This window comes from Crinia signifera, chromosome 3, assembly GCF_055691185.1.
Source record: "Crinia signifera chromosome 3, ASM5569118v1, whole genome shotgun sequence".
Taxonomy (NCBI): Eukaryota; Metazoa; Chordata; class Amphibia; order Anura; family Myobatrachidae; genus Crinia; species Crinia signifera.
The window spans coordinates 41585564-41873921 of NC_139219.1; positions in this window are offsets into that span (position 1 = coordinate 41585564).

The window sequence follows — 288358 nt, forward strand, 5'->3', positions numbered from 1 at the left end:
TCCCCTGCAAACTATAAATGTGTGACCTACCTCCGATACTATATGAAGGAAAAGTGGTCTCACAAGGAAGGGGCATAGTCACACAATAAAACTCAGAATTCAAATTATGCCACATGAGTGGCATAATTCATATTACACCACATTGTAATACCACTTATTCAAGTTATGGCACACACTGTAGTACTCCTTATATGCATTATGTTACTTAGTCATGCCCCTAAGTCTCGTTATGTTACTCAGTAATGCCCCTTATTCATAGGCGTGCGCACATTGAGTGTTAGGGGTGCACAGGCACCCTCTAATGCTGTGCCCACCCTTTATAAACACCTCCCTGCCGCTAGCAATACATTTTTCCATAGACTTTTTATTTTTAGAACTGTATTCCTTTAAAAGAAGCAATTGATTAATCAATTATGTGTGTTTTGTATTGTTAATTGTACTAGATCATTGTGTTATCACTACATAGCTGCGTTTCCATATATGTTTTTGACTTTATTTGCATGAACTGTTACACCGAGTAATTAGAAAACATTCAATCCCGGGTCACGACTGTCGATCTGTCCCAACAGCCGTGATCCTGGCCCATATTAATTTTGCTTCACAGCATATCCCCATATGGGATTCAATATCCCACTTGGTGATCGGCGAAAAGGAAGTGTGATTGCGTCAATTTACATCATTTATCGACAAAACGGGCACGACAGCTTTGAATAGGCGCCCGCCGCTATTTTCCCTGTCGGAAATAACGTTGGGGATTGAATACCCCCCTAAAACTGAAATAGGCAGGAGACTATGGTATGGCTAAGATACATTTTATATTGTAGTGACTGCCAATAGATGATGGTAGATACGCCGGATTGGCTGTGTTAGACATTCCCAATGGGCGGTGTTAGATACGTCCAATAGGTGGTGCTAGACACACCCCTTTCACGGTGCACCCCCTAATAAAATGTGCTACGCATGCCTATGCCCTTATTCATGTTATACTACATAGTAGTACCTCTTGTTATACCACAATTTAGTGCCCCTTTTACACAATGCTCACAGTAGTAGTGTCCCTTACACAAAATGGCCACTGTAGTAGTGCTGATTATACACATAATGCCCACAGCATTTGTCATCCTTACACAAACTGCCCAAAACAGTAGTGCCAATTACACATAATGCCCACAGTGCTGCTTATAAACATAATGCCTACATTATCCCTCCATGTATACATAATGCCCACAGTAGTAGTGCTCTTTATACACATATCTGCAAGCAGCTCACCACACATGTCCCCCCAGATGCTCCATGCCCTGTGTCCCTACAGCAGCTTCCCCATCTCTTGGTGTACCTCTCCCCCCTCTCTCTTTGTCCTCAGCATGCACAGGCTTTTCTGTAGGAATTACTGTGCAGAGCCATGGTGGAGGTGGAACTAGTTCCACGTACCATTTCAGGTGTTGGAACTCAGTTCCATCCAATTCCCCGATCACATATACACCACGTACTCATTCACACACACATATATATATATATATATATATATATGTAGCTGAGGTTTGGCACTCCTTATAACAGGAATCAGTTGCGCCGGTGGTAACCTGACGACAATTTGAATAATAAATTGAAACGTTGCTGCATCTGCTGCTTTCGGCTATCTTATTGCTATTGAAGAAAAGCTACAAGTGTCCCACCGCAAATCTCATATATATATATATATATATATATATATATATATATATATATATGTACAGTATATAAACATATATAAATATTTTCATACACACACATACATACATAGAGACATGCACATATACACACATTTAGACACATACACATTTTATTTATTACCAGTTATTTATATAGCGCACACATATTCTGCAGCGCTTTACAAAGAATATTTGAACATTCACATCAGTCCCTGGCCCAGTGGAGTTTACAATCTATATTCCCTACCACATGTACACACGCGCACCTACATTCTAGGGTTAATTTTGTTGGAAGCCAATTAACCGACCAGTATATTTTTGGATCCGCCACAAGAGTACCCGGCAGAAACCCACGCAAGCATGGGGTGAATATACAAACTGCACACAGGGCTGTGGAGGGAATCCAACCCATGACCTCATGACACATAAAAATACACACATACAGATGGAGCCGCTGTAATCCTTTGCCGGCGCCCGCCAGATCCTCCCCTCTGGCGAGCACTGGTGGATGGGGACTGGGACGCACGCGCGTCCCAGTATCACGGTGGCTGGGCAGCATCTCAATGCCCATCTCCGCTTCAGGGAGATGGGCAGGGTTGGGGGGGGGGGGTCGGGGCGGCAATGGGGACCGGCAGGGGAAGTGGCAGACGGCAGCGGGCAGCTCCGTTGTCATGGGGCGCGCGCGTCTCGTGCGCGTGCGCCCCCTGGCGGGAGCAGGCCGCTGGTGGGGGCTGGGCGAAAGTACAGTGGCTCCATCTGCACAGTGCCTCACAGCATTGATGTAATAAATAAATACACACACATACAGTATACACACATCAATTCTTAAAATAAAAGGACAGCAGCTCTTCATTCTAGTCTGGAGAGGTGGAGCTTCTCTGTGATTGACAGGCTAGGCCTCCATGGGTAGCAGGAAAGGAACAAAAAGGGGGAAGGGGTGACCACCACACTGCCTTTATGTTCCATATCACACAATGCAGATACCTGACAGCGAGGAAGGTTCTTCTGACAAGTCTCCCCTCGCTCCTAGCAGCACACAGCACTGCACTGGACTCTCTGCACTGCAGTCAGTGACACGGAACATGCAGGCTGCATTTCCTCTCTTCAACTCCTCTTCTCCTCCTCTGTCTTGACTCCCATCCTGTTATAAAAAGCGGGCACCTTCTATCCCTGGAGCTCAGTTTCCACTTGCTCCACTCTGAGTTTACTATATACTAAAATACAAAACGTACATTAATCTAATTTGGTATCAAATGCCACCAGCTCCAATAATCGCTTCCATTTCCACAACACAGGATAAACCCTATACCCCTTTTACACCAGAGCCGTGACCCGGGTTATTGCTGCTCCAGTCCGGGCCGGGGCTTGGTGTAAAAGCGGTAAAAAAATTTATAACTACGGGTCCTGTTACCTAGTGTCCATCCAGGCAAATGTTCAGGGTCGGACACGTGGCTTCTCCGGAGTAAGGGGCCGTGTAAATGGGTAACCCGGGTCATCTGACCCAGGGACCCATTTCCACCATCAGGGAGCCCCAACCTCTGGACCAAAGCACCCTGAGGTCAGTCTAGAGGTAGGGCAGGGGCTGTGTACAGCCTCCACTGCTGTCTGCTGTACTATGCAGGCCTGTGTGCGGCATCCATTCACCTCATGGACCGAGGCTGGGGACACACGGAGGGTGGGGGCAGCCCAGCAGCTTACCTGGGTACTGGGCTTGCCCCCAGTGTGCCGGACGGCGTTACAGGGGTGTCTGTCAGCGTTGCGGGGTTGTCGGTCGGCGGATTCTCCGGCGCTTAAAGATTATGTCATCTCCAAGTGCTGTCTCAGGGCCCAATTTTACCGGCGTCGCCCATCCGGTAAATGCTGGGGGATGCCGGTGTAAAAGGGAACAAGTGCCCGGTCACATCCGGGTCCAAAAACCCAGGTGCGACCCAGTAGTTTTGGTGTAAAAGTGGTGCTAGTGTGCTGTCCTGGCTTACCACTTATTGTGCAATCATAGGACCATTATAATGCCACCACACAGATATTAGAAGCAGCCATACATGGACATATTTGTATGATATAAATATCAGACTGTGTATAGTGGTAAGCAGGGGCAGAACAACATATCTCCCACCTCACCCAACTCTCACAACAAGAAAGGGGCAAGATTTTAACCAAAAATTGTGTAGTTTTTCAGGGTTTCTTTTGTCCAAATATCTGAATGCTGTGAACTGCAACAGGCCAGGGTTGCCTACCCTCCCGGAATGGCCGGGAGGGTCCCGGAAATCGGGTCTCCCTCCCGGCACCCCGGAAAGGGGGGCAACCCTCCCGCATTAACCCCAATCCCCCGCGATCCGCCCCTCGGCGGGGGGTCCGTGAGTAAAATGACGCGATCGCGTCATTTTAACCCTGCCCCCCGCCGTGCAATGCCTGAAATACCGGCATTGCACGGCGGGGGGCGTAGCTAAAATGACGCGATCACTGTAGGCACGCCCCCCCATTAGGAAAGCCCGTCTGTGGGAGAGCTGGCTGCCCTCTCCCGGAAGGCAGCCAGCAAAAGTCGGCAAGTATGCAACAGGCACTGCCAAGAACCATAATAAAGTTTATGTAGGGGCCTTGCGATGCTGCTCCAGCCTCCTGGAGAACCCTCTGTGCTCTCAAACAGCAGATCAGGGGCCTTGTCTACCATAACCCCTAATACCCTAATGGGCAGACTGCCTGGGCCATATGGTTCTTATCTGCTGCCTAACGCTATGCTTTCTATCTTTCCTATACATTTATCTTTATATATACATAAAGCCTTTTTTTTTTTAAGTTTACGTTTAACCTATTGCCATACAATATTAAATAATGAAATTTAAATGCACTGAGTTAATAACCAGAGAGCTTGACCTAAAAAAATGAAGGGGATCCAGTTTCAGGTTCTAAAGTCGTCTTGTCCTGTCTGTACTTCCTGTTTACGCTGATGGTTCTGTTCATGCAGAGATTTAGGGCAGTGTTATATTACCACCCAAAGCCATGCCTGGCTGCATATCTCACTAATTACATTCTCTGGATTTCAGGCAGATTAACTGATAGTATAAGTTGTATATCACCAAGAAGAGAAAAAATGTGTGCAAAAGGAGATGTCACAGACGTTGTTGATTTCATATCATCAGAACGTATACATGTTTGTTTTAAATTCTAACCCAGAGGTCAACAACCTTTGCCACTCCAGCTGTTGTTGAACTACAACTCACATAATCCCCCACTAGCCAAACTAACCTAAAAGTTTGAGAACTAGGGTTTAACCTAAAGGTCAAGAGATCTAACTGCTAAGTAGTGATAATAAGCACATTTTCCAGTGTCATAACAATACAAGGAGTTTGGGTCTTTGGGAATAAGCCACCTTTATTCCGATAAATAGACATGGCAGTTTTTGCTAATAGACACTGGTTTATGGCTTTGAGCAGCTCTGTCATAGAAGCCACAGACATATTTAGGTATTGCCCAAGCCAATTTGTGTTTTGTCATTATCTAATGAGTGGAGGCTCAACCATTCATCAAGGTTCTGACTATCTCTATTATAATGTCATTTCTAACCAGTAGTGTAGCACCTGTTCATTGTCCAGTAAGTGGCCCCAGCTGAAAACTATGCCATTTACAGCAGGGTTTGAAGCAGGGCCAGATAAAGGGAGGGGTGATAGGGGCATGCGCTGTGCCTGTTAGTGGTGGTCGCTGCAGCCTCAGCCCCTGCTACAGCCTGCCTGGGTCCGAGGCAAATCATAAATGGCCGCAGCCCACCTTCTGCTCTAGGAACCCTGCTGTTACTGCCTCCCACTGGCTGCTGCTGCTTGGGGTCCCGAAGCCTATCTGCTTGGACCGGATGACACTGAATACAGAGGCAGGATTCCAGAGAGTTGGGCTGAACTGACCCGGAGGCAATTGTCATTACCTTACTGGTGAGCAGAATGCCAGTTAATGGATATATACAGGTAAGTAAATAGAAGCTTCTGCAGCTCCCCTTGTTCTCCTAGGCTGGTGTTTTTTTTTTATTTAAAAAATAATCTGCCTTTTGGTAAGAGGGAAGTGTCATTCCACTTTCCCCAATGTGAAGGAATAAGCAGGCGCCGGGCCCTCTCCCTAGTGGTAGCGGTGCAGCAGCAGAAAGTAGTTCCCAGAGCATTATATCACTTTTATTGATAGGGGCCCCCACAAGTTTGTTGTCCAGGGCCTCAACAGACCTCAATCTGGCCAAAGTTGGAAGGCTTAAGGAAGTTAAATAATTATTTTGTCAACCCAGGCTTGCCCACACAAGTTGGGTGCATATTTGACGATGTGCAAACCATTTCTCTTCATCTCCAGTAGAAACAATATGGGGTAAAAACGAGCCTTGTAAATGATTGCCCCTTAAAAAAATGTCTGAGTTCAGCCAGCATCCCGCACAGCCACCAGACTCCGATTCTATTACATATGGCCTGTAGCATGTAATTTCTGTGCAAACCTTTAAAGGATCACATTATATACAGATGTAGCCCGCCTCATTTATCGGGGGTCTGGCGGTCAGATAGCCAACCGCCAGCCGACGGAAGGGGACGTGTGCCCCCTCTCCCCCCCAACCCTGCCCGTCTCCCTGAAGCAGAGACAGGCAGGGTTTCTGTCCCGTGCCGCGGAAAAAGTGGGACGGACGTGCGTTTGAGACGCTTGCAGGTCCCAGTAAGATGTAGTGCCTCTCTGCTGGCGATCACCAGCGGGGACATTCTGGCGATCCCCGGCGCTGAATTATAGGCGTTCCATCTGTATCTCGCACAAAATATTTAAAGATATTTTATTATCTGCCAGCATGGCGGGCATTTCCGAAGATCCATTAATTGACGCATGTGATTGAGCAATTCAGCTGGGATTAAGCAGATGGCAAACTACAGTAGTGGTGGCCAACCTGTGGCTCTCCAACTGTTGTGAAACTACACATCCCAGCATACTCTGCCACAGTATTGTTAAAAAATGCTAAAACTGTGGCAGGGCATGCTGGGATGTGTCGTTTCACAACAGTTGGAGAGCCAGAAGTGGGCCAGGACTGCACTAGACAGTGCTGACAATCTGTCATTCCAATTTGGCTCAAAGTGACAAATTGACCAACATATCATCATTTAGAAAAGTGGTTCCCAACTCCGATCCTCAAGTCTCCCTAACAGTTCAGGTTTTCCAAGTTACCCAGTCCATGCACTGTGTATCAGTCATGTTTTCAAAATCCACAGGTGACCTGGAAAACATGTACTGTTGGGGGTACTTGAGGACCAGGTTTGGGAACCACTGGTATATTGTAAACCCAGTTTTAGAGTTTCGGATGCATACAGTAATTAGCAGATTGCTAGTTTGGGTTTACTTGTGTTAACACCTACTGACCTTGTTAGCACTTCTCATTCCCAAGGTTATTCATTTTAATTAATTAAATCCTTCTAATGAGAGTTTGATGCACAAGTGTGTCCCAGACATAGGCAAAGGACTGCATGTTGCTGTCCTATTGCAGTTTAGGAATCTGTAGTGAAAGGTGTTCGGTACACTCTGCTACAGTATAGCTAGCCAACAATTAGCATACCTCCCAACAGTCCCGAAAACCGCGGGAATGTCCCAGAAAACCAGGACATTCTCACGGTTTTCCGGACTGTTGGGAGGTATGCTAAAATGCAGTGTCCCGCGGCGAGGGGGGCTGTTGGGAGTCCCCCCTGTTGGCTGGTGAGCACCGGTGAATAAATGCTGTGCGCACAGCGTCTAGTCCCGCAGCCAGCGGGCTTGGGGCATGGCTAGAGGCTCACAGAGCCTCTGGGTCATGCCCCCATAGCATCAAAATTAGGCCACGCCCCCAAAATGTTACAGCGCACCTGCGGCGCGCAGTCCCCTGTCCCTCCTCCAGCTCCCAAGAAGTTGGGAGGTATGAATTAGTACGTATTTAAGTTTAATTTATATAGCACACTTTCTCCAACAGGACTCAAGGTGCTTTACTGACATTAAAAACAATGCACATAGGCCCTTATTCAGATCGCAGTCGAAATTTGTTCTCAAAATGGGCAAAACCATGTGCACTGCAGATGGGGCAGATGTAACATGTGCAGAGAGAGTTACATTTGGGTGGGGTGTGTTGAAACTGAAATCTAAATTGCAGTGTAAAAATAATGCAGCCAGTGTACCCTGCACAGAAACAAAATAACTCACACAAATCTAACTCTCTCTGTACATGTTACATCTGCCCCACCCGCAGTGCACATGGTTTTGCCCATTTTGAGAACAAATTTCTACTGCGATCAGATCTGAATAAGGGCCATACTGTAATACAGAGGATGTTGGTACAGTAACAGACAAGTCGCAGACAAAAATTAGAACTAATATCTTGTTTAATATTTACATTACAGGTTCTTTGATTTATGCTGTAACATGTTTCTTGTCTTCAAATGTATAAAAGCAGACACACTATAAACCGGAAACTTCAGAGACTGTGTCAGTGTGTAGATTTTGCACCGGACCAATGCATTGTATAAACATGTGTAAATAGTAACATTCCCTGAATTTCCCTGACGTTCATTAAGCAAGAATCCCACGTGAATTAACCATTGTACGCACAATCCATTTTCTAAATGATTTTAATTCTCTTGATACCTCCGTATTATGTTTCTACTGCTATAAATTGAGTTTCCCACTATTATAAATTGAGTTACAACTAAAATTGTACTTAATGCAATAAGGACCTATGAGATTACCTGTAACATGCACACAGTCCAATGAATGACTATAATTAAAACCAGTCATTGACGTCCGAAACAATTACAGATTGGTAAAAGTCTGCCCATGTAAACATTCAAAGTAATTATGCTTCCTTAACGTTAATGGCGGTTGTTTTAGAAGAAAAGGCAACTTGAGATTAAGAGTGCTTGCCAAAATCCTTTGGCATACCCCGTGGCATTGTATTTTACATTCCTTTATAAATAGCATTTGTTGGAAGATGGAAAAAAAAAAAAAAAAAAAGCGAAATTCCATTCCATTTAGAGTAAATCCCGGCCCATGAATTTTGTACAACAAATGCCCTTGTCAATTACAGGCAACATTTTACATGAAGGTTTTGCTGCTGGGAAAATGCTGAGCCAACGTCTTGTTTCTCAGGTTCTGAGTTGGTCTATTATTACTGCTCCGCGTTCAGGAGATTACAGAGCGTTCCTTGCAGACAGTCTTATTTTACAAGTTTTGATCAATTTCACCAGCTGTTTTGGCTGCTATTCAAAAGAATTATTATGGTACGCTGCAATATTGAAAACTGGACGGGGTTTTCCAGTAAGACTTCAATGTATAATGTGTGTTATTAAATCATTTCATTGGCGTAATGTTTCCTTTAGTCCTGCAGAGAGAACGTCTGAATGTATGAAACGGTGATATGTTTACATTCCTTAAAGGAATATATAGCCTGAAATGTTTGATGTGATGGAAGACTTTCTCTGCACACCTGCAGTCAATTACCGAGCAGTGATTTGTGGTTTTACAAATGTGAAGATCTGCGCGTTTCGCAGTCACCGATCACAGGAATATGGATGGACATTATGCTATCATGGGTGCGTAGGCGTAAATGTTATTGCAGAAAACGTTGCAAGTACATGCATAAAGGGACTGATTCAGACCTGTTTGCTAGGTTGCCTGTTTTTTCGCAGCCGCCCGCCGATCACACGCCCACCCTGCAGAGCAAATCCCCTCACTAGCATGCGAGGGGATGTGCACGCTAACACATTCCCGTGCATGCGTCCGATGCTTGGACATCACTCGATGGTCGCTTATCATAGAATCATTTTTCCACTGTTTGCTAAGAAAAGTCAACCTGGACTGACCATTCCAGCGCCCGCTATCCGCCGAATTCGGGGCGGGTGCTGATGTCATGTGACATCAGCCACCTGCCCCAAGAAGGCACAGACACGCCTATGTTCGCAGGTGTCCATATAGAGTATTTCATGGGCACGCCCACCGTTTTGTGGCCACACCCATAAAACGCTGGTTGGTCTCCTGCGTTAGTCCCTTGGCCACTCTTGCCCGCCCTACAGTGAGCAAACTCCCCGGTGAGTGTGAAACTCGACCTGGCAGACTTGCATTTAACCGCTTTTCTTTTATAACTCAACTAGGGGGAAAATACATGACCCCTTAATACCACTTTCAGACAGCGGCAGCTGAATAACCTGGTAATTACTGCAATTACCTGGCTTTTGAAGCGCCGGGTTATTTGGCCGCCGCTGTCAGACCCCCTTTACACAGAAGAGCAAATATCCGGGTCTAAAAGTTAGACGCGGAGGTTTGCTCTATTACATAGGGTTTCGCCTGTGTGAAAGGGTCAAGCCGGATCTTAAACTTCAGCTCTCTAACCCAGGCCATTTGCAGGGTCGGAGACCCAGGGTTTAAGATCTGGACCGACCCTTTCACACGGAAAAAGGCTTTCATTTTTTATGTTTTAGGATGAATCCTTATCAGCAAAGGCTGTAATGAAGGAGATGTGACTCATATATCCTTATTACAGCCTGCTACAATAATGTCCTTATTCTGAGGATGAAAAAATTGGGAAATTGATCAAACATTGAAAATAATTTTCAGAATTTGTAAAGTAAAACTGTTCACCACCCTGAGGTGGCATTAAGCTTCCTGATGTAGTAGAGGCGGTGGTGTATTTATAATGGGTGCAGTGTGCACGGTGCACACAGGCCCCTGAGTCCCAAGAGGGCCCACACCACACATGCTGCACCACTTTGTAAATACTTACCATCCTGAGTCCAGTAACGGAGGGCACAGCCCTGGAACCGCCATTACATGTCCACCGGTGATCTGCTCAGACCCTGCTACTTTCAGTCCAGAGGAGGTGGCCCAGCCACTGCTCATTATTTTACAAACTGTAGTAAATGTCATGTAATCTGCAAAACTACAACTTTGGCTGCATACTGATGTTAGACAATGACATTATGAGCATACTGTAACTCTTAAAGCAGTAAAGCTGTCAAAACAGAATTCACCCTCTAGTAAGACTGACTTTGTGAAATATTGTTTGTCAATGTATAAAATATTCATTACAAATAAAGTAATTTTATTTGACAGGTTATCAATTATGGTATTTGCAGAATTTGCAGTCATCCATCATTCTATGAGTCAGAATGAATTTCTCAGGTGATTGCTGAATTCATTTTAACATTTCCTGTCAGGGCTAGCCTTGGATCACATCACCTGAGATACTACTGAGATACTACAAGCCACCAGGCAATCAGAAACCTTTTAGATCATGTGACGTCTAGATTAATTCTATTCCTTGATTCTGAAAAACATGTTTCAAATAAGCTATTCATGGCTGTAGTTATTTTGTGTTTTTTTTTTATTGAATTATTTTATTCATTGATTTTCAGTGTATGATGCTACTATACTTACAGATGAGTCTTTTCTTACTGTAGCTTCAGTCATGCTAAATAGTCCCTCTTGCTGCACCAGGAACCAGTGCTTTGGCCGCGCCAAGTGCTAAATGTGTGTCTTTTTTTGTGTGCATTAAATGGGTGCAAAATATGGCCTCTGGGTCCCACACACCGCACACCCTGCATCCATTTAATTCTACTTACCGCTCCATCGACCCATTATTGGCTTCAGAGATTCAAATATCACTAGGAAAAAGTCAATTTTCCGGTGACTCGAGCATGCGCAATTGGCATTTCTCCAGAGACATGGACATGCACAGTAGACTCTGTCACAATACCAGACTCTACTGCACCGCGGGAGAGGAGGGGGCCCAATAGGAGCCTGCACATGGGCACTCTCCTCTCATAAAAAAGACAATGCAAGACAAGTACATGGTGTATAAACATTGCTGCACCAGCAGTCATATTAAAATGAGCATCGGGGTGGTGTCACTAAAAAAATATGGAGTAGATGATAGTCTAAATAAGAGAAGGAAAAGCACCTGAAGGGAGAGGGTGTACGGATGGTGTAATGGTTAGCATTACTGCCTCACAGCACTGAGGTCATGGGTTTCAATTCCCACCATGGCCCTAACTGTGCGGTTTGTATATTTTCCCCGTAATTGCGTGAGTTTCCTCCGGGTACTCCGGTTTCCTCCCACGATCCAAAAATATACTGGTAGGTCAATTGGCTTCCAACAAAATTAACCATAGAATGACTGTGTCTGTGTGTGTACATGTGGTAGGGAATATAGATTGTACGCTCCACTGGGGCAGGGACTGATGTGAATGGTCAAATATTCTCTGAAAAGCGCTGCGGAGTATGTATGCGCTATATAAGAAACTGTTAATAAATAAATAAAGGGGAAGGGCAGATATACAGGGGTGACACAGGAGAGGTGGTATGCATTTGTGGAGTGAGGAGGGCGAGCTGGAGAGTGATGAGAGATAAGGACAGAAATGTAAATGGGAGACAAATGGGTGAGGGTTTTGTAAATGATTGAGAAAAGCTGAAATTGGATTCTGAAGGAGATCCAGTGTCGTGTGTAAATGAGGGGAGGCAAACATAGTACATTTGGAGAGGAAGGTGACTCAGACAGGAGCATTGAGGACAGTGTGGAGAGAGGCAGTAGACAGTGAGGCCAGATAGTCAGTTACAGTAGCCCAATCTGGAGATGTCCAGTGAGCGCATGAGAGTTTTAGTAGAACTCAGAGTGAGGGTCTGATCCTGGTAATATTTTTTGAGATGGAAATGGATGGTAAAAGGTACATATGTGATTTAAAGGAGAGTTAGTGAGGCAAACAACTTCAAGACAGCACACTTTGGGACTAGAGGAGATGGTAGTGCCATCAATTGATAATTTAATTGTGGGAGTTGTGGTTAGGAAGGAGGGTTTCAAGATGATCAGCTCTGTCTTAAGCTGGGTACACATATGTACAATTTCATTTTTCTTGCGACCGTTCGATCGACCGAATACACGTTCGGCCGTCCAAAACATACGACCGTTCTGCGCGTACACATATGTACAATTTTACTTGCGACGTCCGATGTACTCCCGTCCAAACAGTCCAAACAATCGCAAGAAGAAGTATATGAGAGACCCTGTAACCCTTTGCCTGCTGTTTTAACTAATGTGTGTTTAATGCCTCACTGCCCAACACTTTAGAGGCATCACTTTAAGACATTAATCAATGTTGAAGTTTTAATAGTGTGTTATGGTGCCCTGCAAAGAGCTTCCAGCACACTCTATTAAAACTTCAACATTGATTAATGTCTTAAAGTGATGCCTCTAAAGTGTTGGGCAGTGAGGCATTAAACACACATTAGTTAAAACAGCAGGCAAAGGGTTACAGGGTCTCTCATAATGCAGCATACCACCGTGCTTTGTCAAACTGTCAAGCATATCGATCGAACGTGCGTACACACTTCACTTTTGTTCCGATATGGAGCCGTCCTGTCGGATGAAATATTAAGCAGCAAAGAACCTTCGACCGACCGACCGTGGACGGCCAAGAGCGTTTTTGGCCGTTTATCGATCGCACAGCAGCAATTGGGACAGCGTACACACCTATACAATCGAACGGCCGTTTGCCCCCAGATTGGAAGAACGGCCCGACGATTGTATACATGTGTACCTAGCTTTAGACATGTTAAGTTTAAAGAAGTGCTGGGACATTCGGTTAGAGATAACAGAGAGACAATTGGAGAGTCTGTATAAGTGAGAGAGGGGAGAGGTCAAGAAAGGAAAGGTAGATCTGAGTATCATCAGTATAGAGAGAATATTGGAGGCCGTAGAGATGATGAGCTCACCTAATTAGGGCAGTATAGAGGGAGTATAGGAGATCCAAAAACACATATTGTTAGTGGAAGTGGAGGGGAAGTGGAGTCATGGAGAGGAGACAGAAATGGAATGATTAGAGAAATACTGTATGATGACAGCTAGGAGAGGACAGTATTAACGCAGACCTAGGGCGGGATGTATTAACATACATCGCCGCCCTTCGCACTGCAGCCGCCGCGATGCTGCCGCATATGTACTAACATATGCGGCCAGCATCAGGTTGCGGTGACGGAGACCCCCGCGATACCTGTGATGTGGGCTGCGGGGATCTCCGTAACCTCCCGGCGGCTGGCAGCATCCCCCTGCGTCTCCTCCTCCCCCCTGACTGAAGCCGGATGTCCTCCCGGCTGTCACACCAGGGGGAGGAGATTTTGGAGGACGGGGGGGGGGGGCGGACGTCGTACGGCGGGAGGCGAAAGAAGCCCATAGGCTTCTATAGGGTATCGCCACCCAGGGGGTGGCGATACCCAGCCTTGCGAAAATGGGGCAGACGGAGATTGATACATAGGAAAATGCCGTAAAACGGGGGTTTTACGGCATTTTCCCTTTAGTAAATCTCGCCCCAAGGGTTGAATGATTTACATGAGGAGAGGGTGGTCCACAGTGTCAAAAGCAGCAGAGTGGTCAAGGAGATTGAGCAGAGAGTAGTGGCCTTTGGATTTGGCAGCAATGAGGTCATTGCAGATTTTTATGAGAGCAGTTTCAGTTGAGTGAAGAGGACGGAAGCCAAACTGAAATGGGTCACGCAGGGACTGAGGGAAGAAATGCAGTTGTAGACAGTATGCTCAAGTAGTTTGGATGCAAAAGGCAGGAGAGTGATGGGTCAATATTTGGAGTGAGTGCTAGGATCAAAGGAAGTTTTCTTTAAGAATGGGTAAGACAAGAGCATGCTTGAAGGCAGAGCATACAGTGCCTGATAAGAGGTAGAGATTGGGAAAATGGGAAAGATGGGAACAGGCAGAAGGATAGATGTAGCCAAGAAAGAATGAGGAAATAGGGTGACGTAAAGAAGTGGAAGAGGACCAGATAAAGGTCATTATTTAATCTCCAGATAAAGGTGAAAAGAAGTAAAAATTGGTAAGATGGATGGGGAGTGGTAGTTTATGATTAAAGGGGGTGGTGCTGAGGGACAGGTGAGGTGGGATGCCCTGCTGTATAGAGTTATTTATGAACAGTTCTTATACAGCGCAGCAAGTTCTGCAAGGGATAAAACAAAAAGGGTAGTTAGACAGTCAAAATGGAAGGATGGCCCTGTTTGCAAGCTTATAATCTATAGAAATCTATAGAATTGGAGGAGGAATTGGACAGAGGAGGGAGTGAAAAGTGGCCAACACATGCTGGGTATTTGAGGACTGTGAGGAAATGAGGTTCTTGAAATATGACAGTTTAGAGAGGGAAGGAGCAGACCTGAAAGATAAGAACATAAATTAGTAATGGACAATGTCTCCCTTATTTTCAGCAATTCGTGAACACTATTTTAGATATCTGGTGCACTTGGAATGCCCCTGTATATTCTATTTCTACACTCACACATCCCGCTGAACCCAGACCAACAATACACCTTGACTGGATCATATAGTCCATCAAGAACCTCTGTCAATTGGCTGGACCAAGTTGCAAAACAGTACAGTATGTAGCTCTTATACTTATGTTTTCAATTCTTGAATCTTATCCAATGTAAGAATAGGGTCAGGGGCACCGACAGGTTGCACAGGCCAAGGTAAAATTAAGTGGCGTAGCAACCGGGAGGGGGGGTGGTCCCACTCTTGTGAAAAAAAAAATACTTAGCTTGTGCGGGTGGGTGCCGGTGGGGGTGTGGGTGTAATCACACAGCAGTGCTGGGAGAGAGATGACAGGCTGCCACTGAGCTGAGCAGTGTGTGTGCTGGGCTGGGCAGCCTGTCCTCCCTCACTCACTGCCCGACTCTCTGCAATGGCGGAGGGGGTAGCAGGCTCCAGGCCACTCCATCAAACCCGGGCCTGGGTAAAAAGTACCCGCCCACCCCCCTCTCGGTGCCACTGCCGGACCTCCTTACCTCCTAGCTTGCCTGTTATCACCAAGCCTTATTTTTTGTCAGTTTTGCTCCAAATTGAGAACTGTAACATAATATGCTGTCAGTATTAGTTGCAGAACTTCGGGAGGCAATGGAGGCTCCCGTCGCCGGGGCACTAAGCCCTGAAGGGCACTTCTGCTCCTTCACAATGCTGGTTCAGGGAGCAAGTATCCCAGGCCCCAGGGGCCCCTCACCGGACACTTCCGCCGTGAGTCCAGGCTGAGGGAAGCGGATGCGCAAACCAAGGCAGAAGCCGCCCCGACCAGCAGGGAGTATAGGAGATCCAAAAACACATATTGTTAGTGGAAATGGAGGGGAAGTGGAGTCATGGAGACAGAAATGGAATGATTAGAGAAATACTGTATGATGACAGCCAGGAGAGGACAGTATTAACACAGACCTAGGGCGGGATGTATTAACATACATCGCCGCCCTTCGCACTGCAGCCGCCGCGATGCTGCCGCATATGTACTAACATATGCGGCCAGCATCGGGTTGCGGTGACGGAGACCCCAGCGATACCTGTGATGTGGGCTGCGGGGGTCTCCGTCACCTCCGGGTGGCTGGCAGCATCCCCCTGCGTCTCCTCCTCCCTCCTAAGCCGGATGTCCTCCCGGCTGTCACACCAGGGGGAGGAGATTTTGGAGGACGGGGGGGGGGGGGCGCGGACGTCGTACGGCGGGAGGCAAAAGAAGCCCATAGGCTTCTATAGGGTATCGCCACCCAGGGGGTGGCGATACCCAGCCTTGCGAAAACGGGGCGGACGGAGATTGATACATAGGAAAATGCCGTAAAACGGGGGTTTTACGGCATTTTCCCTTTAGTAAATCTCGCCCCAAGGGTTGAATGATTTACATGAGGAGAGGATGGTCCACAGTGTCAAAAGCAGCAGAGTGGTCAAGGAGATTGAGCAGAGAGTAGTGGCCTTTGGATTTGGCAGCAATGAGGTCATTGCAGACTTTTATGAGAGCAGTTTCAGTTGAGTAAAGAGGACGGAAGCCAAACTGAAATGGGTCACGCAGGGACTGAGGAAAGAAATGCAGTTGTAGACAGTATGCTCAAGTAGTTTGGATGCAAAAGGCAGGAGAGTGATGGGTCAGTATTTGGAGTGAGTGCTAGGATCAAAGGAAGTTTTCTTTAAGAATGGGTAAGACAAGAGCATGCTTGAAGGCAGAGCATACAGTGCCTGATAAGAGGTAGAGATTGGGAAAATGGGAAAGATGGGAACAGGCAGAAGGATAGATGTAGCCAAGAAAGAATGAGGAAATAGGGTGACGTAAAGAAGTGGAAGAGGACCAGATAAAGGTCATTATTTATTCTCCAGATAAAGGTGAAAAGAAGTAAAAATTGGTAAGATGGCTGAGTGGTAGTTTATGATTAAAGGGGGTGGGTGCTGAGGGACAGGTGAGCTGGGATGCCCTGCTGTATAGAGTTATTTATGAACAGTTCTTATACAGCGCAGCAAGTTCTGCAAGGGATAAAACAAAAAGGGTAGTTAGACAGTCAAAATGGAAGGATGGCCATGTTTGCAAGCTTATAATCTATAGAAATCTATAGAATTGGAGGAGGAATTGGACAGAGGAGGGAGCGAAAAGTGGCTAACACATGCTGGGGATTTGAGGACTGTGAGGAAATGAGGTTCTTGAAATATGACAGTTTAGAGAGGGAAGGAGCAGACCTGAAAGATAAGAACATAAATTAGTAATGGACAATGTCTCCCTTATTTTCAGCAATTCGTGAACACTATTTTAGATATCTGGTGCACTTGGAATGCCCCTGTATATTCTATTTCTACACTCACACATCCCGCTGAACCCAGACCAACAATACTCCTTGACTGGATCATATAGTCCATCAAGAACCTCTGTCAATTGGCTGGACCAAGTTGCAAAACAGTACAGTATGTAGCTCTTATACTTATGTTTTTAATTCTTGAATCTTATCCAATGTAAGAATAGGGTCAGGGGCACCGACAGGTTGCACAGGCCAAGGTAAAATTAAGTGGCGTAGCAACCGGGAGGGGGGGTGGTCCCACTCTTGTGAAAAAAAAATACTTAGCTTGTGACGGTGGGTTCCGGTGGGGGTGTGGGTGTAATCACACAGCAGTGCTGGGAGAGAGATGACAGGCTGACACTGAGCTGAGCAGTGTGTGTGCTGGGCTGGGCAGCCTGTCCTCCCTCACTCACTGCCCGACTCTCTGCAATGGCAGAGGGGGTAGCAGGCTCCAGGCCACTCCATCAAACCCGGGCCTGGGTAAAAAGTACCTGCCCACCCCCTTCTCGGTGCCACTGCCGGACCTCCTTACCTCCTAGTTTTACTGTTATCACCAAGCCTTATTTTTTGTCAGTTTTGCTCCAAATTGAGAACTGTAACATAATTTGCTGTCAGTATTAGTGGCAGAACTTCGGGAGGCAATGGAGGCTCCCGTCGCCGGGGCACTAAGCCCTGAAGGGCACTTCTGCTCCTTCACAATGCTGGCTCAGGGAGCAAGTATCCCCGGCCCCAGGGGCCCCTCACCGGACACTTCCGCCGTGGGTCCAGGCTGAGGGAAGCGGATGCGCAAACCAAGGCAGAAGCCGCCCCGACCAGCAGCATCGCAGTGCCTGCCGACAGCACTATAGAACTGGCCACAGTGACAGCCCCCCCTTGGCCAGCAGCAGTGTGGCATCTTCCACTGTTCCCCTGATGGCAGGGACAAGACCCACCCCCACCAAGCAGCAGGTGGCATTAACAGGGCTCCCATACCATCAGCAGTGTGGTACCAACCAGCGGCAGTGAAAGGAGAGGAGACACAGCCCCTGCCCAGCAAAAGCACCATGGAAACAGCAGCATTGACAGGGCCTCCTGAACGGCAGCAGCTCCAATCACCCAGCCAACAGCATCGGGAGCCAGGAGCTGTCAGCAGCACTAGCATTAAGCCAGCCAGCGGTAATCTGACTTTTGTTGGTAGTTATGGTGCTGGGAGTAGTGGTTCTCTGGAATCACTCTCCATAGAGGAAGAGGGGGCACCACCTTTTATCTTGCCTCTGGGCAACACTGATGAACTTACGCCATTGGTCAGTATATAAATAATTGTGAATACATAATGCAAAATAGGCTCACCTTCTATAAAACAAAATAAATCATATACGAGAACTGGTGTCAGCTAAGTAATAATATCTTCTTTATTTCTTGTATTTTCTTACCTTTTTTAACACCAGAAAATAGAAAATATATGGAGCTCACAGAAATGCTGCATTTGCCACCTTATATATAGTGTTATCTGTTCTATGTAGTCATATTTCAAGTATTTCAAGATGGGGATTTAGTTACATACTTTGCACATAATATCAAAGCTTTGCCTGTCACGTCAATGCAGCCTTGATACAGGCGGGTTCTAGAGTTACTTTAGATTATTTCAACTTGTCACATGGGCTGAACTTCAATTCACCTGGGAAGATAATTACAGTATATTGAATCTCTTTGCTCACAGCTAAAGAAGTGAGCCATGCATTAAAGAGGCAATGGGTATTAACGTTGATTTAAACTATGCTTTCTTTTCTGATAATTTGCTAATAAACTTGTGCAAAGAATTAAGAACAGTGCAAAGGTCAGTGGCAAACGCAGGATTTTTAGAGGGGGGTTTCCAAATGTAATACAAAATCTCCCACTCTGCAGCGCATTGGAGTTAAGTTGCGTACACACGTACAGATTTATCTGTCTGATCTATCTGGTGGGAACAAAAATCTGGAAATGTATGGGAGCATAGAACAAAAAAAAATGTCCACCCAAATGCAGGAAAACATAAAAAAATATAGGCTATAATAAATTGGTTATATCAGAATGATTTAAACAATTTGTCTGACTGATCACTGTCTGTTTTCAAGTGTTTGGGAACAATTTTTTGATTGTCATTTGCTCCCATACATTTCCAGGTTTTTGTTCCCACCAAATAGATCAGACAGAAAAATCTGTCGGTGTGTACGCACCTAAAGTATGGGAGTCTGGGAGAGGGAGTCTGGGGGAGCGGTAACAGCCTTGACAATTGATCTTTTTATACACTGGATACGGAATACAGTATTAATATTTTGAAGAAAAAAAAAGTTGAGCAGCGCTGTTAAAAAAGAACCAAATTGGTTAATCTATCACAATGATTTATTTGCTAAAAGGGTGAGATTCCACCAGCAGTGTTTAAAAATAAGTACCATGAACGATTGATTGAACAATGCACAATAAAATGCGCACAAATCCTCACCAACCATGCAGCATTGTGGTCTTGGAAAGTCCCGGGTTTATGAGTCCAATAGGAAAAGCTTATTTCCCAAGCACTAGTCAGGGGGAGAACCACTGTGATGCAGATTTTGGATAGGAGTGGCCCAAGATGGCACAAATAACCAGCTCCTTCTGCGACGTTGTTAAGGCAAAGTGATGTCCTCAACCTCCTGGTATGGAAATTAAGAAACGGTTTGTATCCAAATTTGGAAAATGGGGCGAAGTATCCAAATGGAGATCCCCGGATTTGTATTCCAGGAAAGATGGTTGGGAGGGTGTAGTAAAAGGTCTACACCTGGTAGCTTTATCAAAGGAACTATTTAATAAGTATTAATATTTAGCAGTACAGATAGTCTAAAGTATAGGCTGTGGTCAGGAGAAGGTTAAACATATCATAATAAATAAATGCACAAACATAATAGAACCAGTGCTGCACTTTCTAAGCTCACAATCTCCCACTTCATGGTAAGGCTCCTGTCTCTTCCTCCTTAGAGCTGCTCTCTGGTCCATTGCGATTTTTGAGGGCCCAGATCCACACCTCCAGTACATGTGGTAGAAGAAGCTGGTACACTAGGCACGTGCAGCAGCTCTGTTCTGTCCCCTACACTGCATGATGTGGTGGCAGTATTGTTCATATTACATACCAGTGCTATTGTTGTCATAATTAATTTAAGGCACTTGCCAAGAGGAGGGGGATTTCCAGGCAACCAGAAACCCCCCCCCCACCACCACCTTTGCCTATGAAGGTTGTGTATTAGAATAATCAGGTGTAATGTAAACTTACAGAGCAAATTTGAAATCTCAGAATGCTGCTGATTAAGCAATGGAAAACTTTGGATTTTGTTAACATTCCCTATAATTACTCATGTTCAAACCATGCATCTCAGCGGACCCTGTTCGTGCATGAACCCCATCTTGCACAATTTTATTGACCTCCTGGGACCACCAAGATGCATCTCCTGCAGATTTAGAACTTAAATATAATCAGTTACTTGTCTTCTACAATGAAAAGCAGCTTATCCTTTTTAAATTGTGGAATACCGGGAGACAGAGTTCTGGAATCTCAGGAGTGCATTGAAATAGCAGAATTTGGAGCTATGCACAGTTTCAGCTGTTTAATTCTTATTTTTCTTGACATATTTATTTTTATTGCAAAATTCTTTTCAAAGAACCTTATTTATCCACATTTTTTAATTCATATGAGTTTGAGCTGTCAGAGTTTTTCTATTTAAATAATTTTTTTTAAAAATTGCACTGCACGTGTAGATGTGCAGAGATTTACAGTAGGGATGGAGATCGCATCACGATAGTTTATTATTTTATTTATTAACAGTTTATTTTATAGCGCAGCATATTCCTTTGCGCTTTACAAAAGGAGACAGTGATACAACAAACAGGGTATTTACAGACAGTCAAAAGGTAGGAGGGCCCTGCTCGCAAGTTTACAATCTATATGATAGTTTTAAACCATCAATGTTTTTGTTTTGATGGTGGTGTTTTTATGACTCGATGGTAGAATTCCGATGTTTGCCACCATAGAATGGTAAACATTTGATGGTGTTGCGATGTTCCCCAGTTTTATCCCTAGCCAGCCATGCTGCAGATGTTTGAGCATGTGCAAAAAGGACTATTTTGTGCATGCACAAATCATATGAATTTTCTAGAAAATTATTTTGATGCAAAGGTCAGATTCATTGTCGGAAGCCTAGCCAACCTTTGATGGTGAACTTCCGATGTCCAGCCCTCATTTACAGTGGGGAAGGGTCATGTCGTAGCGAAATTCTAAATTGTAAAAACAAAGTTGTAACTTTGCTAAATGCATATTAAAAAAAAAAATGCTTGATCCAAAAACAAATTGTTTATATTCTGACTTGCTCTAACATGGAAAAAGGCCACCAGTCTTCAGTAACATTATATAAAGTATCTGGACCCAGGGCCAGAATAAGTGCTTGGGGGGCCTAAGACACTCAAGGCAGGAGCCCCCTCGCCAAGCAATGACAACCCAAACCCACCCCCCCTTCCCCACACCTCATAATCCGGCTGTGTCTGGACCCAGACCTGTCAAAAAGTAAAATCTCCAAGGTGGTAAGAGCATTCATCCTTCGGCATCAACCAATGAAGCCCTAAAAGGGGCAGCACAGAGGGTGTAATGGTTAGCATTTCTGCCTCACGGCATGGCCCTGTGTGGCTTGCGTGGGTTTACTCTGGGGACTCCGGTTTACTCCCACAATCCAAAAATATGCTGGTAGGTTAAGTGGCACCCAACAAAATTAACCCTAGAATGTTTTTGTGTGCGTGTATATTTGATAGGGAATATAGAACGTAAACTCCACTGATGCAAGGACTGATGCGAATATTCAAATATTCTCTGTAAAGCACTACAGAATATGTGTGCGCTATATAAATAACTGGTGATAATAATAATAATAATAATGCCAGAGCGTTTGCTATATTCTGTGCCAATTCCATAATTCTGAAGACACACTTTGATTTGAGTGCCAATGTGGTACACTTACTTGTCGGTAGCTGTGGTGCCTTTTTATTAGATATGTACCACACTAAGGTTAATTTTGTCAGAGGAGTAATAAAGCCACATGCATGCACAGTAGAGCGGAAGTGGGATGTCAGGCAGTTGAAAAGTCTTTAATGGAGAAAGAAGTGGGCAATATAATTCTGGTGCTGATGTGTGAGTGGTGCACGAAGCCCCAAACAAGATATAGTTAAGCATGTTGTCCGTGGCTGCGGATGTCCGCTATTATCAGAACACTCTGAGCGATATTGGCCGCCGATTTTATTCAGCGATGTCACCGTAGCCCGCTAAACATGCAGGTCGTTTGGCTATATAGCCAAATTGACCTGCATGTTTGAAAAACAACAATCATCGTTAACAACACACAGGAACACACATCGTTAATGATATTGAATGTACACATTAGATGATATTGTGAACAATATCATTCAGAAAGTCCTTTCCATTCCCCAAATCTGTTTTAATTGACACACACAGCCTCTTATGCACAGTTGTAGAAGGCCTGTTGGAAAGGTGAAGAGATGCCGTATGAAAAGAGACATTCCCACTGCAGAGGAGGTGACCATCTTACCTAATTTCAGTGGTGCAATTTCAGGGGGTACGGCGTGGTATGGCGTACCTGTAAGAAATATATTGCAAGTACATTGTACCACTTCCCCCTGACACACAGCCGCTGCTTTTGCACGCCAGCTCACCCGGCAGAATGAAGTGATGTGACAGCCAGGCAGAGAGCGGTGGGCTGCCCGGTTGTCTTCTGAGCAGGTCCATGGCTATTTGAAATATCGCGCCCGGTCGCCAGCCAATAGGAGCTTGTGGCCTGGCAGCCAATTAGGAGCGGCTCCTATTGACTGGCTGTCACATCGATAAGTGGAACTTATGTAGCATTATATGTAATGGGCATCACGGTGTGTGGCATAATGCAAAGTGGGCATTACGATGTGGGACATAATGGGGGAAATTTACTAAGAATACAAATATGATTTTTCATATTCGGCTATTGGCCGCCATGCAGCTTAACTGGATGCTACATGGACAGAAGCGGGCCGATCTACACCGGAGGACCCTTGTAAGTATAATTTCCTTCCAAAGGAATCCCATGGATTTCATCAGGACCACCAGCTGACGGACGGATGGACAGTGACCTACCTACGTGGTCAAAGTAGGTAAGTATCTGTTTGAATGGTCTCCGTGTGTATTAAAGTTTTATTTTCCAGGTGTGTCAGTGTGTTTATTTTACTATTTGTATTACTGTGGAACTACAAGTTCCAGCAGGCCCTTTAATGCCCCGCATGCTGGAACTTGTGGTTCTCCAAGTCCCTGCATGCGGGGGAGGCTTGCTGGGACTCATAGTTCTACAGCAATATACATTAGTTTCTTCTATATTTTACACCAAAATCAGCCTGGTGCCCACCGCCCAGGGGCACCGGGGACAGCCCCAGGCTCCAACCTGGGCAGGTAAGTTCTGGAGGGGGGACCCCTTCATTGGGGGGGGTCCCCACTTCCCCAGGACTCCTGCCCAGGCTGACCAGTCAGGGGGATAATGTTTTGGCCGCGGGACCCTATATAATAAGTGCCCCCCCCCCCCCCGCTGTGGTGCTGGTTCTTAAAATAGGGAAACATTGGGAACCAGGACTGGCCTTCAGGACAGCGAGGATTCCCCCAAACAGGATTTCCCCGGAACATAGTATAGGGTGAGCGGCCGGCGTGGGGGTTAAAAAGCGAGGATCGCCCTTTTCTGTGTGTGTGTTTTATTTTAACATTCTTTTTTACAGGTTGACTACAAGTCCCAGCAGGTGGGGGAGGCCTGCTGGTAATTGTAGTTCACCTGTATAAAGCAATGTTATGTATAAATGATTTAACCCTATCAGGCCAGAGTCCAAAGGCCAGGGACACCTGTGACAGCCCCGGGCTTCAGCCCTGGCTGGGTGAACCCTGGGGGGAACCCCTTTATTGGGGGGTCCCCACTCCTCCAGGTACCCCGTCCAAGGCTGTCCAGCCACGGTGCTTATGGTATGGCCGGGGACCTTATCTAAAAAGTGTACCCCGGCTGTGGCATGACACCGCGGGCTGTTGGAGCCCGGTGCTGGTTTCAAAATACAGGGGACCCCCAGATTTTTTGTCCCTGTATTTTTTGGAACCAGGACCGGTCCAAGAGTCCAGGGCCGGTTTCAGAAATACGGGGGACCCCTACGCTTTTTGTCCCCCATATTTTTGGAACTAGGTCCATCTCAATGAGCCCAGGGCTGGTTATGCACAGGAGGGGGGACCCCACACCATTTTTTTTCTAACTTTTACACATTTTTAAAGACAGAACCAGGCACAGATCTCAATGATCTGTGCCTGGTTCTGTCAAATTCACCTGTCAGAACCTGGCCTAATTTTTGGCGATTTTTGGTAATGTTTACCAAAAATCGCACCCTATTACATGTGCGATTTGTATACTTTTTAATGGGAAAACATCTGGATGCGAATTGAAGTGTGACTAAAAATTGCCACTTCAAAATGTGCAAATTCGCGGTGTGATTTTTTTAGCGCGAATCGCACCCTATTACATGTTTGATTTTGGCCGTTTATGACCAAAAATCCCACATGTCTAAAAAATTGACCTCTATTACATTCCGCCCCAGGTGTGTCAACATTCAAGCCATCTAGCACAAACTATCTTGCTATTCATATGCAAGGCATTTAGAGTAGGTGCATAGTTTCAACTAAAAAATTAGACATACTGTAGATTAAAAAAAATAGTAATCCAACCCATGACCTCAGTGCTGTGAGGCAGTAATGCTAAACATTACAGTGCTGCCCAAATGTATTATCACTGTTGTTTTGATTTGTAAAGCACAACATATTTTGCTGTGCTATATAATAACCTGTTAATAATGCAATAAAGTGTATTGGTAGCATAACAGTTCCATGGAATGTGTCAACCTCAATATATGGGAACCTATTTGATGGAGTTATTACACTATTAAAAGCTACAGTAGATTTGAAAGATGACATTTAAAAAACAAAAAACAAAAAAAACACAGACACTTCTTTATTGGTACAATGTGAATGTTAAAATCTAAGAAATGTTACTAATATGTTGCTGGATATTATGTATGGAACATAAAAGACGCACTTATAAACTGCTTGCAGAATCACACCATGCACAGTATAAAATTGAACGATTGCTTCCACCTTACATAAGTACAATGTTCTCTTGCGTGTGGATTATAAGTATAACCGTGTCTTTGAACTTTAAAACATTAAGTATAGAATTGGTTTCTACTTTAATTGGCAAGCCGAAAGGGAAATTTGTAAGCAGGGGAATTCCAGAGGAATTAGTGTCAGACAATGGCCCTCAATATAATTTAGAACAGTTTAAACAGTTTATACAAAACTAGAACCTTCAACATAACAACATCAAGGGAACATTATCCACAGTTATATAGAGATACTGAAAGAAAAAAATAGTTTTTCTAAAAGTAACAATGGTGGGAAAAAAAATATACAGGTTGATGTTATCAATTTACCTTCACATACTGTAATATCCTACAGGTAAAAAGCTGCCATTAAAGGATGGTATTAACATACAGGTGTTTTGAACAGTCTTTAAACAGGTAGGAACAGTGGCGTAAGTTCGTCCCAGTTGCCCAGAGGCAAGATAAATATTGGTGCCCCCGCAACACACACACCATCTTATAGAAATATATGTATGTGTGTATGTATGTTATGGATATTATGTGTGAGTGTGACATCTATGGTCCTGCTAGGAGAAGAAGTCAGTCACAGAAGCCATATCAACGGCTTTCAATTAGCTAATTCAAACTCACAGGGGAGGAGAGGTGCCCACTTGGGAGCAGGAGCCCGGCGGCAGATGACTCCATTGCGTCCCAGAGTTCTGCCTCTGGGTAGGAATCCATTTATAATGTTGGGAAGGTTTCTTGGTGTACACATTTTTGTGGTCTCTTTGGTAATAGAGAAAGGTTACCCTCCACGGTTACGGCATAAATGGTGGTAGACAATGTCTAGGTCGACCACTAAAATCTTGAAATAGTCGATATACTCGAGGTCGACATTGACATTGAAAAAAACTGTGAAAAATTAATGTTGACCTTTTTTATGTCAACCATAAGTTTGTGTTGACCCTTTGTCAATGTCGACCTTAGGTATGTTGCCCATATCAAGGTGTTGACCTAGTCACTGTCGACCATTAGAGATCGACCTAGTGACTGTCGACCTAGACATTGTCTACCCAGTGACCGCATACCACCTCCCACAGGGTATAAAGAATAGAATATTATATAGAACATATTTCTTATTTGGTTTATGCCTTTGTTAAGGAAATTACTAGAGATTAGTTTAAAAACTATTGACCTCAACACATAACAGATGGCAACGCAATGTAAGGAAAGTTAAAAATAAAGTAGCCATTATTTTTTTACTTTCCTAACACAAATACTGCACTTCACTTTTATTTTGACACTTAAGGTGCCCATACACAAGTAAGATTTATCTTCAGATCTGGCTGGTTTGAACAAAAACATGGTTAATGGAGCCCACACACGCACTGATCCCGGCGTGCGTTGTGGGCTTAACTAGCACACATAGCATCGCATCGTATGCCTTGTGCATACGATGTGCATGCAATGTGATGCTATGCTAGAAAAAGCTAGTACAAAAAGTATGTGCAGCACATACTTTTTGTACTGTACGATGAGGTGCCGCGGGAGCGCGCACCCCATCGTACAGCATCGCACCGCCGGCAACGGTGCGTGTGTGGGCTCCTTATGGATGAGTGGCAGATTGTCAGTTTTCCAGCATTTCCAAGCAAATGGTCAACTGTCATTTTCTCTCATCCATAACCATGTTTTTGTTCCAACCAGACAGATCTGCAGATAAATCTGCGTGTGTATGGCCAGACTTTGATATCTCACTCCTTTTTTTTATTTTAACACTTACACTCTGATACTCCACTTTAATTTTGTATTTGTGTGGTGTCCTGGGATAGTCTGGATGGGGTAGTTTGGGGGTGTCCTGCACCCCAGGGATGAACCCCTATAATGTTAGGGACCAGTCTGATGAGGTCACCTTGATGAGTAGTGGGCAGGCTCATACTATTGGCCGTTACTATGCCAAGAACCTCATATATTATATATATATATAAATGTAAATGGTGTACAGTATGTTGCACCTTCTACTCTGCTCCACTAAAAGAGACCTGTACCAGTTTCTACGCGTCCTGCCATATGACCTCATCGGTGTTCCAACATCGACTTCTGCTACCATGAGTGTCCCAACATCGCCTTCTGCTACCGTCGGTGTCCCAACATCGACCTATGCTATCATCGATGTTCCAACTTCAACCTCTGCTACCAATGGTGTTCCAACATTGACCTCTGCAACCATTAGTGTCCCAATATTAACCTCTGCTAGCATCGGTATTCCAACATTGACCTCTGCTACTATCAGTGTCCCAACAATGACCTCTACTACTATTGATGTCCCATCATCGACCTATGCTATCATTGGTTCCTGTCTACACTCGCTGTGCCATCCTTTAGTTCACTTCATCTGTCCCAGTTCCTTCCAGCATCCTCGGCATTCCATTCACCTCTTGGTCTACTTTGATGCTCTGACAAGTCTCCACACTTCCAAAGTATCACCTCCTGGTCAGTACAGATTGTATCTCCAGTAGAAGTGATTAGCTTTAGATGCTTTAGATTAGATGTAACATCTATAGACTTATCATCTCTGTGTCTACCAAGACTTTACCATATTGACGCCATTCAAAATCTAACAGCATACATCATTTATTACCGTAGCTGAGGAACTCTTACTACATTGATATCATTATGATTACTTTTTGACAATTACTAAGTTTTATACACCATCTGCCATTGTGATACTGTACTTGAACTGGGCACGTAATAAAACTTTGAACTTTTACTTCTCTGTTGTGGTGGCCTTCAGGCTCATGTACTATATATATATTGCATGTCCAGGAATCCCATTCTACCTCCCTGGATCAGCCTCAACCCTTAGGCTTGACAAAGGTGTTGCCATGCTAGACGACTGTAATTATCCTTGGAATGGACAAATGTAAGTCATGGAGTGATTGTAGAAGCAGATAACGTGACCCAACACGGTTAACAAAAACTTACCACAGGGGCTCTATGATATTGAGGTCTGGAGATAAAGGGGGGAGATGATGAGACACCTCATCTGTATGTTCAGACATCCATCATTTGATGACACAAGCTGTAAGAATTTTTGCTTGATCAACTTGGTACCAGGCATTGCCTATCAGAAGCTACACTGGCCCTTTCAGCCACCGATCTCATTATCTCATGTACGTTTCATGGTTAGAAGATGGCATACCACAGCTTGATTCTGTCTATTTATTTGATACACTTCTGTAAAAGTGACTTGATGTATGTATTGATATACCATGACATTCAATTGATGTGTCATTGTTTACTGATGCTTAACTATGCCGTCTCCTTGTATTAGTAACACTGTGACCAGCGTGTGCATCCTGGTTGTGCATATTGCCAGCCACAATGTTGCCACTTGTCCTGGACCACCGAGCTACAGGAGGATGCTTGATTTGTACACGTTTTTTATATAGGTATGTACATATTTATTTTTCACTGTATCCTTACGAAAGTTTGTATTAAACTGAAACGTTGATGTAAGCTTGGCATCCTGCATCAGTACATGGAATTAAAGAACTTAGTGCCTCTGCCTGTTCATTCTATAGATATAAAATCTTGTATTAAAGTATTAGAAAAAGTCCAATGCTTCAGAATACTGGTACCCCTTTGTCAAGGTGTATATAAACTATACAGTACTGTATACATACACAACACACTGAAGTGGTATTGGTTCACGCAACATGCACCATCACAGCAGTGATCAGGAGAATTATATCCTTGCAGTATAAATATTGTGTTATGTAACTATAAAAATGCCACATAAATAATAATGTTACCCAACAAAAGAGACTGTTCAACTGCCAATGTAAATTTCACTTTGATACAAGGCATTTAAATAGCAGTTTCCTGTTGGCATTTAAACTTATTTCAACAGCTTAACCAATAAAAGCCACAAGATGTTCCTGAAAGGGTGATTTGTAACTGAAACTGTACCTCTATGTGGAGATCAATATTAAACAGAATAAGCCACCGAAACCTCTAGGCTTCCGTTTTCTGGAGTTCATATTCACTGTAATAATTGTGTAACAAAATGTTACCAATAAATAATATTTCACTTTTTTATATTTTCTTATATATTTCATTACTAGGAAAAAGCACTCATGACTAAAGTCTAATTATTTTACATAAAACTGAGTTATTTTTCTTTGTTGACTTGTCGGGATTGCTTAGACTTTGGAACAACTGTGATAAACGCAGTTTTGAGGACTGTTATGTACAGACTGAAGCACTGGTTTGAAGTTAAGTGTTTCTGTGCAGATTTCTATTCTTTATTGGAAGACATGTTATTTATTTTGTAGACCTAGATAAGCACTGAGTGCATTAATGTATGAGAGCCTGCTTATACTGTATGTCTGCTTAAATCATGTTCACCGTGATCTAAAACAGCGGCTCCTTTTTTGACAAGTACCAAATAACGACTATGGGAAGAGGTCAAGAACCACTTTCAAGAAGGTATGAAATTATAAACATTTGTGACATTAATTCCACATACCATATTGTCCCTTCCATACAGTAGCTCAGCGGTTCTCAAACTGTGGGTCCTGATCTTAAAGTGGGTCCCGACCTTCTCAGCATGGGGTTGCGACTCCGTTTTGCTGACCATCAGGCTGATGACTTTTCTGAGACCAGTCTGTGATTCAAGGAGTATAAAAAATCTGTTGAATTGTTTGTATGTCACATCATTTTGTGCCTCCACAATGCTGCCATACATGTGCTGTCTGCCGACGACACATGTGATGTGATGACCCTCTGCAGTAACTTACTGGGGTCCCATAATTATTTTTAATGTCCAATGGGGTCCCAGAGCAAAATAGTTTGAGGACCCCTGCAGTAGCTCTTATGCTCACTCTATGTAATTCTATGCCCCTGCCAATTTATTTGTTAACCCTATGGGGGAGGCAGCAGCGTAACTATAATTTTGGCGCCCCCCCGCCGATAATAAAACACGCGCCCCCCCCCCCCTCACCCTCACCCTCACCCTCACCCCCACTCCGGACGCCGATGCCCCCCCAACCCCCCATCCCCCGCATACTTACCTGTATTCGCTGCGCTGGTCCCGGCTCCCATTCTGGCTTCATTCTGATATGAAACACGGACCATCACAAAATGGCCGCCCCCATACAGCAGACAGTTTCAAAGAACTGGCTGCTATATGGGGGCGGACATTTTATGGTAGCCCGTCGCAATAGCAGAATGAAGCCAGGGGAGCCGGGACCGCCGCAGCGAATATAGGTAACGCTGCGGGGGATGGGGCATTACGATAGCACCGCAGCCCCCCGGCGCCCGCACTTACCCAGCGCCTCCCCGCGACCGCGGGGGCTGCGGTGCTGTAGTTACGCCAGTGGGGGGAGGGGATTTGCGCCCCCCTGCCCTAATTTGCGGCAGGGGGGCGCAAATTAATTAGTTACGCAACTAGCCACGTATGTAGATCATACTGTACATGCCAGTTGTATACAGTAACCTTGGTAACATGCACATGGGCAGTATGTCTGACGAGTCCCTGAGCGCCCATACACCTACCGTTTAGCAGAATTAGCCGAGGGCACCTGGAGCCATTAATCAGGCCCTGACAATTACAGAAGCCCAGTTGCGCCCCCTCGGGTATCAGTGGACTTTTTTCGTGCATGTTTGAGTCTTGAGCATGTACAGAGCGAAAACACGCATGAAAAACTCAGCAACTGGATGTATGCACAGTTTTGTTCTGTAGGTTACAAAATGTTCTATATTACATTTATTTCATAATCCTATTCAGGTAATTTCCTTGAAAACAAAATAATGTCCGCAGAATAGCACACACTAAAGTTTATTTCATAGAGATCACTTAAAAATATACAGCGTGTATTTAATATAATTACAACCATGTTAAAATTATTTTTTCATGCTGAGCTGCTAATCAGATGATATATATATGGGTATTTACACTTGGCACCAAATTAACATAGCTGTGACTATGTAGCTGATGTCAAATATGTTTGCACAGTCCCAGCCTCACAATTCAATATCTGTCAGTATAAGGTATAATGCTTGGCAAGTTGGCACATGTTACATAAGGTGGTAATTCATAACGTATTATTATGGAGCACTGGAAAATTTCCACATTCATGCATGCTAGAAACATTTATATATTGAGTTCTCAGGATTTGGCGTAGATTTTAATCCTATAAATTATACAGCACTTTTGCATAGCTGTGTGGAAGTTTTCTGTTCAAAATTCAATGTCCCGTTTCTTTCCTTTGATCACCATCGTGAACCTTTATGAAAGAGGAAGTTATAAAAATACACTTTTGGTTTGTGCAAGGAGGGGTAGCCAATCAAGTGGAATGTAGAACCAAGAGAAACGTGTACAGATTGAAAAAGAATTTATGAAAACAATCTGGTATATAAACAAAATTAAACACACGCCTAGATCTAGGTTTACCATATTACTCTACTGTAAACATGTGTATATATATATATATATATATATATATATATATATATATATATATATACATATATACATATATATATATATATATATATATATATATATATATATATATATATATATATATATGCGTAACTACCATAGGTGCAAGGGGTGCAGCTGCTATGGGGCCCAGAGCTGAAGGGGGTCCATCTTTGCTGTCTAACTAATATGTTTTACATACATTCATCACCATCAGTTGCTAAATAAGGGGCCCTTACAAACTTTTGCTATGGGGCCTACTAATATCTAGGTATGCCTGTGTGTGTGTGTGTGTGTGTGTGTGTGTGTGTGTGTGTGTGTGTGTATATATATATATATACACACACACACACACACACACACACACAGTGGGGCAAAAAAAATATTTGGACAGCCACCAATTGTGCAAGTTGACCCACTTAAAAAGATGAGAGAGGTCTGTAATTTCCATCATAGGTACACATCATCTGTGAGAGACAGAATGTGGAGGTAAAAACAGGAAATCACAACGTGTGATTTTTAAACTATTTATTTATATATTCTTTCGGTAAACTATGACACCATGACACTGTATATACAGTAGATGCAGATAAATCAGACTACAGATGAGATTAGACACATTTATTTTTGAGCACACACAATTAACACACACAGGCACATTCTTATGCATGCATATACATAAACAAACATTACAAACACCACACTTTCTTATTTAAAATTTGGACAAATTTGCAATAAAAAAAATGGAAAAACTTATTTTGAAAAACAGTTATACTTGTACATTCTTACTTAGGGGTCAAAATATGATAGAGATATGAAGCCAAAATAGCGGTCAGTAATGGAGATTTGATGTAATTCAGTGTGAGTCCAGCAGCCATGCTGGATGCCAGCCAAAATCAGTGTTTATTTTTTTTTAAAGGGGCAGTGATTTATGACGCATGGTTTGGCATTGTTTTTTTCTTGTAAATGACTGCCCCTTTAATAAAAACACTAGTATTGTCTGATCCTCACCACTGTCTGTATGTTTGTTTTTTAATATTTTCGCAGTTCTTAAACATTGTCGAATAAAAGTTAATTTTTAAAATCTTTTGGTGCACCTAAACAAAAGGACATTACTTCCTCTGGTTTTGCACTTTATTTTTCTCCAGGGTTTGATACATCCCATAAAGTGCTGTGGACAGGTGAACAGAGATTAATATTTTATTATATTTTGTTCTTCCTTCCAAGCTCGTGCAAGTTGAAGGAAGAATGGCTTCAACTAAATATCAACAACTGATAAAAGTTAATGTTCCTCTGTCAGTTAAAGAATGGAAACTGAAAACAGGTTGGATATTTCAGTAAGTACAGTATTTCAGTGATACAGAAACATAAAGTATGTCAAACTCAGCCATTAAGCACTTACAGGAGTGACAGGTTTTGTAATGACCTCCACAGTTCCCAAAATTGAATACACTGTTGGGGAATGTCCTACAGGCAATGCAGGCATTAAGTCCTATGAATGTCTCTGAGTTAGATGGGATCTGCAGGAAAGGAAGAAAAAAAAATCCCCAAAGCAAAAAAAAAAAATGGAAAGAGCTGTAGCTGCCTAAAAGTAATGTTTGCAGGCTGTGGAGTAAATTTACTAAAGCTTCTAAAAATGAAAATAGATTATGTTCTTACATTTGCCACCAGATCTAGAGATGTCCTCACCAGTTTACATCCACCATCAACTGTTCAACTACTATTCACTTGTCTCTTGTTTTCGCCTGAGGTCAATTTATTTTATTTTTGTTACCTGTGCGGACCAGTGTGATTGTTTTTTCATATGGGATCCAATGACTTTGTTTTTCCATGTGGGGGTCTGATGGTGTGCCTTGGCAATTTTGAAATCTTGTTTGGTGTGCCGCGAGTTGAAAAGGTTTGAAAATCACTGCTCTATTGCATACTAGAAAATTATTGACAAGATTTAGGTAATTTACCCCTGTGCTTTTTAAATGGAAGGCACTACATAACTAGCTTACAGGGTACCCAGTCAACTGCCCATGCCACCGTCCCATTACCACAGTCACTGTTTTATGTTTCAATTTCCCCAATTTAATAAATATTTGTACATGAAGTTGTAAATGTCATGTTTAAGTTTGTATCCTGCAGGGGTTCTGTTACCTTTTTTTCACTTCAAGATATAACATGTCATTTAGCCAGGCCTGCCCACACTTTTTTAATAGCTGTACACTATGGGGTCGATCCTGTTAGGTCCGATTTAGCCGGATCTCACACCATTTGCTGGGCCGAATTCACTTAAAATTGCTCTTACCCTTATGGAGGTGCAAGCGCTTTTAAGCAAATTCAGCCCACCATAAAGTGCGCCCAGTGCCACGATGATTCGCACTCACACACTCCCCCAAACGCGCTGACAGCACAGGTACAAACTGAAAAGTACCTACTCTGTTTTGATCAGTCAGGGCCCGGGAGGAGAGCATCCTACTCTCTACAAGTGAGGAAGGGGGAGAGGCAGCCATGGTGTAAGGGGGAGCGGTGGCCATGGTGTAAGGGGGAGCGGCAGGCAGGGTGGAAGGGAGAGCATGGTTCATGGGGCAGGTCAATGAGCATTCTCACACAGACTGCCAGAGAGAGAAGTCTGCTAAAACCCTAACTGGCTGCTGCTGCTGTAGTGCTGCAGAGCTCACACAGGGCTCCTGGCAGCCTCAGTGAGCGCCGTGACCCTGTGCCCCGGTGGCACCTGCTCCCCCCCGCCACTGCTAAGGCTGCTGTGCCCTAGTTCCACCACTGGATTGTGGCACTCCTGCGAGGCCACTATGGTGGCATGGCCATCTCTATTAGAGCTGCTGGCAATGCCCCCTGTCCCTCTTTTCAGTGAATAGATGCTGTGCACATGCTAAGCAGAGCAGCAAGTGTCAGGGTGACTCCCTGACAGTTGAGACATTTTGGAGGTATGCGATGCTATCAGCAGGCCTCAGTGCCTAATTAACCAATAGGCTGAATAGGTTGCAGCCTTGAGCACCACTACTAAGGGAGGAGAGCGCCCGGGGATTAAAATTATGGCCTAGTTTAATTCTTGTTTTTTAGCTATCACCAGTCCCGATGTACCATGGAGGATAAAGTTCTTAAGGTGACTGTCAAAGTTTCCTTTACACGTCACACAAGTTTTACATAGCAACATAGGTAAGGTTGAATAAAGATGTTCATTCATCAAGTTCAACTTGTTTTAAACTTGTTCTAAACTCATTGGAGATGTGAGATCCTTCCCCAGGATTATACATTTTGAGTCCATCATTGGCATAACCAATTTGTTGGATATGGCCTTATTTAACCTGCTTATCCTTTCACTAGACCATAACTTGTTGATTATAGCCCTGAATGTTACTTTCCATCAAGTACTTGTCCAACCTTATCTTAAATGTATTTAATTTATCTGCCATTAAATCATACATACCAGTTGTATACCCTCCATTACATGCACATGGGCAGTATAAAGTCCCTGAGCCTTTATACATGTGTGTTAGCAACATGACAAGGGGAGCTACATGTGTATTAGCCTAGGGCACCTGAAACCTTTAAAAAGGCCCTGTCTGGCCTGCTATATGGTTTGTACGGTAGATGGCAGCCGTAATCCCAACAGCCCGCATCCCAAACATAAGTATGACATGGAGGGTTAGAGTTAAACTAAAGGGAGGAGGTTAGGCATTAGGGGGATGGTTAGGCTGTGGGTAGAGAGGGTAAAGGGAGATTGAAGGGTATCTGGTACTGTTGGGAAGGGATGCCATACCCAATCCCGCTATACTGTTTCCTTAGCCACTAGTGATCATGTTGAGGGCTGTTCACATGTACACAGTGGTAATGAATTCTAACTGAGCACATTTTGGCTTAGCCCATGACGATTTTGACTAGGCCGATTTGGCCATAGGCCGAATACACTGTGGGGCTAAGTCAAAATTGCCTTGTCTGCACAGTCTATTTGGCCAGGCGCTAGGGGCATCACGGGCCCGCACATTGCTATCTCCCGCAGTGTGCACACGAAGCAATCCTGGCTAAACTTGCTAGGCAACTTTGACTATCGAGTCAAAATTGCCTAGCACATCGCGCCGTGTGTACACAGCTTTAGAGTTAAGCCTTTAATCAATTAAGTTGAAAACCGGGAGGGTATCTGGGAAACAGTGAGTGTGTTTAGCTTTAAGGCAAAGGCGGCTGTTAAAGGCCTAAAGCAGCTATACTGGTTTTGTCACCTCTGTACTGTCTGTAACAGATGTTCTAGTCAAGCAGTGTTTAATTTCCAACTTTATTTTAGAAGTCTGCAGAATGTCACGCCGTACTGCTTTTGTAAATTTTCATTTCACAGAATTTGATTATAGATATAGCTGGGGTGACATATAGCCAAAACATGGAACATTTCTGGATCAAAACCTAAACAAAGTTAATATTTTAAACAGTTTAATACAATTTTACTTATCTCTATTTCCAAGCAGGGGTTGTATATGGCATTGTCTTTATCTGATGCAAAATGTGAAGGAAGGCCCAGTAATATTGCTCTACCTTCCCAGGCCCCTGCTCTGATTTAAAAAAAATGATGTTCTCCAAATTATGACCAGTCTGTTCAACAGTGTTTTTTAAATACAGGAGTGGGTATTGAGCAATGGTGGTTTGGGTTGAGGTAACAAAATAAGGGAGGTATGCATTAAGCCTTGGAAAGATGAGTAGTTGCATTGGCGGAACTTGCGGATGGTGAGACCAGGTGTAGAAATATAATTTGGGCTCCTCTTCTCTACCCCTACCTAAGTTCACAATATGCTACATGGCAGTGGGTGCTGGGGAGAGGCAGAGGGTGACAGGGAGATGACTGGGGAGGCAGAGTGGGTGACAGGAAGAGGTTGACCGGGGCAGCAGTGGGCCCTTTAGTCCCCAGGGGCCCCAGTGACTGTACCTGCTGCACCAATGGTAGTTCCGCCGCTGAGTAGTTGTCCAAAGCAAGCAGTCAGCTTCTAACTGTCATTCAAACTGTGCTAGATAAATGAGAGATGCTGATTGGCTGCTATTGACCACTTCTTCGCTTTATCTCTCACAACCGCTTGTTTCATCTCTCCATCAGTTTTAAACCTACATTTATAATACTGTATCACTGCAGTAAAGTTTTTACTGTTTAAAGTTGCACATTCCCACTTTTCAGGTAATATCCCGCTTTTCTGGCAGTCCCACTTTTTCGGGTAATATCATAATGTCCACCATTGGCCAAAGTTTCCTGTGGTAATTGGGGGCTGGAGACCCCTCTCACCCACTGCTCTGATCAGCAGAACAAACAGTGAATAAATGTTGTGCGCCTGCTCAGAGCATCTCTTCCCTGGAGAGGGGGACTGGAGGCATGCCCCCCAATGTGCGGGAAACGGGGGGAGGGGGTGTAATGGGCATTGCATTTCCTGCAAGTTCACTGTCCCGCTGTCACAGAGCCACCCCCTTATTCAGATGCGTGCACCTGAGATGCATGTATCTTCTTCTTAAACCTAAATATACATTTGTTAATATAGTAACATTATACAGATAAAAAACCATGCGGGTTGGTACACATTTTCACACGCTAATAAACACTTGATGGTCCATCAGAGTAAGGCAAATAAGAGTCAGTGAAACCATTGCTGCTATCAATGCAGTAACAAAGAAGTCAATAATGTGCCCAACGCCCGCACATGTGACACCTTGATGTTTTGGAAGGGGTGGCCGGAACCAGAAAGATGAGTTTTATGGGTTTACTTGGCAGATCTCCAGACTGGATGTACTTTTGGGTACCCTGATAGTCAAATAAATGGTCTCCGCAAATAAAATATACCCCTACTTTATTGTGTATAATTTTTTATGCAGCATTTAAAAATGTATAAAATAGTCCTCCCTGTGTTTCAATTGTTACATGCACCACCAGCACAAGCGCATGTATAGATACAGTATATACATATCTCCTGAGGAGTACAGTGAAAACATAGAACCAACTAAAACACATGTGAAGTGTGCATTACAGTATTTCTTACATTTATCCATTTCCCAGCTTATATATGGGAAAAGGCCCTGAAGGCCACTCTTGCAATATATAAGGTTCTTTACTCCATATCCTCAGCCACACATTAAATCCACATAATTGCCATGCATTCACAGTACAGTCAAAGTTAACAGGCAGTGTGCACTTTGAAAACATTCTCCAGACGGGACTTGTACTGGAACCAAAATGTGCCTGTTACCAATTTACTGATGGATTAGCAAGGCCGGGCCTACAGAGTTTTAACGCGCTGAACTGGAGGAATGTTGAAAATATCTATATAAAGTTCACCAAAGGTGCACAGGCAAAAGAGGCGAAAAGCAATCATTATTTATCAACGGCCTCATAAGCAGTAATATAGCCATTCTAATCACCAGCTTCCCCCAAAGATACGTGCCTGGATCAACGTGGAACATGATGTGACCGAGGAGAACATACCCTGACAGGTTTATCTACCCACATTGTATAGGTATCATAAAGGGAATGACGTCAAAGCCAAAACAGCTGTCATAGTGCTGATGATCTCCAGGGTTTATGGTGATAAGTTTATACCAATTACTGTGACATGAGAAATAAGAGAACATATTTTTGAGGTGGGAGCTCCAGAAACCTTTTTTTGCAAATCTATTGTAGTACACATAACTGCTGCAGGAAGATATCGCAACTACAGAGGACATAAATTAAAGGAAGTCACAATTATCATGAAGAACACATTGCCTTGCGGGTAGGGTTGGGAGGTTGCAAAAGTCTTTGATTGCCCGCTGCTCTGCTCTGCAGGGATCACTCTCAGAGAGTGATCCCTAAATAGATACTGTGCACCAGGGATCACTATAGACCAGCGATGATCCATAATCCTTTGTCATCAGTGGGTAGAACAAGATGGTTTCGGTCCATCAATGGCACAGCATAAATGATTTTTTTTTTTTTTTGTACAAGTGATGGGACACGAAGCACCATAATTGATTATCCTTTGCATAGTTTGTGAACATCCATAGCAACCACCGCTTTGGCCATGAGAAGTATGTATTGTGCCAAAATATTGTATTTAGATATAAGTTGTACATGCATTGTTAACACAAAGATGTGACTAAGGAGAACATACCCTGACAGGCTTATCTACCCACAAAGTAAGGCAAGGAAACATCACTGCTGTATGTACTTGGAATATTGGTTATGCTTAGAGGTGTTCATGCCAATGGCATCATTTCTACATTTTTATTAAATGCATTCTACACCTAAGATGTGGGGGAAATACATACGGGCAAACAAGCGATAAGAATACCGCAGTCTTCATCGCACTGCAGAGAATCCCGACAGGGGAAGGTATGTATATTTACCCTACCCCACTAATCCTCCATTCCCACAGCCTGACCCTAACTTTCCCTCCCTGCAGCCTTACCCCAACCCTCCCCGCTGGTGCCTAACCCTAAGCCTCGCAACTGAAACCGAACCCCCCCAAGCTCATCCCCTCTTCTTGATGCCTAAGCTTAATCCCACTCCCCGCAGCCTAACCTTAACCTTCTCCTCCCCACAGCCAACCCTAGCTCTCCCTACTAGTGATGAAACCCCATCCCTGTTTGGCCGCCCCCCCCCCCATACTCATCGATATGGCTGCCAGTATTCTGGCATCAGCAGTCTCACATATGATCTTTATTGCGTCTCTTATCTGTTTTTGTTTACAGATTTCACCAATTGCATTTTAATTGCTAGACATACAATAATAGTTACATTCTAATACATTCTTTATTATAGTGCGCTAGCAGAGAAATAAATCTTTTTCCTTTCTGTATTGTTGTTGAGTTATTTGCATTGTCCATGCCAAGACCCTAGCAGAAAAATAAATTAGAAGCCACTGCTTCATATCGAGGTACCAATAATAACATTATAATTAGGCTAGTACAGACGAGTTTCCGTTCTACTTATTCCGTGTTGATTTACTCCTATACGGTAATGCTGAGTACCCATTTTGTTGTAAATGTGGGGAGAAGGATTAAAGGTGATAACCAAGGGTCTTTAGTATGCAATACAGACAATGTTCATACATAATGTGATAAACATTATATCCTATATACTGTAAGAATGTGCAACGGAATTTGCTGCGCTATATAAGAATCTGCACTCCTGCTAGAAGGAAGACTCCCTCCCCCTATGTTACTGCAGCAGCCTCATCCCTCCCCCCCCCCCCATGAATCTTTAGCAGCCTCATCTCAGCCCACTCCCCATTCCCCCTACCTTCCCAGCAGCCAGTCAGACATCCCCTACCACTCATGTAAGGGCAGTGGTAACAGCAAGCTTCTCAGTCCGAACCATTCTTATGCATACAGACATCATGCACGCATAAATTATTGTGCCAGGTAACCTGGGTTCTGCATGCCTGCTTCCATCTTGTTGATTACCCCAGCACCACAGTGCATGCACTGGGAGGTCACGAGGAGAACAGCAGCCAGACAGAAAAGTCTGGAGCAGCTTCAGCCAGAGGGCCCACCGGGAGAAGGGGCAGGTGGGTACTCAACCTCTGTGCATCCCTGACTATTAATCTGACACTGGGCAGATGTTCTAAGCCTTGGACAGAGATACTGTAAAGTGGACTGAGATAAAGTACCAGACAGAGCATAGGTCACTGTGTTCCTTACCACCCCAAGGGACATGCTCCCTGTTCTCTGCACCACGCAGGTCATTATACTTGTACCCACTGTCTCTACCTTTCCCCCTCTCCCTGTCACCCACTGCCTCACCCTGCCTTCTGATGTTACCATCTGCCCCCCCCCTCTTGCTTTCTGTTGTCCCCCTTTGCCTCTCTATGTTAACCTCTGCTTCCCCTTGCCTTTCGCTGCTATCCTCTAGCTCTCCATGTCACCCAATGCTGTGCAGCATATTGTGAATTTGGGTTGTGGTGGAGAACAGGAGGCCAAATTATATTTTTACACCCGTACCCATCACTCACAAGTTCTCAAATAATATTTTTGCACCTGGGCTTACCCCTCACAAGTTCCACCACCACTGACCACTACTTTTATTGTGATTATGAAAAAAGATTAAAGAAAGAATCAAAGTCACAGATATATGTTGTTTGACTGTGTTACACTGGCTTCTTTCATCAAAACCGAAACATGTGGTGTCTCATTTGACAAATAAGAAACATATTTATTTTACCATGACAATTTTAAAAAAATGCACTTATCCTTTTCCAGAGCATAAAATGATGTTTTAAATTAAATGTGAGATGTTGTACTCAAAATTATACAATTATCTTGTCTCCACTGTTTGGGGGAAAAAATCCCAGTGAAACAAATGTGATTAACCTGTTATTTAGATCTAAAATATGGGGACCCTACAACCAATATAGGTCCTGCAGTTGAGCATGAACTGTTCACATTTAGTTAAATGGCTAAATAAGCTGTCTCTTAACTGAGTGTTACTGTGCATTATTCATCAGCCACATTAACATCATGGGTGAGATTTAATAGGATGAGAGATTCAGAAAGTGAGAGATTTGGTGAGAAATCTCCAGATTTTTTAAAGCGGCAATCATTTACACTGCAAAACTAGTTTGATTTTGAAGTGTAAATGATTGCCGCTTTAAAAAAACTGGAGATTTCTTACCAAATCTCTCACTTTCTGAATCTCTCATCCTATTAAATCTCACCCTATATGTTTGAGTCACCACAACAACAGGTCAATCTGATTAGACTGCATGTGCATGTTGTCTACATGGCTCTCTAAAAGGGCATACATATGTACAAGCCAGTCACTGTGTTATTGGAGCGTCGCAGTGCTGTACAGCTGTACAGTGCTTAATCCAAGAGCGATTGATACCTTATCATATTGACTTATGTTTATTTCTATTACCTATATTTGATTATCTTCGATAATACCTACTCTAGTTTGGAGTCAATGTATGGACTAGTCGACTTGCTCATATCTGTTACACACCTACCAATGTATCTGCAAATATGAGCCGTCAATGCCAGAGACATCAGATTGATTCACCACACCCTTCGTTATATCAATAATACCTTTAAACTATTCAATAGACAACATTATGGCAATACAACATAAAACCTATGCAACACACCAACAAAAAAGGCTGTAAACATAAAATATGACATTTCTAATTTTTTTCCTGTTTCATTATTAAAATGTCTACATCTATGGTTTAGGATTAGAAAATTGCTTCTTAGATGAATTTTATTTTGTAAAATATAATTAAGGCCATATGTTAAGCTTTTGTACTACAGTTTAATGATTTTGTTGTGTGAGCACATTTCACTTATCATTCTGTACTTCCCCATATTTTTATGTATGAGGTTTTGTTTAATGTTTAGGTATTTCCTTCACCACAACCCACTTGATTTATTGATCTCATTACAAGCTGGCCTGCTGTTTTCCTATGTTGTTTAAAAACATAAATTAACCACTTTAATTAAACTACTGTAACTGAAGGGGAACTTTTTTCTTATTCAAGAAGTTTTTATGCTGTATATCTCTCACAGCTAATTAAAATGAAATCACTCTCATTACTTGTGTATATATGAAGTGCAAATGGAATTGAGGGTAAAATGTGCCTTTTTGCAGATGACACAAAGGTATGCAACAGGGTAGACACACCAGGAGGGTTAAAACAAATGATTGATGATCTAGGTGGATTAGAGGAATGGTCAAGAGCATGGCAACTACAGTTTAATGCCAAAAAATGCAAGATCATGCACTTGGGTCTCAAAAATCCAAAGACTAAATATAGTATAAATGGCACTATAATGGAAACTACTGAGGAAGAAAGGATCTAGGTGTCACTATTTCAGGGGACTTAAAGGCAGGTAGGCAATGTAACAAAGCAATGAAGCAAGCAAGTCAGATGCTTGGTTGCATAAGGAGAGGTATCAGCAGTAGAAAGAAAGAAGTAATAATGCCACTGTATAGGTCATTGGTACGACCTCACCTAGAGTATTGTGTTCAGTTCTGGAGGCCATATCTCCAGAAGGATATAAATACACTAGAGACTGTACAAAGAAGGGCAACTAAAATGGTGCATGGCCTACATCACAAAACATACCAGGAAAGACTAAAAGATCTTAATATGTATACTTTAGAGCAGAGAAGGGATAGGGTGGACATGATAGAAACTTTCAAATATATCAAGGGTACAGGTGGGAGACATTCTTCACAGGAAGAGGAGCAACAGAACACGAGGACATGCACTGAAACTAGAGGGAGGAAGATTCAGGGGAAATTTGAGAAAGAATTACTTCACAGAAAGAGTAGTAGATAAGTGGAATAGCCTCCCATCAGAGGTGGTAGAGGCAAATACAGTAGTACAATTTAAACATGCTTGGGATAGGCATATTGATATCCTTACAAAAAAATAAGGATCAAATATGGTTTAAGGTAACATATTTAAAAAGGGCAGACTAGATGGGCCAAGTGGTTCTTATCTGCCATCAAATTCTATGTTTCTAAGTTTCTATGCTCATTTTAGCTTCAAACTCAGGTACATTGTGCTTGCGACTGTCATTGGAATATAGGGACACATGTAGGGGGTTAATATACTAAGATGGGAGTTTTAGTGAAAATGGGAAGTTTCCCAGAGCAATCAATCACAACCTACTTTATATCTACTTATCTAGCTACAGTAGACTCTGATTTGCTTGCTATTTGGTTGCTATGGGCAACATCCCAGCTTTTCTAGAACCCCCACCTTAGTAAATTTATCCTGTAGATTCTGGCGCACATTTCTTATACTTCGTTACTCATGTCAGGTGATACTGTACACAATTTTACTTGTCAATTAGAAATGATTTATGTCCATTACATGGTTCATGGTTCTTTTAATTTTTATTTATTGACAGTTTCTTACAGTATGTACAGTAGCACACACATATTCCACATCACTTTGCAAAGAATAGTTCAACATTCACATCAGTCCCTGCCCCAGTGGAGCTTAAAAAACTATATTCCCTACCACATGTACATGCACACACCTTCACTCTTGGGTTAATTTTGTTGGAAACCAATTAATCTACCAGCAGTGGTGGTTTTCACCTATGGGCTTGTAAAATCCGCCACTGTGTGAAGCCAGATGCAGTCACTGTGACTGTCAGTACCTTCCTATTGGAAGTCTGACCTGCCAGTCATACAAGACAGTCCCATTGGGAGGTGTTCCCAATTCCTCCCCTCTATGGGCTGCTGTGGCTGCAGACCATAAAAAAACAAGTTCTGCGCATGCACCGTACCGAGAACGATACTGCGCATGCACTTGACCTGGGACCGTGAATATGCTTCTATGGACTGCTGCCAAATCAGCCAATAGAGGCTGGGGGCCAGTGTATGTGCAGTAATGAATAAGCTACTGCACTTGTGCCAGTCCCACGACAGTGATGGGGGTTGGGACCAGCAGCGGAGACCAGCAGGCACCAGCGGTGGGGACCAGTGGGCACCAGCGGCGGGGACCAGTGGGCACTGGCAGCTGGGACCAGCAGAGGGAGGGCGGCAATGTGGCCAGCGGCATCCCCCTTCTTCACAGAGGTAAGAGCCGCCACTGCCTACCAGTATATTTTTTGGATTATGGGTGGAAACCGGAGTACCCCTTGGGTGGAAACCGAAGTATCTGGAGGAAACCCACGTAAGCACGGAGAGAATATACAAACCTTGAAAAGTTAGGGCCATGGTAGGAATCGAACCCTTGACCTTGCATTGATTATGATCTGAAGGTCAGTTTGTTCTAAATTACCAGAGCATTTTAAAGCTATATACTGTACGTCAACAAGCCTAGAAGACTATGTGTCTAATATAAACCCCAGCATTGAAGGGGTGTTAGTGATGTGATCATCAACTATGCATGCCCCCCACGCTTAGTCGAACCTTTTTAAAGGTTATGGATCCGGAAAAAGACAAGTGAAGATGTACTGAGAAGGTGCGAGGCTCTGCACTGTTCATGTGCATACTCAACAAACAATAAAGAGCATAATATAGGCCTCCAGAGCTTTTAAAGATACACATGGCTTTCCTTCAATCCCCCAAAAAAGATTCAGTATGGGGCCTAGTGGCTGTTATTGTGGGTTTACTCATAATACATAAGTTTGGGACTTCCTGTTTGATGCTAACTTCTGTATATATAATAACTCATTATATGATGTTCACTTCCCACCATCTTCTGACTCACTGACCCATAAATATCTCATCCATTATGCAGTATGTCTTTAAAAAGTTCTTGGAGGTACAGTAGTAGCTTCATATATTTTCTTTATATCTTTGTTTTTTCTTCTCTTTTTTGGAATTTTACTTTTCGTATTTTTATTTGTCTTAAAGTGTTGTCTTGTAAGATCATGCCTTGTAAGTCAGTAACCAAAACCAAGTTCAGCCAGCATCCCGCATGGCTGCCGGACTCGGGCGGCATTACAACCGGCCCCATGTATGGAGACTGTTTGGAAAGCACCAATTGGGGAAGAACAGGTAAGTACGATACAGCCAAGCACTATAACGTGATTGGTTTAACCACAATGTAATTTTAATCTTACTTTACTAAACTGCATCCTTTATACCTATGTTATATGTTTAATCAAGTTCAGATGTTTCCTAGTTATACATAATTAAATACATTTAACAAGTAGAATTATAGTTTTTTTTTTTCAAATATATATATACAGTATGGCTAGAAAGTCCCATGTCATATAGCAACATGTGGATTAGTCCATCTCGCTAAAGGCATATCCAGATCTATCCCAGAGCAACACTGAGCACTGGAACATGACGGAAGTGACTGAGCTATAAATACATTTCTTCTATCCTCACTGGGTACTAAATGAATAAATCAATATGCAGCTAGACAAAGGGCACTTTCAAGACACATGTTTTTCTCTGGGTATGGGGCCCCCTTATGCTACTGGGTCCCATAAAACTCTCATGGACTGCTGTGTATATAGTTACACCCTTATTCCTCACATATTAGCAGAGATCAAAATACCATAATAGGAAACAGATTAGAAATGGCTTTAGTCTCTTGTATTCCGTGGGCTTTGTTCCTTTTAATCATACTCTAAATCATGTCAAAAATGCTACTCCTACAATTGCTATTACTTACATTGTACTGTTTGGAAAAGTCGTTAAGATAAACTGGGCTTGATCTGTGACTAAACATGCTGTTATTATCAAGATTTATTCTAATGGCAGAAATACAGAAACCTGCTACTTTATTTCACTTGTCTGCTCCCCGTGTTGTGCTAAACTCCTTCACTGACTACGAAAAGTAAACTGATATACAGTACTAGTAATAGGTAAAAATAAATAAAAATCATGGATTTATATTAGCGTTCACACACTGCCATTGATTCCGGCCATAATCCATAGCAACCATACTGAGAGGTGCTTAACTACAGTATATAAGATACTACATCATTAAACTTTCACTAGATATTAATGAGATATAATTGCTGATAGATTTTAGCTCATTGTTGTTAGAAAATAAGTCCTATGAGACATTGGGGAGATAGACAGGGGTGCTGATCCAGGAGCCAGGGGGTTAGCCCGGAATCTTTACCGGGGCTCAGAGACACCTGGCACTATTGCACCTGTGCACAGTGTAAACAGCTCCAACCCAGGAAAAAGTCATGGTTAAAGCCACGAGGAGTCTGTCCTGGGTCTGACCTGGTTTGGAACTGTATTGCAAATTTCATGTCAGAGAAGAGACTAAGGGGTTGATTCTGGTTCACAAGCACCATTGCAAATTTGCAATGGGAACCGATGATGAATCTGTGCATGCGCATAATCGCTTTTGCGTATGTGCAGGTCTTCACTGCGGGCGGCCTCTGAGACTTGCATAGTCCCCCGAGGTGTATGTAATGGGGGGGGGGAGGGCGGTTGACATGCAGGAGGTGGCCATTGGGCTGGGTGCACCCAGGAAACCGCTGGGCAGCCCCATGCGAATGGGGACGGCCCCTGTCTTCCAGGGGTGGGCAGCTGACGTCAATGCCCACCCTGTTCACCAGGGAGTGACTTAGATTACTGTGCGCTTCAGAAATCATTCGGAGGGCAGTGACCATCAAATGTTTTCAGGCCCACACGCAAGCCTGTGAATGGATACTTATGCAAAACATCCATTCGCAGGCCTGCGGGAACATCGGGGGGCGGTGTTACTTGGCTTGTAAAGCAGCGAAATATCGCTGCTTTGAGAGTCAACCGAAATCAGGCTCGGAGATGGAAAATGGGTATAGAGTCAATTTTGCATTTGTGCAAAGCCCCAAAGATACAATATTTTAGTTTCACTTCTGCTTTGTCATTCTGAACCCTATTATGAACCCAAAATAACAGGTTACAGGAATAATCTATGAATAGGGCAAAAGTGTTTAGTGTTTAGTGTTAGTGTTAGCCATTTTTTTGTGTGAAGTGGCGGAACTTGTGAGTGGTGGGCCCAAGTGAGGGAGGTTGTGGTTAATGGTGAGAGGGTAGAAGCAGAGGGTGACTGGGAAAACAGATGGTGGTAGATGGTTACTGGGAAGTCAGAGAGTGATGGAAAGGTAGAGGGTAAAAGGGAGAAGGTGATGGGAGAGGCAATGTGACAGGGAAGTCAGACGATGACTGGGAGAAAGTGGGTGACAGAAAGAGGCAGTTGGTCACAGCAGAAGGAAAAGTATGACAGGGAGATGCAGAGGGTGACAGGGAGATATAAATATTGAGAGAAAGACTGTGTCAGGAAGAGGCCAAGAAGCAGGGGGGAGATACCGTAATGTGATGCAGGCAGTGTCAGCAGCGCTGACAATCTCGCTGCTGCGGCACCGCACTTTTTAGTCCACTGGAAGGGGTTTGGGCCTGAAGATAGGTCATGGGTCCCCGATAGGGATGTCCATGCTCAAAGCCTTAAGAAAAAGTTCTTTCGGGAGTTTCCCCATAAGCCTGGGGGTAGAGGGTTTAAAACCTCTCCTCAAGGGGGGGGTACTGTCAGCAGCGCTGACAATCTCGCTGCTGCGGCACCGCCGCAGCAGCGTCCCGACACCCGGGCAGCGCGCTCACTTCCGCCCGGCGGCTGCCAGGCAGGTGAGGTCACGTCCGCCCGGCCGCAGCGCATCACTTCTGCCAGGCCGGGAGACGATAATGTAGTACAGGCCGCGGCGCCCGGCGGTTGCTTAGCAACCAGGGGACGCCGGGCGGCGCGCGCTCGGCCACCTGAGAATAATATATAATTATGGGGGCCGGATCAGGCGGCGGCGGCTGGTTGGCCAGAGGATCCCTTTTAAGGGATCTGGCTCAGCTCAGCCCCGCCGGTGATATTGTTTCCCACAGAGTGCTTGCTACACTCTGCTGTCCCGGTCCTCCAGTGCCTTCAAACAGTGTCCAGTCTCCTGGTCGCTTTCGGTGTCACGTCTTGGTTCCGTCTCCATCCGGTCCTGGTCCAGTCAGGTTCCTGTCGGGGTCCAGTCCACGTCTGGTTCCTCGTTGTTCCGCGCCGTTTCCATCTTGCCCTGACCAGTCTTCTCCGGTGTGCACGTTACCATCCAGTGCTGCCAGTGGGTCGGGTCGAGTCTGGTCACGTAAGTGCTCCAGTGGAGCCTGGTTCCGTAGTTCTTTATTTGTTGCGGGCAAGCTGCCCTTATCCTCTGTTTGTTTTATTATCTTAGTCCGTATCCTGCTCGCCGTGCATAGGAGAGACCCACGGCTGTGGGTTCTCGCCTGCTTTGGGGTACCGTTGTTATTATCTGGGTACCATCTGGTATTGGCGTGTTTTGTGTGGTGGCACCCCGTTATTATTTGCATTGCGCCTGTGACTCTGTCACCCTCCCCGTCCTTGGCCTGGTGCCGTTAGACAGGGTGTCCTATTCAGTTAGGGCCTTATAGTCAGATTCTCCTTTTGGTCCGGTCCCTGACAGTCGCCGTGGGCTTGTCCCAACATAAAACCTGGTTGCATCGGGGTTGGAGCAGGCTTAACCTGCTCCCTCGAATGCGGCGACTAAAGGAGAAGCCTAGCATCTTGCAGCCTGCGGTCACTTGCCCGGGACGGCCAACAGAGTTAGTGTAGGGCTTTGCCGTGGCCGTTCTAAACAGCGGTCCCGGCTGAGGGCTCAGCCCACCACCAGTCGCTGTATACACCTACGCACGTTACATTATCACCGGCCGAACAGATTATATAAATCTCATTTATATAATATACCTGTTTTGTCCGTGGGTGTTAGTGGTTGTGCGGAGCCCTCATTATGAATCCTACCTCCCCTTCGTTAGACGCCCAGGTTGCGGGTCTAACGCAAATGGTTCACTCCGGGTAACTAATCAGGAGAGAGGGTCTCGTTCTCCCCCGGTAGTGACACCTGAACCAAAAATGAATATGCCTGACCGGTTCTCTGGTAATAGAAAGGAGTTTTTTAACTTCAGAGAGAATTGTAGGTTATACTTTCGACTCCGACCTAAATCTTCTGGGTCGGAGGCTCAAAGGGTGAGCTTGGTTATCTCCTGGTTGCAGGGTGACCCGCAGACGTGGGCTTTTGGTTTGCCCTCGGATAGTCCTGTGTTGGCCTCGGTGGATAACTTCTTTAAGTCCTTGGGTTTGCTTTATGATGACCCTGATAGAGAGGCGTCTGCAGAGTCTCACTTACGGGCATTAAAGCAAGGAAAAGATCCCGTCGAAGTGTATTGCACTGAGTTCCGCCGGTGGGCGAATGATTGTGGGTGGAACGATCCAGCTCTGCGTAGCCAGTTCCGGTGTGGACTGTCGGATACCATCAAAGATAGTTTGATCCAATACCCGGTGCCTGGCTCGCTAGATAAACTCATGGAGTTGTCTATCAAGATAGACCGTCGGCTCCGTGAACGCAGAGCCGAAAGATCTTCACTTCCTCGTCCTATCCCATTTGTCATGGATTCCTCGGAGGATGTCGAGGAACCCATGCAATTGGGGTCCATCCGGATTACCCCTGAGGAGAGAGCTCGTAGGATTGGGGCTGGTCTTTGTCTGTACTGTGGACGTAGGGGTCACCATTACCGCTCTTGTCCTAACAAGGCAGTAAAAGGTCAGGCCAAGTAAATGAGGAGGAGATTCACTTGGGCCTGAAACTGTTCTCCTCCCAGAACTCCCTATTGATTCCCACTACCCTTACATATGGGGAGATTAGTTTTGATTGTTCTGCTTTTATTGATAGTGGTGCAGCCGGCAATTTTTTGGATGCGGCCTTAGCCGAGAGACTCGGTATTCCCGCCATTTCTTTAGGACAACGTATTATCATGCGAGGCCTAGATGGTAGTTCATTGCCCAATGGGGAGATTTATTTTCGTACTCCCAACCTGCAGCTCACTGTCGGCTCTCTGCATAAAGAGGAAATTTCATTTCTTTTGGTTTCTTGTCCTGCTGTACCGCTGGTCTTGGGACACCCTTGGTTAGTCCAGCATAGCCCGCAAATTAATTGGAAGACAGGGGACATTGTTCAGTGGAACCCCACTTGTTTTGGTTCATGTATCAATACCTCTTTTCTTCAGGCCTCTGTGTCACTGTCTGCTGTCCCTGCGGCATACTCTGACTTTGTAGACGTTTTTTCCAAGGGTAAGGCAGATAAGCTGCCGCCCCATCGTCCATACGATTGCGCTATCCAGCTTATCCCAGACGCCCCCTTGCCTAAGGGGAGGCTTTACTCCTTATCCATTCCAGAGACCAAGGCCATGAATGAGTACATTCAGGAGAGTTTGGAGAAGGGATTTATTCGGCCGTCAAAATCGCCACTTAGCGCTGGATTCTTCTTTGTGGCCAAGAAGGATGGGTCCCTGCGTCCTTGTATTGATTTCCGGGCTTTAAATAAAATCACGGTGAAAAATGCGTACCCGCTCCCTCTTATTTCTGTTCTCTTTGACCAATTGAGGTCCGCCACTGTGTTTTCTAAAATTGACCTAAGAGGGGCGTACAACCTCATACGAATAAAAGCAGGGGATGAGTGGAAGACGGCATTTAGCACGCATTCTGGGCAATACGAGTATTTAGTTATGCCCTTCGGGCTATCCAACGCCCCTGCCGTGTTTCAAGATTTTATTAACGATGTCTTACGGGATTTTCTGGGGAGTTTCGTGGTCGTCTACTTGGATGACATCCTCATTTATTCCAAAGATCTTGATTCACATAGGGCCCAAGTAAGGCAGGTTTTGCAAAAATTACGAGAAAATTGTTTATTTGCCAAACTTGAAAAATGCGAGTTTGAGGTATCCCAAATCTCATTCCTTGGGTATATAATTTCGGCTGAGGGCTTCAGCATGGATCCCAAGAAGCTTCAGGCGGTAGTTGATTGGGTACAGCCTACCAATCTTAAGGCAGTCCAAAGGTTTCTTGGGTTTGCCAATTACTATCGACGCTTCATCCATTCCTTTTCATCCATTGTAGCTCCCCTGGTTGCCATGACCAAAAAAGGGTAGGATCCAGGTAATTGGTCTGTACAAGCCAAACAGGCCTTTCAAACCCTCAAACAAGCATTTGTTTCTGCGCCTATCCTCAGACATCCTGACCCGGATCGTCCCTTTGTGGTGGAGGTGGATGCCTCCGAAGTAGGAGCAGGAGCAGTACTATCACAAACCAACCCTAAAACCCAGATTCTTCACCCTTGCGCGTATATGTCTAGAAAATTCTCTGCGGCTGAAACCAACTATGACGTTGGTGATAGAGAGTTATTAGCCATTAAGTGGGCCTTCGATGAATGGAGGCATTGGCTAGAAGGTGCTAATCATCAAGTGTTGGTGTTAACTGACCACAAAAACCTGCAATATATTGAAGCTGCTAAGCGACTTAATGCCCGGCATGCCCGCTGGGCTTTATTTTTTACACGCTTCAATTTTCTTATTACTTATAGACCCGGTCCAAGGAATGTTCGAGCGGATGCGCTCTCACGGTGCTTCATTCCGCAACATTCAAGTCAGGAGACGGCCGCCCCCATTCTTCCTGCCTCTTGTATACTGGCTGGTCTCAGTTTGACCCTAGAGGGGCTTATTCGTCAGGCCCAGGGCCAGGCTCCAGCCCAGACTCCTAGGGGTCGTTTATTTGTCCCTGAGACACTTAGGCGGAGAGTGCTTACTGACTTTCATGATAATAAGACTGCTGGACATCCGGGGGTCCATAAGACCATGGACTTATTGACCCGTGTAGTATGGTGGCCAGGTATGTTCAGGGATGTCAAAGAATTTGTGCAGTCATGTCTTATTCGTGCCAGACATAAAGTGCCCCGGTCTAGGCCCTTTGGCGAGCTCTTGCCTTTATCCATTCCGTCAAGGCCATGGTCACATATTGCCATGGATTTCGTGGTAGGCTTGCCAGTGTCAGCCGGCTGTCAAACCATCTGGGTAATCATTGACAGGTTTTCCAAAATGGCACACTTTGTGGCCTTGAAGCAATTGCCTTCGGCCAGAGAATTGGCTTCATTGTTTTTGCGGCATATCTTCAAGCTACATGGATTGCCCACTGACATTGTTTCCGACAGGGGTCCACAATTTGTGGCACAGTTCTGGAGATCATTCTGTGCCTCTCTCAAGATCAAACTGAGCCTGACTTCAGCTTTTCACCCTCAGTCCAACGGACAAACTGAACGGCTGAATCAGTCTTTGAAGCAGTACTTGCGATGTTTCATCTCTAAGTTACAAAACGATTGGGTAGAATATCTCCCCATAGCCGAATTTGCATACAACAATGCAGTACATTCTGCTTCTAAAGTTTCGCCTTTTTTCGCAGTCTATGGTTATCATCCCCAGGCAAATTCTTTTTCTCAGGCTTCGCCCTCAACTCCATCCAGGGTCTTTCGTTTTAAGTCCACATGGAAAAAGATTCATGACGCCCTGAAGGAAACAGCTTTCAAAGAGAAGAGGTTTGCGGATAAATCTAGACGTCCTTGTCCGTTCAAAGTTGGTGATTGGGTATGGTTGTCGACCCGGAATATCAAATTACACCAACCTTCTGCAAGATTTGGGCCAAGGTTCATTGGTCCATATAAGATTGTTAAAAGGGTTAATCCGGTTGCATTCCGGTTGCTGCTTCCTAAGTCCCTCAGGATTGCAAAAACCTTTCATGCTTCTCTATTAAAGCCTGTCTTCTTTTCCTGCAAATTTCCTCGTAAAATCATCAGAGGAGTTCCTTCTGTGGACATACAGGGGCAACAGGAGTTCCTGGTTGAAAGAATTTTAGACTCCAAATTTGTCCGTGGTTCCGTTCACTTTTTAGTCCACTGGAAGGGGTTTGGGCCTGAAGAAAGGTCATGGGTCCCCGATAGGGATGTCCATGCTCAAAGCCTTAAGAAAAAGTTCTTTCGGGAGTTTCCCCATAAGCCTGGGGGTAGAGGGTTTAAAACCTCTCCTCAAGGGGGGGGTACTGTCAGCAGCGCTGACAATCTCGCTGCTGCGGCACCGCCGCAGCAGCGTCCCGACACCCGGGCAGCGCGCTCACTTCCGCCCGGCGGCTGCCAGGCAGGTGAGGTCACGTCCGCCCGGCCGCGGTGCATCACTTCCGCCCGGCTGGGAGACGATAATGTAGTACAGGCCACGGCGCCCGGCGGTTGCTTAGCAACCAGGGGACGCCGGGCGGCGCGCGCTCGGCCACCTGAGAATAATATATAATTATGGGGGCCGGATCAGGCGGCGGCGGCTGGTTGGCCAGAGGATCCCTTTTAAGGGATCTGGCTCAGCTCAGCCCCGCTGGTGATATTGTTTCCCACAGAGTGCTTGCTACACTCTGCTGTCCCGGTCCTCCAGTGCCTTCAAACAGTGTCCAGTCTCCTGGTCGCTTTCGGTGTCACGTCTTGGTTCCGTCTCCGTCCGGTCCTGGTCCAGTCAGGTTCCTGTCGGGGTCCAGTCCACGTCTGGTTCCTCGTTGTTCCGCGCCGTTTCCATCTTGCCCTGACCAGTCTTCTCCGGTGTGCACGTTACCATCCAGTGCTGCCAGTGGGTCGGGTCGAGTCTGGTCACGTAAGTGCTCCAGTGAAGCCTGGTTCCGTAGTTCTTTATTTGTTGCGGGCAAGCTGCCCTTATCCTCTGTTTGTTTTATTATCTTAGTCCGTATCCTGCTCGCCGTGCATAGGAGAGACCCACGGCTGTGTGTTCTCGCCTGCTTTGGGGTACCGTTGTTATTATCTGGGTACCATCTGGTATTGGCGTGTTTTGTGTGGTGGCACCCCGTTATTATTTGCATTGCGCCTGTGACTCTGTCACCCTCCCCGTCCTTGGCCTGGTGCCGTTAGACAGGGTGTCCTATTCAGTTAGGGCCTTATAGTCAGATTCTCCTTTTGGTCCGGTCCCTGACAGTCGCCGTGGGCTTGTCCCAACATAAAACCTGGTTGCATCGGGGTTGGAGCAGGCTTAACCTGCTCCCTCGAACGCGGCGACTAAAGGAGAAGCCTAGCATCTTGCAGCCTGCGGTCACTTGCCCGGGACGGCCAACAGAGTTAGTGTAGGGCTTTGCCGTGGCCGTTCTAAACAGCGGTCCCGGCTGAGGGCTCAGCCCACCACCAGTCACTGTATACACCTACGCACGTTACAGGCAGAGGCAGCTGATGACAGAAAAAGGTGTGAATATGAGATAGTGGGTGACAGAGGGTGACAAGGGCATACTGGTTGATTAGGGAGGCAGTGGATGAAAGCTGTAGGACCTTGTCCAGGGTCTCCACACACTCCAGATCATCAAAGCCAGCAAGTCCCCGGTGGTCATTCAGGATTAAGAGTGGAGGAACCAGGGAGAGATGAGAGGAAGACCACCACTGCCCCTCCTTCTGAACCTTCATCTGGGGCAAGTTTCCGGGGTCACCTTAGTCACAGGCTGACCTATGGAGTGGTGCAACAGCATACTAATGAGTGTGTTAAACTCAGTACGTGCTGGCTGTGGGACCCTTAATAGTGGTGAGCTCTGGTGCTGCAGTGTGTATGTATCTAATCATTTGGGTGTGACTATGCCCTGCTCACCATCATTTTCCCAGCTACCAATGTGCATTTCAGCATTCACCAATGGGGTAACCTATACCCACCCTACTCCATACTAAGAGTAGAGTAGGACTAAGAACACCTAAGCAGAATGTCAACAAGCAAAACAGGCAACTTTTTTCTAAACAATTGCATAATACTGTAAATATTTTGTATTATGCTTTGTACACACCTGGTCATTGCAGACAGATGTGGCAATATACCTGCAGCTTCATCAGGCTTCAGCTGTGCTGCACAGCCAATGTGATATGTTTGTGAGTCTGTTGATGGGCTTGCGATATATTGGGCATTAGTTTAAATGATTGATATATCTGACAATGTCTATCCATCGTTAGACTTTTAAACATTCTGATAATCTCTAGCGAGGTGAAGTAATGTGGCCATGAACAGGGTTAGCCCTTTCTGTGTGGGCACCCGCTGTGACATTTACTGTAGTCCGCTGTTTGTCAGAAGAGAGGACATGGCCTCATAGTTCTTCATGATGTTAGCTAGGAATAATGTCTAAGGACATCACATTGCTAAAAATGTTTTCGCCTGGCCATGACTTCTAAGGGGTCTATTTACTAAGTATTGGAGAGTGATGAAGTGGGTGGGGATAAAGTGCAAGCCAATCAGCTCCTGTCACCTGTGTTTAACTCTTTCCACTTTATCTCTCTCCAAACGTTAGTACATACAGTATATGGTACTTATGTAATATCTGGGCGCCCGGTTTTTTCATCGCATCGAATCGCATGCAATATAGTGGCATACAATTCATGCGATGCGATTTTTCATTGTAAAGACCCGATTTTTAATTGTATAGTCACCCATGGGTGATTTCATACCCCCACTATCCAACTATGCATGGAGTTGATTTTATATAGCGCAGCGAGCCACCGAGCAGAATACATGTAATACATGTAAATACATGTAAAGTAATCCGCGGCCCTTTCCCACGCTTCGGGCTCGGTGGCTTGCTGCGCTCTCCACACTATATAGAATCAACTCCATGCGTAGTTGGATAGTGGGGGTATGAAATCACCCATGGTTGACTATACAATAAAAAATTGGGTATTTACAATGAAAAATCGCATCGCATCGCATGCCTTAAGTAGTGGCATGCAATGAAAAAATCGGGCACCCAGATAATACATAAGTACCCAATATACTCCTACGACTTTTATTAACAAGTTAGTATTGTTACTGGCAGGACTTATTTCTTCAGAAAATCCAGATAATGATAAGGGCCCTTATTCTGGTCGGTGCGGATATATCCGCGTGCGTTCGGGCCGCCGATGTTTTGTGTCTGCGCATGTGCAGAGGCGTCTCTGCGCATGTGCGAGTGAGGCGTACGGCCAAATCCCGCATGATATGTGAACACTCCGAACAGGGGGTGGAGAGGGGCGTGAAGGGCTATTTGGGCTCATTACCATATGCATACGCCCCGCGTTTCATGGGCGTTCCCATGCAAACGCAGGGCGTACGTATGGTAATGCGGCCGTGACGCACGTCTAGGGGGCAGACATATGACATCGCCGGATGTCAGCTGCCCGCCCAGATCCCTGCTTTTGCACAGAAAAATGTCCGTGTGGTCTGAGGTTGCGGGAGCTGGTGGAGCACTCGGTCCTGCATTCGATGGTCTGCGACCATCGAATGATGGGGGAGGTTCCCTTAGATGGAGGAGGCGTATTCCATATAAAATACACGTGCGGTCCGTTCGGCCAGCTTCTTACCGCGTACGGACGGAGTTGGCGATCCGTATGGAAGGCGGGGTATCGCACGCACGGTCCTGGCCGCATAATCGGATCCGGCCGCACCGACCAGAATAAGGCCCAAGGTGAAGTGCTTCATCTGTGTTCTGCATGTCTTACTGTAATAGATCCAGAATGTGGCCATTTGTTCTCTTTATTCCTATTGTAAAAAAAAAAAAAAAGTTATTTTGAGTAACCTTGATTTGGTGGGTGGTTTACTAATGATGACACACTGTGACTTCCAGGTACAAAATGTGGGCAAAGTGTGCAAGAAACTGTGTTTTGGAGGAGTTTTCAATAAATAAGGCATTGATCACTAACCCTTCCCTCACAGTTGACCACGTTCCGTATATTTACACCCCTTTTGTATCCTCTACAATAGTCCACTGCTTGTAGCAAATAAAGTAAGAGGTGTGCCCCAACTGCTTAAATACCTCGGCTGGTATTGCCTTTCTATTGGCTGATCTATGGGTTTACTTCTCGTTCTGCTCAGGCTTGTCTTCTTCTATCCAATCTATCACATTTGGGTTCTATTTACTATCAATTTTTATCAATAGAAACTAATTAATGATAATAGTACACTATCCGTTGTGTCCTAGCAGCTAAAGCTACAGCATGCTATGTTCTATGTCTAAGGTTCGGATCCTGGTCAGGAGTGACTCATCTTTTTGTAATTCCACTGTTTGTTTCTTAGTATATTAAAATGTGTATATATTTATTTTTTGGCTTACACTTTACGTGTGCATATAAATTGGGGCACAAAAAAACTGTCAGTTTCACATAGAGTGCGTTCTATGTGAGTGGACTAGTGTTCAGGGACTCTACTCCACTGTCTCCATGGCTGGTCTCCCACCCCCCAATATGTCATCAGCATCAACTTCACAGCCACAGTCCATCCTTAGTAATAAGGAGTGCCGGACGGGGTCCCGACAGTCGGGATCCCAACAGTCATTAATCCGACGTCGGGTTCCCGACTGTTAAAACACAGGCGGCCGGGTTCCCGATGGCCGTTGGCTATTTCACTTGTGGGGGTCCACGACCCCCATAGAGGGAGAATAGGTCGCCACCCGTGCCCGCAGCGTGGCGAGCGCAGCATGGCGTGCGCAGCGAGCACGCAAAGGGCTTTGTTGCACTGGCCACGCTGTCTGAGTCCGGCCAGTCGGGATCCCGACGTTGGGATAATGACTGTCGGGATCCCGACTGTCGGAACAACATACCACACCCAGTAATAAGTGTTTGTCCAGCTTACCTACCCAGTACAATACTAACATGAGAAACCTGGCGTACAATAAAACATAAAATGAAACACATCTATATCTACAAAATAAAATGTTATTATATTTCATATGTAACAAATTTATGGGCAATGTAAAGTACATTTCTGTGTGTGCTACCAGTGTGCAATTTGTACAGATATAAAACAGATAAGAAAGTTTTTTTTGTTGATTTTTTTTTAAGTAGGATCAGATCATTGACATAACTGTATCTCTCCAATATAGCAAACGCTTTATTCTACAGACAGGATGGTAGAAGTAAGAAAACAAGGTCTGAGAAGGGATGAAGATGTGCAGACGCTGACATGTGCCAGCCCTGGAGAGCTAAGTCACAAGACGGCTTCTGACATTTCAAGAGATCTTAAGAGCTAAAAAGTGACAACTGCCTAAGTAGTTGCATGATGTAGCACGGCTCTCGGACCATGGGCCAAGTTGGCTACTACTTGCAGAAGGTATCTTGTTGAAGGCAAATGCTTAATATGCTTGGTCCAAGAGCTTTGGATAAAAGAATATGCAAATAGCTTTGGTCACCTAAACTGTTTATCTGTGTTTAAATATAGACTGCTCTTTCAGAAGAGTGGAAAGAATCATGGACCAGATTACAGGGTATAAGTACTTGCAGGTTTGAATTTCATACTGCATCTATGTAACCTATACTTCTTCCTTATTGGAAGAGCATGAATGCAATGGATTCTATTTTTAATACGTGATATTTTGATTCTACATTTGGAATGTTATTCTCCAGTCTATGGATACTAAACATAGAACCTTATAAATAACATACACCTAACCTGAGCCAGCCAGTGATCTGGTGCCAATGACTCCAGATTAGAAATATAGTATAATTTTGTGCAATCATCTCACCAAGTATACAATACAGGAAAATATATTTATCATGATACAGTATTGTATGCACTGAAGAGAGATTAGTAGTACAATTTATTTAAAGGAGTTTCATAATTATGACAATTTTAGTTTTATTAATTTGTTTGCATACCCTTAAAATATCTGCTAAATATATTGTTTTATTTAGGGTATTATTGCTTTATTTCAGAAGCCTCTGAATATGCTTTTCATGAAACTTTATAGCATCTATTTAGAGTTGTTTATATTTGTTGTACATAGTTCTACAACCATTCATTTGATACACAGTAACAGGAATTGCCAATTTTGCATATATATATATATATATATATATATATATATATATATATATATATATATATATATATATATATATATATATATATGTATATATATACAATCCAAGAGAACTGGCACTCCCGGTCTTAGGTGAAGCCAAAGTAGCTTGCCCCGGTGCCTGCAGTTAGGAACCTTGCAGTCCCAATTGTACAGATCCAGGAAAAAGGGCACTCGGGGACTCCAAATAGGTGAAAGCAAAGGACTGGTTTATTAATCAGTCAGATCAGTCTGACTACTACTATAGCACATCGTTCTGCTATAAAAGCAGCCATGTCCAGGACCAGTGAACAGCCTGCAGCGAGACATTTCGCTCAGGCTAGACACTCACTTTCAGCACTCCGTTATCGCATCATCGACCATATCCCACCTCTTAAAAGAGGTGGCGATAGATCACTATTACTGTTGCGGGCGGAATGTCGATGGATTTATCTCCTCGACACACTTGCGCCCAAGGGCTTAAATGAAAACCTGGTGTTGGCCTGTTTTTTATGATAAACTGTCTGTGTCAACACTATTCTAGCCGACACTTTACTATAGCTACCAGTATACTAAACTGTTGCATTTACTGTGGTTGTGCAGCTTTAAGATTAAAGTGTAGTGTCACCGCTTTTGCAAAGATGTAGCGGTGTTATGTTATATTATTGTGACCGCTTAGAATTTCTGTCAGTTAGCAGTCACGCAATTTTTAATCCTAATACTGATGTATATTTTATCCTTTTTTTGCACTTTCGTATCAATGTTTATGTCACTATGGTTACTGTTTTGTATTCATTGTTTGTCTTTGATCATGTGATACAGGTTCTCTTCGCGTCTCCGGCGATGCTCTCAGTCAGTGATGTCATCATTCGGCGTTTTCCCAACGGACAGAACTTTTAAGGAGCGTGCAGCAGCCCACCGTTCCAATATCAAATTGGGCATTGAAACTGGTCACAGCGAATACCCGGTGGCGCGCCACTTTGTGGAGGCGAGACATTCCCTCACATTATTGCGCTATCGCATCATAGACCATGTACCCCCTCTTAAAAGAGGGGGTGACAGGTCTAAGCTGCTGCTCCAGGCAGAAAGCCGCTGGATATTTAAATTAGATACGCTCACTCCCAAAGGCTTAAATGATTACTTGGGTCTTTCAGCGTTTCTGTAGTATGCCAGTACCATTTTCATTTGTCTGTTCTACCCTTAAACATCACAGTCTGTACATCGTTGCCCTGCATTTAAGTTGATTGTATATTTTTGCCATTATACATTCCTATTTGGAGAACTTCATTTCTAGCATTGCTCCATACCCATATGTTCAATATTTATAGGCACTTTGTATTTTTGCACAGTATGTTTTTATGTTTCTATTTATTCACTCTTTTCACGTTTGTTGTAGGTCGATCACCACGGCAACCAGAACTCACTGGATTGGCCGTGGCGGTCAGGTGATACGGCTTCCTCCACGCTCCCCGACAGACGCCGAGCGCGATGACGTCATCAGCAGGCGCGCCAGGCCGGCGTCGGGCCGGGAAGCATGAACGGATCCTAGAGGGACACTATATAGGTAAGATGTTTGTATGTATGTGATTGTTCTCCATTTATGCCTTGATAAAAAAGCCGAGGAGGCTTTGAAACGTTGGCTCATACTGCCTGTGTGCGGGTGTATTTCTTTACCGCCGAGTGCCGCCATCCCCCCATCACCACTACATGCTGTGGACCACACCAGTGGATCCCCACTTTGGAGGGCACCGGATCATTGTGCTATCAGCCGGCTACCCTGGATGTGCCTGCCCAGACTGCTATATATATATATATATATATATATATATATATATATATATATATATATAGACTGGGGGTGCGGCGGCACTCAGAAATAACTCACAGAGAGGCGGATTTCACCAACAGTTTTAAAGCCTTGTGGCTCCATTATCAAGGTGTTAAAAGTCTGTATGTAGACTGCCCAGCGTTGTCACTCCGGAGGGCACCAGGATATTACTTGTCAGCATTTATTGCATTAAGCAGTTATATAGTAAGGGCCAGAAGTATCAAGCTTCAAAAATTTATAAAATAGAGATTGATAAACAACCAGCCAATCAGCTCTGAACTGCCATATCACAGGCTGGGTTTTAAAAATGACAGTAAGGAGCTGATTGTTTATCACTCTCCATGTTATCACTATTTGAAGCTTAATACATCTGTCCCTAAAACTTGCAGTAGAGCATAAAAAAGTTAATAAAGTTGTTTGTAGGAGAAATGCAAATTTTTTTCAAAATGAAGCATATTTCCTTGAATTAATTAGAGTACTAATTTAGACTCTAATTAAGACTGAGCAAATATTTGTAGCAACTGTTGAATTCGACGAGATAAATCATCTCATATTTTTCAGGCCAAATTTATTTTTAGATTTAGATGTTTCCTCTACATTAACCATAAATAAATTAATTGAATTCATATGTTATTATGATTGGAAGGTTTTTATTTCATATCTTACTGGGTCTGGGTCTATTGGTTGGCTGCTAATTTACAAAGCCCAAGCTAAAGCTGGCCATACACCAATCTGGCTGGTTGGATCAAAAATGACAAATGACAATTAACCATGTGCTCCAAATTGCCGGAAAACAGACAAAAAGACAAATTGGTTAAATTAAATTTGACTGAATAACTATTTTTGTCTGTTTTTTTTTGTGTTATTTGCAGCCATATATTACCAGATTTTTGTTCCAACCATACAGATAAATCTGTAGGTATATGGCCAGCTGATTTAGCATATACCTATCACAGATACACAGGACATTCATGATAACAATGACATGGCTATGGCTATGTTAGGTTTGGGCTTAGTCTTCCACACATTCTTGCAAGGGTATCTGGACTCATGATAGATTGAATCTAGGTTGACAGTCATAAGGTCAACCACTATTGGTTGACAGTCAAAAGGTCAACAGGTCAACATGCAATATTTTACACAATTTTGAGCCAGCAGGTGCCGACAGGCGGTATTTCAAACCATACCATCCACTACGGCATGGAAGAAGTACATAACAGTGTGCCGAGCATAGCAAGGCACTGAGCCCGAAGCAGGGTGAACAGAGCCAGCCATGCGAGGGGATGTGTACGATAACACATCCCCTCGCAGGCGGCAGCCTGGAGGAGAGATCATTCGATGGTCAATCACCGAGTATATATCTGACTATATCTTCACACTAATGTCTAAGCCTAGGTACGTGTATTTTGTGTGTCATCCCACCATGAGGTCAATGTGTACATCATCGGCAGGTAGCAAATTATAAAGGTTTGTCTTTTTTAGTAATATATTGTAAGGCAAATGCCGATGATATTATATGGTAATATATGGTTACTCTCTCCATCAGGCATTCAATGCTAATTCACTATGAGGTTAATAATTCTAATGTAAGTTCTAACGAGCCGGGCCCTCTCTCCTCATGTGCTTTCAAAGAATATATCACTGCCACTGTTATGATTGAGTCAGTGTCCGCTGCTGCAACTGTCTTTTATTTATCATGTACTTGTCCTAACTTGGATTTGTACGGTAAATCACTATTTTCTGTATTTTTTTTTTTAACTATTTATTGTCAGGCGCTGCAGAATCCATGTGGCACCATATAAATAAAAGATAATAATAATAAGTTACTGAGTGTCAATTGTATATAGAGATTATACAATGGGGAGTGAGCATTTGTCACATTTAATGATCCACTGTTAATTAGCAGATCTTAACGAGTCCCCGTTGTCAGGATTTTAAACACGCTTACCCTAGCCAGCGCTAAATTGCCAGTGGGGAGCTGTTTGAGAACAAGGATCCAGTGTCCAGCACTCGCTTTTTTCTACAATGCGTTGCTGGATTCAGAGCACTATGGGCCTTATTCTAGTTCACTCTTTCTGACAAAATCCTTCTTAGATGGACAAAACCATGTGCACTGCAGATGGGGCAGATGTAAACTGTGCAGGGATAATTAGATTTGGGTGAGTTATTTTGTTTCTGTGCAGGGTAAATACTGGCTGCTTTATTTTTACACTGCAATGTAGATCTCACTTTTAAGTAAAACCCCACCCAAATCTAATTCTATCTGCACATGTTACATCTGTCCCACCTGCAGTGCACATGGTTTGGTCCATCGAAGAATGATTTTGTAAGAAAGAGTGAACTAGAATAAGGCCCTATGTGCATTGGGCGATACATACAGTGTTCAAGGATACAATCCCTCTTGGATACACATTCAATCTACAGCTAGAGATAATTTATTCACATTGTAATTAATAAGTCTGACATCACGTAGTCGGCAATCCCGACGTACGTTTCACAGTTCACTGCTTTATAAAGGTATAACTGCTTTGTAAAGGTAGCAGTATAACTGTGAAACGTTCGTCTGGCTCAAAAAGATGTCAGGCAACAATAAGGAAGGGCAAGTCAATAAGAGAGAATCAATAACAGGAATAAAAAATAAGTGATAATGCCACTGTATAGGTCATTGGTACGGCGTCATCTACAATACTTTGTTCAGTTCTGGAGCCCACATCTCTAGAATAATATAAATACATTAGAGATTGTGCCAAGAAGGGCAACTAGAATGGCCTACATAACAAAACTTACCCAGAAAAACGACAAGATCTTTAAATGTATAGTTTGGAGCAGAGAAGGGAAAGGGGGGCATGATAAAAGCTTCAATTATATCAAGGATTTTACCAAGATATAAGAGGGAAAGGAAGAGAAATTGAACATGAGGACATGCACTATAACAGGAGGGAGACAAGTACAGAGGAAATTTAAAGAAAAGTTACTTTACATAAAGGGTAGTGGATGGATGGGATAGCCACTATCAGAGGTGGTAGAGGCTAATAATGTAGCAATTTACACACACACGGATGGGCATAAAAATAAAATAGACAAAGGGGCAGACTATATGGGCAATTGGTTATTATATGCTGTCAAATTCTGTGTTTCTACTGTATGTTACTCTTATTAATGTTTCCATTCTACTCTTCTTGACATATTTTTGTTACTGTAAAGTAACATAAATTCTTTTTAAACAAATCTGAAAAAAAAAAATTCACCAAAAAAGACCCAGTAGGCTCTTCAGCTCCAGTAACGTTATTCTGTGCGGTCTATGTGCCATCCACTCTAAACATTTGATTTGGAAGGTAACTTAAAAGAAAAGAAAAATCGATTTGAAATATTATGGAAAACACACAAATTATGGAAAATCACGTGTGTTTATTCTGGACTGAGGAATATTTGCAGTGTGCTTGCCATTGCGTTATTATTTTTTGTAATATGTAATCTATAGTTATTAATAATAATTATGTTTTCAAATGCTGACCACACTCAAGAACATTACAAGCCTGCCATTGTTCCACTATACTGTTCACTGTTGCATGTATTAACAGACAAAATAAACATAAATAATGCCACAGGTTAATATTGTTAGTTTTTTCGGTATGAAGCGTTCCTACCCAGGGCGATGGAACAATCACTAGGGGAGTTAGCTCCATTCACCTGCAGTGTTAATATAAATTAAACTTACTTACTTATATGGCAATGACTATGGTTCAAATGATGAAGGTGACAGCAAGTTTATAAAACGTATAACTGCTTTGTTTGATTGTTGTTGTTTTTTAAGGATTTAACAGTCATCTGCTAGCCCTGAAATAATACATTTGTATAAAATTGATTCGAAAAATCTTGCAGATAATTGTAAAAATAAATCTTAAGGACCATACACCCTACACAATCCCCGCCTACACCGATTTTGGCTTTGGCAGGGACCCGGCAGGGTACCGGCATCGCCAAACAGAGCCGGCCGTAGCCTAAATGACGCCATAGGCAAGATTTTGGCTGGTGCCGCCTAGCACCACCACTAGTTCCGCCTCTGACACTGCTCCGCTTTCCCAGCACAATCAACCCTCATCATAGCAGTCATTGTATTTAAAGCACCTCCATGGCCACACTGCAACCCAGCACAAAGCAGTGTGTGCTGGGCAGAGGAGAAGAGCTGCAGCTGCTGCTGTCACTTAAGGGGAGGGGGCCTGGGGCCCCCACTGGGCCCTTCCACCTTTCTCTCAGCACCCCTGATAATACCACACAGTAATGCCCCTTACACATGACACACATTATTAATGTCCTTATAACCATACTGCCCCTTACACATTATGCCAACCTTTATTAATGCCATTCATATACATAATGACACACATAATGCCCCTTACACATATGTTGCACATTATTAATGCCCTTATACACATGACACACATAATGCCCATTACACATATGTTGCACATTATTAATGCCTTTATACACGTGACACACATAATGCCTGTTACACATATGTCGCACATTATTAATGCATTTATACATGACACACATAATGCCCCTTACACATATGCCGAACACTATTGCACAACCAACCCACCCGCAGACAGCACTTGCACAGCCTGCAACACTGTGACCTCTGCCTCTGCTTGGATACAGATGTTTCCTCATATATCTTGACTCAATAGGCCATGCAGCTCCTGGCCAGTTCTGCTAACGTTGGGTGGCTTTTTTGCTGAAAATTCATCTTATTTGCATTGTTATGTGACCAGCACACACAAGGAGCTTCCAATGATTAAAATGATATATGGCATGCCTATATTCTGTGTGCGACTGTGGCTGTACCTGCATACGGAATGCTATGTTACAGTGATTTCCATGAATACACTATTTCATATGCAGATACAGCCTCACTCACACACAAAATATAGGCATGCTGCATATCATTTTAATCAGCATAAGCTGCTGGTGCCCCTAGGTATTCCAAATGCCCTAGGCAATTGCCTAGTTTGCCTATGCCTAACTCCAGCTCTGTCCGCAAGTGCATACACACACTTGCTGATGCTGACTTTGAGGGATAGATGGAGGGGGAAGCGTCGGGGAGAGTTGGGGTCATGCTGATCCAGCAGTGCAGATAGCAGCAACCCCCTTCCTACCACAGGTAGCGACCATCGCTGGTACTTATCATGTATTATTAATTGATATCTTTAGTATGAAGAAACTGTGTTTAGTTTACTTAATGTCTAGTGAGTACAGAAAGTACTACAAATTTAGTTAACCCCTATTTTCCAATTCAGTGCACATCTAAATTAGGTGTTAATTATTAACTCTCAAGTAAATGAATACTAAATATGCGTATTTGTAGAAAATATGAATCAAGTTTATAGGTTTTTATTTATTTATTTTTTAAGTTTTTACTTTTAAGCTTCTTTACCCAGTGAAGACCTTGAAGAGTTATTGGAGTCTCAACTATTTCCCTATATTTATTTGGGGCACATGCCTGGTCAGGACTATAAAAAAACACATCTACGTCTATTTGCAGTATAAGTACTGCAACACTTTACATTTTGAAAGGCAGAACTGGAAAGGGAAGGGAAGGGTGCATAACCATAGACTGAGTACAGTAATTGCGCAACTGTGATCTGAAGCAGACACATATGTTATCAGCAGTTTGATTTAGGGTGCCTCGGTGCTGGTGCAGATACACCTGCTAGGCAACCACTTTTGATTGGCTGCTTGCAGATTCATCTCTGAAGCTGATCTTCGGGATTTTTTTTTGCATACATGAAATGATTTTGTAGGTATTTTAAATGAATAATTTGCTACTTTTTGTGGTAGCCAATAGGGAAATTATAGAGGGCTTTTCTAAATGACGTCAGACTTTACATCAAAATTTGTCATAGATAAATAATTGACAGTATCTGATTGGTTACTATGGGCAACATCGCCTCTTTTAATGAATAGAACCTTTAGTAAATGTACCACATAATGTTTACACCGGAAAGAGAACAAGCCCTAGCTGATCATCCTTGAAAAATAAGAAGAAAGGAGTATTCTCCCTCTCTGGGAGATCAAATGGGTACGAATGCACCCATGTTTCCCCATTTGCGCTAAACCCGGTGCCCAGCCAATTTACTAATAACCAACCTACCAGTATATTTTTGGATTGTGGGAGGAAACCGAAGTACCCGGAGGAAACCCACGCAAGCAAGGGGAGAATATACAAAATCTGCACAGTAAGAGCCATGGTGGGAATCGAACCCATGACCTCATTGCTATGAAGCAGTATTGCGAACCATTACACTATCTGTGCTGCCATAGAGTTCTGTCACTTGGGCAAATTCACTATCAATCGTACTGCTGAATTCACTACACTGTGTAACTTACTTACTTACTACTCTGTGTAAAAAATGGAAAAATAAATAAATAATAAAAAAAAACAGCATGGTGTCCTCAGCCCCCCCCCCCCCCCCCCAAAAAAAATAATTATGGTTCCACCTTACTTTTATAACCAGCACCGGGCTCTTCTTACATAAGTTCTCCCAGTCAAAACATGACAACCTGGCTGGCAGGTCCCTGCGGGAGTGGGGAGTTCTTACACGGTATCGGCCTTAATTATGGATGTTAGTAAACACCCCTCCTCTCTCTCTCTCTCTTATTGCCATTGTTTTTTAAAGTCATCAGCATTCCAAGAGAAGAGAGCAATAGGTAAGATTAGACCACAGTGAGGGTTGGCTGCGATAATATAGAATAGCCACTTTATACACTGTTAGGGCTATTTCACACTGTCCAGCTCCTGCCAGAAAGCCGTGCCATGCACACGGGACGTCCGGTTGCAGCCGGATCCCGCCACTGGAAGGGATGGCTGCCGGGCTGTGGCCATCCCCTCCATGATAAACTACTGCGTGCTGCACGGCTTCCTGGCCGTGCGGGTTTTCGCCGCCCGGCAGGAGCCGGAGTGTGTGAAACTGCCCTAAGTCACTGCCAACAAGGTGAAGGATGGAATATTTTCAGTTTTCTTCTCAGCGAACCGATCTGTAGGATTACCAAGTAGAGTCAAGACTTATTTCATTTTCCTTGGATAAGCATGAGTTATGTGTTTAGCTATTGGGTTATGAGTTGAAATTTTCTTTACTTGTGTTGATTAAACCACAAGTTTTTACAGACCTTGATGGCAGAATAATGTGAGCGACAGCTTGAACATAGAGAAGAATATCGAAATGTGTGTCCTCATCCTACAACAGCAGCTGAGGTGCGGTGACTTGGGCACTAAGGACGTTTCCCAGGAGCGTTGCTGTGATGCCTGCATGGCAGATAGAACATGCCTCACAGGTTTAGTGGGTCTCCATTTATACAACATGCATGCATGTTTTTTCTGCTGTGTTATATAAACTAAAGGTGCAATTGTGTTTCCTCCAAAATAAACCTACAGTAGCATAGTTTGTTCAGGAATTTCACTGTTAAGAGATAGCCAACAACTTGGCTTAAGGGGTATTTCTGGTTCACACGCAAAGGCAAATTCACTCTCTAATGGACAAAACCATGTGTACTGCAGGTGGGGCAGATGTAACGTACAGAGAGAGTTACATTCGGGTGTTATTTTGTTTCTGTGCAGGGTAAATTCTGCCTGCTTTATTTTTACACTGCAAGATAAATATCAGTTTGAAGTACACCCCCCACCCTAATCTAATTCTCTCTGCACGTGTTACTTCAGCCCCACCTGCAGAGCACATGGTTGTCCATTAGAGAGTGAATTTGCCTTTGCAAGTGAACCAGAATAACCCCCTATGTCCTTTATGTACAAAAAAAGAACATCTTTCAAAGCCAAAATGAGAACTTGAGCTGTTTCATGCTTTCAGTGCTCAGTGTGGAGTTTATATATTCTCCCTGTGCTTGAATGGATTTCCTCCTGGCTCTCCAGTTTCCTCCCACAATCCAAAAATATACTGGTAGGTTAATTAGCTCCAAACATAAATTAACCCCAGTGTGTAATGGGGCTTACCATGTAGTGATTTATGGGGCATTTTCTATGCTATCTCACTAGATCTCTCTAGGGGCCAGATGCACTAAGCTTCAAAAGCAATCAAATGGAGAGTGATACTGTAGACAGACAGCCAATCAGCTCCTGTATGCCATGTCACAGACTGTGTTTGAAAAATGTCAAGCAGGAGCTGATTGGTTGGTTATCACTCTCCATTTTATCACTTTTGAAGCTTAGTGCCTCTGGCCCAGGATCTAAATATCTGAATTACATTTTTTTTTCGTTCAGTTTTCCAGCATATTTCAAAGCAAATGGCCCACTGTCATTTGCTCTAATCCATTACCAGGTTTTTGCTCCAACCAGCCAGATCGGACAATAAATCTGTAGATGTATGGCCAGCTCTACATAAACCATAGAATCAATTTTTTTTTTCACATTTCCAACTCTCAGAACTGCTCCCCTGGCTGCATAACATTACATGGAGCTCCTGAGCTTTTAGAAAGGCTTCCACAGTTAATACAAAGCACACATGCTCATCCCTTGAAATCTGAATAAAGGAGGAATGTTTGTTTAGAGAAAGGACACTCAAAGTGTGTAATTCCCATAGTGACAAAAATACTTGACATTTACTATAATATTGATTTTTTCCGCTCAGAGTAATTTACAAAGAGAAAGAATAACAGTCCTGAGCATTTGTAGTTGCGTGATTGTACCTTCTGGTTATGTCTACAATAAGCACAGTCATTGTGTCTGCCCAGAATTTATCTTCCAAAAGCTTTTGATCAGTTTTAGGCTACTCTCATAATTAATTAAAACTTTTGTATTTTTCTCTAACTACACTATAATACTCACTGGGCCTAATTCAGTACCACTCACTAAGCATCAGTCATTTGCTGCTTAGCGAGCGGCTTAATGCCGCCCGGCCTAATGTATTTTATATATTCCATCTGTTAAGAGCCACCGTAGCTGCTCATTCCTCCTTTGATGTTTTCATGTCAGTTTCTGTGAGCTTTCCAAGAGTCTGGGCGAGATTTATTGTGTTGACCGTTTTTCCGAAAATGCGATTTAAACTCAAATCGCCATATATCGCCATTTTTTAAAATCGAATTTTTTCCCATAAATCGCGTATTGAATGGCTGACGCAAAGCCGCCTGAAAAGTGCGATAGATGGCGATAGACAGCGATAAGGTGCGAATTGAGTCGATGTAATACGCCATAAAAGTGCGATTTCCGGGTTAGGTCATGTGCGTATTTGCAGCCAACCGGAATGCGATTTACACCAATACACCTGATCAGCCCATACAACATGCTAACCTATTGGCCCACCTTAGTCCCTTGCAATACGCATCACACCCCCTATATAAAGGGGCGCAGATGCCATTTTACCCTTTGAAAGGGAGTAAGGCGTTTGAGATGGAGAGGAGAGGAGGATTGGTTAGGTGCAGAGGAGGCAGAGGGACAGCCAGCTTGGGCCCAAATACCCCAACCACTGGGAGAGCTAGGGGAGTGAGAGTCAGTACTGCCAGAGGCAGGACAGGGAGAGCCAGCATGCTCCCAGCAAGTGCTGCACCAGGGAGAGGCCACATGGTGGAGGCTGAGCAGGTGGCTATGGAGGATGAGGAGGAAGCAGGCACAAGCCAGGTGTCCTCACAGGAGGAACAGAGTGCCAGGCACACAGAGGAGGAGCTGCAAGAGGGGGATTTCTCAGAGGTGGACTGGCCTGTGCAGGAGGCAGATGAAGCAGACTTGGAGGTGCTGGGGGAAGAAAAAGGACAGGAGGAGGAGGAGGAGGAGGAGGAGGAAGAGGGTGAGGCTGAAAATGTGGAGGAGGATGATGCAGCTCGTACAGCTAGTGGGAGGAAAGTTAGGTTCTCTTATGAGGAGAATATGGCCCTGGTGCGTGCACTCTTGCCCCTGTATGACCGCCTACTTGGTCCTCACCATCACCATCAAAAGCGATACAATGACATCAAGCGCCTCCTCAAAGCCAAGCTTTCCCTGCAGAAGAAGGAGGCCTGTCGCACAGGAGGTGGCCCTAGGCAGGAAGTCCGCTTTAAGGCCTATGAGAGGCTGCTACGCCGAATCATCCCACCGGAGGTGCTTCCCGGCATCCACATTGCCGACACAGACAGGCCCCCCACTCCACCGCCAACTGGTAAGTGTCCACACATGTCAATGTAACATTTTGCTATGTCACGTGCGCATGCTATTATAGTGCTATGCTTTATGTGTCCAAAAGATTGCTGTGTGTGGAACTACATATCCCAGCAAAATCACATTTTGCTATGTTGCATTGCTAAATAATGGACTGTGCATATTGCTGGGTTATGTAGTTCCACAGATCCAATTAATGTGTGCTGTCCTAATCACTGTAGGGCTGCAGTGTACTTGATTGTTAATCCATATCAATCCTCTGGGTAGTTGGAAAAGCACTTTACAGTCACTTTTACATGTGTAAGCTGCTGGTCTTTCCTGTTATTTGCAAGTGGATTCAAAATATCGTTCACAGTCATAATACTGAAATAACCACTTCAGTTCAAAGTGTTCACATTCCTTATGTAATCATATCAGAGTAAAAAAGTTTGATTTAGGTAAAGTTTTTATCAGCATATTTGAAAAATTGACAGTTAGGTGCAAATGATCATAATGGAAAATGTCTTCTTCTTTCAAACAGCTCCATCTCTGGAGTCCCAGACTGCTGTTGAGCAACATCAGCCACATCCGATTGTTCACACTGTCCAGTCTGCAGGTGAGAGATCATAGTGTTACACAAACACATTGCACATTTCACACATGGCTGTCCCCACCACAGTAGCCTGTGCCAATGCATAATGCATGAGCAACACCTAACCATTCCAACTAAGGTAACATGACCCACCATACACCAATCTGCATAGCATACTTACCACTCTTTTCTCATGTGTAGGTCCTTCACAACCGATGCCTGAACCTACGGATCCCATGCAAACTATGGACGACATGAGTGAAATCATCCTTGAGACGGTGACATCGTTGGAACCTGCACAAAACCAAGCACACCCAGTCAATGAGGCCCCCTATACGCAGTCACATAGGCAGCAGCCCCCAATCATTGCAGCCACCAACACCCCCACTAGTGCGGAGGAGTTGGCGCAATCCATCCATCTTTTTAAGGGGAAACAACTAGCTTTTTTGGAGGTGCAGACCACCCAACTAGAAACCGTGAAGGGGTATGTGCATAACATAGCTCTGCAAATGAGACGAATTTCTCAAAGTGTGCGGGCTAATGTAGGGACACAAATTCGTCTTGTCTCCACATTAGACACACGCTTAGCAGAAATTGGCCAAGCCATTCAGGGTCAAACTACTAATTTTAGAGCACTAAATGCCAATATGGTTGAACAGACCCAAGCTATTAATGGCCAAACAACTGCGTTGATGTCCCTACAAATGCAAATTAGCCTCAGTGCAACTACTTTGTTAGGTCAGCACCAAACCACATCTACCCAAAGCAGTAGTGTGTCCTCCACACCCATGAGTGGGTCCCCCACTACTCCCCCACGGCGTAGTGTCCGTACTAGGGGTGGTGGTGCCACTAGTGGTAAGGGTGCTAATACCCGGGCTGTATTCAAACATGATTAATGTTCTTTGCATTTACATGTGTATCATGTTCTTTCTTTTTTTCCTTCACTCATGCAGTGATTGTTCCTGCAAATTTTTTATATGCTATGGCCTATGGCTAAATTTTTCTGCAAGTAAAAATTATTTGCATCCAGCAAACTTGTTGTCATTCTTTACAAATGATTACCCACACTGTTCTATTATGTATTGTCAACTAGTCACATTTTAGCAGACACAGGACTTTGGGTTGACTTTGGTTGTCATGGAAATTTAAGGAAATAGTCACATTTGAAGGGGATAAGCATTGGGAATTGCATACTGTATGTAGGCGCCACTTATTTTGCAACATTTCAACCACCCTTAGATCAATGATCCATGTCACCTCTATCCATTAAGCCTATGTTAATTTGTATTTGCCAACATTTGTACACACAGAAAACTACAGTACTTACTTGACATTGTTATAGGTGTTTTCATGTTGCCAGGCATAAAGTATGCTGTGGTGGAGTAGCTTTCAGGTGTTGCCCATTATTGTTGGTCTGCTTCTGGGCAATTAACATGGACAGGGGAAAATGTAATGTTACCAATGTATGTGTGTTACAGGTTCCCCATTACTATTCATTGTACACACACAAATTACCTGTGAAATGCTGCAAAATCATCCGTGTACGAACCACATCCCCCCTCCGTGTACTTCGCACTACAACATCAGTAGTTTGAGCTTCCTGCACGACTGCTGCAGGGGCCACATCTACATAATTTGGTTGACCCAAAGCTATGTTATGCAGCATGCAGCAAGCCTGGACAACCAAAACCACTTTGGCAGAGTGGTATAGCAGTGTACCTGCTGACCTGTCCAAACACCGAAATCGGCTTTTCAGCACCCCAAAGGTGCGTTCCACTACATTGCGGGTAGCAATATGTGCAGCATTGTAGCGGTGCTGTGCAGGGCTTTGTGGGTTCCGCAGAGGTGTCATGAGCCACAAATGACACCCATATCCTGAGTCACCTAGCATGTAAAGGGATTTGTGTGGTCACATATCATGTGGGTAATTGGTACATAATAGTAGCAGCCTATACTATATTGTTTGGGCTGGTATAAAGAATTACAACAGAAATGACTCTTGATTAGAAGGTTACACACATGGATGTTAAAGGTAAAGACATAGGTAAGCAAACAGCATGTAAACAGTGGTAAGTGACTTACCAAGTAGCCAGCCCTCTGGCATGGTGTGGTTGTGGAAACGGTCCCAGAGAGCTGAGTGCCGCAGGATATAGGCATCATGGCAGTTCCCGGGGTAGCCTGCAACCACACTGAGAATTCTGAGGTTGGCATCGCAGACCACCTGCACATTGAGGGAATGTCTGTCCCTGCGATTCACATAGACATGCTCCCTCACGTGCGGGGCCCGAATCCCAATGTGGGTGCAGTCTATGGCTCCCAGCACATTTGGAAATGCTGAGAGCCGATAGAATGCCACCTTCAGGTCCTGCCACTCGGACTCACAATGTGGGAATGTGATATATGTGCGCCACAGCTTCTTTAATGCATTTAACACTTGAGAAACATGTTTAGAGAAAGTGGCTTGTGACACCCCCAAGGCCCATGAGCTCACAGACTGAGTGGAGCCTGTGGCAAACAAGTGGAGGGCGCACATTAATTTCTGCAGCCCAGACACTGCATAGTTGGCCCCCCCACAAGGGTCCAAATGATCTCTCACCTGCTCATATAAGTTCAACAGGTTCTGTCGGTTCAACCTAAACATGTCCACCACCTGTTGATCAGAGAGGGAGTCCAGGTACACCCTAGCACGGTACCGACGAGAAGCACGGAGTGGTTGGGGTACCTGGATCTGGTGGGCAGCATCATCCCTCCTGCGTAGCTCCTCCAAACGCCCCAGCTCACACACTAGCACCTCCAGTCCACTCTGCAAAATGTCCATCTCAAACAGCCTCACAGGTGTCCATAATCATGTGGGAGTATATGTAGGGGAGTTAGTAAGTGCTATGTGGGTCACCTGTGAGATATTTAACCGTTCCTACGCTCAAACGCTGGTGATTTTAAGCAAATCGCAACCCTGTACTTGGTCTATTTTTGGGGGGGGCAAAAATCGCATTTTGCTGCCTATTTCCAAATGCGGCAGACATTAAATTAGCGATTTGTATCTTTTTCAATGGGAAAACATCTGGATGCGATGTTGTAAATCGCCACTTCAGAAAGTGCGAATTAGCGTCAAAAAGTGCGATTTATGCCGCAAATCGCCACCCATTAAGTAGTCGATTTGGGAAAAAAATGTAAAAACTGCAGTTTTTGCGAAAAAAATCGCCAAAAACCCAACATCGATCTCTAATAAATGTCACCCTCTGTTTCTGGTATGGGACTCTCTGGTGGCCTCTGGTGGTGAGTCTGTGCCATTGCAACTCATTCCTGTGTGTGTTGCTCTGTGCACAAGGCTGTCACTTAATTAGCTTGTTACCTTAGGTCTTAGTAATTTGTGCTTCAGGAGGCCTGTAACTCTCCAGCAGTATTGATTGGTGCTTGCTCCTATTATATTTACTGCAGGCGCAGACCCAGACGCCAGTTATAGCTTCAGCTTTTGTTCTGTTCCCAGGAGCTATCTTCCAGCTAGTTTCTAGTTACCAGCAATAAGCTTCTTGCTTACTGCTTCCATCAGTCCGGTCAGTCTATGCCATCCGGTGTCCTACAGATGTATCCGGTCTTATCCTTGCTGGCGATCCGCCAGCAACACGGATCGCCAGCAACACGGATCGCCAGCAACACGGTGCCGCTATCTGACTAAGATGCGCGTGCGTCCCCCACGCACGCGCGTCTCAGTATCAGGGCGGCGGGGCGGCGAGGCGGACGCATTACTGTCCGCCTCCCCCTCGAGGGGGCAGGGGGGGACCCGAGGAGGCTGCGGGGGGGTGCGGTCGCCCGGTGGGGGCACCGGGCGACTGAGGGCAGCACCGTCGGAAGGGGACGTGCGCGCACCTCGTGCGCGCGCGTCCCCTTCCGGCATACAGATGGCGGCGGGGCAGGGGATGGCTATAGCGACGCCATCGCCATCCCCTGCAAAGATGAATCCCGCTACATCTGTTTGTTAGAGGCCTGTTTCCCTATGCATGCAGCCAGCTTCCAGCTACCATTAGCTGTTTATCCTGCCTTCTTTCTGCTCCACTCAGTTCTGACTGATCTTGTGTCAACTGCCCTGGAGATTCATCCATCAGCTTCTGGTTCCTTCAGGTGTCTATAATTTTTCCTTCTGGAAACCTGATTCTGTATATATTCTGGTTATTCTGCTTCATGTCAGTTTATGCTCTTTCCGTAGGGTTTTTTTCCTCTTAGCAGCTTTATTTTGTATTCTGTGTGGAGTGTTTACCTGTTATGTGGTTTGCTGTGCTTTGTCTTGTTTGTGTATGCGACTCGGTCGCTTTAGCCTAGTTTCTTGCTTTCATCCTGGTTTTCAGTGATGTGCCCTCAGTGTCTATTTCCAGTTTTGTTAGGTTTCTTTTAGCTAGTTTACCCTTTTGTCTTTTTCCAAAAGATATCTGGCACTTTGTCCCAAGTTAAGACCTGGTGGCACCGGATTTGCGTCGGACTTAATTAGCCCCTCCAGATGTAACTATTATAGGTGAAGACCTAGCCATGCAGGTGCCAGCCATCTTTTGGAGGAATTCAAAACAAACAAGACAAAGCACAGCAGTCCACAAAGAATACAAAATAAAGAGGAAAAAACCCTACGGCAGGAGCATATTTTGACATGAAGCAGAATACCCAGAATATATACAGAACCAGATTTCCAGAAGGAAAACTCATAGACACCTGAAAAGAACCAGGAGCTGATGGATAAATCTCCATGGCAGCTGACACAAGCTCAGTCGGAACTGAGTGGAGCAGACAGGAGGCAGGATAAACAGCTAATGGAAGCTGGAAGCTGGCTGCATGCATAGGGAAACAGGTCTGGAACATAGGACACTGGATGGCACAGATTGACCGTGGCCATCCTAAACAGTGGTCATGGCTGTGGATTCACACCCAAAATCATATATTGCACGAAATGTGACCTGTCATTATTTTCGGCCACAAAATAGCCAATACATTAAACCCAGCATGTGATTATTACGAGCCACCTCTGGCAGGTCTGTGTAACTACACCCTGACTTCTGTCTATGCATTTTCACCTGTCATAATTAGGCCATTAGCACTCTGCCAATGTGTATGGCTGTCCAGCTTTGGTGATTAGTAGGTTTGTCCTTTCTGGTTGTTTTCTCTGGGAGTTGCTCCCTAAATTACCCAGCCTGCCCAAAGCTCTGTGCTAGTTATACTGCTAGTTTCTAGTGCTGTTTCTGGTCATGCCTGATTACTCCTGTATTCTCTGAATAAATCTGTTTCCTTGCATGTACAGTACCTGATATTGTGCATATCCTGTGCACTCCATCCTGTATGTACCTGGTCTGATAGAGATCCTGTTTCCTGTATGTAAATGCTCTGATTGAGCTGTGTGTGTGACCCTTTGGATTAACCTATGACCTGTATGTACCTGCTCTTGTTGAGCTTCAGTGTATATCTATGTGTATATTCTGGTGTCGCTATTAGCAACTAATATGCTTGTGTGTCCTGTCCTTTTGCCTGTACTTAACCGGCGCTGCTCTGCAGTCTGGTCCAGCAGACCCATTTGTGAATCCACCTCCCCTTTGCTACATTTGTTAGGTTGAGTACCTACGGGCTCTGTCTTGGGTTACCTACATTATCACATGTTTTGGCAATCTAAACCGCTCTTTTGGATTTCCTCAACATCTGTATTTGATGGAAACTCAAATCTACCTATCCTTCCCTGTCCTGTCATTATCTGTATTGATCCATGCTACTGAATGCCTTACTGCCATCTCATCTTGGATGTCATCTCACCACCTCAAACTATATATTCCCACAAGAGAATGAATTATACTTCCACCAACCAGTAGCAGTTACCAACCTGATATCTCTATCTCTGTTGAGAATTTGACAATCAATACTACCCCACATGCTTACTACCTAGATGTCCTTCTTGACTCTGAACCGTCCTTTTTTCCACATATTCAGTCTGCCTTAAAATTATGTTACATGGATCTAAAAAAACATTCAAAATATGACCAAATCTTACATAAAACACTGCAAAAACGCAAATGTTTGTATATTATCTCCCACATTGATGATTGCAATAGTCTCATTACTGGTTGTTGCAAAAATAGTCTCACCACTACAATCGAATCTGAATGCAGCTATGAGGCTAATCTTTCTCGTTAGATCATATCTACTCTGTAGTAACTCCATTTATTACCTGAATCCTACTGTATTCAATATAAAATACTTTTACTTAAACGGAAGGCCAATATCCAAAATATACCAATGTACATCTATTCACTTATTTCAAAATATCTCCCATCTCAACCTCTTAGCTCTACACAAGATCTATGTCTATCTTCCATACTCATTATTTGATCCCATTCACTATTGCAAGACTTTCTTGCTCTGCACCCACTCTGTGGAATGCCCTCCCATGCACAATTATCTTTTCTTCTAGTCTCCGAACTAGTCTGGGCAGCAGGCACTTGGTATGGGCAGCGGGCAGTGGACATCGGTGTCCGGGCAGTCGTTTGGCAGACAGAGGGGTCCAGACTACGGGGATCCGGGTTGTGGCGGCTGGGTACTTGTCGCGCTATTTCCCGGACAGCTGGGCGGGAAGCGCTGCTAGATATGAAAACCCATTGAAAAGACTGGCTGGACGATCTCAGCCAATCATAGCCGCCGCTGCTCGGATGCCCACAGTCTGGACCCCCACCACCACCACCGCTGCCCGGACCTTGCTGTCCGCCACCCACTGCCTGCCACCTGCTGCTGCACATAGGTGCCCTCCCAGCGCTGTCTCTCCCCTCTCAAACCAGAAATTGCAGGGATTAGGCAGGTGTGAAAGGGGCCAACCCATATTCCCGAGTAAGTCCCTGCATTTCTGGTCTGAAAGGGTTATTAGTTGGTTCCTAAACTTCCCAAGTTTATAACCATATAACCAGGACTGTCTGAACATGCGCAGAAGGACTTGGGAAACGCGGAGAATGCTATCAGATGCCTGTCAGCTAGGACTGCAGAACGAAGCATATACTGTAGGCTTCTATAGGGTAACTTTCATGACAAAGCCATGGGCTTAGTACATTTGGAAAGTATAGAACAGAGTCTGAAAACAGGGTTTTTACCGCATTTTCACTTTAGTACATACCGCTCACAGTGAAAACAAAAAATAAGAGCGTAATCAAAAACAAAGTAAGCAAACAAAATAGAGACAGAAAATAGATAAGGAGGGCACTTGTTAAAACAGATACAAGAGCTGTAACTGGAGGGAGGTAGGTTCAGGGGAAATGTTAGAAAGAATTACTTCACAGAAAGGGTAGTGGATAAGTGGAATAGCCTCCCATCAGAGGTGGTAGAGGCTAAGACAGTAGAACAATTTAAACATGCTTGGGAAAGGCATATGAATATCCTTACAAAGAAATAAGGATTAAAAAGGGTTGAGTTTACCTGAAGGGTAAAAAAAGGGGCAGAGTAGATGGGCCAAATGGTTCTTATCTGCCGTCAAATTCTATGTTTCTATGTTTCTAAGAGATCAGTCTGCAGACAAGGGAACAGGAAAGAAGAAGAAGAGAAGAAACAAACTGCTCAAAGATAACAAGGTTGACAGGAGTTAAAATAAAGGAACCAGGTAATGAAAGGGTTATATAAAACACCTCCTTTAGCTACTGAGCTGCTCCCTGTCCACTATCCTTTTTCTATGTGTGTGCTTTATTACAGCCAGCGGTGTAGCTAGGTGCCATGCTGCCCGGAGCAAGGGCATATTTCGCGCCCCCCCCCCCCCGGTAATGAATTGGGGGCGTGGCTAACAGAATCTGCTGCGCTATATAAGAGCCTGTAACGGAATCTGCTGCGCTATATAAGACACTAATGGAATCTGCTGCGCTGTATAAGACACTGTAACGGAATCTGCTGCGCTATATAATACGCTGTAACGGAATCTGCTGCGCTGTATAAGACACTGTAACGGAATCTGCTGCGCTGTATAAGACACTGTGATGGAATCTGTTGCGCTATATAAGACACTGTGACGGAATCTGCTGCGCTATATAAGACACTGTAACGGAACCTGCTGCGCTATATAAGACACTGTGACGGAATCTGCTGCGCTATATAAGACACTGTAACGGAACCTGCTGTGCTATATAAGACGCTGTAACGGAATCTGCTGCACTACATAAGACACTGTAACATAATCTGCTGCACTATATAAGATGCTGTAACGGAATCTGCTGCACTATATAAGACGCTGTAACGGAATCTGCTGCACTATATAAGACGCTGTAACGGAATCTTCTGCGCTATATAAGACACTGTAACAGAATCTGCTGCGCTATATAAGACACTGTAACGGAATCTGCTGCGCCATATAAGACACTGTAACGGAATCTGCTGCGCTATATAAGACACTATAACGGAATCTGCTGCGCTATATAAGACGCTGTGACGGAATCTGCTGCGCTATATAAGACACTGTAACGGAATCTGCTGCGCTATATAAGACACTGTAACGGAATCTGCTGCGCTATATAAGACGCTGTAAAGGAATCTGCTGCGCTATATAAGACACTGTAATGGAATCTGCTGCTATATAAGACACTGTAACGGAAGCTGCTGCGCTATATAAGACACTGTAACGGAATCTGCTGCGCTATATAAGACGCTGTAACGGAATCTGCTGCGCTATATAAGACACTGTAACGGAATCTGCTGCGCTATATAAGACACTGTAACGGAATCTGCTGCGCTATATAAGACGCTGTAACGGAATCTGCTGCGCTATATAAGACACTGTGACGGAATCTGCTGCGCTATATAAGACACTGTGACGGAATCTGCTGCGCTATATAAGACGCTGTAACGGAATCTGCTGCGCTATATAAGACACTGTAACGGAATCTGCTGCGCTATATAAGACACTATAACGGAATCTGCTGCGCTATATAAGACGCTGTAACGGAATCTGCTGCGCTATATAAGACACTGTGACGGAATCTGCTGCGCTATATAAGACACTGTGACGGAATCTGATGCGCCATATAACATGCTGTAATGGAATTTGCTGCGCTATATAACAACCTATAAGACACTGAGGCACAAGCATCATTATAGTTACCCTGAGGACCCCCAGACTGCTTACCTATTCCTGCACACCTCTAGGACTGAAGCACTGTGTCCAAGATTTCATGGGACCCCCAGAATGAAGCCCCCAGGCCAGGCAGCTGTTGTGACTTCAATAACCTTCCTCATGTTGTCTGACTGCTGCAAACGCCTGTCACATGTGGGAGGAGCATATACTGAACTCTGATCAGGCAGACAGCTGAGCACAGGCTGCTGATAAGAGGAGCAGACGAGAGAGACCTCCTTAACCCCAGTGACAGCTGGACCAGGCCATGGTGTGTGCACCGGGCACCTCCTCCCTTGCAGCAGCAGCAGCAGCTCCTGAGCCTCCGGAGTCTGTACTTTCGGATCTTCAATCCGCCGCTGAAGACCCCGTCGGCGCTGGGCAGGGCAGACGCCGGCACTGCGCACGCTGCCCGTTAGTATAGTACAATGATTCATAGTACTATACTAATGGGCAGCGTGCGCATCGCCGGCGGCTGCCATGATGCTTGAACTTTTGCAGACCGCAGGGGGGGCGGGCCGGCGGCGACATGAACTCCGGTGGCTCCGCCCTCCCTACGCCTCTGGTCTGGAGTGTTGCTGCGCTGCGCTGCTCGGAAGCCGGACCGAGCAGCAGCAGGGCAGGAGGCATGCAACGGGAAGGTCAGCCGCTGGCACACGCTGCCCCCCGTTAGTGTATGGTGATCAGGCAGGGATCATTTGCGGAGGGGGGGCGGGCCGGCGGCGCCATTCCACCAATCGGCGCCCGGAGCAGGAGCTCCGGTGGCTCCGCCCTCCCTACGCCTCTGATTACAGCAGGTATATTATATAAGGGATTGGGACTATGGGGCGATTACGAGGGTGCTAATGACGGTCCGGTTCAGATTAGAGCCACTGAATAATAACACTACGGTATAAAACAAGCAATAATTCCAATTCTATATATTATTGATAACACATTTAGCTTCTGCAGATCCTTGTCTTTCTTCAGCCTTTACTGTGTTTCTATATAAAGCGGTGTCAAATACGTCTATACGGCGATGTTATGTGTAGCTGTTATCAGTTTCCAAAGCATAAAAGCAACTGAAAGTGAGCTGAAAGTTATATAGAATTGACACTTTGGAAAACAAGACGGATGAGAATTTCCACTCCGGATATATAAGAGGAATCGGATTCAGAACAGCAGCTGTCCATGATGGTGGCATGCTAAATCTTTATTCATATATAAAATATTACATAACTTAGCCATGCATGTACATTAAATGATGTCAGAAAAGGTAACGCAGATCCGGATTTCACTCTTCAATTAATGCCAGCAAACGTTATGCCACAGTGCCACCGCCAGCTGCTCCCAGCTAGAGTTACTAACACTAGTATGCCACATGAACTGTAATATAAGGATGACCTCACCTTCTGGCTTTGTATCTCTCGAATGTATGACTGTGGAAAGGAAGCAAGTTGTAGAAGACTGACAAGTGTTGCATGTTGCATTATGTACTTGGTAAGCGCTGTTATTAAGAGATTTCTTTTCTCAATATTTGCTTTTATGTCTAGACTGCTTAACTAATTCATGAGTCATTGTTGGGAAACAATAAGTGTATGCTTGCACTATGTAAATAAATAAGGAACCTGAAATTCATAGTTCACTTCATTATAAACAATCATAGAACAGTCAATATACATTGTTTAGCTGGTTGGTTCTGTGGTTCTGACATCTGGAATAAGCCATTTACAAAGCTGTTGGGATCAATGCTGTAACTACTGCGTATTCCGTATATGACTCTTACACGTGCTGAGACAATGCCACCCTTAACACACTGTTCCCTATCATCTTTGTTCTGCACTGATGAGCTCCAAGGAGAGTAAAACAGTCTGTTTCAACAATGGTCTGTGCCAACTATATCATTCAGTATGGTCATTTCGAAGTAGCATGCTGCAACAGAAGTGCAATGCTTTGTTACTTAAATATGTTTTTAGCAGAAAAAATGTAAGTGCAGAAGACAAGAGAGTAGTGAGAAGGGAGAAGATAAACGGACAGATACAAAGAGAAGATTGGGGTGCACACAGAAAAGGGGATCAGAGACACATGAAGAGACAGAGAGAATGACACAGGTAAAGTGCAGAGTAGCCAACACAGATATAGGAAGGTCCGAGAAGCTGGCTAGGTAGGAGAAGGGTAGGCTGGAAGGAGAAGGGTAGGCTGGAAGGAGAAGGGTAGGCTGGCACAGACATGTCGGAAAGAACAGAGAAGGCTGCAGACAAGAGAAGGGTAAACAGGCTAGTGTAGACTGGGAAATGGTACAGATGGATACTGACAAGGGATGGACAAAACAGCAGAAGCACATAGAGGGGGGACAGGTGGGAGATGGGCAGATACACTGAGAAAGGGAAAGGTAGAAAGGTTTGCAGAAAAGCTAGTACAGACAGGGATGATGAGCAGAAGGACTGGCATAGGCCAAAATGAGGCAATATGGCTGGTATAAGCAGGAAAAGGGCCTAGATGATGAAGTAGCCAGGGAATGGGCAGATAGCCTTACACAGAAAAGAGAGAAATTTAGAAAAAGGGACTGGAACATATACTTACATTTGCCTTTAGTCTTTATCCCTTGTACTGTAAATGGGTAGGAGGAGAATATTTGATGCCACATGCCAGTTAAGGTAGATAAGAAAATGGTGAGGGGCAGGTAGGAATGATGTAGGTATAGCAGACCCCTGTCAGAATTTGTAAGGACACCACCCCTGGTGGCTGTCCAGCCAGGTACTGAGCCATAACATGACTTGGAGCTTGACTGGTCCGTATATGGCTGCATCAGTGACCTTTCTAATATCCTAAAGGGTACCCATTATACAGTATAAACTGAGAGGGAATCTTCATTTTCTTTAATACAACTTGCAAATGTAGACACAATGGCAAAACGGTACTTGTTTCCTAGCACGGCGCCCGTCGTGGTTAATCGCATACCTTAAGTTAAGGTAACTTAAGGTATGCGATGGATGCGATGGACGTGATTTTCTGTCAATTTTGAGCCATTATTGCCGGCAAGGGTAAAATCGCGTTGATCGCGTCCATCGCATGCCATTATAATGGCATGCGATGCGATCGACGCGATCAACGCGATTTTACATAGGGAACAATGTTAAATGTCCCAATGGACCCGATTTTTTATTGTATACCCACCCTTATGGGTAATTTGTATGTGAAATGGCCCCCCATTGTTAACACCACCCCACTATTAACGCCAGCCTGAAGCGTGGCGAGCGCAGCGAGCCCGCGAGGGGCGGCGGTACGCATCCTCCAAGCTTTTCATACCCCCACTATCTACGTCGGCGTGGAGTTGATTTTATAAAGTGTGGTGAGCGCAGCGAGCCACCGTGCCCGAAGCGTGGCGAGCGCAGTGAGCCCCGCGAGGGGACGCATAATACCTGTGAAGTAATGCGCGACCCCTTGCGGGGCTCGCTGCGCTCGCCACTCTTCGGGCTCGATGGCTCGCTGCGCTTGCCACACTTTATAAAATCAACTCCACGCTGACGTGGATAGTGGGGGTATGAAATGGTCGGAGGATGCGTACTGCCGCCCCTCACAGGCTCGTTGCGCTTGCCACGTTTTGGGTTGGCGTCAACAGTGGGGTGGCGTTAACAATGAGGGGCCATTTGACCCATACGGGAGGTGTGCAATAAAAATTGGGGTGTATGGTGTCTTTTACATTGGGCCCAATGTAAAATTGGGCCTCAGGGACCATTTTACATTGATTCCAATGTAAAAATCGCGTTGATCGTGTCGATCGCATTGCATGCGATTTGGTTGCATGCAATCCGATTTGGTTGCATGCAATGCGATTGACGCAATTTTTTAGGTCCCGATCAATGCAATTAAAATCGCTGGCGCCGTGCTAGGAAACAAGTACCGGCAAAACATCTAAATCAGCATCTTGTACATACATAAAGTACATAAATAAATAAATAAATAAAATGTTTCTTCTGTAATTACTTTTTTCTTTTCATCATAAACTAGTAAAAGGCAACCAAAACTCCCTCTTCTATCTCATTTGCATGATGGAGCGACTGACATGTGCAAGGGTGGCCATACCAAAGGAAGGGGGGGGGAGATGTATTAAAAAATGAACACTGGAAAATACATTGGTAGCTTCTATACACTATTAAATGACAACAGTACTGAAGGTTATTTAAAGACACACCAGTAGAAAGGTTACACAAGGAGAGCACAAATAAAATGAATTATTCCATCTGTCACCTGTATGGTTGTTTGTAGTTTTAACTTAATTATTACCTTTTAATTCAGTTTTCATGTTTGATATATCCAGAAAAGCAATGAAGCCATGTTAATTATGAATTTAGGACACATTTGTCATATGATCTGCAGAACTTATTTTTATTTACTAGATGAATTTAATGTTTTACAATCAGGCACGGAGGTGAAATAAATAGTTATTTTGACAACCAATTGTATATTCATTTCTTATTAAAATAGATGTTCTTCTTTTCCAGATGGAGCCAGTGTCACATTGGGATTTTGTTATATACTTGTTTATATATATATATATATATATATATATATATATATATATATATATATATATATTTTATAGCGTGCAGATTGAGGCACTCCCCAATAAAGGAGACAACAATGTGTGATACTTCAACGTTTTGTGGTTTTATTCACTGCATCATCAGGATGGTAGTAGTGGCAAAAGTACAGGGTAGGACTGGATTTGTAGGTTCCCTTGAGTCCACCAACGGGTTTCGCCGATATTGCGGCTTTATCAAGGTGTATAAAGCAGCATTTGGATTACAAACATACCACTTGGTTCCATATACCCGAACGGAGGTTTCCTGCAAATCTGGGAAAGCCATCCCTTAACAAACACCTACCGCGGCCAGTTGGGACGACTACAGGACTACTCTCCAAAGTGCTGGTAATACCATAAGTGAGCTTTAAGTAGCTCCCAGAGACACTATAGGAACGGACCCCTACAACACAGGCCTTCGACAATACAGTACCGTATGGACTGACATTAAATAGTTCCCTTCATCATGTACAGACTTTTTATACATTCATAATTTTCCTTACAATACAATTTTTCTTTTATATTTCACCTATTAATTTATCTATTTATTTATTTGCTCTATGATATACAGTATCATGTTTTAATGTCTGCATGTTTTTCTTATTAAATGTCATTTATATTTTTTTTAAACCTTAATTGGCACTATGAGAATAGATTTAAAACTTAACTGCATATAATTTTATATATTCCTTAATCACCTAATTATTCACCTATCACATAGTGCAGTGTACCCAGAGCCGAATTTCCCATTAGGCACGTGAGGCACCGGCCTAGGGGCGGCACATGTTTGGGGGCGGCACTTGGATGCCTGTGATAGTACTGTCAGCCCAAAATGTACCAATAACTGCAAAATATCCACTGTACTGTACTATATTCCATCTTAAATAGAGTGTAAATGGATAGGACATGCAGATACTGCCCCTATAAACTGTCCTACTTAGTAAACATTATTGTTGTGCCTAGGGGCGCCCTCATCCCTAAATCCGCCCCTGAGTGTACCCCCTCTTTTTCTCTTGTAACCATTAATGGCTGACTACCCCTCACTAACACTGCAGCTTGACAAGGCATCTCATATACCTTGCGCCCCCACCACGTGTTGGTAACTCGTTATCAACCTTCCTGTCCCTAAATGCTTATTCTCCACCTTGAACTCTTACTTGTTCCATATTGATTCATACACAATATAATTTTATTTGATCACAAATATAAGATATCAGAACTTATTATTACCAGTGCACTATACGCAGAGCTTCTCAGACTAACAAAGTAGCGCGACTGATGGTAGTGTATAACCAATGCAAGTTCACATTGTCCCTGCTGTGATTTTTGGGTAACGCCGTTGCACAATGCAGCACTGTATCACACAAAATAAAACTGCCTTGTCACCAAAGCTTACTAAATAAATACAGCTGGCTCGATGATATTTCTCACCAGTGTCCCTATGTCTTGCAGAGACTTTTCAAACAGCCCTGATTTGTTTTTCTAAAGAGAGAGCAGCTGGGGACTAGCAGAAGGAATGGTACTGACTATGAGCTTGGCAGCAAATGGCTGCAGGAAACTCTAATACAGAGACAAACGAAGAGTGATCGCTCGGTCACCTTATGACTTTATTTTAAATAAACATTTAAATGGGACATATTCAATAAATAGTGATAGCTTGGAGATGTTTGTATTCAAAGAATTATTGTCATTTATGTACATAGACACACACACACACACACAACACAAAATCACACTTACACATAAGGAATCACATAAACTTACATATGTAGGGTGAAATATAATATGTGCGATTTGTTAGACAAAAACATCCGAATTTGTTTTCCAAAAATTCGCACATGATGTAGCGTGCAATTTTCAGTAAAATCCGCATGTTTTGCCATGACCAAAAACTTGCACTTCAAAAAACGCATCCAAATGTTTTCTCAAACAAAACATCAAAATTGCACATGTAAGATTTGAAAAATCGCACCCTAAGCCAAAAATTGCACAAAAAATAGACCAGGTCCAGGCTGCCGAGTTTGAGGAATCATTTATAGATCCGTAAGATTTGTGCATGGTTCTGTCCAAAAAAGTGTCTAAATAAAAAAAACACGTAGGACCCCCCCGAACCTAGTGTCACCAGCCCTGAGCTCATTGAGCCGGCTCAAAATGTGGGGGACAAAAATAGCGGGGACCCTCCATATTTAAGAGACCAGCACCAGGCTCCTGGACAGGTCCTGGTTCCAAACATATGGGGGACAAAAAGAGTAGGGGTCCCCCGTATTCTGGAACCAGCATCATTCTCCAACAGCCAGCAGTGTCATGCCACAACCGGGGGACACTTTTTACACAAGGTTCCCCGGCCGAAACATGACCACCGTGGCTCGTCACCCTTGGACAGGGTACCTGGGGGATTAACCCATCCAGGGCATAAACACAGGCCAAATAGACAGAAAAACAATATGATGGTTCTCCAATGGCGCTCTAATCGCCTAATGTTCACAAAGTAAAAAGAATACACTTATTTTCCCTCTTCTTCTTTTCTTCCTTTCCTTGTTCCCTCAAAGGCATATAAAACAAAGAAGAGAATAGGGAATAATAGTGTAGTATGTTCACAATTACAGATATCAAAATAATGTCCAATCTGGGGAAACAAGTTCTTTCTTTCTCCTTATGGGTGGTGCTATAAACGTCTATATATAGGGTCACCACGATGTGCAGACGTGATAGATAGCTTACATCAAGCTTACATTCATTCCAGTACTTGTTAACACATAAAGGTATCTTTATGTAATTCTACCACAACCACAGACCAATAATAGATGCTCACACAATTGCTTACACCAATTGGATGTGTCAACGCCTATCGTGGTTTCTTTTAAATAACTCCTCCTTTTTATTCAAAATAATTTAAAATACAAGCTCCACATTTGATAACATACAGTACAAAAAAGAAAGGTAGGCTGTAATCAAGGTGAACAATGAACCCGGACAAGCTCACCTCAACCAGCACCCAGACTGTATATGTGGACCTCCTAAAAACATAGACACCAACGCGTTTCGACAAAATTATTGTCTTTTTCAAGGTGATTTTATGAATGCCTCCTGGTTCCCCCTTTTATATCCTTTGAAATGATAAGCCCGCCTATGGAGGGAGGAACGCACTTCCATATACCAGAAGATACTCAAAACACAGGCCAAGGCCTTAGCCTTTCCTTGCCACTTTGTGTCATTGGCAGCTTGTTATGTCGTCACTGTCCTCTTCCTCTTGTCTCTTCTCATAATGTAAAAAGTAATCAAATATGGAGGTGGTATATTTGCAGCTTGCTATGATTTGGATAACTTGGCAAGCTTTTTTCAGAGCGACCACCTGTCAATAAAATAATAATGGGTTTATTAAACCGGGCATGTCCTGTTTAAAGAACATAAGGGTGGTTGGGAAGGCCCAATGACAACTCCATCTTGCACCTCTTTTCTTTGCATTAGGTGCTCTTTGGAGCATTGCAAACAAACCAAAGATGCTACAATGCTGTGACCTAATCTCACACCTGCGCATATCATACTCCATCAGATCAGCCTTCTGAGAGCATCCATTTTTCTTCCTCAGCTCCTCCTCATCATCTTTGTCAGCTCCTACAAAGATGCAATGACATTATCTCACACCTGCCCATATCATACTCCAGGATATCTTTGTCAGCTAGGCTATGAGCATCCATTTTTCCTCCTCAGCTCCTCCTCCTTGTCTTTGCCAGCTCCTACAAAGAAGCAGTGACATTATCTCAAACCTGCCCGTATCATAGTCCAGTATGTCTTCATCAGCGCAGCCTACTCTGAGCATCTATTTTTCTTTCTTAGCTCCTCCTCGTTTTTGCCAGCTTCCACAATGACCCAGTTACATTATCTTACACCTACCCGTATCATACTCCAGTATGTCTTCATCAGCTAAGCTTACTATGAGCATCCATTTTCTTCCTTAGCACCTCCTCCTCATTTTTGCCAGCTCCCACAATGACGCAGTGACATTATCTCCTGGCTAGCGCCTGCAATCTCCGACATCTTTTTTTCAGAAGGACAATTCCGTCTTGAACCTCTTTTCTTTGCATTATACATTATGCTCTTTGGAGCATTTGCAGCTTGTTTTGTGGGGGCCAAACAAACCAATCATTTCAGCCACAGTCGAGTGGTAGACTCTGTCGCTGAAATGATTGGTTTGTTAAAGTAAGCATGTCCTGTTTATACAACATAAGGGTGGGAGGGAGGGCCAAAGGACAATTCCATTTTGCACCTCTTTTCTTTGCATTATGTGCTCTTCGGGGCCTCGTTTTTAAAACTCCCATCCTGTCTGAAACTGCAGTGCCACTCCTAGATATGCCACGTGTTTGTGCCACCCACTTGTATCGATTAACTTAGACACCCAGCAACCTTTTGGCCTAAAAACAATATTGTAAGCTGTGAGGTGTTCAGAATAGTCCAGAAAAAAAAAAAAAAAACAGTAATACATCTCACAGGATTCCACTGTACTCACCATTCCTGGGAATGGGGTGAACACCTGCATTCCCAAGTTGGGGTGCAGTGGTCTTTGACCACAAATAAAAACAACATACTGTATATGTGTGTATAACTGTATAGAAATGTGTGCCAAGAACACTAAGCTCAGGTTCTGCAATCATGCCTTACGTGCGTGCCTTTTCAGCTGGTTCTGTTTGGAACACTGTATTCTTTAACCGTCTCAGTAATATAATCTGCAGCGGGGCTGCAGTTATACTCATGGCAGATTCAGGGTCTCTTCATCTTCTACATTATGATATTAGGTTGTAGTTCAATCCAAGTTTCCACTGCTGAATATTGTGGTCATGATGGGTGTCAGACTGTAAGCAAGTTGTGTGGAAAATAGATCTCATTTCAAATTAAAGGGCAACTATATATTTTATGGGTTGCGTATCTTTAGCTAAAAGGAATCATGTTTATAACAAAAACACATGGAATTTAACTTACTGAAAAAATATCAGCTCCAACACATGCAAATATAAAGTACAGTACAGTAATATCGATTTACTCCAACTCTTTCAAGAGAAGAAATGATTATACAGAGTAGAGATGTGCACAGAACTTTGTGTTTTGGTTTTGGTTCTAATTTATCATTGTGTTTTGGCAAAACCTCCCTGGTTTGTATTTGGATTTTGGTTCTGTTAAAAATAGATAAAAAAAACCATTCATCATTGATGAAAAAAATAAAACAGCTAAAATGATGGGCCTTATACTGGTTCACTCCGTCTGGCAAATTCCTTCTTAGGTGGACAAAACCATGTGCACTGCAGGGGGCAGATGTAAAATGTGCAGAGATAATTAGATTTCGGTGAGTTATTTTGTTTCTGTGCAGGGAAAATATTGACTGCTTTATTTTTACACTGCAATTGCACATGGGGCCTCATTCAGGTTCATGCGCTCGCATGCACATTCGCAAGCACTCTTACCCAAAAAAACCACACGCACGCATCGGGCGAAGGCACGCCTATAGTGCTTGCGAAATCATTCGCACGCAACCATACTTAAAAGGGGGGTGGACTATCATTGCGCGCACGTGTAACTGGTCGCTCGCACCCACACATTTTCGTACGCACACTCACCTCAGTCTGCTAACGGTGGGATTTGTTTGGTTGTAGCGCATTGGTTTGGTCAAAATAACTTTAGCAACAGAAGAAGTTTGTATCTGCTAACACTTGATTGCTGGTGGTATGCAATCAGAAGTTGTGCTGAGATAATTGTCTCATGAAATCAACCATGTATTGGTGTCAATAGTGTGCAGGTGCCATTGATTTACCCATTGATTTATCCATTTCGTGCGTGTGTTTGCTCCGTACGAATGAGCACATTACAAGGAGCAAGGTGTGCGTAACTAAAAACCTGCTTTGAGCTGGCGAAAAGTTTTGCGTTTGAGGGGAACAATCCCTCTTGCACTCATGCGAAAGCACACCCACCACTCATAGTGTACGCCCATGTGTACGCCCATGTGTACGCCCACTTTTGCTCATTATAATGGTCGCACCCATGCTAACGCCCACTGCACGCCTACTACCTATGCACTCATTCGCACGGAGAAATCTACGCGAAAGTTTGCTTGCGAGTACTTTTTTATTAGATTGCACATGCGCAGTGCGTTAGCTGCACATGCGCAATGGGGGTAGCAAGGTGAAACGTGCGAATTCGCATGTGTACGCGCTAATGTGAATAAGGGCCATGGTTTTGTCTAACTAAGAAGGAATTTGCCAGAAGGAGTGAACCAGAATAAGGCCCTATGTCATTTTTGCAATCCAATATATGAAATTTTGACTTAAAATCCAAATTCCATAGAAGAAGTTTGGAACTCTGTGGGCGATCCGGACATGTATTTTGTTCGGTTCAGATACACACGATTAGGGTGGATTTGGAATTACGGGGAACCGAACATCTCTAATATAGAGAACTTAACTTCTTAAATACCAGTAAACATCAAAGGGACACTAACACTTTTGTTCAGTGGCCAGCTTGATTTGCCCTATGTACAAGTTAACACTGTAACCAAGAGTGTGGCTATAGTGTGAGCAGTGGGTTGTGTTGACATTGAGGTTGGAGGCTTAAGGAGCCCATCTCACATCACCAATGCTGAACAGTGCATAAAGAACAGGTGACATTGTGATTAAAGTAGAAAGGGAGTGTTAGCAAACTATTTGCCATGATACAAGTATTATAAGTACAGTGTATTAAATACCTTAGAATGTTGGAAATAGTTTGTTGGGAACTAGGGGGGGGGGGGGGGGGGGGGGGGGAATGCACAGAGGTTGAGTGTGTAAAAAACTGGGGGAACTGTGGCATAATGTAACTGGGGGCACTGTGTGGCATAATGTGAACTAGGGGCACTGTGTAATATAGGGGGACATTTACCAAAATGGATTCGTAGAAAAAAGGTGTATTCGTAGGGAGAAATACACCTTTTTTTTACGAATTTGTATTTTCGGGATTTACAATCCCAAAAATACAAAAATTCGTAGTCCTAAAGATGGAACATTCGTATGTGTAAATACAAATACGAATGTCTACACCATCGATAGAATACGACAGAAATCACCATTCAAAAGAATGGTGGTTTCTGATTTACTAAGCAGCCGTACTGATAAAAGGTCTTTCCTGATTGGCCGCTAGGCGGCTAGGCGGCTCCTGATTGGCCAGAATTCATTCTGAGCCCAGACGCCGACCAGGAAGGTTCTCTCTCCGGCTCTGAAAGCCGGGGAGCGTCGCGGAAGATGCCGACAGCTGCTGGAAGTCGCCAGCAGCTGTCAGAAGACCTGGATGTCGACGGATGAAGAACGAAGACCATCCATGCAGGACCTGGGTGAGTAGGATTTCCTTCCACAGGTCCAACATGGATTATCTTTGGACAGGACGCCGACGACCCCGGAGCCGCCGACACGGAGCCGCCGACAACGGAGCCGCCGACACGGAGCTGCCGACACCGGAGCCAGCGACCTACCAACGGGATCAAGCTAGGTAAGTATCAGTATGTGTGTAATGTGTGTATTAAACTTTTATTTAAAATGGGTGTCAGTGTGTTTTATTTAACTATTTTTTTTACTGTGGCACTACAAGACCCAGCGGGCCCTTTAATGCCCAGCAGGCTGGGACTTGTGGTTCTCCAAGTCCCAGCTTGCTGGGGAGGCTTGCTGGCACTTGTAGTGCCACAGTAAAAAACAATGGTTTCTTCTATTTTTTACACAACTATCAGCTCGATGCCCACCGCCCAGGGGCATCGAGGACAGCACCAGGCTTCAGCCTGGTCAGGTAAGTCCTGGAGGGGGGGGACCCCTTTATTGGGGGGGTCCCCACTCCCCCAGGGCCCCTGGCCAGGCTGACTGGTCGGTAGGGTTAATGCTTTGGCCGGGGGGACTTGCATAAAAAGTCTCCCCCCGGCTGTGGCATTACCCTGCTGACTGGTTTTGCCTGGGGCTGGTTCTTAAAATACGGGGGACCCCTACTCATTTTGTCCCCCGTATTTTGGGAACCAGCCCCAGAGCAGGAGCCTGGGGCTGGTTGTTAAAAATCAGGGAACCCCTATTTGTCGGGTTCCCTGATTTTTAATTACCGGCTCCAGGCTCTGTCAGCCTGGTGCTGGTTTCGGCTGTGGGGGGGACCCCACGCCGTTTTTTTATTTATTTATTTATTTATTTATTTTTTTTTTACACCTTGCAGCCTGCACGGATCTGACTGATCCGTGCAGACTGCCTACAACTAGTTCGTATTAGCAGCCGTATATACGGCTGCTAATACGAATTCCTACGACATCGGTGGGTTACAAAGCAGTCGTATATGACTGCTTTGTAACTGATCCTCCGGAACACGACTTTGCATACGACTTAAACAGTCGTATGCAGTCGTAGGGAAAATACCAATACGAAAAACTAGGTTTTTCATATTGGTAAATTTCCCCCATAATGTCAATTGGGGGCTTAGGCTGGCATAACATGAACAGGGTGCACTGTGGCATAATGTGAACTGGGGCACTATGAGGAATTAAGTATACCGGGGCAACATACTGTAATATCAACTGACATGAAAAATCATTTACAGTATCTTCTGATGGAGCACATGATAGAGCAGTACACTGCTGTGTGCCCAGTATAAAAGTATGCCAAAAACTGGTTACTGACTATATAGTCAAAATCTCATCGGGATCACATGCAGATCGCATGGGTTTTCAACACTTGCGATCCCGATGCGAACCCGCTGCGCGTTCACGTATCGCAAGCAGAATGTCTTGGCTGCCTTGATTATGTAGTGCAGATCTGCACTATATAGTCAAAGTTGTATGCAGATCGTATGCATGCTGTGCGATGCGATCCCGATGCGGATCGCATTGCACTGTACTCGCAACGTATGTACACACAATTAGCTTGCAGGAGTCTTTAAGGATTGCTGGGCAAGAGCAACAGTGCAACCTAATACGACCTTGGTGGGATATCACACCCCATATTGTACCTGGTCTGACTGACATCCAGCTGCCATACCTGCTCTGCCGTCTGCCCGCAGCACCCGCTCTGCTATCCAGCTGCTATACCCAGCCTCTCACCCTCCCGCAGCCTCTGGTCCCACTTTCTGATGCTGGGTACATCGATTCTTTTCCTGCGACATGACATCATGACATCAAGTCAAGCACACAGCAAAGTAGCGCACAGTCAGAGGAGGCAAGTGGCAGTGCCACTGGGTGCATTAGCTGGCACACAGGAGAGAGCGCACAGTCAGAAGAGGTGTGCAGTAGTGCCGCGGGTGCTGGAGCCACATCTCATTAGCAAAAGAGCCACATGCAGCTTGTGAGCCACAGGATGTCACCCTTGTCTTACTCCCTCCCTGCCAGTCCAACACTGATGGCAGATCTCTTGTTTGGCTTCAAGGTCAAGTGAAGTAGTTACACATCTTATCCCACAATCCCTTGAATGAAGATTTTGCATTAGTGGTTCTGTGGGATGGACCATTCCTCACTCTGTACAGTCAGCTGGAACTAATGAGGCGGGATACGTCCTTCTCTGTGAGCACGTGCCATCACTTAAATATTGTTTTCAGAAGGATCTCACTCTATGTTCTCTTCCACACAATCCATCCCATGTGTTACCAATATAAATTACCAATTCTATGCTTTTCAAGTTAAAGATATCTAGCAGTTAATAGCCATGTGTTACACATCTAGATATCCCTACAGAATGTCAGGGTATTGCCGTGGAAATTTATTTTATGACTCTCTAAAAACAGACTAGCAGAATGGGCAGAGTACGCAGAAAGAGAAACAGCCCATGGCTGCACACTCCTCCGTCTTCTCTCCTCTCCTACATGTGGTAGGGACTATAGATTGTAAGCTCCACTGGGGAAGGGACTGATGTGAGTGTTCAAATATTCTCTGTAAAGTGTGCACTATATAAGAAACTGCTAATAAATAAAGAAATAAAATATAGTAAGATATAAAACTGCTGTACTCAGATGTCACCAGTTTCAACTAAAGATAAGTTGGTTCCATTCCTAGAGAACTGAATCCCCTAAACTTACCTGATCCGAGGCAGGCTTGCAGCATTTTACGAATCCAGAATGAGGCTGAACGTCATCATTATTCTGTCGGATTCTCACAAGATTCAGACTCTATATAATTCCCGGCAATCTGCACCATCTTCAGTCTGGCAGCGGAAGTCAGACAGCATGGATGTGTCTCCTGCAGGGAGCGGGGCTGCCGATGATGTGGGCTGCTAACTACGATGAGAGCACTAATAGGGGGCATTAATAAGCGGGACTACTATGGTGTATGCTGCAGGGGGGGGGGGGGGCTGCAAACAATGAGGACTGCTAACTACTATGGGGTACTAATATGGGGTTCTAATAAGGGGCACTACTATAGGGACTACTAATGGGGCTGCTCTGGGGGCTACTTATGGGATGCTTAATTAAAAAATATATATATAATGTTTTTTGGTACTTGTGTATTATCATGGAGCTCGTCTGTGCAACATAGTTGGCATAGTCGTATTGCATTGCATCGCATCGCATCTCATTGCATGCAGATCGCTTTGATCGCCTGCAATGCGATACAATTCTATTTAGCACACCCCCACTATCCATGTCACCACGAAGCTTGGCGAGCGCAGCGGTACGCGTCCTCCCAACCTGTTCATACCCCCACTATCCACGTCAAGCCCGAAGCGTGGCAAGCGTAGCACAGATTATTTGACGCGTAGTCTACGTCCGCTCGCCAAGCTTCGGGCTCGTTTTGCACGTCCCCTCACAGTAGTCCCCTCGCAAGTACCATCGCATTGCATGCAAATCTAATGCGATCGTACAGTCCGTGCGAACGGGCCAGAATAACCCCCATTGTCTGTACCTATAGCAGCCTACCCTTTATAGCACCGGCTTAATTACACATTGGGTGTGATCCTAGTTGGCTCGCTAAGCAGCGAAAATTCATGCAAATGCCCACTCCTGCCACAGTCCGCACATCCCCGCAGCTTTGCGAATGGATCTTTTGCATAAACATCCATTTGCAGGGTAGTGTACGAGGGCAAAAACATTCCATGCTCGCCGACCATCAAAGGATTTTTCCACTGCTCGCAAGTCAGTCTGGGTTGACTTAGAGTTCCGGCGTAGTGCTTGTTTTATTTTTGGAAAGCTCTGATCTATTCAAATTTTTGAAGAACTATTTTATTTTTATATTTAGTCAGGCACGTGTAGATATATTTTTTACATTTTCCAAAAGTTATTTCTAAATTGTAAATATTTGCTGTTTTAAATCAATGCACATTAAAATACGTTTAGCACAGACACGGAACATAAACAGCGATCAACATATTTAAATCTATCACAATGTTTTCAGAGATTATGCACGTCTGTTTCACGAGTGATTCCCAGAGGGACATTAAATTGGAATAAAACAGTTTAGCAGATCAGTGTAATGAAACAAATACTATTTCTTAGGCCAGTGTCAAGACCCATTATGTATTTTATCTACAATGGACTATTCACAATGCTGCACCTGCCTGTCTGATTTAATCGTACTGGCTTTAGACCAATCACTTACGGAAAACCCAACAAAGGTGCTTGATAGCTTGTTGTTATAGCAGTACTGTAATCTAGGCAAAATGCTTTATATGTTGTTATAGCAGTACTGTAAAAAAGGAAAAATGCTTTATGATCTCTCAGATATTTTGCTATTTAGCTCAAATGTTTTACATTACATCTTAGTAGCATTCGGTTACTTTGTAACAAAATAGTGTTTTCAGAAGAGGCTAGTGCCTTGTTTTCTGGATGAATATTATTGGGCAATAAAAAAAATATATTGACAAGAATGAACTTCTTGGTCCAATCAGGAGCCAGTCTTGTATTGGAAGCGTGATGATAGGTACATACCAGAACGATTTTGATCGTAAGCAGACCGTGAGACGACCGTACGATCTGTTGGAGCACACGATCTGCATAGGATACGATCTTGATCCGATCAGGATCTGTATCCAGTTCAATGGATCTTTTATAGATTCTGATTGCAGCAGGTAGGATCTCCAAAATGACCAAACGACCAGCGGGGAAGCGCATCGGATCGGAATCAGATCTAAAACATGGCAAAACATGCCCAATTTACATACAATCGGTCGAGATTGCATCGAAATTGGGGGAATTGTGGCCAATTCGTTCTGGTGTGTACCCTACATTAGTGTTCACTACTTGCTTAGTACTATTAAAAAGCTATTAATGGTTTGTTGTGCTTTTAATTCTAGGTGCTTTTCACTTTGCTTATATTATCGGATATCAGTTACAGCAGGACTGTGGGGCTAATTCAGCACCCATAGTAGATCACTGAAAGGCCGCTATTAGGTGATATTCTGTAACCTGCACATGCATGCACACAGCAGCATGTACATGCCACCCCTTACACCAGAGCTGGACAATTGCGGCCCTCCAGATGTTGATGAACTACACATCCCAGCATGCCTTGCATCAGTTTCAGCATGGCCACATAGCAAAACTAATGCAAAGCATCCTGGGATGTGAAGTTCATTAACATCTGGAGGGCCGGTGTTGCCGAGCCCTGCCTTACACTGTGGTCTAAGAACCAATGGAGATGCTGGCTGTGGGGCGCTGTTGGGGGTCAGTCTGAACAACTCTGGTGCTTCCAGACCATTTGTAGGTCATGCCACAGCGGCTGTATAGCAAAGCGCTTGTATAATAGTGATGCAATTTGCAAATGTTTGCAATCGTATCATGGGGAGAGATCAGGCATGCAGGGCGGCATTGCTCTGTGCTAGTCTGCCCCTTGCAGGATAACAACACCCAGAGTTGTAGTTTTACGTTTATTCACAAAACTACAACTCAACCTGAATTAGGCCCTATTTATGACCGATGGAACATTATTTGACATTATAAATATACAGTATAGCCTCTGTCCCGTTATCGTGTGAAAACTCATGAGATACGCAATAAGTTCCTGATCCCATGTGTTATAGAAGCTCCAAGGGAAAACACCTGGCCTGGCGTGAATGTCTGCGTCGGCATGCTGACCATCGAATCCCTTTTTCCCTGTTCGCAAATAAAAGTCAGTCTAGATTGTAGCCGAGAACGGAACAGATGCTGACGTCATGTGAAATCACCCACCTGCCCCTTGCAGGTTTCTCTGCGCCTGCGTTTGCATGGGGACACCCAGCATTTTTCTGGGTGCGCCCACAGTTTGTGAATCAGCCCCCTCCCCGCCCTGCTGTGTGCAAACGCCTCGATCACTGATCGGCTCTGCACATGTATATATTCGGCGATACGCATGCGCAAACCCAAAATATTTGTCCCTGCAGCGAATTCACAAGGGACCGAACCAAGCTGTGCCATTCACTCCATCTTTTTAAATAGGAATAGAAGCGTACCATTGTTCTGCTAATCTGACTGCACTAGTAATCAAATTATATATAAATAGAAGTGATATAAAAATATGTAGTGGGAAATACAACATTGAAGCCCTAGGTATTGGACCTGTTATAGACAGTAGGGGGTTATTTAAAACCTGACAACACTGAGCTCTAACATTTACTTTGTGTATGTCATATTCTTGACCAGTTTTCAGCTGGGATACCCCCCAATGTGAAATGATATTGTGCATTTATACAGTCCTCCAAGCATGTCCGTCATATCTTATTTGCTCAGCTTCCTCTGTGTGCAGAGGTCAAAGGTCAGAAAGCCGTGTCAATGCACTGTCAACTTACCCGTTATGGCTTCCTCTCATTAAATCAAAATGTGTTATTCAATTGTACTTTGAGCTTCATTTGGCTATTATCCAGCTCTATTGTTGGAGAAATAGTTTCAGCAGTGCGAGTCTCTGCATGTACCAGATTCTGTTATTGGAGAACTTAATAGGGGCGCTGAGGCAGGGTCTTTATTTGAAATATCATACTCATAGGTTTTGTACATGTTGGTGAGCTGTATGTGTGCTTTGTCCTGCACAGCTATACTGTGAAAAAATGCCTACTGGAAAGAAGTTTTTGATGCTTTCTTTAAGGTACAATCTGATGGGTATAGAGACACGTCACAGGAGATGCTGGTTATATTATTAGTACTAGTAATTGAACAGAACGCTCTCGAGCATCTGCATAAAATCTAATAAAACACAACTTATATGCAGCAGTTTTGCAATAATATGCTACTATTTATTAACAGTTTCTTATATAGCCCACACATATTCCGCAGCGCTTTACTGAGAATATTTGAACATTCACATCAGTCCCTGCCCCAGTGGAACTTACAATCTATAGTCCCTACCACATATACACGCACACACAGACATTCTTTGGTTCATTTTGTTGGGAGCCAATTGATCTACCTGTATATTTTTGGATTGTGGGAGGAAACCGGAGTACCCGGAGGAAACCCATGCAGATGTAACCCCCAGCAACCTCGGGGTTAACACGGACCCCAGCTTACAACCCCACCTGCCCTGACAGGGTTAAATATGGGGAGAGGCAGACGCAGACAGTGATTGGAAGGTCTGAGCTGCCTGTGATAGGAGGGATGGCCGGAAGAGGTGAAGAGGAAGGGAGAACTCATGTGAAGGGGGACGGGTCAGGGCAGCGTGTGCCGGAGGCAGAGAGCAGCCTGATGGAGCGCAGGCTCCCTGAGACCCGAGACAACCCGGCAAGCAGCAGCTGAGCAGGCGCCGGGAGCAGAGAGTAGCGGCACAGGTGTGACGTCACCGGCCGCTTAGAACAACACGCCGGGCGCGCAGTGCAGGCGAGAGGAGGTGGGGAGCCGCGACGAACGGAGGCGCACGTGCAGCGGGAGGCGGTGACCCCCGCCGACCCCTGAACACGGCGGGCGCCGAGAGACAGAGGCACCACGCCAGATTGACGGGTGGTGGGGAGTCCGGAGTCCCACCTCCCTATCCCCAGCAGCCCAGAGGGGACGAACCCAGCAGCACAAGTGAGGGGGCCCCTAGTACCGCCCATCACTCAAACCAGCAGAAGCAGCAGCATACAGCCGGGCAACGTGAGTGACAGCCCGGGCAGCACAGAGCGGGGCACTACAGAGCCCAGCAGTACCAAGCCCAGTAACTATGGGACCAGCCACAGGGGGAGAGCAATGACAAGGTGCCACTTCACTGGCATCCGCAGGGTGCGTGAGAAGCACCTCAGAAGCCCCAGTGACAGTACGTGACGGCCATCCTGTGTAGCTGAGTGTGGCAACGCCTGGCGCCCACACTAGCATTCCCTGGAGGGTACACAGCATCAGTGAAGACCCGTGAACCCCAGCTGGAGCTGGCATCATACACCAGGTATTCCAAGCCCTGCCCCCCAAGCCTTTCCCTGGCTCTTCCCCATTCCCCGGGACAGTCTATGGAAGTCACCCTTGTGCTTAGACTCTGCAAAACCCCTGTATAGTGGGGGACAAGTCACCAGGACCTTTATAGTTTACTATTAAAACTTCACGTCGCAGCTCATGGAGTAACAGCGCCACCCGGTGCCTGGGAGATAGAAGTGCAGCCCTCAGTTAAATTTGAAAGGAGTACCTTAAGTGCTTACCGTGTGATTCATCACTAGACTGGAAGCCCTGTGCACAGGCCCCTCTGCGGACTTGCCGGCTTAAACAATAGAGTGTACCCGGGTACTTAGATTTAGTTATATTGTGATGTTATGCTTAATTTTCCAAAGGCATGCTTAGTGTTAAATGTTGAGTAGTAACTCCATTATCTCGTTATTGTATATTACGTCTGCATGTATATTGTCAAATGTATTGTTGGGGTGAATGTATCCCGTGAATTGCATTGCACTTATAGTAGTCTGATACTGCTGAACTGTTGTCACGTGATTTTGTGAGAGGAAGCTGATGTTCCTAGTGACCATTCTAAGAATAAAAGGTCAAGGTTGTTTCCTGTGTCGACTGGTCTGTGTTCCACATCCTGCCAAAGTGAGAAGACTCCTGACCGAACAGCGGGAAGACTGGAGAGGTTGACACCTATCGTGTCACGAAGGTAACCCCTCTCCCGGTGCTTACAACTTTCGTGGCGTCACGAACAGGATTCGGTCAACTAGGAGTATAATCCAATCCAAGGATGGAAGCACCACAGGCCGAGGGCGGACAGCCACCCGCTGTACCCCCCAATGGCGAACAACAGGCTGCCCCGCTACTGGCAGCACCTGCTCCAGCAGCGACTCCCCATGCTCCCATCACATTACCGTACTATTTCGGAGCCCCATGGATGCTTATCTACAGTGGGGACTCCAGCGAGGCACCGTGCGCCACTTTCACTGCCTTCAGGAACAGGCTCAAGTCAATGTATCGCCTCTCCACCTTGAGTGAAGAACAGAAGGTCGAGATTCTGATGGGCCAATTAACGGGTTCCGCCCTCCGCGAAGTCGAATCTTGGTCGGACGACAAGAAGACAGATGCTGATGAGATGCTGAGGCGATTAGCCACGATATTTGAGGCCACCATCCTCCCTGAGCTGAAGACGAAGCTGTACGGTCGAAAACAACGGCCAGGCGAGACTCTCCGAGATTTCGCCCTGAGTCTACAGGCGACCCTGAAGCTCATACAAGAGGCCGATAAAGATGAAATTCGCAACAGCGACGAAGCCCTTACCATACAGTTCGTGGAAGGAGCATCGAACCCCAACATTAAGACCCAGCTACGGCTCCTGAAGATGCAAATGCCGGGTAAACCCTTCGCTGATTTTAAAGACACCGCCATCCTCACAATCGGGAACCACGCCGACCGAGAGGTGGAGTATCCGGAGATTGCGGGGTTTCGAGGACCCGTGACTATGAGCCCCGAGCAAACCAGACGGCCGCAGGACAGGGCCGTGCAGAATAGCCAACAGCCATCGGGAGATTCAGGTCAGTCCCTCCAACGCCAGGTAGAAGACCTAGCCCTCGGGATGGCCGCAATGCAGCGGGAAATGCACCAGATAGCGCTGCAAACCGCACCAAAGGGCAGGGGAGCCAGATGGAAGACAGAACGACAACAAACGAACCAAACCCACTGGGAGCCACATTGGCAGTCTGGACCACGGGTGACCGACCAATTTGACTACCAAGGCCGACCAATCTGCCGACGGCGTCGAGAGGCGGGCAACGTCGAAAGGGACTGTCCAACCGATCCTTTAAACTACAGTGCCCCTCGGGGGAGGACCGAACCTCGGGGGAGAACAGGAAGAGTAGGTCCAGGTGAAGACGATCAGACTTACTATGGCAGACAATGCCAGATAAGGGCAGGAGAATTGTCTGCCAGGGTAGACCGTGACCCTCCAGTTCGCATGAAAAGTCAGGGGAAGGTTATCTGGTTCCACGTACAGCGCGGATATGGGTTCGTCGACTGTGTTGACCCAAGGCAAGACATCTTTGTCCACTACACCGCTATCCAGAAGAATCACCCAAGAAAAATATACAGAAGCCTCGGAGCTGGGGAGACAGTAGAATTTGATGTCGTCCAAGGGGAAAAGGGCCTCAAAGCAGTCAACGTCACTGGTCCCGGTGGTATTGCTGTTCGAGGCAGCAGATATGCAGCAAGACGCAAGGGTTACGGGGGCTACCCACGTCCCAGAGGCCCTCCGCATGACCACCATCCAAAAGACCAATCCCAGAAGGATAGTATACCTTCCCAGGAAACGGAAAATGTGACAGGAAACATTCATGAAGACCCATATCGATGTACCCAACAATACTCTTATGCCCGCGAGAGGAATGGGCTAACGAAAAACGACCAGCCACACAGCAGTGTGGGCACCATGTGGAAAACCCGCCCTTATATGGCCACTGAAAGTCCGAGATCGACAGCCGAGAGTGATCAGATTGAAACTCCCGGTGGGATTCAACGACAGTGGATCCAGCATGACCAGCTTGAGCAGTACCCTACCAGAACCCAATTGCCCCTTGAGGCAATCAGCGAGGAGCGTAAAGACGACCACGTGAATCGTGTCCCGAGCAAGTTACAGAGTCCAGTGGGGCCATTGCTAAACGCTGGGTGGCCGATACTTCTCCCCACACTAGCACCACCTTTGCAGTACAGGGAGTCGCGTTACTCTTTGTGTTACTGAATATTTTGTTGTAATAATGTCCCGATGATGACGATATTGTCGACACTGGTTAGAAGTCTTTATGATGTTGTATTGTTGTATCTCTTTGTAAATTATACCTTGATTCGATAATCGGACTTTGTAGGTCCAGAACTTTAGAACTGTCTCAGACTTGTGGCTATATTGGTGTGGCGTGAGGACACGCCCACAAAAAGTATGGGAGGATGTAACCCCCAGCAACCTCGGGGTTAACACGGACCCCAGCTTACAACCCCACCTGCCCTGACAGGGTTAAATATGGGGAGAGGCAGACGCAGACAGTGATTGGCAGGTCTGAGCTGCCTGTGATAGGAGGGATGGCCGGAAGAGGTGAAGAGGAAGGGAGAACTCATGTGAAGGGGGACGGGTCAGGGCAGCGTGTGCCGGAGGCAGAGAGCAGCCTGATGGAGCGCGGGCTCCCTGAGACCCGAGACAACCCGGCAAGCAGCAGCTGAGCAGGCGCCGGGAGCAGAGAGTAGCGGCACAGGTGTGACGTCACCGGCCGCTTAGAACAACACGCCGGGCGCGCAGTGCAGGCGAGAGGAGGTGGGGAGCCGCGACGAACGGAGGCGCACGTGCAGCGGGAGGCGGTGACCCCCGCCGACCCCTGAACACGGCGGGCGCCGAGAGACAGAGGCACCACGCCAGATTGACGGGTGGTGGGGAGTCCGGAGTCCCACCTCCCTATCCCCAGCAGCCCAGAGGGGACGAACCCAGCAGCACAAGTGAGGGGGCCCCTAGTACCGCCCATCACTCAAACCAGCAGAAGCAGCAGCATACAGCCGGGCAACGTGAGTGACAGCCCGGGCAGCACAGAGCGGGGCACTACAGAGCCCAGCAGTACCAAGCCCAGTAACTATGGGACCAGCCACAGGGGGAGAGCAATGACAAGGTGCCACTTCACTGGCATCCGCAGGGTGCGTGAGAAGCACCTCAGAAGCCCCAGTGACAGTACGTGACGGCCATCCTGTGTAGCTGAGTGTGGCAACGCCTGGCGCCCACACTAGCATTCCCTGGAGGGTACACAGCATCAGTGAAGACCCGTGAACCCCAGCTGGAGCTGGCATCATACACCAGGTATTCCAAGCCCTGCCCCCCAAGCCTTTCCCTGGCTCTTCCCCATTCCCCGGGACAGTCTATGGAAGTCACCCTTGTGCTTAGACTCTGCAAAACCCCTGTATAGTGGGGGACAAGTCACCAGGACCTTTATAGTTTACTATTAAAACTTCACGTCGCAGCTCATGGAGTAACAGCGCCACCCGGTGCCTGGGAGATAGAAGTGCAGCCCTCAGTTCAATTTGAAAGGAGTACCTTAAGTGCTTACCGTGTGATTCGTCACTAGACTGGAAGCCCTGTGCACAGGCCCCTCTGCGGACTTGCCGGCTTAAACAATAGAGTGTACCCGGGTACTTAGATTTAGTTATATTGTGATGTTATGCTTAATTTTCCAAAGGCATGCTTAGTGTTAAATGTTGAGTAGTAACTCCATTATCTCGTTATTGTATATTACGTCTGCATGTATATTGTCGAATGTATTGTTGGGGTGAATGTATCCCGTGAATTGCATTGCACTTATAGTAGTCTGATACTGCTGAACTGTTGTCACGTGATTTTGTGAGAGGAAGCTGATGTTCCTAGTGACCATTCTAAGAATAAAAGGTCAAGGTTGTTTCCTGTGTCGACTGGTCTGTGTTCCACATCCTGCCAAAGTGAGAAGACTCCTGACCGAACAGCGGGAAGACTGGAGAGGTTGACACCTATCGTGTCACGAAGGTAACCCCTCTCCCGGTGCTTACACTAGTATGTGGAGAATGTACAAACTCTGCACAGTTAGAGCCATGGTGGGAATCGAACCCATGACCTCAGCGCTGTGAAGCAGTAATGCTAACCATTACACCATTCGTACTGCCCCCCAGAGGTGTACAGTACATAATCCATTGAGTTTGCCTACATCTCTGAATTAGGCCCTTATAAAGGGATACATACAAATTACTGGCGGTCAGGATGCAGGCATCATGAAGGAGGGAATCCGGACAGGGGTCCGGTTAGTGTACCTACCCTCCCCTCCCAACACCCCCCCCCCCCCAAACCCTCCCTTCCCCCAGTCGGACCCTAACCATTCCAGTTAGTTCTTAAACCTAACCCCTGTACCCCGCCACCTAACCCCCCCTCTAAGTGCTCAACTCGAACCCCCCTCCATACAGCCTAATCCCAATCCCCCCCCCCCCCGAAGCACCTAAACTTAGTTTCCCCCTTTCATGGTTATCCGCTACCGCTCCCCACATATTACTGATCATAATGCCAGCTGTCAGGATTCCTGCATCTGCATCTTCATCAGTTTCGCGGTTCCGGACTGATCTTCTGATGACAGTCAAGATGCTGATACCAGTATACTGAACGTCTGCATTCTGACTGCCGAGATGTTACCCACATCCCCTTACACAAGAGTAATGATTGTTTTGCGATAATTACTGTGTCATAGCGACACTATAAAATTTGCAAAACAGGAGAGACATAAAATAAATAAAACAGACACAACTGCAGTACTGTGCACACTGCTATGCAACACATTTGGTGTGTATATGAGTGTACAGTAGTGGTATGCTAAAAGTCTCAACCAAAGAAAGTATCCATAGGCATATTCTCTTAGTGCAATCCAGGAAGGACGGGTGAGCGATTAGATGTAAGCGCTAACTATGAGGCTAAAGACTTGCTCTATGATCTGGTTCTCCGTTGAGTGGCACATATTTTGCCAGTTATTGGTGATTAGGGAGCGCATTACAAAGTGCATGGGGCTGGCCAAGGGTGAACTTCACATTTTTATTTAAAAAAAAAATGTATGGAAGAGAATAAAAATCCAAGTAGCCACCTGTTCTAAGACTATAATAGCATAAAACACATTAGTTGTACACAATAAACATGTGTCTTAGATTATCTGAAGTACAGTAAGTATTAATTGCCTCCAGAGCACTATTATGCAAAACATACTGTATGTCCTTTGAAAGTGCTTAAAAAATATGATACAACCTCTTTGGTGTATGTGATTTTGTATCCAGTGGAGAATAATATCAGTCTGCATTTATAGCACAATGCCAAAGATGGTGTGCATGGTGATAGGGGTATATGATGATATCCCCCTGGCAGTTCTCCAGTGTCGACCAATTTAGTGGTCCGTGCAAGAGATGTAATTGTGCTTACCCTGTCATGGGTATAGCCTGGCTAGATGGAAGTCTTGCAATGATCTACCTACGGCCGCCTTCATAAGAGATCCCTTCCCTGCACAGACGGGTGTCTGGCTCCCGGACGAGCGCTGGCCAAAGAAGAGCCCTGCTCCATCTGTAGGTAACTATATAAGCAGGGACAGTACAGTTATCACACAGGGAACATATACCCACTGAGTTGCATAGTGCCTAGGTAGCCATCAGCGGCACCACTGGTCATTGCAACAGCCAGGCAGGCAACCATACAGCAGAGACAGTACAGTTTATCACACTGGGATCACATACCCGCCGAGCTGCACAGCACCTAGGCAGCCATCAATCAGCGGCACCACTGGTCGCTGCAACAGCCAGGTAGATAACAATATAAGCAGAGACAGTACAGTTATCACACAGGGAACATATACCCAATTAGCTGCACAGCACCAAGGCAGCCATCAGTGGCGCCACTGGTAAAACGTCTGTCGAGAAATCATACTAAACCCCTTATGAAAACCTACAATTAATATCTGCATGGGCAATGTAAATCACTTTGCTGTGTATTATCTGGGGCATGATCCTGTCTCTGGCCTGCTACACAATATGTTTCACTGTTTCCCGTTTCATTCTCTCAGCTTTCTGCTGAAAATGACACATTGATATTCAGAAAAATGCAGATTATTCCGATTTTCTTTTCAAATGGCCATGGTGCCTTCCCTTTATTCTGTAAATCGTGTCAGCCAGTAAATCATTGAAGTATTCTTTCATCCATCTCCTTTGTTGGTATACAAAAGTTACCCATTTAACCCCAACCATAACTGATTTACTCCATGGGGGAAAGAATAAACAAAAGACAAAAAAACAACATTGCGGATGGGTTGGATTTCATGTAATAAAGCGTGAATCGCCGCTCTCTTTACCATTTCAATTGCTCGGCTTCATTATTCTGTGTGATATTCTGCAAAATAACTTATTCACAGCAGAGATGCTATTTACCAGTAATTACCGGAGAGCGAACAAAAGAGAGATAGGGCAAAGAGATACAGGGAGATACTGAGGAGGAGGAGGAGGGGGGAGCGCAACAGAGAAAGAGACAGAGGGCCAGATGTACTACGCTTGAAAAGTGATCAAATGGAGAGTGGTAAAGTACCCGTTAGTCAGCTCCTAACTGCCACGTCACAGGCTGCATTAAAATAAATTACAGAAGCTGGTTTTTGGTTGATGGTTTATCTCTCTCCATTTTCATATCTCCCAACATTCCTGCATCAGGAGTCGAGACAGTTCTTTGTGATTTATTACCAAACATGCTATTGATTATTATATTATTATTATGCAGTTTTATGAGGCCGGTGTAAGGCAAAATTGTAATCTCCCGATATAACCCCCCAACCCCACCCCAGCCTCACACGTGAGGAGGTGGTGTCTTAGAAGTTTCACAGCAGCCACCTGTATTAATTACAACAAGGATGGTACAGCCCCAAGATTCCAGCGCCCTGGGCAGATGCCTAAATCTGATATGTCACAGCAGTGTATGGTCTGCCGATCCCCCATGAGCCGCCCAGGAATTGCACATAAAGTCCAATCTGATATCTACACCTAATTCAGACTTGGTGACAGGGTAAAATTGTTCTAAAAATGGGCAAAACCATGCTGCACTGCAGGTGGGGAAGATGTAACATGTGCAGAGATAGTTACAGAACAGTAGATTTTGGGAGTGTGTGTTCAAACTGTAATCTAAATTGATGTGCAAAAAAAGCAGCCAGTATTTACCCTGCACAGAAACAAAATAACACCCAAATCTAAAGGCCCCCATACATTAGGCCGGCTTCCCATACACGGCTCTCTGGTCCCCTCGCCACGTCACCACCCACTGCCTCTCTGCATCCCCTGCCCGCCTCCAGGCTGCACATAAGATTTACCAAATCTTATGTGCAGCCCGTCTGACCTCCTATCCGATGCGTGGTCCCGTTGGACGAGATATCTGCACGTACCATTTGGGCCCGATTTCACCCGATTCGGATGGATCACACTGTGAAATCGGGCCCAAATCGCATAGTGCATGGGGGCTTTTACCCTCTGCACATGTTACATCTGCCCCATCAGGCATGGTTTTGCCCATTTTGGGAACAAATTTGACCTGCGATCAGGTCTGAATTAGGCCCAATTTCTGTAGTGCAATCACTTTTTTATTTCAATCCGCAATATTTTTTTTTTTTAAATGAGTCGCTAAGTGGATTTTTTGCTCTGTCACTACATAGGGGGGGGGGGGGGGGGGGCTTCTCGTAATTCATGAGTCTTCCGGATTTGCTAGGGAGAGTAGACAAGTATGACTAATCTGTATTATTTGCTAACCTTTATCCATGCTCTTTAGTGTTTTAGGACTGGAAACAAACACAGTAAAAAGACAAGCCTATGTATTGACAGAGAGCAGTAAGAGGGCCTTGTCTACAGGTTATAGATCTACAGATACATTATAGTCATCAATTTTCTGTTAAGGACACAAGAGGAATTTATCAGACTCCTCTGTATAGTATTTGTATCTACTGCTTGTTCTGTTGCCTTGTCATCACTGCATGTACAATGGAAAATAATTATTTTAATTACCAGTAAAAAATATTTATATATGTTAAAATAGCATGTGGGTGCATTTGAAATGGACATTTATAGAAAGGCCTGTGTGGGCTTGCAGGAAGCATAATGAATTTGGGCAAATAGCTTATGTGTAAATTATTGGAAGCAGTCAGTGCCTCCTGGAGATTCTCAGGAGACAGGAATGCTGTAGGGGATTGGCTGCTATACTGACATTACTTATGTACATTAACGTACCTCCCAACCTGACCAAGAGAGACACAATGCTTTGCTCGTGGACTTCCCTCTTAATTTATGATTACCTGCATCTGTGGTGAAACACCTCTCTTATCACTGAACCCATACCTCCCAACGTGACCCATTCCAGGAAGAACACAACACTCTGCTCCTGGACTTTCCTTTTAATGTAGGACTACCCTCACCTGTGTTGAACAGGTTAATTGATAAGAAAGGTGCTTCAACACAGGTGATGGCAATCATAAATTAAGAGGGAAGTCCAGAAACAGAGCATTGTGTCCCTCCTGGAATGAGTTATGTTGGGAGGTATGCATTAATTATGCAAATACTGTAGCTGCCTACCCTCCTGCATTCTGCAGGAGACTCCCTGAAATAGCAGCAATCTCCCTCTCTCCCTCATTAGTCTAGCAATCTCCCTCATTTCACCTAGCCCACATTACACTGTTACATTGTTGGGCAAAAAAGGAATGAGAGACAGATACATTTACATTAAATCATCATCACCACAGTAGCAAGTATAGTAGCTCTTACTAACTGCTTTGGGGCTCATCTACATTTGGATATCAGTCATTTTAAAATATTCCTCTCAGATTTAGCAGTACACACCCACGCTTCTAGGTGCCACGTTCACAATCTGTTTTCACAATCTCTCCATATATGGAAATAGACACGCCCTTTCAGTGGAGCATGACATGCCCCCTCAATGGGGCGCTTTGCAATTCTATTACCAACTATAATCTCCCTGAAACTAGTTTTCAAAAGTAGGCAAGTATGATTATGCATCCTCGTTGTGTTATGACTAATCAGTAAGCCTCATTCATTTGCTATTCCCCATATTGCTTATAATTCCCACATTACAGAGAATGCCCCTTTCAGGTACTGGGAAAGTATTATTACAGTACTGCTATAGTTAATGTGTGAGGCACCACAAGGTATATGCAGCGCCGAAACACACGATGATGAAGTTAGTATAACACTTACAGTACAGTGTTTTTGTATATGGGCATGTTAAAGTCATCCCAAAATAATAAAGTCAGTACAACATTTATTCTTCTACTAGTTAATAGCTCATCAAAATGATGGCTACGGCAATGTACTTTCACTTTAAGCTGTGACAGTTTTTACTTTCACTTTGAGCTGTGACCGTTTTTAGCCCACAAACTCTACACGCCACCCCCAGTCCTGATCTGCTCCTACCTCAAATGTCTGTCTTTAGAGCTCCCTATTCTCCATATAAAGCAAGTTTGAAACAGATTAGTGTCCCTGCAAAACTTGTTTGTTATGGTCAATGGTGGTACTTTCCCACATGAGGAGTATTTAGCCTTTTATATACAAAAATATGGTCAAATTCCCCAAACCAGCATTTATTTGGTACTGTTATTTGCTTCTTAAATATTTTATAAGAAATAGCTATTTATCATGTGCTATTATTTTATACTGTACTTCTATGCAAAAAAAAACAACCTTCCAGATGATAGCATTACATTGATCCTATTCTGGTTCAAAATGATGTATTTATCAGGTCAGTGACCACTTATGTACGGGATTTGCAATGAGAATATAGCACCGTAACCCCACCATTCAGAACTAAAGCAATGAATTGCTTTACTGGAATTCACAGGCTGTTCAGTAATGAATGGTTTCGGGATGCACTCTCAGCCTGTAACTGTGGATTGTGATGACTGTTGTTAGAGCCCATTCTAACAGCACTTCAGTACCCTATTGTGGCACCTCAGAAATTAGATTCATCTGCACCTGAGAGTTTAGAAAACAAGATTATTAGTCAGGGCTAAGCGAGTTTACATCTTTAACGTATGTTTCTGTAAAGATCCCAACCACACAAGAAATATTTAAGTCATTAGGCTCAGACCACTCCCACAAGCATATTATTAAAGGATTTGTTCTAAAATACTAAGTGCAAACAAAAGCTGCATACTGTACTGTAGTTTGTTGTTTTAATGTACACAAGATAAACAAAGTACCGATACTTCTAGGTATAAATGTGTGCCAAAGTACTACAAATAACAACTCAAAATGCAATTTTCGTAAAAACAATAATTCTTTAATTGTTTAATAATTGCTTATTGTTAATAATTGTGTTAAATACATGAATTAGTTTCAGATGACTAAAATCTCGTTAGACATAAATTTATGATGTTTTTCATGAAAAAAACTTGCACTGTACCAAAAAGATTTTTCAGTGATTTCAATAAGTTTCAATAATGTCTCTTAAAAGTGTCCTACAGTATCTGCTGCAGACTCAGCTGTGTCAGCACACAATGACCTGTGCACATACCTCCCAACAGTCCTGCTTTCACAGGATAGTCCCATTTTTTGGGGGATGGTCCCGTGCCTCACCCGCGGGCGGCAATTTCCCATGATGGGGGAGGGCTGTTTTGCCTAGCGTCTATTCACGGGAGGCAGAGGGACAAGGGGCATGGCCAGCAGCTCACATTGGCCCTTATTCTGATCGGTGCGGCCGGATCCGATTATGCGGCCAGGACCGTGCGTGCGAAACCCCGCCTTCCGTACGGATCGCCAACTCCGTCCGTACGCGGTAAGAAGCTGGCCGAACGGACCGCACGTGTATTTTTCATGGAATACGCCTCCTTTATCTCAGGGAACCTCCCCCATCATTCGATGGTCGCAGACCATCGAATGCAGGACCGAATGGTCCACCAGCTCCCGCAACCTCAGACCACACGGACATTTTTCCGTGCAAAAGCAGGGATCTGGGCGGGCAGCTGACATCCGGCGATGTCATATGTCCGCCCCCTACACGTGCGTCATGGCCGCATTACCATGCATACGCCCAGCGTTTGCATGGGAACGCCCATGAAACGCGGGGTGTATGCATATGATAATGAGCCCAAATAGCCTTTCACGCCCCTCTCCACCCCCTGTTCGGAGTGTTCACATATCATGCGGGATTTAGCCGTACGCCCCGCTAGCACATGCGCAGAGACGCCTCTGCACATGCGCAGACACAAAACATCGGCGGGCCGAAAGCACGTGGATATATCCGCACCGACCAGAATAAGGGCCATAGTGTTGGCCATGCCCCACACAGCAGCAAAATGGGGAAGTGGCTTTGTAGTCTCATACATTACCCTAAAGCCATGCCCCCTTTCTCTTAAACCATGCCGAGTCCTGACGGGGGAAATACGAATGTTGGCAGGTACTCTCTTCATATGTGGATTAGCGTGCAAACATTGTCTAGGTAGACAGGCAATAGATCAACACCAAAAGGTCAACATGCACTAGGTCTACAGTCGACAGTGACAAACCAGTTTGATCTTGCAGTGTAAATGATTGCCGCTTTAAGAAAACTGGAGATTTCTTACCAAATCTCTCACTTTCTGAATCTCTCATCCTATTAAATTTCACCCATAAAATCAATACCAATTCAATACACAGATCTTATATATAAGATCTTAATGTACAGTATATAGACAATTATTAACATGTACAGTAGTGTACTATGTGTACTAATAATCAAATATTGCATAGGGTATAAATAGTGCGCAAGTTTGTACTGATGTATCTAAAAATAGATATCCTTTAAACACTTTATGCAATGATCCAATATGATAACAAAAATGTGGCTGATCCTTATGGGTCCTGTCACCACATCGGTGCAAGGGCAGTTTGGTCAAGAGAATAGTAGCTACTTTATGTTGGAAATAGAGACCTCCTACCAGCATCAGCGAGATCTCAGTGCGTCCTTTGCGTATGCAGAACCGGATCACCATCCCAACCACAGGTCTCATCTCACGATGGTAGCAGTCCTTGGCCAAAGTATGAAAGCCTGGTCCATGAAGTGTACATCAAATGACGTAGACTCTGGACCCAGCACTTCTGGAAATAAGACCTTATTCTGGTCCATTCGTATCAGCTGCTCGTTTGCAGGGGGGGCGATGTTATGCGTATGCGCATGCGCAGCCATATTTCTGTGCATGTGCATATGCCGGGTGCATGCGGCCACGACGAACAGACTGTTCGCCGGGTGCAAGCACCCAACATTGCGGGATGGGAGCGTGGGGCGGCGGCAGATAGTCACGCCCATGGGAACATCCAGTGTTTCATGGAAGTTCCCTTGAAATCACTGGGCGCTCCCATGGAGCTCGCCCGGTGACATGGTCACCGGGGACGGGCAGCTGACATCACCGGATCACTTCCTTCCGAATGTCCACGCAGATCTAAGTTTACCTCAGGGTAACCTTAGATGTGCGTAGGCCTTCCACTTCATTCAATGGTCAGAATGATGTGGGTGTTCACCCACAGCCTGCAAATGGATGTTTATGTGCGAGGGGGGGCGTGCGTATTGGTATTCGCTATGCAGCGTATAGTGGACTCGCAAGGCTGCAAATTCAAAGACAATAGAATTAAAAGATAATAGAACGTGAATGGTTGCTATGGCAACATCCCTTCTTCAATAGAACTCCCATCTTAGTAAATGTACCTCTAAGTACCAAGCATAATTGACTCAAGACAAGACATAACCTGGTATCACATAGGATTAATAGCCACAAAATGCCTCCAGCTGAAAGTTGTTTCTCCTTTGTGTATTTTAATTTAAGTATATTTACACTAAAGATTTATTTTTAAGATTTCTCTGTGAACTCCCCCATCAAGCTATTGAGCAATGGGCCGAAACTGGTTTCCATCCCCAGGGTCCTTGTCCCTGGTTATTCATTAACATTAAGTGTTAAGTGCACCATTGTCACAATTATTACTTTCCACTAAGCGTTAATTATTTCATGTTATGCTGAATTGGAATTGATTGCATTTCTTCTAAAGCAAACAAGTTTCATTGCATTCAGTCTGTTCATGTACGACCTTTTCTAACAAGTGAAATCATTTCCTTTTTAAAGGAAATCGAAGGGGAAGGAAACGTGTACATAAACTTCCAGAGAACACAATAGGGCCGCTATAAATTTGGACCTTTTAGCCGGGCGTGGGCTGTCTTCCTGCTTCTGAGGTTTTGTGCTTATCACAATCCTGTTTCCCCCATCATTTATAATGTTTTCTAGCTGGTTTAAATCTTTATTCCTCTAGTGCAGATGTATCCCTTTTTCCTGTTTCTCTGAACGCAGGAGATGTTGGAACAGTTACAATACTGCACAAGTGGCCACCTGCATGTAATAAGTGATAGATGAGGAATATCACAGTTATGCTGGGCACACACCTACAGATTTATCTGTCCAATCTATCTGGTGAGAACAAAAACCTGGAAATGTATGGGAGCAATTGACAATCAGAAATTTGCTCCTGAATGCTGGAATACTGACAAAAAAATTGAGATACATTTGTTACAGTATATCAGATTGATTTAACCAATTTGTCTTATGCCCCTTTCACTCCAGAAACAAATTACCGGATTTAAAGATTTTCAACCCCGGGAATTTGCTAAAAACCCGGGTATTACTTTGGTGTGAAAGAGTCAACACGGGTCTTAAATCCCAGCACTCCGACCCTTTGCGTGTGGTGTGAATAGGGTTCAGTGGCCGGTATGAAAGGGGTGTGACTGACCTTTGTCTATTTTCTTTTTTGCTCCCATACATCTCCAGGTTTTCGTTCCCACCAGACAGATTGGACAGATAAATCTTTAGGTGTGTACCCAGCTTAACTCTCTTCAGACGGAATACTGTTACTAGGTCTACCACTGAAAGTCAACATTGCTTAAGTTGACACCTGAAATAGCTCGTCGTGGCTAAGGTTGGCAAGGTTGACAGTCAAAAGGTCGAAATTAGTTTTTTGGGTTTTTTTAGCCGAAATGTGCCCATGGGCGATATTTCATGCCCTACAATTCGCTACAGCCCAATGAGAGAATCAAATAGTGCCCAAAGCATAGCGAGCCATGCGAGGTGTCAAACTAATCCCTGTCCACCTTCAGTGGTTGAGCCAATGCATGTCGACTTAACTTGCATCGACCCATACCCCTTCAGACCTGCTCACTGGGCTGCGAGTGTTTGAAGCCCAGCGAGCAGGTAAACGCCGCCCCGCCGAGCTCCCACCTCTCGCCTATTTCCACGTCTGGGAATGCATTCACAGCCGTGCACACAGGGGGGAAATCACTCACCATCAAATTATTTCCCCCCCTGCCTGCAAGCAAAGAAGGAGGCTGCTGGTGACATCAGCTTTCCTCCCTCCCAACCGCCGGGGAACACCTGGGTTTTCTGTGGCACTCCTAGAAAACGCTTGTGTTTCGCCTCAATAAGCCAGCAGGGTCACCCTGTGAGCAGCCATCAAAGGCTAGCCTTCGATGGCTGCCATCACATAGACGCTCATGCATGCGCAAAGCGTACTGTACGCATGTGCAGTCGTCCGATTTTTGCTGCAAACAGGTCAGATGGCGCTAATAATGCAATTTGAGCTAAATCACGTAATCAGGGCCCAGCCCCCTAACCCAAAATGTCCAAATCGCAGCAAGCCAAATCCCCCCCCCCCGGAAGTGCTGCCGACAGTCTCTTCTCTAAGCTTCTCACTGGGAGGAGACTTTAAAAGTAGGCAACCCTGCAGTAAGTATGTTGTATCTATCTAAAATAAAGCAATAAAGAAGCTGCCAAAAAGTGTTCAGTGGATGACGTTCACCAACAGGTCTAGGGGATGTTTAGCAAACACAAATTTAAACTGTCCTGAAATATAAAATAATATATTTTTGCAATGCCAGCTATAGTCAGCAAAGCCTAATTTAACCTTAACTTGTACAAAATGTTGAAAATTGTGCATAGAATTTTCTAGAGTATACTAGAACCTGAATTAAATTACTAAAGTAAGACATACAGTACTGATAATATGTTGTTGTGCTCTGTTTTTAAGCACACAGCAGTCTATTATCATGTTACCAGTCACCAGCAGAAGGTCAGACCAGTCAGTCTAATGAAATATGCTCATTACTTGCTTACAGATGTGACTGATTGGCCGTCTTCAGATCTCAGCCACCTGTGGGTGTACAATGTTGCAGCCATTGTGACAGGGTCTGTGTGGGGTGTGTACTCTGCTCAGGGGTTCTTACTATTCTCACTTTGGGGCCGATTCAAACCCATGCATTTGGGTCTGAATTTGGGCCCTTCCCAGATGATTACACACTCCCCAAGCCATTCGCTCAAGGAGGGGAAGGAAGGGGATGGCAATGTGGCGGAAGCAGGGGAACAGCCAGCATTTTATGGGCGTCCCCATAAAATCACTGGGTGCTTCCTTGTACATGCAAGTGTAGCAATGCCCGTTTGGGGAGGGACTTCTCCTGTTCAGAGTAGCTGTGCAGTGTCTACCTCAGGAGCTGTGCTGTGTCCATCTCAGAGTAGCTGTGCAGTGTCTACCTCAGGGGCTGTGCTGTGTCCATCTCAGAGTAGCTGTGTAGTGTCCATCTCAGGGACTGTGCTGTGTCCATCTCAGGGGCTGTGCTGTGTCCATCTCAGAGTAGCTGTGCAGTGTCCATCTAAGGGGCTGTGCTGTGTCCATCTCAGGGGCTCTGCTGTGTCCATCTCAGAGGCTCTGCTGTGTCCATCTCAGAGTAGCTGTGCAGTGTCCATCTCAGGGACTGTGCTGTGTCCATCTCAGGGGCTGTGCTGTGTCCATCTCATAGTAGCTGTGCAGTGTCCATCTCAGGGGCTGTGCTGTGTCCATCTCAGGGGCTCTGCTGTGTCCATCTCAGGGGCTCTGCTGTGTCCATCTCAGAGTAGCTGTGCAGTGTCCATCTCAGGGACTGTGCTGTGTCCATCTCAGAGGCTGTGCTGTGTCCATCTCAGAGTAGCTGTGCAGTGTCTACCTCAGGGGCTGTGCTGTGTCCATCTCAGAGTAGCTGTGTAGTGTCCATCTCAGGTACTGTGCTGTGTCCATCTCAAGGGCTGTGCTGTGTCCATCTCATAGTAGCTGTGCAGTGTCCATCTCAGGGGCTGTGCTGTGTCCATCTCAGGGGCTCTGCTGTGTCCATCTCAGGGGCTCTGCTGTGTCCATCTCAGAGTAGCTGTGCAGTGTCCATCTCAGGGACTGTGCTGTGTCCATCTAAGGGACTGTGCTGTGTCCATCTCAGAGTAGCTGTGCAGTGTCTACCTCAGGGGCTGTGCTGTGTCCATCTTAGAGTAGCCATATGGTGTGTAGATGCTAGATGTATGAGAACAAATCTGTATTCAAATTGTATTTGTCAGCCCCATGCAGTGCCGTCTTTCCCATTGGGCACGATGGGCAGTTGCCCGTGGGCCCTAGGACCTAGGGGCCCCCGGCCCAGCCCAATGGGAAAGATGGTGGCCGGGGTCCGGGAATCCACTCACCCTCGCTGGGGGATCCGGGCAGGGGGATCAGGGCGGTGGCGGTAGCTAGAAGCCTGATTCGGCGAAGCTCTATTTGCCGGCGGGGCGGGAAGCGCTGTTGCATTTGAATAGACTGGCCGGACGCTGATTGGCTGAATTCAGAAAATCAGCATCCGGCCAGTCTTTGAAAAGGCAACAGCGCTTCCCACCCCGCCGGCAAATAGCGCTTCACCTCCTAGCTAGCAGTGAATTTAATTTCGGGGGTCCGTGTGCCGGGGTTCTGATCACCCTCACTGGGTGATCCGGCAGGGGGATCAGGGCATCGGTGGCGGTAGCTAGGAGCCCAAAGCGGCGAAGCGCTATTTGCCGGCAGGGGGGGTGAGAAGCGCTGCTGCATTTAAAATGACTGGCTGAATGCTGATTGGCTGAATTCAGCCAATCAGCATCCGGCCAGTCTTTTCAAATTCAACAGCGCTTCCCGCCCCCGCCGACAAATAGTGCTTCGCCGCTTCGGGCTCCTAGCTACCGCCACCGCCGCCCTGATCCCCTTCCCCAGCGAGGATGGTCGGATCCCCGCCACCCGGCCACCATCTTTCCCATTAGCGCTATTTGCCGGTGGGGCGGGAAGCGCTGCTGCATTTGAAAAGACTGGCTGAACGCTGATTGGCTGAATTAAGCCAATCAGCCTCTGGCCAGTCTTTTCAAATGCAACAGCGCTTCCCGCCCCGCCAGTTAATAGCGCTTTGCCACTTCAGGGCAGGCTCCTAGCTGCCGCCGCTGCCCTGATCCCGCTGCCCGGATCCCCCAGCGAAGATGATCGGATCCCCGGCCGCCGGAAGCTGACTGGCTGCCGCACGGAGCCAGAGAGGTGAGGGTTGGGGAGGTGACTGTGGGCTCCTGGGCAAACTAATTTGGGGGGGGGGGTCCAGTGAACTAGGTTGCCCAGGGGCCCTTCCTAATGTAAAGACGGCCCTGGCCCCATGTCCTCAGAATAAATTCCCAGAACCATAACTAGGAACTTTAATGTCCTGTGGCAGAAAGAGCACTTGCATCCACCATACTGTGCTTTGAATAGAGGTGTATAGAGGTGTATTCACTTCACACGACACATGGTTCTCCACATAGTAGTGCATTTATTCATGTTATTCTACATTATATAGCCCCTTATTCACATTTTGCCACACATTACACTGCACAATACAGCCTGTTATTTATATTACACCACACAGTATTGTGCTTATTCCCATTATGCCACACAGTAGTGTCCCCCTTTCAATTTATGCCATACAGCAGTTATCCTTATAAAAATTACATTGCATAATGGTGCCCGTTATTCACATTACTGTACACCACACAGTAGTGTCCCTTATTCATGTTATACAGTAGTGCCACTTATTTATGTTACACAACAAACATTAGAATTCAACTATTAAATGAAAGTACAATAAATTATTATTCCCAGTAATTGTAGTAATTCTAATATCCCTCTGTGCTCTGCCTAAGCCTGATTTAGGAACGCTGCAGGACTAGTGTTTTTTTAAATTAATCTTTAAGTTTTTAGTTGAATGTTTACCTCCTATCACATTTTACAATTTTTTATTGTGTTGGGTCCTAAGGGCCGAGTTGAAGAACCACTGGTCTAAGTATATATTGTTATTTTTAAAGATGACTTCATTTGCCAACTACAGTATGAGATGTTTGCAACAAACACAGCTTGGCTAATGATAACTTGGCGAGGTACCATAAAGGGGGCACCTATTTGAAGCATATGGAATGGATGGGGGGCTGTGCAATTTTTAATAGCAAAATTTGTCTCTTTTCATATTTATTACATTTGGCATTCCTCTGTTTACTTTAAAAGGTCACCCAGGTGTAATGCGTGTGCATGTGATCTGCAACCGAGTCTCCTGTTTTGAAAATACAGAGCTAATGAGTATGTAATGAGAAGTTCAGTAGTCACTCGGGGCTACACTTCCATAGATTTATTTTGACTACCCAGTCGTCGATTATAAAATATCAAACATAAAGGTCTTAGTTCGTCATTAAGCAAATGTCCCTGTAATGACAAAATAAAATGATCTCATCTATCTGCATTGTTATTGCCGCAGGACAACTAATCCAAATGTACAATGATTGTTTTAGGATTTTTTAAATGTTATTTTGCACATATCTCTGGTAGGTTTCTTTAGTCCTACGTAGCATGACCTAGACTAAGCACCGTACTAAGACCGTATGTACAGTACAATACATCGTTCTGGGCCTGACTTCATTCATGTGTAATACAATATAGCAATGAGGACAGGGTTTGGTATAGGGTTCCGACAGTCGGGATCCGACAGTCATTAGCCCGACGTACAGGCTACTAGAACGTCTGTTTCAGGACTGCTTAATTGAGCTTTCCATATAATATTAAAAATATCCAAACTATACGATGGTGCAGTCTATAATTGTTATCTGCCTATAGACACAATGCTGATTGCCATCTTATTTATCTCAAATGGTTCACCAGGATAGAGCCCATATCTATATAACATCATTGTAGACAAATACTGTAGATTATACTCCCACATAATTACCCCTGTGACAGACACAGCACTACAGATGCCCTTGGATCTACAACCAATGCATGTTACTGCGTGTACATTATGTGTATATGGGTTAACCGGCTTCCCTCCAGCAGTATGCAGTCTGTGCTGCAGCTCGTAGGCGGATCTAGACATCATGGGGCCATAGGCAAGATATCAGTGTAGGGCCCTCCTCCCTCCAACAATCCATAGCACTGTATTTTTGCTGCTAATTGCAGGCGGCATAGAGTACCTTGGCGCGTGCGCAGTCTACCGATAAATGCTCAGCTGCATGAACATCGGCATTGTGTACAAATCGGGCTCAGGGTCGTTTATTACCTGTGGCATATTTAAAGTAAACTGACTACCCACATATGGTGGATGAAATTATTTTATGTGTCATTGTGTATATTATGGAATCAGGCCCTTTGGACAGTGCTTGATTAACCAATAGGCTGACTAGGCTGCAGCCTAGGGTGTTAGGCTGGGGGGGGGGGGGGCTTGCAGGTAACAACTTGTTAGCTATCACCTGTCCCGAAGTACTGTGGGGGGTAAAGTTCTTAAGGTAACTCCATGTAACATCCTGACGGAACCATTACTTTATGTACATTGTTCTACAGCACCAGCTGGGCAGCCTAAAGCCAAAGTGTACTTCACACGCCACAATCATTAGATGCCAGTTGTATAACCTTTGTTACATGCACATGGGCAGTGTGACTGGCGAGTCCCTGAGCACCCATACATGTGTGTTGGCAGCATTACAAGGGGAGCTACAGGTGTATTAGCCTAGGGCACCTGGAACCTTTAATCAGGCCCTGCCTGTGGATGAATGCAAGTAATACAGTGTAAACAGGCAAAAGGTACAGGAGAACTGTATCGTTTTTCTTTCAATCCAATGAGGAGGCACTTGATTGACATACAAATGGAGCGCCTCTCTTCTTGCCAGCGGCTGGCGATAGAATCGCCAACTGCCAGCCCCCGCCAGCTGCCAGAAGGGGATGCACGCGCACAAGATGCTCACATGTCCACTTCCAACGGAGCTCTCTGCTGCCTCCCCGCTGCTCCACACCGCTCCCCAGTCGCTGCCCGCACCCCCTAAACCCTGCCCGCCTCCCTGAAGCAGAGATGGGCAGGGTTTCCGCTCCCCGTGTGAGACGCTCATGCATCTCGTTCAGATGGAGCGCCTCTCCACCAGCAATCGCCAGCGGGGAAATATGTTGATTGAGAGGTGTTCCATCTCTATTTCAAAATATTGTACAGAAAAGAATCACCCTACAAATCATTTTCTAAAAAAACACATCATTATCATCTAACAACATACCAAAATGGATTTTGTTTTAGGGCAGAGGAATACCTCTAAAAATCCAGCTTGGATCTGCAAATATCCTATTTCCTTCTGTGCTACAAAACAACCATTTACCACGAGCATCAGCATATTTAAAGATTTGTACATGCTCTGGAATCCTCCATTGACGATTCTGCAAAAGACTTCTGCCAACAAACATAGTTGATTAGTTTGTTGATTGCTTGTATCAAGGTTGGTTAGTGCAGGGGAAACATCTGACACTCTTCGCTTTCAAAATCTTAGTTCCTGTTTTGGGAAAAAACAATAACAAGTCTTATCTATGATAGAATGTTCTCCGTCACTCCAGATACGTTCTAAGTCCATCAACAGCTCTTACTTGGCAAAATAGTGGTAGAAGCAGCAGTTTAATTGTAGATAACATACAAGCTTTTTGTGAAAAAAAAAAAAAGTTTTTAGATATTTATTTTTTATAAAAATTATTTTTACTGGATGACCTGATTAAATCACGTTCTAGAAAACTACAAGTAATCACTAATAACACTGTCATATAACTATTCTCTCTAGTACATCCCGCTGGATATGTATAAAGAAAATTAGCATCTTTTATCCAAAACATAGGGGCCGGGGAGAAATATTATCAAATCATGGAGAAAGGTAAAATATCAACGTATCTGCCTCAAACCGTCAATTTTCAAACACTGCCTGTATAATGCTGGTTAGGAGCTGATTGGTCTGTAATAATTTCTAATCAAGCTTTGATACATCTCTCTGCTGTATCAACCTTTGGATAGAGATGGGGCCAGATGTATGAAGCTTCAAAAAATCATACAATGGAGAATGATAAACAGCCAGCCAGTCAGCCCCTAACTGCCATGTTACAGGTTGGTTTTGAAAAAACGACAGGTACTGTAGGAGCCGATTGGCTGGTTGTTTATCACCGTACACTTAATCTATTTTTGAAGCTTGATACATCTGGCCCATAAAGTGGAAAGAGATAAAGCGCCAGCCGATCAACTTGTGGCTTTCATTTGACAAAGAAACTGTACAATGGCAGTGAGAGGTTAATTGGTTTGTACTACTGTAGATCTCTCTCCATGGTTTAATACCCTCCGTGCAGTAATTTTTCAGAGATACTATAGTTCTGGAGACAGTTCTCTTCCTGCTGTCTCTCAGAGTGTAGAGTTCCATTGGTTCCGGCTTAGCCATCCTAGCAGCTGGACACCCACTCTGCGCAGGCATGACTCGACGCATTCTCGGTGATATACCGGTACTTTTATTTGGTGATATCTTTAGATTTGCAGAAGGTCAGCAAACATGCTACATTTATCTGTTTCCCGAAACCAGTCTTTTCTGGAGTCATCTGTCCTGACCAGTCTTTTCCAAAAACATGGCTTAATCCTCAGCGAATTCGGCCCTGTCTCCGATGACAATGCGTATAGGCCCTACTGCACATGTGCAGACCCCTGCAGCAAGCACCTTTGGTGACAGTTTCATTAGCTGGGACCAGAGGCGTAGGGAGGGTGGAGCACATGCTCCAGGCGCAGAAAGATTACAGGGTGCCGGAGCCGTGCAACGTAAACTGTGCTGCCGGCTCCCCCGTCCTGCTCGCCCACTCCCCTGCCGCTCGCTATTTTCAATGAAGTCTCCCGCTGGACCGCTAGCCAATAGGCGCTTGAGGGCCAGCAGCCAATTAGAAGCTGGACCGCTGGCGGTCCAGCGGGAGACTTAATTGAATATAATAGTGGACAGTGCAGCGCTGCAGCTCAGCCAGGCACAGCGGGGAGCGGGTGGTGGTGACGGTGGTGTGGGGGGGGGTGTGTAGGAGTCCCCCTTGGCAACAAGCTATTAAATCCCCTTTGGCAACGAGCTATTAAATCCCCCTTGCCAATGAGCTATTGAATCTCCCTTGGCAACGAGCTATTAAATCCCCCATGGCAACGAGCTATTAAATCCCCCTTGGCAACGAGCTGTTGAATCCCCCTTGGCAACGAGCTAATGAATCCCCCTTGGCAACGAGCTAATGAATCTACCTTGGCAATGAGCTAATAAATCCCCCTTGGCAATGATCTATTTAATCCCCCTTGGCAATAAGCTATTTAATCCTCCTTGGCAATGAGCAATTTTAGTCTCCCTTGGCAACGAGCATGAAGCCCCTTGGCATCGAGGATGAAGCCCCTCACATGGAGCATGACGTTCCTAGCAATGAGCATGTAGGTAAGTGGCACTTATGTGTCAGATGTGTAACGGGCATTACGGTTTGTTATATAGTATGTAATGGGCATCATGTGTGGCCTTACGGCATGTTGCGTTACATGTAATGGGTATTATTTAGCCCCTCCCCCTTTGCGCCATGCAAGAGCCCCACCTACTACAAATCTGGGGGGGGGGGGCACGAAAAGCATGTCCCTGCTCCGGGCACCGTGGCACCTATCTTCACTGCTGGCTGGGACACTAATGACATGGGCAAATGACAACCTGGCTTGCTTTCAGCTGCGTGATGGTGAGTAATCAAATTATTTTTCCTCTGTGCGGGCGCATATGAGCAGATGTGTAGTGTAGCGAGGAGATTCAGGAGGTGGGTGGTGTGCGTTCGTCGGGGTGGCATTAACCTACTCGCTCGAATATATGCAGCCTAGTGAAGAAGTCTGAATCAGGCCCTAAGTCTGTTGAATTTATAAAATGCATTCTACTAATTCACTAAGATTGTGACTGCTTATACTTTAAATCAGAAAAGCAAAGTTGCCCATGGCAACCAGCTGAGTGACAGAACACAATTGGCAAGTGGCTACATTTACTACATAAATTCTACACATTTGGTATTAAAAAAAAATCATCTTTACATTTTTTAGGGGATGTTCCTCTGCCCAGAAAGACTTTGCCTACGGATTTCTGTGGAGGAATCTCTGTGGTGAGTAGGAAGTCACAAAAGGAATGTACAGGATGTGAATGATTCCCCAGAAGCCATTTACTTGCTGGCACCATTGCACAGAAAGGGCGAATGCATTGTTTGCCAGAGGTAAGCATGGGGATTAGTACTGTACAATGGCTCCCCGTTTCTGCATCTCTTTCTGTTTTCCCACATTGTCATTATATTTGAAAGTATAAATGTGCACTTCCATTGGAAGTAACATTGCATGTGTACACATATCACCAAGTACACAATATAGTTAAAGAAGGCCAATCCCTGGGTCTACACCTAAGAATGGTTGACATGACAGAAGGTCAACCCAAGCTAAATGTCAACATGTACACAGGGGCGGATTTAGGGATGAGGGCGCCCCTAGGCACAGCAATAACGTCCCCCCCCCCCTCCCCTGCCTAATGGTATCATTTTTATTACTTATAAGCCCTCATTTGATAATAGCCACTATAATTATAAAAAAGCCACTATATGTGACATGTTCTTTTATTATGAATACATATTACTAAGTAGGACAGTTTACAGGGGCAGTATCTGCATGTCCCATCCATTTACACTCTATTTAAGACGGAATATAGTACAGTACAGTGGATATTTTGCAGTTATTGGTACATTTTGGGTTGACAGTACTATCACAGGCATCAAAGTGCCGCCCCCAAACATGGCCGCCCCTAGGCACGTGCCTCTCGTGCCTAATGGGAAATTCGGCTCTGCATGTACATGGTCGACACTTAAAAGGTCGACATGAGTTTATCTAAATGGGCAGAGAGGGAAAATATAATAGTATGCCGAGTGCAGCGAGGTATAGTACCATGCCCGAAACATGGCGAGCGCAGCGGTACACTTATACAGTGTGACATAGGTCAACATAGACAAACATATTATGTCAACCTTTTGGGGGTCCACCGTGTACATGCTGACCTTAATCTTGTGTCAACCTTCTGTTATTGTTGATCTAATGCAGTGGTTCTCAAATTGTGGGTCCTGACCCCAAAGTGGGTCCCGGCCTTCTCAGCATGGGGTCGCGTCTCCATGTTGCTGACTATCAGGCTGATGACTTTTATAATCTCAGTCATTGATTCAAGGAGTCTGAAAAATCTGTTGAATTATCTGTTATGTTAGACTCCTCCCATCATTTTGTGCCTCCACAATGCTGCCATGTATGTGCTGTCTGCTGACTACACATGTGATGTGATGGGTTATGGTATATTAGACTCCTCCCATCATTTTGTGCCTCCACAATGCTGCCATGTATGTGCTGTCTGCTGACCACACATGTGATAATGACCTTCTGCAGTAACTTGCTGGGGTCCTGTCATTATTTTTTTGTCTGATGGGGTCCCAGAGCAAAATAGTTTGAGGACCCCTGATCTAGGGTATGTCGACCATTCTTAAGTGTATTGATTGACCTAATGACTGTCGACCAATACAGTGTCACCCCATTTTAACAGAAACCAAGTGCTCAGACTCTTCTACACTAGGCAGGCGGGCACTGCTCCTGGCAGAGAGGAGGGGGCCCGGCTGGAGGAGGCTCCACACGGTCCTTCTCCCATCTTAAAGCACCTCTGACCAGGACTAAAAGGCATTAGCATACCTCCCAACTGTCCCGATTACTGCAGGTCAGTGACAATTGTTTTGTGACTGTCCCGCATCCCACCTGGGGCTGGCAGTATCCTGCTGTTGAGGGGTGCAATTGGGAGTCACCTAGCCACAGAGGATAATAGATTCTTTGCATATGTGTGAGTGACAGGGGGCATGGGTAGCAGATCCTAGAGCTGACTATGCCCCCACAGCAGTGAAATAGGGGCATGGCTTAACGGGAAGAGCTGCTGTCATAGGCCACACCTCTGTCTATGACGCAACTCCCTCTAAATTTGGCCTGTAATTGTCCCATCTCAGCGGAGGTAGAAGTTAGGAATGTGACAGCTTAATCTTAGAACCTTATATAATAAATAAAAGACATGGACACAGTATGGCTTGGCTAAAAGGTCACGGCTTTTTATTAAAATTATTAATTGACCTAACGAAGAAAGGTGACCAGGAGACGCTGCATTTCTGTTCCAGCTTTGTAACCCAAGCCCTGCTCTGGGCAATGACTGAAACGTCCCCTCTTTCTATCATCTATCACCACGGGGGCTCACCTAACCCTCATGGGCCAGTCTGCACATTAACTGCACAGGCAACGCCCACCTAGCACAGAACAGGATAAACCCGCCATATTATTTGATGGCAGGTGCCTGCCATGAATGCATACATCCGAAAAGCCACGAAAATGCAGCGTTCTCCGTCCTGCTGCGCCTCAGCATGCGAAAAGCATTGACATTCAAGAAAAATAAAAAATAAAAGGTTTTGGTCAGGTGGGTGGGAGCGTACAGCACCCCTATTTAGGCTAACCCACAAAGGGACCCTCCTACTGAATATAATTAACCTCTAAGGGTGACAGATCGATCACCCCATACATTTATGCCTTGTGACAAGTTTGACATATGACCCTAACAGAAAAAAACATAGGAGTCTTAATCCCTCTCCTGCCTAATCAGCCCTCACTTGTTCTTGGGTGCCGGAGGACTGCCCGACAATCGGGATCCTGACAGTCAGTATACCGACATTGGAATCCCGACTGCCAGTGCTCCGACAGGGGTGATCCGGACTGACAAGGTCTATTCTCCCTTGTGGGGGTCTACAACCCCCATAGAGGGAGAATAGAACCTGTGGCGAGTTAAGCAAGACACCAAGCCCGCAGCGTGACGAGCGCAGCCCCCCCGTCGGAAGACACCGGCTTGCTGGATTCCAACGTATGTATACTGACTATCGGGATCCCGATAGTGGGGCAGTCATACCACACTCCTTGTTCTTACCTCTGCGCCATAAAGACTTTTCATCTGTACATACTGTATTACTTGTTTATAGAACAAAAATGAATAAAATAAACTTTAATGCAAAACAAAAAAAAAGTTGCAGGATAGAAATTGCTTTAGTTACACTGTAAAATGTTTGCAAATGCAAAATAATCTGCGCACCTGCGCACTCACCTATTTGTCAGATTTTGGCACCAAAAACCCTTGACCCAGTAACCTGTAGCACCAAGCCCCCCCCCCCCCATCTCCTTTAAAGATCAAGGTGCTTACTGGCGCTTATTTGCCCCCAGGTCTTTGCACAAGTCATAGGTATTTACTAATTACAACCACAAACATGTAGCAGTGCTGCAACAATTCAAATACCAGGTCAGGTTTAGTTAACAAGAAGGTAATGAGGCACAAAATCAGAATCCAAAATCAAAGTTCAAGTTTATGTATGGGTCAGTAACTAGCAGTCAATGAGGTTAGGGGAAGAAAAAAATCTAAATCCATGAGAATAGTAAAATAACTGAAACATATGGTCATGGCTGAAGGAAGCAGAGTCAAAGAAAGGAGTCACAGAGTATATACAAACCTGGTATCCCCAAAAGAACATACTGTATTAGGGGCCATAGCATACTCTCCTACATCTGAAGGGCAAAAACTGGTACAAATTGGGAAAGGGTGCATAGCCATGGGTAAAGTGGCCATGCCCCCTTTTCTATCATTACAATTAGAGATGTGCAGGCTCTGATTTACTCTGATTTCAAAGCAGGATCTTATTGGCTATCAACTGTCAACAACTGTCATGTGATTTGGGATAGCCAATAAGATCCTGCTTTGAAATCAGAGTAAATCAGAACCTGCAAATCTCTAATTACAATGGGCAGTTAGAGACCCCAAAAAAGTTACTGTTAAAAAAGGTACTGTACTTGCCAAAAAGGTACCGTTGGAGGGTATGCCATAGTACTATGACAGACATGGAGCTATACAGGGACAATTGTGTATGAACAATGTGCATTACACAACAAAACTGACCTCTATGAAGTGGCCTAAATACACTTTGCTCCCCTTGCCAAAATAGTTTCTGGTGCCCCCCCCCCTTAATGCCTCCTAAGCCGCTAAGGGCGGGATGTATCAACATACACCTCCGCCCTTCGCACGGCAGCCGCCGCGATGCTACCGCATATGTACTAACATATGCAACCAGCATCGGGCTGCGGTAACGGAGACCCCCGCGATACCTGTGATGTTGGCTGCGGGTGTCTCCGTCACCTCGCGGCGGCTGCCAGCGTCCCCCTGTGTCTCCTCCTCCCCCCTGAAGCCGGATGTCCTGCCGGCTGTGACACCAGGGGGAGGAGATGATCACAGGAGGACGGGAGGGGGTGGGCGCGCGGACGTCGGACGGCGGGCGGCGAAAGAAGCCCATAGGCTTCTATAGGGTATCGCCACCCAGAGGGTGGCGATACCCTGCCTAGCGAAAACGCTGCGGACGGGTATTGATACATAGGAAAATGCGGTAAAACGGGTGTTTTACCGCATTTTCCCGTTAGTACATCCCGCCCTAAGACTGTGGGGTTGTGTGAGCTGTGTGAGCTCAGCCAGGATACTTTGTGTTCCAATACTGCCCATTAGATACAGTTTGCATACATGTAAAATTTATGTGCAGGAAAAGTGTCTCTGGAGGATGCCAAATACTAGAGATATTAGGGGCCAGATGTATGAATATTCACAAAGTGATAAAATAAAGAGTGATAAACTGCCAGCCAATCAGCTCCTACCTTTCATGTTATAGGCTTGGTTTGAAAAATGACAGGTAGAAGCTGATTGGCTGGTTGTTTAACACTCTCCATGATACATATGGCCCTAATTCTTTCTCTGCTCTTAGCCTAACTGCTCCCCTATCTTTTAGGATGCAGCCAGCAGCAGATCTCTGCTGTCCTCAAACTGCAGGCAAAACCAGTGGCAGATATAGACTTTTCTCAGCGGCGTAACTATATCACCGCGGAAGAGCTGCTGTCATAGGCCACACCTCTGTCTATGACGCAACTCCCTCTAAATTTGGCCTGTAATTGTCCCATCTCAGCGGAGGTAGAAGTTAGGAATGTGACAGCTTAATCTTAGAACCTTATATAATAAATAAAAGACATGGACACAGTATGGCTTGGCTAAAAGGTCACGGCTTTTTATTAAAATTATTAATTGACCTAAGAAGAAAGGTGACCAGGAGACGCTGCATTTCTGTTCCAGCTTTGTAACCCAAGCCCTGCTCTGGGCAATGACTGAAACGTCCCCTCTTTCTATCATCTATCACCACGGGGGCTCACCTAACCCTCATGGGCCAGTCTGCACATTAACTGCACAGGCAACGCCCACCTAGCACAGAACAGGATAAACCCGCCATATTATTTGATGGCAGGTGCCTGCCATGAATGCATACATCCGAAAAGCCACGAAAATGCAGCGTTCTCCGTCCTGCTGCGCCTCAGCATGCGAAAAGCATTGACATTCAAGAAAAATAAAAAATAAAAGGTTTTGGTCAGGTGGGTGGGAGCGTACAGCACCCCTATTTAGGCTAACCCACAAAGGGACCCTCCTACTGAATATAATTAACCTCTAAGGGTGACAGATCGATCACCCCATACATTTATGCCTTGTGACAAGTTTGACATATGACCCTAACAGAAAAAAACATAGGAGTCTTAATCCCTCTCCTGCCTAATCAGCCCTCACTTGTTCTTGGGTGCCGGAGGACTGCCCGACAATCGGGATCCTGACAGTCAGTATACCGACATTGGAATCCCGACTGCCAGTGCTCCGACAGGGGTGATCCGGACTGACAAGGTCTATTCTCCCTTGTGGGGGTCTACAACCCCCATAGAGGGAGAATAGAACCTGTGGCGAGTTAAGCAAGACACCAAGCCCGCAGCGTGACGAGCGCAGCCCCCCCGTCGGAAGACACCGGCTTGCTGGATTCCAACGTATGTATACTGACTATCGGGATCCCGATAGTGGGGCAGTCATACCACACTCCTTGTTCTTACCTCTGCGCCATAAAGACTTTTCATCTGTACATACTGTATTACTTGTTTATAGAACAAAAATGAATAAAATAAACTTTAATGCAAAACAAAAAAAAAGTTGCAGGATAGAAATTGCTTTAGTTACACTGTAAAATGTTTGCAAATGCAAAATAATCTGCGCACCTGCGCACTCACCTATTTGTCAGATTTTGGCACCAAAAACCCTTGACCCAGTAACCTGTAGCACCAAGCCCCCCCCCCCCATCTCCTTTAAAGATCAAGGTGCTTACTGGCGCTTATTTGCCCCCAGGTCTTTGCACAAGTCATAGGTATTTACTAATTACAACCACAAACATGTAGCAGTGCTGCAACAATTCAAATACCAGGTCAGGTTTAGTTAACAAGAAGGTAATGAGGCACAAAATCAGAATCCAAAATCAAAGTTCAAGTTTATGTATGGGTCAGTAACTAGCAGTCAATGAGGTTAGGGGAAGAAAAAAATCTAAATCCATGAGAATAGTAAAATAACTGAAACATATGGTCATGGCTGAAGGAAGCAGAGTCAAAGAAAGGAGTCACAGAGTATATACAAACCTGGTATCCCCAAAAGAACATACTGTATTAGGGGCCATAGCATACTCTCCTACATCTGAAGGGCAAACACTGGTACAAATTGGCAAAGGGTGCATAGCCATGGGTAAAGTGGCCATGCCCCCTTTTCTATCATTACAATTAGAGATGTGCAGGCTCTGATTTACTCTGATTTCAAAGCAGGATCTTATTGGCTATCAACTGTCAACAACTGTCATGTGATTTGGGATAGCCAATAAGATCCTGCTTTGAAATCAGAGTAAATCAGAACCTGCAAATCTCTAATTACAATGGGCAGTTAGAGACCCCAAAAAAGTTACTGTTAAAAAAGGTACTGTACTTGCCAAAAAGGTACCGTTGGAGGGTATGCCATAGTACTATGACAGACATGGAGCTATACAGGGACAATTGTGTATGAACAATGTGCATTACACAACAAAACTGACCTCTATGAAGTGGCCTAAATACACTTTGCTCCCCTTGCCAAAATAGTTTCTGGTGCCCCCCCCCCTTAATGCCTCCTAAGCCGCTAAGGGCGGGATGTATCAACATACACCTCCGCCCTTCGCACGGCAGCCGCCGCGATGCTACCGCATATGTACTAACATATGCAACCAGCATCGGGCTGCGGTAACGGAGACCCCCGCGATACCTGTGATGTTGGCTGCGGGTGTCTCCGTCACCTCGCGGCGGCTGCCAGCGTCCCCCTGTGTCTCCTCCTCCCCCCTGAAGCCGGATGTCCTGCCGGCTGTGACACCAGGGGGAGGAGATGATCACAGGAGGACGGGAGGGGGTGGGCGCGCGGACGTCGGACGGCGGGCGGCGAAAGAAGCCCATAGGCTTCTATAGGGTATCGCCACCCAGAGGGTGGCGATACCCTGCCTAGCGAAAACGCTGCGGACGGGTATTGATACATAGGAAAATGCGGTAAAACGGGTGTTTTACCGCATTTTCCCGTTAGTACATCCCGCCCTAAGACTGTGGGGTTGTGTGAGCTGTGTGAGCTCAGCCAGGATACTTTGTGTTCCAATACTGCCCATTAGATACAGTTTGCATACATGTAAAATTTATGTGCAGGAAAAGTGTCTCTGGAGGATGCCAAATACTAGAGATATTAGGGGCCAGATGTATGAATATTCACAAAGTGATAAAATAAAGAGTGATAAACTGCCAGCCAATCAGCTCCTACCTTTCATGTTATAGGCTTGGTTTGAAAAATGACAGGTAGAAGCTGATTGGCTGGTTGTTTAACACTCTCCATGATACATATGGCCCTAATTCTTTCTCTGCTCTTAGCCTAACTGCTCCCCTATCTTTTAGGATGCAGCCAGCAGCAGATCTCTGCTGTCCTCAAACTGCAGGCAAAACCAGTGGCAGATATAGACTTTTCTCAGCGGCGTAACTATATCACCGCGGAAGAGCTGCTGTCATAGGCCACACCTCTGTCTATGACGCAACTCCCTCTAAATTTGGCCTGTAATTGTCCCATCTCAGCGGAGGTAGAAGTTAGGAATGTGACAGCTTAATCTTAGAACCTTATATAATAAATAAAAGACATGGACACAGTATGGCTTGGCTAAAAGGTCACGGCTTTTTATTAAAATTATTAATTGACCTAACGAAGAAAGGTGACCAGGAGACGCTGCATTTCTGTTCCAGCTTTGTAACCCAAGCCCTGCTCTGGGCAATGACTGAAACGTCCCCTCTTTCTATCATCTATCACCACGGGGGCTCACCTAACCCTCATGGGCCAGTCTGCACATTAACTGCACAGGCAACGCCCACCTAGCACAGAACAGGATAAACCCGCCATATTATTTGATGGCAGGTGCCTGCCATGAATGCATACATCCGAAAAGCCACGAAAATGCAGCGTTCTCCGTCCTGCTGCGCCTCAGCATGCGAAAAGCATTGACATTCAAGAAAAATAAAAAATAAAAGGTTTTGGTCAGGTGGGTGGGAGCGTACAGCACCCCTATTTAGGCTAACCCACAAAGGGACCCTCCTACTGAATATAATTAACCTCTAAGGGTGACAGATCGATCACCCCATACATTTATGCCTTGTGACAAGTTTGACATATGACCCTAACAGAAAAAAACATAGGAGTCTTAATCCCTCTCCTGCCTAATCAGCCCTCACTTGTTCTTGGGTGCCGGAGGACTGCCCGACAATCGGGATCCTGACAGTCAGTATACCGACATTGGAATCCCGACTGCCAGTGCTCCGACAGGGGTGATCCGGACTGACAAGGTCTATTCTCCCTTGTGGGGGTCTACAACCCCCATAGAGGGAGAATAGAACCTGTGGCGAGTTAAGCAAGACACCAAGCCCGCAGCGTGACGAGCGCAGCCCCCCCGTCGGAAGACACCGGCTTGCTGGATTCCAACGTATGTATACTGACTATCGGGATCCCGATAGTGGGGCAGTCATACCACACTCCTTGTTCTTACCTCTGCGCCATAAAGACTTTTCATCTGTACATACTGTATTACTTGTTTATAGAACAAAAATGAATAAAATAAACTTTAATGCAAAACAAAAAAAAAGTTGCAGGATAGAAATTGCTTTAGTTACACTGTAAAATGTTTGCAAATGCAAAATAATCTGCGCACCTGCGCACTCACCTATTTGTCAGATTTTGGCACCAAAAACCCTTGACCCAGTAACCTGTAGCACCAAGCCCCCCCCCCCCCATCTCCTTTAAAGATCAAGGTGCTTACTGGCGCTTATTTGCCCCCAGGTCTTTGCACAAGTCATAGGTATTTACTAATTACAACCACAAACATGTAGCAGTGCTGCAACAATTCAAATACCAGGTCAGGTTTAGTTAACAAGAAGGTAATGAGGCACAAAATCAGAATCCAAAATCAAAGTTCAAGTTTATGTATGGGTCAGTAACTAGCAGTCAATGAGGTTAGGGGAAGAAAAAAATCTAAATCCATGAGAATAGTAAAATAACTGAAACATATGGTCATGGCTGAAGGAAGCAGAGTCAAAGAAAGGAGTCACAGAGTATATACAAACCTGGTATCCCCAAAAGAACATACTGTATTAGGGGCCATAGCATACTCTCCTACATCTGAAGGGCAAACACTGGTACAAATTGGCAAAGGGTGCATAGCCATGGGTAAAGTGGCCATGCCCCCTTTTCTATCATTACAATTAGAGATGTGCAGGCTCTGATTTACTCTGATTTCAAAGCAGGATCTTATTGGCTATCAACTGTCAACAACTGTCATGTGATTTGGGATAGCCAATAAGATCCTGCTTTGAAATCAGAGTAAATCAGAACCTGCAAATCTCTAATTACAATGGGCAGTTAGAGACCCCAAAAAAGTTACTGTTAAAAAAGGTACTGTACTTGCCAAAAAGGTACCGTTGGAGGGTATGCCATAGTACTATGACAGACATGGAGCTATACAGGGACAATTGTGTATGAACAATGTGCATTACACAACAAAACTGACCTCTATGAAGTGGCCTAAATACACTTTGCTCCCCTTGCCAAAATAGTTTCTGGTGCCCCCCCCCCTTAATGCCTCCTAAGCCGCTAAGGGCGGGATGTATCAACATACACCTCCGCCCTTCGCACGGCAGCCGCCGCGATGCTACCGCATATGTACTAACATATGCAACCAGCATCGGGCTGCGGTAACGGAGACCCCCGCGATACCTGTGATGTTGGCTGCGGGTGTCTCCGTCACCTCGCGGCGGCTGCCAGCGTCCCCCTGTGTCTCCTCCTCCCCCCTGAAGCCGGATGTCCTGCCGGCTGTGACACCAGGGGGAGGAGATGATCACAGGAGGACGGGAGGGGGTGGGCGCGCGGACGTCGGACGGCGGGCGGCGAAAGAAGCCCATAGGCTTCTATAGGGTATCGCCACCCAGAGGGTGGCGATACCCTGCCTAGCGAAAACGCTGCGGACGGGTATTGATACATAGGAAAATGCGGTAAAACGGGTGTTTTACCGCATTTTCCCGTTAGTACATCCCGCCCTAAGACTGTGGGGTTGTGTGAGCTGTGTGAGCTCAGCCAGGATACTTTGTGTTCCAATACTGCCCATTAGATACAGTTTGCATACATGTAAAATTTATGTGCAGGAAAAGTGTCTCTGGAGGATGCCAAATACTAGAGATATTAGGGGCCAGATGTATGAATATTCACAAAGTGATAAAATAAAGAGTGATAAACTGCCAGCCAATCAGCTCCTACCTTTCATGTTATAGGCTTGGTTTGAAAAATGACAGGTAGAAGCTGATTGGCTGGTTGTTTAACACTCTCCATGATACATATGGCCCTAATTCTTTCTCTGCTCTTAGCCTAACTGCTCCCCTATCTTTTAGGATGCAGCCAGCAGCAGATCTCTGCTGTCCTCAAACTGCAGGCAAAACCAGTGGCAGATATAGACTTTTCTCAGCGGCGTAACTATATCACCGCAGCCCCCGCCACCGCGGGGGGGCGCTGTGCATGTGGGGGCGCCGGGGGCTGCGGTGCTATAGTTACACCCCCCCAATCCCCCGCAGACTTACCTATCTCGCTGGTCCCGGTGGCTCCGTTTTTCTGATGAGGACCACCACAAAATAACCGCCCCCATATAGCACACAGTTCTCTGAAACTGTCTGCTGTATGGGGGCAGCCATTTTGTGGTGGTCCTCAGCAGAAGAAGAACGGAGCCGCCGGGACCAGCGCGATAGGTAAGGCTGCAGGGGATTGGGGGGGGGGGGGTTTGCATGGGTGGCGGGAATTGGGGGTGCGCGGCGGGGGGGGTGCCAAAACTCAGGAGGTTATTCTGATCGGAGCGGCCAAACGTGCGTACGTTCGCTATTAACGTACGCTAGCCGTACGCGGCCGTTAGGGTTAGGTCCACCCACAAATCAGCCGCTTACGTACGGGCAGAAATACCGTAGAAGGGGAGTGGCGTACAAATGAGCGTACGGCAACGTACGCGGACGGCCCAGCCCTGCACTCCGACAACTGGCGTACAACTGAGCGTACGGCGCCGTTTACGGACGTCTTTCGTCCGTCTTCCCACCGACTTCTTGCGGAGATCTGAGCGTACGCCAGCTTGCACGGACGGGTCCCTATTGTTTTCAATGGAAAACTCAGCTTATGTCACCGCTCGTGAGAGTGAGCGTACGTCCGTGCACGCTGGCATACCCTTCACATATATGGACCTGCAAATCTTGCCTTTCAACTATAATTATGAAAATTAATTAATTGATTGAATTAATTAATGTGCAAAATAGTGGGCATGGGCTTCAAACATTGCTGAAACATCCTTTGTAGGTGTTAGATGTGGTTTATGTTATTGTATCCTAAATACAAAACCTATGTTAGTATTACAGTGAACACGTTGACACATGTCGACTTGTGTAGATTGAGTGTGCTACTGCGTAAAGTCTATGAAAGCACGTAGTGAATGTGTCTGTTTAGCAAATACCTACCTTAGCGTATAAAAAGATTCTTACCTTAAATTAAACAAACCTTTAAATGTGGAGAAGTATAGAAAGAGAAGCTTCCAATGTGTTTGAGTGCTGTGTGTGTGGCTTGCAGGTAGTGAAATCATGATTTGGACTTAATAGACTGCAGCATTGCTTATTACATTCAGGTGTATGTGTTTGAGTAGTAATCAGCGTTAATTAGCAAACTCAGGCGCACGCTGGCATGCGGTATCTGTAGGGGTGGTTTGAGATGGCGGCTGGCAGCCGCCTGTTTTGTGTCCGAAATGAACGGTGCCTTAGTCGATCGTGCGGTAGTAGCACCGCTCATTTTTGGTGCACACCCCCGTGTACGCCCATATTTACGCCCATTTTCCCTCATTATTTCGGCCGCTCCCATCAACACGCCCCTATGCCGCCCCCATTACCCGTACACTCGCGTACAGGTTTTTTCGCACGTTGAGACCCGGCCGTAAGCGTTGTGGAGTGTTCGCGCCGGCGCATTAGCGTATCTGCACATGCGCAGATCATGAAAAACACCGGGACGTACGCGTACGGCCCGGCCGCTCCAACCAGAATAAGGCCCTCAGTTACGCCACTGACTTTTCTTTAAGGGCGGGCAGCTTACTGTTCAGTCTTGACCCTCCCCCATCCAGTCATGACCCCTTTCCTTCCTAGTTCTGACTCCTCCCCTTCCCAGTCCTGACTGCTCCCATTGTATGACTGCCCTCCTCTCCAAACAAACAATAATAAAAATGTGTGTGTATATATATATATATATATATATATATATATATATATATACAATAAAATTATGCATGGGTTCATATTGCACACATACTGTATACATAGCACACCACACACACACACATGCACATTGCACATCACACACACACACAGACAAATACACAGCTCACGAGAAATACATACAGTACATAGTATGTTACACATACACGCACTGCAAACCACCAGGGCTGGTGTAAGGCTTCTCAGCACCCTATGCAAATCTTCTGAATTGACCACCACCCCACCGGTAAAAAAAAAGCATAAGTAGCAAAGTAAAAGCATATGAGAACCATATTTTTATCCCATTAACGGATCCAGGGCTTGTGCTAAAAGGTTTGGCACCCTCTGCAAAATATATGCCCTACTTGCCTTCTTTTTTAAGGTAACAATGCGTGCAGAAGGTGTGTAGAGCAAAAAATAAGGGGGTATGCTCTCACAATGAAGGCGCGTGGTCAAAAAATATTGCAGCCGAATTCCAATTAAGCCACACAGTAACACAATTGTAGCCTCATTACGCCGCATGTAGTGTCCTAATTCATATTACACCACATAGTAGTGACACAGGTCACATTACATTAAACAGTAGTGCTTCTTACACATAATAGCCACAGTAGCAGTGCCACTGTTACAAATAATGCCATTACCCTCCTCACAGCACCCCCCTTACCCTAACCCCCCTTACAGCACTCCCTCACCATTGCCCTCCTTACAGCACCCCCTCAATTATTAACCTCCTCACAGTAACCCCTAACTATTTCCCTCCTCACAGCACCCCCTCAATCCTTACAGTACCCCCTATTCCCCTCACTCTTACCCTCCTCAAAGTACCCCCCTCCTCACAGCACCCTCTTACTTTTACCTTATTTAGTGTACCCAGCTTAAAATGTTGTGAAAACACTTTTTCTACAGCAGTAGGCATCTAAAACAAAAAGATGACCTGTTGCTTGATTGCAACGTTTGATGTGCAGTGCTCGCCCACTGGCTGTTTGCTGGCTTATGTGCTAGAGCTGGCCTGGTGACTGCGGTCCCTCCCTGCTGCTCCCATATTTCATTCTGTTCGGGACAGGCAGCTCTGAGAGTGCAGGCGGGTGTCGCGCGACATACGCTGCACCCGCAATGCCCTAATTAGAGATGGGCAAAGTGACTCAAAGTGAATAAAGAGAGCGGGAACCGAATGAGCACTCAGTGAAAAGAGCCAGTTGTTTGGGGTGTCTCACTGACTCACTTTGCAAAAAAAATTGCTTATTTACATTTTGAGTGTGCTAAGTGGTTTTATTTACATTTCAATTGATTCTAGTAATGTAAAGCGAATTTCATACATTAATCTCACAGTTTATTATTTTTACTTGTTTTTCTATTTATTCTGCCGAACAGGATAAGATCCCATATGCCACCGGACCCACTTGTCCGATAAAGCCGCTAAAATGATTATCCCCACAGCGTCAGGCCTCAATGTGTTCAACACCCCACGCACACACAAGTGTGTACATTAAGCCAGACAGGGTGGGGGGGGGGGGGCATTTGATACCAGACAATGATGTAGCACACGGCTGTTAGTGGTCCACTTGTGTAATATAGGTGTGATTCAGCAGCTTTTCCCATGTCAAACAACCCAATAGACCACGCCCTTTTGTCTTGCTTTCCAGCCTCTTGGGTTCATGGGAAAGGTAACTTGGCTCCACATTGGTTGACATCCTTTTGAAGCCTGCTATATGGAGCAGTCATTTTCTGTTATCTCTCTCTGGAGAGATTCTCTAAGCTAAAAATGTGGTTAAAACCCCGTTATCGGGTTTTTACCGCATTGTGGGATGATGTAAGCATCCCCCGCCAGGTTACTATGGGCTTCTACCGCATCCACTACCGCCCCGCAATGACCCGCCGCCGCCCTGCACGGACCTCCGCCGCCCCGCATCGCCCCCTCACCTGTGTCCGGGCAGCACAGAGCTGTGCTGCCCGGACCTGTGACCTCCTCCCTGCACTAATCCTCTTCCGAGTGCAGGGAGGAGGAGAGCCCGGCGCAGCAGCAGCAGTGCCGGGTGTGGGAGGGAGGGGGGAGCCGCCGGGACCTGCTGGGACCCGGCGACTCTCACCGCAAAGGACAGCTCTTAACGCAAGAGCTGTCCTTTGCTATAATTATCGCATATGTTAGAACATATGCAATAATTATAATTGCGATGGGCGGCGAAGGGGGGCGGAGATTTTTAGAGAATCTCCCCCTCTAGCTGCTAAGTGAGTATATTCTAATCAGCGTCTGATCAGTTGTCCTTGCCTGCCCAGCTCGCCTAACAGGCACCGCACTACCTGTCCCTGCAGCAGTGCCTTGTTTAGTCTCTGCACTCCCTACAGACCTCACTATTGCACCATTGTTCCGCTACTGTCTCTTTGCTGGTATGACCATGCTCTTCTATTGTAGGTGCAGAGTTCCTGAGTTTCCCTGCTCAGGAACTCTGTAAAAGTGTGACAGCTGGTGACCAGACAGGTGCACACATAACCTACTGGAGATATAGTCTGTGTACAGCTAAATTATATCACAAAATATATTAACACTAGGTGATTCACATCATCACTCTTCACACCGTCGTAAGGGGCTGCGCCCCCTTAATTTGTGAACATTTGCATATGAGAAAGATGGTTAGAATTGTATGTAAGATGCCTGTATTGCAACTTGAGTTATAGGTGAAATGTGTTAAATAGAGAGCATATGATGTGGAAGGGGGTGTGTATTGTTTTGTTTAATTAAAAAGCGGTTACAGAGTAAGATGTACATTGATAGTGTGGATGGTACAGTGACATTTGTGGGTGTGGGGGGGGGCTGTGTGTGCATGTTGTTTAGGTGTGTGTGTGTGCAATAGTATAGTAGGGTGTTTCTGAGTCAGCGGCTCCCCATTGGCGGAGGTCACGACACAGGAAAACAGGAGGCTGGGTAGTGATAGGTGTGTGTGGGCATAAGGGGGACTAAAGAGGAGGGTGGGAGATACTGTGCAGCTTCTGCCAGTGGGTGAGGGTCCAGCGTGGCAGTACAGGAGTACAGGATGGTGGCCCTTAGTCAGTGTCTCCTCCTACTGGGTGGGAGTTCGGGTGCATGAGAGCAGGAGGCTGGGCTATGAGGCATGATAGGGGCATGTGGGCAAAACAGCGTCAGCAAACTCCCCAGTGGTGGAAGTTACGGTTCAGGAGAGCAGGAAGCTGGTTAGTGATAGGGGTGTGTGAGTATACGGGGGACTAAAGAGGGGCTTAGGGGTGCCGTGAATTGTGGGAGGGGCGCGGGGGTGCCGTGAATCAAGGGAGGGGGGGCGCAGGTGTCGGCAAATCGCGGGAGAGGGCGGGGGTCCGCAAAGCGTGGGAGGGGGCGTGAATTGCGCGAGGGGGGTTGGAATTGCGGGAGGGGGGGGCACGGGGCGCGATGAATCACCTAGTTGGTTATATATTCTTGTAGAAGGATGGTAGGATGTTGCTGTCATTCAGAATGCATTTACATAAACAGTAATAGTAGCAGTAAAAGGTCTGACTTAAAACACCTACAGTAAAACAGAACAGGTGTTATATATTATACAAAGAATTGGTTGATGATGTGTAGGTTGACGTACACATAGTTCATAGTTGTCACTGAAAAAAAATTGCTACACGAAAAAATCAACACAGAAAGTTCAACACATGTAAATGTTGACATAAGTGTGGCACTTCATCGGTGTCCATGTCGACACATGAGAATGAATATGAAAACATTCAAAAAAAGAAAAATAAATCTTCAAAAATTCATGTCAACCTTTTTCATTGTCGACCATAGCCGTGCCAGTGTTTTGCATGTGCCATTTAATCCTGGGGTTGCCGTGAATTGCGCGCGGGGGTGGGGGGGGGGTGGAGGGAGGAGGTGAGGGGTGTCCGCGAATCGGGAGGAGGGGTCGTGGGTGGATGCCGTGAATTGCGGGAGGGGGGGGGTCGCGGGGGGGGGGGTGTGCCGCAAATTGTGAGAGGGGGGGGCGCGGGGTAGTTGCAGTGAATCGCGGGAGGGTGGGTCGCGGGGGCGGGGGGTTGCCGCAATGACAGGAGGGGGGTTCAGGGGTGGGGAATCGCGGTAGGGGGGGTCGTGGGGGGCACCGTGAACCGCGGGAGAGGGGGCCCGGGGGGTTGGCGCGAATCGTGGGTGGGGGTCGCAGGGTGCGGCGAATCGCAGGAGGGGGGTGTGTCACGGGGTGGTGCCGCGAATTGCAGGAGTCACCGGGGGTGCCGCGAATTGCGGGGGGTGTGCTGCCAATCGCGGGAGGGGGGTCGCGGGGTGTGCCGCGAATCGCCACAAGAAAAAATCAACACAGAAAGTTCAACACATGTAAATGTTGACATAAGTGTGGCACTTCATCGGTGTCCATGTCGACACATGAGAATGAATATGAAACCATTCAAAAAAAGAAAAATAAATCTTCAAAAACTCATGTCAACCTTTTTCATTGTCGACCATAGCCATGCCAGTATTTTGCATGTGCCATTTAATCCTGGGGTTGCCGTGAATCGCGCGCGGGGGTGGGGAGGAGGTGAGGGGTGTCCGCGAATCACGGGAGGAGGGGTCGTGGGTGGATGCCGTGAATTGCGGGAGGGGGGGTCGCGGGGGGGGGGGGGTGCCGCGAATTGTGGGAGGGGGGGCGCGGGGGGTTGCAGTGAATCGCGGGAGGGTGGGTGGCGGGGGCGTGGGGTTGCCGCAATGACAGGAGGGGGGGTCAGGGGTGGGGAATCGCAGTAGGGGGGGTCGTGGGGGGCACCGTGAATCGCAGGAGGGGGGGCCTGGGGGGTTGGCGCGAATCGTGGGAGGGGGGGTCGCGGGGTGCCGCGAATTGCAGGAGGGGGGGGTGTCACGGGGTGGGGCCGCGAATCGCGGGAGTCACCGGGGGTGCCGCGAATTGCGGGGGGTGTGCTGCAAATCGCAGGGGGGGTCGCGGGGGGTGCCGCGAATCGCCACAAGAAAAAATCAACACAGAAAGGTCAACACATGTAAATGTTGACATAAGTGTGGCACTTCATTGGTGTCCATGTCAACACATGAGAATGAATATGAAAACATTGAAAAAGTGAAAAATAAATCTTGTCAACCTTTTTCATTGTCGACCATAGCCATGTCAGTGTTTTGCATGTGCCATTTAATCGTGGGGATGCCGTGAATGGGGGGGGGGGGGGGGGGGGGAGGGAGGGAGGGAGGGAGGGAGGTGCTCTGTTTCTGGACTTTCTTCTTAATTTATGGATTACCATCACCTGTGCTTAAATACCTTTCTTATCAATTACCCTGTTTAAAACAGGTGATGACAATCATAAATTAAGATGGAAGTCCACAACCCAGCGTTACAGCTCCAGACACACTTTGAGTGACAGATGTAGCCAAATATATAAGAGATTTGTAACATAAAGGCATAATAGGCTATTTATCAACAAATATATGTAGGATTTTACCCTCAAACACACGTTTTCGGGGGTTACATGTGTAAACCCTCGGGTAATTGCAGGTTTTTACCTCTCACCGGTGATAGGTTCGGACTCCCAGTAGGTAAGTAGGTTTTCTTGTTTTGGTTTTCCACAGAAGATCACGGAGGGTTTAAAACTTTTTCTTTATTCTTATAAGTCTAGTTTCTTGTACACTTAAGAGTATAACATTTCAGAAACATCAATAAATATACAGACACTGCACATGACAGTAAGTAAGTAATACAATACACAAATTGGTTTTATTGTACTGGAACCTGCATTCGCCTTCAAAGATTCTCCATCTGCCAAGGTTCCCTTCAACAAACAACCATAACACCTTACCGTATTAACTGAAACCAATAAATCTGATTATCACAAACCTTTAAGTGGCAACAAACAGTGTAAGTATAAATGGATACTTAAATTAACTCAGATTAAGCGTTACATTTACTATGCACATCGAATAAGTGTGTAAAGTTTATTGCCACCCTATTATTGCGCAATAATATGTTTTGCACTAACTCCTTATCTCTAACTTTCTAAACTAAGCGCTTTTCTCCCCTTACAGAGTTCTATCCCGTGGCCACAGTCCAAGGAGATTCCGGATCACTTTGGAGTGTTTACAGTACATGCAAAGGTAAGTGGAATATAGTTAGTCAGCCCTGGACTTTTCCTAGTTTTTCTTCACACAGCATCCCTTAATATACATGTCCAGTTAATAAGCTGAGTTCACGGTATGCTGGCTGAGAGTTGGTCTTACTTTCTAGGCGCTTAGACTTATTCCTATACCGATAGCTGTCCTTCCTGCTGTATCACCTGTTCCAGTATTCCTGGCTGGTCTAATTATATCCTTCTCTTCCTGGGCGTCCCCTGGCCCCTTCTCAAGCCGGGTTTAGCCCGTTCTCTAATCTGCAGTTAGTATCTGACACTAGTCCTTTAGGCGTCCCCTGACCCCTTCTTAGGCCGGGTTTAGCCCGTTCCCTAGGATGTAGTCTATAACTGAGACTAAATCTCCGGTATAATATTCTTTCCTTTGGGGCGTCCCCTGACTTGAATTTGTCGGGTTTAGCCCGGTTCACTGTATTAACTTTATGTGGCTGAGCTTAGGGCTGCACAGCGTGTCAGCTCCCTATATGGTCACAGTCTACCGGCTGAATTTTACATAGCCATCACCGGACAGACTCCGGCGGCGAAAGGGTTAACCTGCTGCGCAGGTACTAAACATGGGTTAACTTTAGGAGGCAGTCTATTAGTTAAGGGAAGATGCTGCTGCGATAATCACCTATTTGTTAGGCTAGGCTGGGGCGATGCCCTAAGTCTGAACTATGGTGCTGCTGGGCGAATACACTGTCCCCTAGTATTTAAGCCGTGCTTGATTGCGGTATTAGGGGTCGGGTGCCTGTGTGTTAACCTGCACCAGTACTCACCGCCCTCTTCTCTCTCACAGCTGATTTCGGTCACCGCCTCTCCGTCTGCCCTCTGGCTCTGCTAATGGAGGTACCGCCTCTTCAATGACGCCGCGGCCCGCCTCCCGGAACTCCGCCTCTCCAGGGCCGAACGATACAGCCGGTCACCGCCCCTACTGCCGTCACTCCAACTCCTGTGATCAAAGCACTGCTGACGCCGCCGGTCCACGCTGCGGGAGATGTATCGAGCAGACCAGACAACTCCTCCGGTAAGTCCCTGCTTTTCTCCAGCAACGCTATCCGTCACCGTCCTGCTGCGCAGCTCTGCCTCTTTCTAAATCTCCTCAGGAACTGCGCCACAGCCATTGCTGGAGGGACTTATATCCCTTCTTCCTCGCGCTGGACCAACTTGTCCGCTCCCTGCGCGAGCTGTAAAACTTTAATAGGACATTTATTGTTGTCTAACTGTCATCCATTCAAGCGCCCCCTCGGTCAGGGGCAATGTGTGAGGCTGCATTCAAAGTCCTATGGAGGATTTTCCTCGTAGGCTAGTCCACTTTCCTCTGAGAGGGGTTTCCGTCTAATATAGTAGTAATAAATGTCTTTTATTCCTTCTGTGAGAGCCGTCTGTTGTCTTCTATGAAGGCATTTATCTATACATATGTCCAGCTCCCATTTATTGTCCCCTGTGGGGATATCATTAAACCCTCATCTCTTGGTAACCCCTATGGGGCATCCCACGTATGTCCTCCTATGCCTATACCTACTATATACATGGCATTACGGGTATTACACATGTAATTGTTAAGTATCCCCTTGATCTATTGATAACCATAACAGATATCAAAAGCAGCAGATTTCAGCTGCTACATAATTAGGCCATTCTGTCTTCTGTGTCAGGCTGCTCGTCTGCAGTTAAGGTACGTACACATGGATAGATTTGGCAAAGGATATGGGCATTCCCGACCGATTGAAATAACCAATCGCTCCAATTGTTCTGTATGTATGAATGATATTGAAAGATGGAAAGATGTCCCAGACAGACTCCATTTATCAAACACTGCCCTCCTGGAGCTTGTAGTAACCTGTTGGGGGGTTGCCCAATCTGGTGGGGGTGCCTGTGACACCTGAAACCAGGGAGACTACATGGGATAGAATACAGCCTCCCTGTATGGTCTAAGGAAGAAGAAAAAACCCAAACCATCTTTACCATATGGGAGTCTGTAATCTCTCCTTCCCCATTTCCATTTTGACAGCTGTCACAGGACACTACAAGCTCCGGAATGGCAGAGTTTAAAGAATGGAGACTCTCCAGTCTGGCATTCTGGTATATATTCCAGTTCTAGTTACTTTTTACGTAGCCCTGTATTAAAATTAGTTACTCCACATTATGACATAGAAACATAGAAACATTGAATTTGACAGCAGATAAGAACCACTTGGCCCATTTAGTCTGCCCTTTTTTAAACCTGTTACCTCAAACCATATTTGATTTTTTTGTAAGGATATCAATATTCTTATCCCAAGCATGTTTAAAATGTTCTACTGTATTTGCCTCTACCACCTCTGATGGGAGGCTATTCCACTTATCCACTACTCTTTCTGTGACGTAGTTTTTCCTCAAATTTCCCCTGAATCTTCCTCCCTCTAGTTTCAGTGCATGTCCTCATGTTCTGCTGCTCCTCTTCCTGTGAAGAATGTCTCCCAGCTGTACCTTGTTAAAGCCCTTGATATATTTGAAAGTTTCTATCATGTCCCCCCTTTCCCTTCTCTGCCCTAAACTATACATATTAAGATATTTTAGTCTTTCCTGGTATGTTTTGTGATGTAGGCCATGTACCATTTTAGTTGCCCTTCTTTGTACAGTCTTTAATGTATTTATATCCTTCTGGCGATATGGCCTCCAGAACTGGACACAAAGCCAGTGGCGTAACTATAGCCACGTAGCCCCCATGGTGGCTGGGAGGCGCTGAGAAAGTGTGGGCACCGGGGGGATCTGCGGGGCTATTGTTACCCGCTGCCATCTGCCGGGACCTGCCTCCGGTGCATAGGCGCCGATTCCGTGGGTGCTCCGGGGCCTGAGCACCCACGGAAAATGTTAAGCACCCACCAGTGCTGTCTGTGGAGAGCGCCGGGTCTGACAGGCAGTCGCGGCTCGCGGGAGGCTCTGCGCATGTTCTTAGCGCTATGCCGGCTTCAGTAAAACACTACACTTCCCAGACAGCTCAGTGAGCCCTCGTAGAGGGCTCATGGCGTCATCTGGTGGCGCCCAGCCCGGCTTCTGCACCGTGTTCACTTGCTGTTCCTTTTGAAGTACTGCACAGTACTGCACACTATATAGGTAAGCACTGTTTGATATTTTCTTTATTGTCATCCTTGGCATATATCTCCATCATTGCAGAGTGGAGTGCTGGACATACATGCTGTATGTTCTTAGCGGTGCAGAAACCGGGCTGGGTGCCACCAGATGACGCCATGAGCCCTCTACGAGAGCTCACTGAGCAGTCTGGGAAGTGTAGTGTTTGGCTGAAGCCGGCATAGCGCTAGGAACATGCACAGAGCCTCCCGCGAAGGCGGCAGCCTCCTGTAGCATCCATAAAAATGGTCTGCTGTATGGGGGCAGCCATTTTATGAGTGTCACTTTTCATTAGCAACAGGAGCGGGAGACCCAGGACCGCAGACAGATAGAGCAGGTACTGGCATGATGCAGAGGTGTAAGGGGGTTGGGAGGTTGTTCACCCTACTTGGGGGCGGGGGGTGCTGCCAAAATTTGCGGCAGGGGGGCGCATATTTAATAGTTACACCACTGCACAAAGCTTCTTTTATATTGTGACAATCAAGCACATACACTGGATCAGATTTAGTATTGGCATTGGTCCTCCTGTTTTATTTAATTCTCATTTATTTATCCTACTAGAGCCTTTAGGAAATCACTGTGACCTGCTCTTCTAGTCAGTTTTCTCATTCCGATTATTTCTAATCCAAGAATTTTACAGATGTTTCTGGCAGTCTTTGTTACCATTCATCCATTCTCTCTGGCCGCAGTTCCCCGCCACACTGTGACTTCCTCGGCAGCTGTGTTTTTAGATAAATGTTTTATCCAATATTTGTTTAGAATGAACTGTGTTATTCTAAATACATACTATTGACCTCCTCCCGGAGGCACGTCTGTCCGTACACAGGTTAAACTTCACAACTGCAGCCTTTCTAGTTTTCATTAAACATTTATTTATTACAAAGTGGCAACAGTGGGGTGACTGATTTACAGGGTAAGGAAATGTGACACAGTAAACCCTCAGATTTGTTTTTATACAAGAATAGGTATACCAGCAATGGCAAATCCCTAAATAAATCTCTCTGTACTAAGATCCAGGACTGCCATACAATTTTCCAGTCCCAGTTAACAGAGAAGTCTAGAAAACAGTTGCTAATGAGCAAGAAGATCCGGAACTATGTGTGCCCTGCAAGTTGCAAAGGGATACTGTAGACGCCTACTTTCATATTCTCCTCTCTGGGAGAAGCCTGGAGAAGAAACTATCTGTAGCAGTTCCAGTGGCAAGACTGGGGCCCCACCCCCAGCACAGCAAATACTGTGATTTACAGCTCTTCAGGGAGGGGCTAAAATTACACAATTTACATTATTTTAGCCCCATCCCCTCCCCAAAGAGCAATGAATTGCGATACTTGACGAATAAGGAGGGGGCTACTGGGGGTCAGTTAAATGTAAGAGTCTTGCACACCCTTCTGGGGGGCCAGGAGGGGGACCTGATTTTCGGGAGCCTCTCAGCCATTGCAGGAGGATAGGCAAGGATGCTGCAAAGACATCATTGGGGTATATGACCATTCCCTTCCTGTCGCTTTGCATCCTATGTGGTGGATCAGTCGCAAACAGCTCCCTACAGCCCTGATTCTCTGTGCAATAGCTGCTATAGGGTTGATGGCCATGGTATCAAGGGGAAGTGGCTGCATCTCCCTGGCACAGCCGGGCCCTCACTAGGCCTGGGTACTTGATATGTATGATGCTCTAGACACTACGCTGACAGACACAGCAAACCTTCTTGCCACAGCTCGCATTGATGTGCCATCCTGGATGAGCTGCACTACCTGAGCTACTTGTATGGGTTGTAGACTCCGTCTAATGCTACCACTAGAATGAAAGCACAGCCAGCTTTCAAAAGTGACCAAAACATCAGCCAGAAAGCATAGGAGCTGAGAAGTGGTCTGTGGCCACCACCTGCAGAACAACTCCTTTATTCGGGGTGTCTTGCTAAGTGCCTATAATTTCCACCATTGTCTGTTCCATTTGCACAACAGCATGTGAAATTGATTGTCAATCAGTGTTGCTTCCTAAGTGGACAGTTTGATTTCACAGAAGTGTGATTGGCTTGTAGTTACATTGTGTTGTTTAAGTGTTCCTTTTATTTTTTTAGCAGTGTACATTGTACCCTTTATTTGTTTAACTTTATTAATAGCCACAGATGGAGCCAGTTCCATCATTGCAGGGGCTGGCGGTGGATTCGCCACGCGCCAGCAACCCCCCAGACTTTGCAAGGGGACTCGCGCGCATGAGAAGCGCGTTCATCCCCCCGTCACCCTGCCACCTCGCCGCCAGTCTCCCCCCCCCCCTTAACCCTTCCCATCTCCCTGAAGTGGAGACGGGCAGGGTTCCCGTCCCCCACCGACGGTAAACTGGGATGTGCATGCGTGTGGGACGCTCGCGCGTCCCAGTCAGATGTAGCGTCCGTTTACCAGTGGGGGTGGTCTATCGTGCACCAGCGCTGGACGATCGGTGCTACATCTGTATTTTGCCATTTGGCATTTACAAAATTGGGGTCGGATTGGCCATAGACCTTACAGGTAAGATTCCCGGTAGGCCGAAGCACTTATGAGGCCACCAGGGAAAGGTGGTGATAATTGTGATATTCAGGTGATTATGATAGTGAGTTGTTTATCTTCTTGATGGCAGTTTGTTGTCTGTGGTCAGTCTCTTTGGGGGTATTAAGTAAAATATGGAGGTTTGTGTTTTGTCACAGCAGATTAGACGACTGGGGGCTATAATGTGACATGGCAGGTAGGATCTGATTGGCTGGCTGTTTATCATTCTCCATTTTATCATTTTTGAAGCTTAGTGCATCTGGTCCACTGTGAGAAGGCTGAAATGATGAGAAGATGATCCAAATGAGAAACTGGAAGAAGGTGGTTTGGATGGAGATGCAGCGAAGGAGCCAAAATAGAAGGGGGATTGTGGTACCCTCTGGCTGGTGATGCTGGAAGACTTGTAAGACTGGAAGAGTAAACTTGACCCAAGCAAAACGACTGGAGAGGTCAGAAGTCAGTGGCAGATGGGGTCCAGGTCTTCCTGGAAGCAAGGCTGAGGAGAGGAACAAACTGAGACCTATAACACATCATAGCTCTGAGATGTGGACAGCATAGAATACTTTTTGCACTAACACCAAATAGCTCAGACAGGCCCTCTTTATACCCTAAAGTCAGCTACCATTGGTTGTCAGAGAAGGCAGAACAGAGCTCTGGCTGGCCCAGTGATACTTCTGCCCAAATCCACTGCTAAGCATATTGACCAACGGTTTCCACAAAGACATCGTCCAGAAAACCAAACCACTCTGCAACCCCAGACAAAATCCCAGACCTTCCCTCCTGGTGTGTTACAATTAGCTTAAATCATAACTTACCTTTATAGGCTCAGGATGGCGGTTCCTGTCCTCCCATGTTGAGGGCTTCCAGCATGCCTGTTACATGCTGCACTGTCTGTGAATGTCCCTGGCCAGCGGGCGCACTAAGTGCCTCTAAGGTTGGAGGCTCCAGGCAAGCCAGGGGACTGTGATTGTGCGGACGGCTGCAGACAACCCACATCCTGCCTCTATTAAGGGGGGATGGAGGCCAGATGACCCACGGATGGGGGCATCTGTAGGGAAAGGGGGGGGGCTGGTGGGCAGTTGCGATAGAGCGACCCAGGCCCTACCCTCTGTCTGAGCGGCCGGGCCCGGGACAGTTGTCCCAGAGCACTCCCCTGATGGCAGCCCTGGAGTAACCAGCTGGCCGCTCCTGCTGTCCTACACCCAGAATGCAGAGATGCTGCTGGGCACATACAGGTGAGTAGTGAGGCCACTGTGTGCGGCGATGGACGCCTGTAACACTAATTAATATTGCATACTAAAGCTTTTTAATCTGTGGTAGTTTTACAAATGCTCACTATATTTTATTTTGTTTTTATCCTTTATATGCTGATTTGAAATACATATGGATGATTAGCAGTGGGATGCCAGCTGTCAGAATACTGACTCTAACAACCCTCAGCCCCACATTCTTTTGGGATCCCAGCAGTCCGGATTCTGGTGTCAGTATCCTTGTCATTGTCCACTTCAGTTCTTCTAGTTGCACCATGACATGGCATTACCCACTGCGGTACTCTTTACCTAGAAGGGCGCCCATCGCGACCATCGCGACCATCGAATGCACTAAAAATCGGGTGCGACGCGATGCCCGCGATGGCCGCGATTTCCCATAGGGACCAATGTTAAAAATGAGATTGGACCCGATTTTAGTGTTCAATGCCTCAATGCCCGCGATTTTTACATAGGAAACAATGTTAAATGGGCCACAGAGCCCTAATAGTCACCGTGAACTCTGAAATGGCCCCCACAATTGTTAACGCCACCCCACGATCAACGTGAACCCGAAGCGTGGCGAGCGCAGCGAGCCCGCGAGGGGCGGCGGTACGCGTCCTCTGACCTTTTCATGCCCTACTATCCACGTCGGCGTGGAGTTGAGAATAGAATAGTGTGGCGAGCGCAGCGAGCCACCGAGGCCCGAAGCGTGGCGAGCGCAGCGAGCCCCGCGAGGGGACGCGGATACCTTCACAGTCATACGCGTCCCCTCGCGGGCTTCACAGGTGTCCGTGGCGAAAAGCGGACACCTGTGAAGCCCGAGAGGGGACGCGTTTACCTGTGAAGGTATCCGCGTGCGCTCGCCACGCTTCGGGCCTCGGTGGCTCGCTGCGCTCGCCACACTATTCTATTCTCAACTCCACGCCGACGTGGATAGTAGGGCATGAAAAGGTCGGAGGACGCGTACCGCCGCCCCTCGCGGGCTCGCTGCGCTCGCCACGCTTCGGGTTCACGTTGATCGTGGGGTGGCGTTAACAATTGTGGGGGCCATTTCAGAGTTCACGGTGACTATTAGGGCTCTGTGGCCCATTTAACATTGATTCCTATGGCCAAATCGCGGGCATTGAGGCATTTAACATTAAAATCGCGGTCAATCACCGTTTTTAACATTGATCCCTATGGGAAAATCGCGGTCATCGCGGGCACCCATTTTTAATGTACCCGCGATTTACCCGAGATGGCCGCGATTTTTTACCCCCGACGCCCGCGATTCCAATCGCGGGCGCCCTTCTAGGTAAAGAGTACCCCCACTGCCACTGATTATCTTCGCATGTGACTTTTTCATTAAAATGTCTTATTCACAAAACTGTTCCTCTCCCAACCCTTGTACATATGCACTAAAACACATTTTTTGGCTTTACAATAAATGGAAAGATGTAGCTGAAATACATATATTTTGAAACTGAACTGCCTAAGGCAGTGGTTACTAAATAGGCAGTACTCAAGGCACTCTAATGTTCCAGGTTTTAAGGATAACCAATTAATTAGTACCTCAGTCAATTTGATTTAACAAATTTTTTTCTTATTTTTTTACTTTTGTGCTGAAAAGACATAGGGGCTCATTTATCAACGAGTTTGTTCATGTATAAACTCGTTGCGTATGTTCATCCTGTGGGCAATTTCTGTTTTTATGTTCTTTGTTTGGTAGTATTCATTATGTACTAAACATAGAGCCAGTTTCTATTACCCACATGCTGACTTAGGGATCATAGTTTCCTGATGAAGTGACTAGGGCTATTCATTTGCAGTCCATGATAAGCCTGTAGGCTGTATTTCCCTCCGATTTCTGTTCTCTTCATCCTAAGGTGCGACTGCGGTCAGAATTACATAGTAAGTAGGCCCTTCTGCCCACAAGGGCATTCAATCCTTACTCAGGCCCTTATTCTAGTTGAATCGGTCGGATGCGTATTTTCGGACAGGAACCGAGTGTTCTTAGCCCCGCCTTCCGTACGATCGCTCACACCATCCGAATGCAGTAAAATGCAGACCGAACAGACCGCAAGTGGATTTTTCATGTGAAAACCTCCTCCATCTGTGGGAACCTCCCCCATCATTCGATGGTCACCGACCATTGAATGCTGGACCGAGTGGTCAGGCAGCACCAAGTGCTCCAGACCACTTGGGCATTTCTCCGTGCAAAAGCAGGGATATGGGCGGGCAGCTGACATCCGGCTATGTCATATGTCCGCCCCCACATGTGCGCCATGGCCGTATTACCATACGTACGCCCAGCAGTTTCATGGGAACGCCCATGAAACGCGGGGCGTCCGCATATGGTAATGAGCCCAAACAGCCCTTCACGCCCCTCTCCACCCCCTGTTTGGATTATTCCAACCGATCATTTTCTGTACAGAATTCATGCCATATTCGGACGTGCGCGGCCTTCGCACATGCGCAGATAGGACTCTGCACATGCGCAAACACCAACCATCGGCCGTCCGTCCGCATTCAGAGCCATCCAACTTAATCAGAATAAGGGCCTCAGTGCCCTTAACTCAGAATCTATGGGTTAATGTGCATTAGCAAATGAGCTTCATCGAATAGTTAGAAGCTCCTCAGCAAATTGATTCCAATCCATAGTCAGATTGAGCGGGGTTTACTCTTGCATGGTGTCAGTATACCAAGGTCATACACTGTATACCTGGTCAGCCCTATTTAGGAGTGACAGAGGGAACAGGCATCACTGCCACCACTTGGTGACTCAGTGTTCTCCATGTTCTGAACTTTAACCTAATAGATAAAATGCTTCACTTTGAGGCTTCATGTAGTTTAGAGATTCCCAAACACGGTACTCAATGAACCCTTATGGTCCACATTTTAAGTATATCCATGCTTGGTCACAGGTGATGAAATAATTATCAGTCAATTTGATTTGGTCATCTGTGCGGAGCCACAGTTATAATTAAAAACCTGGATATCGTGGTAAATTGAGGACCATGTTTGATGTAGGTAGTACAGAATTTTGCAGATTATCTTAAGTGAGGCTATTTTGAGTGGTGCTGTGGGTGTCACTTTTCACAGATCTGTTTATGGTGCCTCTGTATGCTTAGTGTTACAGCTCCACAAGAATTAAGGACATTACAAATTCCTCTACCAGATTCATTATGGGACCTGGCTGAGGTACTTAGGACCTGGCTGAGGTACTTAGGCCCCTGCTAGATGTCTGAAAAGGGGACTTGCATGCTCCCTCTCATTCAGCCTCCTTGGTGACTAGTCCCCTTTCATCAGTCTTCCTGAAACAGTACAGTAAGTAGCCTTGATTTGGCAGGGACACAGAACTTTCTGTCTTTTCAAAGGTAAATACCCCAATTCATATAGATGTCTCTCAGGATAGATTGGTTATGGTGGTGGTGTTGGGGGGGCGGGAGGGGTAATTTACCAAAAATGTGACTGGTGTCCTACAGTATATTAGCCTCAATTAAACTGAGTTTTCAAACACATAAACTGGAATACTTGTTCCTTAAGTGCGCTGTTGTGAATGAAATTTTATGACTACAAAGTCCACATTGACAATAACCAGAAAGAAACGGGAACAGGAAGAGAAGGAAGACCATGAGAAGATTGAATTTCGATAGGCAAGCTAGCCTTTTCTCCCATTGACCCTGACACTGGTTCAGTGGTTGTCCTGCTGAATGAATCCCGACCTCATCTTTGGCAATTATTATTATTAGCCTTTGTTTATATGGTGCCACAAGTGGGTGAGAGCTATGTGAGAAGCTTGAATTGGATTCTGAAAGGAAAGGGAAGCCAGTAATGGTTTGTAGGGAGGGGAGGTGGTTGTAGTGTATTTGGTGAAGAAGAGTAAGCATTGAGGATAGATTGGAGAGGAGAAAGACATTTGGGTGTGGTATGTGACTCCGACAGTCAGGATCCCGACAGTCATTATCCCGACGTCGGGATCCCGACTGTCCGGAGTCAGACAGCATGGCGAGCGCAAAAAAGACCCTTGCGGGCACGGTGGCTCGCTACGCGAGCAACCTATTCTATACTCCCTCTATGGGGGTCGTGGACCCCCACGAGGGAAAATAGCGGGTGGCCGTCGGGCACCCGGCTGTCGGCGATTTGACAGTCGGGATCCCGACGTCGGGTAAATGACTGTCGGGATCCTGACTGTCGGGAACCAGTCCGGCACCCAGGCATTTGACAGGGATTCCACATAATGGAGATTACAGAAGTCTAGTCTGGAGATGACCAGCGAGGGAATAAGGGTCTTGGTAGAATCCTGGGTGAGAAAGGGTCTGATCCTGAAAATATTTTTGAGAAGAAAATGGCAGGTTTGTGAGAGGTGCTGAAGGTCTGGTTTGAAGGAGAGCTATGAGTCAAGGATTACTCCAAGTCAGTGCACTTGGGAGCTAGAGTAAATTGTAGTGCCATCAATATATAATGAGATTGTGCATCTCGCAGCATTTTGCGAGATGGTGTGAAGATGATTAGCTTAGTCTTAGACATGTTACGTAAGCGCTGGGACATACAAGAGATAGCAGAGACAGTTGAAGACACAAGTCAGGAGGGCAGGAGAAAGGTCAGGGGTGAAAGGTAGATTTGAGTATCATCAGTAAATAATGAACTATAGGGGTTTCATGATGAGATTGTTGGCAGAGTATATAGCGGTGCTTGTGGTGTTGTTAGACGACACACATTTTTGGAAACTTAACCAGGAATGTGGTTTATTTTAGTAATATGTAACAATGGTTAACACAGGGTTAACTTGCGGATATTGCAGCATTAAATAGCATGTAATAATAGGCTTGTGTACACAGATGTATGGCGCAGGTACTTTTCCTACAGCTTGCAGTGGAATGCTGGAGGGTAATGGAGGTATCTCTTTATAGTGTAGAAGTCTGCACTGCTGTGCAGACTGGAAGCTTGAGGTCTGTGAGGCAGCCAGCAGGATGCGCTATGCCTGTAATGGCGTCGTCCTCCCTTACTGTCACAGCGTGGGAATGGAGGCTGATGCTGCTGCCACTTAAAGCAGACAGGTGCCGAATGCACCTCTCTAACAGAGATGCTAACCTCAGTCTTGCGCAAATTAAATTGAGATGCCAAGACGAGCGGCGGCACCAAGGTCATTGACACCCGTGTGGTCAAGAAATTCCCGTTGTGTACATGGCTACCAGTAGGGGCATGGTGTTATGAGAGCTCTGAGGGCATCATTAAAGTGGCATGGCTTAGATGAGGAAGCACCCAATATCTCCCTTTGGGGATGTGCTGACTCCTTATCAGTGATCCAGGTGCTGCAGGTTAATGTCACACTGCAGCACCCAGTACCTGTCACTGTGGGGAGTTGGCATTTTGGAGTCACCCTATGGAAGGGCAACTAATTATTGTTATTGTTACCCTTTGTGTCCATAAATGCATCCAGATTCATTTTAAACTTCTTTGCTGTGTTTGCTGTTACCGCATTTTCTGGCAAAGGGTTCCAGTCAGAACTTAACCGCTCTCACGGTGAAGAAACCTCTTCTTAATTCCTTATGAACTTTTGTCTCTTTAATTCTTAGTGCATGCCCACGCGTCCTAAGTACAGCCCTGTTACTGAATAAGTCATCTCCCAGCTCATTATGATTTCCCATCCTGTATTTGAACATACTAATCATATCACCTCTCAGTCTTCGTTTTTCAAATGAATACATGTTCAGCCTGGATAGCCTATCTTTATATTCTATCGACTCAACACCCCTTATTAATTTAGTTGCCCTTCTCTGAACCAATTCCAGTTCAATTATATCTTATTTAAGGTGAGGTGTCCAGAACTGGACACAGTACTCTAAATGAGGCCATACTAGTGATCTATAAAGTGGTACCATCACACCGGCATCTCTTGATTCGATTCCCCTTTTAATACATGACAAATGGAGGGGGGTGTCCAAAGAAGGACATATTATGTATTAGCATATGTACGCAGGCATAGGCTAAGCTATGCTGTCAGCGTACTCCAACGGCTGCCTAGCATAGTTAGCATAGTGACTCTACGGCAGCCCAATGGCTGCCTAGCGTAGTTAGCGTAGTGACTCCATGCCCGGCTCTGTCCGCGGCGTCCATGGCTCTGTCCCCGGTGTCCATGCCAAGCCTAATGAGCACCTCTCACACAGCGCCAGTAACCGCCGGCGGAGAGGCGCTCCAGCTGTCTGAGACGCAAGTGCATCTCAGATGCTCCTGCGTCTCAGTAATTATTAGCATGTGCGCCTCATGCATAAAGGGGGTATGCAGGCACAAATGCGTCCTATGCACAATAAAGGAGGCATTTTCAAACCCCTGCGAGGCAACGCGTTACGTGTCCTCCCGACCAGTTCATACTCGCACTATCCACGTCGGCGTGGTGTCGATTTTAAAAAGTGTTGCGAGCGCAGCGAGCCACCGAGCCCGAAGCGTGGCGAGCGCAGCGAGCCCTGCGAGGGCGGCGCGTAACACATGTGAAGTAATCTGCATCCCCTCGCGGGGCACGCTGCGCTCACCAGGGTTCGGGCTTGGTGGCTTGGCTCGCCACACTTTTTAAAATCAACTCTACCCTGACGTGGATAGTGGGTGTATGAACAGGTCGGGAGGATGCATAACGCGTTCCCTCGCGGGGCATGCTGTGCTCGCCACGCTTCGGGCTGGCATGGATAGTGGGTATTTCAGGTTCTGCAGCCATTACACTGTCACTTCACTGAGTATGCTATGTGGGAACACTACACTGATTCTGACTGACTACGCTAACTACACTGGCCGCAGGAACACTACGCTGATTCTGACAGCGCCGCTATGCTAACTACGTACCAGGCGCCTGGCTAATACACAAGTACCTAGAACACTATAGGTTTTTGGGGCACACTTTAAAGTATTTAGTGAAATGGATGAAAAATGTGTGAATTAAAATGTAACTTTTATTATTATTTATAAAAGGATGATAAAGAAATGTCACTTACATTAATAAGGATGTACGCATATGTAGTTTTCAATAAACTGTTTGAATCGGTCACTGATTAGGAGGCGAAAATTTATTCGCACACGGAATCCACCTCTAATCGAAGATAAATGTTTCAAAATAATTCCTCCTCCAGCCTTTTGGATAGAAGACTGGTTACATTTAGGTACATAACATAAATTACTGACGTCCCAAACTGACCAGGTGTACACACTGTTATGAAGAGTTATAAAGAAAGCTTGTAAGTATCGCGTGGAAAGGATTGAAATGAGGAAAGGCTCCTTAGGGGACACTCTGTGCATCTGCTGTCCCAGTTAGAATACAGTACCAAATATTCCCTACAGGTCTCCCAACAGGTACTAATTCAGCCATCCACTGCTTAGCTGCTGAGTTCGGCAGGGGTCAAATGCTTTTAATGCATGCCAAGATCCTGTTAGCCTTTGCTGCTGCACTCGAGCAGATATTACCCATTCTATCATTTATCAAAAAAATGCCTAAATCCTAGCCTGCACCATACTGAGTTTTCAATGGCCAAGACCATGACCAAATGAATAAGGGATTGTCAGTATGAAACCCTATGCTCAGATCAAATAACTCTCAAATGTAGGATAACTGCAGGTATTTACAGTTTTGAATTCTTCAATGATTGATTAACAATCTTTCAAATACTCAAAGGTGTTCATTTGAAGGATCCAATGTAAATGATCAGACACATTTTGTGGAAATATACTGCAGAATCTATATACCCATGATGTACATAGAGTTTAACTTATTTAAAATAACAATGTTGTTAACATAGTAAACTATGTCGGTTTAGATTAAGCAAGGGCTTTGATTGAACACCAGATTACATAACAGGCTGAAGAGAAGATAAAACTAGTCTGCACAACTGGTTACAGGGGAAACCATAAAACTGACACTGATTAAATATTGACAGACAATTTTTTAATGTTGTAATATATTGTGTCATTTTCAGCTGAACACGATATGCATCCCCAGTACCTGAGCAATAGGCTGATTAGGCTGCAGCCTATGGCGCCATGACTTGCAGGTGACAGCCGAGGAGTAATACAGGTATAAAACATAATTGATACCGTGGGGCAGATGTATTAAGCTTTAACAAGAGATAATTGTGAGGGTGATAAGGAGAGATAAATGTCCAGCCAACCACCTGCTAACTGCCATGTTACAGCCTGTGTTTGAAAAAAGACAGAAAGGAGTTGATTGGCTGGACGTTTATCTCTCCTTATGACCCTTGCATTTATCTCTTGTTAACGCTTAATACATCTGCCCCCATGCTTGTTAGCTGTCACCCATCCCGATGTACTGTGGGATGTACAGTTATTAAGGTGACAGTCTGTGCCAATATACCTTCTGATGGAACCATTACTACAGTATATGTGGTACTTGTGTAGTTTCACGGCGCCAGCATGGCGGGTGTACGTTTGCCACGAAATATGTCCAAAAAAGTAACTTAACTCCCTGCCAACATGGATAGTTCATACCTCCACTATCCATGTTGGCATGGAGTTGATTTTAAATAGCGTGCCGAGCGTAGCGAGCCACCGAGCCTGCAGCGTGGGCGAGCGAAGCGAGCCCCGCTGGCGCCGTGAAACTACACAAGTACCGTATATACAAGTACAAGTACCGTATATGTTCATAGTGCTGCAATGCCAGCCGGGCAGCCTAAAGCCAAAGTCTCCTTCCCATGCCAAAAGCATTAGATCCTACATGCTAGTTGTATAACCTTCATTACATGCACATGGGCACTATGAGTGACAAGTCTCTGAGCACCCATACATGTGTATTTAGCAGCATTACAAGGGGAGCTACATGTGTATTAGCCTAGGGCACCTTGAACCTTTGATCAGGCCCTGTGCATCCCACCAAAATTCCAAAAGAAACAATAACATACTGTACAGTAACATGGGACAAATAGCAACCTTGTTATCAGCAGATTATTAGTACATCACAATCTGACCCATTCTGAACTCCTGACAAACCACCACAGGCAACAGGAACAAGAGACACAGAAAGGAGTATAAAACAACTATTTTTAATGGGTGTAAATTTTAATCTTAAATGGGTTCTGAATCTTGAGTTGCAAGAATATGAGGCATCAATTAAAGCAATTCTGGTGCTTGGGAGAGGCCATCGGATGATCACCTCCATTCTGAGAAGCCAGCCAGCTGAGGCAGTGGTGACACTGGCTGACCACAGTGTGACTGATGTGAGGGCCAGCTACATCTATAAATATGTATTACATAAAGTTACTTTCATTTGAACTAATTTATCCATTTGCACTTTTTAGTAGAAGAGAAGAAGCTGGTAAGGGTCCGCTCTTTGGAAGCACTGGTCCCATACCTGTGTTAGTAATTTTTTTTTACCACTGAAACAAGTGAAATCAAAACATGGATGTGTTCCAGCTAGGCCACAAATCATGTAAATTTAGGGTGTGGCCTTATGGGAGCTAGGCCACTCCCATTTTAAGCATAACATCGGCTCTTTGTCTTACCATAACATATTTTTTGTCTCATTGGCTCTGATTGGTTGGCCACCCCTGCTCTAGAGGTTCAAATATTAAACCATAGTGTGAAGGTTAGAACAAAAACATAATTCTAGTAATTCACAGATACTGTAGTACAGACTGGTGGTAGACAAAATAATAAATATATAAATCCGGGTCAGGGGATAATAATAAATGGCATACTTTAGCCTCATGTACTGCATGAACACTTCAGAACAAATTAAAAGTCTTTTGGTAAATGTCTTTATCCTCATGGGAAACACACTACGAGTCCACAATGCATACATATTTTTAGTACCTCATTAGAAAGCATGTGTAAAATTGCTTGATGATCTCTGGCATGTCATGGTTACAGTCTGTGACAGAACGCTGGGCAGTGTAGGAGATCAGCTCATAACTTCCATCTACAGCTCAATGTGAAAGCCACATGTTTTTAATAGGTGATTGGCATGGTACTCTTTCTTCACAGCACTGCTAATCTCCACTAATTCTCTCCCATGCTTTATTTCTTTCTGCTCTGAGAGCTCTTTTTTTCACATTCTTCCCCAATCTCCGACCAATGCCCTCATTGTTTAGCATTCTTCTACCCTGACAAAACTGACCTCAGATATCCTCTCTGCTTTCCTGCCTTATTACTCAGACTGTCCACTTATTCAAATGGCAACCACAAATAATGGTCTCCAGATCCAATTTGGTTTAACAGCAAAACTCTCTCAGTATTTTCCGGGCAAATTTAAAACATTTTTTTTTTTTCATTTAACAGGCTTGAGAGGGCTGCCTGGAACAGAGGGCTGCCTGGAACAGAGGGCTGCCTGGAACAGAGGGCTGCCTGAAACAAGAAAAAGTTTCAAACAACAACATGCTCTTGTTAATTTTTTTTATTTTTTTGTAATGGTTCAGGGTTAGGCCAAAATAACATCAGCAATTCTAATTTGCCCGGCAACAGATGGCAAATGACTCACATGCCCTGCAAATTAATTTACGTCAAAGGAATGAGTGAAAGAAATGGCCAAAAAAAAGCCATTCTTTTACTAGAACCCTCTATTCATCTTTCTTACGGGTATTAAATCACTGCTGTGCAAAGTAATGGCAAAACATTTTAGGGGTAGTTTCGAAGACCAGTTTTTAACTAATTAATTTAAAGATAATTTGACCAATCCTTGGCACTGTTCTATTACACTCTACACATGGGTAGATAAGCGCATAGAGATGCTAAAGGGGCCTACACATGTGGTGATGCTTAATCGCTCAGATCACTCAGCACACAGCGCTGCACAGCGATCTGACTAGATTTATCATGCATGCGTCATCTACAACAGTGTGTTGCGCATCGCTATCGCTATGGCCCCTACACATGGACAATGTAGTCATTTTCTAAGTGATCTAGTCAAATTAAGTCAAATCACTTAAAAAATGACACAAAATTGCTCTGTGTGTAGGCCCCATTTGAGCTCTGCAATTGGATATTTGTCCAACTCAGTCATACATGTACAATTGGACCTTGGCCCTCATTCCACCCCAAAGGTCCACCCACTGCACGCACCGCGGATCTCCCTGCATGCATGTGAATCCCTGTACTGGAAGAGGGCGGGCAGTTGACATCCAGCGACATCACCTGCCCACCCCCGGCACCAGCTTCCCCGGCGCATTTTCATGGGAATGCCCAGCGGTTTCATGGGATCGTCCATGAAACGCCAGTCGTTCCAATGGACGCAACCCATGTACGTGGCGTACATGGGTTGCGTCCACACTTTGAGAGGGCCGGTGAGTAATCAATTTGCCATGCCAGCTTGCACAAAGCGGCTGCACATGCACATTAAAGTTTAAGCTTTCATGTTTAAGGTCAGATTGAATAAGATATGGTAATTAACTGAAGACTGTACTTAGGGGGTTATTATTATATGAGTACAATAGAGGACAAGGTACATACCCATAGCTGCATCAGCAGAGGACACTGGAATAAGTATCAGCACAGTAGAAAACCAAATAATTTAGTGCCATCAAAGATGGTTAATTAAGAAAAGGAAAAACACATGAGGGAGGAGGGCCCTGCTCATGAGAACATACATTCTAAAGGGGAGGGGCATACAAATGGGTGACACAGATGGGGTAGACAGTCAGCATGGAACATAGAGTTAAGGTGAGATTTGGCTGGGTTTGGTGAAGAAGTGGAGCTTGAGAGCCTGCTTGAAATTTTGTAAGGAGGTGGAGAGTCTCAGAGAGAAAGGTAGGGAATTCCAGAGGTAGGAAGCAGCACATGAAAAGTCTTGGAGGTATGAGGAAGTATTAAGTTAGCAGGAAAGGCAGTGTGCATTAGCAGAGTGGAGAAGACGGGTGAGATTGTAAAGGTAGATAAGGTCAGAGATGGAAGCGGGAGAGGAGTGGGTGAGAGCTTTGTAAGTGAATATTAAAAGCTTGAATTTGATTCTGAAAGGGTAGGGATGCCAGTGAAGGGCTTGTAGAAGAGAAGAGTTGGATATGGTGTATTCGGATAAGAAGATGAGCTGGGCTGAAGCATTGGGGATAGACTGGAGTGAAGAGAGAAATTTGTCAGGTAATTCACATAGGAGAAGATTACATTAGTCCATTCTGGAGATGACCAGAGTGGCTTATTTGGTAAGGCTCTAAAAAGCAAAATCTTTCTCTAATGGGCAAAACCATGGGGATCAAATGTAACATGTGAGATTTCGATTTGGGTGGGGTGTGTTTAAACTAAAATATAAATTAAAGTGTAAAAATAAAGCAGCCAATTTTTACCCCCCCCCCCCCCCAGAAACAAAATAACCCAAGCCAAATCTAACTCTATTTACATTTGCTCCACATGCAGTGCAAAAATGGATTAGCCAATTAGAGCAAGATTTTGCTTTTGAGATCCTTACTGAATAACCACTTTACTGCAGATTTCTGTTCAAGCCTGAGTGAGGACTGAACAGAAGTCTGTGGTAAATGCCCGTATCATGGGTGCCATGAATGCGATGACCCATACTGTAACTCAGGATACTTACCTGGCACCTATGCATAAATGGCAAACTTGACATGCAAGAAGATTTGAAATCACACTGAGGGCTGTGATTGAATTGCCTCATAGGCTACCGTCCTTGTTACCACGTGGTAAATGTTCGTGGCTAATTGAATTCGACCCTTAGTAAAACAATCTTACTAATGGTTATGGGATTTTTGTTGCAACACTAGTGGCTTCTAAATCATATTAAACTCTGCAATGTTTGTGGGATTTTAGTTGCAGCGCTAGTGGCTTCTAAATCATTTTACACTCTGCCGAATTCTGGCAATAGGCACTTTCTTCTAAAATACAGCATTTACCAGTGAATGGGAATGGTTCATAACTGTCATTTTTCGGAATTTCAATTTAATACAAGTCTGCACCAGGAGGGTTCTACAAAACAGACTTCTCTCTGACAAAGGCAAAGTAGCTGGAAAAAAAATAATTTTCAGGTACTTGTTTCCTAGCAGGGCGCCCACGATTTTGAAATTGCGTCGGTCGCGTCGCATGCTGACAAAAATCGTATGCGATGCGACCGACGCGATTACCGCGATTTTACATAGGGAACAATGTTAAATGGCCCACAGACCCCAAATACCCACCCTGAAGTGTGAAATGCCCCCCCCCCCAATTGTTAACGCCACCCCACGATCAACGTCAACCCGAAGCGTGCCCACGAGGGGCGGCGGTACGCGTCCTCCAACCATTTCATACCCCCACTATCCACGTCGGCATGGAGTTGAGAATAGAAAGTGTGGCGAGCGCAGCGAGCCACCGAGCCCGAAGCGTGGTGAGCGCAGCGAGCCCCGCGAGGGGACACGGATTACTTAACATACATGGTAAGTAATCCGTGTCCCCTCGCGGGGCTCGCTGCGCTCGCCACGCTTCGGGCTCGGTGGCTCGCTGCGCTCGCCACACTTTCTATTCTCAACTCCATGCCGACGTGGATAGTGGGGGTATGAAAAGGTTGGAGGACGCGTACCGCCGCCCCTTGTGGGCACGCTTCGGGTTGACGTTGATCGTGGGGTGAACAATTGGGGGTGGGGGCATTTAACATTGTTCACTATGTGAAATCGGGTCAATTGGGACATTTAACATTGTTCCCTATGTGAAATCGGGTCATTTGGGACATTTAACATTGTTCCCTATGTAAAATCGCGGTAATCGCGTCGGTCGCATCGCATGTCATTATAATGGCATGCGATGTACATGCGATGCCCGCGATGGGCGCCCTGCTAGGAAACAAGTACCAATTTTCAAGGAATGTGTATTGGAGAAAAGGATAATGATGGTGACATAAAAAAATTAATATGAAAATAAAGATATTTTAAAATGAGCATGTCAGTACATTTTAGATTTCTATCATCAGTTGAGTATTTGGCAGGAGACTTCTGAATCCCTTTCCCAATATTCGGGGACAGTTGGGGTATCTAGCAAGAGTCCATACATTTTTAAGTACCAGGGATGATTGTAATCAGCAAAGGAAGACAAAGAACTCCAATCATAGGCTGGCAGTTCTTATTGGTGGATTCCATGTTGTGAATATCATGGCAGCCAGTGCTGGGGCTGTTGTGTAATAGACAAGAGATTCTGTTACACAGAAATCCATGAGAGGTTAATATGCTGCCACTTCGTGTAGGATCTCAGTTTGCACAAGGGTGACTAGGAGCAGTGCTTAGCTGCATACACACTACTAGACAACACTGCAAACAATGTGATGTTGCCAATGATTTCACCTTGAACTGGCTGTTCTCCCTGAGCAATGATAGTGAATTCACATTAAAGAACTTTACAAACCATATGGCCACTTTACAAAGTGGCCACAATATAGTTAGGATTTTACTGCATGTACAGGCGAAAAAGGGGGGCACTACAGAGGGTGCTTTATCTCTTTTCTGGGAGGGAGGCTGGCCTGACTTAGGAGGTTATTCTGATCGTAGCGGCCAAACGTGCGTACGTTCGCTATTAACGTACGCTATCCGTACGCGGCCGTTGGGGTTAAGTCCACCCACAACTCAGCCGCATACGTACGGCCAGAAACAACGTCAAAGGGGAGTGGCGTACAATTGAGCGTACGCCAACGTACACGGACGGGCCAGCCCTTACACTCCGACAACTGGCGTACAATTGAGCGTACACCACCGTTTACGGACGTCTCTCGTCCGTCTTCCCACCGACTTCTTGCGGCTATCTGAGCGTACGCCAGCTTGCACGGACGGGTCCCTATTGTTTTCAATAGAAAACTCAGCTTATGTCACTGCTCGTGAGAGTGAGCGTACGTCCGTGTACGCTGACATACCCTTCACATATATGGACCTGCAAATCTTGCCTTTCAACTATAATTATGAAAATGAATTAATTGATTGAATTAATTAATGTGCAAAATAGTGGGCATGGGCTTAAAACATTGCTGAAACATCCTTTGTAGGTGTTAGATGTGGTTTATGTTATTGTATCATAAATACAAAACCTATGTTTGTATTAGAGTGAACACGTTGACACATGTCGACTTGTGTAGATTGAGTGTGCTACTGTGTAAAGTCTATGAAAGCACGTAGTGAATGTGTATAACTGTTTAACAAATACCTACCTTAGCATATATAAGCAGGTCTTAAAAAGATTCTTAGCTTAAATTAAACAAACCTTTAAATGTAGAGAAGTATAGAAAGATAAGCTTCCAATGTGTTTGAGTGCTGTGTGTGGCTTGCAGGTAGTGAAATCATGGTTTGGACTTAATAGACTGCAGCATTGGTTATTACATTCAGGTGTATGTGTTTGAGTAGTAATCAGCGTAAATTAGCAAACCCAGGCGCACGCTGGCATGCGGTATCTGTAGGGGTGGTCTGAGATGGCGGTTGGCGGCCGCCTATTTTGTGTCCGAAATGAACGGTGCTTTAGTCGATCGTGCGGTAGTAGCACCGCTCATTTTTGGTGCACACCCCCGTGTACGCCCATGTTTACGCCCATTTTCCCTCATTATTTCGGCTGCTCCCCTCAACACGCCCCAATGCCCGTACACTCGCGTACAGGTTTTTTCGCACGTAGAGACCCGTCCGTAAGCGTTGTGGAGTGTTCGCGCCTGCGCATTAGCGAATGTACGCATGCGCAGATCATAAAAAAACCCGGAACGTACGCGTACGGCCCGGCCGCACCAACCAGAATAAGGCCCTTAGTTGGGCAGGGCATATATTCCAGCAGGCTTTGAGCCTCAGTGCTGGTACAACTCTGCAGCTGGCAGCAGCATAGCTCTGCAGCAGCCTCCAGTGTTCCTGTGTGGTACTACGGCCCCAGCTCTGTCTCTGAGAACCAGCTTTTCCTATTCCTGATCCGGTCCGTTCCCGCTCCTGTATTCGAGCCCTGCAGCCAGTTACGTTTCAGTTACAGTTATCGCTCTCCAGAACCTTTCAAGCCAAGTCGGCCATTTCAGTTACAGTTATTGCTCTCCAGAACCCCTTCAAGCCAAGTCAGCCATTTCAGTTAGAATTATCACCCTCCAGAACCCTTCAAGCCAAGTCGGCCATTTCAGTTACAGTTATTGCTCTCCAGAACCCCCTTCAAGCCAAGTCAGCCATTTTAGTTACAGTTAATGCTCTACAGAACCCTTTCAAGCCAAGTCGGCCAGTTCAGTTATGGCTATTACCCTCCGGAACCCCTTCAAGCCAAGTAGGCCATTTGAGTTACAGTTACTAGTCCCGGGACCTTTCTAGCCTGGTCTACTATCTCACGCCTAGCCGGTCTACCTACTGACCATCTGTCTCTGGGCACAAGTGAGTTCTATAAATGAGGGGCCGTGACCTGCTGTCCAGTCGCTGCAAAACCCAAACTCCCTTGTGCAGGTCCCTGAAGAAGACCGCTGGGCAGTTAGACTCTGCGCCCTCACTCTGGAGCCTCCACCACAGCCTGGGTTTTATGTGAAAGACATATATCCAACCCACTAAGTTCCAAGGGTGCTCAGTACAGCCCTGGACAGGCACCTGGACAGGCACCTGAGGTGGGACCTCAACCCTCACCGGTTGTGACAGCAACAATCTACAATTTGTGTTTCACTAGAATTTTTAGCACTTTTACCCTCTATTTTCCTGACACCTTCTGGTACAAAACAATAAGCCTAATTCTGATTAGCCTGGAATCTGGTCACATTGATTAGAAGACACCTTAATTTACACGTCTTCACAATAATGTTTGCAACTCTTAACTACACAGTGGCTATATAAATCCTATATACTGTACTGTATCTTTCATTGTTTAAGTCTAAACTATTTAACCACAAAGAGTCTAGCTTTTGTCTTAACTAATTAAGGGTGGTCCAATAGAATGCTGTGACCTTATAGGGGTCATATTAATACATTGGTCCAAATGTAAAAGGCAAAAGGCTCAGTCCAAATACCATAATAGTGTATACAGGAAATGTTATCTAATAAAGTATATTGACTGTTGATGCGAACGAGAGTGATTTTAGTATCTCTGAAACTGCTGATCTCTTTGGATTTTTATGCACAACAGTTTCTAGAGTTTACCAAGAATGGTGGGAAAAACAAAATTATCCAATGAACTAAGTTATGTGGGCAAAATTGCCTTGTTACTGAGAGGTCAGGGGAGTATGGCCAGACTAGTTCAAGTTGACAAGAGGTGGGGACTGAAAATTAAATAATCATTTGTTACAACAGTAGTATGTAGAAGAGCACCTCTGAATGCACACCTAAATGAAAATATCTAAAACATATCAAGGGTTTTAACAAAGAGAGAAACATTCTTCTTCTACTTCTGCTTATTCTTCTTCAAAAAAAGAAGTGTTAGAACACGAGGACATGCACAGAAAGGGAAGGGATGTAGGCTAATGGAAAATCTCAGGAAATATTACAGACAGGGAAGTGGATAAGTGGAATGGCCTACTGTCAAAGGTGGTAGAGGCTAAGACAGTCGAGCCATATAAACATTATTTGGGATATGCAAATAAATAAGAATGTAATATGGCTGAGGATGCCTAAAGGTTAAAAAATGGGCTGACTAGATGGGGCAAGTTCTTCTTATTTCTTATTTGCCATCACATTCTATGTTTCTGTGTAAACAGGAAATGTATGATAAGCAGCACCACACTGGGTTCCACTCATGTCAGCCAAGGATAGGAAACTAAGGCTACAGTTTGCAGTGGCTCAAAACACTGGACAGTTTAAAATTATAAAAACATTGTCTGGTTTGACTTATTTAACAACAATATGAAGATGGTGTAGTCAAAATTTGACATTGACAACCTGAATCCATGGTTCTACCTAGGGGTTAAAGTGAGCCAGAACAGGGTGGAACTGTATTCTATCAGTTCCATATTGGAGGCAGAATGGTTTCCACTGCTCTGCCTGGCTGTCTCTTTTACCGCCCAGTGAGTGCAGTGCACACACTTCTCCCTTGACACGTTACATGTAATGTTACTAATGGCACCGTGCATTAAACCCCTGGCAGTGTTCATTTAACACCTGGCAGTGAGCATGTTACCCCTGGCACTGAGCATATTACCCCTTGCACCGAGCATGTTAACCCTAGCACTGACCAAGTTACCCCTGGCACTAAGCATGTTACCCCTGGCACAGAGCATGTTACCCCTGGCATCATGCATGTTACCCCTGGCACTGTGCATGTAACCACTGGTACTGTGTATGAAACCCCTGGCATTGAGCAAGAAACCCCTGATACAGAGCATGTAACCCCTGGCATCAAGCAACAAAACCCTAGCAATGAGCAAGTACAGTAGGTACCCTGCCAAGTGTCAACAGTTCAGGCTGGTCCGCTAATGCACACCACCTCTCTTGCCTAATGATTACTGAACCAAATCTCATCCTTACCCCGCTCAATCTCATTGTAACTACAATGCTCATTGTCTAGCCCATCTGTGTCACCCCTGTCTGTGGGTTTGAATTTCTGGAGAACTGATGAACACATCTCTACCTCTAGGTGGTTATTTTGCCTCAACACAGTATCCCATGTTGGACAAATGAGAACCTTGAACTATAATGTATTTTGTAGGCCAGATAAATTAAGTGGTCCTTCAATTGTATGTCCATTATGTGTACATAACTCTTGTACTCTAAAAATGTACTGTAGGTTTTTTTTTTAATTAATTTCTTAATGCATCAAATAATAATTACAATTAAACATTATTAAAAAAAAAAAGAAGAAAGGAACTTTAAAGTTGCACTCCTCAATTTGTCCCCTGTTAGTGGGACAAATAAACTGTATAATTTAAAATTTGTTTGAGAAGGCGCTAGGGCCAATTTGATTGTACAATAATTACCTTAAAGATATTACAATAAACTTCACTCAATTCCGAAGCATCAGGCCGAGGAATCAGGTGAAAAGTGGCAAATTGCATTTGTTTTACAACTGATCCGATGCGAAGTACCATGCGCATTCTGTAATATAGTTATATGGCAGGATCTGGCATCATATATTGTATGAAAAAGGACCACATGCGATATATCGCATGCGATCCTTCCACCCGGGAAGCTACCGGGCTGTTCAAGGGGGTCAGCTTCTCATCGGAGAAGTCGCAGTACTGTATGGCCAGCTGTAGATTAGTAGTTTTATTTCAACATTTTTACTGCATAATACATATCATATTTCATTTAAAATACAATCGCACCGTTTTTCATACAGAACACCACATCAAATTATTAGTTTTTTTTCCCCTTAAATTAGGGGTACCCTTAATTTATTACACTCAGGCTTCCTATAGTGGATTCTCAGTATGGGATCTACAACATATACCGTAAACGTTTCATCTTCAAAAGACTTCATCAGGGGTTCCTTCAGTCTGTTTTATATTTACGTTATATATACATAGATATTGTTGATGGTCCTTGATAGATTCTCATGAATGGGTAATATATATATATATATATATATATATATATATATATATATATATATTTAGATATAGATATATTTAGATATAGATAGATATTATAGATGATTGTAGGCAGGAAGACTGATAGAGGGGGAGGCACATGTTGATATTTCATCTATTTAGTACCTTAATGGATATTTACTGTCTTCTCTTGATTTAATTTATGCTGCTATTTTGAAGTTATTCCCAATCTCTCTCTCTCTTTTCTCTGTCACATACAATCTTTTAAGATTTAATTATGGCAATGTTTTTTTTACCCTTGTGTCCTTTCTTTGACCTTCAATTTTATGCCTCATGGTGACTGCAGGTCCTTAACTTTTTAAGCACTTTATAAAATGAGAACCATTCTCTTTTAGCAGCCATAAATTAATGTCCTGCGGAAAGACTTTCAATAAGATGATATTACGCCCATTCTCTGAGCCCTAGGGGGAAAGCACCACACTAAGAGTCTTTGTCCATGTAGAGTTCAAAGAGAGATCATCTATTTGTGATGTAGTGGACAGTCTATAAATGTATTCCAATCAATTCAGCAGATTAAATGTCTTTGTATAATAAATTATAATATAACAATGTAAATGTTTCTCAGATTATAGATGCTTTATTTACAGGTTTTATTTGGAAGTTTCATTATATAAACAGTCTCGTTTTTATACATTGGTGGTTGATCCGAGAATCAATTTCCACTTAAGCCATAAATTGCCACAGTTTAATGTTAAAAGCAGGATGTAGAAAGGGCTTATAAAGGCATTGCAATACTGGCATGTTCTTCTACTCCAAGGCTGCCATGCTCTATGAAGCCACCTCTTTTGACTTCACATGGTTGAATTCCCCAAGTGCCACAAAAACGGTCCCCCTTAGAATGCAATTTGTCACATGCAGGCCTCTCTTTCCTTCTTCCCTCACTTACTGTACGCCATCATCTCCACGCTGCCTACATTCATACCAAACCCTTGGGTTCTGCTCAGCTGTAAAACTTGTGGGTGGTTTACAATATGCAATACGTTAGTGGGTGACAGGGGGTGGTAAATGTATAGGGGGCAGCAGAGTATGACAGGGAAAAACATTGAGTAACAGGAAGTTGGTGACAGGGGCACCAATGGGTCCCTTAGTCCTCAGGGACTACACCACTGCACCAATGGTAAATCCTCATCTCATTCTGCTACATTGTCGCTCAGAGGCAGAACTCTGGGAGGTAATGGAGTCATCTGCCGCGGGGCTCCTGATCCCAAGGGAGCACCTCTCCTCCCCTTCGAATTTGAATCAGTTAATTGAAAGAAGTTGATATTGTTAATGTGGCTGACTCCCCCTTCTAACATCATTTTTGCAAGTGTAACAACCTGTATTAGATCCCATGACCTTACTGGAGACAGACACCTTACTGATTGAGCTATTTGGGGGGCACCAATACTTATCTTGCCTCCGGGCAACTGGGCTGAACTTACTCCACTGTTGTCGCTTATATGGGTAAATTACTATAAGTTGCTTTGTTCTTGTTTTGTTCATTCTGTTTAAGGTTATGTATTTTTTAAGGTGCTGCAGACCCCCTTTGGCACCATATAAATAAAAGATCATAACAATATCCATAATAAGGGTGATGGTGCAACCTATGGTGTGCATGGACTTTATTTTCCATTGAGTCAGTGAATACATCACCAGGGGCTAAACCATCAACTTCCCCAAAAGAGAGCCTCCAAACTTATCAGGGGATTGGGAACTTAATGATCACACCAACGCGCCCCTGAGATACAGAGAGCAGGCAGATCCTATTTGCTGACCTACAGACCAGAGATTTCACAAAAATAAAAACATATGAAAATGTGACATAAAACAATGCACACATTGGCACACTGATTTCCATGAGACATGTTAGCACAGGTTTCCATACAACTTTTTCTCCAATACTTCCTTGGCACCACAACTTTAAGCTTTGCATAGTCTATATGTGCTTGCATGGCATTCCCCCAGTATTGCCAAAACTGATCACTAGTGTGTATGTATGTATGTATGTATACATATGGAAGGGAATATAGATGGTCCACTAGAGCTGATACAAATCACCAATAATTAAATAACTCGCAAAGAATGAATGAATACATGATAACTTGAGCATTTTTTATTTGTGTTATAGATGTTTGTATATTAATGATAAAGAAAGCTCTATACAAACCAAAGTTTATAAAAATAACATAAAATACTATGGGGGAAAATTTACAAAATCTTCCCAAGTTTCCCATAGCAACCAATCCAAATTCTCTCTATCATTTTCTAGGATGCAATCGAGAAATAATAGACAGAATCTGATTGGTTCCTAGGGGCAACTTTGCCTTTTTTATTTTTAGGAGCTTTATTAAATTTACCACTTAGGGCCGTATTCAATGAGAATATTGACGGCATGCAGCGAATCCTATTTTGGATTCGCTGCACACTCGCCACTGCCCACCGTGTTCCGGAGCATCGCTGTCCCCCCTATTCAACGTCGCAGGGGCTCGCTGCCCCTGATGGCGAGTTTGAACCCCTGCGGCGTCCTGAGGACGGCGGCAGGCAGGGAGATGGAAGTCTCCCTGCCTGCCCCAGAACGTATGTGGGGGGGAGGTGGGCTCCCTGGGAGCCAGGCAGCACAGGCTGCCCCCTCCCCCGGGAGAGCCAACAGGGGACCAGGTATTCACTGCACCCGATCGTGCATATGTAATGATCGGGTGCAGTGAATATATGAATATCTAATGAGCGGCTCTCGGCTCCCGGCCCCCTGCTGGCTGCTCTGTAAAAAAAAATTTTTTTTTATTAAATATATATTCATGTGCTATAAGCACATTAATAAAAATAGCATGGCCCTTCTCAGAATAAAATTCCTGATTTTTTGACACCAAATGTAAAACAACAACAACAACTTTATTTTAAAAGTTCACTTTCCACTTCACCATGAAAAGATGGCGATTTGCTACACGGCGACACACGGCGAAAATCACTTAGAAAGACGGCGAGAAGTGCATGTTGAATAGGGTGATTCGCTTTCTGACCCAAAAAATCACCTTCCAACGCGAAAATAGCACAAATTCGTCGTGAAAGAGGGCAAATTATCCTCATTGAATACTGCCCTAAGAGTTAAGTAAACAGTAAGCTACAGTATATGAAACAAAAAGACTACATACAGTATGCACTTTACAAAAACTACAATGCTTCATGGGGCTCAAAACATAGTATGACAACTCAGTTTAACGCAGCTGTGGCATATTCTTGGTGCAGAATAAAGTAATACAACCTTAGTTTGCATAGATTAATAATATATAAAGAAAGCAGTGTCCCACAATGGCGCATTCACAGGTTCCTATTTAAAAGCACCAACCAGTTTAGAAAACACCAGTCAAGTGTCAGAGTCTCATACACTTGGATTCATTTTTGTTTCTCTTCTTTTATTATTTACTAGTAAGCCCGCTCCAAGCAAATGCTTTGAAAGCTAGTCTGCTACCCTGTGATTGTGCATGTGTGAGAGAAAGATCGCGGAGGATAACTAGTTTATCCGGAGCGACATAAACTTACCGGCATGGGCATGTAGCATGAAATCATAGACACTGGCATCTGGGGATGTGCTTTTAAGGGGAGGAGCACAATGTGAGGGGAATAATGATTTGATTGGCTAATGGAGCATCAGGGGAGGGATCATACAACTAATATATGCCTGTCTCTAGAAGGTTCTCTCTCTTTTCAGTCAGATTCGTTGGAGAGATGAGTACACTCTGATGATTCTGACTGGCTTTATTTGTGTGGTAGTTTTCTTTTCTCTTCCATATTTCTGTCTTCTCTTCTAATATTCTTTCTTCCCCTTTTCCTTATTTTACTCTTGGTACTGTTTACCTAGAACGGCGCCCACGATCTATATCGCAGGTACAGTATCTTGCCGCAAATCGCAGACATCGCATGCATCATATGTGTTTGTAATGTTAAATTCCCTTCCAATCAACCAGATCAACCCAATGGACCCGATTTTACATAGGGGGCATTTCACACTTCAGGGTGGTTATTCAATTAAATTTGTGGTCTGGGGGCTATTTAACATTGTTCCCTATGTAAAATCGTGACCATTGGGTTGATCTGGTTGATTGGAAGGGAATTTAACATTGTTCCCTATGTAAAATCGGGGCCATTGGGTTGATCTGGTTGATTGGAAGGTAATTTAACATTGTTCCCTATGTAAAATCGCTACAATCGCACCCATCGCATCGCAGGCATCACATGCCACTATAATGGCATGCGATGTACATGCGATCAACGCGATGGGCGCCGTGCTAGGTAAACAGTACCTTACTCTTCACTACTTGTAATTTCTAGCCTTGGTTCTTATCTATCTCTTCTTTATCTCCTCTTCTTCACTCCTTATTTAAACAATGCTTCTTCCCTGCCCTCCCACAATGCTGAGGGTCGCAGGGAGAGATGTGCAGCAATGGCAGGTTTTCCTACCTGTCACCATTCCGGCGTTCTCCTGCTGCTGGGTGTTTCTTGGCAGTGATGCTAGGAGACTGCTCTTAGGGCGCGCTTGCATTGTATTGATGGCCGCATCTAGAGAGTCATGCAGTCTGTGGCTGCCTCGCGGTGACGGCGGGGGACAGAGAGTATGCCGCCGTGCCTTCTGGTCTGGGGCCCTATGTCCATGCGTGAGGATGCGTGGCCACAGCATGCTTTCCACATTTAGCCCGTGTTAGCGGGATGGGAATGGTCTTGGTAGGTGTGCATGTAGGCCGCGGTCGCCGTATAATGGCGTCTGTGGCAGTTGCACATGCAGGTAGCGGTCGCCTAGTGGATACGGGGCGGTTGCGTCCTGTACTTCTCCCCCATCCGCCGGGGCTGGAAGCACATCGGGCAGGGGAGGAGGGACACTGGGTTATTATGTGAGTAGGGGTTGGAGTGTGCAGTTCTGCCCATACAAGTTGTGTCGTGGTCAGGGATAATGGCAGATGGTCGATCCCTGACCATTGAAGGGCAGTTGGCCCGGGAGTTTTTAGGGTGGCCAATGATAGTGGCAGATGGTCGATCCTTGGCCATCCGGGCAGTTGGCCTTCCTTTTTCTTATTTTAAATTAATTGTGTTTTGCATAAAATTTTGATCATATTTTAAACCGTTCTTCTCACCGCCACCTTAGCTTAGAGGAAGGGACCTTTTATTGAAGAGTTAGCTATAAATGGGCCTTCCTCTTCAAATAAATAAAAGCCGACCCCTTTCACGCCAAATTCAGTTGTCCGAGTCTTTATTTTTAGATAAGTGGGTATGAATGAAGTGTGCATGCATCTGACCGTGTAATGTTTAAGAGATGTAGTTTCACACACTGCCAATAGATGGCAGTGGTTCGGAGACACACAATCAGACACTGGAACCCCATTGTTGGTTTTCTGTTTACTGCTGCTTGTATTGCCATCGCGTGGACAAAGGTGAGCACCAGGAACGAAACCTTGGCAAGCTATTGATTGGATTAAACTCTGGACATATACTTTCATGAGAAGACTGGTGAGTGCTGTTTTTCCCTCTTTCTTTATTGGTTTGCAAATTTCTGGATTCAATATAAAAACATCATGTTTTGTTATTGCGTATACCGCAGTACACTACAGTGGAACTATGATTCTGACTGCAGGACATAAAGTGTTTTTCATTAGTGGTGGCAGTTGCTCTTGTTAAGTTTGCGTTTTCTTAAACACATGGTGGAAAATCATCTATGTAACAATTTCCGGTGGGGGCCGGGGATGGTCGCATGCACGTGGAGCTCCGGTCCCCCATCCACGGAGCTCCACCATCCCCGGCCTCCGGAGTGGCGGGCAGCGTGACGGCGGAGAGGGGAGAGGGGAGGCAGCGCTGTGCACCCCCGGCGGCAAGCGCTGTGCACACCCGGCGGCAAGCGCTGTGCACACCCGGCGGCAAGCGCTGTGCACACCCGGCGGCAAGCGCTGCAAACGGCACCCCCAGCGGGACGGCAGGCGCAGCACCATCGGCCTGCGGGCGGACGACTTCCCCCAGTTGGGGACGCACACTGTGGAGCTCCCGCTCCATCCACGGAGCTCCCGGCCCCCCCACTGCTGGAAATTAAATCGCGCCGTGTGAAGCGAGAAGGTCACCAGGACTCGGAGAGAGGGATCCCCCAGGCAGCGGCGGTCCGGCCTAGCGGAGGCCCCACCTGGATGTATGGAGGAGGCCACAAGCGCAATGGCTGATGAGGACCCCCGTCCACCAGGCTCCCGGCGACCATCGGAGGGTGAGGTGAGGGGAAGCTGCGTGAGGACACCAGCGGTAGCCCCCCCCCAGCTTGCAGTTTCATCCCCAGACCACAGGAGAGGAAGCCTCTGCCCCCAGGAGACCAGCGGTGGCTCCCTTTCCTGCAGGCCCAGTCTCCAGCCCCAGGCCCCACTCGACTTGACTCTGCCCTGGCCCCCAGTGACTCTCTCTCCCCCACCAACTCCAGCCCCAGGCCTCACTGACTCTGCCCAGGCCTCAGTGACTCTCTCTCCAACCCCCTCACCGCCACCACCCACGCTGCCCGCGGCTCTCCCTACAGGAAGATTCAAGAGGGCGCCACAATGGCTGCCTAGGAACTGTGCACTCAGCCATATGTATCCCTTGTCCCTATGTGATAACTGTACTGTCTTGCCCACACTGTTACCTCATACTGTGCTCATAATGTTACCCACCTGGCTGCTGCAACGACCACTGGCGCCGCTGATGGCTGCCTAGGCGCTGTGCAGCTCGGCGGGCATGTGTCCCCTGTGTGATAACTGTACTGTCCCTGCTTATATTGTTACCCACCGGCTGCTGCAACGACCAGTGGCGCCGCGGATGGCTGCCTAGGCGCTGTGCGACTCGGTGGGTATGTGTCCCCGGCATGTGTTCCAAGTGTGATAACTGTACTGTCCCTGCTTATTTTGTCACCTGCCTGGATGCTACGGCGACCAGTGGCGCCGCTGATGGCTGCCTGGGCGCTGAGCAAATCGGCGGATATGTGTTCCCGTGTGATAACTGTACTGTCCCTGCTTATATGTTACTCACCTGGCTTCTGCAACGACCAGTGGCGCGCTGATGGCTGCCTAGGTGCTGCGCAGCCCAGCGGGTATGTGCCCCCCGCATGTAATGTCCAATGTAATGTATGTAATGCCCCCCCCCCCCCCCCCCCTTCATCCCTGCTGATGCTGCACTGTAATCCGCAAAAAATTCCTACTGTGCGCAAGCACACATGGCCAATAAAGTTGATTCTGATTCTGATTCTGATTATGTAACAGTTCTCAAAATCACAGAAAGGATGTTTGTAATAAATAAATATACAGTAGTTACAAAATATACAGCACTTTAAACTTAAACTTTTGCTACTTCATTTCACGTCCTACCTGATTGTAATCTAAGAATATTTATGACACTATAATCAGACTTGCCTACTAGTTTCAGGGAGATTATAGTTGGTAGTAAAATTCTGCACAGCGCCCCATTCAGGGGGCGTGTCATGCTCCCCCCAAAGGGCGTGTCTAGTTCCATATATGGAGAAACTGTGAAAAGATATTGTAAATGTGGCACCTAGAAGCGTGGGTGTGTGCTGCGACATCTGAGAGGAATCTTTTAAAATAATTTATATCCAAATGTAGATGAGCCCCAAAGCAGTTAGTGAGAGCTGCTATACTTGGTAAAGTGCTGGGAAATGGTGCTGATGATTCAATGTAAATGTATCTATCTCTCATTGCTTTTTCCCCAAAAATTATAACAGTGTAATGTGGGCTAGGTGACATGAGGGAATCTGCTGCGCTATATGAGAAACTGTAAATAAATAAATAATGAGGGAGATTGCTAGACTAATGAGGGAGAGAGGGAGATTGCTGCTGAATGCAGGAGGGTAGGCAACTATGACTATAAGCAACAGCAAAATCTACATGTAAAAATAAGGCCATATACAGATGTAGTACCGCTCATCCAGTGCTGGGGCCCACCAGACAACCCCCACTGGCGAGCGGACGCTACATCTGATTGGGAAGCACGTCCCATGTTCCCATCGGTGGGGGACGGGAACCCTGCCCGTCTCCACTTCAGGGCAGGGGTGGTGGGGGGAGCTCCGGTTAAAGGGGATGCGCGTGCGTCTCGTGCGCGTACATCCCTTTCTGGTGGCTGGCAGGGGCTGTCGGCTGGCGAATCTACCGCCAGCCCCTGCCTGAATGTGAGGGGCTCCATCTGTATACATTCAATAAGTTCTATATTAGGAAGACCTTTCGGAAACAGGTAGGATCCACATTGCTGGAAACATTCGTAGAGATTCTGGTCCGTTACGAAGTTGCAGCAGATTGTTGACTGCATACATTTTACAGGGGGTTATACTGAGTCGGACATAATAGGATTAAAGTTACTAAGATCAGAGTTCTATTGAAGATGGGATATTGCCCATAGCAACCAATCAGATTGTACTTATTTATTTAGCACCTTTTAGAAGATAATAGATAGAATTTGATTGGTTACCCATAGCAAATATAAAAACAGAGTTCAGCAGGCCTCCAGAAACTCTGTCATGCTCAGACGATATGTTGCTACTCCTAAGCGTAAGTTTAATTTCCTGTACCAAGATGGCCACTGAGGCTACTATTGAACATGTGCAGAGGCAATCTGCTGTGTGAAAGGGCTACAACAGAAGTAAGACCTGGGGCTGTTTCAGCAAACATTACCTACTGTCAGTGGCGTAAATACCGTAAGGCAGCCCCCGCGGCTGCTTGGGGGAGCGGGGGCTGTGTGGGCGCCGGCAAACTTAGTGAGTCTGTCACACTATCAGTGCTTCCGAATTCCAAACTGTCAGCGCTCTGACAATGATGCCACGGCCAGTGTAGCGTCCATAGCTGCAGCCTGTCAGACAGCAGCCATATGTCCACAGTGCAAGTCAGCACCAGGAGGCGGCGGGGAGTGAGCGCCGGGAAGTGGTTGAGGAGTGAGCACCGGGAGGCAGCGGGGAGTGAGTGTGAGTGCTGGGCGGGTACACGCGGTTGGAGCATAGTGAAGTCCCCAGCCACCCTTACCTTACCGACCACCAAGTACGCTGAGACGCCGGCGCAACTATCCCGCCGAAGACTGAGTGAGCCGCGGCGAAGTTACAGCAATGCCGCAAGACCCGACAAAAGACTTTCGGCACCTCCCGCTGTCAATCAAAGACACGGGAAAGGAAGCCGCGCTGCAAGGTAACAGCCTCACAGTTAACAGCAGGGATAGTTAGGTGGCACCGGGAACTCCAATACCTCTAAAAAGAGTGTAAATTATTTTAATAACCCCAATCCCTTCCCCACAGGTCACATCTCTCTGATCAATTTCGTTTTCTATTTATTTTTATTTTTTATTTTTATTATCTTATTTTTATTTATTTTTATCTCCATTTTATTTTATTTATATTTCTTATTATTTTTATTAATATTTTATTTCAATTGTTTTCAATTTTGTTCTTTTTTTTCTATTTTATTATTATTTTTATTTTATTCAATATTATATATTCTTAGCACTCCTCATATACAAAAACGATACACGGAGTGGGCACGCAGTGAGCGCCGGGAGACAGTGGGGAGTGAGCCTGAGTGCCGGGTGGGTGCATGGAGTGAGCAGCTGGAGGGGGCGTGGAGGGAGCGCCGGGAGGAAGCAGTTACCGAGCATTGGGGCTGATGCAGGGAGTGAGAGGCTGGAGGGGGCAGGGGACTGTGAGCATATATATATATATATATATATATGTACAGTATGTGTGTGTGTTGCATAATGTATAAGGGGCAATACAGAGGAGGAGGGCGCCAAAAAATATTTTGGCTGGGGGGAGCAAAATTTATAGTTACGCCACTGCCTACTGTACTGTACCTTCATTTACCAGCTGGTGTGCTGTTTGATGTCCAGCTCCGCTGGTTAAATAACTGGGCTGTTATGTAAGGCATACTCATCTCTATACACAAATGCTATTTCCAATACAAAAGAGTCTTCAATAAGCTATGAAAAATAGTGTTTTGTCTAAAATTCTCTGGATAATAGAATCCAGCTCTATATTGAAAAAAGCAAAACGATAATGCTCAGGGTACATAAAAAGTCATTTTGAAAATGTATATTTACAAAGTTTTTTCTCTGTAAAGATTAAATAATGAAAATTGCCCCTGGCAACAGCTTGAAAGTTATTCTAGAGGTAGGCATAAAATACCGAGCAGCGGGATGTGGTAAGAAAATAGAGCACAGATTCCATCGATGCATCCTCTCACAATGCGTAGTTTATCCCCCATAAGCTCTGGTCTAGTTTTTAAAGTAAAAATAACTAAGCAAATATAATCTAAAAAGCAGACCTGAGAAACACACAATAGCATGAGAATATGTCCAGTTCATGTTATTTATCTATTTCATGTATTTGTTGCTGTCTATTATTAATACATGTATGATAGGTAAACATGGTGTATGCGTAGTTGCATTTGCATACTCATTATGGATGTATGGTGCACACAGGTCGGCCCATACTGCACCCTATTCCATACCAGGGTACATTGCTAGTAGTGTGCACAGATCTTTGGGAAAATGGCGTAGTGGCCATATCACCAGTGGTTTATGCGTGCACAATGGATACATCACCGGAAAAATGGCCACTGCACCATATTCTTGGAGACCTGTGCATCTACAGTACACTCTTACACAGCACCAAAGTCAACTAGTGTTTATTAGAGTAATTCTGGTAGCAGAGGAAGGGGGCCTGGACATAGACTGCATACAGGCTCTTTCTTGTCTTAACGCACCCCTGCATAGTTGCTAACAAAGTGTACAGACGGGGATCAGTTTACTACACAGTTAATTTGTTGGTATTAGACTTTTGTTTTATATGATTACTAGTTAATAGTGATGGCTTTGTCCCTATCTGCCCCTACCTCCAATCTCTGTCTTCACAGCTCCTTCTCTCCATATCCAGCAAGTTTGAAACAGATCATTTTGCTTTCACTTTCTATTAATGAGTAATTTGGTCTGTCGAGTGGCCTCTATAAGCCACTGGCGGAACTTCACCTCAGAGGTGAGGAGTAGTTAGCCTTTTATATATAAAGATTGTTACATCTGGGAGAGGATGTTCCAATGGGCGGTATTCAATGAGAATACCTGCGAGGTGCAGCGAATCCTTTTTAGGATTCGCTGCACATTCGCCACGTTCCGGAGCCTCGCCGGCTCCGGTATTCAACGAGTCAGGGGCTCGCTGCCCCTGACCGGCGAACATGAGCTCCTGCGGCGAACGCCGCAGGGAGGCAGAGGACGGTGGCAAGCAGAGAGATGGAAGTCTCTCTGCCTGCCCCAGAACGTTTGTGGGGGGGAAGTGGGCTCCCCGGGTGCCAGGCAGCACAGGCTGCCCCCCGGGGGTGCCAGCAGGGGTCCGCGTATATATTCACTATACCCGATCGTAACGATCAGGTGCAGTGAATATATGAATATGTAATGAGCGGCTCGGCTCCGGCGCCCCCTGCTGGCTGCTGTGTAAAAAAAAAAAAAAATATATATATATATATATATATATATATATATATTTTTTTTTTTTTAAATTAAATATATATTCATGTGCTTATAGCACATGAATAAAAATAGCATGCCCCTCCTCAAAATAAAATTCCTGATTTTTTGACACCAAATGTAAAAAACAAAACACTTTATTTTAAAAGTTCACATTCCACTTCACCATAAAAAGATAGCGATTGCTACTCGGTGAATCATGGCGAAAAAAACCTTCAAATGTATTCGCCATGTGGTCATTGAATAGGGTGATTCACCGTTTTTGTCAAAAATTCGCCAAACAGCACAAATTCGCCATAAAAACATGGCGAATCAGGCTCATTGAATACCGCCCAATGTATCACATTACACCCAGTGGTGGACCACTAGACACCCTATAACAATTAGTGCTGCAAATACAACAACCCTCCAATCAGATAAATGCTGAATATATCAACTTACAAAACATTAATGCTAACTGTAATTATAAGTCCAGTCTATCTGGAGTCTCATGTACTCTGGATAATGCTGTAGGAACCATCAGGCTCCTGTGGCATATTCTCAGAGTTGCTTGCTAGGTTCTCCACATTGTGTTACCTCTATAGATGTTCTACTTTGGCTGGGGCATCCACATGGTTCAGAACGGTTTAAGGAAGGTAATTTTGTTGAAGGGATGTGGTACCTGACTACCTGTAAGGTAATATATTTCTTGCTATGATGGTTAGGGGTTGACATGGCCTGACCACAATTTTCCTTCAATCTTGACTTCATACAGGCAAAGTCTTGCAGGCCATCTTGACGTTTGTCATTTGTCTGGTTTGTAGTCCCGATTCCCAAACAAGCAAATCTTGGCATACAGCAAAATCTCGAGCGTTGAAAAGAAGGAACTTTTTATCATAAACCCTTAGGACTTGAGATCCAATGTTGGGACAACATGGTAAGTTATTGCCCAGTAGTGAAGTAGTTGTAAGGAAAAAGAAAGTTCACGAGCTCGTGCTAAAGTGGCACCATTTTTTTACTCTTTGCCTTGATAGCTAGTCGGTGAGTAGGTGAAAATAAAATGGTTTTACAGTATATAAAACAAGAAGCTTTCTTTGATTTTATTTTAACCACCTCAAGCAATTTGTACTTGGCAGTTCAAGAACTGTCCCACATAACCAAAATATACTGCCATGGGGTGGAGTCTTTACTGAGTCCTTAACCAAGTCCTAATATATTGAATTTCTTTCAAGCCAATGACAAAAAAAAAAGGCAACAATATTTCACAGGTTTATACATTGGGAAAGGGAAAAAAGGGTTGTAGCGCAGTACAAAATTCAAATTGGAGGGCAACACCAACTGCCGTTCCAAACTGACTCACTGGCAGTGGGTGTGGCTCCCCTAACTGAATTTTTGAACTGTACTGCAGCCTCTTTTCTGATGCCACCACTGCATGTAGGATAAGTGTGCATGGGATTGTCTTGGCATGGAACAGGGATCCTTTTGATTTCAGATGGATCTATAGCACCAAGGATATGATAATGACAATGGCTACATTCACAAGGGGCAGCTTAGCCAAATATTTGCAGTTAAGATCGGCATTCATTTCTGAGCATGCAATGCAGCTGCATCAGAGGCCGATTCACATCAACTCTGAATAAGTCCTTTTGTATATCGTGTCCAGTTTTCTCATTTGAGTCTCAAGGCAGCCAACATGTTGTGTAGCAACACAATAATACTGACAGCAAAATAAAGGAATTAGGAACTGCCTACTGTTCAAAATAAATATATTAATATAGTGTGACGGCATTGGTCAGTGCAATAATAAGTGGCTATAAGGCAACATAGCAATGTCCATGGAAATAGACCACCGAGTAAACAATTTATACATATTTTGGAAGTATTTTTCTTTCTTCATTTGTCAAGAAAACAAAATGTGGCAGCGATCATACAACACATGGAAGTGGTTTCTGTCTGTTCCCAATTATAACAACAGACAGTAAATTAGGAGACTGATAATTAGCTTACTACACATGTTTTGATTGCACTGTTATTTTTATTTACACTCAAAACTGTTCAGACTGGTTTGTACTGCTCAGACGGTTACTTACTACACAGTATAATGCCATTACTGACCTTCAGAATTTTGCTGCCAAAAAAAATAAAGTTAAATGACATTTAAGGTGATTTCATTTTCATCTAAAACTTCTGTTTTTACTATTATAGCATAATACTATTAGATGCTGGAGATAGAGAAATGTCAATGAGAATTCCATCTGCGCGTCTGCTGTTCTAGTGCGATCCCATCCGAAGAGCTCCAGCAGGTATAATGCAGTATTAAGTTGTGTGTACTTAGTATTAAAATGTAATCATAGCATTACATTGCACAATGCATGTTTAGCTTTTGTCTCATATTGGCCATTTTTTTAAGTAAACCTTCTAGACATTACTGAATGCATGCGCCAAAGAAGCAATATAAGAGCCCCATAAGGATCAATTAGGAGCATATTTACTAAAGAGTTTTTGTGCAAAGTCCCCTGAAAACAGCAGTTTTTTTCCCATTAATTTTCTAACCCATTGGTTCCCAAACTTTTTCGACTCACGGAACCCTAGAGCATCAATTTATTTTCAAGGCACCCCTAGGCCAAATGCATGTTATCGAGAAATTCAGAAAAAAAAATATTACATTAAGTGTATTGTGTGTATATGTCACAGTTATCTGGTGAGGGGCAGGATTTGCTTCTATTTGGCCACATATGTTATGATTGGCAGCCACCAGCACTGGTTTTGCCTGGTACATTGACCATAAATAATATGAATTGATCTTGGTCCACAACCCAAGGCACCTCTGCAAGTGTCCTGAGGCACCCCAGGGTGCCTAGGCACACAGTTTGGAAACCACTGATCTAGCCCAAAATGTACTGGTTTGGGTTTTTAGGTCGACTGTGCTTAGATTCATGGCCAATAAGTCGACCACTATTGGTCAACAGGCAAAAGTCGACATGGTCAAAAGTTCAACATGCACTAAGTTGACATTGACAAGGTGACTTGTCTATACTTTACGATACACGTCAACTACAACCTAGAACGATATCGTGTGTCGAGCAAAGCAAGGCACCATGCCTGAAGCATAGCAATTAAACTATTAGATGCTGAAGGTAGAGAAATGCCTGTTAATGATATCACACACTTACCGTTCAGGTGTACAGACCTTAAGAGAGAAAAACGAAGGTAAGCAATTGAATTAGCATCAATGTGTTCCTATGATTTCTCCAGCACCTCCCAGCCATCAACATCAGAGATTTTTCCTTGAACACTCCTTACTGTAAATGTGCATTGAAATTCTACAATGTTTGAGTACCATAAAAAGTTGTGATTTTTACAGACAGAAATTTCACGAATCTGGTTCGGACTCTACATAGTTTGGAAGTCCCATCCATCCACCAAAAGCCTTGCTATTATTTGTTTGTTTGTCTTACTAATTTATAATAAAACAACATCATTTGGAAGGTGGGAAGATGCTAGTGGTCATTGTGAGGCATTTATGCTTTTAAAGGAACGGAGATTGAAGTGGACCGTTTTAAAGTGGGAAAACAGAGTCATAACTACAAGCGTTATACCTGCGTTACACCGAAGGAAAACTGAAGGCAAACTACTACAAATCAACAAAAACACACATGGACTGCATTGATACCTCAAGAGTATGTAATTCATCTCCAATATGCTCTCTTTATTTCTGTGTTATGCAAACTCTTGTATGATTTGAAAAGTTCTGATTTAATGAATTGTTTGTAATTGTTATTACTTGTTTGGTGAAGTTGTTCAGTGAAGCATAGTTTAGTGTTGCATTCTGCCTGATGTCTACTCAAACACAGTGCAAATTATCTCATTTGACCATTTGGCCATTAGTGTTCAGGTGTAGCCTGACCTGAACAGACTCACTATATTCTTAGAATTAGTGACCTGCAGCTTTTCTGAACAGTAAAAAAATAAAAACAGACATTGAACAACATCATCAAACAGGTAATTTCAACTTTAGATTTTGTACTGTATGAACATGGCTAGGAATAACAGATGCACAGGCAAAATGTTTAAAACTATGTGTGCAAATGCTAGAAGCCTAGGAGACAAAATTCCTGATCTAATAGCAATAATGACAAGGGATGACCTAGACATTGTGGCTATCACAGAGACATGGTGGAATGAGAACCATGGCTGGGACGTAGCTATACCAGGATACAATTTATTTAGGAAGGACAGAATGGGAAGAATCGGAGGAGGGGTAGCAATGTATGTAAAGAAAAACATAAATGCTACTTTAATACAAAATATTGAAGAAAAAACTGAGGCCCTTTGGGTGACCATAGAAATGGGGGAGAAGGACATTATTCGTACTGGGGTCATCTATAGGCCACCAGGCCAGGGGCAGGATTTGGACAGGAGCCTATTGCTTGATGTCACTAAAATGGCTTTAAAGGGAGAAGTCATAATCATGGGAGACTTTAATCTACCTGATGTGAATTGGGAGGAGTCTTTTGCAAGATCATCTACAAGTGGCAAATTTCTAAATTCCCTACAGGGAGCCTCTCTCAAGCAATTGGTGAGGGAGCCTACTCGCAAAGACTCAATATTAGATTTAATACTCACAAATGGTGACAGGATATCAGACATATATGTGGGTGAGAACCTGGGATCCAGTGATCATCAAGCAGTATGGTTTAGTATCAAGGCAGGGTCCAACTCCAGTCACACAAAAACTAAGGTGTTGGATTTTAGGAAGGCTGACTTTGCAAAAATGGGGAGATGTTTAAGCGACTCATTAGCGGATTGGACGAACTTGAAAGGAGTGCAGGAGAGGTGGAGAAAATTAAAAAGTGCAATACTAAAGGCAACGGACCTTTGTATCAAAAGGGTTAAGAAAAGTACCAGGAAAAGGAAGCCAGTGTGGTTTACAAAAGAGGTATCAACTAGTGTAAAAGCAAAAAAGATGGCCTTTAGGACATACAAGCAGACTCAAAATAATAATGACAAAGAAGTGTATCTTGCCAGACGCAAAGAGGCTAAGAAAGTGATCAGGCGTGCCAAGGCACAAGCTGAGGAGAAAATGGCTCAGTCGGTAGATAAAGGAAACAAAACTTTTTTTAAGTATATAAATGAAAGGAGAAAATCAAATGGAGGAATAATAAGACTGCGGACAGACACTGAGAATTTGGTGGAGGGAGACAAGGCAATTGCAGATCAGCTAAATAATTACTTTTGCTCTGTATTCACTATAGAAGGAGAAGGGAAGGGACCACAGTTAAGTTGCAAGGACATTTATAAAAATAAGGTAGATGGAGGTACATTTACTAGGGAGAAAGTCCTAACAGAACTTTCAAGACTGAAAGTGGATAAATCAATGGGGCCAGACGGAGTGCATCCAAGGATACTAAAAGAACTAAAAGATGTGTTGGTAGCGCCATTAACAGATTTATTCAACCAGTCACTAGATACAGGTGCAGTTCCAGAGGACTGGAGAAAAGCAAATGTAGTTCCACTGCACAAAAGCGGAAGCAAAGAAGAAGCAAGTAACTACAGACCAGTGAGCCTTACATCAGTAGTAGGGAAAATAATGGAAACACTATTAAAAGAAAGAATAGTGGAATATCTTAAATTAAACAACTTACAGGATCCAAAACAGCATGGTTTTACTGCAGGGAGATCATGCCAAACAAGTCTCATTGACTTTTTTGACTCCGTGACCAAAATACTAGATGAAGGGGGGGCTGTAGATGTGGCATATCTAGACTTTAGTAAGGCATTTGACACTGTCCCACATCGCAGGCTGCTAAATAAACTTGAAAGTGTGGGATTGGATTATAAAACAATTAAATGGATAAGAACCTGGTTGCAGGATAGGAAACAGACAGTTGTCGTAAATGGAGTGCATTCTATGGAGGGACATGTTACCAGTGGAGTACCCCAGGGATCTGTACTTGGACCAGTGCTCTTTAATATCTTTGTCAGTGACATTGCAAATGGTATTGAAGGGAAAGTATGCCTTTTTGCAGATGATACAAAGATATGCAACAGAGTAGACACACCAGGAGGGGTAAATCAAATGACTGATGATCTAAGTAAACTTGAGAATTGGTCAAGAGAATGGCAACTACAGTTTAATGCTAAAAAATGCAAAATTATGCACTTGGGACTCAAAAACCCAAAGGCTCAATATAGTATCAAGGGTACTATAATGGAAACTACTGAGGAGGAAAGAGATCTAGGAGTCACTATTTCAAGTGACTTAAAGGCAGGGAGGCAATGTAACAAAGCAATGAGGAAGGCTAGTCAGATGCTTGGTTGCATAGGGAGAGGAATCAGTAGCAGAAAAAAAGACGTAATAATGCCACTTTATAGGTCATTGGTACGACCTCATCTGGAATACTGTGTCCAGTTCTGGAGGCCATATCTTCAGAAGGATATAAATACATTGGAGAGTGTACAAAGAAGGGCAACTAAAATGGTTCATGGCCTACATCACAAAACTTACCTGGATAGACTAAAAGATCTTAACATGTATAGTTTGGAGCAGAGAAGGGAAAGGGGGGACATGATAGAAATCTTCAAATATATCAAGGGTTTTAACATAGTACAGGTGGGAAATTTTCTTCAAAGGAAAACAAGTAATAAAACACGAGGACATGCACTGAAACTGGAGGGAGGTAGGTTCAGGGGAAATGTTAGAAAGAATTACTTCACAGAAAGGGTAGTGGATAAGTGGAATAGCCTCCCATCAGAGGTGGTAGAGGCTAAGACAGTAGAACAATTTAAACATGCTTGGGATAGGCATATGAATATCCTTACAAAGAAATAAGGATTAAAAAGGGTTGAGTTTACCTGAAGGGTAAAAAAGGGGCAGACTAGATGGGCCAAATGGTTCTTATCTGCCGTCAAATTCTATGTTTCTATGTTTCTATGAGATCGTGTGCTTCCCGCGTGGGTAGGAAGTGAACGTTTTTTTTCTGGAGCTTTCATACTCTGCCATAGTAAAGGTAATGCCAATATGGGGGATGGGGATTTTGGTTGCCACCTCTTTGATGTGGTTAATTTGCTCAAGCTGGTTGTTGGCAGAATCTTAATTGCAACCCTGCACAAATTAAAAAGTATTAAAAGCTGTGACCTTTAATCCAACACAGTGGTGTCAATGTAACTGGTTTTGTTGGTAAAGGTGGCCATACACAATTACGACTTCTTGCAGCAGTCTATGGCCATCTAATCCCCCCTTGAAACACCTGGAACCTTCCCAGATGGCAGGATAACTTGGGATTCATCGCATGCGGTCCTGTCACATGTGATACATCACATGCAACCACGTTGCCCGCTGCCAGGAAGGGGTCCAAGTCGGAGGTGGAGCATGCAGCAGGACCGAACCCCCGCCGAATGAGCTTGGTACAGTGCATCAGATCAGGCACATCCGATTTGGCCACTTTTCACCCGATTTCTCGGCCCGATCAGTCAAAAAGTGGCCAAATCAGACGAGTGTATTGCCAGCTTAAGTTAGCACAAAAAGTGGGGATAACTACTGCTCTGTCCGTAGCTGCAATCTATTAGGAAAACCTCACGTGATAAACATACTGTACTCTCATTTTACCAATATGTAACATATGGCCTTCAATTCTCTTTTCCTTTCTATGTCTTGCAACTTGGTTTATAGTTTAATAAATCACTAGTCAACATGAGACGCACCGACAAATGTTTTAAGTGCTTATTTACAAATTTAAAATTAATACCAGTAAAACAGCTGCTGAAATAAAAGGAGGCATTCTGAAACTCATTAGCGAAACAAATAACAATCCCAGCTTTATTACTGGAACATATTTACCATGTAACATGGGAAAATAATAAATCTATGCTTCACACTTCTAAATGAGAAGCGCTATGTTACGGAGGACACTGACATTCCAAAGGTGACATTGTGTTGATCAATCTCATTCTTATAAATTATTCCGCAAAAAACAGAGGGAACTCGAAGCTGTTTATAAGGAGAAGCAGAGATGAATTGCCGTCTCTGTTCTCGCTGATGGAAGTATTTTTGACTTTGCTCTACTGAAGCTCTTTCTTTCTTGCCTGTGGGAAAGTGGTGGGTGATAGTTGATTCTCAGTTACACAGCACATGCAGATTTTAATTAGCTGGATTTAAAACTAGACCGTATCATATCCCTTAGCGTTATTCTCACATATACATCTGCATTCACCTCGGAACAAACTCAATGATAAAAACAGCGGAGGAAAAGTGCAACACAAAGTAATAATAATTATATAATAAGCTAGAAATATTATTAACCACATGAATGTTAGTGCTGCACTGTAACTGTAAAGCTACTGTAGTATATATTATTAGGTAGTTATTCATGTATGACCATTATGAAAGTATGTGATGAATATGCTTTAATTTACAAAAAAGTGATTTAATATATAAAAGGTCGGGGCTTTAAAGAACAACACACACACACACCAATGAAAACAACAGAGTGGCTGGAGAATAGGTAAACACAATCTATAATACTAATATCTATACAAAACAGTTGTCTTCAGACGTTGTTGGGCTTTAAACGGTTTCTTTACAGCAGGGATGTGGAACCTTTGGTCCGCCAGCTGTTCCTGAACTACACATCCCAGCATGCACTGCTACAGTTTTGCAATTTGGCCATGCTAAAACTGTAGCAAAGCATTCTGGGATGTGTAATTTAGCAACAGCTGGAGGGCCGAAGGTTCCCCATCCATGCATTACAGGGTGGCAATGGCTGCAGAGACACAATTTTCAGTCTGCACTACCATTTTTTGCTGGACACACATGGGGATGATACAGAGAATCACTTTGTGTAATACAAATTCTGCAAATTCTCTCTGTGCATGTTCGTGCAATCATCTGCTGCATTTTATTTATGTATTATTTATTACCAGTTATTTATAAAGCGCGCACATATTCCGCAGCGCTTTACAGAGAATATTTGAACATTCACATCCGATTGTTCCTGAGAATAGTCATCCACACAATCCCTTCCCCAGTGGATCTTACAGCCTGTATTCCCTGCATACAGACTAGAGATGTGCGCAGAGTCTTGGCATTGGTTTTTATTGGAAAAGTGCGCTCAGTACCTGTCTCGTTGTGGCAGCAGCCTCAGCCAGCAGGGGCTGTGTCCCTTTGCATCCCTCCTCCCTGCCAGTGGGTGGTCCTGGTCCCTGTGCTGTTACATTTGACTGACAGTGCGCTCAGCCTGTCAGCCATCAGCGCGTCCTTACCTTAGAGCAATCTGCGCGTTTGTAGTGTTGTAGTGTGTCAGTCAGTGACAGCGCTTGTATGAGGGAGAGGAGAGAACACGCTGCTATAACACCCGCATCATGACGATGGCCCGGCTGTGTGTGAGTGTGCCGGAGGGACCTGTCAATCACCACCACTGATAGCGCTAGCCCCGCTGTTACCCTCGCAGAACCAGCTATTAGTCTGCACACAGGGGGTTATTCTGGTCTGTTCACAAGGACCACACATTCGCACGGGGAGCGATGTTTTGCGCATGCATATATGCCTGATACGTGCGGCCACGGCAAACAGACTGTTCGCTGGGTGCACGCGCCCAAGACTGCGGTCGGTGAGCAGCAGAGGATAATCGCTGCCATGGAAACGCCCAACATTTCATGGGCGTCCCCATGGAAATTGCCCGGTGACGTGGGCGCCGGGGGCGGGCAGCTGACATCACCGGATATCAGATGCCTGCCCACTTCCTTATGAGTGCCCATGTACATCTAATGCCCATGCACATCTAATGCCCACGCACATCTAAGGTTACCTCAGAGTAATCTTAGATGTGCGTGCGCCTTCCACATCATTCGATGGTCTGCAACCAAGAAAGTGTTTTATCATTTCTTTACTTCTATTTTTGAGTGTGCCAAATTTTGAATATATATTTCACTTGCAAAACAGTTACAGATATGGGTGCAAGTCTATACTTGGGGCATATGCTATTAATACAGTACTGTGATTGTCACAACGCAATGGCAGACTTTTAAACAAAGCAGTTACACCTGTATTTTAGAGAATATTTGTGTCCAACTAAGCATCAGTGCCATCTGTAACTTATTCCCCTAAATCAATTAAGTCATTCATGAAACTTTTTTTTTAAATATATAATGAATTTACCATAATGCACATCTTGTGCACATACACAGGTGTGGTTAATTAGTATTCATTCTGCATTTGCAAACTTTTGCCCATTTCAGCAGTGAATAAATTGACTGTCATTGATCCAGCGCTATTTGTAAAATATGACTAATGCAACATTTTCATTTGTATAGACAGTGTGGAATGGTGACGCAGAAGCCAACTCCAAATTACGGTACTTAATACCAGAACTTTGCAGATCTGAACAATGGTCCATTCCACCGCAAATGCAGGGCAAGCGTTGCATATAGGTACAGTACACTGCAAACTCTCCGGCAGCTCCCCCCCGATCACTCTCTCCCACTAGCATCGCCAAGTATGTATGCACTTGCAAATGGCGGCAATGAACCAGGCTCCTGTCGCCGCCAATACACAAATTGCATAGTGTGTACCTGGTTTAAAACAAAGTATTGTTTCATTTTCTGCGATAAGTTTATTTAGCTAGTAATTGAACTATATACAGCATTATTCTATAATTATGAAAGTATTTTAGACAAAGCCAAGGAATAATTTAAATGTATAGTGTGTATAACCCAATCACATTGCTTTATTCAACCACAAGGTAAAGTAGCTACAATATACTCTGTGACGGATTCCTGTGTTGAAATCTTTCCAATAGGCGTATTTACATGTAAATTATACTTTTTCACCCTAAGGGCACCTATTCTTGCACTGAGCGAAGGAATAGAAAGAAAGCATTATTTGTGTAATTATGTCTTTATAAAACTTATATCACATAAACAGAAATCTGTATTTCTTGTGCTTTTATTATGAAAACAATATCACCACATACAGAGATACATGTACATGTGTGTAAATATACAGTATGAACACATCTAGATAATGCCCAGTCAGTGGGTCTAGGCAGCCTGTGTGCCAGTGATGTTGTAGTGTAATTCATTGCTTGACACTGTGAAATCTGATTCTATTCCCAGAATGGATGAAAAGGGCTTTACAGGTTGAAAGGTATATCTACCAATTCCATATGTTTCCTTAGGGAACCACAAATAGGCTTTCATTGAAAAGAACTGTTAGATACTGACCATGCATTCCTTAATGATTCCACTCAGGTACTGTAAACCGATTGCAGATGTACTGTACATTAGAGTGATAACACTGCCGATATATAATGATAAATAGCCAATGGGTTAAGCTGTTCAATGGGAAGAAAACACAGGAATGGTTACTATATATTTATAGGGTTCTGAAATGTTCTGAGTTAACAAAAATCCAAATCAAGGTAAGTGATATACACATTCTCTGTAACAGTAACAGTTTTGCATAAAGTGGGTATCTCGTCTCTGGTTTGACAATGTCTACTACTGGTCGACAGTGACTAGGTCAACACCAATCAATGGTCAACATTACCTAGGTAGATATTGACAGAAGGCTGACACAAGTAAAAGGCTGTCATTGAGGTGTTCGACACTAGAAAAAGGTTGACAAAAGTTTTTCATGTTTTTTTTTTGTTTAGACCAAATTGGTTCATACTTTACCAACCAAGTGGGGGTAGAGTTAGATAATAATATTTCCCAAAGCATGAAGAGCGCAGGGAACCTTGCAAGGGGACGCGGTATACTTATACAGTGCTTGTGCCCCCCCAAACACACACACACCAAGTCCTTCATCTCTCGGCCCCTGGTCTTAATCCCACCCTCATACTTTAGGAAGTATGCACAAGATATAGTTACCCTATCATGTGTAGCCAGGGAAATAGATATTTGCATTGATGGATTAAAGGGGTGGGGTCCCCAGATTTTGTGTCTAGGTCACATGAGGTTTTAATCCTGCTTTAGATTGCTGCAGTTATTTATCTTTACATCTACTCCTCTGATGACTAGCCACACCCCTCAAGTGACTGGCTACACCCATTTATCTATACACCAATTACCATCAGTGGACTGTTGACTGGCTGCACTCATTAAGCTATACACCAATTACCATCAGTGGACTGTTGACTGGCTGCACCCATTACGCTATACACCAATTACCATGAGTGGACTGTTGACTGGCTGCACCCATTAAGCTATACACCAATTACCATGAGTGGACTGTTGACTGGCTACACCCATTTAGCTATGCACCTAATTTCATAAGTGTCAGACTGTTCATGCCCCAGTTAGGGATGGCTATTGGTGCAGTCTCCATCGATGGTTGCCATCAATGGCAATACTGCTCCCAGTCATTAATTTCAATAAACTATGTGATGGATGATCAGCGATAGTTTTAGCTATCGATGGTCATCCATTTTCTTTGACTTACTGGGCCGTGGGGGCAGGGTTTCAGGATTGTCAAGGGCAGAGCTATGGTCAGTGTTCCGACACTTTGAAAAAACATTGGTTCTGCTGTGCCATCGATGGAAGGAAACCATTTGGTTCTCTCCGATCAATTCCAAAAGTATTTGATATCGGCCATAAACCATCGTTGATTTTGACTTGACAATGTTTGATGGACATCCATAGTCCCAGTCCGATACTGCTGTGACCAGTTGCTCACCTGTGGCTAGAGTCCTGGTTCATGTGACACAACATTTTACTTTTGTTATAGGCCCTTATTCAGATCTGATCACAGTACAAATTTGTTTTCAAACAGGGTAAAACTAAGCTGCACTGCAGGTGGGGCAGATGTAACATGTGCAGAGAGAGTTTGGGTGGGGTGTGTTGAAACTGAAATCTAAATTTCAGTGTAAAAATAATGCAGCCAGTATTTCCCCTGCACAGAAACAAAATAAGTCACACAAATATAACTCTCTCTGCACATGTTCCATCTGCCCCACCTGCAGTGCACATGGTTTTGCCCATTTTGAGAACAAACTTGTACTGCGATCAGATCTGAATAAGGGCCATTTTACGGTATTTTGTATTTCCTCTTTGGACACTGTTTGGTCTCTTTGCTATGTTTTGAATGCTTTTATTACATAAGCAGAAATGCTGTATCAAGAAACTGCATGGTGTCTCGTGATGCTTTTTTAAGCTTTAAAACTTTGTCAGCAGCAGCTACTGGCCGGTGTTAATGCAGGGAAACCATTATTGGTTAATTACTGTCAATTAGGACAAGCAAGAAAGGACAATAAAGCCTATATTCTCTGGTCATCAATTGTATTTGACTGAATGCTAATTTGCAATCATAAAAACAATGCACTGACTAATGTAAAAAAAAAAAAAAAAAAAGTTTTTCATGAACTGGCTTTCAGCTAAATCTGTGGCCACTTTTTTAGGAAATGTCTTTTTAACGCAACAAAGACTTTTTTTTAATATTATGCATTAAAATCCGCCTTGCAGCAATAAAATAGATGCAGATGGTTTATTTGAATTTTTTTCTTTGAAAATGGAACCACTGATCCAAACTTTAAAGAAAGTCTCAGCTTTCTGTGTGTGGCGGAATAAAAACAACTTACAACAATAAACAGTATCTTGATTTCCATCAATTACTCATATAATACCACTCATCAAGTTAATTGAATGCAGAAGGGATGTTTTAAAAACTTAGCAAGATGCTAGATTCTCCTGGAACTGAACGCTGTACAGATGGTTTGCAGTATATGTGAGTAAGGCATAACCAATTATTGATGGCTTTCCAACTATTATTACAGAAGTAAGATGGCAGAAACTGCGTTGTAAGCTCCGAGCAACTGTTGTTATCGAGCCTTCCTGCTTGGCATTCTCCCCACTTGTCTGATGCACTCTTGGAGCAGAGAGCGAGACAATGGTTGCTTTAGAGAAAGAAGGAAGCCTTGGAACACCAAGTAGATTTAGGGGTGGACTAAAGTTATTGTGCATCGTCCATGCCCATTACTCATCCGCTGGCAAGAAGCTCTCCTCCCTTTGTCTGGGGAGACGGTAAACTTTCAATGCCATCTGAAAACAGAAGGCCTTTCACACAGCGCAAAAAAACCCTGCCACAATGATCATGTGAAAATATTGTAAACAGTCTCCCAGCCCCCATTCAGCTGTCCAAAATGCAGGTCTGGAAAACATTAAGAAGAACAATCGGGAAAGAAAGGGTTTAAACACACGCTTATTTTTAATTTATATTTCAGCTGAATCGTGTTTTTTTTTTTTTTCCTTTGCTTAGTTAAAAAAAAAAAAAGGAAAACTTCCTGACATAAGTGGAACACAAGTGCTGTAAAAACGCTGCGGAACACATTGAAAGTTTTTTTTTTCTTACAAGCTACAAACGTAGCCTTTTCTAATCTCTTTTCTTTCCTAATATACCTAATATACCCTACGTTTCTACTTCTCAATACTTCAAAGTACATTGTACTTTATATAGTAAGCAAACATACGTACATACATAGATACGAGCATACATTCTTGCACTATAAAACTGCAAAAGCAAATAAAATAAAAAACAATAATGATCATTACTAATTGTATTACTGTGATCATTTGTTGTATGTTATTGTTGCTATAAATTATGAGCCTAATTCGGACCTGTTTGCTAGGCTGCGTACACTCGCAGGTCAGCCCTGCCGAAAGCACACCCCTCCCCCATTGCTCCCATCCCCTCTCTAGCATGCGAGTGGATGTGTACGAGAACACATGCCCTCATATGCGGCTGAAAAGTCGGTCTGAATTAGTGATGGGCGGGCCAGGATTCCTTAGATCCGAACCCCCCTGAACATACCTAATCCGAGTAGGGATACGAGTGGTGTTTGGTTGTTTCCACCGGCCTTGGATCCCAGAGCGTGGGCAAAACGTCATCACCCGGTGTTGGAATCTCGCCAGATCTGAGCTCAGTATATATTGCGCCTCCTGCCTGCCATCTTCTTTCCAGTCTTGGGTCAGGGTGGGATAGGAAGTGTCTCCGCTCCGCTCCTCTCCACAGCTGGTGCCTTCCTATATAATTCCAGTCCACTGGTGCCACTGCCTACCTACTTGGTGCTGTATATATATAATTCCAGTCTGCTGGTGCCTGCCTACTGCTGTATATAATAATTCCAGTCTACTGATGCCTACCTACTTGGTGCTGTATATATATAATTCCAGTCTGCTGGTGCCTGCCTACTGCTGTATATAATAATTCCAGTCTACTGGTGCCTACCAACTGCTGTATATAATAATTCCAGTTTGCTGGTGCCTACCTACAGCTGTATATAATAATTCCAGTCTGCTGGTGCACTGCCTACTAGAACCTACTGCCGTATATAATTCCAGTCCGCTGGTGCCTACCTACTGCTGTATATAATAATTCCAGTCTGCTGGTGCCTACCTACTGCTGTATATAATAATTCCAGTCTGCTGGTGCCTACCTACTGCTGTATATAATAATTCCAGTCTGCTGGTGCACTGCCTACTAGAACCTACTGCCGTATATAATTCCAGTCCACTGGTGCCTACCTACTGCTGTATATACTAATTCCAGTCTGCTGGTGCCTACCTACTGCTGTATATAATAATTCCAGTCTACTGATGCCTACCTACTGCAGTATATAATAATTCCAGTCTACTGATGCCTACCTACTGCTGTATATAATAATTCCAGTCTGCTGGTGCACTGCCTACTAGAACCTACTGCCGTATATAATTCCAGTCCACTGGTGCCTACCTACTGCTGTATATAATAATTCCAGTTTGCTGGTGCCTACCTACAGCTGTATATAATAATTCCAGTCTGCTGGTGCACTGCCTACTAGAACCTACTGCCTTATATAATTCCAGTCCGCTGGTGCCTACCTACTGCTGTATATAATAATTCCAGTCTGCTGGTGCCTACCTACTGCTGTATATAATAATTCCAGTCTGCTGGTGCCTACCTACTGCTGTATATAATAATTCCAGTCTGCTGGTGCACTGCCTACTAGAACCTACTGCCGTATATAATTCCAGTCCACTGGTGCCTACCTACTGCTGTATATACTAATTCCAGTCTGCTGGTGCCTACCTACTGCTGTATATAATAATTCCAGTCTACTGATGCCTACCTACTGCAGTATATAATAATTCCAGTCTGCTGGTGCACTGCCTACTAGAACCTACTGCCGTATATAATTCCAGTCCACTGGTGCCTACCTACTGCTGTATATACTAATTCCAGTCTGCTGGTGCCTACCTACTGCTGTATATAATAATTCCAGTCTACTGATGCCTACCTACTGCAGTATATAATAATTCCAGTCTGCTGGTGCACTGCCTACTAGAACCTACTGCCGTATATAATTCCAGTCCACTGGTGCCTACTGCTGTATATAATAATTCCAGTCTGCTGGTGCCTACCTACTGCTGTATATAATAATTCCAGTCTGCTGGTGCATTGCCTACTAGAACCTAATGCCGTATATAATTCCAGTCCGCTGGTGCCTACCTACTACCTATATAATTCCAGTCCGCTGGTGCCTACCTACTGCCGTATATAATTCCAGTCTGCTGGTGCCTCCCTATGTCCATATATAATTCCAGTTCCCGGGTGCCCTGGCTATCAGGCCTACTGCCATATACTGTATAATTCCTGTCTGCTGGTGCCTACCTACTGCCATATATAATTCCAGTCTGCTGGTACCTACTTACTGCAGTATATAATTCCAGTCTGCTGGTGCCTACCCACTGCAGTATATAATTCCAGTCCGCTGGTGCCCACCTAACAGTACCTACTGCCGTATATAATTCCAGTCTGCTGGTGCCTACCTACTGCAGTATATAATTCCAGTCCCCTGGTGCTCTGCAAACCAGTACCTACTGCCATATATAATTCCAGTCTGCTGGTGCCTACCTACTGCAGTATATAATTCCAGTCCGCTGGTGCCCACCTAACAGTACCTACTGCCGTATATAATTCCAGTCTGATGGTGCCCACCTAACAGTACCTACTTCCGTATATAATTCCAGTCTGCTGGTACCTACTTACTGCAGTATATAATTCCAGTCTGCTGGTGCCTACCTACTGCAGTATATAATTCCAGTCCGCTGGTGCCCACCTAACAGTACCTACTGCCGTATATAATTCCAGTCTGCTGGTGCCTACCTACTGCAGTATATAATTCCAGTCCGCTGGTGCTCTGCCAACCAGTACCTACTGCCGTATATAATTCCAGTCTGCTGGTGCCTACCTACTGCAGTATATAATTCCAGTCCGCTGGTGCCCACCTAACAGTACCTACTGCCGTATATAATTCCAGTCTGCTGGTGCCCACCTAACAGTACCTACTTCCGTATATAATTCCAGTCTGCTGGTGCCTACATACTGGTGTATATAATTCCAGTCTGCTGGTGCCCTGCCAACCAGTATCAGTGGTCATGGATTTCAGCGGGGACGAATTAATACTCTGTGAGGACGATGTACACGACACTGAAAGGGGGTGAGGAATCAGTGGATGAGGAGGAAAAAAACATCTTGCCTCAGTAGAGCCAGTTTTGCAGATTAATTGCCATCTTATTTTGTGGGGGCACAATGAACCAATTATTTCAGCCACAGTTGTGTTCCATCTTCCATCTTGTACCTCTTTTCTTTAAATTATATGCTTTTTGGAGCATTTCCAGCTTATTTTGTGGGGTCCTAAATGAACCAATTATTTCAGCCACAGTCATGTGACAGACCCTGGCACTGAAATGATTGGTCTGTTAAACCGAATGTCCAGTTTATACAACATAAGGGTGGGAGGACAAAAGCATCATGCACGTCTTTTTTCTTTGCATTATGTGCTCTTTAGAGCCTAGTTTTTCAACTAGGCCCCAAATCCTGTCTACCACTACAGTGCTACTTTTAGATAGGCCACGTGTTTGTTCCGGCAGTGGTTATTGTGTGGTGTTCAGAATAGATTAGAAATGATTGGAAATAAATGTTCTTGGGGTCAATAATATTGTAGAAGCAAAATAAAAACAAATTCTGCAAAACCTGAAGCAAATCCAGACCCAAAACCCCAAAAAAGTGGCCGATGCACATCCCTAGTCTGAATTGACTTTATTTCCTCCACAGATCCCCAAAAAGGGGACGGGAGCTGATGTCATGTGAAGGCATCCGCCCGCCAGCAGGCATCGACCCGCCTGCATTCCCAGGGGAATACCCAGCATTTTTATATTGATGACTTCCCCTTATGCCACCTCCTGTCCGTGCAAACACCTCAGCAAGTGTGATACTCACCAAAGACGTTTACACAGGGGGTCTGCGCATGCCCATTATCACACATGCGCAGACCCCCCGACCATCGTAAATGAGGCCGAATTCAGCCATGTCTGAACAAGCCTGAATTAGGCTGTATATACGATAATGTACACCATCTATCAATTATAAGGTGGCCTTTTATACAGGTTAGCAGAATTTAAGTGAATGAAAATCTGTAAGAAATATAGAGATGGGGTGTATTCATCACCAACCTTTTTTGCTAAAAAATTATTTGTTGTAGTTTGGGAACAAAGCTAAAGATAAAGTCCAATACTAGCAATAGGCTATCACTTTATATCAGGGTTTGGATTTGGTGAACACAATCCAGAGTTTTGGTGTATCTATCAGATTACCACGCTCCATAGAATGGGTACTGCTTTTGCGGACAGTAATTGATGGACTGTGGCACGGAAGGACTGACCATTTGGCTATTCTGGAAAAGGTCAGAAGGGCTGATGGTCAGGTGAGCTGGGCCTGCCATCTGAAGGGAAGGCCTGGCTGAGCAGCCCCACCTCCTGGCACTCTGCTTGGCTGGCATGCTTAGATGGGGCATACTTCGAGGTCATGCTCATGATTTCTGGCCATGTGACAAATGCAGAAATTCCTAGCCCAGATCTACACTCCTGTCCGTTCCTGGATCATTGCAGAAAGCTGAGTTATCAGCTGCGAGACCTCCCTGTGACATCCTGGGAAAACATGCCTTTTGCCGTTATCTCCCCAAAACATATATTTTCTGGCAGCCTTTCCGAAATATATCTTTCACAAATTGTCCAATAGAGGGAAGGACACACATAACACATGAAAGGACTATACTGTATACAAACTGGGTTGATTCTAAATTGGACGCAGACATGGAAATTGCTATGTCTTTTGCGGCTGTCACGTGTGTTTTTATGCAAAGCCCTTTCCTGGTAGAGATCTGTGTGTCCCAATGGGCACGGATTGAGATGCCTGGCTGTTAGCATCTGTAGGTGCTGAAGTTCTGCTTGGTGTCTCTTTAGAATCTTAGAAGCACTGTTGCACCATTCAAACTTACATCAGCCCTGTGGCAGGTACAGAGCCTCCATCCAAGTTTGGCTACATATGGGAGTGATTCGGTATCTTTGTACACAACCATTTTCCCAAACCTGCCAGTGAGAGCTGTAAATGAGGTGTACTCAGACACTGGAGGTATACACACACAGAATTCCAGCACTCTGGTTTATACTCTTAGTTTTTGTGATCACATAATAGTTACTGTATACCAAGACCGTTTGGATTTTTTACTTCAAAGAGTCCAGGTAAAAGGACCTACAGTACATAACAGCTGAAAACTCCAAAACCTATTATATGACGGTCTTAGAATCCATACCCCTGATGAAGTCATTATGATGAAACGTGTTGGTTCTAGTTCTTATCCATCAAGAACTGACTGCATAATGGATTGTTGTGACTCTTCATTGTTTAGGATTATGTTTTAATAACTACACCACAGATGGAGCACTTCTTTTCTATCCAGGGGCTGGCGGGTGGATCGGCAACCACCAGCCCCCGCCAGCTGCCGGGAGGGGACTCATGCACACAAGACGTGCATGCATCCCATTCTAAAGGAGCTCTCCCAGCGTTCCCGCCATCCCAACTCCGGTCCCCACACGGTTTATTTTATTTAGTTTACTTTGATATCAATGAAAAAACTAGAAAAAGTATAGCTGTATATTTACTAATAATTAGTCATGTAACCTCTGAAGACAATTGATTGAACCATAGTTTATTTACTGCGGTAAAGCTCTTAAAATGAATTACACAAGAAAACAGACAACTAATCACATGTCTGTTTTTAGTAACAATCAATTATGAAACTTTACAGCAGTTTATTGTTTTTAGTCCCAAAAGATATAAAAAACAAACAATGCATTGTAGAACGTCTTGTGTTGACCCGAGATAAGCGATCCTGAACAAGTCCATTTGGTCTCAGTGATATAAGACTGCAAATAGTCAAAGGGGGATAGAAGCTTCTACATATTGAATACAAGCACAAATAGAGGGATAGACTTTTCCACGGTTTCTCTCTAAGCTTTTAGAACATGGGTCCTCAAACTGCGGCCCTCCAGATGTTGTGAAACTACAAATCCCAGCATGCCTTGCCACAGTTTTGCTATAAGGGAGTGTTAAAACTGTGGCAAGGCATGCTGGGATTTGTAGTTTCACAACATCTGGAGGGCCGCAGTTTGAGGACCCATGTTTTAGACAATGAATTCAGCTCACAGAATATTCTTCAAATGTTATACTGCAACTTGCAATGATAGGGTTACAAAATCTGTGTAATTTATTTGCGGTTGGATCTACTTGTGTGGGTTGTAAGAAAGGAAGTATTTTCTTAATTTTTTTTTCCATTTTTACTTTATTAGAAAATTGTAAAAAAATAAATAATTAATTTTGTATTTTTTACAATAGCTTGTGTTAACGAGCTGTAAATTAGCCTCAGATGTCACAAGCTCTCATTTTGGAATTCTACAGAATTGCAATTTTGGATCTTATAAGAACCAGAATCAGTACTTGTTTCCTAGCACGGGGCACAGATTTTCTACGTACGGCACCGTAAGGAAATCGTATCGCATGTAATTTTTTTAATATGTCTAACGCACCCCCCACTATCCACGCCACCCCAAAGCGTTGCAAGCGGCGGCAGAACGCGTCCTCCGACTTTTTCATTACGCCACTATCCACGTCAGCGTGGAGTTGATTTTACATACTGTGGCGAGCGCAGCGAGCCACCGAGCCTGAAGTGTGGCGAGCGCAGCGAGCCCCGCGAGGGGACGCGGATTCCTTTACATGGATTCCGCGTCCCCTTGCTTCGGGCTCGGTAGCTCGCTACGCTCGCCACACTATATAAAGTCAACTCCACGCCGATGTGGATAGGGGGGTAATGAAAAAGTTGGAGGACATGTTCCGCCGCCCCTCAAGGGGCTCGCCACGCTTCGGGGTGGCGTGAATAGGGGGGGGGGGGGCATCCTATCTTTTACATGTATTCACTGACTTAGCCCATTAAAAAGATAGGATGCGATAAAAAATTGCATGACATCTCATGCCACTAATGGCATGCGCAGAACGCGTCCTTTGACTTTTTCATTACCCCACTATCCACGTCGGCATGGAGTTGATTTTATATAGTGTGTCGAGCGCAGCGAGCTACCGAGCCCGAAGCAAGGGGACGCGGAATCCATGTAAAGTAATCCGCGTCCCCTCACTGAGCCCGAAGTGCGGCGAGCGCAGCGAGCCCCGCGAGGGGACGCGGATTACTTTACATGGATTCCTCGTGCGCTCGCCACACATCGGGCTCGGTGGCTCGCTGCGCTCGCCACACTATATAAAGTCAACTCCACGCCGACCTTCAACAGTATTTCCTGCAGTCATGCTGGAATGAGACGTCTCAAAAAAGTCCCAGACCACAATGACCAGAAGGGATTGGGGGGTAGATTTATTAAGCTTGCTGAAGTGATAAACTGTCTGGTTTTTATCACTGGCCAATCAGCTCCTACCTTTCATTTTTCAAACCAAGCCTGTAACTTCACAGTTAGGAGCTGATTGGCCAGTGACAAAAACCAGACACTTTATCACTTCACCGAGCTTAATAAATCTGCCCCTGAGAGCTCTACTGGAATGAAAAGTTGTGCATGAAACATACAATCAGGAGCAGATTGCCCTGGAATTAATAGTTGCCCTGGAAAAATTTCTAAAAGCAGCCTTATGTGGGCAGCACCAAATGAAATGTAGGCGTTGCAAACAGTGATTAATCCATCACTACACCTGTGTGGAAGCTGTTGGTTTCAATACACTTGTCAGTCTAGCAGCTCTCAGACTCAGGGCCGTTTCTAGAGGAGGACAAGCCGTGCAGCAGCCCGGGGCGCCGCACGGCTTGTCCGCCTCTGTTAACAGCTAGGGCGCCCGGCAGGTCCCCCCAACGCTGCTGCCGCCGCCGCCTCAATTCCTCCCCCTCTCCCCGGCCGCCTCGACAAGATCAGGCGCTCACTCACTGATTTCCCAGGGGAGGGGAGGGGAGCGGAATGCATCTTGCATCTCTCCTTCCCCTCGCTCACTGGGGCCTGGCTGTCAGTCAATCAGAGAGCGCTCGCGGGCCGACAGCCAATCAGGAGCCAGCCCGCGAGGCATGAATGGCTGGCGGCTCAGGGACAAGGGAAGGAGAGACGTGAGATGCGCTCCCCTCCCATGGAAAGAAGAAGCAGCATCAGCAGCACCACCACCAACACCAGCGATGGCTGCAGCGGGGGACTGGAGGGGGAGACCCAGGGCCACAGTAAGTTGTGGCACTTTGGGGGCATATGTGTGGCACTGTGGGGGCATATGTATGGCACTGTAGGGGCATATCTGTGGCACTGGGGGCATATCTGGAACTGTAGGGGCAAATGTGTGGCACTGTGAAGACATACAGTATCTGTGGCACTGTGGGGGCATATCTGTGGCACTGTGGGGGCATATCTGGCACTGTAGGGGCATATATGTGGCACTGTAAAGGCATATCTGTGGCATTGTGGGGGCATATTTGGCATTGTGGGGGCATATGTGTCACTGTGGGGGCATATATGTGGCACTGTGGGGGCATATCTGGCACTGTGGGGGCATATGTGTGGCACTGTGGGGGTATATCTGTGGCACTGTGGGGGTATATCTGTGGCACTGTGGGGGCATATATGTATGGCACTGTGGGGGCATATTAGTAAATGGCTTCAGTTGTACGGCAGCGGCTCCTGGGGCATAATGTGTAATAGGCATTACGGTGTGGGGAGTATTGTGTAATTGCCATCACAGTGTGGGGTATAATAGGCATCGCAGTGTGGGATCTAATGGGCATTATGGTGTGCTACATAATGTGTAATTGTCATCACGGTGTGCGACATAATGTGTAATTGTCATCACGGTGTGCGGCGTAATGTGTAATTGTCATCACAGTGTGCGGCGTAATGTGTAATTGTCATCACAGTGTGCGGCGTAATGTGTAATTGGCATCACTGATAAATAGTGTATAATGATTTAAGTAGTCTGTCATTGTTTGGCCTTGATCTGTGAGGCGTCTAGGTCACTGTGTGGGCCTTTTTATTTTTATGTCACTGTGTGGCCTTCAGCCCGCCAACTTAAGTGCGGGAGGACAATGACAATTCCTGCGGTAACCAATGTCGGGACATGCGGGACATGCAGTATGCAAAAGTGAGATGTAAGGTAATTGTTTCCCTGCTAGACCATGCCCTTATATTAAGCCACACCCCTTTAAAAATAAACCACGCCCCCTATTTCGCCGCGCGCGCAATTTCTTCTGTATATTTTGGGGGGGGGGCGCATTTTTATTTCTTTGCCCTGGGAGCTAAATTGTCTAGAAACGACCCAGCTCAGAGTTTCCAGCTGCTGTAAAAAAAACACACAAACCTCCACATGTCCCATAGTGCCCTACCCCCCCCCCCCCCCACTGACTGAGACTGAGCACAGACCCCCAAACCTCCATCAAGCAGACAAACAACTCATGAACATGAAATGTTGCTTGTGTGGGAGACAGGAGAGGGTCGGGCCAAAATTGGCAGGTGCCTGGAGTTGGTTCGCATTACGTATGACTGAAAATGAGGCCCAATGTGATTGATTTGCGTTAATATTACCAATAATTGCTAACTGGTGACATATTTTAGCCAAGTGCATTAGACTGTAGTGGTGTTGGGATACAGTATATAGCTTTTTTACATGGGCATTGAGGTGGAGATTTATTAAGCTTGGTGAAGTGATAATGAGGCTGGTACTTTATCACCTGCCAATCAGCTCCTAACTGTGAAGTTACAGGCTTGGTTTGAAAAATGACAGGTAGGAGCTAATTGTCCGGCGATAAAGACCAGACACTTTATCACTTCACCGAGCTTAATAAATCTACGCCTATATCTTATATATGGTCCATCCCGTAGGCCACAAAGCCATTTTTGGGCCAGAAGTGGAGGTAATGATGATGTTTGTGGATCTGAGCGATGTTTTTGTAACTGAAAGTGGGCTTTTTGCACTTCATATGTGTGTTGGTTCATTAGCAACAGCCAGCGCAGTGAGGATTTATTTGCGAAGTGAGTGCTTGTGGGAGGTAACAAGAGGAGTGGTCCTTTGAATGTGTCTACAGTTATAAAGTGTCTACAGTGACTTACTTGTGACACAATTCTAAGCAATCATACTGTGCAACCAGTGATGCGTCTTTACCTGCAATCGACGGATCATCAGTGGGCATCTTTGCACTAATCTCTTTTGCTACATCATTAGCATATTTCCACTGCGCCTGAATAGGTAGTTGTGAATGCTGCATCCACTTCTGAATGAGACCATTCCTCTATTAGCAAGCACTATATACAAATGCACAGGGAGGAAGAGAAAATCCTATTTAGGGGAATTAAGCCCCATATTCGCTTCCCTTAAACTGCTTGATGAGCTGGAGGTGATTTTAATCCCATTTATGTGAAATGAATGCAATTCCTGTGATGCACCAGAAAGTAACTTCACAGAAAACAGAATAATCCCTGATCCCTTTCATTTATGTTACTTACTTTCCAGAAGCCGGTCTTTAAAAGCAAAAAAAAAAAAAAAGATAAAAAAAGATTTGCTTTATGTACTCCCATAAGGATTATTAAAGAATAGGTATTTTGAAAAGTATTTTCTCTGTAATCCCTGCAATCTTAAGTGTGAAAAAATAATATATTGCTTCTTTCATTAGCATATTTATTAATAGGAATACCAATGACTTTTAACTGAAAACAAGGCAAAAAAAAAGCCCCTCTCTCTCTCTCTCTCTCATGTGTGCAATCGATACAAAGGGGAGAAGTACAATATCTAAACTTAGAGAGAGAAAAAGTGGAAAGGGATAAAGTAACAACCAATCAGCTCCTGTTATAGGCCCTTACTCTAATCAGGGGAGCAATGGTGAGCTACTGTCAGTGGCTTAACTACTGTAAGGCAGCCTCAGCTGCCGCTTGGGGGAGCAAGCCACAGTGGGGTCTGTGTGGGTGCCGGCACCCACTCGACGCACTGATATGCTGCTGCCGGTCACTGCCCACTGGCTGAGCACTTGAGGCTAGTCAGCCGCAGCGTGGGTGCGGCCATGGCAGAGATGACAAATCCCTCCACTGATTCAATTGACTGTACACAGAGCCGGCTATTGGCTACTGTGTACAGGATGGGTGGATGGACGTGCTAGGGCTTCCTGGGATGTGTCGGAGCCAAGGGAAGCAGCAGTGTCTGCTGGTCTCTCTTCCTCTATCTTCATTCATCACGTCACGCACTGGGGAAACACGCTGGAGAGGAGTCCGGGGGGGGGGGGGTATTGCGCCACAATTTTTTGGGCAGGGGGGAGCAAAATTTATAGTTACGCCACTGGCTACTGTGCATGCGCATATACAGTTACAGTATGTGCATGTGTAGCCGCTTGGTGTGAACTGTTTGTTCGCTGTCCCATTCGCACCTACCAGTGTGGACGGGGGGGACACGGCCATTGGAACGGCCAGCGTTTCATGGGCAGGTGATGCAGGTGCGGGTGAGCGCAGTGAGTGGCAAACATACCCCTATGGGAAAAATGTCATATACAGTACAGTATCAACCATTTTTATTTTTCTGAGTTCCCAGCTCCTAATAAGCCCCATTTCTGGTGTCTCTTGTACAACACTTTGGTAATTAAAGTCCATTTACTCCTAAAACTTACTTTAGCATTTCAATATGCTATCTCTTAAATTCTTATTTATTAATTTATTTATTTATTTAGGTTTTTTTTTTGTTACAACGCAGTAATAAAACAAACTGGGTAGTTAATGTCCAGCCACCTTTCACAGTGATCTTTTTGAAAGACCCTCCTTATAAGTAACTATGATACTATGGAGGATGAGATTTCTATTTCACATGGGATGTTGCTATGGGCAACCAATCATTATCTACTTCTTATTTATTTAGTACCTGCTATAAGAGAATCAGATCAGATGGTAGCTGATTGGTTGCCATAGCAACATCCCATCTGAAATAGAACTCCCATCTTAGTAAATTTACCCTTATGATTCTCATTTGGTCTCCGATACCTTCAGCTCATCCTCCTACTACTGCGGCTTACTAATAACCCAGAGCTTAGTCTTCTCCTGAGTAGTTTGAAACAACTCTGAATTGCTGGGATTCTATTCAATGCCTATTCAATGCTGTCTTTCCCGACAGCATTGAGCAGGGTATCTCGGCAGAACAAGCCCGACATCACTAGCTGTCGGACTCGTTCTGCCGAGAACAGCCGGGAAGTGACGAGCTGCCGGCTGCAGCTCACCTCTTCCCGGCCGCAACTCGCGGCCACGCCCCCTTTTTGCTCCTCAGCAGGCGGGACATTGAATCCCGCCTGCATGTTCTCGGTCGAGCTGACCGAGAACGGGACTGGGTCACGGCGGTCGAGCAAGCTCGACTGCCGTGACCCTGAGATTGAATACCCCCCTTAGTCTGTTCTCTAAGAATGATATACAGTATCTGATTTATAGTTATCTCATTAAAGCCATTGTATCCATGCTACAATGGTGGCTCCGCTCTCTTCCAGGCATCAGAGGTTGGGTAGTCTAAATTCAATTCTGCTCCTCTCACACCACCTAGCACCACTGGAGCTAATTAGGACTGATTGTTTTGTTTGTGGTCCTCCCCATATATAAATGCGGCCGATGTCTGCTTCTGTATAATACATGTGTTATTATCAATAAATTAAATCCACCCATTCATTTAAAAAACTACTGTATATATCTAAAAAAAAATTAAATGGTAAAATAAACTAATTCCAGTATGATTTTTGCAGGGGTGTGGTTTTTTTAGTTTTTGCATCCCTTTGGACGTACATACTCTTGCACTAATCAACTACAGTCAGGACCAGACCGAACACTACCCTAGTTACATGGCTGAGTAAGGCGGCACAGTGAGGAGGGCACCAGGCAGATTGGAACATGACCCCAGCCTACCCAGAAGCCTATGCTGCAAAACTGGCTCTGGCCGCTATCACTGTATTCCCTTCTCAGCCATGGCTCCCTCTAGATGCCAGGTGGGCTCGCCAAGATGGTGTCTGCCTTGGACTCACCCAGCCACTACTGTTCCAGCCCCCCCCCCCCCCTTACTGTCTGCACCAAGATGCTTCTCAAACAGAGGGCTCTCTGCTACACCAGCACTCCATCTGCCTACAGGTCAAGGGGTGAGCTCTAGTGTCAGTCACCCACATGTTAATGGACTTCTACACCTTGAGGATGCATCAGTAAGTTTATATGTTGTTTACTTATATCATTTATTGATTTTAGATTGTGCTTTACTGTGACAATAAGACAACATACAGTATGATGCTTTGAAATATTGATTTTAAGAGAGTATAGAGCACACATTTGAGAACCATAGATATGTTTTTATTTAAACAACACGCATTTGGGAATATTTTATTGTGCCCAAAGTCCATTTGAACCCAGTAATGGAGACAGACAATGGTCACGTTGGTCAACATTTTTTTCATTTTGTTTTATGTCTTTTCCAGTGTTTATGTGGATCTGACTTTATGCGGGTGGGGCACCAAATGATGACCCACCTACATTGTAGCTCCACCCACAATATCCATCGTGATAAGCGCCTAATTCTATATTCATTTACCAAAAAATGTGGCTTAGGCCAGCCCTGAATACAGTAGTTAAATTACCCAATCGGCAACCTAAATCAACAATTAGTTATTGTCTACAGCAGTGGTTCCCATCCTTTTTTCTATCTCATACCCCTTGATTAGGCTTTTCATTTATGAATACCCCTCCAATCAATTTGAAATATCCACAGTACTTACGAGTGGAGTGGAAGCGAGCGGTATGCGTATCCTAATGCGTGTCCTTATTAAGGAGTAGCGGAGGAGTAGCAGAGGAGTAGTGTGCAGTCAGGAATCGGGTCTCTGTGTGTCTGGACACTGGCTGTGTACTGTCTCCGGGGTTCCCACTAACGCATGTAGGACTATTGCCTCTGCTTCCTCCACTCATGTCAGCACAGGGCAGATGATCGCTGATGTCAGAGGGGAGTGAAGGTAGCTTTCAGTGGATTGCTGGTCGGCAAAAGCAAGTGGAGATGCTAATGTCACTGCAGACAGAACTGGAAGTGGCGCAACCTAGTTTGTCTCCATGGCAGTGGGAGACTTCATCCGCCATTACCAATATTATTTCAAGTAGCCCCAACCGGTCTACAGAATACCCCCAGGGGTATGAGTACCCTAAGTTGGGAAACGCTGGTCTACAACAATGCAATTTATCTCATATATACAAAAGTCTGCTCGAAGTCACCGCAATATATCTTATGAACATACAAAGTTGTGCAGATTGTGGTGTGGTGTGCTGGCAGCTTTGTGTACTGCTACAGCTGCCAATGAATGATAAGCAAGCATTTGAAGTTAGAAAAAGATTTAGAAGAACAGTTGAAGTTTGGCATTTAATTAAAGTGCTAATTGGCAAAAGAAGGGAAAAGGCTATAAATCAGTTTTGGCTTAGTCACTAATTAGAACAACATCAATGGTTCTTGAATGCGATTTGTCGTGTCCTATTAGCACACCTGCCTATGTTGTTTTGTTATCTGACTGCAAATTTTTTTTTTTTTTTTTTACTGTTTATTAAACATTACAGACTAAGAAACTGACAATTAAATCTGTCTTATTATTATCATTGATGTAAAACAGTTATCTCAATTCTTTTGTAAAATCAGCCCTGGGTCATCCTACCTTTCACAAATAAAATACATCAAGTACAAGAGAAAGCTCGTGAAATGCGTACGTAGTTTTGTGCCATTGAAACGCGTACTAATGGGGTAGTTAATTCAAGGCAAACAGATATAAGACATTTCACTTTATTTCAGATTGTTTCCTTCAATAATAGCTTCCCTGGCACAGAAAGGAGTTGCCACTAGCAAAGACTAGAATATAGCTCCTAGCTTGAATACTAATCAGATTTTAATCAGCCCTCTTGTGATCTGCTCAATTACCATGGAGACGTTGATGAATCTGGCAATTCACAATACAAATGTCACAAAGAATAACTTTGGGGGTGTTTTTTGTAGAAGGAAGACAGAAGATTGAGGTGATAGTGCCAGCATTTATTCATTTGTTTCAGTACTTTGTGAGAAGCATTCATCCCGGCTAATAGATTCTTTGGAGAAAATCATAAAATGCTATCAATTCATTAATGTGAGGGTTGATTCGACTATATTATGCATTTCAAAGTTTATTTAGGTTCTGAAGGGGGGATGGAGTGGTACGGTAGTCCGTGTTTTACCAAGTCTGTGTTGCAGAGCCGAACCAAGGAAATAAGGCTTCTATGAAGGAATCGATTATTAAGAGTAGTCGTATTTTAATAGATTGTACAGGTTGAGTATCCCTTATCCAAAATGCTCGGGACCAGAAGAATTTTGGAAAACGGATTATTCAGTATTTCAGAATATTTTAATATTTCAATGATGTATCATGAGGTATCTTGCATTATGTTGTACAAGCACATCAAACACATGAAGTACACACAAATATATTTTATTTCTGCATAAAATAAGGGCCCTTATTCTGGTTGGTGCGTATATTTCCGATTTATTTCGGAGAGGTCCGCACGCCACGCTGTGCGGACATCGTACGAAGAAACGCCCACCGGTCCTCCGCATTCGGACGGACTCACTCTTTAAGAAGAGGGCGTGTTTATGGAGGACATCCAAACCTTTGCGTGTGCGGTGGACACACACATATTCTGCACGGTCTTACAGCGTATGCACGGTCTTACAGCGTATGCACTGTCTTACCGCGTCAGAACGGACGGGAACCTGCCCGTACGCACCGATGCGGTGTATTTCCGCAAAAATCACCACTATTATCTGAACACCGAAATCTGTAACATGACCTACTTATGCAATTAGGCAACCTCATTAAAAAGGGATTGTCATCTTTTATTTCTCAAATTGATATTTAAACACTTTACTACCACTTTAGATTAACATTAACCCCTTCCTGACAGAGCCAGTTTTTGCGTTCCTGACAGAGCCCTTTTTTTCAAATCTGACATGTCTCACTTAAGTGGGGATAACTTTTTTTTGCTTTTACTTATCCCAGTGATTTTGAGATTGTTTTTTCGTGACACATTGTACTTCAAATTAGTGGTAAATTTGGGTCGATACAGTCTGTGTTTTTTTGTGAAAAATACCAAAATATCGTGAAAAAATGGAAAATTTAGCGATTTGCAAAATGTTAAATTTTCTGCTTGTGAGACAAATAATCTTACCACTCAAAATAGTGAATAACTAACATAGACCATATGTCTACTTTATGTTGACATCATTATTTCAACTTCCTTTTAATTTTTTGGGACACTAGGAGGCTTACAATATGAATAGCAAATTCTCAAATTTTCAAGAAAATTTCAAACACTGATTTTTTTAGGGACCAGTTCAGTTCTGATGTGACTTTGAGGGACTTGTATGTGAGACACCCCCATAAATGATGCCATTTCAAAAACTGCACCCCTCACAGTATTCAAAACAGCATTTTGGAAGTTTGTTAACCCTTTAGGTGTTTCACAGGAATTAAAACAAAGTGTAGGTGAAATTTCAAAATTTCTTTTTTTTTGCAGATTTGCAATTTTAATACATTTTTCTAAGGAACACAGTACATTTTACTAGAGAAATGTGACTGAAAATTGATTCCCCCAATTCTTTTGTTTTCATAAATATCCTATATGTGGCCCTAGTGTGCACGGTGACCAAACCACAGGCTTCATAATAGAAGGAGCACCTACTTGATTTTGGAGCCTCCTTTTTATGAGATTATTTTTTAGGCACCATGTAGGTTTCTAGGCACCATAAGATGCTAAAAGTTAGGAACCCCCCCACAAGTGACCCCATTTTGCAAACTACACCCCTCAGGGAATTCATCTAGGGGTATAGTGTACATTTCAAACCCCCAGGGGTTTCACCAATTGTGGTACAACTGGGCAGTGAAAATGAAAAATTATTTTTTTTACACAAAAATACAGTTCTGGCTCCAAATTTGTCATTTTCAGAAGGTATGAAGGAGACAAAGCACCCCAAAATCTGTGCCCCAATTTCTCCCGAGTACGGCAATGCCTCACATGTGACCAAAAAATACCAGTTGGGTGCATGGCAGGACTCAGAAGGGAAGGAGTGATTTTTGGATTTTGCAGCTCAGATTCTGGTGGAATTTTGGTGGGTGCTATGTCGCATTAGCAAGACCCCCAAAGCACCAATACAGTGGAACCCCCCCACAAGTGACCCCATTTTGCAAAGTACACCCCTCAGGGAATTCATCTAGGGGTATAGTGTACATTTCAAACCCCCAGGGGTTTCACCAATTTTGATACAAGTGGGCAGTGAAAATGAAAAATTACATTTTTTTACACAAAAATGCAGTTCTGGCTCAAAATTTTTCATTTTCAGAAGGTATGAAGGAGAAAAAGCACCCCAAAATCTGTGCCCCAATTTCTCCCGAGTACGGCAATGCCTCACATGTGACCAAAAAATACCAGTTGGGTGCATGGCAGGACTCAGAAGGGAAGGAGTGATTTTTGGATTTTGCAGCACAGATTCTGGTGGAATGAATGGTGGGTGCTATGTTGCACCAATACAGTGGAACCCCCCCACAAGTCACCCCATTTTGCAAAGTACACCCCTCAGGGAATTCATCTAGGGGTATAGTGTACATTTCAAACCCCCAGGGGTTTCACCAATTTTGATACAAGTGGGCAGTGAAAATGAAAAATTACATTTTTTTACACAAAAATGCAGTTCTGGCTCAAAATTTTTCATTTTCAGAAGGTATGAAGGAGAAAAAGCACCCCAAAATATGTGCCCCAATTTCTCCCGAGTACGGAAATGCCTCACATGTGACCAAAAAATACCAGTTGGGTGCATGGCAGGACTCAGAACGGAAGGAGTGATTTTTGGATTTTGCGGCTCAGATTCTGGTGGAATTTTGGTGGGTGCTATGTCGCATTAGCAAGACCCCCCAAGCACCAATACAGTGGAACCCCCCCACAAGTCACCCCATTTTGAAAACTACACCCCTCAGGGAATTCATCTAGGGGTATAGTGTACATTTCAAACCCCCAGGGGTTTCACCAATTTTGATACAAGTGGGCAGTGAAAATGAAAAATTACATTTTTTACACAAAAATGCAGTTCTGGCTCGAAATTTTTCATTTTCAGAAGGTATGAAGGAGAAAAAGCACCCCAAAATCTGTGCCCCAATTTCTCCCGAGTACGGCAATGCCTCACATGTGACCAAAAAATACCAGTTGGGTGCATGGCAGGACTCAGAACGGAAGGAGTGATTTTTGGATTTTGCAGCTCAGATTCTGGTGGAATTTTGGTGGGTGCTATGTCGCATTAGCAAGACCCCCCAAGCACCAATACAGTGGAACCCCCCCACAAGTCACCCCATTTTGAAAACTACACCCCTCAGGGAATTCATCTAGGGGTATAGTGTACATTTCAAACCCCCAGGGGTTTCACCAATTTTGATACAAGTGGGCAGTGAAAATGAAAAATTACATTTTTTTACACAAAAATGCAGTTCTGGCTCAAAATTTTTCATTTTCAGAAGGTATGAAGGAGAAAAAGCACCCCAAAATCTGTGCCCCAATTTCTCCCGAGTACGGAAATGCCTCACATGTGACCAGAAAATACCAGTTGGGTGCATGGCAGGACTCAGAACGGAAGGAGTGATTTTTGGATTTTGCAGCACAGATTTTGGTGGAATGAATGGTGGGTGCTATGTTGCACCAATACAGTGGAACCCCCCCACAAGTCACCCCATTTTGCAAAGTACACCCCTCAGGGAATTCATCTAGGGGTATAGTGTACATTTCAAACCCCCAGGGGTTTCACCAATTTTGATACAAGTGGGCAGTGAAAATGAAAAATTACATTTTTTTACACAAAAATGCAGTTCTGGCTCAAAATTTTTCATTTTCAGAAGGTATGAAGGAGACAAAGCACCCCAAAATCTGTGCCCCAATTTCTCCCGAGTACGGCAATGCCTCACATGTGACCAAAAAATACCATTTGGGTGCATGGCAGGACTCAGAAGGGAAGGAGTGATTTTTGGATTTTGCAGCTCAGATTCTGGTGGAATTTTGGTGGGTGCTATGTCGCATTAGCAAGACCCCCCAAGCACCAATACAGTGGAACCCCCCCACAAGTGACCCCATTTTGCAAACTACACCCCTCAGGGAATTCATCTAGGGGTATAGTGTACATTTCAAACCCCCAGGGGTTTCACCAATTTTGATACAAGTGGGCAGTGAACATGAAAAATTACATTTTTTACACAAAAATGCAGTTCTGGCTCAAAATTTTTCATTTTCAGAAGGTATGAAGGAGAAAAAGCACCCCAAAATCTGTGCCCCAATTTCTCCCGAGTACGGCAATGCCTCACATGTGACCAAAAAATACCAGTTGGGTGCATGGCAGGACTCAAAAGGGAAGGAGTGATTTTTGGATTTTGCAGCTCAGATTCTGGTGGAATTTTGGTGGGTGCTATGTCGCATTAGCAAGACCCCCCAAGCACCAATACAGTGGAACCCCCCCACAAGTGACCCCATTTTGCAAACTACACCCCTCAGGGAATTCATCTAGGGGTATAGTGTACATTTCAAACCCCCAGGGGTTTCACCAATTTTGATACAAGTGGGCAGTGAACATGAAAAATTACATTTTTTACACAAAAATGCAGTTCTGGCTCAAAATTTTTCATTTTCAGAAGGTATGAAGGAGAAAAAGCACCCCAAAATCTGTGCCCCAATTTCTCCCGAGTACGGCAATGCCTCACATGTGACCAAAAAATACCAGTTGGGTGCATGGCAGGACTCAGAAGGGAAGGAGTGATTTTTGGATTTTGCAGCACAGATTCTGGTGGAATGAATGGTGGGTGCTATGTTGCACCAATACAGTGGAACCCCCCCACAAGTCACCCCATTTTGCAAAGTACACCCCTCAGGGAATTCATCTAGGGGTATAGTGTACATTTCAAACCCCCAGGGGTTTCACCAATTTTGATACAAGTGGGCAGTGAAAATGAAAAATTAAATTTTTTTACACAAAAATGCAGTTCTGGCTCAAAATTTTTCATTTTCAGAAGGAATGAAGGAGACAAAGCACCCCAAAATCTGTGCCCCAATTTCTCCCGAGTACGGCAATGCCTCATGTGTGACCAAAAAGTGGCAGGACTCAGAAGGGAAGGAGTGATATTTGGATTTTGCAGCACAAATTCTGGTGGAATGATGGTGGATGCTATGTCGCATTAGCAAGACCCCCAAAGCACCAATACAGTGGAACCCCCCCACAAGTGACCCCATTTTGCAAACTACACCCCTCAGGGAATTCATCTAGGGGTATAGTGTACATTTCAAACCCCCAGGGGTTTCACCAATTTTGATAAAACTGGGCAGTGAACATGAAAAATTACATCTTTTTACACAAAAATGCAGTTCTGGCTCAAAATTTTTCATTTTCACAAGGAATGAAGGAGACAAAGCACCCCAAAATCTGTGCCCCAATTTCTCCCGAGTACGGCAATGCCTCACATGTGACCAAAAAATACCAGTTGGGTGCATGGCAGGACTCAGAAGGGAAGGAGTGATTTTTGGATTTTGCGGCTCAGATTCTGGTGGAATGAATGGTGGGTGCTATGTGGCATTAGCAAGACCCCCGAAGCACGGTGAAATTATGAACCTAATATTCCATAGATGTGTGGTATATTTTAAAACACTCCTTTATACATAGGCCGGGTTTGTCGGGGCAAGTGTCACACTGGAAAATAGTTTGCTTTCTTATTCCCTTTTTATAGCAAACTTTGCACCTTTTTTGTGTCCTGCCCTTTTTTCCAGTGGAGGGGATTTCATCAGGAAAATGCTGCCCTGGTACAATACGGGGGCCAGTACTAGAAGTACTGGGGCCCTCTGCCTGCTGGTTCCCAAATATTAGGCCCTTTATGACTTCCTCTTGAAAGTGCATAAATGTCCCCCTCTGGCCGGTAGAACGGAATAGCACGTAAGCGTTATACAGTGCCATCTGGATGATATACACGGCCACCTTCTTGTACCAGATTTTTGTTTTCCGCAGGGCACTGTACGGCTTCAGTACCTGATCTGAAAGATCCACTCCGCCCATGTACCTATTGTAATCCAGGATACAATTAGGTTTTGAGGTGTGGGTACTGGTACCTCGTACAGGGACGGAGGTGGTACTGTCTCCGTGAATTGTTGTCAGTATAAGGACATCCCTCTTTTCCTTATATTTGACCAACAACATATTTTCGTTGCATATTCCCCTGCTTTCACCCCTTCTCATTACTTGGGCAATGTGCGTTTTTGGGAGGCCTCTTTGGTTCTTGCGCACAGTACCGCAAGCTGCTGTACCTCTTGAACCAAGGGCCTTAAACAGGGGGATGCTAGTGTAAAAGTTATCCACATAGAGGTGATAACCTTTATCCAGGAAGGGGTGCACTAAATCCCAGACAATTTTCCCACTAACACCTACGAGGGAGGGGGGGCATTCTGGCGGTTGAATTCTTGAATCCTTCCCTTCATAAACCCTAAACCTGTGGGTGTACCCTGAGGTGCTTTCACACAGTTTATACATTTTTATGCCATACCTTGCCCTCTTACTGGGAAGGTACTGGCGGAATTTAACCCTTCCTTTAAAATGTATAAGGGACTCGTCGATACAAATAAATTTTTCAGGGATGTACACCTCTTCAAATTTGGCACTGAAATGATCAATGACCGGCCTGACTTTGAATAGCCGGTCAAAGGTGGGATCATCTCTGGGTGGGCACTGTGCATTATCGGTGTAATGTATAAATTTAAGAATTGTCTCAAATCGAGTCCGGGGCATGGCCATACGGTAAAATGGAGTACTGTACAGAACATCTGTACTCCAATATTGCCTAATTTCTGGCTTTTTTACTATGCCCATATGAAACACCAGACCCCAAAACGTCATCATCTCTACTGCATCTACAGGGGTCCACCTAGCAAATGATGACGTGGGGTTTTGAGCAATAAACTGCTGGGCATATAAATTAGTTTGGTCCACCATTAAATTTATAAAATCATCAGAGAAAAATAATTTGAAAAAGTCAATTTCTCTGAGACCTGTGGAATCAAATTGGATTCCTGGCATGGCCAAAAACTCAGGAACCTGGGGCTCAAAATTGTCTGGTGGTGGGGTCCATACTAGATCAATTATTGGGGGGGGAATCTCAGCTGATCTACGGGGGCGTCTTTGAGGGGGTCCCTCATCACCAGAGGAGGAAGAGGAGCTTAAGACGAATCCTTCAAATTCCCCGCTTGCATCACTGCCTGTGTCAGAGTCAGAGGCAAGCATGGCATATGCCTCCTCCACTGAATACATTCTCCTGGATGACTGGGAGGACATTTGGGAGGACATTTGGGAGGACATTTGGGATGCCATTTTTAATTTTGTGTTACTGGTAGTGAAATGTTTCAACACGTGTATAGTGTAGGGGGGGGTACAAACTTTATTTCAATCCGGGGGGTATGTAGTGTGTAGTGTGTATGTGGTGCAGAAAAAAAAAAATACTTTATACCAATAAAAAAAAAAAAAAATGAAGGGGTTAAAAATAAAAAATTGAAGGGGTTAAAAAAAAGGTCCTGCGCCAAAAATTGAGCACAGATGTTGGTCAGTAACGTCTGTCACTGAACAGCGCTCAAAGGCAACAGGAATCTGATCAAAAAAAAAAAAAAAAATTGATCAACCCTGTGCCGAAAAAGCTGATCAGTGATGTACGTCACTGATCGGCGCACAGTGGCCACAGGACACCCACAAAATCAGTGTGTGTAAAAAAAAAATTAAAAAAAGACCCCACAGCACTCACAAAAAAAAAAAAAGGTGATCAGTGATGCGACACTGATTACCAGTGAGGGACAGCAGGTGCACAACCTTTGGTGCAACTGACAGTGCAACTGGCAGCAACTGACAGGTATATATATAAAAAAAAAACCTCTGCGCCCCCAAAAAGTTGCTGATCAGCACAGATATACTGATCAGCACAAAAGGGGGGGTAGCAGACACAAAATATACACTCTCTATCACTCTCTGTCACTATCTCTCTCTATCTCTCTATCTCTCACTATCTCTCACTATCTATCACTCTAGGACACTGCAGCAGCAGCACTGACAGTTATATGTATAAAAAAAAACTGCACCCCCAAAAAGGGGGGGTAGCAGACACAAAATATACACTCTCTATCACTCTCTGTCACTATCTCTCTCTATCTCTCTATCTCTCACTATCTATCACTATCTATCACTCTATGACACTGCAGCAGCAGCAGCACTGACAGTTATATATATAAAATAAAACCCCTGCACCCCCAAAAAGGGGGGGTAGCAGACACAAATCTCTCTATCTCTCTACCTCTCACTATCTATCACTATCTATCACTATCTATCACTGTATGACACTGCAGCAGCAGCACTGACAGTTATTTATATATAGAAAACCCCTGCACCCCCAAAAAGGGGGGGTAGCAGACACAAAATATAGCTCTCTCTGTCACTATCTCTCTATCTCTCTCTATCTCTCTCTATCTCTCTCTCTATCTCTCTATCTCTCTATCACACTGCAGCAGCAGCAGGAAGTCTCAGGAAGTCAGATCCAGGAAGCGTCCAGCACGCTACAAGCAGTGATAAGGTGATCAGGTAAGGTATTTGCAAGGATCAGGTAAGTATTAGCAAGGATCAGGTCGGTATTCACGGCAGGCAGGCACGGTGACCGTTCTGCACGCTATTCCAGACCGGAATGGCGTCTGCAGCGCAGTCACCGTCAGTTTAAATGTCGCGCCTTGGCTGTGATTGGTCCGTGGGTCCCACGGACCAATCACAGCCTTGGGGGCAGGTGGGGTGAGGGTGGGGTGAGGTGTCATCGTCACCGATGACCCCCTCATGCCCCCTGACGCCCGGCGGTGATTGACACCTGTGTTACCGAGCGTCCGATTCGCTGGTAACACAGGAAAACGCTGTGAATGGCTGTTCACACTGAACAGCCAATCACAGCGATCGCCGACGGGGGGGCGACATCGCAGCCCCCCCTGGGCATGCAGGGACATGTCTGCTGTCAGGGACAGCAGACATCGTCCCTCTGTCACTGCGTCTCGAGACGCAGTGACAGTTTAAACTCATGACGTACATTTATGCCATGTGTCGGGAAGTACCTCCCGGCCATGACGTAAATGTACGTCAAATGTCGGGAAGGGGTTAACATTAAAATGCAGCATATATTTGTGTGTTTAGTAATGGTCTATTTAAGCTGCAAGGTTTCCAATTGAAGCAATGACAAGAGTGTAAGTAATGAGTAAAGGAGTGGATTGTATTGTGTTCAGCTGACATTGGTTGAGGTGCGCCCGTACTGATTGGGCGTTCCGAGTGCCTAGCGCATGACCGAGTGGTGTCCGCAAAGCAATACTTGCTTATGAAGACAGCATGTTTCCTGCCTTTTTGTTCGCGTGCATTCGGTGTGCTGTCCGAATGTACGCGTACCAGAATTAGTGCACTCCCTCGTGTACGCCCATGTTTACGCCCACTTTGAAACTACGCCCCAGTGTTGTTCCGAATGACGCCCATAATACGCCCATATTTCACGAGTGAATGCGTGCACATTTCTGTACGGTATTGGTGAGAACAAGTACGGAGACCTTGCGTGGCACATGCGCATAGCGTTGCCCACGCATGCGCAGACGGCTAAAAAACGCCATCCGAAAGAGTGCAGGAAAGTACGCACAGACCAGAATAAGGCCCAAGGTTTCAAAACATGAAACAAATTTTGGGTACTATGGGCCAGATTCTCTAAGCTTCAAAAGTGATAAAATGCAGAGTGATAAAAAGCCAACCAATCAGCTCCTGCCTGACATTTTTCAAACACAGCCTGTGACATGGCAGGTAGGAGCTGATTGGCTGGCTGTTTATCACTCTCCATTTTATCACTTTTGAAGCTTAGAGAATCTGGCCCTTTATCAGGAACTGAATTTGAATGGCAAGCAATCATTTTCTTGCACATATTTAGTGCCAGTTACATATCATGTCCTCAGTGCTGTTACAGATGCCCCCAGTAGTGCTGTTACAGATGTCTCCAGTAGTGCTGTTACAGATGTCCCCCAGTAGTGCTGTTACAGATGTTCCCCAGTAGTGTTGTTACAGATGTCCCCCACTAGTGCTGTTACAGATGTCCCCAGTAGTGCTGTTACAGATGTCCCCAGTAGTGCTGTTACAAATGTCCCCCAGTAGTGCTGTTACAGATGTACCCCAGTAGTGGTTACAGATGTCCCCCAGTAGTGCTGTTACAGATGTCCCCCAGTAGTGTTGTTACAGATGTCCCCAGAAGTGCTGTTACAGATGTCCCCCAGTAGTGCTGTTACAGATGTCCCCCAGTAGTGCTGTTACAGATGTCACCCAGTAGTGCTGTTACAGATGTCCCCCAGTAGTGCTGTTACAGATGTCCCCCAGTAGTGCTGTTACAGATGTCCCCCAGTAGTGCTGTTACAGATGTCCCCAGTAGTGCTGCTACAGATGTCCCCCAGTAGTGCTGTTACAGATGTCCCCCAGTAGTGCTGTTACAGATGTCCCCCAGTAGTGCTGTTACAGATGTCCCCAGTAGTGCTGTTACAGATGTCCCCAGTAGTGCTGTTACAGATGTCCCCCAGTTGTGCTGTTACAGATGTCCCCCAGTAGTGCTGTTACAGATTTCCCCCAGTAGTGCTGTTACAGATGTCCCCCAGTAGTGCTGTTACAGATGTCCCCAGTAGTGCTGCTACAGATGTCCCCCAGTAGTGCTGTTACAGATGTCCCCCAGTAGTGCTGTTACAGATGTCCCCAGTAGTGCTGTTACAGATGTCCCCAGTAGTGCTGTTACAGATGTCCCCCAGTAGTGCTGTTACAGATGTCCCCCAGTAGTGCTGTTACAGATGTCCCCAGTAGTGCTGTTACAGATGTCCCCCAGTAGTGCTGTTACAGATGTCCCCCAGTAGTGCTGTTACAGATGTCCCCCAGTAGTGCTGTTACAGATGTCCCCCAGTAGTGCTGTTACAGATGTCCCCCAGTAGTGCTGCTACAGATGTCCCCCAGTAGTGCTGTTACAGATGTTCCCCAGTAGTGCTGTTACAGATGTCCCCCACTAGTGCTGTTACAGATGTCCCCAGTAGTGCTGTTACAGATGTCCCCAGTAGTGCTGTTACAGATGTACCCCAGTAGTGGTTACAGATGTCCCCCAGTAGTGCTGTTACAGATGTCCCCAGTAGTGCTGTTACCGATGTCCCCCAGTAGTGCTGTTACAGATGTCCCCCAGTAGTGCTGTTACAGATGTCACCAGTAGTGCTGTTACAGATGTCCCCCAGTAGTGCTGTTACAGATGTCCCCCAGTAGTGCTGTTACAGATGTCCCCCAGTAGTGCTGTTACAGATGTCCCCAGTAGTGCTGTTACAGATGTCCCCAGTAGTGCTGTTACAGATGTCCCCCAGTAGTGCTGTTACAGATGTCCCCCAGTAGTGCTGTTACAGATGTCCCCCAGTAGTGCTGTTACAGATGTCCCCCAGTAGTGCTGTTACAGATGTCCCCCAGTAGTGCTGTTACAGATGTCCCCAGTAGTGCTGTTACAGATGTCCCCAGTAGTGCTGTTACAGATGTCCCCCAGTAGTGCTGTTACAGATGTCCCCCAGTAGTGCTGTTACAGATGTCCCCCAGTAGTGCTGTTACAGATGTCCCCCAGTAGTGCTGTTACAGATGTCCCCAGTAGTGCTGCTACAGATGTCCCCCAGTAGTGCTGTTACAGATGTCCCCCAGTAGTGCTGTTACAGATGTCCCCCAGTAGTGCTGTTACAGATGTCCCCAGTAGTGCTGTTACAGATGTCCCCAGTAGTGCTGTTACAGATGTCCCCCAGTAGTGCTGTTACAGATGTCACCCAGTAGTGCTGTTACAGATGTCCCCCAGTAGTGCTGTTACAGATGTCCCCAGTAGTGCTGTTACAGATGTCCCCCAGTAGTGCTGTTACAGATGTCCCCAGTAGTGCTGCTACAGATGTCCCCCAGTAGTGCTGTTACAGATGTCCCCCAGTAGTGCTGTTACAGATGTCCCCCAGTAGTGCTGTTACAGATGTCCCCAGTAGTGCTGTTACAGATGTCCCCAGTAGTGCTGTTACAGATGTCCCCCAGTAGTGCTGTTACAGATGTCCCCCAGTAGTGCTGTTACAGATGTCCCCCAGTAGTGCTGTTACAGATGTCCCCCAGTAGTGCTGTTACAGATGTCCCCAGTAGTGCTGCTACAGATGTCCCCCAGTAGTGCTGTTACAGATGTCCCCCAGTAGTGCTGTTACAGATGTCCCCCAGTAGTGCTGTTACAGATGTCCCCAGTAGTGCTGTTACAGATGTCCCCCAGTAGTGCTGTTACAGATGTCCCCCAGTAGTGCTGTTACAGATGTCCCCAGTAGTGCTGTTACAGATGTCCCCCAGTAGTGCTGTTACAGATGTCCCCCAGTAGTGCTTTTACAGATGTCCCCCAGTAGTGCTGTTACAGATGTCCCCCAGTAGTGCTGTTACAGATGTCCCCCAGTAGTGCTGTTACAGATGTCCCCAGTAGTGCTGCTACAGATGTCCCCCAGTAGTGCTGTTACAGATGTTCCCCAGTAGTGCTGTTACAGATGTCCCCCACTAGTGCTGTTACAGATGTCCCCAGTAGTGCTGTTACAGATGTCCCCAGTAGTGCTGTTACAAATGTCCCCCAGTAGTGCTGTTACAGATGTACCCCAGTAGTGGTTACAGATGTCCCCCAGTAGTGCTGTTACAGATGTCCCCAGTAGTGCTGTTACAGATGTCCCCCAGTAGTGCTGTTACAGATGTCCCCCAGTAGTGCTGTTACAGATGTCCCCAGTAGTGCTGTTACAGATGTCCCCCAGTAGTGCTGTTACAGATGTCCCCCAGTAGTGCTGTTACAGATGTCCCCCAGTAGTGCTGTTACAGATGTCCCCAGTAGTGCTGCTACAGATGTCCCCCAGTAGTGCTGTTACAGATGTCCCCCAGTAGTGCTGTTACAGATGTCCCCAGTAGTGATGTTACAGATGTCCCCAGTAGTGCTGTTACAGATGTCCCCCAATAGTGCTGTTACAGATGTCCCCCAGTAGTGCTGTTACAGATGTCCCCCAGTAGTGCTGTTACAGATGTCCCCCAGTAGTGCTGTTACAGATGTCCCCAGTAGTGCTGTTACAGATGTCCCCCAATAGTGCTGTTACAGATGTCCCCCAGTAGTGCTGTTACAGATGTCCCCCAGTAGTGCTGTTACAGATGTCCCCCAGTAGTGATGTTACAGATGTCCCCCAGTAGTGCTGTTACAGATGTCCCCAGTAGTGCTGTTACAGATGTCCCCCAGTAGTGCTGTTACAGATGTCCCCCAGTAGTGCTGTTACAGATGTCCCCAGTAGTGATGTTACAGATGTCCCCAGTAGTGCTGTTACAGATGTCCCCCAATAGTGCTGTTACAGATGTCCCCCAGTAGTGCTGTTACAGATGTCCCCCAGTAGTGCTGTTACAGATGTCCCCCAGTAGTGCTGTTACAGATGTCCCCCAGTAGTGCTGTTACAGATGTCCCCAGTAGTGCTGTTACAGATGTCCCCCAGTAGTGCTGTTACAGATGTCCCCCAGTAGTGCTGTTACAGATGTCTCCCAGTAGTGCTGTTACAGATGTCCCCCAGTAGTGCTGTTACAGATGTCCCCAGTAGTGCTGTTACAGATGTCCCCAGTAGTGCTGTTACAGATGTCCCCCAGTAGTGCTGTTACAGATGTCCCCCAGTAGTGCTGTTACAGATGTCCCCCAGTAGTGCTGTTACAGATGTCCCCCAGTAGTGCTGTTACAGATGTCCCCAGTAGTGCTGCTACAGATTTCCCCCAGTAGTGCTGTTACAGATGTCCCCCAGTAGTGCTGTTACAGATGTCCCCAGTAGTGCTGTTACAGATGTCCCCCAGTAGTGCTGTTACAGATGTCCCCCAGTAGTGCTGTTACAGATGTCCCCCAGTAGTGCTGTTACAGATGTCCCCCAGTAGTGCTGTTACAGATGTCCCCAGTAGTGCTGTTACAGATGTCCCAAGTAGTGCTTATAGCAAGAATTTTTTTGCTCACTTTCTGGAATGTATGGTTTCCGGAATAATTTGGATAACGGATATTTGGAGAAGGGATACTAAACCTGCATTGCCTACACTCATTTTTGGAACGTGGGCGTGTCTTTGTAGTGATTTTGGAGGTTTAGAAACAGCCATAGATAGGAGCAAACTACGATGGAATTCTAGTCTAGCAATGGGTACTGATCATCAGGTCGACCAAATGAAGGTCGACATACATCGGGTCAACCACTGAAGTTTTACAGGCCTTAGGTTGACACACACAAAAGGTCGACAGGGTCATAAGGTTGACACATGCATTAGGTCGATTTTGGGAAGGTCAACTTTGTAAAGGTCGACATTGGTAGGGCGTGAAATACCGCCTATCGGCACATGTCAGCAAAAAAAAAAAAAAAACGGGAAAAACCCATGTCGACCTTTTGACTGTCGTCCTTCCCAATGTCGACCTAATACATTTGTTGACCTTAGGCATGTTAATCTTTTCTCTGTGTTGACCTAAGGCCTGTGGATCTTTAGTGGTCCACCCAATGTATGTCCACCTTCATGGTGTCAACCTAGTGACCGTTTCCCGGTTCCATTTGGTCTCCACTACAATACTTCCGCCTCCCCCACCTTTCCTCCAACTTCCACCCCTTAAAAAATAAAAATAAAAATTTTGGAGAGTAATTTGCCTGCCGTCATGGCTACCTTTCCCAGTCCAATGAAAATAGTCCATCCTGCTCACTGTCACCAAGGTCAGTCAAGGAGTATTAAGAATGCGAATGGCCTCCTACTAACTGAAAACAGAGAAACATTTTTTTAATGCATGGCTTATACTGAAGGAGTGGACAATAACGTGGCAATGTCAACAACAAAAAAAAAGCTGAAACATACAAACCACCAATAATATTCAAAAGACATTGGGCCAGATACACTAAGCTTCAAAAGTGATAAAAGTCTGCCTGCCGCCACAGCCTCCCAGGAAGCAGTCCAGCAAAAGTTGTGCCTGGGCCTTGAAAGGACACCAGGCTACTGCTAGCACCACAACTGAAGAGCTGTGCGCGTGGGGAGAAATGGTGCCAAGACAGCGAGAGAAATCTCGCGAGAATCCAACGTGGGACGATGTTTGGCCGCGCTCTGGTTTCCGAAAAGAGCCAGAAACTTGCGAGAAAATGGCTCGGGTGGCTGTGTTTGGAGCGGTTCGGGTTTCTTGGAATCCGAACCGCTCATCTCTACTGTCAACAATAGTAAAGCGCAACAGAATTTGCTGCACTAAGAAACTGTAAATAAATATATAAATTATACTAAAACTCCCTTAATTTCTGTCACATATGATTACTTTACCATTTTATAAATAAATGTTCTACATGAACAAAGAATTTAAATATTGACATTGAAATATCTGATTTTAAGTACCGTAAAAGTCCCTTTGAAGATAACCCCAATATTGTATCGCTATGTTCGCTATGTTCTAGGTACATTTATAAATGGCCATTCACAACCATCTGTGCACCAAACACATCATTCTATGCTCTAAATCACCAGAAGGAATCTGAGGAATGTTAATAATCTACTAAACCATTATCCCTCTGAATGACAGAGAGTACAGTATTTATAGGGCAGAGGAAGCAGGAGCTGGAACACAGAACACACATACACACAATAAACTGCATACAGTACAATACACTTTGCAGATAGGGAAAAAGAGGTAGACAATCATAGAGAACACTGGACAGCAGCACATTTTGGTTTCTGAGTTGCACATCACTGACTTTATCTGACAATATGTTGTCTGTAGATAAATATAAAATATTAAGCTCAAGTTACAAAATCTCCATGTGCTGCTTTCCACCGCAGACCAACAAACAGTCATCGACGATATTGGACAAATGACTGTATACTACTGTATGTCTGATGAATATACAGATGCAGCCGTAGTCATCCTTACCAGACCGCCACCGCTCGTGCTTGTTTGACATGCTAAATTCGCACCCAGGCCACGGAATTTCCGCACTGCAATATCATTGATCTATGCATTTCTATGAGCAGCAGGAGCGAATTGGGCAACACGCATGGTAACGGGATCATACTAGGAGAGCACTGGGCACGCCCCCAAAAATGATAAAAATCGGGGTCGCGACACTAGGCCATGCCCCCATTACCCAAGGCCCCGTCCACGCTTTCCACAATCCCGCCCCTTTCCAGGAAGGGAGCGTCTTCGGCACTAAATGTCCTGCTTTACAGATTAGCAAAATTGGAAGGTATGGGCAATCATATCCCCCAGAATGCTCTATATAGTATGTATCACTCACTGTATTGCGACCATGTATAAATAAATACACATCATATATATTTTTTGCTATATTTTCATAATATGTTTCTCATCCTCATCTCTTGTCTTGATTGTAAAATGAAACATAAACTGCTATGTGGTTCTGGCAGTGCCGAAACTTCACACCAGGCATTGTACGAGGAGGAAGGATTTAACCTTACAAAACTGGAAACTAGTACTCAGCCAGAGCAATGGCTTAGCAACAACATCAACACTGTAAAACTCCTGACATGTGATCAGCGGTAGAGCGCAAGGTTACTTATATATAGCTGTGCTAGGTATTAGGATATTTCTGAGACGTGCACACCAAACATAAGACAGATGCCCTTGATAAGTAAGGGCTTTGGGCCTTTATTTTTATATGCTAATGCTCAGTTCCATTTATCCAATAGATTTAAAACACATTCTTTATAGCCACCAGTATTCCAGTAATGTTTTAGTGGTCTAGACAAATGTTGGACTCTTACAGATTGAGGTGACACTAATCCATGTTTACTTCTCACTTCTCAGACAAAACAGAACTCAGTCATTAATACCTGGCATGTACTTTATTCATACATTTATAGTAGGTTATAATTAAAATATTTCAGTATATAATAGTAATAAAAATAATAATTATTATATTGGGAAATATTTTAATTATGTATAAATATATATATGGAAAATGGCCACAGCTTACAGATATTAGCAAAATGTAACAGACTGGCTACAACATTAGTCATTGGAGACCACATAACACATACAAGTATTTGTGAATAGGAGTGACAAAGAGAAATGTACGGTACAGAATGTGACTTTGTGATGTCATCTTGTGACATCAGAACACCCATAAAAAGCTTACAGTATGTTAGAATTATTTTCTGTTACGGGACCCAGTAGCGCACGCAAGGGGGAGGGGGTTCTGAGTACCCAGAAACCCCCCCAGGAGTCTAAGGGCCATAGGCTGAAAGCTGAGGGTCCCCTCTTTCCAAGGGTACAAGAATTTTAAAAATCGGCCCTTGGAACCGGAGATATCTGACTTCAAAACAGTGGTCCCCATCCAAGCCTGTTAATTGCTCTTCCCAGTCGGATATTTCAGGTTCTGTCTAACGTAGAGTTTTTTCTGAGGATATATTCCAAAAGCTGTCACTCTCCCCCTTTCATGGACACTAGTAGCTTGTCTCTACTGTTCCCAGAACCAGAGATATCAGCCTTCCAGCAGCTGGTTACTGCTCCAGCTCCACACACCTGGTATGTTGTTTTATATTCTCATTGGTGGATTGCTCTGCCTCCTGAACTCTGATCCCCTAGTCCCCAATACCATTTGGTAGGTGGGATCATTTAGTTTTGAATTCCATTAAAATCTAAGAAATCTATTTCTGGAAACTGGAGATATCTGCAGTCAAGCAAGCTGTCCTCCCACCAGAAAATTATGAATAATAAGCCCACATCACTATACACCCCTCCTCTGCATATTAAACATCCTCTACCACCCTGAAAGTTATGTTTCAGGGCCCCTTCATTCAGCCCAATGCCCCCTTCTCCCACCCCATCTCCCACCATTTGTGCAGTAAAGGGGTAATTAGTGGAAATTACTGATCCAGGCCCTATATGCTGAGCGGTTGATACAATACCCCCTACCACCCGGGGGACATCAAAGCTTCCCCCACCCCTACCGCTGGAGGATCGGTAGGGGCCCCAATACATTGCTATGCCCATGGGTCTACACTGCTGTTGACGCCCCTGTATGTATGTATGTATGTATATATATATATGTGTGTGTATATATATATATATATATATATATATATATATATATATATATATATGTATATATATATATATATATATATATATATATGTGTGTGTGTGTATATATATATATATATATATATATATATATATATATATATATATTTTTTTATTATTATTATTATTATTTATATACATTTGGTCTATCTATAATACTTTAACTGACCCGGCATATACTGGGTCACCTAAGTGTCCATCTCCGTGCTTTGCTCCGCCCCTCTGGAAACCCCCTTCTGAAAATCCTGCGTTTGCCACTGGGACCAGGGCTGGCTCTATCATTAGGCAGCCATCTTTGGGGTCACCTCCAAGTCTGCCTATCACAAACTTAAAGATGTGTATGTGGAAGACATGCTTGTTATACTTAACACAAATAGGGGATGTGGGACTTCTAGGAGGCCACGTCCGCACACTTTTACTTGAGCTTTTGGGAAGTGGGTATTGGTGTGTGTGTGGGGGGGGGGGGGGGGTTAATGGAGTTACACCAGTCCTAATCATGACAAGAAAGTGGGAAAGAGTTTTGTTATGGATTTTCTAGTAATGTATGTAGTATGGGCAGCACGGATGCTGTAATGGTTAGCATTACTGCCTGACATCATGGGTTTGATTCCCACTTGGCCCAAACTGTTTGGAGTTTGTATAGTCTCCATATTCTTGCATTGGTTTACTCCGGGTACTCGGTATCCTTGTACAATCCAAAAAATTACTAGTAAGTGAATTGGCTCCCAACAAAAAATAACCCTAGAATGAATGTGTATGCATGTATATGTGGTAGGGAACATAGATAGTAAGCTCTAGAATTAATGTGTGTGCGTGTATAAGTGGTAGGGAACATAGATTGTAAACTCCACTGGGGCAGGGCCTAATGGGAATGTTCAAATATTCTCTGTACAGCGCCTTGGAATATGTGTGCGCTATATAAAATAATTGGTAATAATAAATAATGTATAAAGATGTGCAACATTTCAGCTCAAGTTGCAGTATGTATTAAAGAAAGTCCTGACATAAACAGAATTTTCGGAGGACAATGTAAAATGTTACTTTATTGCAACGAGTGGTGCTGAAATGGTAGCAGGATGAGGGCGTCTTTCAATTCTTGAGACTTTTACACCTTTAGTCACACCTACTGTAGCAGACTTCTAGCTGTAGGAAACATGGATCTCGAAGATAGGTGGTTGACCACAGACTCACTATGCTGTGGTCAAGTTCCAAAACATAGTAGTTGAAGACAAGTTTAACAAGTCACATTACTGTTTGGTATTTGGAACAAACTTTATTTTCAATTTGTTTCTTAATACTTTTCCTTTACAACCTAAACTGTGCGTCTATCCCAGGTTCCATAAAGACAGCTCACTCACGGTTAATCAGCAAAATCACAGACACATGACATACTATATTTCCGTCGGCAGATATTTCTTATTAATTTCTGCCTTGATACTGTAGCTGGCTCCTTTGCTAATTGTTTGAGAGCTGCCCCTACAAGGAATCCATTAAGTCACTGTTCCTGGCTGATTTCACATGGACATTCCACCTCACATCTGGCTTATCTCTCCTACGTATTACATCACCAGTCATTATCACCTCTGTGATTTTCTTCTATTAGCACAATATCCAGTTTCTCATATTCCATTGAAGGTTTAAAAGCATGTTTCTCCATGATTTTTAAAGTTACACAAATATTGTATATCCTATCCCAAGTGTTCTACAAAGCACGTGTTTCAAGCTAGGTTAATCCAAGAATAAAATAAACAAATACACATAATGGTCATTTTAAAGTGGATCTGTCATTCTCACCCAAAACCCTCAGTGTACTTAAGATATCGAATAAGGATGTTTCCCATTTGACACCCCTACACTACATCAAGGAGAAATGTATTGTTGACAATGCTAAATATATTACAAAACCAAATGTACAGTACAGTATATTAGTTATTACTGAGATCTGAATTTTGGAGATGCTTTATCATTGAGCAACCATATGGGACCACTCCTGGTCGAGAAACACCAGCAATCAGTCCAGCATGTTCTACACAGAGAGCAATCCTTCATTCTTTAATGTGAGTTGCGGTTAATGGTTTTCAGTTGCTCCCAGTACTTCAGTCAGCTGTGTTTATTGGCAAGGGATGCACAGTATTACACAGAAACCGGGGAGATAAAATAGGAGCCAAACTGAGAGACACAGAAGCCAAGGTCATTATCAGGCCACAAGAGTCAAGCAGATGCAGCACCAAAACAGTTTTAAGAGAACTGTTGCATAACCTAAGTCCAAGGTAGGATAACATCAGCAGTCAGCACAGTCAAAACATCAGAGAAACAGTAAACCCACAGTGTGACACAATACCTCTACAATACCCGTGTGGGCATCCATTTTACCACATTCCAGTGTGGCAAGATCCTCTGTCTGAGTGTACCTGCTCACCACTCATGGTCAGCTGCATGGTGATCATATATCTGATCAAGCAGTGGCAAGACCTAAACTCAAGTCAGGAGCACTTGATGTGAATATATGACATATCCCGCATTTCAAAATCCACAAACAGAGACTACAACAGTATAGTGATACAACAAACTGGGTATTTACAGACAGTCAAAGGTATGAGAGCCCTTCTCGCAAGCTTACAATCTATAGGGAAATAGGCATTGATACACAAGGATAGATATTCTTTATTGCATAAAGTCCACCAGAATGCAAAGCTTCCAGGTGTGCTGTCTGATACGAGGACCCAACAGTTTGGCCATGGTGCAGGAGGATGGAAAATATAAAAAAGAAAGAGAGTGGATATGTGTGGACTGTACAGTGGGGATTTATTATTTATTTACAGTTTCTTATATAGCGCAGCAGATTCTGTTGCGCTTTACAATTGTAGACAGTGATAAAACAAACTAGGTAACAAATGACAGACTTGGGGGTTAGAGGGCCCTGCTGCGAGCTTACAATCTATAGGATGTGATTGGATAGGAACGGTATATGAAGGTTAAGTGACTGGTTCTAGAATTTGATACGCTTGCCTGAAGAGGTGAGTTTTCAGGGAACGCTTGTAGGTTTGGAGATTAGAGGAGAGTCTTATTGTGTTTGGGAGGGCATTCCACAAAGTGGGTGCACAGCCAGAAGAAAGTCCTGCAATTGGGAATGGGAGCGAGTAATGAGTGTGGATGAGAGACGTAGATCTTGTGTATAGCGTAGAGGTCGGTCAGGCTGGAAGATATTAATATATTAATATATATATATATATATATATGGTACTCTTTACCTAGAACGGCGCCCACGATTGAAATCGCGGGATCGCGGGTAAAATCGCGGCAATCGCGGTAATCGCGGGTAAATCGCGGGTACATCAAAATCGGGTACCCGCGATTACCGCGATTTTCCCATAGGGAACAATGTTAAAAAGGCAGATTGACCGCGATTTTAGCGTTAAATGCCTCAATGCCCGCGATTTTTACATAGGAAACAATGTTAAATGGTCCACAGAGCCCTAATAGTCCCCCTGAATTGTTAAATGGCCCCCACAATTTTTAACGCCACCCCACGATCAACGTGAACCCGAAGCGTGGCGAGCGCAGCGAGCCCGCGAGGGGCGGCGGTACGCGTCCTACGACCTTTTCATGCCCTACTATCCACGTCGGCGTGGAGTTGAGAATAGAATAGTGTGGCGAGCGCAGCGAGCCACCGAGCCCGAAGCGTGGCGAGCGCAGCGAGCCCCGCGAGGGGACGCGGATACCTTCACAGGTAAACGCGTCCCTTCGCGGGCTTCACAGGTGTCCGCGTCGCCACGGACACCTGTGAAGCCCGCGAGGGGACGCGTTTACCTGTGAAGGTATCCGCGTCCCCTCGCGGGGCTCGCTGCGCTCGCCACGCTTCGGGCTCGGTGGCTCGCTGCGCTCGCCACACTATTCTATTCTCAACTCCACGCCGACGTGGATAGTAGGGCATGAAAAGGTCGTAGGACGCGTACCGCCGCCCCTCGCGGGGCTCGCTGCGCTCGCCACGCTTCGGGTTCACGTTGATCGTGGGGTGGCGTTAAAAATTTTGGGGGCCATTTAAGACTTCAGGGGGACTATTTGGGCTCTGTGGCCCATTTAACATTGTTTCCTATGTCAAAATCGCGGTCATTGAGGCATTTAACGGTAAAATCGCGGTCAATCTGCCTTTTAACATTGTTCCCTATGGGAAATCGCGGGCATCGCGTCGCGGGCATCGCGGGTACATTTATGGCCGGCCGCGACGCGACCGACGCGATTTTTCAGGTTTAACATGGTTTTCAATGGGAAAATCGCGGGCATCGCGTCGGTCGCGTCGCGGGTAGCCATAAATGTACCCGCGATGCCCGCGACGGGCGCCGTTCTAGGTAAAGAGTACCATATATATATATATATATATATATATATATATATATATACAATCCAAATGCTCCAACAGGAGCTGCGGCCGGTACTCAGGGAGGCTTGCAAAAATAATTAGAAACAACACCAGAAGTGTGGTCAACGTTTCTGAGGCCCTTTATTGCCTCTTTCGTCAGAGGCAATAAAGGGCCTCAGAAACGTTGACCACACTTCTGGTGTTGTTTCTAATTATTTTTGCAAGCCTCCCTGAGTACCGGCCGCAGCTCCTGTTGGAGCATTTGGATTGTATCTACTACTTGGCAAGGCTACTGGGAGCAATTGAATGGTGTTAGTGCGAGTGCCGGACATCTGCTTCTATCATATATATATATATATATATATATATATATATATATATATATATATATATATATATACACAAGACACAATCTCCAAATTGCGATAAAATGAACTCATTTGGTCGCTGTTGACACTTAGTTCCCCGCTAGTAGGAACTAACCTTTCAAACATACACCAACAATAGTGTCTTCAGCGCCCTTTAAAACACGTGATGTCTTTTACAATATATCGATAAAATGTATAAAACATAAATTAATAAAAAAGAAATACACTCGCTGTTACATGCCGCCGTCCGGGATCTGCTGCACCCGGACGGAAGGCAGTTCTGGCACAGAGGCTGGAGGCGGGGGACATTGCCGGGCAACGTCCCAAGCCTTGTTCTAAGGACGGGCGTCGGGGTGTTGCCAGGCAACGTCCCCGAACTTCCGCCCAGCACCCGGGGAATGCGCGCGCGCCTGACGTCACGCAGGTGGTGCGATCCTCAAATAAATAGCCGGCGTCTGATGGGCACAGATGCCGGTTATAGCTCATTGCTAGATATAGCATAGGCCTGAATACCCGGTCCCCGGAGCCTGTACAGCTCCAGTTCGTTTTCCTGGTTACACCAGTGGTCTCCTGCTTCCCTGCTGCCACATCTGCACGGTCAGTCCTCCAGGTCTGGGCCAGAGTCTGCATCTGATCCACATCCTTCATCTACCTGTGGGTCACGTAAGTGCTCCTTTGGAGCCCGGTGTTTCTTTCCTTCACTGCTCATTTGCCCTCCGTGGCTGTTACCCTCCGTGGGCCCATCATTATTTCAGTTGTATCTTTATTTCAGCTGTTTACTCCTGTTTTGGTTATTGTCTGTCTCCCTAGCTTCCGTTAGGCAGGGGTGTACCCCTTTCCATCTGCACCCGGCTTTGGGGAATCACTTGCCTTTGTGTTATCCCGTTCCGAGATTCCCCATTGTATCTTTTGTGTCTGCGACTGGGTCGCTATCCCTGTCCTTGTCTTGGTGCCGGTAGTCAGGGGTCAAATTCTAGCTAGGGCCTTTAGTCAGACCATCTTTTTGAGATACCCCCTGGCGATTTATCACCCTTTGTCATTACCTAACAACTGTCTGCATCGGGGTCAGAGCCGGCCTAACTGGCTCTGTCGAACGCGGCGGCTACAGGCGAAGCCTAGCACTTGCAGGGGTATTCCATCTGCCCGGGGGACTCAACAGAGTCAGTGTAGGTTTTGCTGTGGCCGTCCTAAACAGCGGTCCCAGCTGCGGGCTCACGACTGAACTTTTCCCTCCTGCCAGCTGTCGAACCACCCAGAGCCCAGCCGAGTTACGTAACATTATAACCGGCCCAAACAGACAGCCTGGTAGTATAATCTCTGTATATAACCATCTCTCCTGTTTTATTGTTGTAGTATTATTCTCTCCCGTTAGTGGTTATGAATCCGTCAGCGCAAACTTTTTCCGATCAGGTCCAGGGTTTAACTCAAATGGTGCGAGAGCTTTCTTTGAAGGTTGCTTTCCAAGAGCAAAGGTTACGTCCTCCGGAGCCAGGGGTTTCCGAACCTTAGGTGAATTTACCAGACCGGTTCTCAGGAGACCGCAAGACCTTTTATAACTTCCGCGAAAGCTGTAAATTATACTTTCGGCTTCGGCCACGGTCGTCCGGCCCTGAGTCCCAGAGAGTAGGTCTGGTCATTTCGTTACTCCAGGGGGATCCTCAAACTTGAGCCTTTGGGTTACCTTCTGATAGTCCGACCTTGTCCTCAGTGGACAATTTCTTCAGTTCCCTGGGTCTGTTATACGACGATCCCGATAGGAAGGCCTCCGCAGAGACTCATCTCTGGGCCCTCAAACAGGGGAAGGACCCGGCGGAGGTCTACTGCACAGAATTCCGTCGCTGGTCTAATGACTGCGGATGGAACGATCCTGCCTTATGCAGTCAATTCCGCTGTGGGTTGGCAGATGAGATTAAAGACTGCCTAATCCAGTAATCCTACCTCCCTCGATAAGTTAATGGAGTTAGCTATCCGGATTGACCGCCGTCTCCGTGAACGGAGGTCGGAGTGGAGTTCTATAACTCGGGCGGTTCCCTATGTCCCTTCTGTCCCTGAGAAATGCGAGGAGCCTATGCAGCTTGGAGCAGCCCGCATTTCCCCGGAGGAAAGAGCCCGACGACTAGGCTCTGGCCTCTGTCTGTACTGTGGCAACAAGGGGCATATTCTCCGTAACTGGCCCAACAAACCAGTAAAAGCCCGGGCCAAGTGAACGAGGAGAGGGTTCACTTAGGCCTCCAGCTCTTTTCCTCTCTAAACTCGTTATTAGTTTTGGGGTGAATTTCTTTTCGGGGCGCCAACTTTTCTGGGTCCATGTTCATTGATAGTGGCGCGGCCGGGAATTTTTTAGATTTTACGATAGCCCAGACGTTGGGCATTCCCCATATAAAGCTTCCCATACCCGTTACTTTACGTGGGTTAGACGGAAACGTCCTCTCCAACGGGTCTATATCTTTTCAAACTCCTCCCCTGCAGCTGTCTATCGGTCTTTTTCATCAAGAGGAGATCTCCTTTTTTTTAACATCTTGTCCTACAGTCCCCATAGTGCTAGGGTTCCCATGGCTGAAAAAACACAACCCCATCATTGATTGGAATCAAGGGGAGATTACTCTTTGGAGTTCCACCTGTAGCGAGCATTGTTTCAACACCTCACTCCCGCTCGCTTCTGTCTCCCTTTCCAAAATTCCTTCTCCCTATCAGGACTTTTCAGATGTTTTCTCAAAGGGTAGAGCGGACGCTTTGCCACCTCACCGTCCCTACAATTGTGCCATTCAGTTAGTCCCGAATGGCCCATTGCCCAAGGTCAGACTGTATGCCTTGTCCGTTCCGGAGACTAAAGCCATGGACAACTACATCCAAGAGAGTCTTTCTAAGGGGTTCATCCGGCCGTCCAAATCGCCTCTCAGTGCCGGATTCTTTTTCGTGGCCAAGAAGGCCGGTTCGTTGAGACCCTGTATTGATTTCCGGGCCGTCAACAAAATCACAGTGAAGAACACCTATCCTCTCCCCCTGATTGTGGTACTGTTTGACCAGCTACGGTCCGCAACCATTTTTTCCAAGATCGACCTTCGGGGTGCGTACAACCTCATAAGAATTATGGAGGGGGATGAGTGGAAGACAGCTTTCAGAACGCAGACGGGGCATTATGAGTACCTGGTAATGCCTTTCGGCCTTTCTATCGCCCCAGCCGTCTTTCAGGATTTAATAAATGATGTTCTCCGTGATTTCCTGGGCAAGTTTGTGGTTGTCTATTTAGACGATATTTTAATTTTTTCTCAAGACCTAGTCTTACATAGATCTCAGGTTCGCCAAGTTCTGCAGAAATTGCGAGAAAATCAGTTATTCGCTAAACTTGAGAAATGTGAGTTTGAGGTAACCCTGGTATCCTTTTTAGGGTACATTATTTCCTCTCAAGGATTCCAAATGGATCCTAAGAAACTACAAGCCGTTGTGTATTGGGTCCGTCCCACCAATTTGAAAGTGGTCCAACGGTTTCTTGGTTTCGCCAACTATTATAGGCGTTTTATTCACTCATTTTCTTCCATTGTGGCGCCTTTGGTGGCTGTGACCAAAAAGGGGGCTGATCCCTCGGTATGGACACCTCAGGTGGAACAGGCTTTTAAAACGCTTAAACAAGCCTTTGTCTCAGCCCCGGTCCTCAGGCATCCTAATCCGGATCTGCCTTTCATTGTTGAGGTTGACGCCTCTGAAGTTCGAGCCGGGGCAGTCCTGTCCCAAAGGGATCCCAAATCATTGGAGCTGCACCCGTGTGCCTATATGTCCAGGAAGTTTTCCCAGGCTGAGTCCAACTATGATGTTGGCAATAGAGAATTACTCGCCGTCCAGTGGGCCTTTGACGAATGGCAACATTGGCTGGAAGGGGCCGCCCACCAGATTCTCGTCTTAACTGATCATAAGAATCTTCAGTATATTGAATCTGCCAAAAGGTTGAATACCTGACAAGCTCGGTGGGCCCTCTTTTTCAAGCGCTTCAATTTCATCATTTCTTATAGACCTGGTTTGAAGAACATCAGAGCAGATGCTATTTCTCAATGCTTCCTTCCTCGACATGCGAATAGGTTCAGTAAAGGACCCATTGTTCCTGCATCTTGTATTCATGCGGGCGTAAGTCAGACTTTGGAGGGCCTCCTTCGTCAGGCTCAGGGTCAAGCTCCGGTCCATACTCCGGAGAACAGGTTATTTGTGCCCCAGTCGCTTAGACGCAGAGTCCTTGCTGAGTGTCATGACTCCAAGATTGCTGGTCATCCAGGAGTATTTAAAACCCTGGCTCTTCTCACCCATGTTGTCTGGTGGCCGGGAATGTCTCGTGACACCAAGGATTTTGTCTTGTTCTGTCCGGACTGTGCCAGGCATAAAGTTCCGCGGACATTACCGGTAGGGGAATTGATGCCCTTATCTATTCCTGTTAGACCCTGGTCCCACTTGGCTATGGACTTCATCGTTGGACTACCAGTCTCGTCCCATTGTCAGGTCATCTGGGTTGTCATCGATAGGTTTTCCAAGATGGCACACTTTGTGGCCCTAAGGCAGTTACCCTCAGCCAGGGAGCTGGTCACCTTATTCTTGCAGCATATTTTTAGACTGCATGGTTTACCCAGTGATATTGTTTCAGATCGTGGTCCGCAATTTGTGGCACAATTTTGGAGACTGTTCTGTTCTGCTCTGAAAGTGAAGACCAGTCTTACGTCTGCGTTTCATCCGCAGGCCAATGGGCAGACTGAACGGTTGAACCAGTCTCTCAAGCAATATCTAAGGTGTTTTGTGTCCAAATTACAGGATGATTGGGTTAATTTTTTGCCCCTAGCCGAATTTGCGTATAACAATGCATATCATTCGGCTTTTAAGACCTCTCCCTTTTTTGCTATCTATGGGTTCCATCTGCGGGCCAACTCTTTGGGACCAGAAACCCCCAGATCTACGTCCTCTGCTGCCTCTCGACTCAGAATGATTTGGCGGAGTATCCACACTGCTCTTAAGGAAGCTTCCTTTAGAGAAAAGGTATTTTCAGACAAATTCAGACGTCCTTGCCATTTTAAGGTGGGTGATTGGGTGTGGCTTTCTGCCCGGAATATCAAGCTTCACCAACCTTCGGCAAGATTAGGACCTCGGTTCATCGGTCCGTTTCGAATTGTCAAGAGGGTTAATCCGGTAGCCTTTCGTATCTCTCTACCTAAGTCCCTCAAGATTAATAATACCTTTCACGCTTCGCTTGTTAAGCCTGTGGTCTTCTCACGGAATTTTCCTCGCAAGGTTAGAAGTGGCTCCGTTCCGGTGATGGTGCAGTGGCAACAGGAATTCCGTGTGGAAAAAATTCTTGACTCCAAATTCGTGAGAGGGTCTTTGCAGTTCCTTGTGCATTGGAGGGGGTTTGGTCCAGAGGAGAGTTCCTGATAGGGACTTGCATTTGCCCAACCTCAAGAGGTTGTTTTTTCCGACAGTTCCCAGATAAACCCGGGGGTAAAGGGTTGTTAACCCTTCCTCAAGGGGGGGGGGTACTGTTACATGCCGCCGTCCGGGATCTGCTGCACCCGGACGGACGGCAGTTCTGGCACAGAGGCTGGAGGCGGGGGGAGGCATTCTAAGGATGGGCAACGTCCCCGAACTTCCGCCCAGCATCCGGGGAACGCGCGCACGCCTGACGTCATGCAGGCGGCGTGATCCTCAAATAAATAGCGGCATCTGCTGGGCACAGACGCCGGTTATAGCTCATTGCTAGATATAGCATAAGCCTGAATACCCGGTCCCCGGAGCCTGTACAGCTCCAGTTCGTTTTCCTGGTTACACCAGTGGTCTCCTGCTTCCCTGCTGCCCCATCTGCACGGTCATTCCTCCAGGTCTGGGCCAGAGTCTGCATCTGATCCACATCCTTCATCTACCTGTGGGTCACGTAAGTGCTCCTTTGGAGCCTGGTGTTTCTTTCCTCAAAGCTCATTTGCCCTCCGTGGCTGTTCCCCTCCGTGGGCCCATCATTATTTCAGTTGTATCTTTATTTCAGCTGTTTCCTCCTGTTTTGGTTATTTTCTGTCTCCCTAGCTTCCGTTAGGCAGGGGTGTACCCCTTTCCATCTGCACCCGGCTTTGGGAAATCACTTGCCTTTGTGTTATATATCTTTTGTGTCTGCGACTGGGTCGCTATCCCCGTCCTTGGCCTGGTGCCAGTAGTCAGGGGTCAAATTCTAGCTAGGGCCTTTAGTCAGACCATCCTTTTGAGATACCCCCCTGGCGATTGCTCACCCTTTGTCATTACCTAACACCTGGCTGCATCGGGGTCAGAGCCGGCCTAACTGGCTCTGTCAAACGTGGCGGCTACAGGTGAAGCCTAGCACTTGCAGGGGTATTCCATCTGCCCGGGGGACTCAACAGAGTCAGTGTAGGTTTCGCTGTGGCCGTCCTAAACAGCGGTCCCAGCTGCGGGCTCACGCCTGACCTTTTCCCTCCTGCCAGCTGTCGAACCAACCAGAGCCCAGCCGAGTTACGTAACACTCGCAGCTTCTTTGATTTTTCGAAGGGTAACTTCCTTTTATTTTCAAGAGCTTTAGATCAGAACCCAACGCGTTTCGTCTCTCTGGCTGGACTCCAGAGAGCACACATACCCAGGATTAAGAACAGGGAACATCCTATTGTTCTGCTATATCCAATTGATGCACAAAGTGGAAATTGTCTCTTGAACTTTTTGGATAAAAGGAGTATTGGGACTGTAAAATTACTTGTCCTATATACAAATATGTCCTTATATTTGTCCTTCATAATCAAGGTGCAGTAGTATCAAGGCAGTAGTATCAAGGCATTTATATCAATAGAAAGGATTGAACCTATTTTCATCGTCCATCTGGGCCTTATTCAGAGTCAAGATAGGCGTATATTTCTAAGAAGTGAAAAAAAACCCTGATGAAATCTCCAAGAGAGATGAAACGTGTTAGGTTCTGATCTAAAGCTCTTGAAAATAAAAGGAAGTTACCCTTCGAAAAATCAAAGAAGCTGCAAGTGTATTTCTTTTTATTCATTTATGTTTTATACATTTTATTGATATATTGTAAAAGACATCACGTGTTTTAAAGGGCGCTGAATACACTATTGTTGATAGTTGTACTACGAAACGCGTTAGTGCGGGGCCTGTGACGTCTGCTGCAACTGCTGCCCGGCTCCCTCCTCCGTAGCTGTTCCGTGTGGTTCCTGATACACTGACACCTGTAGATGGTGATCCCCAGTGGTGGTTCGTGGTTTCCAGCGGTGCCCCGGCGTTTGGTGGTAGGAGCTTTGTCTGGCATTCAAAATTTGAATATCTTGTGGTACCCAGCCCACAGCGCTGCATGGTTCGGTACGAGTACAGTGTTGCTTTTCCTGGACCGTGTTTTTATATGTTGTTATTAAATTGTCATTTATGCACTATGGATCGCCCCTCTTGTCCTTCTTTTTGAGCTTATATACTGCACTGGGGTGCAACTGATGGCAATAGCAGCATAAGGACATGGGTTCAGAGTCATAGTAAAGTTACATAGTCACCAAGTGTATGAAATGGCAGTCTACGAGCCCGTTTCGGCTTATCCAGCCTTCATCCAGGACTGACCCACAATTAAGCAGTGTCCCAGCAGGGTTTACAGTATATACCATACATCAATTAGTGTTAACTTCACACATCATTGTTTAATGAGACAGCCATTCATAGCAGAGTATCCCAATGTATCCCGCCGCCCACCGGATCTCCATATATGGTATATCCAGACTGGGCTCCAATCAGTGTGGATATCACGCAACACACCTCCGTGTGCGCGTCAGAGTGACAGTCAGAGCCTTAAGCCGGTTCGTCCACTGTGTAAGTGGCTGCTCGGCGTCACCACCAACATGATGACGTAACCGCGCATGCGCGCCATCCACTCTCCGGGACTTCGGCACACCAGCACATCAGTACTGGAGACAGGTAGCTCCGCCCTCCGTATGACATCCGGCTGTAGCATGGGTTGCCCTGGTTACCCGCTATCCATGTAGACAGTACCTCTTGGTGCTGTCTGCACAGTTGGGCTGCATCGGGGCTTGCAGATCGGTACAGCTGTCAATGGGGATCACCCTGAGGGAGCATCATGTATCACTGTTAGCTGGAAAGGCGTATTCATCTGAACCCCGGTCTCTTGCCGCATATGCCCAGTGTCACAGATAAGTGCCATTAGCATTGCCAAGTAATTTCAGGGGATAAAACTGCACCACATCAGTTATTAGGTGAGAGGGCTGTCACTCTTATGGATGGTCAAAAATAGAAATAGTAGTGGCACACACATTGGGTATACCACTGCTCAGTTCGGCTACTCATAAACACAAATTTGTACAATAATAGCATAATTGGACATATAAGGAAACATGGGCACAAGATGGAATACCAAATAGATTCATCAAAAAAAGTAAAAAAATCACAATTAAAAAAATCAAAAAAATCCAAAATTATGCCACATCACATGGTCAAGATCAGATATATAGAACAGAGCTCTTGGATACCAATGTTGAAATGGCCAACAGAAAAAACTGCTTCTCTGTGCCATTAGCTAGAGTCAGAGAAAGGATGTTAAGGAAAATTCCTCATTTAAACCAGATGGTGCTAATGTACCCAATTTCTTTATCCATTGACATTCTCTTTGGAGCAGTAATTTATGTCTGTCTCCCCCCCCACCTCAATGGGAGTATATGGTCGACAGGCATGTAGGAAAAATCTCTTAGGGAATGTCCAGCATTTTGATAGTGACGTGCTACCGGAGGTGTGGAAGCATCCACTTTATTTAGTGCCTTTTTAATTGAGGATCTGTGCATGGCAATGCGCTCTTTAACCATTCTTATGGTTTTCCCCACGTATATTTTTCTGCAGGGACAAGTGATGGTGTATATGACGAATCTTGATTCACAGTTCAGGCGATGAAAAATTTTGTACTGTACTTTCGTGCGGGGATGGATGAACTGTGTCCCTGTCCTGATAAAGGGGCAATTCGCACACCCCGTGCACTTGTAAGCTCCTGTGGATCTCGTGAGCCAGGCCTTGTTGGTACTTGTTGATGTACTAATATCGGAGTAGGTGATTTTTTGTCTGAGATTAGGGCGCCGTTTATAGCTGAACAATGGAAGTAGTACACAGTTTGGACCAATTACTGGGTCACTGCTGATGATATTCCAGTGTTTCAAGACAGCTGATCAGATGTTTTTAGACATTGTTGAATACGTAGTGGGGAATACCACGATGCTGTTTCATCTGGATTTTGATGCAGAGTTAGTGCTTAATAAGGTCTCTCTGTCCAGATTTAGACACTTGTCAACAGCCTCTTGAACCTCTATTTCATCATATCCTCGATCTAGACATTTTTTTGCCATCAGTTGCAGATCCCTCTCCAGGTCATCCTTTTCGGAAGTAATCCGAGTTACCCGAATCAATTCGGAAAAGAGAAAGCCCTTTTTAAGCGGTGCTGGATGAAAACTAGAGTGTTCCAATAGCGTATTTTATCGGTTTTTTTTTTGGTAAATACTTTAGTGGCATATTTGTCATCACTAACCATTATAGTAACATCAAGGAAGTCCATGGTCAATTGATGCCAGTTGTGGGTGAAGTAAATGCGTCCAGGTAGATGATTCAAATGGTCCACAAATTGTTGCAGTTGGACCTGATTACCAGTCCAAATCAAAAATAAATCATCAATAAATCTGCAATAAAAATTGATGTATTTTGAAAAGATGGAATTTGACATGATGAACTCTTTTTCATAACTGTACATAAACAAATTAGCGTATGATGGGGCCATGTTGGACCCCATCGCTGTTCCAGACAACTGTAAATAAAATGCATTATTGAACAAAAAATAATTTGGTGGACCTGTGTAATGAGGACTTTCAGTTAAAATGGCTCGTACAGCAGCTGTACCTTCATCATTGGATATATTTGTGTACAGACTGCTGACGTCCAATGTTACGAGGAGACTGTTAGGTGGAGGTCTCCCTAACTTTCGTAAGTTAAGAAGAAAATCAGTGGTATCCCTTATAAAGTAGGGTGTTTCCACCACCACTGGCTGGAAGGGATAGTCCACAAATTGAGAAAGCGGTGACCCCCTGGCAGATATAATTGGTCTACCTGGGGGGGGGGGGGGCACTAGGCTCTTGTGAATCTTAGGGAGTATGTAGATTAGAAGGATCTTAGGAAAATCCTGTGTCAGGAAATTACTTGTGTCCTCATTGATCCACCTATTCATTAGACCCATCTTAATCACAGTGTCTATCTCAACTTTATATGCAGACGTTGGGTCCAAGGTTAAACGTTTATAACATTCACAATCATCTAATTGTCTCATCACTTCTGTTATATATGCATCTTTATCTAAGATAACAATGCCCCCACCTTTATCGGCGGGGCGGATGATTATACTGTTATATAAATAAATGTACTACTATTACTACTGTTGTTGTCATGTAACGATCGTATCGCTTGAGTTTCCAATTTGGATAAATTGGATCTCATGGATCTGTTCTTTTGATATACAATATCCCTTCTGACCAATCTGAAGAATGTTTCAATTGATGGGTTCATAGTTGGGGGATTATATATATATATATATATATATATATATATATATATATATATTGTAAGACAGTGGCAGGGAAAGTCATAGACGGCAGGTACCTTTCCCCTAGAATCCTGTCTTATGGCATATAGACTGCAGGCTGTTTCAATCTGTGTGGTAAGCTCCGGCTTACAAAGGGTGTTCTGTCCTGGGCTGGTAATCAGGAGAACACCTGATTCTTTAAAAAGGAGTCAGCCCTCTCCATAGGGCTCTCTCTCTCTCCCTGGGTGTTGGAGGCAGTAAGCTGCTGCTAGAGAGAGACAAGGCTGTAAGTACTGCATTACTTGATCTATATCTGCTGTGTGTGTCCAGTGTCACATAGTGTGGCCCTGGTATAGAGAGGGACGTTTATTCTGTTTAGTTAGAGCTCAGACGAGCAGGTTTTTGTTTTCTGTTTTGCCTGAAGTGTAAAGGCTGTTGTTAGTTTCTTGCTCTGAGTGCTGCAATAAAACTCAGGCAAGCCCTGTTTTGGACCCAAGCCGTGATGTCACTGTCTAAGTCTGTGCCAAATCCTCACCTGTGCCTACCCGTTTGATGCTAAAACCCCACATATGGTGGAGAATGCGAGCAGGCATCTCACTTAAAGAGACATACATCGAACTACAGTATAGGACTTTTGCTACAGCAAGCTGGAAGTTGTTGCTAAAGGCAACCAGCCACAAGTGAGTGTCTGGAGTGCACTGATACTTGCATGTCCTGGCTAAAGGCTGCTGTAACACTGCAACAGGAGACTGTTAAAATGGAGGACCTTTTAAAACACTTGGTGCAGGCAAACGCATGTCAGCAAAAGGTGCATGAGGAGGCCATGCGTGCCCAGGCTGAAACCAATGTTTTGCTGCTTGAATCCAACAGACTAGCCTTAAAGGAACAGCAGCAAATTAATCTGCAATTACAAGAGCAAATACAGAATGTGGCTAAGAGTGTGGCGCAGACTGTGCAAACACCCCAACCCTTGCTTCCAACCACACGGGCTGCAGTACAGAAATCTCTGCAAAAGATGACTCTCACGGATGATGTAGAGGCCTTTCTTGCGGTGTTTGAACGTGTAGCAGAGCGTGAACAGTTACCCGTGGATCAATGGGCAGGTGTGGTAGCACCTTTTCTAACTGGAGAACCACAAAAGGCGTATTTTGATCTGAGTGAGCAGGATGCTAACGACTACGCGAAACTCAAGGGAGAGATCCTTGCTCGCTTAGGCGTAAACATGAGTGTGCGTGCCCGGAAGGTGCATAACTGGACTTTTTCTGAACAGTTACCTGCGCGGTCCCAAATGTATGACCTGGTCCACCTGGTAAGGAAATGGCTACAGCCAGAGGAGTCTACACCAGCGCAGATCGTGGAGAGAGTCGTGCTGGACAAGTATCTTTGTTCCTTACCTCCAAAGGTTCAGCGCTGGGTCGGTCACGGCGACCCTAATGATGCCGAGGGGCTTGTCAACTTGGTTGAGAGGTACAGAGCTACTGAAAATCTAATCCAAGAAGTGCCTCCTGGACATTCCACCCTCAAGAACAGCAAATCGGCCGGATCATCTGGTAAGACTGTTCCGTTTACTAGAGGGGTGAATAATGTTGTAAAGGGAGGTGGCCTAGATGGGGAACAAACAGTGGAGAGGCGTTCCCAAGGGACAGTAGGGTCCAAACCTGGGTCGCAAAAAGACTGGGGCCGCATACAGTGTTGGCGTTGTCATGGACCTGGGCATATTGCTGCCAATTGCCCCCTTACTTCTGAGCCAATGGAGTGTGATACAGCCAGGCGAAGCTCTTTATATGCACGTTCTGTTTTCTCTGCTGAGACTGTGTCAGAAACTGGACAGCAAATTTGTCATGTAAAGGTGGATGGTTATCCCGGGAGGGCTCTTCTGGACTCTGGGAGTTTAGTTACTCTCATCCATGCCAGCTTGGTAGACCCTGGGACACTCACAGGACGTTACATAGGGGTCTTGTGCATACATGGGGACACCAAGGAGTATCCCACAGCTTTAGTCCAGCTAAAGAGTACTTGTGGAACTGTGTCCCATGAAGTGGGCGTGGTAGAGACCCTGATGCATAGTGTGATCCTGGGAAGAGACTTCCCATTGTTCTGGGACTTGTGGAAAAAGAATGTACACTGCACTAGAAATGATGTTAATAATGAGAATGTGTGCCCTGTGTTTAGTCCTGAGCCTTTTGATCAGGATACTGAGGTTCAAACGGTAGGGGTGACCACTATTGAATCTGACAGTTTTCCCCTAGCTGTTCTTGCAGGTGAAGCTGAGGAGCAGGAAGAAGCGTGTGATATGCCTGAACTAGAGATGTCACGTGATAATTTTGGGACTGCTCAACTTAGAGATCCCACCTTATTAAGAGCTAGGGAAAATCCTAAAGTCATAAATGGTGAGCCCCAATACCCCAATGCTGACAAAGAGTTCCCATATATGGCCATTAACCAGGATCTACTGTATCGGGTAGATAAAATCTGTGGGGAGATAGTTGAGCAGCTGGCGGTGCCCTGGCCATACCGTAGAATGGTCTTAGACCTTGCTCACAAACACGCGATGGGAGGACACTTAGGTACTGAAAAGACCACACAACGCGTGTTGCAACGGTTTTACTGGCCCGGGGTTCACCGCGCAGTAGAAGACTACTGCAAGTCCTGCCCTGACTGTCAGCTGACGGCTCCCATGACACATTTTAGAAGTCCCCTGGTTCCGTTACCTATTATTGAAGTGCCCTTTGACAGGATTGCAATGGACCTGGTCGGCCCTTTGGTAAAATCCTCAAGGGGATTTCAGTATATTCTCATGGTGTTGGATTACGCCACTCGTTACCCTGAGGCTATTCCTTTGCGGAATACCTCTTCAAAGTCCATAGCAAAAGAGCTCTTCAACATGTTTACCCGTACCGGTATACCCAAAGAGATCCTTACCGATCAAGAGTTGTGTAAACTGTTGAAAATTAAGCATCTACGTACATCGGTGTATCACCCACAAACTGACGGTCTTGTTGAAAGATTTAATAAAACATTAAAGGGGATGTTGAAGAGGGTAGTGAGCAAAGATGGGAAGGACTGGGACTGTCTTCTGCCTTATTTGATGTTTGCGGTCCGTGAGGTGCCCCAATCATCCACAGGTTTTTCCCCTTTTGAGCTAGTATATGGCAGACATCCTCGTGGACTGCTTGATATAGCAAAGGAAACTTGGGAACAGGAGACTACACCCTACAAGAGTGTCATTGAGCATATTTCTCTTATGCAAGACAGAATTGCTGCGGTCATGCCTATAGTCAGGGAACACTTAGAGCAGTCCCAAGAAGCACAAAGTCGAGTGTATAACAGGTCAGCCAGGGTAAGAAGCTTTAACCCAGGTGATCGCGTGTTGGTATTAGTGCCCACCGTAGAAAGCAAATTTCTTGCTAAGTGGCAAGGGCCTTATGAGATCATCGAAAAATTGGGAAGTGTAAATTATAAAGTGTATCAACCAGGTAAACGGAAGCAAGAACAGTTGTACCATGTGAACTTAATTAAACCCTGGAAAGACAGAGAGACTCTGACAGCTGTAAGTGCCCCCTCTAGTGATAGCCCAGAGGTGCGTGTGTCAGAGACCCTGTCCAAATCCCAGAAGCAGGAAACTAAAGAGTTAGTACAAAGGAATTATGATGTGTTCTCAGAACTTCCAGGGCGCACCACAGCCATAAAACATGACATTGTCACCGAACCTGGAGTTCGGGTACGCTTAAAACCCTATAGAGTACCAGAAGCGCGTAGACAGGCCATATCTGGGGAGGTCCAGAAAATGTTAGACCTAGGGGTTATCGAGGAGTCTAAAAGTGAGTGGTCAAGCCCGATTGTGTTAATTCCAAAACCAGATGGCTCATTGCGCTTCTGTAATGACTTCCGGAAGCTGAACGAGGTATCAAAATTTGATGCCTACCCAATGCCAAGAGTTGATGAGTTAATTGAAAGACTTGGTCATGCTAGATATTTCTCTACCCTCGACTTAACTAAAGGTTACTGGCAAGTACCTCTTACCGATAGTGCCAAAGAGAAAACAGCGTTTGTCACCCCCGATGGTCTGTTTCAATATCTCTGTTTGCCTTTTGGGTTGCATGGGGCTCCAGCAACTTTTCAAAGGTTAATGGACATTGTTCTTAAACCCCATCGTCAGTATGCCTCGGCATATCAAGACGACATCATAATTTTTAGTGATGACTGGAAGAGTCATTTACCCAAAGTCCAGGCGGTGCTGAATTCCCTCAGAGAGGCGGGGTTGACAGCGAACCCACAAAAGTGTACTTTAGGCCTCGAGGAGGCACGTTACCTGGGGTATGTTATCGGGAGAGGTATAATAAAGCCTCAAATAAATAAAGTGGAGGCTATCCAAGACTGGCCTCGTCCTTCGACAAAAAAACAAGTCAGGGCTTTTTTGGGAATTCTGGGGTATTACCGTAGGTTCGTTCCCCAGTTTGCAACCATGGCAGCGCCCCTAACCGATCTTACCAAAGGAGGTAAGGCAGTTATGGTCAGCTGGAACCCAGAGGCTGAAAGGGCATTCCAAGAATTAAAAGTGGCCCTTTGTAATCAACCAGTCCTGATCACTCCAGATTTTAAAAAAGAGTTTGTCGTACAGACTGATGCTTCTGATGTGGGACTAGGTGCTGTCCTCTCCCAAGAAGTTGGTGGAGAGGAACACCCGGTAACATATTTGAGCAGGAAGCTCACACCTGCGGAGAGAAACTACAGTATAGTCGAGCGGGAGTGCTTAGCAATCAAGTGGGCCCTTGAATCCCTAAAGTACTATCTCTTAGGACGCTCCTTTAGATTAATCACTGACCACTCCCCACTTACATGGATGTACCAAGCCAAAGAGAGAAATGCAAGGGTCACGAGATGGTTTCTCAATTTGCAAAATTTCAAATTTACAGTGGAACACAGAGCAGGAAGGCTTCAGGGTAATGCCGATGCCCTATCCCGAACATACTGCCAGTTGGCAGACAGTGTCCGACCCCATAGGTTCGAACAGAGGGGGAGGGTATGTATATATATATATAATATAATATATATATATATAATATACGAAGATTCCACACTCACGACCACCTTTGAAAATTCACTGGGGTGCACCACTAAGGTGACAATTGATTGTCCCAATAATCCTGATGCTTGAGCTGTGAAGACGCCTAGAGATGACCTGTCTTGAGAAAGGCCACCTAGTGGCCGAAACGTAGACTGACTACAAATTGGTGATGTACCATAATTAAAATTCTCTTATTATGCAAATGTGGTGAGTGCCCTCATTGGATTAATTTCCTAAACTGGTATATATATATATATATATATATATATATATATATATATATAAATCATAACCATGGGACAGGGCTGCACACACTTACTCCATAAATGGAAGGGACTGCTGAAACTCACAAAATGGTATAACACAAAACTTTGTATTAGAGAGCCAGCAACATCAAAATAGAAAATATTTTATTATAGGCATATAGTACAAAAAACGGACAAAAAAGCCATTAAAAAGCAGAGGAGACACTACTTATCAAGACCGCAGGAAGAAAGGTCACTGGTAACATGCATGGTCTCACTCCACCAATCAGTTATAGCACCCGACAGGCTGTTTCGGTGATTAAGGTGCTGTGTGAGCACCGAAACAGCCTGTCAGCACCGAAACAGCCTGTCGGGTGCTATAACTGATTGGTGGAGTGAGACCATGCATGTTACCAGTGACCTTTCTTCCTGCGGTCTTGATAAGTAGTGTCTCCTCTGCTTTTTACTGGCTTTTTTGTCCGTTTTTTGTACTATATGCCTATAATAAAATGTTTTCTATTTTGATGTTGCTGGCTCTCTAATACAAAGTTTTATATATATATATATATATATATATATATATATATACACATACATATTGTATTACACCTAACTTCCCATTATGGGGTTTGACCCAATCATTTGTCCATCCAGACTACTTATGACCGGCTAGTTATTGAAAGGTTCTAAGAATTTAGCGTGAGATTTAATAGTATATGAGTAATCTCCAGTTTTTTTAAAGCGGCAATCATTTACACTGCAAAACCAGTTTGATTTTGCAGTGTAAATGATTGCTGCTTTAAAAAAACTGGAGATTTCTTACCAAATCTCTCACTTTCTGAATCTCTCATACTATTAAATCTCACCCTTAGTGTTGGTCAACAGTGGTGTGGAGCTTTATTTATTTTGTTTTTATGTACCATTTAGGCTATTTTAAAAGAAGAGGAGAAGGAACAAATATTATTTATATTTAATAATCACATCAATTATTTGAAAATTGGGTGTTTGTTACAGGCTAGTGTCCGTTACATTGAGAACCCTCCAGTCAACTAAGCTTTGTTAATAACCCCAGCATACCATGCAGGAAAGGCTAGGAAGGAGTTTTTCTACCCCTTACCCTAAGTGGAAGCAACTGACAATTGATTTCATAACTCACCCACCAGTTGTTATTACTTCAGGGTCCCTTTTTATATCATATACAATTTGGCACATTTTTGTTCTTTAACATGTACTAGCAATGTAATTTTGCCACCGTATGTGATCTGTAGTACTCCCAGTTGCAAGTACTTTTCACCTGAGCCCGGTTCTGATAGATGGGCCCAAGTCTCACTCCCCCCTCCTCTGCTGCAGATAGACATGCAGTGGGCGTAGAGAGGGAGTAGAGAGGACAGGCTGCCACTGCAGCACAGCCTCTCCTCCAGCCCATCACATGTTGCTCAGTACCATGTGTTGAGCAGGGGAGAGAGGCAGCTGCAGCGGCAGCATGTAATTTCTCCCTGAGTGGGTGTTCCACACGCTGGTCCTGCTAAATTTTTTCTTTCTTTCTTTTTTTTAAACAGTGGTAGTTCCAACTCAGATACAGGACTGAGTGCATGCCGCAGAATGATGGCCTGTAATCTCATATACATCTTCCTTATCATAATATTATATATAGATCAGTATCTTAGAAGCAAATATTTATGCCTTGTGTTAATGTATTCTACAGTGTCTGGGCTGTATTCTACAGCTCAGACACTCTGTGGTTATGGCATGTTCTTTTGTGGGCAGGAGGAAAGTGTATCAGGGAAATTTCTTGGTAATTTGCATTAGTGGTCAGCATACTCTATGTTTAGCTTCTTACTATACCACATAGGTATTGAAGTCTCTTGTGCGATGCACTTTACAGATGCCGCTCTTCATGTTGATCAACTTCCTGTGCACTTGACCCTTGAAATGGTTTTTTCCACAAAAGCTCAATGCAGCATATTAAATGACAATATTGGCCTATTTTTTAAATTACAATGCAAGGTATGGTACATGTTCTACCGGCAAGCGGTCAAATACCAACGCCAGAATCACGACCGCCGCAATGCTGGAACTTTGTCCCTCTATGGGTGTCCACGACACCCATAGAGGCAGAATAATACAGTGGTGAGCGCAGCAAGGGGGTGATCCACGGCCCCTCCTTGACGACATTGCGGTGGTCGGGATTCCGCCCGCGGGATTGTGACCGGCGGCATATCATACCAGACCCGTTCTACATTATTTGAAAATGCATGTAACCATAGGGATAATACTATTCAATGTAGGGAATTTACACAGATGATCTCATTTGAATGTGAAGTCTTTTCCTTGCAAGTATATAACAGATATAGAATGGAGTAAGGTGCAGTCTGGGAGATTACTAGACTCTTCAGAAAGTCAGGGGAATTGCTGCTATTTCACGGAGTCTCCCTGACATTCAGGAAGAGTTGGTGACTCATTGACTCCGTAAGGGGGCATTGTGTTCATACTGTATCTGATCAGATTGCTACCTGCTTCAGAGTATGTATGTTTTATTTTTTTGCAGGTTTTCTACCAGATTCCGCAGGTAGACTCCACATCTTAAATAGAATGGTGCTGACAGGTTGCATCGCAGATGCTCTGTGGGCAGAAACAGCTTACATCAGAGTCTGTATGTGCCTATTGCCCTATGCAATGTATAATAGCAGCAGTACTCCTGACTTCTTCTCTGCTGAGTGTACCACTAATAATACACATGACAGCAAGCAATTTCTTATATAGCGCACACATATTCTGCAGCGCTTTAAAGAGTCCCTGCCCCAGTGGAGCTTACAATCTATATTCCTTACCACATGTACACACACACAAACATTCTAGGGTTAATTTTTTGGGAGCCAATTAGCCTACCAGTATATGTTTGGATAAACCAGAGTACCCGGAGGAAACCCACGCAAGCAATGGGAGAATATACAAACTCTGCACAGTTAGAGCCATGGTGGGAATGGAACCCATAACCTCAGCGCTGTGAGGCAGTAATGCTAACCATTACACCATCCGTACTGTATGTGTTGAGCTCCACCTTCTCCTGGCCATCTCCATTCATTCCCTAGTACCACAGTCAGCATTGGGCATAAAGGTGGCTGGCTTTCCTTGTGCATCAACTACTCTCTGGTCATCCCCATTTACACCATTCTGTGAGAAACATGGGGGGTTATTCTGGTTGATTTGCAGCCTTGCGAGTCTACCAGATGCCGCCCTCTGAATGACAGAACACCTGCCCCCCCCCCCCTTGCACGCCGCTTACGCTCGCAGGGGCTGTGAATGGATGTTTAACATAATCATCCATTCACAGGCTGTCAGACTCTGTTTTTAAAGGATTCTAGAGTGAGGGACTCTCAAACTGTGCTGGGAAGTGTGTTCCATAGAGCTAGCTAAAAGCTCGACCCCCAGATGAATTACGGGAGATTCTAGGTACCGCTAAAAGTTCTTCATCTACAGATCGCAGTAATCAGGTGGGAGATTATAGAATTAGAAGCTAATTCAGGTACCTTGGGTCTTGGTCATGTAGGGCTTTGAAACTCAGTAAGTTAAACTTAAAGATGTTTTGCTATTTTTTAGCAGCCAGTAAACAGTGAACAGTAGAGAATGAGAGTTATGTGGCTAGAATGGGTCTGGCTGGGTAAGAGTCTGGCAGCTGTGTTTTGTACCAGCTTTAATCGGTGAAATTATTTTGACCAAGGTAGAGGGCATTGCAGTAATCAGGGCCGGATTAACAATGGGCCTGATGGAGCTACAGCTCCATCTGCAAATAGGCCCATTTTGTAGATGAGGACTTTCCAACGAGCCCAGCCCAGTGTCGCTAGCCCCCCGGGAACCAGAGATACCGCCAGGCAAATATGGAACGTTTTCCCCATAGGATAAAATGGGACCCACTAATCCCCACTCAGTTCCGATGGCTGCCAGTTCCCCTGCTGGCATTACAGAAGCTCGAGTTTGATCTAACTCAAATTGCTGGACCTTCAATCTGATACCAGGCTGGTTCATACTGTATGGGTTGATTGGTTCCAGAGATATTGCGGGTAAAACAAATTTTTTATTTCTGAAATGTAATTTCATGGCTGTTCATGTTCTTTGAGGGCAGATTTCTCTTGAGTGATCCAGTAATACATCTAAGTGACCCCCCGAGTGTACTTGATTGTGAGTACATCCTACTGGTTTCCCTGGTGCCTCATTACCACAATACTATTTGATGCCAGCGACTCTATCTTATGCCGGCTGTTTATGAGCAAAGCCCTGTTACAATTACTGGAACTAAACTATCTGGTGGTTTCCTAACGAGTTAATTATTGGATCATTTCCATCTCCTGCGTATGTGAGGTATTTATCCCCAAGCATCAATTGATATAAGCGCTGGCCAGCCGATACTAAAAGGGAGACAATAATATCGATTGAGCAACATTTATCTCCAGTAGAAATAAGTGTTTTCTTTTAAATCATTTAGCAATTGCTTTATTATTATAATTATTGTTACTTTGTGTCTTTTATTAATTGTGTAATTTTTGTTGTATTCTATTTTTATTTTTTATTGATTATTATTATTCATAATAAATTAATTAATTATTGCGCTCTCTGAGAGATGATTCTCTTCTTTCCTGTTCCCCAAAACGAGTAATTTTCCAGACTACATTTGGGAGCTGCATTTATACTCTTAGTAAATTATATTATGTTGGTTATTTTTATTGATTTAATTTCTTTGCGCCTGAATCTTTCTGTAGTATTACCTTAATAACTTTCCCCACCCACCCCCCTCCACAGTACATGGGGATGATAGCAAGCTTAGCAGCATGGAATAAATTATGGGCTCCATTTTATTCCTCGGCTATCACCTGGGGGGGGGGGGGGGGGGGCTAGACTGCACACCCTGTAATGAGAGCTGCTGTTCGCTTGCAGTGAATTGTCTCCATTGAATAAGGCGAATTGTTTTTTCAGAGAGAAAATTCACTGTTACCCTGGAGAAATGCCAGATTAGCTGTAAACTACGGTGAATCTGAGGCATTGAATACTGGCCGTTGTCTGTTAAGAAATCTTTATAATGTATTGTTAGCTGTTAATAACAGAGCTACTTTAAGATATTCTCATGCTTATTTGCTAAAACGGATCTCAAAATCTAAACTGCTCTAAAACCACCACAACTGCTCAGAGATATCCTTGCAATGTCAAACACAACCATTAAAAACTAATTGCTTATTCATTTTTTCATTAGTCGAATCAGTTAATTACCCTCTATGAATAGACATTTAACAGTCAATAAATAAAATATAATAATTTAAGTATTTTGCAATTGGGAATGCGGCTGCTGGGTCCCTTTACAGTTGCACTGACCCTACTATAAGTAGTTCAGCTGCTAATGCTAAAAAGCAAATTCCTAACTTTTAATACAAAACACAGCAGTCCATTCTGGGACTTGTAATTAACGACTGGAGAGCCACAGATAGCCTACCGCTTGTTTAGGGTGATATGACTTTCCTTAAGCTCTGGAGTCCAGGAAAGTGATTTAAGAGACCTGTAAACCAAGAAAAGGTCATACTGCTCAAATTCAAAGCCACAATAACATTGGAGCCATTGTCTGTGGAGAAAATCCTACCCAAAAGCCAGCTAGAGTCAGCCAAGAGTGAACGGTACTTTTTGCAATTTGACACCTCTTGAAAATTCTGCTGAGGATCAGCATGCGCTGACATTTGATAATGAAACTTGTTTCTGTGTCTCCGTTACCTCCCATAAGCATATAATACATTAGGTAATGTATTTGCTGAATAATGTCAATACATTCAATAAAATGTTTGGTTACCAAAGGCGTGTCTAAACAAAGTCCAAACATACTTGGCGTATCAGTTGATTGATGTCGCTGAATAAACCAGTATAAAGGACTGTCTGGTCTCAGTTCTAAAGTTTAAACATCATGGCATTGGACAGTCACAGGGGGAAATGTATTAAAGGTTCCAAAAGTTAGAAGATTTAATGTTGCTTATAGCAACCAATCAGATTCTGTTATCATTTTCTAGAATGCAATGAGAAATGATAGAATGAGAATCTGATTGGTTGCTATGAGAAACATCACCTCTTACTTTTTAGAAGGTTTAGGGCGGTATTCAATCTGGGATTCCATCTGTCTGAACGTTCTGACAGTTGGAATCCCAGGCCATTTCCGGTTCTTCCGACCGTAACTTGACAGCCTGTATTCAATGTATGAGCTGTCGAGTGTCGGAAAATCCACAGATTGGAAAAAACGGTTGCAGATTGTCAACAATATGGCTGCGAATTTGACAATCTGCGACCATTTCCAACAACCAGATTCAACTTTTTTGAAAGTTGGATCGGACACCCTTCAATGCTGTATTTAATAGCAACATTTAATGGGTGAGTGCTGATATTTCACCGGACCGGCAATACCAGCACAGATTGAATACCCTCCTTAGCATATTTATCCCACTGTATCTACTGAAGTCTCAAAAATTAGAGCACAAATTGTTTGGGATTACCAGCATTGTTCAATGTGAAAAAAAAAAATTCAGGTGTATTAGGCGCCAGCTGTCTAATGGCACTGAAACAGACCTCTATTAAAATGTTTATGGTACATTGGGCCTTATTTTGGTTCATTCTTTCTGACAAAATCCTTCTTAGATAGACAAAACCATGTGCACTGCAAGGGGGGCAGATGTAACATGTGCAGAGAGAATTAGATTTGGGTGAGTAATTTTGTTTCTGTGCAGGGAAAATACTGACTGCTTTATTTTTACACTGCAATATAGATCTCACTTTGAAGTAAAACCCCACCCAAATCTAATTCTCTCTGCACATGTTACATCTGCCCCACCTGCAGTGCACATGGTTTTGCCCATCTAAGAAGGATTTTGTCAGAAAGAATAAACCAAAATAAGGCCCATTGTTTTATTCCAATGAATTTGCCTAAAGCTGCCTAGTGGTGGCGCCGGCCCTGTCTGTCCCTGCGATGCGTCTCCATAGTGCTATTGGGGTATTTATCTGCATGCACCGCCCCCTGCTGCAAACCTCTCGCCTATGCTGATTCATACTCACCACCCTGGGATTGGCTCTTGCAGTGCTGCTGGTCTTTGGGGCTTCCTTCTTCTGTAACCCACAGTGCTGTAAAGTGAGCTGCTTCTTTGCAGCATCACCTTACTGCATCGGGCGTCATAGAGCAACAGTAATCCCCATATGATAGATTTTTTATTACATAGTGATCAGCTTGTGTGTCCATCAGACTCACAAAGCTAATCACACTGGCCCTGGGAAAGCTGTGCAGAATCCCTGATTCACATGTGAACCCTATGATTCGCCAGCTCAAGCCGGCATTATTATCACAGCGGGGGTTTTTTCCCGCATTTTTTTAGCTTAATTTAGCTGCATCGCATAATATTTTTCTACAAACTGCTCTGAAGGCCCTTCAATAAATTCAGGTGATACTAAAATACCGTGAAAAGTGGTGTGAGACTGACAGTTTACCTAGCAGCAGTATTTTATTTTTTATTTCTTAATAGTGCCAACTAGATGTTTCCTCTCGTTATGTTGACAGGTACTATTATTTAACATTATTTCATCCTACAATGGAAACCTGTTTAAGAGAATTTAGCAATAAAAGTGTTAGCTTTCTATGACCCTACCCAGTAAATTTAACACACACATCACTGAGCTGCAGTAAACATCTCCCTGGATTCGCTCTTCCATTAATAAAAGCAGTTGCTATGTTGGGTGAATTTTAAAGCCAACGAAGGCTTACAGTGAGAGGCAAGGAAGGGTTGGCATGAATACATTGTAAACTGTATGTCCTCCGTAAATCTCAGCAAATAGCTGTAATAGATACATCTACACACAGAGCAAACACACACACACACACACACACACACACAAATAGTCTAATGGTTTGTTAATTTCAGACAAAGGTGTTTTGGAGATATTGGATAAAAGGGTAATGGATGTGTAAGTAGACTGCCATCATATTTGATATCTAGTCATACTTATAAGGACTGCTAGAGACTAATGGCAGGATGTATTAATATACATTGCCGCCCTTCGACGGCTGTCCACCGTGATTCCAGCGCATATGTACTAAAATATGTGGCTGGCATCGCAGTGCAGTAACGGAGACCACCAGCGATACCTGTACTGTGGTCTGCAGGGGGTCTCCATCTCCTCCCTGCCGCCTCCTGCTGCCTACACGCCGGGACAGCTATGCAGGCTGTCCCCGGTGCCTCCTCCTCCCCCTGCAGCCGGAAGGACATCCGGCTGCGTTGCTAGGGGGAGGAAGGGCTTACCTTCTGGGGTCAAGGAGGACCTGCAAGAAGGTAAGCCCAAGGGAGGGGGAAAGGGGGAGTCGGCGAGGCGGCGGGGTTGCGGTGAGGCGGCGGGTGGTTAAAAGAAGCCCATAGGCTTCTATAGGGTATTGCCACCTTTGGGTGGCGATACCCTGCCCGGCGAAATCCGTGCGGCCAGGTAATAGTACATAGGAAAATGTGGTAAAACGGGCGTTTTACCGCATTTTCCCTTTAGTACATCCCGCCCTTAATCAATTCATCATACTGTATGTCGAAATGTGGGGCCTAGCCAGGTGGATGATATCTGCAACCTGTGCTTGCACAGTGCAAAGTAATCACTTACTTTGGCCACATATATATATATATACGGACAGATACTGCATGTACAGATTGATCCATGTCTGTAAAATGGGTGTTTCTTGGGGCTACTGGTCGGCAACCATGTGGTCATGCAGAACTGGTCCAACTCATGGGCGTCACATGGGGTAGTAAGCAGGCTTTTGTGCTCATTCACAGTGATGGGATGCCTGTTCCAGAGCAGGTGCAAGTCCCAATACTATTGATGAGGACTGAGGCTGCGTTTATCAAAAACCAGAAAACAGATTGGCCTCCTACATGCAGACACATGGAGGCTTGGCATATACTGGTGGATTCTCACAATACCAAAGGTAGATAATAGGCTGAGAGTCATAAAGGAAAGACGGCATGGATGAATCTCAATCAAGCTCTTAAACTAAAAAGCAACGTATGATTTTATTTAATGAAAATTATTATTATTATTATTATTATTATTATTATTATTATTATTATTTCTGCATGTGGCACATGTTATTATCACATTTATTAATTGGGTCTTTCTGTGGCATGGCAAACATCCCAGGGCAGGTCTGTTCTGCCTCAAAAATACTCACCACTGTAGGGTGCTCAAGTATTTGTCTGTTTAAGTGCTCGCGCACCAGAGCGATGGGTGGAAGGTAGTGGTGGCGTACAGTGAAAGGGATCAGGAACAGCAATGGGGGGGGGGGGTGATGTGGTGGGAGATGTAATGCTGGTTACACACAGGACGACATCTACCCAGCATGACATCGTGGATGATGGGATTTTTGGGGAAGCTGGTATCGCCAATTGCATACACATTTGTTGATGTCAGTAGCAATGTTTGGGGGAGGGGAGTGGGGCCATACAACATTTAGCAGCATGGCATCTCCAGTGACATCTCCCGATTGAGCTGCATGTACAGACGTTGGAGGATGTCTCTATCGAGCTGTGGGAGCGCGCGTCGCTAGCGATGTAGTAGTTACATTAGAACGATTTCAATGATTTGTCCTAATTACTCGTCATTATCAGATAAATCATTCAAATTGTCATCTACTGTGTACCCGGATTAAGCTATAAGTACATACTGTATGTCTAACCCCCAAAAAACATAAATAATCCCAATATAATTTATTCACATTAAACACCTGCTAAGATTTGTAAATAGCAAAATACAAATTGCATTTGCAAAGTTAATTTCTAAAAGAAATAAAATTGTACCGGTGGTCATACATTTAGAACATTGTTCCATACGGTTCATGATGCCTCAGCTAAACACAATTATTTTAAATATGTTCAGAACATAATAAGGAAAAAAAGTTCATTTATTAGTTGCTAACATTGTTTATTCCTTTTTCTTAATTGAGGGATTGAATGCAGCACCAGAAGTGACATCATACTGTTTAATTCATATTAGTTTCTATTCTCACATAATTTATTTAAAATATTCCTAAGAAAATATCAGTTTGAAATCCCCAAACTACTCATTAAGCAACAAAACCATATTTACTGCTAATTTGTGTAACAAGGCATTTGAAACTAGAATTTTAAATAAATTAGAGTCCTTCAGTGAATTATAAATAAACAATTAGTCAGTGTTGTATTTTCGACTCCTCTTACGAAATACTAATACAGGGATACTTGTTTCACCCAAGGGAGGCAAAACGAAAGCTAATTACTAAATATATTCACTAATCAATACATGATTTAAGACTTACAACCAAATTAGGTTTATGAGCAATTTATTCCAATAACTTGAATGTAAGCTGCTTTCAGCATTTACATTGTTATGATTATAAAACCTGACCATTGTCAATAACACCCGCTAGGCTCTTGGAATCATAATCAACCAATTCCCATTGGGCTATCACAGTTGTTTGTGATACTCATGCCAAAAATATTCATGTTGTTTTCATTTTTGAATTTATTTTTCCACTTATAATCCTTTCTTATTTTGTTAATGCCTTAAAATCCATATTTTTTCTCTTACCAAATTAATTCATTGTAAGAGCTTATTCACATGCTTTTTCAATGTGTATGTCATTCAACAGATGTAGGTAATATAAGATTTTTGCATTCAATAGAGGTGGGTGAAGCCAGGGGCAAGAAGGATCTCCTTGGACTAACTGTCTCTACTAGTTATAGGAATGTACCTCAACACCTTCTAAACCCCAAGCCATATTTTTTAATACAGACACAATGGAATCATGCACAACGACAGCTTCAAGTATTTTCGGTGTCTTAGTGATCGTATTCATTTTAAGTCCTGCAATGTATTAATGGCATTCAGTGTTCAGTGGACAATTGTAGGGTGGTCAATCAAAGTGGTCACCGTGGATGGCAGGTAACCATCAGTGGGAAATCATCAATGTGTTTTTAACCATTGAAAGTCAAAGACGTGTCTTAATTGTGGTCACATGATCCAATCACAGTGGAGTCTTTTGGGTAATTCATGGCTTGGTACACCATCTCTGTGACATGGAATGATATTATCGTATGTAAAACCTGCCAATTGGTATTCTGTAAGGAACATTGTATCTTCTAATTGTGTAAGTCAGTTGTTCAAATCAAAATGACCAGTTATTTTAGAACACCAATTTACATTAAAAAGCATGACCCTGGAAAGAGGGGCCTGGATTCTGGGTACGGATCATTAGGTCGACCCAAGAAAGGTCAACACTTCTTAGGTCGACACCGGAAAGTCAACAGGCAGTAGGTCAACAGGCAGTAGGTCGACCTGGAAGATGTTGGGAAGATAACATTTTTAAATAGTTTTTGGACCTGAAAGGTATGTTTTGTGTATATGTGTATTAACCACCTTTATAAAATTAATTGATAAATAAAGGGATACTTAAGACAAGAACTGTATGGTGCTGTATGGTGGCATAGAAAGGATGGCCCTTACTCAGCACAGCCCAACAATCCACACAACTATGCAAACCAGCCCTGACCAAGACCCCAGTGGGGAGAGCATCTATGTTCCCCGTCTTATATATATCTGTACTGTCACTGTTTACTTGTTACCTACCTGGCTGTTGTAAAGTGGCACCACTCAATGGCTGCCTAGGTGCTGTGCTCCGCCAAAATATGTTTCATGCGTCTCCCCTGTCCTTGTCCACCACCCTCCCCTGGGTGCATCTAGTGTATATCTCTACTGCCACTGTTTACATGTTAATTACCTGGCTGCTGCACAGCAATCAAAATCGAATTCCTAGTATATGCAAGTATACATAGCCAATAAAGCTGATTCTGAAATTGACAACAATTGCATTGCAGGCAGTGCCCGCACTATGGATTAAAACACAAAATCTGGTAACTTTACCTTCCACCATAGTATAACACTCAAAGGTGTATTTGCTGCCTTTGTGAGGGTAGTCCAGACGTCCCAAGCAATATCAATGAAGCTGAGTCCACCTACCGAACCAACATGGTAGCACAGATGGTGTAATGGTTAGCATTACTGCCTCACAGCACTGAGGTTGTGGGTTCTATTCCCACCATGGCCCTAACTTTGTGGAGTTTGTATATTCTCCCCATGCGTGCGTGGGTTTCCTCCGGGTACTTTGGTTTCCTCCCACAATCCAAATATCTACTGGTAGGTTAATTGGCTCCCAACAATATGAACCCTAGAATGTCTGTGTGTGTGTTAGGTGCCACCGCAGTCCTGCGGGCTCCGGCGGCACTGCTTTTAGAGTGTTCCTGGTTTAGCCTGTCAGCAGTATCCAGACTTCCAGTCCAGCCTTGTGCCTGTGTCTGTGCCCGCAGCTGCCTGCAGTGTTACCGCTGTCCAGTCTATCTGTTTCGAGGAACTCCTGTACTGGTTTCCACTTCTATCGTTTGAGATAAGTCAGGTGTGGCTATACCTTGTATTCTTTGCTCTATTTTGGTGTCATCTCTTTGTGCATTGTTGCCTCTCAGTTATTATAATCCCATTTGTTATGGTATCATCTTGTGTATTGTTACACCTGATTGGCTGTATTAGTGTGTCACCTGTTGAGCATTGTTGCTCCCCTGGGGAATCTGGGTGTACCCTAGCTGTGTGGGTCATTAGTTAGGTTCACCACTTGCCATCTCTCTGCCTCGACGGACGCGTTGTCCTAAGTAAAACCTGGCAGCATCGGGGGCGAAGCCATCATAACCAGCTCCGTCGAACGCTGTCGTAGAAGAAGCATAGCACCCAAAGCATCCGCCGACCACGGCTAGAGGCAACGGAGTTACAGTTCTGGTTCGGTGGTATTCCCCAGAGTCCTAACATTATAACCGGCCATAACATTAAGAAAGGGGTTCTCCCTTTTCATCCCTGTCAGTTTTCATTATGGATCCCAATCCAGGCAGCACAGATGGTGTAATGGTTAGCATTACTGCCTCACAGCACTGAGGTCATGGGTTCGATCCCCTCCATGGCCCTAACTGTGCGGAGTTTGTATATTCTCCCCGTGCTTGCGTGGGTTTCCTCCGGGTACTCCGGTTTCCTCCCACAATCCAAAAATGTACAGGTAGGTTAATTGGCTTCCAACAAAAAAAATAACCCTAGAATATCTGTGTGTGCATGTACATGTGGTAGGGAATATAGATTGTAAGCTACTCTGGGGCAGGGACTGATGTGAATGTACAAATATTCTCTGTAAAGCGCTGCGGAATATGTGTGCGCTATATAAGAAACTGGTAATAAATAAATAAATAAATCCAGGGAATCCTGCTTAGGTATTCGCCGACCAGATCCAACTTTTAACCCAGCAACTTCAAGACCTCACCTTAAGGGTGGAGTCGCAAGAAGAGGTTAGGAGGAATGTGCCGGTCATGTATGCTCCAGTCAAGGAGCTTAAAATGAATCTTCCTGATCAATTTGCAGGGGATAGGAGTTCATTTTTTTACTTTAGTGAGAGTTGCAAACTGTACTTCCGGTTACAGACCCTCTCTTCTGACTCTGAAGTTCAGAGAGTGGGGTTAATAATTTCCCTCCTTCAGGGGGATCCACAGACATGAGCATTTGGTCTCAGGGTAGACAGTCCAGCCCTCCATATTGTGGATTCCTTCTTTCAGGCTATGGGCATCATGTATGACAACCCGGATAAGGCAGCCTCAGCTGAGGCACACCTCCGGTCCCTTAAACAGGGTCGTTGTATGGCTATTGCTCTAAATTTCTGCGTTTCGCCAATGACTCTGGCTGGAATGATCCAGCACTGCGAAGTCAGTTCCGGCTAGGCCTGGCGGATCAGATAAAAGATAGTTTGGTGCAATACTTAGCTCTGGTTTCACTAGACGAGCTCATGCAGCTGGTTATTCGCATCATCCGGCGGCTCTGAGAGAGACACTCTGAGTGGGGTTCACTACCTGCCCCTTGTGTCAGTACTCCTGAGGAACAGTGTGTTGACCTTGGGGAACCCATGCAGCTCGGGGTGACCCGTTTGTCTCCACTGGAGAAGGCTCGTCGGCATTCACTGGGACTCTGTCTCTATTGTGGGGGCAGAGGACATCTGGCGAATGCCTGCCCAGAGCGTCAGGGAAACGCCAAGGCCTGAGGGTGCAGGGGGACATCCTTTCAGGCCTATCAGTAGCATCCCTCAATAATTCTTTATTGCTTCCCATTCATCTTGGTTGTGGGACACATAGTTGGGAGTGTCAGGCTTTTGTGGACAGTGGGGTGACGGGGAATTTCCTTGATCTACAGGTAGATTCCTCTCATTTCACTCTCTTCAGGGATCTCAGTCTATGGCTTAGATGGTAACCATTTGCCTAGGGGTTCTATAACTCATCGCAGTATACCTCTTGATTTGGGGTTACTCATACAGAAAAACTATCTTTGTCGTTCATTGTCCTATAGCGCCAGTTGTCTTGGGTTTACCCTGGTTAAGAACACATAGCCCCAGATTTGACTGGCAGTGTGGAAAACTGTGGAAAACAGTGTATGTCTAATTGTTTAATCCTCCCTGCTTGCATGGCCTCTCCTTTGACCCCAGGTCTTCCTGAACAGTATGCCGCATTTTCTGATGTCTTTTCTAAAAAGGAGGCCGATACCCTGCCACCTCATTGGTCTTACGATTGTGCTATAATGCTTCTTCCCTATGCCAAGCTGCCCAAGGGGCGATTATATTCCTTATCCTTACTGGAAGCTAAAGCCATGGAGGAATATATAGAGGAGAATCTTAAGAAATGATTAATCAGGCCCTCGAAATCCCCGGTTTCTTTTTTGTGGCGAAAAAAGATGGCTCCCTGGATCCTTGTATTGATTACAGGCAACTGAATCTTATTACTGTCAAAAACTCCTATCCTCTGCCCCTTATCTCAGTTTTGTTTGATCAGTTGCGTAGTTCCATATTCTCTAAGATTGTTTTACGGGGTGCCTGCAATTTGATCAGGATAAAAGAGGAGGATGAGTGGAAAACAGCGTTTATCACTCACACAGACCATTATGAATACCTGGTCATGCCTTTTGGCCTGGCAAATGCCTCTGCTGTTTTCCAGGACCTCATTAATGATGTGTTAAGGGATTTTTGGGGAATCTTTGTTGTCGTGTACCTGGAAGATATTCTTATTTTTTCTTCTTCTCTTGAGCAGCATCGTCATCATGTTTGTGCTGTGTTACAGAAATTAAGGGAGAACCATCTTTATGCTAAGTTGGAGGATGGTGAGTTTGAGAGGGAAAGCATTTCTTTCTTAGGATATATCATTTCCCTAGAGGTTTTCAGATGGACCCGGTTAAGGTTCAAGCCATAAAGGACTTGGTTCAGTCTTCCAGCCTCAATTCCACACAAAGGTTTCTTGGCTTTGCCAATTATTATCGTAGGTTTATTCCTGCATTTTCGGACATAGTGGCGCCCATTGTAGCTTTGACCAAGAAGGGGGTGAATCCTTCTTGTTGGTCTGCTTACGCTGTGGAAGAATTCAAGAGGTTAAAGTTGGCCTTCATCTCTGCCAGAATATTACAGCATCCTAACCCTGATCTTCCCTTTATCCTTGAGGTGGATGCTTCAGAGATTGGCATTGGAGCCATCCTCTCTCAAGTGGATAAAGTAGATGTCTCCTGCATGAATGTAACTACAATATCGGTAACAGGGAACTCCTGGCCATTAAGTCCGCACTTGAGGACTGGAGGCATTGACTGGAGGGAGCTAAGATTCAAGTGTCCATTCTCACGGACCATAAGAATCTTGCATACCTACAGTCAGCAAAGAGGATTAATGCTAGACAGGCAGGGTGGACTTTGTTTTTTGCCTGTTTTAATTTCACGCATCCTGGTAGGATTTACGCAAAGTCTGTTAGATCAGGTACTCCTGAATGGAGCTAGGCCTCCGCGCCTAGCTCCATTCCTGAAGGAAGATTATGAAGATTATTTTTGAGTTCCATTCGTGCAAAGCTGCAGGTCATCCAGGGATGTCTAAAACCTGTTCCCTGCTTTCCCGGGCCGTCTGGTGGTCTTTTATGAGGAAGGATGCAGAAGCGTTTGTCCAGTCTTGTGACGTCTGTGCCAGAAGTAAGGGTACTTGTGTATTATCTGGGCGCCCGATTTTTTCATTGCATGCCACTTCTTAAGGCATGCGATGCGATTTTTCATTGTAAAGACCAGATTTTTAATTGTATAGTTACCCATGGGTGATTTCATACCCCCACTATCCAACTACGCATGGAGTTGATTTTATATAGTGTGGCGAACGCAGCGAGCCACCAAGCCTGAAGCGTGGCGAGCGCAGCGAGCCCTGCGCGGGGACGCGGATTACTTTACATGTATTCTGCATCCCCACGCGGGGCTCGCCACACTATATAAAATCAACTCCATGCGTAGTTGGATAGTGGGGGTATGAAATCACCCATGGGTGACTATACAATAAAAAATTGGGTCTTTACAATGAATTGTATGCCACTATATTGCATGCGATGTACAATACAATGAAAAAATTGGGCGCCCAGATATTACACAAGTACCGAAGTAAGTACCCTCGCAGTCAGAGGCGTAACTACTTTTTTTGCGCCCCCCCCCCCCCCCCCCGCTGGACATTTCGCCCCCCCCCCGAAATATTAACCCCCCTCCTTACCCGTCCCCATTGCCGCCGGCGCTTCTGCCTCTAACCCGACACGCAGAACTGTGTCGGGTGACGGGCGGTCCCCGGCTCCGGCTGCAGTGCTAATATAGTAACAGACACTCGGAAAATGGCTGCCCCCATACAGCATTATGGGGGCAGCCATTTTCCGAGTGTCTCTTATTATATTAGCACTGCAGCCGGAGCCGGGGACCGCCCGTCACCCGACACAGATCTGCGTGTCGGGTTAGAGGCAGCGGCGCCGGCGGCAATGGGGTAAGGAGGGGGAGGGCCGGAGTCGGGAGCTGGGACCAGGTGGTAACTATAGTCCCGCAGACCCCCCAGGCGCCCACACCTGCCTAGCGCCTCCCCGCCACCGCGGGGGCTGCGGGACTATAGTTACGCCACTGCTCGCAGTGCCCCAGTAGGTCAGCTGGTTCCCTTGTCAGTTCCATGGGTTCCACCTTGGTCACACATCTCCATGGATTTTATTACTGACCTGCCACAGTCTTCTGGTCACAATAAGGTGTGGGTAGTTGTGGACAGGTTCAGCAAAATTGCACATTTTATTGCTTTGACAGGACTTCCTTTGGCTCGAGAGCTGGCTTCATTGTTTCTTTTTCATATCTTTCGTTTTCATGGTCTGTCTGAATATATTGTATCAGACAGAGGGGTCCAGTTCATTGCCCGTTTCTGGAGGGTAGTCTGTTCTGAGCTTTAGATTAAGCTCAGTCCTTCGTCCGGTTACCATCCTCAGTCGAATGGGCAAACGGAACGAGTTAATCAGACCCTGGAGCAGTTTCTTCGGTGCTATGTCTCTAAGTCCCAACGAGATTGGGAGGATAATTTGCCGTTTGCCGAATCTGCCTATAATAATGGTTGGCATGCGGTCAACAACCTGTGGTAGGGAATATAGATTGTAAGCTCCTCTGGGGGCAGGGAGAAGGATGTAAATGTTTAAATATTCTCTGTAAAGTGCTGCGGAATATGTGTGCGCTATATAAATAACTGGTAACAATACATAATAACTGCCCCAGGGCTGATGATAATCTAGAATTTGCCAAGAAAATACCTAAAAACTCCAAGCTCTTCAGTGAAAGATACCTGACCACTAAAACCAGAGTCTTAAATACCATAACTAGCCACTCTCGCTAGGTATTGGTAAGAGCATAACAAATGACCAAGACTCCAACCACTCCCCAGCATTGTGATGTAACCCACTCCAGGCATTTCTCCAGGCAATACTCCGTCTCCTGGTGTTTCTTTTAGGTAGTGGGGTGCAGTTTTCTGTCAATTTAAACTGCTATTTATTGGCAGTGGTCTTACCCCACATTACAATATCTCATTCCTAACAGTAAGTGGTGTATTTGCATAATTTTATTATCCGTATGCCATGGCCTCACACACCAGTGGCTGAATGTAATAAAGTCCAACTTCGCTGGAGGTCCGGATGCCGGTAAAAGGCGGATGTATTTTTTTAAGCGGCAAGCATATACAATCAAAACCTTGCCTTGTAAATGAACCTGCTTTAAAAAAACGTCTGAGTTTCTGAGACATCTCGCACCTCCAGTGAACTTAAACCGTATTATCCTGAAACAGATCTACAGTAAACCCAGTTGACTAGCTATGGGATATTTTAGAATTATGCCAAAGAGAGCGTTTTCCATGAGTATGACTTCCTGCACAACTGGTGCCATTTTGCATACAAGCCCTAGTGAACCAATTCCCCATAAAGTACATTTCTATCACCCCTTTTTATTTTTTTTATTTTTCATTTAAATGGAAAATCTCGTCAGATTTGATTATAATTTGAAAGTAGTTTGTAAGTCATCATTTCTTATAATTAAGATTAAATATGCTATACATTCATTTACCATTAATTGTTATGGGAACATTTTTTGGAAATGTATGGAATGTCTACTGACTTTATTTCTGGGGGGGGGGGAAGGAAAATGCGAAAGATTAAAAATAAGCTAAGTGCGTGGGTTTCAGCAATTATATTATTTTAGTAGTGTATGCCAAGTTGTCTGTCATCCCCTGCTTTAAGCCAGCCACTCCCTCATTCTCTTCCAGGCACCCATGTCTATAATATGTCATTTGTTCACATTTTTTATTTCTGTACATGGTGCTGTGTCTCTTTGAAGGTTCTGCTTCTGCACGGAAATCTCTTGGCTTCCTGCCGAAAAACATCTAGGGGATCAGCATCAATGTCATTTTTATTAACATACAGTCTGTAGCTTTAGGACAACCGTTGAATCATGATAACAAACAATAGACATACATAACCTTTTCACACTCTTTCCAATTTACTTCTCACGTTTAACCCTTTAGCTGTTGTGTTTTGTAGATAAGAGGTTCCTCACTAACTTCTTAGCTGGACATTTATGGGTTTTGTGATAGCTGTGATCAGAGGTGACCATTGGTTGATTTACAATGGCGTTTTTTTGGCTCAAAAGTTTTTTTTTTTTTTTTAAATACATACAGTATCATGGTTAGAGATCATAAACTTTACAGCAAAATTGCTAATGGCCCACAATGTATATATTGAAGTGAAGTACCTTTACTTTAGTAATGGCAGAGGCAGCACAGGAGTCGGTAAGAACCGGTTAGGCCAAGAGTCCCCATATGTGGGTCTAAAAATGGGCATTGCTTTTCAGACAGGGGCATGGCCTCACATAAGCCCTCATTTGACTTTACTCTGAGGGTGTGCCCAGTATCACTGTATCACTGGAATTGTTGGAGATTTTTACTGCATTGCTGGCTCTTAGTCACTAGCTAGGCGTTGCAGTATAATGTCACACTGCAGCAACTAACTCTTGTCACAGCAGAATACCCAATATTTTAGTGACACCCCCTCCGACGGAGACAGACTGGTGCGTCCGCCCCCCTCTCTGCCTTAAAGGCAATATTGACCTAAATATCTCTAGGTCTAGAACTTTCTACCGCTAGTCTGTCTGTATTAACCCTTTGAGTGTCAAGTGAATTGGTGTGAAAATTGCCAAGCAAACATTTTTATTCATCATAATGACCTGTAATGTTTATGTTATATAGGATATGTTTTTCACACTTTTTTTATTTGAATTTATATAACAAATGTAAGCAAATTTTTAGCCAATATTTTGCACATCTCTCACAGAGATGATGGCACTCAAAGGGTTAATATCCAGATTTCCCTCTTTACAGCCAATCCAGACATTTTGGTGGTATGCCTTCACAGCTGGGTTAAGGTTTGTGGGTAACTAATGTGTGGGGTAGCCTACCAATGAAATAGTCAAAAGGTCATACTGGCAAAGTTATTGTTGAACTTAATGGGGGTCATTTTAGCTGCATCTATCATTGTAAAATACTGATTATTGGTACTTTGAATGTTCTCACATGCATGAATGGATCATACAACATAGGATGGATACCGGCATCAGATTGTCATTGACTGATAGTCTGATGCCAATTTTCGGGCGGCGAAGGGCACTATTTGTTAAAAATGAGGCGTGTTATCCGTATTTAGGAAACTTTCTGGCCTCTGCGACCAGCAGCTTGCGAGTTGGCATACTTTTGTATGGCCAGCATAAGTAGTGGCCACATGTCAGTTTGTGTGTGTGTGTGTGTGTGTGTGTGTGTGTGTGTGTGTGCAACATATCAGTAGGTTTCCAGTTTTGAAAAAGAAAGATCCATTGTGATTTGGAGTTTACACGGCTCCTATAAATCACCACTTACTTCCTTGTAGGTGTGAAATGCAGCAGAGCAGCTGCTGGTGCCTAATCTCCCACGTTCTGTCACTCACAGGGCATCATGAGCCACAATTCCAGGGGGAAAAAATCATTATGACATAAAGTTACAGCTGGAACACATGAGAATAGGAAACTGTCCTGGGAAAAATTAGGCACAAGGGGTAGGAATGTATGAGCATGAATTGTACTGTGTTCATAGATGAATACAGGTTATTTAAAGATGCATTGGGCGGGAGCTTTGGGGCTAAAGACCCAGATTCAAATCTCAACCACCATGTGGCCTTGGGCAAGGGTAAATGCATGACCTCCCAACATGACCCTCTCTAGGAGGGACAGAATGTTCTGTTCCTGGACTTCCCTCTACATATATGATTGCCATCACCTGGTTCACACAGTTTGATAAGAAAGGCGCTTCAGCACAGGTGATGGTAATCAAAAATCAAGGTCCAGAAACAGAGCACTGTGTTCCTCCTAGAGAGGGTCATGTTGGGAGGTATGGCCAATGTTGCTTAGATTGTGCCAGTTGGCTACTACTTGAAATGGTATACATAAGCCATCAACACTGACAACAATGTTATGTGTTCATTCTACACATCCCCATGACAATGCTGGGCGTTCCCCTGGGAATGCAGGAAAGCTGATGCCTGCCAGGAGCGGGAAGCACCCGCCCCCTCTTCAGCGGACACAGAAGGAAATAAAAGTCAGTTATGACTGACTTTAATTTTGGAAGGGGAGAGAAATCATTTGATGGTTGGCGATTTCTCTCCCCTTGGCCGCATTTGAGGACAGGTGTTTGCATTCAGTTACTCCCCTTCCATGTTACCACGGGAATTCGGCAGTGGGGTGGGGGGCAGGAGTGCGGTCGGACTGAGGACAGCGTTAAGCTGCTCGCTAAGTCTCCTCTTAAGGTCTGGCCCTGACACAGAATGACAGAGTAGGGGGACACAGACCCAGTACCTGTAAGCAGTGACGACTACACACACAGCCCAGGCGAGAACAGCACCAGCAGCATTACACTCTGCCCTAAGTGACGGAGCTGGGAGTGGGAGGAAGTGGCCGGCGTGGGGCATTCCTTCTAGACCCGGCTATAATTCAAGCCCCTTCCAAAGTTCCCCGGTGCTGCTGGAGGGCATGGAGGGGGGGCATTGACAGGAGCGCTCGGTGTGTCCCAAGTATATACAGCTGGATGTGTGCCCGGTGCTCTACAGTAAAGATCAGCTCAGCCTCAGACCCCGAGCGCAGCAGGAGAGACAGGTTTCTGCAGCACTTAACAATTTATATATACAATTGCTGAACATTACACCCCGTGCATTCACTTCATATTACCACTCCCCCTGCAAGTACCCTCACCCCCCCTTGTGATTTCTGCATATTACCACTCCTACCCCCCCCCCCAAGTATTCCCCCCCCCCATCCCCTATGATGATTGCTTCCTTCGGGTGGGGGGGGGGGTGCGCAGGGGCAGCTTTGCCTAGGGCATCCAGATGCCTTGCACCGGCCCTGCCTGAAGGCTTGCCATATGTTTGCAAATATATGTTACCTACTACCATGTAGTTTTTCATATCTTATTGCTAATCCCCCTTGTTCAAAAAACAGTTTTGTGTATCTTTCTAGTGTAGTAGAGCCCCCCATTTCAGCACCTGAGGGGCATTACTAGTTTGATTGAGTAGCTTCCATCTTATACTAGAGGAAGAGACAGTGCCCAGGTGATGGAGAAAGAGATGTAGAAGAACATTACATAGGCCCTTATTCTGGTTCACTCTCAGAGGCAAATTACTTCTCAAATGGACACAACCATGTGCACTGCAGGTGGGTCAGATGTAACGAGCAGAGCGAGTTAGATTTGGGTGAGTTATTTTGTTTCTGTGCAGGGAAAATACTGACTGCTTTATTTTTACACTGCAATATAGATCTCACTTTGAAGTAAAACCCCACCCAAATCTAACTCTCTCTGCACAAATTACATCCGCCCCACCTGCAGGGCACATGGTTTTGTCCATTTGAGAAGGAAGTGAACCAGAATAAGGCCCTCTGTGCCCTCTCTGTAGGAGTTGGCAGCTGTGACTGCAGCGACCTCTGTCGATCACATTCCCTACATACAATAGAAGAGCTCATACAGCAGCATTTTTCAACCACTGTGCCCTGACACACTAGTGTGCCTTGAGCTGTTCTCAAGTGTGCCCCAGAGCTACAGATGTCCACACCAATTTACAGCCAGAACTCCAATTTCAACTGTTAATCACTGGTCTTATGTTTTCATGTGAAGGCCAACATATTTTATGTTTGTTACCTGTGGGGACTAGTGTAATGTCTTTGTTTTTTTTACATGTGGGAACCAATATGTTTTCCCTATGGGGGTCTGATGGTGTGCCTTGGCAATTTTAAAATCTTGTTTGGTGTGCCGCTAGTTGAAAGATGTTGAAATTCACTATATTCTGGATACTGGGCCAGATTTTCTAAGCTTCAAAAGTGATAAAATGGAGAGTGATAAACAGCCAGCCAATCAGCTCCTGTCTGAAATTTTTCAAACACAGTCCTTGACATGGCAGGTAGGAGCTGATTGGCTGGCTGTTTATCACTCTCCATTTTATCACTTTTGAAGCTTAGTGCATCTGGCCCACTGACTTTAATGTGAGGTTATATAGTTATAGCACTGTTATACCTGGGACAATGGGAATAACTAGAATGTTGTGGGCCCCATAGCAAAATCTTATAAGGGTTTGCTCTCCACATATATGCATCAACAAATAGGGGCAGGTTGTTTGAGGGAGGCGGTTAAGGGTTGTGAAGGGGTGGGTGGTTAGAGGTAGGCTGGACGGAAAGGAAAGTTAGGATTAGCTGCAGGAGGGGAGGTAGCATTAGGCTACAAGGAGGGGACAGTTTATTTATTTTTTAACAGTTTCTTATATAGCGCACACATATTCCGCAGCACTTTACAGAGTATATTTGAACATACACATCAGTCCCTGCCCCAGTGGAGCTTACAATCTATATTCCCTACCACATGTACACGCACACACAGACATTCTAGGGTTAATTTGTTGGAATCCAATTGACCTACCAGTATATTTTTGGATTGTGGAAGGAAACCGGAGTACCCAGAGTAAACCCACGCAAACACGTATACCAAGTCCGCACAGTTAGGTTAGGGTTAGGCTGTGGGCAGGGGACAGTTAGAGTAAGGGGAGGGGCAAGGTCCTTTTAGCCCAGATACATTTTAAAATCATTACTTTCCTATTAAATTTTAGTAAGAAAGTACTATGCAGGGTAGGCTTCTATAGATACACACAATGGGCGGGATGTATTAATATACATCGCCGCCCAGCCGCCGCGATGCTACCGCATATGTACTAACATATGCGGCTAGCATCGGGGTGCGGTGACGGAGACCCCCGCGATACCTGTAATGTGGTGTGTCTCCATCACATCCCGGTGGCTGTCAGTGTCCCCAGCGTCTCCTTCTCACCCCTGTAGCCGGATGTCCTCCCGGCTGTGACACCTGCTGGGGGAGGAGGAGATCGATGGAGGACGGGAGGGGGGGTCGCGCGGATGGCAGTCAGTGAGCGGTGATAGAAGCCCATAGGCTTCTATAGGGTATCGCCACCCAGAGGTGGCGATACCCTGCCTGGCGGAGATGGGCAATGGTACATAGGAAAATGCGGTAAAACCCCAGTTTTACCACATTTTCCCTTTAGTACATCCCGCCCAGAGTGTCAGTAAGCCAGTGCTATTCAGGGTAGGCTGCTATAGATATACACAATGTGTCAGAAAGCCAGTGCTATCCAGGGTATACAGTGTTCCTGACAATCTGAGCAAGGCAATGTACTCCATCACCCCAGATGACACAGGAGAGCCCCCAGGCAAGGCAGGGGGCCCAACCACCCCGGATAAGGCAGGTGAGCCTGCCACATCAGGCAAGGTAAGCACAACCACCATAGAGGCTTGCACCCACACCAGAGAGACATGCACCTCCACCATCACCACCAGAGAGACATGCACCCTCAACACCATTAGAGAGGAATGCATGCAGCCCCCACAACCACCACTGTAGAGGCATTCACCCCCAACAGCATTAGACAAGTATGCACTCCCATACCCACCATTGTATTGTATGCATGCATCCCCCACAAACACCAGAGAGGCATGTGCCCTCCACAACATCCAGAGAAACATACATTCCCATGAACATCAGAGAGGCTTTCATTCCTACCATCATTGGAGAGGTATGCACCCTCATTAAAGACATGCCTCCACCACCCACCACCATCAGAGAGGCATGCACCACCACTACTATCAGAGATATTATTTACAAATACTTTTTTTTATAAATATGTTTGTTGCCTAATAATACTACACTCTTATATGTAGCACTACTACTGTGGGCATTATGTGTAAAGGGCACTTCTGTATAGCGTAATGTGAATAAGGAACACTACTCTGTGGTGGAAAATGAATCAGGGACACTGTAGGCCTAATTCAGACTTTATCACAAAGCACATTTTTTAGTAAATGGACAAAACCATGTGCACTGCAGGTGGGTTAAATGTAACATGTGCAGAGAGAGTTAGATTTGGGTGAGTTATTTTGTTTCTGTGCAGAGTGAATACTGGATGCTTTATTTTGACCCTGCAATTTAGATTTCAGTTTAAACACACCCCACCCAAATCTAACTTTCTCTGCACATGTTACATCTGCCCCACCTGCAGCGCACATGGTTTTGTCCATTTTGAGAACATATTGCCCTGCGATCAAGTCTGTATTAGGCCCAATGTGCGGTGACTAAGATTGTCCTACTGTGTGGCGTAATTGGAATAGGGGTACTATTGTGTGGCCACACGTCTTCCATGTGTGACCACGCCCCTTATTGGAATGGAGGGGCTTGTCTTACTGACAGTGTAAGAGCTCATGCTGAGCCTGCTGTCAGCACAGCACATGCTGTAGGTGTGTGCTGCTGTTGAGGTGGGACAATGACAATAACACTCCCCCCTTGACTTTGGAGTGTTTTTTCACACACCCCCAAAGAAACATTTTGGGCACGTGGCCTAATCACAGGAGGTGGCCACGCCTTCTGCACTTAGGCCACGCCCCAAACATTTTGCAGGGGCCCAGCATACCTCTAGGTGGCCCTGGCTGTGCTGTCTATCTATGAAGGGCTGTGCTGACATTATGGGCGAGCTGTGATGTCTATGAGGGCTGTGCTAAATACTACAGTATACAGATGGAGACACCCTCATCTGTAGCGCTGGAACGCCAAGAGCTGCATGAATGAGCGTGGCTTAGTGGCCCTCGGGCTTCATTTAATTTTTTAATGTGGCCCACACTGTCTTAAAGGTTGAAGACCCTTAATCTAAAGAGTACTTCCCCTTTTAGCATCTCAAAAAAAGAGGATCCCATCTAACTAAAAATATGTTTATACAGCACATGACCTTTATTTGACTGTTATTAGGCTATGCTGGAGATCACGTACCAAATGCACTCATCTTTACTTAGTATGTAATCCAACCCTACAATATATACCGTTTGTCTGTTGGTGCAGTGGAAGGTCATATTTTAAAAATGCAGCTCTTGCAAAGCAGAAAGTATTCCACTTTGAAACAGATCCAGAAAATCTTTTAACATTACTATGTGCATCTCTAAACACACGTAATGAATAGCTGCCTGTTATTTCTATAGCTGCATCCTGTACCAGAGGAAATGAAGCAAGGATAAGCAAATCCCTGATATATCAAACTTTCTGGATTTCACAAGATCTGTCTCCAAAGTTTTTTGTTATTAACAAACTGAAACTCTGCAGCCACTCCCTATCTGCTGTTCCTCGGAGAATATTTTTTCTTTTTCTTTTCTAAAATGAAGAACATTAAATCTCGATCCAAATTAGAGTTTGGTTCAGTCATGCATATGGCAGTTGTTGATGTTGTGACCAAAGACTGTTCATTCCTATGTGAAAGGACTGTGGGAAGAAGTCCTTAAGGACCAGTAAAATGACGGAGAGACTCATTTATTAATCTGTGATGAAAAACATGCTTCTGTTGACGCAGTGGAAAAAAACGAAGACAGTCTTCATTCTGCTCAATCGCTGGCTCGAGAGAAAAAGAAGCGAGAGCGCTGGGCTTCTGGCTAAAGTGTTCTCTGCATTCACAGCTGCCAACTCCTACAAAGGGGGAGTTATGTAATGTTCTTCTATCAGGAATCTGAACTTAAAAAACACTTCATGATGTCTCATGCTGTTCGTGCCGAAGTAATTGTTTCAAATAATGGAAAGGCCTGTATCTGCTCAATTCAACTGTCACACTTCTTTTTGACACAGCTACAATGTATTCTGGGCTTTTTTTTATGACATATCCTGCTTATACTTGTTAGAATATCAGCGCTAAACCCCCCTAAACCCCACAAATAATGTCACTTAAATAAATATCCCTTAGGTGTGGACCATATGCACTGCTGTATACGTATAGATATATTTTTTAAATGAATATGTATACCCTCACAGCAGGTTCAAGCAGCGTCTGTAATAGGAAATGTCTAATTCCCAGGGATGCAAGAAAACAAAACAGAAAAAATACATATAACGCGCTAGAAACAATGTATGAAAATAAAATATTTATTAATTACACTAAATATCACTGGCCAGTGAAAATAATACACAGTTAAAATACATAAATGATAGAACAATTAATATAAGTACTAATCTGCATCAAAACATTTATTAAAAAAGCCTATGGGCCAGTATTTGTACTGTATGTCCAATTATAGTTTTTGTGTATAGGGTCCGTTTTCTTTTTTATAGATATTTCAAGTCCCCTATATGTGAGACATGAAGTATTAGAGCAGGCATGTCCAACGTTGGCCCTCCAGATGTTGTGAAACTACACATCCCAGCATGCTTTGCCACAGTTTTGCTATTAGAGAATGCTAAAACTATTGCAAAGCATGCTGGGATGTGTAGTTTCAAAACATCTGGAGGGCCAACGTTGGACATGCCTGTATTAGAGTATTGTCTGGCAAAAAAAAAATCTTCTTTAAAAAAGTTTAAAAATGGGAAAAAATGTTTGGGAGCGTCCTGCCTCTACCTCCTTTGAATCTGCTGGGTTTTGTAGTCCTTGTGGTTGTAAGCAGGAATAGTCAGTCTTTGTGGATCTTTAAGAGCCCAGGCTCCTAGTCCCAATGAGGCTCCCAGCAGTTCCAGAGGCAATCAGCTGAATGCAGGTAACCAGGTTTGACCTCCTGTTCTCCCGAGAGTATGAAGTCAGAAAAAAGGTGCTCAAATGACGCGATTTTAAATATCACCTTTTCCTATAAAAAAGAAAACGGTCCCTATACACAAAAACTATAATTGGACATACAAATACTGGCCCATAGGCTTTTTAAATAAATGTTTAGATGCAGATTAGTACTTATATTAATTGTTCTATCATTTATGTATTTTAACTGTGTATTATTTTCACTGGCCAGTGATATTTAGTGTAATTAATAAATATTTTATTTTCATACATTGTTTCTAGCCCGTTATATGTATTTTTTCTGTTTTATACTTGTTAGGGCTGCTCGGTGTAGTTGTTGAAGACTGGAAAACTAAGGAGACTTTTCAAAACATCACCCTCTGTTAAGCAGGTTATCTCTGCAGCAGAGAAGGGCAAGACAAAACATACTACGCGATTTGGGCTCATCGGATCGGATCCGGAGGTCGGATGGTCTGCACATAAGGTAAATCTTATGTGCATGCAGCCGTCAGTGCGGCAGGGAGCGAGGTCGGGGGAGCGGGGCCCTGGTACTGTGAGGAGGGACCAGAGAGTAGGGTCCAGCGGAGCTGCAGGCAAGGTATCAGCAGTAGAGCAGGGTCCGTGGTAGTGGCAGGTGGGGAGCAGGGAACAGTAGAGCAGGATCCGGGGTAGTGCGAGCGGTGGGAGAATAGGAAAAAACCCTATTCAAAAGACTGGGCGGCCGCTGATTGGCTTAGAGCTCAGCCAATCAGCAGCCATCCAGTCTTTTGAATAGGATTTTTATCTATTCGCTCGCCGCTACCCCGGTTCTAAAGACTGGGCGGCTGCACGAGATTACAGTCATTAGGTTGACCCTATTAAGGTTGACATGTATTGATCTGACTGACCACTGAAGGTCGACAGGCCTTAGGAGGACACCTGAAATAGGTCAACACAGGGAAGGTCGACAGGTTCGGAAGGTCGACAAAAGCATTAGGTCGAGAATGGGAAGGTCGTCAGTCAAAAGGTCTCCATGAGTTTTTCACTTTTCTTGGAGCGGACATGTGCAGACAGGCGGTATTTCATGCCCTACCATCCACTACGGTGTGGTGGAAGAACAAAATAGTGTGCCAAGCGCAACGGTGGCCATGTTAACTGTGTCGACATTTGGGCTAAAAAAGTGAAAAAAATCATGTTGACCTTTTGACTGTCGACCTTCCCATTGTTGACCTAATGCTTGTTTCGACCTTCAGACCCTGTTAACCTTACCCAAGTTGACCTATTTCAGGTGTTGACCCGTCGACCTAAATTGGATCCACCCAATTACCCTGCTGCACCCTGCTGCACAATTAAAAGGATGCTCTGCAAATTGGCCTTTTAAAACCTTAAGTCCCATGGGGGCCCACACCGCATATGCTGCATCCATTTTTTTTTAAATACTTATCTTCTGGAGTCTAGTGATGGCAGCAGCAGCGGTGGAGAAATGGACAAAAAAATACCCATCGCACCATTTTTCCAGAGATTTGCACATTCACAGTGGAGTCTGAGGAATCTAGTGCTCAGACTCTACAACGTTGTGTTTCTACACTGCGGAAATCTCCAGCAAAATGGTCGCCATGCCATTTTTCCGGAGATCCGTGCATGCCTAGTAGGGTTTGAGCGCTCTAGTGCTCAGACCCAACTCTCTCTAATAACGCTCCTGCAAACCAGTTTTATAGGATAAGGGCATAAGAAGGGGGGTGCTGGTGGTGTAGGCTGCACCCGGGTATGACATCAAAATGCTGGTTTCTCCACAGTGACAGGAGCCTAGTGCTGCAGTGTGATATTCTCCTGCATCACCCATCTCCTGTCATATAGGAGGAGCTGACAGTGCAGCAGCTGGATTTCAGGGACAGCCCGCCATCTCTGGGAAAGCGGAGCTGCCAACAGAGTGATATAGGTGAGATGAGTGCGCCGAGTAGGGGACATGGCTGTCTGGGAGTGTGGCTAGGTATACCATGCACTTCCCTTAAGAGGACCTTGTGAATGCCTATACTTGTGGCAAACATACATGTATAGGTCACATGGATTTCCTTTAGCCTGTGAGCAGTGTCACAATATTACCGACACCAAAACCCCTCAGTAGCTGCTACTTTATGAGTTTTCATGGTTTGTTCTAAAACATACTTGCCTACCCTCCAGGATTGGCCGAGAGTCTCCTGAAAATGGTGTCCCCTGTCCCGGCCCCACAGGAAGGTGGACAAGTCTCCCGCATGCCTGCCAAAGCCCTGCACCTTGCAATGGCGGAATCGCAGGTCAGCGGGAGGGGGCGGGACAAAAATTATGCAAATAGCATCATTTTGCTTCATTTTAGCCCCGCCCCCTCCGCACGGACCTGCGAATCGCAGAGTTTGTGTGGATTGGGGGCAGGGCATTGAGTGTCAGCCTTGGCCCTGCCCCCCCCCCAACGTGCAGATTTGATCCTCTCCATGGCTTCTCCCGGTGAGGCAACCTCAAAGGTAGGCAAGTATGTTTTGAAATCAATTAGATTTGTAGTGTAAATATCATGTAAAAATCGTGTGTTTGCCCCTGACATGCAGGGACACAGCACCTAATGTGTTTGAAACATACAGTAAGAACATATTCATTGTATAGGTTTCAATTACATACAGTTCCATATTTTGCTATATTTGTGCCTTAAGTTTTCCCAAGTTTCCAAATCAGTTACATAAAAAAAATGAAAAACATATAGGTGGAAATTTAATAGGATGAGAGATTCTGAAAGGGAGAGATTTGGTGAGAAATCGCCAGTTTTTTTAAAGCGACCATCACTTACACTGTGAAATCAGTTTGATTTTGCGATGTAAATGATTGCCGCTTTAAAAAAAACTGGAGATTTCTTACCAAATCTCTCCCTTTCTGAATCTCTCATCCTACTAAATTTCACCCCTAGTTTTGCAGTACATTCATTAAGTTTTGGCACAATGCTGAATCCATTTACAGATACAGTAAGTGATTGATGGTGTGATCCCAATACTCGCTTTGCCTTGTATAAATACCATGTCAGCTCTTACGTCATTTATTCCAAATGTTTTCTTTAGTAACCTTGTTAGTTTGTTTTAGGAGTAAATGATGATAATGTTTGGCATGTGTCACCAACTGTCCAGTGGGATCGCATAACTCTCCAATAAACATTTGGGATGGAAGATGGCAAGTCTGGAGATTATAAACAGGCACTTCAGTCCTAATAAATCAGAATAAACAGAGAATAACAAAGCGTATTGAAAATAGCACGGTTTATTAGTAGTGATGAGCGCATACGGATTTCTGAAATCCGGACGCTACAGAACAGCAGGGATCCGAACTGCGATCCGAGCGGCGTTCGGTATTTTCCACCAAGCTCGGACCGCAGAACGAGGCAAAACGCCATCACCCCGGCATAATATTCTTGCGAGATCTGAACTCGATATAAGTCCCCCTGCTATCAGCCGCCATCTTCACTCCAGCATTGGAGAGGGTTGAGGGAAGTTGTGTCTCTGTGGGAAGCTGGCATGGGGTGACGACCTGGTCGCAGTGGTGGTGTCCAGTCCTGTGGTACTGTGCTGTCTGCTGCCGGTGCTGGTGTCCTGTGCTGTCTAGTGCTGGTGTCCTGTGCTGCTGTATAAGTTCAATGCAGTGGTGCCATGCAGTGCTGCCATTAAGTCCAGTGGTACTGCTGTTAAGTTCAGTACTGCCGTTAAGTCCAGGAGAAGCATTACAATAATTGATGGTCCATGTCGACAGGTGTGGACATTGACACCAAAAAAAATTGAAAAACTCACGTCAACCTTTTTTCTGTCATGCTACTGACTGTCTATCTAGACACTTTAGATTTATCAATCCACAACTTAAGTTGCCCAGAAATCTCCATCCTTTGACAGAAGCAAGGAAATCTCCATCACCTTACAGAGATCCTGGCCTCATCCCTCCCCCAGCATGCCTACATTTTGCCCCATCCTTGATCTCTATCAATCACTGACAGTTTGCTGCCGTCCAAAGCCCCATTCACGCACATTCAAAATGTGTCCAAACATCGGTACTTTGCGGAGCAGGACAGCACTCCGTCCACTTCTGGATAAGGCCCTATATGTGGTGGAGGTACACTGCTGCACAGAACTCTGTTGATAATGTAATTACTACTATTTGAACATTAGGTAATTGTTGTTGTTATTATTATTTTACTTTTAGGGTGTCAACAAATTCTGCAGCACTGTAGCATGGGCACATAAGACCAACATACAGTACATTGATTACATAGAAGAGCGGTTCTCAAACTGTGGGTCCTGACCCCAATGTGGGTTGCGACCAGTGGGAGCTCCAGAGGTGGGGCTGCAGCACAGTTAAAAATAGTGCCCCCATCATTACTGACCACAAGCAGCAGCTCCCTTCTTGTCTTATGCCTGGCTGGGAGGAGAAACAGCAAGAGAGGAGCCAAGGGAAAGCTTCCCTGCTTGACAGCATGGGGAGCGCAATATACAATATCGCTGACTGCAAATAATGAGATCTGCAGTATCACAAGCATCACACGTGGGCTGTAAGCTGCCTGGGTCAACAGAGTAGAGGTGCCCCCATTGCAGCTGAAGCCCGGCAGCAGCTGATTCTGTTGTCTAAGGTATTTCCACCCCGGCCCTGACATAGAATATTATATTACAATACATGATATAACTTGGGAAAATTAAGTGATTTCTCTGTCTCAGAAGCTAACAACTAAATACAAAAGGAGCAAAATAAAAGGTTTGAGCACATGTTTTATCTATGGTCTATGTATAAACAAGAGAGGATTGTGCACTCTTGGTATTGATTGTACATTGAAAAAAAAAAGTTTTTTTTGTGGGGATATTAAGTGGGGAAATTTAGAACTTGCTTGATGAATGACTATAGTATGTACCGGTCCAGATTAAGGGAGGGGCAGCAAGGCCAGTCGTCCTGGGGGCCCCAACACACGGGTCCCCCAAAGGTTAATCTGACCCTCCTTTGTGGGAGGGGTGTCTTGTGGGGTGGCGTGGTTTGCAGGTGCGCAAATCACAGGAGGGGGAGCACTCTGACTCTTCGACCTAACTTTCTCCGCGCTCCCTTTCTCTGCGCACCCTCTCTCACTCTGTGCTCTCTCTATGGGCTATCTCTCTCTCTGTGCTCCCTCTCTCTTTCTGTGCTCCCTATGGGCCAGATTCTCTAAGCTTTAAAAGTGATAAAATGGAGAGTGATAAACAGCCAGCCAATCAGCTCCTACCTGCCAAGTCACAGACTGTGTTCGAAAAATGTCAGACAGGAGCTGATTGGCTGCTTGTTTATCACTCTGCATTTTATCACTTTTGAAGCTTAGAGAATCTCTCTGCACTCTGTGTTTGCTCTCTCTTTCTACACTCTCGCTCTCTGTGTGCTCTCTCTCTGTGCTCTCTCTGTGTGATCCCTATCTCTCCCTGTGCACCCACTCTCTCTCTTTCTGTTTTCCCTCTCTCTCTCTCTCTCTCTGCGCTCTCTGTTTGCTCTATCTTTCTGTACCCTCGCTCTCTGTGTGTTCTCTCTCTGTGCTCTCTCTCTCTTCTCCCCTATCTCTCCACGGTACTTTTTTCTCCCTCCCGCTCTTTCTTTCTTTCTTTCTTTCTTTCTTTCTTTCTTTCTTTCTTTCTTTCTTTCTTTCTTTCTTTCTTTCTTTCTTTCTCTCTATCTCCTTCTCCCTTCCTCTCTATCTCTCCCCCTCATGTTCTCTCTCTATCCCTCCCTTCCTTTCTCTCTCCCTCCCTTTTTCTCTATCACTCCCTTTTCTCTTTCACCCTCCCATTTTCTCTCTCCCTCCCTTTCTCTCCCTTCCTTACTCACTCTCTTTATCTCTTTTTCTCTTTGCTTCTATCTCCCTTTCCCTGTCTCTTTCTCTCTGGTCGAGATTCTCTAAACTAAAAATGTGGTAAAAACCCCGTTATCAGGTTTTTACCGCATTTTGGGATGCTCTAATCATCCCCCGCCGGGTTACTGCAATGGGGGCATCGCCAGAAAAATCTGGCGATGCCCAATAGAGGCCTATGGGCTTCTACCGCGACCCACCACTGCCCCGCACGACCCACCGCCGCCCCGCACCGACCCCCTCACTAACCTTTTTTCGGGCAGCATAGAGCTGTGCTGCCCGGACCTGTGACCTCCTTCTCCCTGCACTATGATCCTCTTCCGGGTGCAGGGAGGAGGAGAGGCCGTAATGTGCCATAATGGAGGGGGCTCCTACAATTTAGTTGTATCAGGACCCTCACAAGTGCTAATCCAGCCCTGGTATGTTTTTTTTTTTTTTAAATGTAAGCATACATTTGAAAATCAAATGCAAATTCTGAGATAATAGGAAATTAATTGAGCAGTAAACAAATAACAAGCATAGCGATTATTATTAAAAGACAGGCAGTGATTAATTTCTGGAGAATGAAACAAATCTGTATATATTGTAGCTCAGGTACCTGTGTTATATCAATAAATTTGGAATAATAGTGTTATGTTGCAGTGTAGAATGCTGGGGCGTAATGTATACCAGACAAAACAGTTTTTGCTGCCCCTCCTCACAACATGCACATTCAAGACAAACACACAGACACCCTCATTATTCACCAGCAAAATCTCATCAGCACCCATACACACCCAGAGTTGAAGTTGTGGGTCCCGACTCCTGCTGTACATCTGCGTCCGCTCCTTAAGTATATGTAAGGTAGTGGCGGCACAACTTGCTTCCTTGAGATCCAGTTTGGACCCTAGACTCTGGGGTGCATAAAATATAACTAGTGGAAATAGAGAAGGTTAAGTTGTCCCCATAATAGTGCCTTTATTCTCACCCATAGTTCCATTGCTGGCTGAGTAAAATTGTCTCCAGTGATTTTGGGGGTGATTCAGGTTAGTTTTAAAAAACAAACTATTTAATGGACAAAGCCATGTTCATTGGAGGTGTGGCCAATGTAACATGTGCAGAGAGAGTTACATTTGGGCGAGTTATTATGTTTCTGTGCAGAGTAAATACTGCCTGCTTTATTCTTACACTGCAATTTAGAGTTCAGTTTGAACACACCCCACCCAAATGTAACTCTCCCTGTACATGTTACATCCACCCCACCTGCAGTGCACATGGTTTTTCCCATTAAAGAATGAGTTTGCTTTTGCAAACCAACTCGAATCACCCCCTATTTTCCTCTGTTTATCTTTCCTAGAGTACTCTCTAGGCAAAATTTACTATGAATATGACAACATCTCAGTCGTACTCGTATTTTGGATACGACTGGAATCGGTAGTGTATTTGTATTTGGAAGCCATATTATTTTTCAAAATTTACTAACCTGTGGTATTTTTACAATTAGTATTTTTTGATGGCGTATTTGGTTGTATGGAGTCGTATTTTTGTTCGCATACTCGTATTTTGATACGTATTTCTGCTGTGTTTATGTCTTGTATGCGTGTGTTTTATACGTACTTATTTTGAAGAATACGCATGAAAATTTTGCTTAACAGAAAGTCACTTTGTGGTTGGCTAAAATTATAAACTTGGGAGTGTTCTCCCAGTCATATAAAAAAAACATGTGCTTCCTTGCTCCTTGTAAGTTATATAGGCATAGTGTGGGGATTGCAGTCGAGGTTGGCGTTCACTGAGTTATTAAGTGATTGTTTAGTAGTTTATTTGTTTGAAAGTTGTCTTGTGGTTTGCATACCTCCCAACTTTGGCACTTTAGCAGGCGGGACGCAGCTACTGCGCGCCGGCGTCGCGTCGAAATTTTCGGGGGCGTGACCTAATTTTGGGGCGTGGCCTATACTCACGGCTCTTCCGCGAGGCCACGCCCCCATTTTGCCGCTATGGGGGTATGACCCAGAGGCTCTGTGAGCCTCTAGCCATGCCCCCAGCCCCCTGGCTGCGGGAATAGACGCTGTGCGCATGCGCACAGCGTCTATTCCCCGCTGCTTAGCAGCTGACAGGGGGGACTCCCAACAGCCCCCCCTCACCGCGGGACACTGCCACCCGCGGGTGGGACAGCGGGACAGGCCCTGACAATCGGGACTGTCCCGATAAAATCGGGACTGTTGGGAGGTATGGGTTTGTGTTGTAATTTAATTTTGTGTTAAGTCTTTATTTGTGAGTGAAGTTTATATGTGTGTTTGTGTTTGTGTGTGTGTGTGTGTGTGTGTGTGTGTGTGTGTGTGTGTGTGTGTCAGAAATAAGGAGAGGAGGGTGTTCTTTGTCATTTTATTTTTCAGTGTGTTGTATGTTCTTGTGTGTGTAATGTCTGCATCTGATAGTGAGAGTAGTCAGGTGGGGGAGGATTAAACGAGGGATACGCAGCCTCCGAGGAACCTGCACAAGCTGCTGCTGATGTTCTGTTTCACGGCACCGATATCTTCTTCTATGCTTATGTCAGGACATCAGGTAGCCCACAGCCCACAATGAAAACTTCTCAATGTATAAACGAGTGCCCATCTCTGTTTATAACAAGCAGAGAAGTGTGTTTGTGTGCTTAATGGGCTTTTATAAGGCACACATTTGTGGGTGGGAGTAGCCGTGGGCTAGTATCTGAGTGATTTCACATGTGAAAATATTGAAAATGTGAAATAAAGCTGGCCATACATCTACAGATCGATTGTCAGATTGGGCTGGTTGGAACTAAATCCTGGTAATGGATGAGCACAAATAACAGTTGACCATTTGCTTTGAATTGCTGGAAAACTGCCAAAAACTGTCATTCAGATATTACCAGGTTTTTGTTCCAACCAGCCCAATCTGACAATCGATCTGTAGATGTATGGCCAGCTTTAGCCTGGAAATCATGGAGTATTCAGTCAAATTTTTTTTTCGATTTGTACTTGTTTACGCCTAGTATAGAGATATATTTATAAATAGGAATTGTTAGTAAATACGAATATGTGCCCGAATACAAATACGACTGAATATGAATACACCAATTCCTAATGTATTTGGCTTCCGTATATTTTTCTCCTCTTTCGTTTTATCACCTACTGTTAATAAATAAAGAATACATATTTCTAGTATGAGCACTTGCATTATATACAGTAGATTATCCTTAGCATTCATTTGTTTTCTTTTCATCTTTCCCTTTATGGACATTTTCTGCATTTTGCCTGTGTATCCCTGTGCATTTTTATTTCCATAGGCCAACTATATATTTTGAGTTGTGGATAATGGGGGGTTATTCTAGTCCATTCTTTCTGACAAAATCCTTCTTAGATGGACAAAACCATGTGCACTGCGGGTGGGGCAGATGTAACTTGTGCAGAGAGAATTAGATTTGGGTGGGGTTTTTCTTCAAAGTGAGATCTATATTGAAGTGTAAAATCATGCAGTCAGTATTTTCCCTGCACAGAAACAAAATAACTCACCCAAATCTAATTCTCTCTGCACATGTTACATCTGCCCCCCTGCAGTGCACATGGTTTTGTCCATCTAAGAAGGATTTTGTCAGAAAGAATGAACTAGAATAAACCCCAATGTTATGATGTCATTATTGGCTAATTTTTAGGAGTGCCTATGGTTTTCATCAGAAGGTTGTAATGTAGATGTTTGTTATGCTGGAACTCTGGGGAGGTAACATTACTGGCATTGGTTGGATGGCTTCATGATGAATCTAGCCAAAGGGTTAGGATTAAGCATTATGGGGTAAGTTAGGGGCTAGAGTTACTCATTGCAGCTGGATCAAGTGCCCACCAGAATTCTGGATCAGCTGACCGATAGAACCAGAAGACAATGCTGCGCCGCTGGAGCCAAAGGAGATGCTACCAGGTAAATGATCACCACACAGCCGGGGCACACTGCTTTGTGGACAATCTAAATCATGTCAACATGACAATAGTGTCAACATGAGTAATGTCAACACGGTCAATGTCGACATGCTAAACATGTCAACATGTAGCATTTTGACATTACAAACAGGTTAATGTTCTCATGACAACATTGTAAATGTTTGCATTATGAACGTCCAACAAAACAAACTTTAGAAATCATGGGTGAGATTTATTGGGTTAGAGATTCAGAAAGTGAGAGATTTGGTGATTAATCTCTAGTTTTTTTTTAAAGCGGCAATCATTTACACTGCAAGACCAGTTTGATTTTGCAGTGTAAATGATCGCCGCTCTAAAAAAACTGGAGATTTCTCACCAATTCTCTCACTTTCTAAATCTCTCATCCTAATAAATCTCACTCCATGTATTGTACTGGTTCTAAATAAAACCTGTATTAAGGAGTATATATACAGTAGTTATTTTTCTCATGTTCTACTGTATTTCAGACATCAGATTTGTAAAGTGTATAAGTCTGTGGCGCCGTAGATGGTGAGACTCCAATTTGAGTTCTTGCTGAAAAGCTTTTACAGAGCTAATCGGTCCAATAATATTTGTACTTTAGACTCAGTTTGTTTAACAAAGCCGTATAGTCCATTAAAAATGATTACTCTAGCAGTTGCATTTCTCCTTCCAATTTCTTCCTAAGTGAGTCTCTGAAGGACAGAAAATCTTTAATCAAGAAATGGGTCCCTAAATCTGCGGAAAATGTACAACTGCTTAGCGATCGCACATCTGTCTGTAACAGTGGCTCTGTATCTCCTGGTTTACGTTCTAATAGTTGAGACTGGAGAGGTGCCTTTGATGACTTCTGGTCCAACCTGACCAGACAATTATAAGTGCAATATGCAGGATATCTTTCATACTTAACATTTTATTACATACAGCCTGTTTTCCCAGTAGACTATGATAACTCCTGGAAACGCTCATGTCTTGCCACAAATCCTTGGTGTGTGCAGTTACAGTACAGAAGATGGTATGCGGTTATTAGGTCAAAAGTTTCTAGGTGGACAGTCTAAAAGTTGACCACTATTGGTCAACAGTCAAAAGGTAGACATTGAAAAAAGTTGACATGAGTTTTCAGCAGTGGCGGCTCGTACCTTATTGGGGGAGGGGGGTTGCCTCTGGCCGCAGCGGGGGTGCCGCGATTCAGGCACCCCCCTGTCGCTGCCGCTGCTGCTGCCTCCTGCCTGTCAATCATCACAGCACACAGGCGCCGGGACTGGCGCATGCGCAGCACACAAGTGTACCGCGCATGCAGCCAACTTCTATGTGCTGCTTTGGCAACAGCCCATAGAAGCACTCTTGGTCCCGGCGCCTGTACAATGTAAGTTACAGGCACCGGGACCAGCGTGTACCTATATAGGTACTGCGCATGCGCATCTGCCGTTTTTGCACGGCTGCCCACGCAAAGGCGTCCCGGAGGGAGGTAACACCTCCCAATGGGACTGCCTTTGTGACTGGCAGGTCAGACTTCCAATAGGAAGTCACTGCCAGTCATAGTGGAGCCAGTGCAATCTCACAGACTGCATCTGGCTTCACTACAGTGGCAGATTTTACCTGGGGGGGGAGGGGGGGGGGGGCTGCAGCCCATAGGTAAAAACCACCACTGGTCTTCAGGAGTTTTTATAAAAAAACGACTTGTTCATACACCGTGCTGGAAGCATGGTGAGCTAAGGGAGCCATGCAAAGGGATGCCGTACACTTATACAGCGTCCATATCGACCTATGTCCATAGACTACAAAACATGAAAAAACTCATGTTGACCTTTTCCCATGTCAACCTTTTTTCATGTTGACATTTTGCCTGTATCAACCTTTTGACCATGTTGGCCTAATGCAGGTCAATCTTTTTGTCATGT